Below are 288,358 nucleotides of genomic sequence, written 5' to 3' on the forward strand. Positions count from 1 at the left end.
TCACACACAGAGATATACAGTACTGAGCAAAAGTTTTAGGCAAGTGTTGGAAAAATGCTGCAAAGTAAGAATGTTTTCAAAACTAGAAGGCCTCATGTCCACGGGCAGATCAGATTCTGCATGCGGGAGCCCATAGCAGAATCCGACCCTGCCCATGGCCGAGGACCCTGCGTACCTGTCCGGATCTTTTTTCTGTACTGTTGATGTGTGTGGTAGTGCCGGACGGCACGCAGGCGCACATGCTCAGTACAGTTTTTTGTTTTTTTTAACTCCTGTGTTCCCAGGGAATCCGCGGCCCGTCCGAAATTCAATTGTTGACAGGCCGCAAGTCAGACAGCTTCCATTGAACAGCACTGAAACGGACCAAAAGGTCCGCAAAACAAATCCACATGCTTTGACCTCATTTTTTTACCAGACTGACTTTTCCTCACCCAGCTTTAATACTCCTTTAGGAGCCGTTTCTGTTTCAATTAATGACTGCTTCAACCTACATATGAAAATGATCATTATCATCTGTTTGGTATAAATTGATTAATCATACAACTCACTATAATTCTAGAAATGCACTGACTTAATACAAGTGTACCCAGAAGAATTGATGTGGTTTTGAAAAGGTAAAGAGTGGTCATACCAAGTATTGATGCAATTTAGATTTCCCTTTTGTTCATTCAGTTAGTAAATTGACAAAATAAAAGTATTGACACTTCTATTGTAGAAAGCATTCTTATTTTGCAGCATTTTCCCCACACCTGTCTAAAACTTTTGCACAGTGCTATACATACATTTCAGACCTGAATTTGGTTATCTTTTTTGGGGTGCCTGAGCAGTGCATTTTGACTCTTTTCAATCCACTGTCTGACCTCTGACATTATAATTTAAGGCTGTACAGCCCCGATGTTGGAGGACGTCCGTCGGGGTTCTCTTACTGCATATTGCCAGCCTCTCTGCTGTCAGAGCCTATCCAACATGTCACCTCATGTAGTACTGGCTTTAGCCAGCAGTCAGCGCCGTTGTATAATGGCAGAAAAAAAGTAATATGTCAGCGAGTTGGAATGTAGTCATATACATAGGATGATTGGGTGGAACCAAAATGTAATATGGAAGGCCCTGCTAAAGACCTTGCTGCTAAGTGGGTCGCTCCTGTTATTGAAGTATGGGTTTCCATATGTACTGTATGAAAAAAAAACAAAAAAACTTATTTATTGCAATTTTTTTGCAGTACACCGATGATTCTAGCATGTTTGATGAAACCTTTGGACAAAAATGTTGAAAATCCCAGAGGAGTCACAAAGCTTTTAACATTGCATATCTTTTATATTAGAGCAATCTCTACTGCTTTATAATATATTTTGTAACACGTTAAATACCCAAGTGCTCATTTTTTATCATCACTTTTTAAAGGTTTGTGATACTCATGTCAATTATACAAAAATATTTAAAATGTATCAATACAAATTCTAATAATAAAAACCTGAATCCATAATGTAAATTTGGAAAAACTGAGAACACCAGTGGTGGTAAATCTTTATATATATATACACGTGCTACTTTATACATAATATGCACTGCAGTAAGGAAAATAACACTGTACAAGTAAAATGCAAGTGAAATGCATACATGGAATCAACCTAGCCTAAAAGGGATCTGGTACATAACGTCAGGGGATTTCAGAACCTCAGAAAAAAATCCATACATTTCCTGATGTAAACACTTGCTTTTAGAATTCCACTTTTGACTACGTTATCAAAACATTTGTTTGAAACCTTCAGGACATTCTATGTCGTAAATTTTTCTCCACACACTTCAAGTTCAGTTTTTGTATTCTTTGATCCTGATAATAGTCAACTCTAAGCTTGTGCCTGCAAAATCGTAGTTACTAAAAAGTTATAATTTTTTTAGAACATTGGCAAACATTTTTGATTTGTCTCAATAGTTAATACAATTTTTTTTTCATACCGTATATACCGGCGTATAAGACGACTTTTGAACCCCGAAAAATCTGCTCTGCAGTCGGGGGTCGTCTTATGCGCCGGTAATACAAAAAAAAAAAAGTGTAAAAAAAAAAAATGTATTACTCACCTCCCACGGCGTTCTGTCGCGCTCCGGCAGGATGTCGCTCGCTCCGGCAGGCTGTCGCTCGCTCCTCGTCCCCGGCGCAGCATAGCTTTCTGAATGCGGGGCTTGAAATCCCCGCTTCCAGAAAGCTAATACACACGCCGGCAGCCATGACAGCATTGAATGGCTGTGATTGGCTAAAGCACACGTGGCTTCAGCCAATCACACTATTCAATGACATCATTGAATGGCTGTGATTGGCTGAAGGCGCACGTGTTAGCAATCACACCCATTCAATGATGTCATTGAATAGTGTGATTGGCTGAAGCCACGTGTGCTTTAGCCAATCACAGCCATTCAATGATGTCATGGCTGCCGGCGTGTGTATTAGCTTTCTGGAAGCGGGGATTTCAAGCCCCGCATTCAGAAAGCTATGCTGCGCCGGGGACGAGGAGCGAGCGACAGCCTGCCGGAGCGAGCGACATCCTGCCGGAGCGCGACAGAACGCCGTGGGAGGTGAGTAATGAATTTATTTTTTTTTCTCCACTGTATACCGGCGTATAAGGTGACAGTTGGGGGGTCGTCTTATACGCCCCGTCGCCTTATACGCCGGTATATACGGTACATTTTACATCCGCCACCAGCATTGCTAAACTAGTGAGTCTACATTCATTCCAGCTTCCATTGTAGTTTAAATGTGAAGAAAATAAATATTTCTCAATGAATTAAAAACTCTGAAAAATAAATACATTCTTAATAAAAGATTAGTCCCCCTCTACACAGAGCATGTGGTGGGAAGGGATGTTAATGTGAGCAGTGGAGAGACCACAGGAGTGCTCCCACCTGTTATGCTAGCATGTTCTTTTTCCTTTTTAACTCTGCTGTGCTGGCTACTTTGCTGGTCCCCAAGCTTTGGTTGTGCTGCACAACGGTTCCTGTTGTGGGGGAGCAGAAGAGTGGAGAAGAGGAGGAGCAGTGATAGCTGAGGCTGGTTTTTTAGGATGCCTGTCTTTTTAACTGAGTTGCGATGACCAGGACGAAAGACACTGGTGGTGAATGTACGCTTCATGATAGCACTCAGGTGCAAGTATCTGCAAATGCTACTACAAATACTTTGCACCATAAGGCTGCTGGTTTTGACCATTCTGATCACTTTACTGAGGAATGCTGCGATGTGGTAAACAAGTTGGTGCAATTTGCTTGTTTAACTCCTCCTGCAACCCCGGTAAGAAATGTTCATGAAACATCTACAGTTGTATTTGCCTCTTCTGATGGGACTTTTAATACATTATCTCACTCTAATTCAGAAGGGTAAGCATGGCCCTGCTTTATATGCTTCATCTGCCTCTGCAAATATTATGCAGACCATTTCAGCACAAGCTAGTGGTGCGGATATGCAAAATCATACACAAAATAAACCTACTCTACACAATCCTTTTCTAGCGGTGACTAAAAGCCATACTGTTTGGCTTCTCTTGTTCAGGTTGGAAGCCTGAAAGAGGATGCTGGATTTAGAAGACCTGATTTGCAGAAAGTTACCGAAAGAGTGTCTAAAATAGAGACATGAATTAATAAAATGGAAGAAAAAAAATTGTTCCTACTAAACCACCTCCACCTGGTAGTGCTTTTCATTAGCGGATTAATAGTAGAGTGTATGACCGCTTGAAATGAGATTTGTTAGAATAGATGGGAGGTTCCTGGATACTTCGCATTTGTGACCTGTTATTATATTTACCATAAATACCGCCGTATAAGACGACTTTTGACACCAGCAAAATCTTTGCAAAAGTCGGGGGTCGTCTTATACGGCGAGTACTAAACTTCCTGTACTAAAAGCTGTACAGTAGAATCTGCGGTCGCCGTACGGCAGAACTTACCATGCAGTAAGGAGCCGGCTCGGGCAGGAGAATGACAGACAGCCCCCCCTGATGTTGCCGCGGAGGACCTCTGCTGACTTGTGTGCGCCGGCAGCCTCCTCATCCCCGCCCCTCGCCTGTAGTCTCAGCGCTTGACAGCTGGACTCTCCGCTCTGTGGGGCCCCGCTGAGCGAAAACACCGCGCCAAGGAAGCGCAGGCGATGCTGACTGGATGGTGAGTCTCCCCGGGGTCTTTGTGGAAGTTGTGATGGGCGGAACGCTATCAGAGGTTGCTGGATGACAGGAGTGGAGGGACCCATGGTGCTCCTGGTGACCCGCGGCGCTGTAAGGTATTTGGACCCGTATTTGGTTTCATAGCTGCAGAGCAATATGGCAAGTAATAGTCTTGGAGACAGGGAGGGTTGGGCGGGCAGGCAGGCAGCTGACCAATCCAAGCAGGCTTTGTATACAACAACCAGCCAATCGCCGCTAAGGTACATCGCTTGCTGTGATTGGCTGGTTGTTGTATACCACATACAGCACCACTATCTGTACCTGTTTATTCAGCATAGCACCATTATACAGTACAGTATACGGTACACATGTCCAACAGTCAAAACCCCATCATGGCTCCACCAGCAAGAAGAAAGAAATATGAAGCCAGTTTCAAACTTAAAGTTGTAAAGTTTGCCATGGAACATAATAACTGCGCTGCTGCAAGACAATATGGAGTAACAGAGAAGATGGTTCGGGACTGGAAAGCAAATGAAAAAGCATTAATGAGTATGCCAAGGGGTAAGTGTGCATTAAGAAGAGGCACCCCACATTGGCCAGAACTTGAAAAACATGTAGCAGACATGGTGAATGAGCATCGCCAAAACAGTTTTGTAGTGACACTAAATAAAATACGTTTGTTTGCACTTCAGTGGGCCAAATCTAACCCAGATCACAGCAACAGATTTAAGGCCACTGCATCCTGGTGTACTAGATTCATGAGAAGGCATAATATGGTACTGAGGCAAAAGACGAAAATTGCGCAAAAATTACCTCCAGAGCTTGATAGCAAAGTAAATAGTTTCCATTAATACGTAATAAAGCAGCGCACTAAACATGGCTATGCGTTAAGTAGTATTGGAAATATGGATGAAACTCCAATGAATTTTGATATGGTTGGAAATAAAACTGTCCATCAAAAAGGTGAAAAAACAATTTTAATTAAAACAACAGGACATGAGAAGTCCAGTTTTACAGTGGTACTAGGATGCACAGCTGATGGCGCCAAACTGAGACCAATGATTATTTTTAAAAGAAAAACAATGCCAAAACTCAAGTTCCCTGTTGGTTGTTTTGTACATATGAATGAAAAAGGCTGGATGGATGAAGAAGGGGTACAGCTATGGCTTGATAACATATGGAGCAGGCGACCAGGTGGACTTATTCAAAAACGTAGTCTACTGGTGTGGGATATGTTCAGGGCTCATTTAACTCCCAGCACCAAGCAAAGGCTTGTGGCCGTTATTCCTGCAGGATTGGTACAGCCACTGGATGTATGCCTAAACAAGCCATTTAAAAATCGCATTCGAGAACAGTGGAATGAATGGATGGTTAGCGGCGAAAAAGCATTCACAAAAGGAGGAAACATGCGTGCGCCACAGTTGGATGTTTTGTGCGAGTTTGTCATAAAAGCCTGGAATGATATTGATGCAGAAACAGTAATCAAATCTTTCAAGAAGTGTGGCATATAAAATTCATTAGATGGTATGGAGGACGACTACTTGTGGCAAGATGAAGAGGAAGCCGAAGCTGAGACCACACCATCTGATACGGAATTCGATCCATACGACGACTACCTCACAAATGTTTCACACGATGTCATTGATGTACTTATGGTATCAGATGACAAACAGGAGGATTTTGAAGGGTTTTAAAGGGAAACTCACGGCAGCAAAAACCTGCAAAAATACCATAGCCTGCAGTTATGATGGGCGCTGCCAGGCACTTTCTCTCTATTCTTTGTTATCTTCAGTTCCAGTTTGGTTGACAGCTTAGAAAACAAACAGCATGGCGGCTCCCATGGGTTTATTGTCCTATCCTTCCTTTCAGCTTTAGAGTGAATTATGAAAAGTTTAACCCACTTGCACAGTTTTATGTTTACATGTTTGTTGACAAACAGCCTTATGTTTATAAGTGACAGTTTTCCTGCTAAGTACCTGCATGTCATAAGCATTTGAATTAAAATTACCACATTGAAATCAAATTTGATGTTTTTTAAATTTTGATTTGGTGCGCCTGGAAAGAGGGGTAGTCTTATACGGCGATTATATCTCAAACTCTATATTTTAACTGCAAAAGTTGGGGGTCGTCTTATACGCCGGTATTTACGGGTATATATAATTTTTTTTTTACCATTATCACTACGCCTAGGTGATTCGAGCTATAGGAGTTATAGGTATATGTGTGTATGGGGTTGGATGTGACAGGGTGTCCTTTTTCCTCTCTTCTCTCCCTTTTTCCTCTAACAAGCAATGCAGCAAACATCTTAAATTGTGTGTGTAAAATATAAATGTAATTCATTTACAATGGTTAAAGAAGTAAATGTAACTTCGTACATTGTGCAGGTTATGAAGGACGAAACTAAAAGATATGCTGTTTTTGTCATCTATTCAACAATTTCAACCAGCTATTATTTGTCAATTAGAAACACATTTAAACAAAAGATACTGTACACTTGCTTCACCATTCTGTATGGGCATATTCTTCTCATTCTGTGTACTCAAGTTATTTGCATGGAGTTAGTGTATGGGTTCATAAAAATCTTTCTTAGTGCGAGTCATCTTTAATAGATTATGTGAAGAGGTTTGTTTGTCTTAAGTGTATTATTGCGCAAAAGAAATAATGCTTAGTGGCAATTTATATCCCCTCTCTGTATCCCAGTGAATGTATTAATAATGGATTTTGCATCCATGTTCCCTGCTGTTCCTACGTAAAGGCCCATTTAGACAGGACAAATGTCGGAGGGGGCAAACAATGCCCGACACTCATCCCTGCCAACACTCGCACCCGTGCTGTTGCACAGGGACTAGTATTGCTGGCTCTCCGACAGAGCGGCCAGCAAGGATACGGGGAGGCTGGAGAAGATTTCTCTCCTCACGTTCCCCTTGCCCTCTACATTGACTTAACATAGCAGCCGTTCAGTACTGAACAGCTATTGACACTGCACGATCATCGTTCAGCTCATCGTCCATCGTTTATGCAGCATCACGAGAGCAAGTATGTGCGGGGACGAGTGTTGGGCATGGTTTGCCTGACATTCGTCCCGTCTAAATGGGCCTTTAATTGTGGGCGATTTTAATAATAGTCTGGAGCCATGTTGGGGAAGGAGAAGCCACTATAGAGCCTTTATTAAATCTATCCAAACTACTTTCACATGCTTATTAATGGAATTAGGTTTATGTGATCTGTGGAGGTTGAGAAATCCAAAAGTTCGACAATACTCTTGTTATTGCAGTTCACATAATGCATTTTTTAGAGTAGATCGCCATTGATAAATGAATGGTGGGGGATTTTGCTTGAAGAGAGTTGGGAGATTGAATCCCTTTTGGTTGAACCTGCCTGATGGTAATGCTAGAACAGAGGAGGCTCTATTGGAATTTTTTCAAATTAATATTGGTTCTTCTTCAGTGTTTGATGCTATGAAGGCATTTATACATGGTCATAATCTTGGAATGTCATTCAGCGATGGGTTTTGGATGCAGCGCAAGTGCATATATATTCGCCCACTAATAAGGCAGTGTTCCAATTTATGGATCATCTGAGAGGTGTTGGAAAAAATAAGCATCTTTTTATGAAGCAGAAGATCTTTGGAGATAGGGAAGCAGGGGGTTTGTTTTTTGGTTTCTATAATTAAGGCACAGGTATCACCATCTTATGTTGCAGCATTGACAAGGTATAACCTGATAATTCTTTGGTTATAAAAGGAGAATAAAATGGAGACTTTTTTTCCATTTTGAAAACCTATATGCTTCAAAGTGTAGTGTGGATTGTGGAGGTCTTTATAAATAATTGAGAATTTTCTCTGATGAACAGGAAATGATACTAGAGCCTCCTTTAACACTGACTGAGTTGAAGGATGCAGTAGCAACACTTCCTAAGGAAAAGTCGCCTGGGTTGGATAGTGTTCCAAATGAATTTAAGGGCTACCAGGATATGCTTCTGCCATATTTATTGACAGCGTTTAATGAATCATTGCATGAAGGAATACTTCCACCATCAATGAGAGATGCTATGATTGTCTTAATTCCTAAACCAGGAAAGGATTTGTCTCTTCCCATTGTCCAATATCTCTGTTGACCACTGATGTTAAAATTTTGGTGAAGGTACTTACAAATAGATTACTTTTAATAACGACTCATTTACTTCATGAGATTCAGTCTGGCTTTATGACAAATAAATCAACGGCTATTAATTTAAGAAGTTTATGTCTGAATTTTCAAGCAAATCACCAAGTTTGTGGGAAACTGGCTGTTTTTTTTCACTTGACGATGCCAAAACCTTTAACATAGTTGAGAGGAATTATTTTGGGCTGTTCTTCATAGAATGGGTTTCAGTGGGAAATTTTTGTCATGGGATGAACTGCTCTATTCAATGCCAGGGGCAAGAGTGATGGTACATTGTCGTAGATTGGGTGGGACAGATAGTATTAGAGAGGGAAATAAAGCGGGGGTGTCCCCTACCTCCTCTTCTCTTTGCCCTGGGCCTTCGCTGATTTGATAAGGCAATCACCTGATATGTTCCTCAATTTCTCCATATTGCAATCCAAGTATAGCTCACTCATCAGATTATCTGTTGTTGGATATGGGGGATGTGAGTAGATCAATAAGTCCTAGTATGTCATTATTTAATGTATCTGGTATGTTGGGTCTTGTTTGTCTTAGATCCCTTGGGAAGATATCTGAGAATTACCATATCTACTCGAGTATAAGCCTAGTTTTTCAGCACATTTTTTTGTGCTGAAAAAGCCCCCCTTGGCTTATACTCGAGTCGAGGAAGTAATTAAAAAAACCCCTCCATACTCGCCTCTCAGCCCGCGTCTGTGTCCCTGGTGGTGGTGTGGCAAGCCGTTTGAATTCCTGTGTTCCCGGCAGTGATGCGGCAAGCTGCTTGAATTCTCCCAGCTGTCCTCCCCCGCCGTTCTCTTTACTCAGCTCTTCCATCCCCTGCCGTCAATGCTGTGATTGGATCGAGCGCCAGTCAATCACAGCCGGAGCTTGATCATTCACAGCCAATCAGTGAATGACTGGCGCTTGATCCAATCACAGCGCTTACTTACATAGCGCCGACGGCGGGGGATTTGAAAGCCAAGCAGGGAGATGACAGCGGGGAGAATTCTAAAGCAGCTTGCCGCACAGACACAGATGCCTGCTGGGAGGTAAGTATGGAGGGCTTTTTTTTTTTTTTTTTACCCAGAATCTACTCGGTGTATAGCTAGGCTTATACTCGAGTCAATAAGTTTTACCAGTTTTTTGTGGTAAAACTTATTGACTAGGCTTATACTCGGGTCGACTAATACTCGAGTATATACGGTATTTTAATTAAAATTATGGTTTAAATTTAAGCAGGTGTTGCACATAGATGGATTTACTATATACACGCCCCTCTTGAGAAACCCTTTCTTTTAAGTTAGAGGGATTTTTACCACGGGAGAAGATAGGGGGTAATCTTTTTAGAACAGGTACATTCTAGGGGTTTTTTTTCATAGTTTTGAACAATGCTTTATGATCCCTGTAATTTTTTTCCCGAGTTTCTTCAGTTACAACGTCCATTTGCTGCTCAGGCCCGGTCAGTATCTGGGTTTATGGTTCAACACTCTTTGGTGAATTTCCTTCAGTGTTCTGTTGCTATGAAGGGTGTAAAATCTTATTTATATAGACAGATACTTTCATACGCTTTCCAGTATTTCCCAGTAAAAGGTAAAAGAAAAATTGAAAAAAAGATTTAGGCCATATTAGCAAAAATAAATTGGGCTGCGTATAATAAGTGTTGCGTATAATTCTAATGACATCTCTATCTGAAAGCTAACGGGTATCGCACTTGCATTTAGTGCATAGAATTTCTAGCATTTCATTAAAATTGTTTAACATGGGTATTAGATTAAATTGAGATGGTCCGTAATGTTATAGGATTGGTGCAGATTAGTTTGGGACGGTGTAAAAATGTGAATTTTGGAATTGGATACTACCGGTAGAGATAATTAAAAATATACACATTTTGTCAATATTCCTTTTAATCCCAGAATTTGTATATTGGGTATTGTTAATGGGCACATTCTTTTGGGAATTCAGAGAGCGCTGTATCAGGCACTGAAGCTGATTGCCTGTTGGATTCGCCTCAACAGCAGAATATTTTGTTGCAAAGATGGAGAGGTTACATCTTTGGAAAGGGGAATATATAAAAAGGAGGCTGTTTGACCAAATTTTTCGGAATAGATATCTACCTATCTATATATATATATCTTAGACTAATTTTTTCATATCAGGTGCTGGTTGCACTGAGGTATTGTAGAAAAGTTGATGGGATTTAAAGAGGGTGAGAAGAATCAGTTTCTCTCTTTTCTTTGTATGCCTAAAGGTTTTATTTTTTATTTTTTTGGGGGGTGGGGGATGGAAGAGATGATTAGTTTAAGTATAATTATGAATAATTCCATTATTTGGGTGGGGTAGTGATATGATTTATGTAATGAATATGCATGTATAACTGTCAAAATTATGGGGCATTTGTATTCAAAAATACAATTTCAATAAAATGATCTGCTTAAAAAAAAAAAAACTAAAATCAGGCGATATTGTTTTTAAGTATTGAAAGAGAGCAGCAGAGGATTCTCATTCATGCAATGCTACTAATCAGACCTTAGGTCAGTGATTGTTTAGACAAAGGGCACACTCACACATGTACCTACGGTTCCAGTCTTTTCTATTGTTTGGCTAGGTCCTCTGAGCCGAACTAGAAGAATACTGGAGCCACCAAATCTGGCACATGCCATTCCTGAATGGTACCAAAAGGGCCCGACCCACTTTAATTGGGTCAATCTGACTTCCACCATTCCAACCAGCAATTTTTGCACAATAGGAACAGAACCTCTGACACATACGTGAAACCAGCCTAAGCCCAACTTAGACTTAAGTGACCCTTTTAATCACAATCAATCTTAAGTCAAATTCAAGCTTTCAGGAATATGTGAACCCAGCCAAACACCAGTCAAAGCCTGAAAAACTGATTTGCAGTTGTTAATGTCACACCTCTGAGGAAAGATGGATTTCTTCATCATTGAAAACAATATTTATGATTTCTTGATACAGAATAGCCACTTTGTTGATAAGGAAAGATATTAACCAAGGGCCACCCAACCTCTATGCGAGGATCCTATACAGGGCACTCTAGTTCTCATCTTTTCAGAGTATGACTTTAGAAACCGGAGGGGATATAGGTAGAACACATGAAAATTTCTATAAACTCTGAATTTTCAGGTGAAATTGGGCTCCAAAAATAAAAACCCAAGGCACATTTAAACTAATGTATATAAAGCAGCACAAAATGTTAAGTGTTAACAATGACCGTGAAAATGTAAAAATACTTTAGGTATTTAAAGTTAAAAAAATTAGTTTACATAGTTTTTTTTCATTTTACAAAAAACGACAATAAAAGGATAATATCTGTTCAAGTATGGAACAATTTATATATGATTATTTCACTGACCAATTTAGTCTCAAGCCTTTAATCTTTGCTGAAATTAAACTGTTCCAGGTCTCTTTTCTACAGCAATATGAAAAAAAAGCACAATGGAGCCTGAGAACAGTGCAAACAAACACAGCAATGTGTAGGTACATTGTAGCAGTAGTTTTTAATTAGAACATTTACCAAACTTTTTTGGTTGCTAGTCATTGCTTGCATTAACCATATAGGTCAAGGTGCCAGAACAATTGCACCATTTAAAATTCATAGTATCTTCCTGCCTGATGCCCCTCCCCCCCCCCTATCTTTTTTTTTTAGCATTAGGATCTATTATATCTGTTGCCGTTTCTCCTTTGCGTTTTCTGTTCTTCCACTCGCGGATTCAGGGTTCAAAGATTGATGTTCTTATGATTCTAGGCGCCAGCTATGTCAGTGGGCCTGGTCGCCCACTGATTTATTATTCATGCATAGTTTATTAAAGTGGTGCCCAACAGGCACATAGCATTTGTTATTGTCGTTATGCTTTGGTACGATTTTTCCATTTTTCTTACCCCTATGCTATTGCTGCGGTCTTACGAGACCAGCTATTTGTGTTTATCTCATCCCTACGGTGGTAAATTTGCACAAAAGTTCTAATAAAAACATATTAAACATAAAAATCATAGTATAATATCTGTATATATTGTACATGACCTCTTTGTGACTGATCATTGGGATAATGGATACATGCTAAAATGTTCAACTGGCTATGACCACATCACTAAAACAATGGCTTTCTACTGTGGCCTATGCGATATCTGCTTATCAGGATTAGCAGTGCTGCAAGCTAGGCTAGGTTTGATAACCAGTTAGTAAAGTTGAACAGTAAAACATACAACACTTGGGAGACATGGCTTTAGCCAAAAACAACCAACTGCATGCGGATTAAAATCTCAACGCTCAATGACGGCTCTCTTAAAATAAAATGCTCTAAAATATACAGTTATAAATATTTAGGATAAAGCGACCCTCTGATCCTGGACAAAAGCTTGTTCTGGAACCAGAGAAGGGGATTGGGGGAGTCATATTAGCAACAACTGTCCTTTCTCCCAATTTTGCCATTGATCCGCTTCTTTCTAGGGCCCCTCTACATTCCTAACATGGCTGCAATATTTTTGTCACTTAACACACACTGTACATCAACTGTAAGACACTTAATGATGTGTTTGGATTAGTCATCACTGCAAGGTCTTCGACTAAGGATGTACCACTAGGGCTCGGTGAGCCTCTAGTAGTCTAAGAAATGTCACAGTCCTGCTGTAACAATGGAGAGGGCCCCCCAACGAAAGCAGAATGGCAGCAGAATTGATGGCATCAAAAAACTATAAACTATACTATAATAACAACCCCACCCCCTACCCCACCCCTAAATCCTTCCTTTCTGGTCCCTGGACAACTGTTGTCCCGAAATCAGAAGGTCGCTTTGATTAAAAATCGTATACCTTTAGGACTCCATATTGTCACACTCCATTTAAGCACTGCAAATGTTGCATATTTAACAAGAGTATTTTACAAAAAATACATGGTAACCAACAACAAACCTTGCATTACCTCTATATAGGTCACCTATAGTTGTCAACTGGTCTTAAGGTTACGCATTTTGTGGTTTATGCTCTTAAGACATAGAAGCGGGTTAGCCTTCCACATAGAATTCAATATAAGGGTCTCTGGCTGATTTGGACAGTAGGAAATTTGTACAAGACAGTAAGATTTATCTTGGACCCCAAAGTAGTATTTTTGTGATAACTTGAATCAGTCCATAGGCTCAACATCTGTTCCTGTATCTAAGGCATCTAGTCCTCGGTCATGTTGTTTAAGTTAGTCGAATGGTGTGAGTAAGCATTGTCCACTCTATAAACCAACCGATATTTATCACACTGAAAGTGTTCCCTCACTCTACCTTAACTAAAAATGACAAGTAGATATGAGTTATGGATTTGTGAGATCACTGATATATGGCTCTTTGATACTATTTTGTTCTAAGCTAGTGATGTCCAATCTGTGGCTCTAAAGTTGTTCTAAAACTTCAACTAGACAACCATAGATTAGACACCAATAATCTAGGGGGCTATGTGTAGAGAATCCATATATATTATCCATATATCACTGCCAAAGCCAGTTGGAAAAATTACATCTGATAATCCTGAGGCCTGTGAATGTCATAGGTTGCCCTCGCCCCAACTGATTTTGGGGACAAATGGCAGTCAAAAGACATGGAAACAGGTGAAGCAGCAAAACATTAGTATTTATGGAAAGATTCGATACAAGATCTTTGGTTTATGGGAACATTCAACCAACATTTTATGATTAAATAGTTACCATAGGACTAAATAATAGCTCGGCTCACAAAAGAGCGGCTCCACTGTGTTTTTGAGATGTAAAAACCTAAAGTATCTAGGATGTTCTTAATTAGGATAGTCCATCTTTTTTTAATAAAACCCCTTTTTCCTCGCTAAGCCAATATAAAATAAAGTCTGGAATTTACCACTTAAGAGAAACCAGGAATGAGCAAGAAACATCTAAAAAAAATGTGAAATACTACAATGAATGAGATTAAAATGACGTCAGAAGAGTTCTTCCTGAGACATGAGATCCCCCTTCTCGGAAGACTGCTTCATTTTCGAAAGGAGACACGTGCAATGGGTACGGAAGAACACGGCCTGCACATCTCTAGTAAAAAAAATATATAAATCACAGTTCCGATTGTCATTTGAAGTGTTCTTAAGGATCATGGTTTATCCGAGAAGAGATATCTTGAGGCTCCAGAAGCTGTTTTTTTAGGTCCTCAATTGTGTTTAGCAACGCTGATCGCTCCAGCTCTAAAGTACGAACAGACTGCTTTAATTTAACTTCATTGGTCTGTAAATTATCTATCGTTGACTCTAGAATTTGGATTCTTCCCTTAGACACCTAAAAACAAGAAATAATAGAAAAGGCAAAAAATGAAAATCTAGGCTGACGTGGTACATTGAGTTAACTTTATGTTACATTGAGTGGAAATTGATGTTCTTCACAAGTCACCTCCTTGAAGAGAACTCTGGTGTTTGCGTTGTCAGAGTATTGTACATGTAAAGTATGCTGTTCTATTCCACGTTTCGAACAGTATACTGTACCAAATGAGAAACCCTGCCTTACTTCTCTAAATTTCAGTGCCTGATCCCTGGGAGATAAATCACGCCAGAGGTGTCTGGCTATGGTTTACCTCTCTAAAAACAGAAATCTTCAGCCGAGCTGAACGTTTATAAGTATGGTAGAGGCGGAGGAAAACGTTGTCAGATGAACGATGGCTCATCCGAAAGTTGTTGAAGCTGTACGGGCACGTTAAGTGGACACACACAGTTGTGTTAAAAAACAACATAAACACCGATTCAGGAAAAAAAAAAAACTGGTAACTTTTGGTGTGTACATACCTGTAGCTCCTCCAACAGGTCAAAGTTCTGTTTGCGTAAGGTATTATTTGTCTTTTCTAACTTATTTATTCTCTGGTTGTCACTGAGAGGAGATGAATCGATCAGTTCATCCTGCAGTACGTGATATTCCACTTCATAATCCTGCAATTGCTTTGAAATGTCCATTTCGAAAACCTATAAAGCAAAAGATATGTGCTATTTAGAGATGAGCGAACCGACTCGTTTCGAGTAATTACTCGATCGAGCACCGCGATTTTCGAGTACTTCAGTACTCGGGTGAAAAGATTCGGGGGGCGGGGGGAGGCGTGGCGGAGCGGGGGTAGCAGCGGGGAACAGGGGGGAGCCCTCTCTCCCTCCCCCCCCCACTCACCCACGGCGCCCCCCGAATCTTTTCGCCCGAGTACGGAAGTACTCGAAAATCGAGGTGCTCGGGCGAAAAAGGGGCGTGGCCGAGTAGGCTCGCTCATCTCTAGTGCTATTCTAAGTCGTCAGACACAACCAACAAAAGATTGTACACCACAGTCCATAACACAACCACAGGCAAAAGGGCTTTTCAGAGGACTGAATAATACACCAACAGCTCCATTTAAGCTCCTTTTCACCATCAGTATGATATAGGAAAACGGGACTCCCCAGATGTATATATAAATATTCTCCTTTAAGTTAATATGGTTGTATGTATGACCCCAAAAACTAGAGTTGCATTTAAATGGGTTGTCCAATTGTAAACTATTGTTGGCCTATCATAAGGATAGCCCATTGATAGTAGATAGGCATGGTTCTGCTGCCTGTAACTCCCATCAATCAGTTATGCGCATGCATCAAGCTGATTTCTGCAGAAAAACACACAGCTCCAGTCCCACCACAGTGGCCAGGCTTGGTATTACAGACAAAGTTCCTACTCACTTTAATGGCAACTTGGTGTGTTATACCAAGCCTCACACTGCAGTGGGAATGCAGCTGTCTGCTTCCTGCAGAAATTATCTCAGTACATGAGTGTAATGGCCTAAAAAAAATAGCTGATTAACGGGGGATCCTAGGAGATAGAACCCCACCAATTAATGATGACCAGCCAGTCAAGTAAAGTCAAAAGTTTACAACTGGATAACCCTTTTAAGGTTCCATACAACACAACCTCTAAGCTGTATACAACCCTAACACGAAGCCTATAGACTTCTGTTGGGCCCTGGTGTACCTCCCAATGCTTCAGATGTCATATGAAGGCATACAGATTTTTTTTTTGTAAGATTCTATATGAATCAAAGAAAAAAAAAAAAAAAGTGTGGCTGGCTCCATTGGGCGTCGTATTAGGATGGTGTCCTCCACAAAAAAAAAAAAAAAAAAGATCAGATGTGCAATATAGGCTTTTCTCTGTGCATAAAGTCTAACAGGAACAAACAAGTCCTTGAATAGACAGCCCTTTCTTAGATTTTCTTGTAAGTTAGCAGACATATATGGAGAGCTGGTATTTATCTATGAGGCTTCTATGATTAAAGGGGTATTCCCAAGACTGACTTATCCCCTGTCCATAGGATAGGCGATAAGTGTGATTGTTGACAGTCTCTCCACTGAGACCTCACTGATCCTGTGAACGGAGGTCCTGTGTTTCCCCCTTTTTCTCATGGCAGGCTCACTGCACTTCCTGCAGTGGTATGGAGATTAAATAAAACAGCAAGCAAGCAGGCATAGTACAGCTTTATTCATTTCAATAGGGCTGACTGGAATAGCCGAATATAAGCCCTCGGCCATCTTGGGTAGTCCCATTGAAGATGAATGAATTGGCACAACTTCTGCTCAACTGCTCTATTTAAAGGGGTTGTCCCGCGGCAGCAAGTGGGTCTATACACTTCTGTATGGCCATAATAATGCACTTTGTAATATACATTGTGCATTAATTATGAGCCATACAGAAGTTATAAAAAGTTTTATACTTACCTGCTCCGTTGCTGGCGTCCTCGTCTCCATGGTGCCGACTAATTTTCGCCCTCCGATGGCCAAATTAGCCGCGCTTGCGCAGTCCGGGTCTTCTGCAGTCTTCTATGGAGCCGCTCGTGCAGAATGCAGGCTCCGTGTAGCTCCGCCCCGTCACATGCCGATTCCAGCCAATCAGGAGGCTGGAATCGGCAATGGACCGCACAGAAGAGCTGCGGTCCACGGAGACAGAGGATCCCGGCGGCCATCTTCAGCGGTAAGTATTGAAGTCACCGGAGCGCGGGGATTAAGGTAAGCGCTCCGGTAAGCTTTCTTTACCTCCCTGCATCGGGGTTGTCTCGCGCCGACCGGGGGGGGGGGGGGGGGGTTGGAAAAAAAAAAAACCCGTTTCGGCGCGGGACAACCCCTTTAAGCTTCTCTACACTATCAGTAAGAAAGAAGGAAACCGGACTCCCCGGATATTGTTTGCCATTAGGTTTACAAATTGTCAAACATGAGTTACAATCTGAAAAGAACAGGTTTTTGGTATTACCTGGTTTATAGTCTTCTCCATTTGCACCAACCCCAGATTTGGCAGTGTGTTCTTTATAAAGTCGACAATAGACTCAAGATTTTCTTGCTGCAAAATTAAGGGCTTATGACTGCCCAACAAACTTAGAGCCACTTTAAAGATAACTTCTGAACCCTGAAGATAAATCATATCTAGAGGAAAAAAAAGTCAAATATATAGTCAGTTTTATAGAGGAGGAAACCGCTGAGGTGATACAAGCCAAGAAAAACATCGAACAATCTTTAGTATTCAAAATCCTGGCTTGCCTTGGGGCTGAGGAACAATCACACAGAGGCCATTCTTTGTAAGACTTTACATAAAGCCAGCCATTGCCAGTTCCGCACGTGTCTGATCTTCACTCAACCTAAAACAGCTGAGCGCCTTTCAACAGAGGAACTGTTTTTTCCTACATTCGATTACTGTACAGTGCCAGATTTACAGTAAAAAAAGGGCACTTCCCCGAAAACAAAGTCAACAGACTAAACAATAAATTAGCTTGGAATCCTGGGAGAGTTCAGCACTGAAGCCCACAGAATGGTGAATGCAACTCTGGACTACAATAGTTGTAACTTACGATAAGTAAAAACGATGGGTCAACTTTAAGACTTGCATTTCAAACACAAGGTCGAATATTTTCGCTGGTGCACCTAGTACATGGAGACTCACAGCTCTTCATGAATTAGGCACATCTCGCACAGAATTGTACGTTAGATCTAGCATTTATTTCTCATAATTTATGCCATCTTCTGCAATATATGTATCTGAAACATGGAAAGCAACTACACGTATCAGCTGGTGACTTCATGTTGTCCGTTTAAGAGCACTTACCATGATCGGGTTCCGAATTAAGAAATTTACCGTCGCCCTAGTACACGGCTACTCCACTCCCAAGACATTAAATGCGACTGTTTGGCTGGACATATTGTACACCTCCCTAAGACAACACTGGCAAGAATTGCTACCCCACAGAATCCAAATAATGGGAAGTGTCGGCAAGGAGATCACCTGGCGATGAGCATTTGTAGAGGACCTGCGCACTGTCAACCTTTCATGGGATGATGCCAAAACTGTGGCCTCTGACCACCAATGATGGCATTCTTTACCACATACCGGTAGAAGATACTGCATCAAGAATAGATATACTTGTCAGTCTTCCTTTGTTACTTACATGACTGTGTGCCTCCTCTATGTGGGGGAGACCACAACTGAGATCCGGTTACGGATCCTAAGCCATAAGAGCATGATTTGTACAAAGACGACCGACTTACCCTTACCTAAGCATTTTTTGACAGTGGGGCATACAGTTAGCCAATTAGAGTTTAGGGTGATTGATGACGCACCACCGGACATCAGGGGTGGCGATGGGGAGAGGATTCTTAGACGCAATGAATTGAAACGGATATTCAATCTGGATGCGTGGTCACCAAACGGATAGAATATGGAGTACAACACTACTGCATTTTTGTGAAATCACTCTCATTATTACAATTGGCCTCTGTGTTTGTTCTTTATGTATATATGTGCATAGGCATAATGTTTATTTTGCTTTTATTTTTCTTGGCTGCAGGTTGGAGATCCGTCGGCCATCGCCATGAGAATGTCTTTCTCATGCTATTTGTTGAGCCAGCTTGAATAATGAATATCGGAGATGGGGGCTGTTACACATGGGTGCATCCAATGATATAAAGCATATAGATATATTCCCATACATTTACATTAATGTATGTTTAGTGCAATTTCAATAAAGCTTCTATGATCACTATATGTGGTTTGAAAAAATTTCTTCTAATATGTTTAGGAGATCCTTTTTTGGAGTTACATATTAGTCTTTATTGTAGCCAGTTATGCATTGCTGTCTTTTCACCCTACGGGCACTATGTGGAGTTTTGATAATTGTTATGGGCATGCATTATACTTTGCACTATTTATTCAATTCTTATGCATATTGGTGCTGCATTGGGACACCTTAAGGATGCACCTGGTTTTAATTATTTAATTATTTGGTATACCTTGTGTATATAAGGTGGGTTGCTGGGGGTTTCTTATATGCTTGACAGAGATCCCTGAGTGGATCGAAACGTTGCTGCTTTTATATATGTATGGACCACGATAGAATAATAACCTTTTACTAAAGATATTGCCGTGGATGCTGCCTCGGTTTTCCCATTTTCGACTTACTGTGGTGGGTGCGGATCCGACCCAAGGTGAGGCGTGACATCTTTTTTTTTGGCTGATGAGTTAGCCTTTTGGTTTTGTTTAACCAGACAGCTGGGTGCCGCTAGAGACGTGTTGAAAATTTGGATGGGCATTCTATTGTCACCCAATGCGCCAAAAAGTGTGGGAGGACCTAAGTAACTTTCTGGTGAAAATTATAAATAAATGTGTTGGTCTGGGGTGGCCACACACCCCTTTTTGAAAAAGTGTCAGATGGTGGCGCAGACAGCAAAAAGTTGCAAACTTTTGCACAATTCCTCACTTGCACAAAAAGTAGTGATTTTTTTTTATTTTTTTTTTAAATGCCAGAAACTGGTGTAAAAAGTTTTAGGAGTGTATGCAAATGTATCTGCAGCATTACTCAACATTTTATGAAGAGTCATATATATATGTAAACTGTTATTTGGTGTTAAAGCAGTTTTCTCACCACGACCACTGGTGATAGGTGATGAATGATAGATTTGTGGGGGTCTGACTGCTGCATACCCCAATAACTGCTAGAACTAAGAACCCTAGTCCCCAATCACCAGCACTGCCATAGTAGGAAAGAGCTGCATGGAGCTGCTGGCCAACATGCATGCTATCCTTACATACAACTGGTAAATACAGGAACAGTCAAGGGAGTTCATCTGTGGACAGTGATAAAGGAATACATTTTACAGCACCAATAACATAGTAACATCAAATAAAAGACACAGCTCCATCTACTTCAACCTAATGTTAATACAGCATTCACAGGCTTATGGTTGGCTTTAAGTTTGCCAAAGAGAGTTTGGTGGGTCTAAATTAGTTCTTGCAGTTCTTGACGGATTGTATATGGATAAAAGTGAAGCAATGCATTTCACGGGGTCCGTTGTGTCATAAAGTAATCTAGTGGTAACCTCGATGCCAAATCACTTCCTATTTTTCAGAATTGAATATAGTTTTCTAGGATATCTAGTTAGTTTTTAAGACATTTTTCTTGAGGCCAAAATCTAGAATAGCATTTCAAAATGCCAAAATGTTTATATTATGAAGTTAGTGGGAAGTGAAGTCATAATGGAATAGCCAGAACCTAGTCCGAATCTCTGGCTAAGTAGTTTTTATTTTTTTATTGTACATTTATCCAAACTCCAAGTGTATTTTTTTCCAATTCAATTTTTTCTTCTGCATTTTAGCAAACATCAATACAGTCAGCAACAAATATGTAGGGCAAATAAGGAGTAGGGTGTAAGGACGGGTAAAATAAGGGAGGGTGGGGAACAGTTTAAAACAAAAGAGGCAGTTCAATTAGGAAAGAGCTGAGTAGGTTAGACCCTCTCAACCTTAGTGCAGTACATGATGGAGGGGAACAGACCAATACCCATAGAGCGAATTGGAGTGAGGATCGAACACCCCACAGAGGGAGTGTACTCCTTTGTCAGAAGTAGAACAAGACAAAATCGCTCCGTTGAAATTTTAGCCAATGGCATGGGAGGACATTCTTGGCTGCTTATATTAGGTAACTGGCTAAAGACAGTTTATATACACCAAGCATATTTAATGGAGTATTATAAGGTCTGCAACCTGACATGATTTTGTGGATGGCACAAAACCGATCAACAATCTAGTGGTCCCGATATATCGTGCATTGTCACTTGCTGTTACTGGTGAAATAACACCACTTTCTCCATGACATAGCCTGCAAGTCAATATTTCACACCTTATTCTTCTGGTTATGAGATCATGTTTAGCAGGCAGGGTTTTTATACTTCACCTTTGTAGAAGGTGTTATAAGCTCAGAGTCATGGATTCTGTACTGTATCGCATCACAAGTATGCACTTTCACAGCTATAACTTCATTCATCTGTGGTTTTACACTCTGTGAAGGCATGCCTCTGCGATAGTCTCCAGTGCAGGTTTTAGAATTTATATTCTATATTTCTATATATAGTTTCTAGTAGAGCAATATACAGCTAGCCATACGAATAAGAGAAAAGAGGGCCCAAATGGTTGATAGCAGTAGGGTCAGCTAACAAGTGCATGCGTTTGTGGGCCTCTTTATTCTCCCCCAATCAGAGTATGTAGGTTTATGGTAGAATCAGGAAAAATATTGTAAGACTAAACAGACGTTTTGCTGATGGGCTGTGTAATGCTGACATAAACTGGTTGCTCCTGTCTGCAATTTGAGTTACAGGATGGATATTTTGTTTTTTGGAGTCACACTCCCAATGGATATGATTGAGTTAGGTTGGTTTCAGATCTGCATTGGAACATCCGGCTGGAGGTTCCGTCTCAGATCTGGCTGAAAATACCAGAGGAAAAAGCGTTTTTCCTTCTGTTCAAAAGCCTGATACAAAGCAAGCAGACCACTTTATAGTTAATGGGGTCTACTAGCGCAGTTTGGCTCTGTCCAGAGACAGAACCATTCGGTAGTGGGGATTTCCCTTTCCTGCTCCCTGAACGATTTCCTGTACCTCAATGCATTTTCACAAATGCACCTGCTAAGCCCAGGTCCAGCCAATATTCAAGCTGTTGCCCCTCGCTACTCACAAATGGGGGCACACCACAACTGAGGCACACATCAGAGTTTTAAAAACATTGGTCTAATCAAAGTCCAAAATTCTAAATATCCCACAAAGGGCGTGATGGGTCTGAACTAGAGACCAATACCCAATACTCGAGCGAGTAGTGCCTTATGAGAGTACCTGCCCGCTCATCTTAAAAGATTCGGGTGCCGGCGGGGAGCGCGTGGGGAAGGGGGGGGGGGGTGGGAGATCTCTCTCTCACTCTCTCCCCCCGCTCACTCCCGCAACTCACCGCTCTCCCCCACCGGCACCCGAATCTTTTGAGACGAGCGGGCAGGTACTCACATAAGGCACTACTCGCTCGAGTAGTTTGCCTTAGCGAGTACGCTCGCTCATCTCTAGTCTGAACCCATCTGCTCCTTTTTGTATGTTTTTGCTACTCAATAGGCACCAACCTTTACAAAGTCTTCACTCTGCCCATGAATTTACAGCATGCTCTTCGCTACTCTAAACCACTTGCTCACACCACACACTCGTATCCAGGACTCTGGGAATTTCAGAGGGGAGGGTGGACATGAGCAGTCTCATGCCATCTGCAAATCCCAAAATCTGTAAATCTTTAAATCCACCTTTTTAAAATAAGTATATGACCCGATTTAGGCTCCCTCCCTGTCCACGGCCGTGATTTCACCAGCAGTAAATCGCCGGCGAATCACACCGGCTGAAGCTTTCCATAGCATTGCTATGGAAAGCGCCGGCCCCGTGTCCACGAGCAAAGAATCACTGCGATTCTCTGCTCGCGGCCAACAATTCGCAGCATGCTACGAATTGCCCCAATTCTCCATGGACAGCCTATATGTCAGATAGTTCTCTGCAGGTCAGCCTGTCTGCCGGCTCCTGCTCCCAGTGACAGCTCCCACGGCTGAGATTCACTGCGGTATACCGCAACGCCCGTGGACAGGGAGCTTTAGGGTGCATTTACACAGGTGGATTATAGGGCACTAATGTTTGCATGAATGTTCATTTCCCAGATAAATTGGCCCGTGTAAACGATCAAAAGATCAACCAAAGAATGAGGAAGCGCTCATTCATCAACTGAGCTGCTCATTTACGAGAGCCTAAAAATTCTCGCTGGTCAGCTGTACATCTCCTTATGTGAAGGGCAAGATGTAACTACAAGCAATGGACAGTTCTATGGGAACAAACAATTGCATTAATGATTGTTCAGCCTCATAAAGAGTGCCAATAAACATGCTTTGTCAAGTCGGTGCTCGCTAGAGTGCACCAATCTTCAGCCCATGTAAAGGTCTGTTCAATCTCCTACAATTACTATTCCAATATCAGCTTCTTAGAAGAGGTTGTGGAAGCGAATAAGCAACTGTTTCCCATTATCTACAACCATATTCCCAATAGATTGTAAACTAGTATAGGCAGAGGTGTAATGTATATAATCAGCAGTGTTTGTCTAACTGCAAAGACCATAAAGATGTTGAATTACATCAGATATATATTCCTAAGGATTAAACTCACTTCTATTCACTGTATCCCATTGTTTTTATACCATAAAAGTTAGTTAAAAAAAAAAAGTTTTATTAAGATTTATTCCTCCTCCTTAGTATTCAGGAAACACAGGGACAGTTGTAATAACAGCCAACAAAATCAACCTCTGGTGTGTCAGTAAACCTTCCCCAATGCCAAGAGTTTTCCATCCTGCCCTAATATCTTAAACAGTTGCTGTAAATTCTCAGTTTGCTTAGTAAAAAATATTATGGAAGTAGATATAACCCAAGGCTGTTACTTATTAGCGGTAACTATAGAAGATACCAGAGCAATTTTAGTCAGAAGACTTCTATACAAGCACTTTGTGGTAGTTATGACTAAATTAAGTTTTCTTCAGGCTAGGGCTCAAAAGGAACATCTCTGTAAATCAAGTTGCATTTCAGCAGCCTTCTGACAAGAACGCTAATGATTTAGGACAACTACATGAATGGAGTGAAGCTAAATAGTCACTGACCTAACTGTTACAGACTGCGCAGTTACCTCTCCTCCACTGGCAGCATTCAGTTTGGCCCTGGTGGTCTAGTCGGGTTTGTATTTGTTCTATATTGTACGGTCATCATTGCACAGGACTATATGTATCTTCGCTGATATAGGGTGCCTGCACACGAGCAGAATTTCAAGCGCGTGATTTTAGGCACATAATCCGCCCCAGACCGCAGCCAATATACTCCTATGAGGATCCGCAGTTGTCCCCAGACGGACGGATGTGTATCGCGTTTTTTCACGCGCGTGAAAAAATCTGCGACCTGTTCTAATTTTGGTCGGATCATGCGCGGGAAGCCTCCAATACAAGTGAATGGGTGCGTTTTTTCACGCAGTACATCCGGAGTGCAGCTGCGGATGGAGTCACTGGTTGCTATGACTACAGGAAGTAGGCATGGTAGGAGGCGTCCCAACACACAGCACAGAGCTTCACAGGCAAATTTCAACTGCAGATCTGTCCTTTCAGTCCCCTCATCTACCAGAGAGCAGCCAGCAGGCACCAGCCTGCCACAAGCCATAATGATCGACATGGGGAAACTTGTGGCAATCATGCAGGACTTCCCCAGCCTATGGGACAGTAACTCCCCAGAATACCTCGACAAGAACAGAAAGGAACAATCCTGGCGTCTATGTCCGCGCAGGTTTATGGGGATGCGTGGACGAACGCAGTAGAAGCTGAACAGAAGAACTTGCGTGAGTATTATTCGCTATTGCGTCAAATGTACTTTTTTTCATTTTAACCCCTTAGTGGCCAAGCAGTTTTACTTTTGTTTTTATTGTGCTTTTTTCCATCCCCACTTTTAACCCCTTAGTGACGGAGCTTTTTTGCTTTTTTCCTTTTTTTCCCCCTACTCCCTAAAACGGAACGCTCGTGTGCAGGCGGCCATAGTGGGAGTATAAACTCTTCCCTAGCTCTCGGCTTGTTGTTGTTACGCAGCTATTTCTAGTGCGTTAATCAAGATCCGCTTTATGTATCCATGTTTCCCCATTCCTTGGCCTGGTGGATTCTTGGTAGGCCCCTCTGCTTCTTTGTTTCTGCCGCAAGACACATTGTTCTAAGTTAGCTAGTTTATAGTTTTTTCCAAGTTATTACAGGTATTTTTGGTACTACCGGACTGCTGGCTATGCCTCGCTGCATTCTTGCCTTGATCCTTGGTTATTGTGTTTAGCTACTCCTGCTCTCCAAGTGATGACTGAGCTATGATCCAACCATATAGCCTTTGCCATCACCCCCTGGTCTGTTCTTGGTGTCCGTGTCTATGCTGAATCTTGTCATTGCCGTCACATCCAGCTGCCAACTGGTGACTATTCAGAAGATGCTAACCTGGGGATTTCCTGCAGTGGAGTCCATATTCCTGTATGGGTGTTAAAGGGTGAATACCATAGAATCCCTTAGACTCTGCCTCTCATTTTAAGCTGTACTAAACCTCCTCTAGTTTTGCTGTGGGAAATGAACAGCTCTGTGCATTGTGCAGTAAGTAGCCAAGTTTGGTACTGCAGTCTGTGCCCCATTTACTACAATAGGACTCAACCTGCAGTACTAATATGGGCCACCACACAATGTACAGCGCTATCTGCTTCCTGCAGCAAAATGACTAGAAGTAGGATAACCTCTACATTCTAGTTTTAGGATGTTCCTTTATATTCAAAATTGATCATTGCTGTACTTTCTGCCTACAATAAGGAGCCCTAACTTTTCAGACAACTTGTGCTTATCTACTAGCTTGTGTTAGTCTCATCATTTCTGTAATATATCTACTTCTGATGTGATTTATAGTGGTAAAACATTTTTAAAGTGACTGCCACTAGAGGACTCCCTTTCAGCTTCTCTGCAATCCATTGTCACTCAAGAAGCTCTCTATCCAATGACAAAGACACAGGAACATTTCCGTAACAGGGGGAGGGACCACCTTCACAGCCTGCTCATCTGCACTGACAGCTTGCAGGCCGACAGATCTGCAGACACTGTGATAACTAATCTTCAAGGTCTCTGCCTCTACTTCTGATACAGCATGTAGGCATCTAAGTTTGCACATTACAGAGACAGACACACACACAGACACACACGTGGATTTATTAACCATTTGGCTAGAATGTTACTAAATGCCCGATCATCCTGGAAATCAGAGGGCTGGGCATTCGTATACTGCCTCCCTGCTGACTGGACTAGAGACAGTGCAATGCAGCATGGAAAGTAAGGGCAAAGAAGTGCAGGACAGTAAACTACTAGCAGAATGCTAGGTTTGCTACACATCCCCTCCCTCAAAATAAATTGCAAACAGCAGCACAGAAAAAAATGGGGAAGACTGCATGATTATCAAAACGTACAGACATGAAAGAGTGCAAACAGCAGCAGCAAATGAGTGTATAAGGAGAACTTGATGTGTAGAGCATACTTGAGTTTTCTAAAATACACAAACACTTAGCATCATCTAAATTATTCATAACACTGCATCTGACCTTTGAAAATACTCGCATATAGCCTACATTCTTTATGAACGTGTACAAGATATATTCAGAAGATAACCATGTGCTTCCCCAGGTAGTAAATATCTGCTGTAAGTCTACGAAGATAACACTCTTAAATAGGTAAACACCTTTTAAAAAAATCCCCTGATCCTTCCGCAAGGTCTCTTGATTGTACCTACTTCCATTACCCAAAGTTGAGTGTTATATACAACTGACTGCAAGCCCCAAAAAGTTACACAGGAGTCCATTTTGCATACAACAGCTGTTATAAACTCAGAAGCAAGAGTTCTGGCTATTACCTTATGTTGGGAGGATCACACAAACTTAGAGAATGTATTGCCTACTTTTACTAATAAAAACAGGTTTAAAAGCAACCCTCCAGGCATGGACAACAAAGATGGCTGCACCAGCTTCTCTGACTACCTGATGCACACTGAGCAGGAGTTTGCATCATTAGTCTAACAGAGGTGCCCACATGAGTCGTGCTGACTAGTCAGAGCAGTATGTGGTTTCATAGACTACCAAAGTTTGCTAAAGCAGTGTCCATCACGTAAACAGAGAAATGGTTCGGTCATCTCTGTTTGTCCAGGATGGGAGGTAAGCTTAAAAAAAAAAAATGGAATAGGTTTCACTATTTGGTTTTAATTTTTCAATTGCAGTTGTTTTATTCTATTCCATGGTCTGTAAGTGACTATGGGTCAGCCATCTTGTCTTTGCTGTGGAGATATGGATTACAATAGATGTTAAAGAGAGGTTTTATAACAAAAAAAAACCAAAACATGGGTCATTCACACAGTGGACAGGAGGGGACCCATTGACTTCTATAGGAGACTCTTCTAGCCATGCTTTGTGAGACAAGTAGGTCATTGTGCAGGAAAGGAGAGAAGGGGAGTTGTGACTACTTATTGTGAATGGTGGATCCTATGTTATTCACAGTATATGTCACCTTTATTGTAATCCTGCTAGTGATAATGAGATGATTGCTGAAAAGTTTTCTCTATGGAACAGAAAGTGCCAGACTATTATTAGACTTAGTGGTCAAGGGGGCGAAACTGCAAGATTCCAGAAATTGTTTTTTGATAATGTAGATCAGGATATCAAAAATTAAAAATACCAAAAATTCATAAAACTATATTTAACTTTATCTCCCAGTGGATTCTCATAATTGCCGCTTTGCTTTGGGTTGTGAGGTGGATCTTTATTTAGCAGGTAAAATATAAAAATTTGATTTATACAATGGGTACATTTTCTGATGGCACGTGCCATTTAACACTTTAAAAGTATCTACTATACACCTACAAGCTGAATCAGCGGCACTGATAGAAGTAATGTGCTCTTATTTGTCTACACAGTTTACAACATCTTGGTTTCTACTAATCCATATTAATCTTCTCAATTAACAGGCTAATTGTTAATCAAGCAATCCGCACACGCATATCCTTTAAATCCACAAACTACAAGGGTGTCAAGAAAGAAATATTTGTTATTCTAGGAGTGCATCCATAAACCAGTGGAAACACAAATCACTGCAGGGAATGAGCATTTCTTCTCACAGCCCAAGGTATTAACAAGTAAAATGTTGGGGTTTTTTTTACTAAAAGGGTATAAAACGTGCGTTACATATTACATGTATCTTTATAGGGGTCAGAACACTGCTTGATAATAAATATATATATCTCAAGCAGTGTATTTACCCGTGTAAGTATGCCGGTCATCTAAATAAATGCGTTGGATTCAATGCATTCCTTCTGATGGCCAGCGTATTTACGAGGGTCAGTGGCTGCGTATATACGCTCGTGTGAATAAAGCCTAAGATACATTCATCAAGAAGTGATAGCATAAGTCCAACTACCACATTCTGTAGAGTGATGGCACCACACAGTTAACGCGTACCTGAGTTACCAACCAGTTTTCTAAAATATACCAGGTTCTCCTTATTCACTCATTTACTGCTATTTGCACTGTGTTTCAGCAATATTTCGGCTGTCCTGTGCTTTGCAATCTATTATCAGAGAGGAGGTATGTACCAAGTCTAGCATTTTGCTAGTAGTTCACTGTCCTGACTTCCTTGCCATTAGTTCCCATGCTGCATCGCTCTGTCTGTGGTCCAAACAGAAAGGAGGCAGTAACTGAATGCATATCCCTCTGCTCTCCCATGACAATTAGGGCATTCAGAGACATTCTGGCCTAATGGTTAGTAAACCAGCTATAATGTTTGTGTACACACATCCACCCGTGCTGTAACAGTGCCTGCAGCCTCTGACTCAGTGCATGGGAGCTGCCTGTGAAGATATCTCCCCTCCCCTTCTTGCTATAAAAACATCTGTATCCTACAGAAGTTCTGTACCCAGCAACCGAGTGCGAATTGCAGAGAAGCTGGAAGGGAGACCTTCAACCATGATTTACAGCAGTAAACAACATTTTTAATGAAATTTGTATATTACAGAAATGATGAGACTAACAAACTAGTAGATGAGCAGAAGTTGTCTGAAAAGTTAGTGCTAAAGTGACCCCCCTCTGGTTCTGACAAAATTCTGCCTTTGGACCGGAGAGTCGAGAGGATACATTATCTGTAGAGGATCTTCTTGGCCATCCCCTCATTCCGCCGGTTCCGGGTGCTGTAAATTGTGTAATGTTACAGTTCCCTGTACAGCGGGTGGCAAGGCACACCATTATGCAGGAGAAAGACAGAAGGCACCTCAGGGTCAGTGGTGCTAACATAGGTTCAAAATCAGCTGTTCATCATGTTAGGGCCTAGCAATATGCAACAACATCAGACATCCTGTAACTTTGCAACTCCCACCCGCTGTAGCTTGACTGATTTCAATGGCTCAGTTTTTAGAAGCTATGATCAATCTTTCCTTCCCGCGTGCAGGGTTTCAGATTAAGAGTAATGGAGATCTTAGAAAAGCACAGGAGGTTACATCTTGAGGTGAACTTCCACTTTTTAAAACATAGTTTCCCTTTTAAGGTCTACAATTCTACGATGATTAACACAAGCTATGTCTTAGGAAACTGAAAAAAAATTCTAATAACCTTTATAAACTCTCTGCTTACCTTCACATAGCAACAGAAATAAAGTAAGCATTCTGGCTGGCTGTATTCATCATTAGGGACTTAAAAATAAAAAGGGGTAATGTCAAGAAAACCCCTGGCCATACATCCTAATAAAAGACCTTTGAGCACCATAAACTACGTTATAGTGCTGAAAGGTGAGGGAGGTGAGGGAACAGGCAGTCTGTGGAGGCAAGTTTATACTCATTGGGTCGCCTGTTCCTGCTCTGTGTGCTCGAGAGCTTGGCACGCACATGCAGAGTAACTCTTATCAGACGACTCCGTGTGCATGCTCTCCTATAGAGCAGCAAGCTATTAGGAGTTTTCTCCCACCCTAATGTGGGTTGGGGATAGAAAACTTGTTTAGTCAAAACAAACGTAGCCTTCTCCTTCTTTGACTGTGTGCGCATGTATATACCTCCTCCTTTAACTAAAAATAGTTAAATTGTAACTGGACAACCTTTTTAAAAAAAAAGTTAAGCCAAATGGGTTAAAACAATAAAATAAAAAAAGGTATTAATAATACCTAACCCTTTTAGCCCTGGCGATCCAGCACTGCAGCCCCACAATTCTCCTGGTCTCTATTGACAGCGAAAGTCAGGTGATCGCTGCCCGCCAATCAGAGGACACAGGGTCACCATTCAAAATTCTAACCATTATAGTGCCCAGGATGATGCCAGGAGAACTGCTGGACACACTGCGGGCTCCGATCGCTAGGCAGTGGTCACCTGATTTCTGCTGTCAAGAGGCCGGGAGATACATATGTATCGCGGGCCCGCAGCGATACATAACCGGGGCTGAGGACAGGTAATTACTTTTTTAAGCCTAATGGGTTAAAACAATTTTAAAAAGTTAAGTTGTAGCAGGACAACCCCTTTAAATCTTAACAGGAGTAGTAAAACGACTTCTGACAGTCATCACATGTTTGATAAAGTGTTCACACAATTTTCTATCTTACGGTATAGCAGTAAACTTTCACACACAAATCCATAGTATACAAACAAATTTAACAAGCTGCTTTTTACCCCCCAGCCAACTCCATCAATTCATTGTAGTCTCATCTCAAATTCATCTTTCATCACCATATCGGAGAACACCACAACATACATGCTGCTTTCAAAGCTTACCAAAGACTCTGGCCACAAAACCTAGAGGGAATTGAGACGCAAACATGGTGAGGAACCAAGGAGCGGCATACAGACTAGGTCCGATCTCATACTCTTCAAGGTGGTTGTACAAGTCTCTGTGGTAGTCGTGAAGCAGTCGAGAAAGTTGGTACATCTGGATCTAAGTACAGGACAGGAAGAAAGAGGTTAAACGACATGTCAAGACCTTTTCTTAGAACAGCACTGAATTCGAAGTTTGTTTTCTCAGGGGAATTACAAAGGAAATCAGGAAATTCTCTTGAAAAGAATGTGTCCTAATCCTTAGCAAGTCAATAGTAGTCAGTCATCACTACTGCGTAACACCTATGAAAGCAGTCATAAAAACAGAACCAAGCAAAAGAGACAATATACAAACAGAGAGCATTTGTACAATTTGTTACATAAGCCTCAATACGATGGGAAGGCGTCTATTTACATGTTCCACGATTCCAGATGGATAACCAGATAATTAAAATGAAATTACTCCCATTGTCACAAATGAAAACCAAGCCATCCGCAATAATAGTTCCCTTCTGTTCAGCAGCTCTACCATCAGATATAACTGTGATCAGGAACATGCTCCGATCTAAGTGATCACCATTCTCACCATGTACATTTAGTAATTAGTAGCATGATCTGACATTTGTTGGCAAATCATAGTGATCATTTCTGTAAACCCCTGTATGCAAAAACAGCCTTAGTTCTAACATGATTATTTCATATCCAGATTTCATCATTCTATGGACCAAAAATATAGGTATTTTTTCCCTCCTCATCCCTTTCCTTCTGTAGCTTAGAGTATGAGAACAAGTGGGAACATATACCATTGCTTTACGCCATAATACGTTGCGACTTTCGCCATTCTGCATCGGGCCTGGACACTTTTTTTCTTTTAAGTGGGTGGGGCTCGTCAGGATGGAGTGTAGCCATGCAGGCAACAGATGTATGTATAATTTACGCCAGAAATGTATGCCAAGTTGGACCTGGTGTACATTTCTGAAAAGGTGGAAAGAGATGTGACTAATACATTAAGAGCCCTACATCTCTTCTTGTATTGGGGCAGCATGCACCGGGGAAAAGTATATTAAAACTGGCATTGGAAATGTTGGTCTTAGTAAATTCCCCCCAAAGTGTTTGGAAAAAAAGAGGCAGAGTTTGCACTAATTTATCACCAACAGGGAGGTTAGAGAATAAATGTAATTGACACCAAGAGAAATAAAATCAGCCTTCCTTTTATAGGGACAAAATTGGTGCCTGCAGGGGTGAGTAAGCCAATGGGTCTAAGGTATGCAACATTAACCCAATCTCTGCTTTAGGGTGCATTCACACGAACGCATATCGGCTCGGTTTTCACGCCGAGCCGATATAAGTCGTCCTCAAGTGCAGGGGGGGGGGGGGGGGGGAGGCTGGAAGAGCAAGGAGCAGGAACTGAGCTCCCGCCCCCTCTTTGCCTCCTCTCCGCCCCTCTGCACTATTTGCAATGGGGAGAGGCAGGATGGGGGTGGGGCTAATTCTCGGAACTTAGCCTCGCCTCCTTTCATTGCAAATAGTGCAGAGGGGTGGAAACGAGGCAGAGAGGGGCTCTTCCATCCTCCCCCCCCCCCCCCGCATGAGGTCGACGTATATCGGCTCGGCGTGAAAACCGAGCCGATATACGTTCGTGTGAATGCAGCCTTAGACTGACAATAACCCCTTCACTGCCCCAGATCTTCAGGGATGCAGAAATCAATCCCATTACTACCCTAGATCACCAAGGTTACAAACATTAAAAGGGATATTTCGGATACTTAAAATATCTTCACAAGCACTCTGGCTGCAGCAGTCACAGGTCCTAGTCAACAGCAACCTGGCTATGCAAGGTCCTGATGCGACCACTGATTGGCTGGAGCAGTCACATGTCCTGGTCAGCAGCAACCAGGGAGGACAGTGTGGTTTTGAAGTCTCCGGAACACCTTTCTAATTCCATCTCTTCCCATAAACACATTAAATACCATAGCCAATTATAGCAAATTATTTAGTGATGTGCAGCAAACAAGCATGAGCCTAGTGCAACACCCAAAACCTTCCAATCAACCAGTCACTTGTATGGCCAGATTCCGTATATGTGAGAGACCTGCAAAAACCATTTGCAGGAGATCGTGGATATTATAGTTTTTCCACGTGGAAAAAAATCTGCAAACCCCCCCCCCCCCCCAGCCTTTTCCCCACCTCCCTAATTTATTTTAACTTTCAAATCTGCAGTGTATCCGCAATTGTATTGTGGATGCACTGCGGATCGTCCACACTCTGACTTCTATGGAGCCAGTCCACACCGAAACGGAGCATGCTGCGATTTGTTTTACGCACCAAGCGGTCTGCAAATCAAATCCGTATGCTTAATTTAGTTAACGATGCCAATGCTTCCCTATGGGCACTTTGAATTCCGCACGGTTGACTTGTGCAGATTCCACAAATCAAATCCGTCCGTGGACATGAGGCCTAACAGTCCTTTAAAACGTCTTCAGGGGTTGAGCCAAGATGGCATCCTCTGTTCCTATACCCCATTAGGGCATATAAACATTATAGATTGGAGCCTCCACTTGAGACCCTCCTCTGTCAGAGAATGGGGAGTGGTTCAGTAACAGTGGCTGCCATCCTAGCGGATCTTGTGCTGTCCTGGTATTACAGGACAGACATTAATGCAAATGGTCCTCCTGTAATACCACAATTCTCATGCAGCATATGCCATAGGGAAAAAGTTAGGCTAGCAGTGACTTTCCCTAAAAACAGGGGGTGCCAAGAGATGGACTCAGGGCGATCAGCTAATCACTCCAGGCCCCATATTCTCGAATGGGTTGCGCATCTTGGCACAATCCCTTTAAAACCATGTTAGATTTTGATTTCAGGTTACAGTGCAATTATTTGAATATCTTGCATTTGCTGGTGCTAGTACCTGCAAGGTGACCATATCAGGACGGTACTGTTTCCTTAAGCCCATGTTATACATCAGAAATTTCAGCAATTTAAAAGCATCCTCTTCGCTCATGTGTAATAGCAGAACGCCTGCGACAAAGCTGAGCCCTTGGCAGTAACCCACTTCAGGATCGAGCAAGGAATAGGCCTTTAAAATATTGTAGAGTGACAGCTGTCCGGCTCCCAGCTGGGCCGAGAAGTACGGGTGAGTCGGGAAGGTGCGTCCTATGAAAAACAATTGAGGTTAGCAATTCAAATAAGTTTACTTGAACCTTGCTATCAGGGTAGGTCAAACAAAAACAAGAATCTTTTGAAGCCATTTTATCTGCTTAAGTAAACTTACAACACCAATTACAAGGTAAATAGCATAAAATCAACTTGCATTTGGCCCCTATGAGTTATGGACTTCATAAAGGCTCATTGTTGCACACCTGATAAATTATAAAATAACTGCATGCCATCTTTAATCCAGGGAAGTTGTGTATTACACTGATCATTTACTCTACGGTCTTGGCAATGCGCCTAAATAAGATTTACAGAGATTACAAGATTGCACAGTGACACCTGATGGTGACCGGAGTCACTGACAGATATGGGCTCAATTCAAACAAATTATGTAAATTTCAAATCTTTATGTCTCCGCACAATCTTGGCCCAGTTAGAATTATACCCTTTATTAGTGAACACATGGAATTTGGCAAGTATTTCTGTATCATTTATAGTTTATATAATTTTCATTTTGTTTATTCTTGGTGTGGCAGCTAGAAAATACCCATTGCTCAATGAGTATCCAAAACTTATGATTACTACTAGAACGTCTTTTTAAAACACCCAGTTTGCTTTCTAATAACCGATTTCCACATGAAAATTCCCTAATACCTGTGTTCCCCATGCCTCACCCCCCCCCCCTTGTAGCTCCTGTACCACCCCCATCCCATTTCTTTCAAACTGATTGTATCACACTTTATAGTTGTTGTACTGTTTGCATTTCTCCCATGCTTGACAGCGCTGCGGAATAAGTTGGCACTATACAACTAAAGATTACTACTACTACCACTACCACTACCACCTCTCAGTGTAATCCTGCCTGTGATGTTAGGGAGAGGACTGCTACAAAGCTTTCACTACAGATCAGGATGTATTTTCCTTTTATTAGGCTCTGTGGTCAGTGTGTAAAATATAGATGGTGACCGAAAATCAAGAAAAAGAACAAACATTTTTTTAAAGAATTTGTGGCGATTTTTCTCTTTTTAACATAAAACTATGATTTATATAATAGGTCATTTTTTTGATGACCCTCTAAGTGCGCTGTTGCTTTGTAGCTGCATGGATTGGGCATTCTTATGACCAACTTTGGATGTCTGACAGTATGCCCCCCATTAACCTTACTCTAATGTGCAGTATGGACAAAGCGTATGTAAAAGGTAACATATAGTAACATAGTATGTAAGGCCGAAAAGACATGTCCATCCAGTTCAGCTTAAAATCCCCCAATGTTGATTCAGAGGAAGGCAAAAAAAACCAAAACAAAAACAAAAAAAACCCCACAAACAACGAGGTAGAAGCCAATTTTCCCCATGTAAGCGAAAAAATTCCTTCCTGACTCCAATCTGGTAATCGGAATAATCCCCGGATCAACAACTCTTCTGAAGTTATTAATGAGTTTAACATATTGTATTGATCAATATAAATATTGTGATGGCGCTCCTAGGAAGGACCAGATGGTGAAAGTCAATGTGCAAAGGTGCAAAGTAAATTGGACTCACCCGGTGAATAGTGGAACCTGGATGACCCACACTATCACCTCCACATCCAAGTTAGCCTATAGAAATATACATGAACGGGGTTCCCCCATGTCCACTGATCCAGAGGGGCTAAATCCGAAGAGCTGCTGAGGATGTGGGTGTCACTACCAGTGAGACCCACTGAAGAAATAATGGAAATCTGCACCAAGGTGCAAAAAAGGAAAATATCCCAGCGCTTCAAATAATGGCTCCAGGGAACTGATGTAGTACAAACAAGATAATAGCTTCTTTATTCGTGCAACGCGTTTCGTCGATCTCGACTTTATCAAGCACATAAATTTCTGCAATTGTTTTATGTGCTTGATAAAGTCGAGATCGACGAAACGCGTTGCACGAATAAAGAAGCTATTATCTTGTTTGCACTACATCGGTTCCATGGGGCCATTATTTCCATAACAAGCGCTGGGATTTTTTCTTTTTTGCACCTTGGTGCATATTTCCATTATTGTATCGATCAAGAAAGGCGTTCAGCAAAGTACTTTCCACTTCGGGTTAATACCTAATTTTTAGACTGGTCCATTGACAATAAGATCAAATTTTCCTCCTGTATGACCCCCAGCTATGAGCTGTAATCCATTGGGAAACCTAGTGATAAAGCTGGCCAAAACACTTTAGATAGTAGTCAGCCAAACATTCCTTCATCCAAAAGTTATTCCTCATGACCTGCCACCCACACATTCTCAAGTAAATGCCCATGTAATCTCAATAGGGAAAGGAGAGTAAGTCGCCACCAGATGTCTGACAGTGGGACAAATCAATTGGGAATATTGAAATCCAGCATGCCTCCCCACGGACACCTACCATTGGGAAAATAGGGACATGCCCACACACATTAGATGGTCAGGAAATTCCACCCAAATCAGTTAGTGTACCCAACATTCTAAGATATATGGACGGTTTAAGTGTTCAATTTCCCTGCAGCACCACCACAGGAGAAATTAAGCATTACAACTAGAGATGAGCGAGCATACTCGCTAAGGGCAATTGTTTGAGCGAGCATTGCCCTTAGCGAGTACCTGCCCGATCGAGAGAAAAAGTTCAGGTGCCAACGCGGGGGAGCGGTGAGTAGCGACAGTCAGCGGGGGGAGCGGGGGGAGAGAGCGAGAGAGCGATCTCCCCTCCGTTCCTCCCCGCTCTCCCCCGCATCTTCCTGCCCGCCGCCGGCACCCGAACCTTTTGTCTCGATTGGGCAGGTACTCGCTAAGGGCAATGCTCGCTCAAGCAATAGCCCTTAGCGAGTATGCTCGCTTATCACTAATTACAACACATAGCCCATTCAAATCAACAGGTTGTTTGAAATTAAAGAAAGAACAGGTCCTCCAGAACGACACACTTTGTAACTAATTGTTCCCTCTGAGCAAACTGCTTTCAAGTGAACATGAATCTTATTAATTTCCCTCTCACATTTCAGAAAGGATTATAAGGAATAACTAAAGAAACAGCCATGTGGTCAGTATCATAAAGGTCTATTAACTCAACTGTGTAATTCCTACTAAGACTTAGTGACTTGATGGAAGAGAGGTGACCCAGAGACATAGTGTATATAATATCTATATTTCTCTATAGGTTATCTCAACCAATCTTCTATTTTGGACTTGTTTTAATGAAATATAGCAGAAAATGATCCAGCATTTCAATGAAATCAGACTTCAACAGAGTCCAAAATAATACGGATTTTATAAAATGTATCATCTCTAGGGGACAGGAACGGCGTTCTTCGAGAAATGGTTTCTTGTATTGAAAAGGAGTGACTACGTTTCAAGTCCATGTGGCTAAAGAATGCTTGTGAACAAAGTATTCGTGTTGCATAAGCCACATGTCTGTGGCCAGGAGATGTCCCGCGCCGAAACGGGTTTTTTTTTTTTTTAAACCCCCCCCCCCGTTCGGCGCGAGACAACCCCGATGCAGGGGTTAAAAAAACCACCCGCACAGCGCTTACCTGAATCCCGGCGGTCCGGCGTCTTCATACTCACCTGCTGAAGATGGCCGCCGGGATCCTCTGTCTTCATGGACCGCAGGGCTTCTGTGCGGTCCATTGCCGATTCCAGCCTCCTGATTGGCTGGAATCGGCACGTGACGGGGCGGAGCTACACGGAGCTACACGGAGCCCCATAGAGAAGAGGAGAAGACCCGGACTGCGCAAGCGCGGCTAATTTGGCCATCGGAGGGCGAAAATTAGTCGGCACCATGGAGACGAGGACGCCAGCAACGGAGCAGGTAAGTATAAAACTTTTTATAACTTCTGTATGGCTCATAATTAATGCACAATGTACATTACAAAGTGCATTAATATGGCCATACAGAAGTGTATAGACCCACTTGCTGCCTCGGGACAACCCCTTTAAAGTTACAGGTCATTTAAGAGCAGACAATTTTTTTGCCCAAATTAGGACAATATGTGACAAATACAAACCATTACAAGCTTATTACACCACGTCATTATTTTCGGACCTTCAAATCCTTGTTATTGCTTAAACGAGACTTAACTATTCTATATGAGAACGATCCTAAGACTAAACGAAGGCAGCCCTGCTGATAACCTATTTTTTTGTTTTCTCGAAACCCAAGACCAAAACACCTGGAACCCATGTATGATGCCCTGCAGAAGAATGTAGTCAATCCAACTGTAGAAGAAAACTGCAAATCAAGCTTCAGTCCTTGAAGTTTGTTTTATACATAGATTAGTCAATAAGTGGCTTAAATATACCCTTACCCTGCTTATACGCTTTGTAAATCCTAATTTTATTTTTTTTTTTAACTTCAATTAATGTATTTTGGGTTACAAATTTTTACAATATGGTTCAACTAAAAATGTTGCAGTCTAGCTTCTGCAGCTTCTACACATCACTGTACATAGCAAGCTGCAGACTGCTTTTCACTTCAGATCAGTCAGTAATATGGAGTGACAATGTGGTTTTTATCTCTTCTCTCTCCTCTTCTGAATGTTATCAATTGATTTATGATCACAAGGAAAGTTTGTTTTGGTTATAAATCAGCTGATCAGAACATTCAGAAGAGGAGAGAGAAGAGCTGAAACCCAAGTCATTAGTCCAGCTCATTGACTTATCGGACATGAAAGCCTGTCTGCAGCGTGCTATATACAGTGATACATAGAAGATGCAGAAGCCAAAAACAGTGCAACATTTTAATTTAAACCCCACTGTAAAACTGATTTTTCACCCCTAAACGCATGCATTTCAAACAAAAAAAAAAAAAAATGTACCTAAAAGGTGTCCATAGCCTTTAAGTATGGGGATGTGGCTGCAGCTTTAATCGGTATAAGGGGAATCAATGGGGAAGGATATTGTTTACCTCAGAGCACACAGCACCATTTGGATAGAGTTAATCTATTCAGATATGGAAAGAAAATGTATTTAGAGAAACCAGTATAGAGGGGTCTAGGGATCGCCACCCACCACCATTTTTTGAAAGGACTTGCAGGGTTGGCCAATTATCTACTGTAACATTAATTTGGTTTTAGATATTGTATAGATACAGATTTTACCTGGATAGCTTGTGGTTAAATGACGATCTACTAGTAAATACTTGTTATGCCACTTTAAAAAGTTTTGATAATGTAAGTGCATGATGGAAATGTGTAGCCACATTTTTTTTGTTAAGGTGGTGATAGGGGAGAAAACAAACCAAGGGCTGGGTCCTCTGATCGATACGCCAATGACTCTCTGGAATTAAGCATGCCGAGACTTGCTTCTGTAAGTGAAATCATTACTGCCTTGACACTTCCCAAGAACAAGAGGGCACTTGGCTACAGGTGGAGGGGGCAGGAACGGTTATTGACAGGCAATGTACCAGAAAGGTAAAGACCAAGTATAAGCAAGCATATATTTTAAAATGTACTCTCCCTCCTATCTCAGCACAGAACAGGGAAGGGTTCTTGTAAAGGTAAATGAAGGGTTGCTTACAGCAGCCCTCTTAGTAAACACTACTCCACCCTTCAGTTTCAGGAATGCTGCAACAGTAATGCCTTTACAATTTAACATTACAGTTCCTTTCACTTTAGCAAAGTCTCACATCAAAGACAGTTGAAAGTTGTGCTAAAACTAGGTCATTCCAATTCATGTACATCCAAGATCGAATACTGGATATCAATACCTGTGGTAATGCAACATATGTGGCGTGCGAGAGCAGAAAAACAAATGGTTATCTTGTGTGGGTTGTAAAAATATGCTAATGTTTTCTGGTTTCCAAGGCCTTAAACCACATAACACCACAAGCTTTCGTGAGAGCACTTTTGAAAGTGTAGATGGTTATCATGTAGAATGTCGAGGAAAACAATATTGTGACCTTAACGAGGCCGGTCATCATGTGAAAAATGCACTTATTCGTTCTTCTTCTTACATTGTTTAAATAGAAATTTTTGCCACAATCCAAGAGGGTGTACAGAAATGCCAGAGTCAGCATAAATCGTAACATTGTAAGGACCTACAGTCCAAACCACAAGCATTTGAATGCCCAGGTCTGAAGACTAGCACATCATCAGATGGGTGCAAAGCTTAAAAAATATGGCTGGGGCAAAAATATTGCAGCTGCACCATTTAGAAGTGAAAGAACCTCCATATACTAGTGCTTCTATCCCAGTCATATAAGGATATACTTCAAAGGGATTTCCAGTACTTAACCAAATTATAGGCTGAAAAAGGTGTAAAGTAAAGGGGAAAAACATGCATAGTCATCTACTCTAGCAACTCCCCGCCACTTAGAGAAGTCGGAGTGCACGTGAGCACTCAGCCAATCACAGGCTCCAGGGTGAGTCTTCCATGGCTGCTGAAGCCTACGATTCGGTTTCCAAGTAGCAGAAACCAGGGCTCTGGACAGGGAGCCAATGGTGCAGGTGAGTAATATTTTTTAATACCACTTTTAAGTCCTGGAAAGCCCCTTTAATGAAGTTGCCTTGTATAGAAAACTAATTTCACATACCCAATTAGGAAATACTAAGTTAATTGCCCCATTCAAGATCCATATACAGCCTAAAAGAGGGTCTCTTGCTTTGGAGGTCTCAACACATTTGTCTGTACATTACACTGACAGTCCAGAGGTGTCAATAGAAAATGTGTTATACCTCATTTGCCCTGCGAAGGCACTGTAGAGAACCGAATCACAGACTACCAGATTCCTCTAAAGATGACAATCAATAGCTGGAGGTCCCAGCAGGCGGCCACCCTCTGATCAGCATATTACTGGATGAACACTCTAACAAAGTCATTGTTCAAAAAGGACAACCCTTTGCAAAGACAAGAGTACGATACTGCCACCAAACATAGTAAGGGTGATAAATAGCCACAGAAACATGCCTGGTGCCCAAAAACTTCGACATGTATTACACAGTATACAATATAGAACTTATTTAGTACCAACATTCTATCTGTATAGTAGTGGTCCATAAGCAGGAAGATGGGCAGTGGACACCGCTAGCCAGTGTTATGACTGGGGCAATGACTTCCTGTACCCATCATCATGCTCATAAGTCTAGAGGACTCAGAAGCTAAAGTAGATTTCATAGTCAAAACCAAGGAGAACTTACTAGAGGGTAGACATTTACATAGTAGTCTATGTAGCAGTATGAGTGCTAGAACAAATAGATCCGGAACAGAAAGCGACATCACCAGATGCTTCTGTACAATGTACAGGATGTAAATGAATGGAAAAGCCCATGGACGCATGTAAGCAAGCAGGACGGGCAGCACATGTGAACAGATCCTTAATCTATATACACTGGTAAGTAGCCGAATCTTGGAATAGTTACAGTACGTAATCTGCATTTATACAGCTTGTTAATGTCATTTTTTTATAATAGCTATAAATTACATTTACCGACATGAAACAGCCCAACACAGCGCAGTTCAAGGAGACCCGATGGTCCAAAGATCATATTTACCCAAAATCATTACCAGCTCGAGTGTCAGACTAATATATACACTACACAATGCCCAGACACCTCATCACAATGGACATGTTTATGAACCAGATGAGCAATTACCTGAACACTTGTGAACTAGAAATCTAAATTAACGTTCAAGCAGAGTATCTGCAAACAACCGATTATATGACTCCTAAAGCAAACAGCTGACATGCTATTAATGCCCACACATACAGTAGTCAGAAAACCCAACATAGCAGTGTGTAATTATACTGTACATCCCGATATATATACACAAGCATTTTTATATACAGGGAGAGCAAAGGAAGAAGTAGGCAAAGAAAAGTGGTCTAAAGGAAAGTCTTTGTTGTCCAATGCAACCAATCACAGTGCAGCTTTCATTATACCACAACAGTATAAGAAATGAAAGCTGCACTGTGATTGGTTGCTTCCATTTATATATAAATGGTAAAAGACCCCAAACTGATGAAGAATGGAAGAAGTATACTGTGGTCAGGATTGGGATAGCCAACCACAATACCGGTGGGTCTTCAATTGATAGCAATTTGCCCCTAGGGTCTAGCACAGTGATTCCCAAACCCCAGTACTCATAACCCCCAAACAAGTGAGGTTTTCTGCATTTGCATAGTATTTGAGTCATTGACAAGAATTACATCACTTATTCAGACATGACCACAGGTGTTCTCTCTATAGGATATACTCAAACCGTGACCTATTGGACTGGCATTTGGGAAACCCTGGTCTAGCACGAAACAAGCCTTAGGCCGAATTCACAAGAGCGTATGTGTATTTATGTGAGCATTTGCGCTACGTTTTTGAGAAATGGGTGTTGCGTATTTGTGTGCCCAAGTGTGTTTTTTTTACTGTAGGTTCCAGCAACTATATTCTCACAGACATTGAACTGGCCAACTAGTGTAAGGAGTTCAATATCTTCTTTCCCTGCGCAAATGCTGGAGAATATAGAGCATGCTGTGCATTTTTTGCACGACCGAAATGTTCACGCAAAATACATGCATGTGAACGAACCCATTGATATCAATGGGTATTCTCTGCATATTGGAAGTGCAAATAAGTTAGTGTGAATCTGACCTTCGGGGTAAGTGATTTGTCTCCAAATGGCTTTATTTCTCATGGGTTGATTAACAGACATTATGGAGGATCTTGAATCAACTGAAAATCACTTTCCCTGATGGGCCTAACGAATCGAATTCCGATTTGGACTGTGGTCAATCATATCAATCCTAACTTCACAAATCTAGCTGAATGGTTAGAGAAAACTAAATGCAGCAATATCCTGCAGGCGCTAAAATATATGCAGACATTTTTAGTCGGGTTTCACATTATATTTTTGTGAATCCAGCGCTGGTTCCAGAAAACTGCATGGGGGCAGAAACCAGGATGAAACCATAGGGGTAAATATGGGGACCTCTTTGGCCTCGGTCTCACATGGTTTGTGTCAATCCGTCTTTTAAACTGGATGCGCATTTCTACCCGCTGTAAAAAGACTAATGGGGACAGAAACCATGTGAGACATCTCATACTCACTCCTATGCGGCCATCCAGGTTCTGCCCTGTTTGCACCCGCATACTGATTTCTGCAAGGACGGACGGAAACAGGACGGTACCCAATGCTCCATTTACTATCGGAAAATGTAATAGTAAATAAAAACCAGTGATGAATTACTCCTTTGTCTCCGAAGGTCATCCAAGAGTGGTAACAAAAATTTGTTGTGCAGCAGATTCAAGTAGTCATTGACTGTTAAGGTTTCCATCTACTACTACTGTCAGAAGTGACAGAAGCCTTAATGGGACTCTCCAACGGAGGTTCACATGGAGAGAACGTTATCTGCACATAAAGGCATTTCACCTATAAAAAGACATTCCACAAAACTTACCCAGATCAATAAGAATTGCATGCTGTTGAGTGGTCAGCTGCTTTAGAAGCTCTTTGTAGGGAACGTCTTTTATAGGGCTTTTGCTGGGCATCTGATGTCTCAACTGATACTGTTCTGCTAAAAACTTCCAGATTTCTCCTCGATGATGGCGAGGGACACCTAATTGTAACAAAATAATATAGATGTGGTTTGCTTTTTATAGTTTCGAGTTTCTTTGGAAGCTCTTACAGTAGTAACAGTCACATGTGATGGGTCTTTACACTCAAGAGTAATGGATGAATGTAGAAACTTCTATTAACCCTTTCCAATCCACTGTCTGACGTCTAAAGACATTATGATTTAAGGCTGTACAGCTCCGATGTTGGAAGACGTCCGTTGGGGTTCTCTTACTGTATATTGCTAGCCGCTCTGCTGTCGGAGCCTATCCAACCTGTCACCTCATGCAGTACTGGCTTTAGCCAGCATATAGCGCCATTGTATAACAGCAGAAAAAGAGTAAGCCCCCTAGGAAAACCAGGATATAAATTGGATTGGAAAGGGTTAAAGGAACGGCAGGCTGGGAGTCACATACAAGGTTTTGCTCAGCTTTTTGTGGTTTTTGTCTAGGTGTGCTTTTGGAATATTTTTGTTGTAAAAACCAACAAAAAAAAGAAGAATCAAAATGTCAGTCTTTAAGAAGGGGACACTAAACCTATAAATAAAGTAGTTGACATCACTGTATCAGTTTGTGCATTTTCTCCATTATCCTAAAATGGCCTTGTAGGAATCTGCAAAAAAACTGAGTTAATTGCCTGGTGATCAATTTTATCTTTGACTTGAATTTGGCTAAGGGGGTGGGGCTTAACAAAGAGGGTATGACCTATGACTAGAGACGAGCAAGCATACTCGATAAGGCAAACTACTCGAGCGAGTAGTGCCTTATTCAAGTACCTGCCCGCTCGTCTCTAAAGATTCGGCTGCCGGCGCGGGTGACAGGTGAGTTGCAGCGGTGAGCATGGGGGGCGGGAGGGAGAGAGAGATCTCCCCTCCGTTCCTCCCCGCTCCCCGCCCCCGAATCTTTAGAGACGAGTGGGCAGGTACTCGAATAAGGCACTACTCGCTCGAGTAGTTTGCCTTATCGAGTATGCTCGCTCATCTCTACTTATTACCCTTTTATAAGGGCTTATGAACAAGGCACAAACACTCACTCGCTGTGCGTTTGCCAAATCATTAGGCTGAGTGGATATGTCCCCAATCAGGGGATGAATAAGCAAATGTTCGTTTTGAAGGGGATTGGATGTTTCACGCATGTAAACAGGGATATATGTGCTGCTGACAAATACAAGCTGCATGGGATCATCATAACAGCAAACATCTGCCAGTGTAACAACTTCAAGCAACGCTCCACGCCTGGAGAAACAAAGATGGCCGCCCCAGCTTCTCAGACATCCTGGTGCACACTGTACATTAGCATGTGTCATTAGTGTGTGACATTACACATGCTTTGATTGACAAGCGCTGGCCAGTCAGATCAGCATGTAGTGTCATAGACTACCAATGCATACTAGTACACAGTGGGCATCAGATAGTCAGAGAAGTGGTTTGGCAGTCTGTTGGTCTAGGCCTGGAGGGTTCTTTAAGAAGCACTGATTAACAAGCTGTATTCTCAGTCAGCACTTGTTTAAAAGGAAAAAAATTGGTCCATACAAAAGGGCTCTTTGTCCTCTTTGCTGTTGGACAAAAAGATGACTGAGGGGAGAGGCTCCTGCTTCAGTCAGCTGTCTTACAGCCTCACGCAGGATAGTGAGTCAACGGAGCTCCTAGGATGTATAAAAAAATATTTTCTACATAGGTTTTAAGTTTTAATTGTAATTTTAGACCAAATTAAATTTTTGTTTTAGCTTATCGGTGGAACAACTGGGATACTTGCATTTTTCTATGTTTAATGTTTTTTAAAAGGGGTATTCTGGTGACATTAAGGACTGCAGGATAGGGGATAATTAGCTGATTGATGAGGGGCTAACTACTAGGACCCTCACCAGTCGCAGGAACTGGGGTCCTGTGTACCCTTAGTGACTGGCAAAGTGAATGGAGTGGCAGTGTGCATGATCAGCCACTGCTTCATTCATTTCAGTGAGAGCGCCGGAGATTGCCAAGCGTTTGAACTCTGTTATTTTTGGTGATCCCACTGAAGTGATTGGGGAGGTGGCCAGTCTCTTGAGGACCATGGGACACCAATTCTGGAGAGTGGTGGGAGTCCCACTGGTCAGACCCTCACCAATCATCTTGTCGTTAAAATCCCCTATCCTGCAGATAGGGATAACTTCTTGTCACTAGCATACCCTTTTGAAGGGGTATTCCTACCTTGGACATATATTGCGGGATCTGACCCAACTCTTCTCTCCAGCACAAGGCCCACTGACCCAGCTCACCTCAGCAGCGACCAGTGACTGGAATTGTGCAACACAGAAATTTCACATGATTACCTTGCCCAACAGCAGCGTGAATTTTTTCCATATCTGCTTTAATTTTTACTCTTCCCGGTGTGCTCAGCATTTTTTCCCACACCAAGGTCACATCTTTAAGACAGGGAGTGATTTCTTCGTAGTCGAGCTTCAGCCGCTTATTTTGTAAATCATTTTCTGTTGCTTTGTAAAAACATGGGAGGAAAAACACAATTCGTAAATGGAAAGGCTTTCAACTTAATCTACAGATGTAACTTCACTAGAAGAAGAGCGAGCAAAAAGGAAAAAGTTAAAAAGCAAAGTAAAAACGTACCCACTGTTTTTATATTCATCAATATTACACAAACCTAGATTTTGCCCTTGACGTCTATCCACTATTTGGAATAGAGTGGCATCATTTTGAATACACTAATAGTAGGAACCGATACTTGGCCTACCCAGATACTACACATGCGTTCCCAGACAGTACAGAGAAGAATATAAAAGGGGTTGTGCTAAGAAACAAGCCCTGTTCATATGCCCTATTAAAATATGAATGTGAGTGGGACCACCCGATGAACCTCCTGTATGAGTGGGAAAGGATAGCTCTTATGTACGAATGGCTCCCATTCTGGGGGACTTTGAGTCAGTCATCATTGTATTTTGGGACAGCCATTTTGTAATACTATATTTCCCCTGAAGTGGTTGCAGTAGAGGAAATGTCTGGCTGATTTCGACTTACCCTGACAAAGCAAGCCATTTGCCAATTGTGTCGGGAACAAAAACTCTACATTACCATAGTATTTCTTTAAAAAATTTCTATTCCAAGCAATGCCTTTAAAAAGTGACATATTAGATATTCCATAGTCATATGCAATATTCGACTATTAAAGGGGTTGACCAGTTACTTTTTGAAATTTTAACGTTATGATGAAATGGTGATGCTGCGGCCTCTGATTGGCTGCAACAGTCATGTGGTGTCTATTTTACAACAAAGACCGAGGACCGCAAAGCTGCAACACTGGATCACCGGGACTGAAGACGTGTATATACTGCTGGATTTATTATCAAAACACATCTGCACCGGATATTAAAGTTTCAAATAGTAAATGGGACAGCCCCTTTAATCATCAATTCTTAGTATAACTCAAGTAATTTCTATAAAACATCTTACCGCCAATATCTGGGTTGGGGAATTTTGAAAAAAAAAACAAAAAAAAAAAAACTAGATACCAAAATGGAAAAATCTTAACTTTTAAAGAAACCTACTCCTTTCACTGAAGAAATACAATTGGTCAATCTACTAGTTCTGGACACTTCACTGAAATTTGTGATTAAAATATTTTTTTTTAAAAAAACAAAACAAACAAAAAAAAAAAAAAAGAACTTAACATAACTGACTTAAAGCATGCTTTAGAAAAAAAAAAAAAGCACCAACTATAGTAAAACGTGAGGCAAAACAGGAAAAACAGAGACCCCACACTGGTATAGTACACTGATGAAAGCGGTCCACTGATTTTTTTAAAAAAGGGGGAAATTCATCAAATTATTCCAGATCATACAATAATTTATTCTGAGCCCAAACGTTATCGGTCCTACAACACAAAAAAATATTCAATGTCATCTATATCTTGAAAAACATGCGCAAACTCAAGGGTTGTACCGAAGTACTCGTTTATCGTTTCATGGAAGGAGCAAGCCATACACATAATGGTATCACACATCCATTGAGAATAAACTATGCCCCAAGCTATTGTATTACAAGGGAATTTTCACAGCCAACTATTATACTGCTGTGGCTTTCACACCTCAGAGACTGGCAGCAGGGATCAGGTGGAAGATTAAGAGATTAATGGCCAATAGGAAGAGAACATCGATTGCTTGAATGCATATGAAGCTTTATGTAGAAGCCATTTTGGCAATAAACAGAATGAGACGCATTGATAAAAAATAGGAAAAGTATCATTTTCTTGTTACAGGTGGGCTGCAAAAACATTTAAGAGCTCGTTTACATTGGTGCTAAGGGTTTCAGTTTTCCTGCTCTGTTAGGCAAGCAGGAAAAATGGTTGAACCAGTGGCGTAACTATAGAGGATGCAGGGGATGTGGTTGCACCCGGGCCCAGGAGCCTTAGGGGGTCCATAAGGCCTCTCTTCTCCATATAGGGAGCCCAGTACTATGAATAAAGCATTATAGTTGTGGGCCCTGTTACAGGTTTTGCATTGGGGCCCAGAAGCTTCTAGTTACGCCTCGGAGCTGAACGGCCCCCGCTTATGATGGAACTGAAAGGCGTCAAAACACTAAAGAAAAACAAAAGAGCCAATTGAGCAATTCTCATTTATGGACCACTTGGTGAATTTCAGACAAGCTAAGGACTCTGATAACAATGGAGCTGGACACTAGGCGCCTACTTAAAACACTTGACCCAGTAATTGAGTATAGGGATTGTTTTCCAACACGGAAGGACCATTGAGTTGACGTAGATTAGGTATGTGCAGGATACCACATACAAGTAATTAATCAGAAAAATAAAGTGTTTTATAGCTGTCTCCCGACTACTGACAGTACCTTGTAACTTTTGGTTTTCCTTTTCCATCCTGAGAAGTATAATCTGCTGTATAATGGCTTTTTTCCAAAGCTCTCTCAGTTCTTCTGGAGTGCGGTTTCTTAGTACACATACAGTACCAAATGGACCATCTTCACATACAGGCTGTAAAGGAGACCTCGGGGGAATATCGCCTACTTCGGAACGTTCTGTGGAAGCAAAATAGAATGTACTTTATAATTTCATATCCCGACCAACAGCCTTAGGGCCCATGCACACGGGCACACACGGGTTCCGTGTGGGAAATCCCACACAGAATCCTCCCGTGCCCGCTGCCAGCGACCCTGCATACCTGTTAGATGAATCTTTTCTGATGTACGCGAATGTGCTGCCGGCACATGCACAGAACAGATTTTCCCGTGCTGTTGCCCCGGCGATGACGCGGATCCACAACACTCATTGCAGAAGTGCCGCGGGAGGGCCAGCTTTCATTGACCTCAATGGAAGCATTCCCTGTGTATTCCGCTCTAAAATAGAGCATGCTGCGATTTTATTTTGGTACGGAGCGTCCGCAAATAAAATCCGCTAGTGCACGTGGAGAGAGGAATCTCCACAGACATCAATGGGTACATTGAGCAGCGGATCGCCTGCTGACAAGCGCGGAATCCGCTGCTCGATTTGCCCCGTGTGCATGAGGCGTTAAAGCAACCCTCCTGTCCTAGAGAAACAAAGATGGCTGCACAGTGTCTCTGACTACCTGATGTACACTGTGCACTAGTGTGCATTAATTATCAAAGACACCACATGCTGCTTGGATTGGCCAGTGCTGCCCACATGGCATACTGATGTATACTAGCCAAATGAAGGCTACTCTTTTGGAGTTGGGTATCATGAAATAGGATCAAACTCTTAAAAAAATCCTAATAAGCCAAGAAAAAGATTGAAAAAAATGGCTCTGTGATTTGTATTTCCCTGCTTTTCCTCTTTGGTACCACTGTGTAGAGTACTGTGTTCTCTCTCCACTGTGTTCACAATGAAGTCAAGATTAAATAGAGTCAATTGGAACTTTAAATGGCTGGAATGATAGGTATCTTTTTACTTCTACCAAAATAATACCCGTTATGGTTTGATTTAGGCCATTAACAAGCCGTTTGAACATATGCACTTTATTACAATATTTTACCCAATTCACTCTTTCCTCCTCGAAGAGATAATTTTAAAAGGTCAACATTGCTTTGCTAGTAGGTCAGACCAAAAACAAGGCAGAAGAATGGAGAAAAGGGTGGCAGGCGTACTGTGTGGTTAACAAACAAACTATTACTCAACGAGAGGAACACAACACTTGTTAATATTTAGCAACGGTGCTACCTGCAATAGACAAGAGGTCAAACTGCATGATAAACACCAGCATAGCCGTCTGCATGGAACAGAGGAAAGTGCAAACACAGCGAGGACATACAATGGGTGAGAACTATGAACATTATATAAACAAAGGCACAGCCAGACTCCTTGCTGGTTTAACAAGATCTGTTTGCTTATCATCTTTACTATACAGCAATTTTTTTAGCTGCTTACACTGACAGTCACCGCTGGCTGCAGATACTATAGATATCAACATGAACCTTACGATGGACTGAAGTCAGCTAGAAAATTGTATAAGTTGGCCGACTGCTGACAGAAAAAAAAAAAGTTCCTATATTTCCCTATTGGCTTCTAGGTTCATTTTTTTTTTGTACATTTAGGTAAGCCTGGCTTACCACCAGGGGATCTTTTAGAGATCTGGCTTACCATATAGAGATCCCAGGTTTTAAACACAATAATGGGTTCCAAAAGATCCAGCAGAAGGCAACCACATTTGAAGCCAACTTTGGAAGCAATCCCTTACTACTAGGTTCTATTTCTTATGGGCTCATTTGTAAATTACCTACTAGATCTTATTGAGGATATCTCCTGTGTGTACAGCAATTAATTTTTATGTCCTATAGAGGGTAGGCGCTCAAAACTATTTTCTCTGGTGGCCCATAGAAACCTCACTCCTTCACGGTTCATATTCCTTACAATGGAGTCATCGCTGTGTACTTTTTTTACCCAAATTTTATAGGATTTTAACATAATATATGCATCATCATACAGTAACTTGAACAATAGTTAATGACATGTGGAGCCAAATGATAGGTTGTCTGACCTCGAGCCAGGGTAGACGTAGCTTACAGTCTCCTGTATACACTCCTCTCAGCAAATATAAAGGTGCAGGTAAATTTAACAGATATCTTGACTTATAAAGAGTAATAAGAAAACAAGTTATATATAAGAATAAAAGAAAAAAAAACATAACATTTTAACAAACAAAGCCAGGGATTTCCCGTGAGATTAAAATTCAAAATGTTATCATTCGCTCTAGCATAGATCTTCTCATAAGAGCAGTGATCCCAGAGTCTGACATCTTTGTGTTTGAACAGATTTTAGAAGGTGGTCATAGGTGGAGAGGTCTGAAAGACATATTGACAATCTCAGCAATGTCTGGGAAAGGAAGTAACTCATTTAGGGTTCCCACCCACTGGCGTTTTATTCTCTCTTGCACTGCGAGAGCAAGTGAAAACACTCGCCTCGCAGAGCAAGAAAAACGCAGTGATATCGCCAGTGTTTTCAATGGGGCCAGCGGCAGCAGCGCTAACCCCATTAAAAACATAGGGAGAATACAGCGGACTTCTGCCACAGCTGTCATGGAAGTCCAGAACGCTATCCCATTGCTTTCAATGGGGGTCGGTGCTGCTGCCGCTGGCCCCATTGAAAGCAGTGGTTTGTGGCAACCCCCGCAGTATGATTTTCGGGGAAGGGCTTGAAATATAAGCCCTTCCCTGAAAAGTCATCATTAGCTGGTTAAAAAAACAAAACAAACAAACAAAAAAATTAACACCTCTCTGCCGCGTCCTCCGGCTGGTTCCCCTGCACTGCTGTCCAGCAGGCGGGGATTTAAAAATCTCTGCGTCCTGAAAAGGTTGTGCTGATTGGCTGAGCTATTCATGAATGAATAGCTAAGCGCTGGCTGTAATTGGCTGAGCACTCAGCCAATCAGCACAGCCCTTTCAGGAGGCGGGGATTGCCGGGGAGTGCAGGGGAGCCATCAGCCGGAGGACGCATCTGAGCGGCGGAGAGGTGATTAATTTTTTTTTTGTTTTTCTTAACCAGCTAATGATGATTTTCAGGGAAGAGCTTATATTGCAAGCCCTTCCCAGAAAATCATACTGTGGGGTTTACCACAAACCACTGCTTTCAATGGGGCTGGCAGCAGCGCCGAACCCATTGAAAGCAATTTGATAGCATGCTGGACTTCTGTCACAGAAGTCCGCGGTATTCTCCCTATGTTTTTAATGGGGCTAGCACTGCTGCCACTGGCCCCACTGAAAACACTGGCGATATTACAGCGTTTTTCTTGCGCAAGGCGAGTGTTTTCACCTGCTCTCTCAGCGCAAGAGAGAATAAAACGCCAGTGGGGGTGAGCCCTTAAGCAATTTATTCCTTTAGGTGTTGCAGTCAATAGGGACTAGAGCAGTGTTCCCCAACTCCAGTCCTCAGGGACCGCCAACAGGTCATGTTTTCAGGATTTCCCCAGTATTACACAGGTGATGTAATTATTGTTGGTGCCTCAGACATTGCCACAGGTGTTCTTACCATAGGATATCCTGAAAACAAGACCTGTTGGTGGTCCCTGAGGACTGGAGTTGGGGACCTCTGCACTAGAGGATCTGTCTTCCAGAGGGAGGGTGCTACCTCTGTAAGCATACTGGCAACCCTGTAGCTTGATTGCAGGATGCTGATGAGTTGTTAGAGCAGCTGGGGGCCTAACAAAAGCCTACAGGTCTCCCATGTACTTCAGCCCATTACACCCTCACAGGCATAATATACTGCAATAAAGAAGGATTGCAGTATACAACGTAGGCAATCAAAAGGATTGCAGAGTCCCCTGGTGAGATTTTAGAAATAAACAAACACATAGAAGCCACAATATATTAGATAGGTGGCTTTAAAACCGATGCCTGGTACTCCATTCACTTCAGTACCAGAAAAGCCTTGGACAGGTGTGGTACAGTTTCTGGAAGAAAGGAGCAATGTTCTTCTAATTGTGGACAACCCCTTTAATATTATGCTCGATGGGTGTACAGTATACAAACAGTAGTAAAAAGAAAAAAAACCTGAGTAACACCACACGTTCCATACAGTAAGCATATCTTCTAAAACAGCAGAAGAGTAGCTATATGTACTAAACACTTCATGTCCCGTCTTGTAGTGCATGATGAAGGAAATATTTGGAAGTCTGGGGCTTCTTCAGAAAACAAGCGTGTATTGATAAAAAGGAGATGTTAATTAAAGGATGTACATTTATTACAGCAGCTGCTCTCTGAAAGACGAGTAAAACAAAGAGGCGTTTTGTGAGAGCGGCTTCTGTGCCAGTGCAGGTGATTACGTTAGCCATTTTCAACCCGGGGCATTTTATACTTGCTTCAATACCTCTTCACGGAAGCTGGAATGTGTGTGAAAGACAGGTCATGTATAGTCTTTATACGATGAGTGACAAGAAGCTTAGTTTCCACTCTGAACTGTCAGTCAAGTCAAGAAGGTACAGGCGATAGTGGAGATAAGATGTCTAAGTGCAGATTAGAGAAAAAATGAGCAAATGTTCTTCATTTGACCTACATTGGTAAGAAAAAGGTAAAAAAAGTGCCAATAAGCCCAGATGACTAATGTGGCTTGAAGTCCTGTTGGGGAAAAGGAGGTTTGGGTATGTTGGATTTTAAACACCCAATCCTATTGTTCCCGGGGAAATAAGCCTCCACCAGAGTTGTCTGGATATGGCTTACCTACCGAAATCACAAAAGCTGAATGTTCATGTGTATGGGCACCTTTATTGATCTACAGAGAGGTTTTGTCTTTAGAATTACTGATAGATGTGTACTGAATTGACCATTTGTTACCATATGTATTTTACTCATCAACTCCCCCAAAAAGTTTTCTCCCTCTGTCTTATTTTAGTGTTACCAGGCACATTTTGTTTATTTAAGAGGGTAATAAACCTCCCCCCCCCCCCATCTTGTTCATTAGCCATCCAAAAATGGGTCAGCTGGTTGGCTAGTGAAATGTAATGTAACAAGCCACTCCCAGCTGCAGTCCTGTAGCCAGAACTTTAAAGCTAGTTATAGCCTCTTTGCCTCGCCTGACGTGTCCAGAACGAAGTGTCCAGAAACAGGTGTCTTATGCTGTCGAATGATGCAGTTTTACAGCGCAGTTCGATACAGCAGGAGACAGGTAAAATCCACAACCATCCAAAGCCTGGAGGAAAATACTCTCCTCTTTGCACTGATCTCTATCACCATCCTTCTTTCAAGCATTAACCCTTTCCAATCCACTATCTGACCTCTGAAGACATTATGATTTAAGGCTGTACAGCTCCGATGTTGGAAGACATCCGTCAGGGTTCTCTTACTGTATATTGCCAGCCTCTCTGCTGTGGGAACCTATCCAACGTGTCATCTCATGCAGTACTGGCTTTAGCCAGCATATAGCGCCGTTGTGTAACAGCAGAAAAAGAGTAAGCCCCCTAGGAAAACCAGGATACAAATTGGATTGGAAAGGGTTAACACTTTCTTCCAATGCCCAGCCCCAACTCACTCCCTCACACATCAGCCCCTCCCTCCTCTCCTATGCACGGCTCCCAAGCACTTTTCAACTTCCTTAGACGCCTTTAACCCCCCCCCCCCCCAAGCCATCAAGAAACACCTCCGCCACCCACACAAATCCACTAACCACGTGCACACCCTCACTACCCTGCTACTCCTAGCCACAGGGGACATATCCCCCAAGCCAGGCCTGTGCCGTGCTGCTCTTCCAAAATGCCCCCCCTCTGCCCCATTTAAATGCGCCTTGTGGAACTCCTCCCAATCCACCTGCAACCAACTCCCAACTATCCAGGACCTCTTCACCAAACACTTTAACCTGCTCACCCCTGACCTAGTCCCCCACCCCCCCTATGGCTCCCCACACCTTCCACCCTGCCTATCACATACAACCTCTACCCCCGCACCTCCTTACCGCCCCACCCAGTTTTCTTTTTAATAACCGATTTCCACATGAAATCCCCTACTGCCTGTGTTCCCCATGCCTCGCTCCCCCCCAATCCCTCCTTGCACCTCTCCTGTGCCAACATCCACCCAGTTTGCTTCAAACCGATTGTAACTCACATTGTAATCGTTGTATTGTTTTACATTAATCCCATGCTTGAAAGGGCTGCGGAATAAGTTGGCGCTATACAAATAGAGATTATAATAATAAATTACTCTTCAGGCATCGGGTATGTAAGGAAATGCAGCTGCATTACAGAGCAGTTCAGCAGGCAACAGCAGCAGTGTGAGAGCCAGCACAGCCAGCAAAGGCTGGGGAGCAGCCACGCGAGCTTCCAGCCCTGATGACTTGGGGCCAAATTTTAGAGCCTGCCTGGAGCCACAATAGAGCTGCTACATTGATGCACAACTGCCCGTGTTTACACGTAATGATTATTGCTGACTTTCGGCCGTTTAAACTAATATTGAGCAATAATCGTTGCGTGTAAAAGGGGCTTAAGAGATTTCAAGCAATAAAGTTGTACGTTATGTAAAGTTTTGTTGGAAAAGATTCAGTATATCAGTCTGCTACACTCCTATGCTATAACAGATTAGACATTAGCATATTCATGATGCGGTTTCCTGACCTTTTTAACATTAACTATAATGTGTGGGTTTGCAAAGTATGCACACCCACCTATTGTAATAGCAGTACAGGGTCTGCAGATCTGTTGGCTTAATCCCCTGAAACCTCTGTGCAGGGGAGTAGCCTGTGAAGATGGCATCTCCCCCTGTTGCTATGGAAACATTCATGTGTCACTGTTACTACAGAAGCTCTGTACCTAACGACAGGGAGTGGATTGCAGAAAAGCTGGAAGAGAGACCCCTAGTGGCAGCCACTTCAAACGTGATTTATAGTGGAAAAGCAACAAAATTTTAAATGCAATTATATTGCAGAAATGATGAGACTGACAAGCTACTAGATAAGCAGAAAGTTAGTGCCCCTTTGAGCAGAGATCTCTTTTGGCCAGCTGCTTCCATTTAGAGTAGTCTTAGATGAACGATTGCCTGTTACACTGTAAGACAGTCGCTTGGTTTTTTTAGATGAGCTAAAAACCGAGCGACTCCAACAATTCAGCGATTCTCACTCATTTGCCCTGTATATACATGGAACGACAGTCGCCCGTAATTGCTGTAATTGCTCTTTGGAGCTGTAACTTGGGCGACTGTAGACCTGCATAAAAAGTGCCTCCAGTGCATTTAATTTGTAAATAGGAGTAAAGAATGGAGATCATCTGCCTGTGTGCACTGTACATAGGATGGTAGGAAATTAGTCACCATGATAAAACATGGTAAACACATGTAGGTGGGGCGGTTATAGAAGACAATTGAAACAAGATTACAGAGCCAATGAAGATAAGTAGTAAAATAACAGTGCATTGACATGATATTATCCGTACTTCTCAGCTTTGACGTCAGACACCAGTAGGGACACTCCTGTATGTGGCGCACAGATAAACAAACGCCATGTCTTATAATAAAAATGTATTAAAAATAAAACTGCACATAATTTTAGACCCAAAAATGACAATTTATATCTTTATAGCAATCAGAGCTTTCTGATACAGGGCTGAAAATCCCCTGCATAGACAGTGAAAAGGGGTATTATGATTGGGTGCTGGTTTTTCAAGTTTGCACCTATCCACTGGATAAGCAAAAATTGTTAGGTCGGTGGGGTCCAACCACTGAGACCTCCACCAATTGCCAGAACTAGAGGCTAGAAGTCCCCTATGGAAATGGATTTTTGGATTTAAGTTCAACTGGAAGGGTGAAAAATGTGCAGATCTGCACCAAAATCTGCAACAAATTAGCTACGTATGAACATACTCATAAGGGGAACCTGTCACCTCTCTATAGGACCAAAAAACTAACTGATGGTGCTGTTAGGGCAGATGACAGGTAGGCGGCTGCTATATATATTTTTTATCCCCCCTCCCCTTTCCCCACTGAAGTCTACAAAAATCAAGTCAACAAGTTTTCCAGGGATCAGTTTCAGTATAAATCTACATATCTACATTAGGGCTTTTACCCACCAACTTACTTTTTTTTTTTTTTTTACGTGTTGCTCACACAGAAAATTTTATGAAGTTGTGGTTACTTCAGAGGAACTAAGGAATAAAATATGTTTACACATAAAGGAGAGTTAGATTCTCCTCAGACTGCATGTACTGATGTCCCTCTACAGAATGTGCATCCCTCCCACTTTCTTCACTTTTTATCCTTAAACTTAGCTCCCATTTTTATTCAAATTACCCCCAGACTGGCGATTGCAGCCTCTTAGCCTTAAAGGCATGCTCCATCCCTGCAGTTAATAGCCGCTTCCTTCTGAAGAGTAAGTGTACACAGAGGTGACTTAAGATTCTTTTTAGTATATACACATAGAGGTGCGTTAAGCCCCATTTAGACGGGGTGACTGTCGACAAATCATGCCCGACACTCGTCCCCACATGTACTAGCTCACATGCTTTTGCACAGGAGCTAGTATCGTTGCTTCACAGTGGGGCGGCTGCAGGAGATTTCACTCCTCTTTCCCCCCCGCCCCTCTCCATTCACTTAACATAGCAGCTGTTCAGTACTGAACGGCTGCTATTTACACTAAGTGATCAGGATTTATGCTGCATAAACTATGAATGATGAGCTGATCGCTGATTGTTCAGTGTAAACTACAAAACGAAACAGTTTTGTTTCCCAATGATTTCAATGGGTTTTTATTTTAAAAAATTGATATATTTCCATTTTTCAAACAGAGCAAATAGAGCAGCTGCCTGTTTGTTTTCTTTTTATCTGAACAAATAGCGCAAACTGAACAGAAGCAAACTGTTAGCTTTCCATATTTAAAAAAAAAAAAAAAATCAATGGGGGAAAAAAATGGATCAATTTATTTCAGTTTTAATTCAATTTCTCTGCTCCAAAAATATAATTCCGTGTCTCTGTTCTAACAGCCTAAGGCCGGTTTCACTCTGGTGACAAAGTTGTACAATTTCCGGTCACAAGATAGAGCGAGAAACCGCATGGTTATGCTTTCCAATGGTTTCCTTCATATTAGCCATGTTTTCACTGATGCTAGGTTGCAAGAAAAAAAAGTGATGGCATGCTCTATCTTGTGCGATTTTTTTTTTCTTTATCTCCCATGTTTCTCTATAGAGCCTCCTTGCTTATCGCATGAACTTGTGATTTTTATGCGATGTGATACATTTTTAACATTAGAGATAAAATGCAGCATGCCCTATTTTTGGGCGATTCCGTTAAAGCATCGTCCATTTTTGCCTATGGGAGCAGAAAAAAAAAAAAAAAAAGCATCGCGCTCGCATGTACATGCAAGTGCGATGTCATGCGTTTTTTTGCTCTTCATAGAGAATAATGGGCGATTTTCACATGTGCAAAAAAATTTAAAGAAAAGAAAAATCACAAGTTCTGTGATGGGTGTACGATGCGATCTTCTTGCAAAATTCATTGCACTTAAAAATTGTGGGCTTGCAAGTGTAATACCGTATTTTCCGGCATATAGGACGACCTTTTAACCCCAAAAAATCTGCTCTGCAGTCGGGGGTCGTCTTATACGCCGGGTATACATGTTCAAAAAAAAAAAAAAAAAAATCAATACTCACCTCCAGTGACGCTGCTGCAGGCTGTTTCCTCGTGCACGCTGGCAGAGCATTGCTTTCTGCAAGCGGGGCTTGGGTGCCCCGCCTCCAGAAAGCTAATGCTCTAATTGGCTAACTTAGTCTGGCGTTAGCCAATCACAGCCATTTAATGACATCATGAATGGCTGTGATTGGCTAACGCCAGACTAAGTTAGACAATCAGAGTATTAGCTTTCTAGAGGCGGGGCATTCAAGCCCCGCTTGCAGAAAGCAATGCTCTGGCAGTGTGCACGAGGGAGCGACAGCCTGCAGCAGCGCTGCTGGAAGGGAGTATTGATTTATTTATTTTTAACACTGTATTCCCGGCATACAAAATGAAAAGTCGGGGGTCGTCTTATATGCCCCGTGCTGGAAAATATGGTAGATTTGGGTTTCTCCATCCGGTACTGCACTTGCCCGTGTAAACGCACCCCAACTGAAGTGTGAACGCACCCCAATCTGTAATAGAAGCAAAACACTCCATAAAACAAACATCTGCAGGCCGCATCTGGGAAGACAGACGATGAAACAGAACACATACTCAGTAGTGACAGATAAATGATCCAATCTGCACTCTGCTGCGGCTGTAAAACATTTGTCAGAGTTATACTGCCCCCTCCTGACTGTATGCAAGAAGGCAGCTGACAGTTTAGATTGCATTACTGAATTACGATTGCTGGGATTACAAAACTGTTGTAGAAGCCTATAGTGCATAGAACAAAAAGCTCTTAAAAAAAAGAAAAAAAAGTTAACATTTTGTAATTATTGTATAGCCATGGTAATTTTGTAGAGTTCTGCCATTAACCCTTTAAACACCAGGGTGTTTTGATCCGAAAGGACTTTAGGGATTTCACAGCCTTTTTTTTTTTTCCTTCAACTACCGCAATTTTTTTTTGCCATGTTGTGTTTTTTCCATGACATATCGTTCTATTTTTGTTATATCAATGTCCTTAAAGGGGTTGTCCCGCGGCAGCAAGTGGGTCTATACACTTCTGTATGGCCATAATAATGCACTTTGTAATGTACATTGTGCATGAATTATGAGCCATACAGAAGTTATCAAAAGTTTTTTACTTACCTGCTCCGCTGCTGGCGTCCTTGTCTCCATGGAGCCCGCCTAATTTTCGCCGTCTAAAATGGTCGAATGGCCAAATTAGACGCGCTTGCGCAGTCCGGGTCTTCTGCTTTCTTCAATGGGGCTCCGTGTAGCTCCGTGTAGCTCCGCCCCGTCACGTGCCGATTCCAGCCAATCAGGAGGCTGGAATCGGCAATGGACCGCACAGAAGAGCTGCGGTCCACGGAGGAAGAGGATCCCGGCGGCCATCTACACCGGTAACTATAGAAGTCACCGGAGCGCGGGGATTAAGGTAAGCGCTGAGCGTTTTTTTTTACGTCCCTGCATCGGGGTTGTCTCGCGCCGAACGGGGGGGGGGGGGGGGGGGGGTTGAAAAAAAAAAAAACCCGTTTCGGCGCGGGACAACCCCTTTAATTAAAGCTCAGGAGCAGGCGCCATACATTTACTGCGCTTGGTCTTTATTGGGTTAAATACTACAGCGGAAGCAAAAAGATACATTTTATCGCTAACAATTATCCATCTTTTTTGCAAATCAGAGACACCAGTACAATTACCAGGCTGACGCACACAAACATATACAGTTTTAAGGCTTATTCAGACGCCAGTATATCGGCCAGGTTTTTTACGCCAGGACGATATACACTCCCCCTCTCTGCGGGGAGGAGGCGGGCCAGGAGCAGGGCACTGCCCACCTCCCGTCCCTGCAAACAGTGGCGAGGGGTGGAGAGGGGGCGGGAGCTCAGTGCACTAGCTCCTCCCGGCCCGCCTCCTTCCCCTGCAGAAAGGGACACTGTATATTATCCGTGAAAACCCGGCTGATATATGCACATCAGAATAAGCCCTTAGTGTGGGGAAAAAAAAAAATCTGTATTTTTTCACTGCGTCTGTATGTGTGTATTTATTGCTGTTTTAGTGCGTATGCCTTTTTATGCTTATGTTGCATGCGCATTCACTGCATTTTCACGCGTACAAAAAAAAAAAACAAATGGAAAAAGGCCCAACTGATGTTAACACCCCCCACCACCACCACCGTCTCCTGACAATGTGTAAACGTGCAGCGAGTACACATACAACTGCACATTTGATGCGTTTTTCCTCAATCCCAAATACGTTAATAGGCCATTTCAGTACATGATTGCGGGCCAAACTAGTACACGATGCTATTTTTTTTTACATGGCCGGTTTGTGTGTCCGGACAGAATGTCTGCATTAGACACATGATACACAGTGATTTCAGAACATCAAAGAACTAGACAACCATTGTGACTCCTTCAAATGACATAAAAGTGAACGGAGTTTTGAAGGTTTTTTTCTCAAAACCGCCACATAATCTAACATCTACAGTACACCAACAAGTTGTAAGCATCCCGCTTTATAGAAAACATGTAAATATAAAGCAATCCTGCATATGAACGCAATTCTAATTTTTTTTTTTTAAGTATTACAGCGCCACCATGTGGTTCAAAAGTATTACTATTGATTTGGTAAATTCCTTCACCGATCATCATTCCTAATACCAGGTTTCATGGTTTCCGTCACAACCATTGCTAACAAGTGCCCAAAATCAAAACCTACAGCAATGCAATCTTTAGGGTGCCTCCACACTGACGTTGGCGTTTTTGGGCGGGGAAAAAAAAAAAACCACGCAGCGATAGGGCAAATGTGTGTCTGCTTTGTAAAGTGCATCGTCGGGCCTTTTTTCACCCAAATCGAACAAATGATGGCTTCATATGGAAACAGGTGCATAAAAAGGCAAAAAACGCTAAAAGATAGAACATGCCGCGATTTTTTGCTATCGCAGCATCACAACAGAGAACATAATCACAGATGTAAATGAAACCACTGAAAGACATTGATTTCATAAATCTGCTTTTTTTAAAACTTACTCTCGCATAGAGCAAAAACCGCAGTGTTTTAGCGCCCGTGTGGAGGCACCTGTATCATCGTACGGAAGGAACCTACTGAAAATTTCAGTGACTCAACCTTTCCAAGTCAGTCCTTCACACCTCTACCCTGCTAAGGCCTTCAGCACACTTTGATTTTTTTACCCCTGTGAAATCAGATTTTAAAAAACCTCCAGCTGGAGAGCTTAGGGACCCGTATTATTCAATGTGGCAATACAAACTACAGTTTTTCCATGTACACACGGACTATAAAAAATAAAAAATAAAAATAGCATGCACCATTCTGATCAGTTTGCCAGACAAGAGCTGCCCATTCAAGTCTATGGAGATAGGGAAAAAAAACTAAAAACAAACACACTAGCTATATGCATTATATTTTTTTTATTTTTAAGAAGTGCTGAAAAAACAAATTGCACTATGGCCGTTCAAGGTGTGTTTTTGCTCTGCAAACATGAACGGATGGCATACAGAAGTGAAAAACTGAGAAATGAGCTGATTATGGAGGCCATAAAGAAATACAGAATTACAAAACGCAACTTTTTGGCAGACATAAAACTATACTTTTTTTTTTTTAAGGCAAAAATTCTGCATGTGGGTTTCCGCAGTGAATTCACTCTGACCCCAGTCGGCAACTCCGCCTGCCTGTAATTCCTTTACTGCGGACGCTTGCTGTCGGTCATGCACCATACAGATTTTTTTCTTCTAAAATATTCGTTTTTTCCAGAGCCTTCGCTAGGCGATGGCGCGGGTATCTGTGGTCTAAATGCAATGTCAATTGCAGATGGGCTGCAGGTCAGACTGCTTCAAGTGACATCAATGGAAGCTTTCTGTGTGGAGTCCGCACAAAAATAGAAGATGCTGCAATTTTAAATCCACTTGTGGAAATTGCTATCCGCTCCTCTGAGCGGATACGAAAATGTTCTATTTTTTTCAATGGGTGCGGAATACCGCGGATCGTCTGCATGGGTAACGATTGAGGACTCTGCAATTGAAATCCAGTCATGTAAGACCAGCCTTAAGCAAACCTATTCTACTACAAGTTTGATTATTGTGCAACCAAAACACCTGGGAACAAGAAAAGTCGTAGGTAGCCAAGTCTTTACGCCACATAGGATGTGAGAAAACAAAAATTTTAGTGCACAACATATTTGTACTAAAATTTGTGACAGAGTCTGTTTTCTGTAGTGCTGAGAAAATAGACAGAAAAACCCTTCCCTGGAGCGCCAGCCAAACAGATTTATCATAACTTGCTCTAAGAATTGGACAAGTTTAAACCGGCTTATATCAAGACAGATTTCACATTTTTAGCATAATGATAGCCAAAAGATACAAATTTATTGAGTCTTGTGCCCCTTTACCAAAACTCCAATAAAGTAAAAACTCGCATTTATTGAGAGGAGCATATGAAATGCAAATCGAGTGCTTTAAAATGATGTACCCGCGCTCACAAGAGGAGTTTAGTAATTAGATCAATTTGAATTGTACCATTAATCAAAATAAAAAAAGAAGACAAAAAAGGATTGAGACTGACCTGGTGTGAGCCCGTCTACAGTGACAGGGCTCCACACCTATGGTGCAAGATGGCTGTCACATATCCTTCTAGGTCATCCTGCTCTGTTGGTGTTCAGTCAGGAGAGCAGCATAGGGAGGATATAAGGGTTTGTGGGCCTCAGTATCAAGCAATGGAGGCAGAGTCAGTATAGACCCAAAAAATTAACCCTTGCGCTGCTTATACCTACATTCAGGATAAATAAAGTGGAGTAATAACTTACTTCACTGAGGGGGTTTGGACTGCAGCCAACTTCCCCTCAAATCCAAGCTAGCCAAAATATGGAAAGGAGATAGTGCCAGGTATTCTTCGTCCAAATGGTTTATTTACATACAGTCTAAATGCATAAAGTGGCAACGCATTTCAGGGCGTTCTGTACCCCTTGAAATAGGGGTACAGAATGCCCCGAAATGCATATAATGTATCAGCGGCAACTTGGGCTGCAGTTATTAAGTTATTACTCCACTTTATTCATTTATCCTGAATGTAGTTATAAGCAGCGCAAAGGTTAATTTTTTTAGTCTATACTGACTCCATATGAAATACAAGTAAAGCTCCTTCACATTGAAGATAAAATGTCAGAATGTAAAAGAAGTAATTTAGCCAATATCCCCTTAACTATACCAATGAATAATCGCGTGTTGCAAGAACCAATAGTCATACTGATCCATAAAGGGGTTGTCTGACTACTTTTTTTCTTAAAGGGAACTGGTCACATCCCCACAGTACCTATAAACTAAGTTATGGTGCTGTTAGGGGACGTGACAGGGAGCCGGGTGAGGTATTTTTTATACCCACCTGCTCCCGTGACTCAGCAGTGTGCCCCTCTGAACTCAGCGCACAGTACGAAACTTTGACTCTTTTCAAAGTCCCATGTGCACATTTCCTATACAAGTCTATGGGGTAAAAATACCTCACTAGGCTCCCCGTCATGTCTTCTAACTGCACCATAACTTAGTTTATGGTGCTGTAGGGATATCACAGGTTCCCTTTAAAAACAAGTCCCTATGCCATAAAATAATTAACAGTCATATACTTTCATCTCCCGGCTCCCCGCATCTCCCATGATGCAGCTCCGTCCTGATCTGGGTAGTAAAGGGTTATTTACATCTGGTCTATCCCTTTATAAACCATGGGCGTTTGATGTCTGGGACCCCTAGTGTTCCTGAAAATGAAGGGGCCACAGTGCTGGTTTAGCATTGCATTCCCTACTATGTTTTCCTGCACAGAAGGGCTCTTGGCCACAGGTCTCTGAAAGAAACCATAGCCAATCCAATTACACTACAATTCTGAGAACGAAGGGGCCTCAGCACTGGTTTAGCATCCTGGGGACACGGGGAAAAAAACTGCCTGTTTTTTTAAGAGTTTGAGGGATGGCAACTTGAGGATGCATTGATGTAGAAGCATTGAGTCAGCCAAGTGTCACTGAGAGCAAATCATATATGGCGGTCCAGTTCCCACCCGTATGCATGGCATAGTAGAGTGTCTATGTAACCACTGCAATACCATCTGAACTGTCTCGAGTTGCCTCTGAATCGGACTATGGACACCAGTAGTGAGAACAGATTTCTGCACGGGAAAGCTTCTGAAGAGTGCCCAGGAGATCCGGCTGTGCAAGTAAACAGAGTATTAGGGTTAACAAAAACTGACAATTCTGTACCAGCGCAGTTGGCCCGAGTCAGGTCATTGTGGCCATTCTATGCGCCTTGGGGAAGGACACGACTCTTGCCGATTGCTCATTGTACTGGCCTTGTATTTCAAAGACTGTTGCCTTAATATTGTGGCAGTATTCTCCAGTATCGGCAACCAGCAAAGACTAGAATTAAACTTGAAAGGCCTATGTTCTATCTGTTTTATAACACCCTTACATATGCAGTCATGTAGGCCAAGGTGTCACTTGGGCTAAGGCTCATGCTGTTCCTGTTGACATTTCAAGCAATTCATTGTGTAAAAAAGAACAATAATGATCAAAACTATATTAACACTTTTCCAACATGTTAAAAACAGTTCTACCTCATGGGAGGAAAGCATTCTGCAGCAGAATTATAAAATATAGTCAATAACGTGAAACTATTTATTACAGTCTCATCTCAATGACACCTATAAGCAAGGAAGTGGAAGGTATGGAGGTTTCTAGGTGTGCTACTAGGTGACAAGAACCCATGTAGGACCCTCCTCTCAGGAGTAAATGCATTGCTTGCAAACATGAGGGGTAAGGGATTGCCCCAACAGTCATAAATAGCATGGTGAGGAAACAAGAACCCTTTTGTTCCAAGTGACAAAACCAGACACGGTAATCGGGGCTCAGGACTTCTATGTATGTTGCTGCTTGTAGGAATTAAGTTTTCACACCAAGAAAACCTTTTATATGTGGGGGTTTTGAGCTACAAGAATAACCCTTTATGAACTTCAAAGGGAAGTTCAAACTTAAAAAGGGTTTATCCCAAACCTAAAGTTATCCTCTATCCACAGGATAGGCGATAACTTGCTGATCTCAATGGGGAGACCCCCACAAATCCCAAGAAAGAGGGACCTGTGAAAGGGGCTGCAATAAGCAGTGCCGCTCCATTCACATTCAATGGAACTGCCAGAGATAGCCAAGTACAAGCGTTTGGCCATTTCCATCAGCGCCAGCCACACGTGCACAGCCAGAGCTCCAATCAGACTGGTAACCTGTATGTATGCATTAGTGTGCAGATGATAGTTGCCAGTAAAATGCAGAGATCCTATGTGCTATAGAATTACTAGACCAGACACCACCCTATTATTCTCATAGCATTCAATAGAAATGTACTAGTTATGGTTTTATGTGAGGATATTGGCTCCTTAACCCTTTCCAATCCAATTTGTATCCTGGTTTTCCTAGGGGGCTTACTCTTTTTCTGCCGTTATACAACGGCGCTATATGCTGGCGAAAGCCAGTACTGCATGAGGTGACAAATTGGATAGGCTCCGACAGCAGAGAGGCTGGCAATATACAGTAAGAGAACCCCGACGGATGTCTTCCAACATCGAAGCTGTACAGCCTTAAATCAAAATGTCTTTAGACGTCAGACAGTGGATTGGAAAGGGTTAAATGGAAAAAAAAAGAATTGATCAGGATCTGAAAGATCTCCATGACGTGAAAAGTATGTATAGCTGAGATAGTAATTACAATGTCAAAATCTGCAGGACTGTTACACGAAAGTTGAGAAGGTGAAGCCCTCAGCAAGACCTCGAGGGCTCGAACTATTCAAAACAGAATATCCATTTTGCTTCCTCCCGAAGAAACTTTTTATTCAAGTCACCACCTGTAGGACCATCATGAATTCGTCTCAAACCATAAAATTATTAAATCATTGACAACCCCACCATGAAACAGGCTCATATGTCGCTGCTGCGTTGCAGAATAAGCACACCTTGAACTTCGCCTGTTTGACTCAGGAATGGAGCTCCTGAATCAAACAGGCAGGCTGTGCCGACTCGCTCTGTCCACAGCATGAGGAGTGCCAGCTCTCCCTTTGCTTGTGTGTAGGAAGACAACGGTCAGTCAACATGCTGCAGGCGGGGAGAGCCCAATGCGGCCCACCTCTGGGAGTTCAATTCCCGAGTCAAACAGGCAAAACTTCAAAGTGTGTTTATTCTGAAAGGCTACAATATTTCAGAACACATACGTGGGGAGACTGTGCAGATCTGTCCAGGCAGCATGAACCCGGTGACAGGTTCCCCTTTGGCCAAGTCTGAAGAAAAGAACAAGGGAACTGGTGGCAGAATTGAAGGAGAGACAATGCACGAGTATAATTAGAGCTCTAATAAATTAAGCGGGTGCCTGGAAGCTTTAGGAACATGATGTCCTATTCCATATGCATAATCTAAAGATAAAATATTTGAAAGCTTTAAAAAGTACAACCTCAGCAAAAAAAACTTGCTGCTCCTAAAAAACGTGCAGACTTGGCAGAAATGTTCCACCGGGAGAATAATCACATTATTGACGCACATTATATGCAGCAATGCAGATTCAATTAGAGACAGTAATCATAGCTTAAGTTTCCATTCCTCAATCTGCTTATTTACATTTAACCCCCCCAGCGGGTCAGGGTGAGCTCTGTTTGTTCTGAAGGAAAAGGACAGATCAGATACCCGATACACATCTTCAGGAGAAGGATTGAACAGGTTGTATTATGTGAAACCATTTGGTCATGAAAATAAGCATGTGCACTTTCTTATGGGGAATGAGGAGAATGTTGTGAAATACGTTTTGGAGTCACTCTTGCTTTTGGTGGGAAGGGGGGGCGGCAGTGAACATGGCCAAGTCATACATTTTTCATAGATTATGTATACAATTAAGATTAAAGGGGTTGTCCCGCGCCGAAACGGGTTTTTTTTTTTTTTCAATAGCCCCCCCCGTTCGGCGCAAGACAAACTCGATGCAGGGATAAAAAAAAAACAAAAAAAACGGGTAGTACTTACCGAATCCCCGCGCTCCGGTGACTTCTTACTTACCTTGCGAAGATGGCCACCGGGATCTTCACCCACGGTGGACCGCAGGTCTTCTGTGCGTTCCATTGCCGATTCCAGCCTCCTGATTGGCTGGAATCGGCACACGTGATGGGGCGGAGCTACGAGGAGCAGCTCTCCAGCACGAGCGCCCCATTCAACACAGAGAAGACCGGACTGCGCAAGCGCGTCTAATCGGGAGATTAGACGCTGAAAATTAGACGGCACCATGGAGACGGGGACGCTAGCAACGGAACAGGTAAGTGAATAACTTCTGTATGGCTCATAATTAATGCACAATGTACATTACAAAGTGCATTAATATGGCCATACAGAAGTGCATAACCTCACTTTGTTTCGCGGGGCAACCCCTTTAAGGGCTATGGACAGCTTTGGGAGCAGGTTTTTTTTCCACTATTTGATGCATATATCTTGGGATAACAATCATTTTTACACTAGGGTTTGTTGCAGTACCAGAGGTGGCCACTAGGGTGCAGTCTCTGTAAGGAAATATTTGGCAGAGAAAGTTTTACTTTCACCTGTTAAATCAGCAGATTCAGGTGTGGGTGTGTCTGCAATACAGAAAAAACTCTGAGTTGCTGAATTCTATGACCATTTCGTCCATTTGCTACAGTTGCTGTTTCATGGTTGTGAAGTACAGACTGGGAATCTGACGCTGGGAGCCAGACTGAGAGCTATGAGTTTGACAGGGCAGGATGCCCCCTAAACTGACACCCTGGTTGGTATGGTTTGATGATCTAAGCCTGTATGTTAATCAGGGTTAAAGACTTATTTAGCGGTCAGGGAAATGTATACTGTGCCGAGTAACACCAGTGTGAAGATTATTATTAGGCCACCTGTCCATGGGCAGGTCAGGCCCCGCATGCGGAGTTCAACTCAATGCCCAGATGGTAACCCCTGCGTATCTGTCCGGCATCTTTTCTGTACTGCGGATGTGCCGGCCTGCGCTTCAACACCCATGCGCATTATGGAGGATGCTGCACCGTCACTATGGTGATTATGCAGCTCCCATGGCGATTGTGCAATGAGGATTGCAGAAAGGCAGTGGGATGGATGGCTTCCATTGACTTCAATTGAAGCAGTCTGTGCATAGCCCGTACATCCGCTCATGGGCAGGAAATCGTGTTTTTACATTGAATGCTATGGGCTGGATTTCCTGCAGAGTCCGGAGGCGGAATCCCGCTCCGTACTCCGCAATGCAAATCCTTCCGTGGACAGGAGCCCTTATTGTTATTCTGCAATAAAAGGGCTGATTTACCTAGCTTTTACATTAAATTCCGGCTTAGGATACTTTCACCCAATATATGAACGACTGCCTGTTTACGGCTCATATGAACGACTGCCTGTTTACGACTCATATGAACGACTGCCTGTTTACGACTCATATGAACGACTGCCTGTTTACGACTCATATGAACGACTGCCTGTTTACGACTCATATGAACGACTGCCTGTTTACGACTCATATGAACGACTGCCTGTTTACGACTCATATGAACGACTGCCTGTTCACGACTCATATGAACGACTGCCTGTTCACGACTCATATGAACGACTGCCTGTTTACTCCGAATGGAAGCAGGCAGACGGAAGACATCTCTGCTATGCTCTACCTCCATTCAGTGAACGATTTCACTCCTGTATGAAAGCACAAAAGCAATAAATCGCCACGTGTAAGAGGACACCAAGTTGCAGTAAGTGATCTGTCATTGAAGCTGGACTCATGGCTTTGTTTCTCTCTGCCCGCTCTTCTCCAGCACCTAATCAGCTAATTTATGAATACAAGAAAGTTTATTGTGGTCATATATTAGCTGAGAAAAAAGTGCAGGAGACCAGAGATAAATGCTGAAAACTACAGTCGAACTTCACTGATGGCTCTCCTACCGAGACTTCTGGTCCTTTTCAGTGGGCCAATTCAGCCTGATGTAACGAGCGCCGATTGACCAAAATGTTCCAATGAACCTTAACATAAAAACTGGTCCCCAGGTTCTCAACAAGGCAGGTTGACCGATTAGCTTTTGCTTCTCATGACAAGGCACTACGGCAGTTTTATTATTGCAATATCCCTGGACATTTTAGAGCAAATGTCTGATAAGTAGTATCAACATATAGATAAATAAATGCTGAAGTAATCTGTGGCAGACAAGTGTTCACCAAGTTATCTATTGCATCTTGTGCAACAGGAAGCCCAACTATGTTGTCACTGTTAGCACATTTCCTCAAACAGAACAGCTCTATTCTCATTTGCACAAGGAAAGACTAGAAGCAATGGAATAAAACAGAAATGGAGGAGACACAGATTAGATATTACAAAAAACTTTGACAGTGAGGGTGATGAATGAGTGGAACAGGTTACCACGGGAGGTGGTGAGTTCTCCTTCAATGGAAATGTTCAAACAAATGCTGGACAAATATCGGTCTGGGATGATTCAGTGAAAACAGCACTGAGCAGGGGGTTGGAGCAGATGACCCTGGAGATCCCTTCCAACTACCATTCTATGAAAACTTATTCAAAGTCTATGCATATAATACTTCCTTCTCCAGCACTGTAAACAATCTTACCTTGCAAAAATTAGTGAGCTACAAAGGTTTGCAACACCTGATTAATACAAGCCATCAGTACTTCTGTGGTATAAAAATGTAACCATTCTGGTTTCCATAAGAATTTTAGGGATACACTGCGGTCACTTCTGATGCTGTGAAGGAGCCCCGAATGAAAATGGAGGTGGGGGCCCTCATTGATCACTATAACTTAGGTTCCATTAAACTCAGTTGAGCTGCCACCAAGTCAGGGATACAAAGATTTCTGAGCTATGAGCTGAATGGACAACGCAATAATCACAATGCCTTGCTACTAGAGATGAGCGAGCATACTCGTCCGAGCTTGATGCTCGTTCGAGTATTAGGGTGCTCGAGATGCTCGTTACTCGAGACGAGCACCACGCGGTGCTCGTCTCGATTAAACGAGCACTGACCATTGAATTCACTGGAGCCGGCAATACAGCCGGTTCCATTGAAAGCAATGGGCTGCCGACTAGCGCGGGATGAATTTTCGGGAAGGGCTTAAAAATATAAGCCCTTACCTGAAAATCATCCTAAAATGTGTAAAAAGTAAAAAAAAAAATATATACCCACCTTGTCCCGGCAGAAAGATGTTAGCCCATTGAATTCAATGGAGCCGGCAATACAGCCGGCTCCATTGAAAGCAATGGGCTGCCGGCGATCGCACAATGAATTTTCGGGAAGGGCTTAAATGTATAAGCCCTTCCCTGCAATTCATCCAGAAATGTGTAAAAATAATTTACACACACACACACACACACACACACACACACACACACACAGCGGCATAGAATGAGAGTCCACTGTGTGAGTACGGCATCAATACATGAACTCTATAGTAGGATTTGCCTCTGTTATAAAAAAAAAAAAACTATACTATGTGACTTACAGGACATAAATGGATTTGAAAACCTCTCTGACCTTCATATCTGTTTGGAGAATCGCATCCTTTTTGCGGGGTTGCCACACGCAGGAAGATTTGTTGTCTCCAAGAATGCCGCCGCGTCCTCACTGGACTACTGCATGCCGCTTCACTATGGACGGACTTACACTCAAAGTCACTAAAAGAGAGAAAAAATGATTATAACTACAACTTCCCATAATGGCTTATATAAAATGCCAACCAAAGATTCAAGTCATTTATGGTAGAATGGCAGATTATGGAGGATTTTCAAATGAACACAGTAGGAACAGGTCTAAAGAAGGACAGTAGTAAATTTATACAAGACATCTAAATGAGGGGATGTGAGCTGAGATGAAAGGGACAGTAAGTAGGCAAGATAAAGCGGGGGAGGAGAGTGGGGGGGTAACACATAGATCACCTACCGTTCCTTGGTGAATTCAGATGCACTATTCTCTGCTACAGGTGCAAGAAACTTTAGAAAGTTTGGCACAGAAGAGGAAGAATGAAGTTTCTTCCGAAAAGAAGAAGAGCGGTAGAAGAGGCTGAGACACAGGTTAGAAAATGGGGAAGTGAGAAAGTAATAAGAAACAGAAGAACGTTGAAAGAATAAATAAAAAAAATAGTACTAGGTAACAGAATACATGGGGTAAAACAATCCATCTGACATATAAAAGGTGGTCTGACTTTCCACAGACAAAACCACAGCACTTTTTTAGGCTCTGTTCACATTCACATCATGGCTTCTATTCATACTGGACCATGACCAATCAATTTTTAAAAACAGATCCCAAAGAGTTCTGACAGATCCCGCTGACTTACAATGGGGACAGTCAGCTTTCTTTCAGGGGTTCAAGCATTTTTGAAAACAAGAATGTTGCAGCAGACTACATTATTGTTGCCGTAAAAAACATGAGAACCCCTGACGGAAAGAAGATGAGCACAGATGTGTTAATGCGTAATTACAATGCCACAAAATTTTAGACGCAAAAGAAAAAAAAAATAAAAATTTAAGTCCACCTCAAACCATTTTTAATTTTGGTCCAAAACATGTAAAATAAAGTCTGTATATCGTGGTGTACAAAAGCGCCTCTGTTGACCTAAAGGCTCATTCATATGGGTGTATGGGAGCTTATATTATATGCACATTTTTCACGTGCCTACTATGCAATCCTATAAGCCTATTGATTTATATTTTGCCTTTCAGACATTTTTTTTTATTTTTCGCCATGCTTGTAATATCCACGTGAAAAAAAAGAAAAAAAAAAAAACACAACAGAAAAACAGAGTACATCCTATTTTGGGGAATAATAAGCCCATAATAGGGTATGTGGGTTGTAAATACGCACGTTACATACAGTGTATATTGCGTATTATGCATGTGAAAAGCATGCGCGCAATACGCAGCCCCCATATGCTTATGTGAGCCGCAAGTGTCTCCATGGTAACAGACTACAAACAAACCCTGTGCTGTCCGATTCTGCAGTCTTAGGCTGGATTCAGACGAACGTATATCAGCTCGGTTTTCACGCCGAGCCGATATACGGTGTCCTCATCTGCAGGGGGGGATGGAATGGAAGAGCCAGGAGCAGGAACTGAGCTCCCGCCCCCTCTCTGCCTCCTCTCCACCCCTCTGCACTATTTGCAATGAAAGGAGGCGGGATGGGGCGGGGCTAAATTACGAGGAATTAGCCCCGCTCCGGTCCCGCCTCTCCTCATTGAAAATAGTGCAGGGGGGTGGAGAGGAGGCAGAGAGGGGGCGGGAGCTCAGAGCACTGCTCCTGGCTCTTTCAGCCTCCCCCTCTGCAGAGAGAGACGACGCATATCGGCTCGGCGTGAAAACCGAGCCGATATACGTTCGTCTGGATCCAGCCTTAGGGCCCTTTTGCCCGGGCTGAATAATCGTTCAGATTACAGCGGGAATCTGAACAATTAGCATTCAATGTAAGTGCATGTGCCAACTGAATGACAAACTAGAATTAATTTCCTTCTCATTTGTAGTTTAATTTTTGCAGCACAAAATTGAATGGATCGGCCGTGTAAGCAGGCAGTATCACTTATGAAGGACTGCCTGCTTACTGTGAATGGAGGCATACGTGCCGGAACTATCTCCATTCACTAGCGATGATTGTTCCTGTATAAAAGCACAGGAATGACAATCACTGGGGCGGCCTGGCGGGCATCTGTTCCCAACCGATCATCCTGTGTAAGGCGCTAAAAGGGAGCCCACTTCCTACTATTTATCGCACACTAATCTACTAAAGTTAAGTTTCAATAAGCAGGAAACATTTTGAAAAAAAAAAAAAAAAAAAAAGTGGATGACAACAGGACTAGACTACATAGAGTTGGTTTGTTGTCTGTTACCATGTCAACACATTACAACCTCAATGAAGCCCTAATGCAAACAAAGAGGAGATTTACTATGATCATTTGAATATTTTGTACCTTTTCCTTTCAGTGCATTAGTATTAAATGACTCTCCGTTTTCTTCATCAAGTTAGAAAAATACAATTGAGGTTTTTATTCGTTTTGAGGAAAGCTGTAGGGCAGTCAATGTGGCCGTAATTGTAGGTCACTGCGATGGTTATCTAGATTCCTCAACAGAATTACGCAGTGATACAAGAGAAGTGGGATGTGAGGGGCATGCAACTGCTGAACACAATCCTACCAAAAGTAATTGGACATCTGAGCAAGAATCAATAGTAGTATTTATTTCCATATGTTAATACTTAGTGGGGCCTCCTTTGGCCCTAATGACATTGGATAATGTCTGTCGTATACTTTGTACTTCAGCTGTTATTTCCCTCAATTCATCCGGCAAACATCTGGCAAGTTCTATGAAAGAAGACAGATGCTGTTCATATTTCCTGACACAATGTTCCAGCTCATTCTAAAGACATTCAGTAGGGTTCAGGTTGGGACTCTGTGCAGCCAGTCCAACCGTGGAACATCCGTATCCTCAAACCAACATAAAACAGCGTTAGATTTATGACAAAGCGGGTTGTCTTGTTTTGAAGTATTACTGACCATTCCGAGAGTATTGCCACATTATCAGCAGCACATTATTTCTATATTATCAAGGTACACCTCAGAGTTCAGGGTCCTAGTCACTACAACCAACAGACCAAAACCATGCCGCGCAAAATATTCCTAGACCATAACGGGACCCCTGTCATACTATTGGCACAATATACTTAGGCAAAGGGCATCCCCAGGCATCTTCCATAGGTCTGAAGATGGAGTAGCGCAATTTGTCACTCCATAGAATGTTCTTCCATTGCTCAACTATCCAATGACAACGCTCTTTGCACCATTGTAGACAGGCTGATGCAATTTCTTTGAAAGAAGTCACCAGACATTTGCTGGATGAATGGGGGGAAATACCAGCTAAAGCGAATCAGACATTAGTAAAAATCATCTCACGGACAGAATCCGATGTCATTAGGGCCAAAGGAGCCCCACTAAGTATTAACATATGGAAAGAAAACACTTTATTCTTGCTCAGTTGTCCAAATACTTTTGGTAGGATAGACTTTGGTAGGATAATCAAGTATTTGAAAAGCTAGTGGATAACGCCTGTGAAAACTAATAGCAGCCATATTGGTTGTCATCCAACTCCCCAAGAAATAGATTGAACAGATTGCCGAATTTCAGTTTAACAGAACTTGACAACTTTATTTCAGTGGTATTTTAGGAGGCAAAAGGCCGATCGATAAATATGTATAAACATACCGTACACACCGGCATCGTATGTTACACACTATGACATTTCTTAGGAAATTTTGCAAACACTTAAGAAGTCCTGAAGAGTTACAGCAAAGCGCAAAATAGGTATTAAACACATGTCGGGACACAACAACAAGTACTTAATATATAGGCTTAGGTGCAACGGTTAAACTATGTGTTAATAGCATCACCATTAGTACCAGATTACAAGAATTATAAAACACAACATAATCCCCCTATTTTCATTGCTTTATACTTATTCCACATACCTCAATCAGATCCTAGCAGCAGCGAACTCTCTCATATGTAATATACACTAACCTTAGTTGATTAGCTCAGCAGAGCAAACCTGAAAAAAATCTCCAAGTCTATGCATTTTTAGGATATATATGTATATATTACTACTAATGACTGCACGGTTCTCCGAAGCTTTGCCAGAACCCAAGACACATGCAGATATGAGCAAGCAAGAAACCGTGCAGGACAACGACCGCCAGGACAGGTTCTTCTGCTCACCTCTTCTGAGTGACCGGACCACTCGGTTCCCCACCGGAGTTATGCTTTAGTTTTTTAAGGAATCTAGGAGAAGACGCTGCAGTGGCAGGAGGAGAAGGGGCAGCTTCGTCACATAGTGCTGAACTGCTCTCAGGCACACTTGCTGTGCTGGAACTAGACACCAGCGTTACAGCCAGCGAGGGAGGGGAGTGGTGAAGAGAGGTTTCAGTAGAGGTATTATCTACAAGGTAGCAAACAACGACAATCCTATCTTCTATAGTAAGTAGAGTAATGAGGGCAGAGTGGGTTATAAAGAAATATCTACAAAAAAAGCATTTAGGTTTCTATTGACTTTTGTGGTCATCAAACCTAAAGAAGTTCATGAAAGCTATGTGGAGTCCATACTGCTACAAAATGTAAAAAGTTTATAGGTATGAAGAAAAGTAATGTATAAATATATATTAGAGCAAAAAAAACAAAACATAAAATCCGACCACTCCACACTGCTTTTTCAAGATTTCTTAAAAGTACTTGCTTTGTAGACATAGGAGAGCAGGAATGTGTCACTGCTTTAGAGCTCCTTCATACGGGCAGATTTGTTCACACAAAAATTTGCGTGCGCAGTACAAAGAGAATAGGCCCCCTTGATATCAATGGGTTTGTACACAATGAGTTTCTGCGTGTGCCAAAAAGTAAAAAAAAAAAAAAATTATATATATATGTCCTGCTACTTTTCTGCACAGGAAAGGTCCCCGTAGAAGTCCATGGGAGGCGCAATATGCTGCGCAATTCCACTGTAACACACATAACTGGACCCTATTAGGCTAAACTGCCCATATTAACAGGCCCTGCGTGCGCAAAAAAAAGGGCAGGACAATGCACAGATGCATGCAAATCAACCTTGCTCATAGTGCAAATACAGTGAAGGAGCCCCAAAGAGGCAGATATGGAAAATTTGGATGACAATTGTGGGAGCAGTTATATACTCATATGTTGTCATCCAGTTTTCCTTAATTTGGAGGAAATCATGGATTTTACTTTCCTCTGGATCTACAGCCAGAACTAGAATCTACTAGGCCCTATTACAAAACCAATATCATGACCCTCTACATATGGTGTGCAGAGAAGCTTATTACCCCTTCAAGCAGGACCAGAGCAAGGGGTAGGCGACCGCCTAGCGTGAAGGGCTCAATTTTATTGGCAAAAGCTTGTGTAACATTTAGCATTCTATACAATGAGCACTTCCATCAGAGAGGAGAGCACCGACTGTTACAGGAGTCCCAGGGGCCGTTGAGAAAGGTTTGCATTGCTCACCACTCCGTGCTCTTGGCAGGTCCTCAAATGCTCTGGGTGCCTTGGCCATACAGACTTCAGACACAACCCACGTCCGGATATCAGGTGCATCAGCATCAGGACATGGCACAGTGCCCACAGCAGAGGAGAACGCAGAGGAATGGAGGGGCATCAACAGCGGCACCCAGGGCATTCACAGAGCAGTGGGAGCAGCACCCAGATAGAAGGGAGGCTGGAATATTTTTTACGGTCCGGTCTGAGGTACAAAAGAGAACTGGGGACATTCATTTGGGTTTCGAATCTAACCTGAAGAATCTATTAATTAGGAGTTTAGATCAGGGGTCTATTAATTATGGGGTCTGATCCGGGGACCCAGTGCAAAATCTGCAAATTGACCTCCCAGCTACCATATGTCATTTATAAGACTGGTGTCTTCTATTGTGACAGAGGGGCCTTCAGGCACCATCGCTCTCCAGGGCCCTGATGCAAGTGCTACTTCTGCACCCCCTATAGCTATGCCCTTGGCCAAATCTATTTCAGCTGCACATTCTACAGTCCTCAGGAGAAATTGCCATGACGGTCTCGACTGAACGGAGAAGAAAAGTAAAGTAAACTGAGTCACCAGATTAAATATTTATTCTGTCTGTATCTGTGTCTTTTAAAATGTGTTTAAATCTCTTTCATTAGAGAATAATGATTTTAATTGATTCTGATGGGTGAAGAAGGTGGGGTGCACAATTATCCTAATCTGCCTAGGATGCCAAATCACCTTGAACAGTCTTCGAGCACCGGGGCCCGGGTGAGACTACTGCCCCATATAGTTACTCCAAGTCTAAAAGTTAAGTCACCAATCCTTATAATAAGGCCTTCCAAGAAATCTTTTTGCTAATTATTAGTAACTTTTGCATCCTTGTACTATTATCATAATATAATAGTAAATATTGAATCCTTGTACCATTAGAACACATGTTACTTTATTACGTAGTCTACTGTAAAATGCCATACAGATATATATATAATGCTAGAAGTGGCAAAGAATGCAGAAAAGGTTACCACCACTACTAATCTGTATGTGACATTATTCATGTAATCTGATATTTAACAAACTACAGCCTGTACAAATGAAGATACTGGAATAACTACTTGCTTAGTTGCCTCTTCCTTCAGAATACAAAGTCTTCAACTCTTGGAAACGCCACGTATTTTGTTTGCATATATCTGCATGAGAGTGGCATTATCTAATGGAACATCTCTGCTCTGATGCTTCATTTCATTCCTTACTGAACATCTTGATACTTGTCTTGTTCTCTCGTCCTGTCCTCAAAAGTAGAAAGTTTACTGTAGCTCTCTGGATGAGCAGGATGTGAGGGTTACAGAATTACTCCCAAGTTGATGGTTCCAAGATAAACAAAATGGTCTACAAGACGTTTTCCTTACAGGTTGTTCTACATTATTAAAAGTTAACCTCCAACTGGAAAGTTTACAGGTTGAAGTGCTGAATTGTCCATGCCACCCCCTTTGGAGCAGGTCATAGAACTACATACAGCTTATCACCTGCAGTGGGTCTGTTTGGTACTATTGTACCTTGATGCCACCAAAAGTGGTTGGTGTACACCAGTGTTAGGCTGGTTGACAGCCAGGTGATGCCCCCGTGCCCGATTGGCTGAAAAGCTCCCAATTGCCTGCCGCAACGTCCTAGGGGCATGGAAGGACTTTTGTCATGGATGGAGGGTTAGAGTTAGTTTAACAGCTGGCCGTACATTATTAGCATTAACATGGAAGCATTTGCAGCTCATAATGTAAGCCTAACTGTGAAACTACCCCTCACCCACCATCCTTACCAAACTCGTTCCACACTCCTAGGCCACACTGCTCTGCCTTCTCCCCTGCTGCTCCACCACTCTCCGTCCCCCGCTGTCAAGATCCTTGGCGCCGCCGCTGCTCCAATCCTTCTCCCCTGCAGCTCCGCTGCTCTCCGTCCCCTGCTCTCAATCTGCCCGGCGCCGCAGCAAACAGCCAATCAGTAACTGGGGGAGTCGCCTGGCTGTCAAGCAGCCTGACATTGGTTTACACCCACCACTTCCAGTGGCGTGAAGGTACAACAGTACCGGTCTGTCCTACCTACAATAGTAGTGATTGAGCTACATCGGGGAGCAAAAAGTAAAGCAATTCTCCAGTAGATCACATTTTCTACCTTAAAACTAGAGATAGACTTCTAGAAGTCATTGCATGAAGAACTGAAAACTTACTGCAAAAAAATCCTTTACTGTTCAGTCAAAGTGTTTTGGAAATATTTCCCAGTCTATTCCATGTAAGTATCAGATGTAGGCAAGGGCCAGAAAACAAATGACAAAAATATGCTATATCTCCTAATCTAGGATGGGCAAAAATGTCATTGCAACATAGGAGACGTTGGAGATGTTCCGAATACACAGCATTGAAGTTAACCCCTTTGCGTCTACAATCTGTTGCAATTTTATCCTTTAATTGCATTTATTGCAAAAAAATAATTCTCATATAATCAAGGTGATCAATTCTCTCCCACCCCATAACCACACTGAGAAGGGGAAAAAAATAATGTAATTTTAAATTACACCATGATTAAAATTCCAATAAGCCCTCAATTTATAGTGCGTTTGAGGAATACAAATCTGCACACAATTTTGGATGTTTTTCTAAAGCGATTATTAATGGACACGTTTGGGGCTTCTTTTGCATTCCTACTAAAGAATGATTAAACTCCTAGCCATATGCAATCCCTCTAACCCAGTCACTAGATTTTGCCTCTGACCTTTGATTAACATTTTATATCCTAACTAGCTTACCCGTCGCGCGTTGCTGCGAAGACAGACATACATTCGTTTTTATATATCTAGATAACAACCAATCACAGCGCAGCTTTTTTAGGTTACCTCAGTGGTATAATATATAACAACCAATCACAGCGCAGCTTTCATGTTACCTCAGCTTTATAATATATAACACCCAATCACAGGACAGCTTATATGTTACCTCAGCAGTATAAAATACAACAACCAATCACAGTGCAGCTTTCATGTTACGTCAGCGGTATAATATATAGCAACCAATCACAGCGCAGCTTTCATGTTACGTCAGCAGTAAGAGAAATAACAACCAATCACAGTGCAACTTTTATTCTGCCTCAGCATTCTCAATATCCAGGAATTGTCTTGTGATACGTTCGGCGGATGCATCATTTTGTAGTTGAACACTCATCCCGTTGCTCGTAATGCCTTTTGCTTTCGTGCTTGAGATGGAAATCACATGATCTTTGTCTGGGGGGTATAACTGTCGACGATGCTCGCACACGCGCCACCTATCGTAGGATAGATGTACTATGCCAGTAATCTTCCCAGGAGTGTACTCAGCAACTTCCCATTAACTTTTCCTATTTATGACATAATCAATGCTCGTGCCAAATTTCAAGTTTCTATTACATCGGGAAGCGAGAAAATTCGATTCCGTACGTAAAATTCGGACGCCAATTGTTTTGCGCTTAAAATTGAATAATCGAGACAGACAGACAGACAGACATTCAATTTTATATATATAGATAAAGTGTTGACATACTGTACATGGCTTTGAAATGCTTCAGTTAAGGGAACTTGTCAAACTATAAGCATCGTAAACTAATCTATGGTGCTTATAGTTGAGATGACGGCGAGTCAGGGGAGCAGTGTAATACTCTGCCGATCCCCCAATAAGATAGTCTAAATGCATGCCAATGACGGGACGAACGATAATCACTTTTCGTTCGTTGCTCATTTCATACATACATAAAAAAATCATTGCTGGCTCATTCACTAATCATTCAATTTAAGCAATCTTTCAGGTCGTTCTTATTCATGTACACAGCAAGTGTGAACAACTGGACGATTTCTCTTTTGAACGAGCCAACACTGTATTTGCCTGTATAAACAGGCTGCCCGAGTGAACTCGAAAGTGTTCACTCGTTCAAATGATTAATAGTTTGGTATGAATGGTCCCCAAGTTTATGGTGCTTAAAGTTGATAAGCAACTTGGTATATGACCACCTTAAACTGGCAACTCAAGTATACAGATTGTAAATATCCAAAGACCTGACACATAGAAAGTCTGTCACTCACATTTTCCACCTTAAACTAAACCCAACCATAGGAGAGTCCCGGTAACATGAAGCCCAAATCATACCTTTAGTTAATCATACGACCATGGCCCTGAAATCGCTGTTTGCACATAGCAAGCCCAGTATGAAATCCAGTGCAAATCATGCAATAGATGGTTCATTCACAGAGACTGGTACAGGCACTCTCCCCCTTTTTTGGTCCAAATCCTGTCTCTTGCCTAATGACTGACATCTCCCACTCCCTTGAGCTAGAGGTATCAATCATTAGACAAAAGGCAGCGTTTGGGCCAAACAAAGGGGAGAGCTTCAGAACCAGTCTTACGCTGCACGGAAAAAGTCAATTTCAAGGTCATGGTAGCACTGTGAAATGAACTAAAAGTATTGTTAGACTAATAACCATTGGTGGGAGATGTGAATGAGGAAAAATGTGGGTGACAGACTTTTAATGACCAATTACTTTTAGTAGAAAACTGCCATTTCCTAGATCGGGCTGTTATGGGGACAGCTTGTCAAAGAACTAAGAAAAAAATTATCATGCATTACTAAAATGTCAAGTATGGCGCCATGTGTAAGAATCAGGCTTCCAAAATCCGAAAAACAAAGCAATTTACCTTCCTACAAAGAGAAAAATCCTAAAACCAGAAATAATCAAAGTTACTCAGCTTCCAGTGCAGGCAAACATTTATCATACAGACCAGATAAATAGTTGCCCTAGTCATTAAGGTCCATTTACACACAAAGATGATCACTCAAAGTTTGTGACATCTGTGATATCAACCTACAAATGTTCTGTGGTGCGCTATTTCGTTAATGCTGCAGGAGCCTGTATACCAAAATTATGGCAGCATACTCCCCCCCCCCCCCCCCCCCTGTCGAACATTTTTCAAAAGGGGGATTGCCGCCTGCCTTCTGCTGGTGGGCATCAGCGGTTGAGTTTATATTTGATGGTGATTAGTCTTGGTCATACGAACCCAGACTAATCAGTTTATACAATTTATTGGTGGAAGAGTCTGGGTTTGTATGACCAAGACTATTCAGTTTGATACAGTTTGTGGAGTTATTTAATTGTTAAACCCATTTGGAAATAAATGCCGCGGCTATTAAATCCCAAGCAGTAGTCTGAGTCGTTATTTCAGGTTAGGGTTAAGAGTTTATCTTAGAACGTAAGATTCCATGAGGATTGAGGACCTCGCTGACTCTTCTAAGGAGGCACATGAAGAATTCAAGAAATCCTGGATCTACCTGTTGGAGTTCCAAGAATCGCCAGAATATAGAGAGCCAGTGACTCTTCTAGATCCTTGGTCCTCTTGGATCACTGGAATATACCTTAAACTGGCTATCTGAATAGCTTATCCTTTTATTTATCCTCCCTCTTAACACCCCACTCACTTTTCTCCCCTCTTTCCTTTCACTCTGTATCATACTCTTGTTGGTGTGATTTAACATACATAGGAGCTACAAGTTTACAATCCTATGTACTGCGATAGACAAATAATGCATGTTTGGTTTCATCATCCTTATCCTTGTCAATTTATTTGTTTGAAGACTGAATGGCCCAAGGGCTGATTGTTCAGTTCACATCTGTTCTTTGTTTATTAGAAATGATAAGATACATAAATAAAAAGGTATTTAAAAAAAAAAAAAAAAAGTCATGACTACATCGAATGGAACGTCCATCCAACATGCAGCACCATTTTGTTTCTTCTTTAATGCAGCAATGGAGGTTTCGAATAGAACCTTCGTCGCTGATGTGAACAGGCCGTTATCATATACAGAAGCCTGCCTCACTTACTTGGTATTTATGTAACAAAGCCTTTATAGGGTGTTATTTCTGTCTTCTACCGCATGACAAAATGTAAATAATTTTTTGGAAACATGTTCATTCTTCCCAACCATCCTCATTTTTGTTAAAAAGGAATGAAATCTCAGAAGTATAATGTGGTGTAGTTTACTGAAAAAGAGCAAATAGTCTATGGAAAATAGGCATTTCTATTATTTTTATGGAGCAACAGGTGGCAGGAGCCAGTTTCTAGCTGATGGCAGAAAGTACCAGAGGAAGGGAAGTCTTGACAGCCATTGCTTTTGAGGATTGCCAAGATATGTGCTAGGGTTAGCCAATGGATCAGAACATCTAAACCAGGGCTCCATTCGCTCAACATGCCATAAAAAAACCCCACAAAGTTGACAATCGACGTCTAAAGAATCTCCTTCTGTAATTATTCCACAGAATGGGTTAAACTCAAACTCTTACACCCACCAATCCTTATGGTTGAGCATAAGATGAGTAACCTAAGCAATTATAAAAACAGACAGTAATGTGCTGTACATTTTTCTTGCTTGAAAACAGAAGAATGTTTTCATAAATTATATTCTTTCCAAGATTTCTGATTTAGTGCTCTAAGTGTCATCTGGAAAAAAGGATTAAACTCGTATATCGGCTTCTTTTGATACTATAAAACATGTTCTTTCTGTATTTGTTGAGTTTTGTTCCCCACGCTGACGCATTGCAGACCAAGTACTGAAGGCTGTATGCAGTCATCTTTCCATCCATGGTCAGCTTAATGATACAAATACATTTGTCTTTTTTTTTAATCCGGTAAAAAGGGGGAAAGGTCATCAGATCATGGCCTCATCCTTATAGTCACAGCCAGCATATAGCAGGACTAGATCAGATGCAATTACTAAATTGGGTACTCACAAAAGATCCAGTATACACAAACAAGTCACATTATTATGACCCCTTCCTACTTTCTATGTCAGCAGCACGTAGCCCGTGAAGGAAGGGACGCGTCATGAGATCTTCCAGCAATACAATGCGACATGTCACCAGGTAGAAATGTCCTACAGTGGTTGAAAGAGCATGCCCAAGACTTCCAAGTACTTCCCTGGCCCCAATTCCCCAGATTTTAACCCAATTTAGCATTTGTGAGACCACCCCAACCATAGTGCTCGCTTTTATGGAATCTCTCCCACGCACCTTCTGTTGAATGCACTACAGTCAGCATGGGTCCAAACACCTGAGACAATCTACCAAAACCTTATTGAGCCACTCTCAGTCCATCTAGCTGCTGTCCATGCGGCACATGGTGCTTACTCTGGATATTAGTTGGTGGTCATAATGTAACTCGACTTTGTAAAATGGGCATAGACCAAAGATATCCCTGGGCAGATCCAAGACAAACACTGCAACCAGAACATCTTATAAAAAGGTATATGGCACGTCACAGATATTAGATTACTTGCCAGATTTCATAAAGATTGGCTGCCTCCATCAACAGATCTCTCATATTCATCTCTTAGGTCTCAGCATGTCCAACAAAACGGTTTCCTGAAGAAGGGACCTTTCCAAAAAGGATTTCCACAAACTTGCATTTTCCAGTGGAGTCATGCAGCATAAACAGTGGTGTTAAAGGAAGTACTGCTAAGTTCAGACGTATGGGCAAAAACTAAAGCTGGTAAAGTTCATGCGTGAAATGCCTTGTGACATTTTAAAAACAAATCTTCATTTCATATTAAAGCTTCTGTAATGCCATCTGGAGACGAAAGCCTAACCGTAACATTACTGCTCCCTCTGTCATCACTTTGTGTATTCTACACCAGTTCTAGGTTTGACATCTCGGGATTATTGGTAAAAATGTATGCAGCCCTGAGCATTAGCAAACTTGAATCTTACATATTAACACTTACCCCATACTGAATAAATATATATATATATATATATATATATATATATATATATATATATATATATATATATATATATATATATATATATATATATATATATATATATATATATATATATATATATCCCAACGGCTTATCACACTACCTCGTTCTTGGAGTAATTTAGACACAACGATCATCTTCTGCATCCAGCTGTTCCCCGCTCCGAGTGCCCGGCTGTTATACAGCCGAGTGCTCGGAGCTGAGGATGCAGAAGACGAGGGGTGTCCCCGCTTGCCTTCTGCATCCAGCGGTTTTCTGCACGGGGCTGTTATACAGCCGAGCGCTCAGAGCGGAGGATGCAGAAGACAAGCGGGGTATCCCCGCTTGTCTTCTGCATCCAGATGTTCTCTGCTCGGCGCGTCCGGCTGTTATACAGCCGAGGGCTCTGTGCCCGGTATGGAGAACAGAGCTGGACTGCTCTGTTCTTCATACCCAGCCTGTTATCAGGGAGCGGGATACAGCTGAAACAATAGTGTCAGCTGTATCCCGCTGTGAATCCCTGATAAGGTTCCTCGTTGTCTTTCAGCACGCTGAAAGACAACGATGAGCGACGGCTTAACGAAAACTGCATGATGTCAGTGCAGTTACACACAACGATTATCGCTTAAAAGACGGCTTTTGAGCGATAATAGTTGGGTCTAAAGGGGCCTTTAGTCATATGTATTGTTTTCCCACTTCTTTGCTTAAAGGGCCACTCTGGGATTTTTTTTCCCCATTCATTATGTAGCTATTTTCCCCGAGTATACAAGTCAGCGAGGGTTACCTTGGTTATTTCTTATTTACTATCTGAAACTCTTGGCTTCTTTTTCCTCAAATGGTCATGTGATCTCAATTCTGACCAGCTCAGAGTTACTTGGGGTTGCATGTTCAGTTTCTAGTCAATTTCTTAGTCTGTGTGAAACTATTACACGGACTTTACCACAGAAACTGCCTAGAGAGGGGAACACAGGCACTCCAATCACAGTTACTGATGATCACACAGCTCCTGTCATACAGGTATAAAAGAGGAGATCACAGCTCATCCTCCCGACTATATACTTCTTATTGTGAATATAGAAGGTAATAATTAAACTGTCAAACACAAGGCCCGCGGGCCGAGTCTGGTCCGCCAGCTGTGCTTAATAAAGAGGTTATCCAGGCACCGCCCTCCAGGATACCCAGTTTAGTGTCCGGCACTCATAATCGCAAGCGCAGCTCCAATTGAAATCAAGGCCTCTACCCATCCCGCGGCTCCGCAGTGCAGAATCTGTGATCTCTGATATTTGTGCCGGGGCGAGAGGTCAGTGGTCTCAGACTCAGCTGCTGCCAGATCGGTGCATCCGGGTGGGTGAGAGTTAAGCTTCTAGGGATGCTGCCCGGCCAGAGGCCAATAGGGGGGTTGCTATTGGCCTCTGGATGGGCAGCATCCCTGGGACTACCATCGCGGTCACCATCACTACTGGAGCCACCTATTCACTGTGTATTGCAATGCATAATACGCACCAAAATAGGTCATTTTGCACATCGCGTAAAAAAATTATGCTTATGTAAACTAACCCATTGGGCTCAATGGATACTATTCATTGCATACTAAGTGAAAAAAAATGTGCGCATATACGCCCATGTGAACAAGCCCTTGCTATACAACTAGAATCAGCCCTTTGACGGCAACCACAAGGCTGATGTGGCCCTTGGTGAAAATTAGTTTTACACCCCTGCTCTAGCTAATGCATCATGGGATAGATGTGAAACAAAGTAGAAAAATCTCACTCTCAAGACAGTGCCTGATAAGCATCAGACAGGGGGCTGCACTGCATGGAAGTGGCTGCAATAGACAGAGCAAACCTACAGAGTGTGACAGTCAAGGAGATGAAGTGACAGGGATGGAAAAACGTGTTTTTGCCGGAGTGAACCTTTAATAATTGATTTCGTCGTAATTTCCTGAACGTTGATCCATTATTTTTTCTTCACATTCTGGTGTACGTTTTCCCAAGACGACCTGTTTCCTTGAACCAGGTCTGGGCCCCTCCTGGTTGGAAGTCACAGAGTGATGAAGATGCTCTGATCATATAAGGATTATAGGAAAGTATTCCTTGGCCTAGGATGGAGTGCTTTATTTATTGCCATCTACCTAGTTCCATCTCAGAGGACGGTCATCTTTTTTTGATATTTGTTTCTTAAAAACTTAAAAAACTTGGAAGAAGCGACTTGCAGATATATATTCTAACCAAGCACTTAACAGCTTCAAGAGCCCTAAATAATTCGAAAATTTACAAGAACTCACATACTTGTTCCGACAACATGAGCTAGAACAGTATTCTGACAGCAGATTTGTTGGAGAGACATTCGGAGAAATGTCAGCAATAAATCTCCCTAGTGATAGTATACCTTAAGTTTAAACAATGTTTGATTCCAAGCATCTCATTGTGTAAAGCTGGTCATAGGCATGAGATCAATTCTGGCCAAGACGTACAATCTTGCCCAAATTTGTCTGACCGTATGAATATGGTCATGCTATTTCAACTTACAGACCAATCATCTTTAGAAAGTTTGATGTGCTGACAATATGGCAGTTGACCCATATTTTGTACGGTTACTGGGCAGAACTGTAATCGCAGATCCAACAGCCGTACTTTGTCACAGATTTTTAACTAACATTTTTGGCTCACTCAAAATGCCCCTCTAAGTTTCACAAAGCAGAAAAAAATGTGACTGATCTACAGAGCTAAAGCCTGCAATATATTCTATATTTTACTGCTCAACATGGTGCCAATTTGGTTACATCTAGAGATGAGCGAACGTGTTCTTAACGAACACTTACGCACCCGGACACCGGCTTTACCGAGGACCTCAGTGTCCGCGCGTAAAGATTCGGGGGGCGCCGGGGGGCGGGGAAAGGCGCGGCGGCACGGGCGGCAGCAGCGGGGAACAGGGGGGAGCCCTGTCTCTCTCCCTCCCCCCCCCACTCCCCGCCGCACCCCCCCCCCCCCCGCGCTGCCACGGCGACCCCCGAACTTTTTTCGCCCGAGCACGGAATTGCTCGCAAAGTTCGGTGTTCGGGCGAAAAGGGGCGGAGCCGAACACGGTCGCTCATCTCTAGTTACATCTCATCAGTATTATTCGCAATTTACTTAGCCTAGCACAGGCTTTTCAGTGGTAAGTTAGTGCCAAGATCTTCGCTGGCAGGCAGATGTTTTTGTAACTATTTCCTGAATTTACTTTTCATTACATTCACATCATCTGCTTTGCCCCCACATCAATTAACTCCGTAGTGCCACACCTGGCCATGGGTTGTCTGGTATTGTAGCGGATCCCTATTCATTTGGAAAAATTAATGGTAATCCCCTTTATGCCAAATCTTTAATAGACTACCAGCTCTATAAAAACATTCCTTTACAAGATTACAGAAGGTTAATATCATCTTAATCCAATTTTTTGCAAACTTAAAATTAAATAGATGAAATCTCAGACTTGGTTTACATATGTTAGACTTCTCTTAACTAGACCAGTATCTCACTATCTCCTTACCAGGATGATCATCGGACCAAAATGTGTGAGCACTTGGCACTGTAGGGTGAAAACAGCCTATATAGTTAGTGCAGGATTGCTGTCAACAGAGTAAAAGAATTTCCTATAATAGTGTTCTTCCTGGTGTTCACATCATGTAGGTACACGAATAAGCATTAGGCCAAGGAGTGGGTTTGGTGGATACACTTTGTAAATTAAAGGTGTTGTACCAGAATTAAGATATGAGATAACTTGCTGATTGGTGGGAGCCCACCACCAATTCCTAGAACAGGGGTCCTGTGTCCCCTGTCCTCCTCACTGCAGACTTACTGCTTCCCCCACAGTGCGAAGGAGAATGAATGGAGCAGCAGCCACTTGTGTGACCAGCGCTCCATTCATTTTGAATGAAACAATCGAGAGGCAAGCACTTGGGTATTTCCATCGGCCCCATTGAAATGAATGCAAAAGCCCTTCAATGACTGCGACATCACTGTGGCTGGGAAAGCATCCCCTAAGTGCCGAGAACAGAGGGACATGGAAAGCCTGTTCTTAGAATCGGTGGGGATCTTAGCGGAGAGCCCTTACTGATCTGCAAGTTATAGTGTTTCCACATAAGGGATGACTTGTAATTCTGGTAAACCCCTTTAACATTTTCTAATAATCTTAATACATTACACTATAGCTACTTAAATAGTAAATAGAATCCTGATATTATATGCATTACTTAAGGCCTTGGCCATCTGTTTGATTTCACCAGATCAATGCATGCCTCCGAGGCTTATAAACACCAGATAAATCAGGATTTTGCTCAGTTAACTCCTCGGTGGAAGAAATAAATCACATACAATAGCTCTAATAAGACTCCCCACACAACACACATCTCAGCCGTGATTTCCAAGCTTAACATAAATTCTAATCTGAAACTAGAACAAAAGCTTATTTAAAAATCAAACACAATTACATAGAACTCACTTTCTTTTGAGCGGCGTCTCTGTGCTCACGGAGTGGTGTCGCATAAGCTTTCTCTGTGGAACAGATGGGGTTTTCTGCACAGGCTCTGGTAAATCCTGAGACGTGACAGGGAAATGACTCAAAGTGTTAGCTCGACGTCGAAATCCTTGATGAGATAATTCTCCAGGATCCTCAGAAGGAGAACCCTCTGCTAGCTTTGGTAAATCACCCATGGAACCGTGAGCCTTCAGAGGCGTCTCCAGAGAAGTTGTTGTTTCCACTTCACTTAAGGAAGGTTCCTAAAATTCACAATAGATTTTGAAGAGAAATAAAAAAGAAATGGGTAAAACCAACTCTCTAGGGCAGTGTTCTCCAACCTGCAGCTCTCCAGCTGTTTAATACTATAACTCCCACCTTTACCCCGACATCCACGAGTCTACGACAGCTGGAGCATCATAGGGTGGAGAACACCGCATCCAGGTTTTATCCCTGGAACAATCCAAAATAACAGTGAAATAGTATGTTAGGACGAAGAAAAAAAAAAATAAAAAAACGACGTCTATACAGTTCATTGTATTAACCCCCAACGTTGATCCAGAAAAAAGACAAAAAAAAAAACAATGTAGTAGAAGGCAATTTTCCTACTTTAGGGGGAAAAGGAAAAAAAAACCCAAAAACATCCTTTCGCCCCGGGGTTTGGAGCGGCTTCGCCGTCGGCATTACGCTCCGGCTGTCTCTACCCATAGGGATACCATCTTGGCACAACCCCTTTAATATAATTTACTGTATAAAGCTCAGTTCTACACATTTCTATACCACATCACTCATACCCCAGACTAAAATATGAGAAGCACAGCTTTTCAATTAACAGAAATATGGTGCCATGAAGGACATTATAGAATTTACCTTGCTATTACTTTCCAATGGAGAGCATATTAAACTGTCATAATCTATGCTCCCAGTGCTGTCCTGCTGAGAACGATTTTTATTCCCCTGTAAGATAATAGAAAAGGTGAAATAAATCTCATATTCTGTAGTAGACAGTAGTTGGAACCTTGTTATAGAATTCTAACATTTCATGGCAAAAAGCAATCTTAAGAAGCCAACGGTGTAAACCTATCCTTTAGTTAATTGTGAAACATGTTCCTTATATATAAATGTTTCATTGTCAAAATTAAACCTCAAGAAACCAATTATAAAATTAAAGCTATTGTACTGATGGCACTGAATACTGGGGAAAAAAATAAAAAAATTAATCAGATTTGATTCCCTGTTCAGTTTATTTTTGACTTGGCATGACTGTTCAGAACACATGCCAGGATGCCATCGTGCCAGAAATATCCTACACCTCCTATTTCTACAACAGGCTAGCAAAAAATAAAACAGGATTCCAACAATTAGACATCAATCTATGTAATCAGCCACTAATAGGCCAGAATAGTAAAAACTTAAAGGGAACCTGTCATGTCCCTACAGCATCATAAACTAAGTTATGGTGTTGTTCAGGGAGGGGACTGGGAGCCGGGTCATGTATTTTTTTTTTTTATACTCGCCCGCTCCCGCGATCCAGGGATGTCAGTGCACCCCACGAAAATCCGAGTCCCATGCACTCTCCTATACAAGTCTATGGGGAAGCGTGGGCATGGGACTGCAAAAGAGTCCGATTTTCGTGTGCCGCTGGGACTTCTGAGAGGGAAGACGCTGGATCATGAAGCGGGTAAAAAAATACATCACTTGGCTCTATGTCACGTCCCCTAACAGCACCATAACTTAGTTTATGGTGCTATAGGGATATGACAGGTTCCCTTTAATTTGCAGTTCTGGGATGAAGCAATGTACAAGACTCCAAATAGCATGTCCTTAACAGATCATTGGTTTTCATAAATACATCAATATATGTTTGTTTATTAACCCTTTCCAATCCACTGTCTGACATCTGAAGACATTGTTATTGAAGGCTGTACAGCTCCGGTGTCACAAGACGTCCAGCAGGGTATTCTTACTGTGTATTACTGGCCGCTCTGTTGTCGGGGCCTCTCCAGCATGTCACATACCTCAGTACTGGCTCTAGCCAGCAGGTGGCGCCATTGTATAATGGCAGAAAGAGAAAGCCCCCTAGGAAACCCTGAATCCAAAATTGGATTGTAAAGGGTTAACCCCTTAATGATACCAAATATGTATTTTCGTTTTATTATTTGGATTCTTTTATTGTAAATATTGCAAAAGTTTTTTGCTTTTTTAAATTCCTTTTTATTTTCAGCCCCCACAGGGGGATGCTTTGATCGCTCCTGCAGTATGATGTAATGCTATAGCAGTCTGCTAAGCCAGCCCTGGGGCCTTTCAGAAGGCCCCCGGCTGCCAAGACAACCGCACGGCTCATAACGGGAAGGGTGTGGGGGTGGGGGGGGCCTTCGGCTCATCGTTCAGGGGATTTAAATGCCACTGTCAGAATTGACAGCAGCATTTAAAGGGCTAATGACGCAGATCAGCCGCGCGGCTGCTTGCAGCTATTGCCGGCGCCCGCGCTGTATGAAGAGTGGTCGCCTCATGATCTTTCTTCATACATACCCCAAACACGCAAAACGTAACGGTACGTTCTATAGCGAGAAGTGGTTAAAAAGGACAGTCATCGGGTCACTGCAAATCTAAGAAAAAAATTTAAATAAAAACACACACACACGATAAGAACTAGGATTAGGCGTAGATTTGCGGTATAATTTACACCATTTTCCGATTTAAGTTATAGTAAATATGTCAGACGATAGGTGGCCCTGCTTCTCCCACCTAACCTGGTCCACTTGTCTAAAAAAAAAAAACTGGCAAGAGAAGTAAAAAGTCACAAATTCCTGCACAATTTAATACCCCAATGTGTTTTTTTTTTTGTTTGTGCTGAAGTAAATGGGAGTCACAAATTACTACAGCCTCCTAGTAGTAAGTAAATAAACCGCCCCTTATCCCCAGTAGATAGAAGTACAATACAGGTGTGAACCTGTCCCAGTCTAAACAGCAAAGCCAACAAGTGAGCTGCAGAAAACATGAAGTAGACTATCGAAGAAGTCACTCAGCATCTGATTATGTTCTCGATATCAATACGCAGTGGGAAATCAAGCCTAAGGCCCAATGTCCAAATGCGGAGATCCGTGCGTCTTGGTGCTCATAGCGATGCATTAGCATCCATAGGGCAGCTAAAAGGATGTAGATGCGATTTCTTCCCGGTCGCACGCACGGGAAGAAGTCGCAGCATGCTCCGTTTTCCTGCGGGGCTCCTGTATGGACGGCTCCCGCAACTTCCATTGAAGCTGTCCGTACCTGCGGCACAGCCACAGCTGTTTTTGTGCTGTGCCGCGGATACGTGGGAGAGTAGGAGACTTCAAATAATAAAAAATGATACCACTCTGCATGCGCTGGGAGCATCCGCCATGCTGAAGAAAGAAGATCCGTCCGGCACAGAGGAGACCCGCGCTGACCCGGAGAGGTAAGAAATTGTTTTTTTCCTCTCCATGTCCTTTGGCACGCACGGATACCAATGCAGGATTCAGCAGTGTTATCTGTGCGTGCGAGTGGACATGAGGCCTAACAAGACACCTAACGATATCAATGCATGGATACCAACATCTCTAGCTATATGCCAATATGTGCAAAAAAGACAAATGAAGTAATGCAAAGAGAACAAGTCTTTTTAAGTGATCACCTAATTCTGAAAGTTACTTGGATTTTCACCCAGCATGTGAAATTCGCTGTTGAAATTTCCATTTGGCATTCTATGGTCATGTCAATACCAACTAGCTTTTCCAGTCCTGCACTAATGGTTCCATCTACCGCTCTTCGCAATTCCTTTGTGATTAAAAGGTCCTTTCTGTTGTCTATATAAGCTACTGTACAAATCTCCAAACATTATGAAGTTCTGTATAAACATTTATCCCAGAATGGCGGCAGAAATAGACTATTTTCTCTATACAGTTTATTTTTCCAGGACTGTTTTCAAGTCACCTACTATACAAAAACATTGTAATGGACACAAGTATATATCGGTTACTACTCTCAGTTGATATCAAGCAGCACATCAATATTTCTAATATATATAGTCCACACAAAGTTGTAAAGTCTCATTGACATACCGTGACACTGCTTCCCCTGTTCCTTTCAGAAACAGCACCACTTTTGTCTACAGGCTGCACCTGGTACTGCAGCTCAGCTATACAGGTTGTTTATAGAATGTAAGAGTTGGAGAGCTTACCCTTGATAAAATACTTTCTAGCGATTCTGTTAATGATCTTTTTGCTTTGCTCTTAAACAGTTCCAATCTGAATCGAGAGGCACTGATCTGTAGCTCATTCAAAGGGTTGCTAGAAATCTGAGAGACCTGTAAATGAAATATAAAAGACTTCAAATATCCTACAGAATGGATTATTTCAAAACATTTTACATTGATTCCCTAGGGCTGCATTCCCACAAGCGTATATAGGCTCGTTTTTCACGTCGAGCCGATATACGTTGTCCTCATCTGCAGGGGAGGGGGAAGGGGGGGGGATGGAAGAGCCAGGAGCAGGAACTGAGCTCCCGCCCCCTCTCTGCCTCCTCTCCGGCCCTCTGCACTATTTGCAATGAAAGGAGGCGGGACGGGGTGGGGCTAAGTTCTGTGAATTAGCCCCGCCCCGCCTCTCCCCATTGCAAATAGTGCAGATGGGCGGAGAGGAGGCAGAGAGGGGGCGGGAGCTCAGTTCCTGCTCCTGGCTCTTCCATCCTCCCCCTTCCCCCTCCCCTGCGACGTATATCGGCTTGGCGTGAAAACCGAGCCGATATACGTTCGTGGGAATGCACCCTAAGACTGGTTATTGGTAGTGAAACCAGAAGATCAGACAACCATGTCAACCAGCCAACACAGGGGCACACATAACCTATTATACTGAGTGTACAGCTATGATAAGTGTGTGATGCTATAAAACAGATGAGGGTTAGCTGGTGCCAGGGCCAATGCCAGATGTAAGCCCTTGCCAAGAGCATGTTCAACCCCATCCCTGTGAGAGGTTCCAGGAAATGGTTTGGACAGAGACTGTGACCAAGTGCGAGTCTGCAACAGTTACCCAAATTTGCTTAGATTTTGACCAGGGCTGCGGTCAACATGTCAGACAGCAGTGGACAGAAGCAAGCCAACCAACTGGACACCACATAGCTGGGTGTAGCACAGAAAGAAAGGTTTTATTAGACTATCACCACTGTACTGTACAACCAGTATAACAAATACTGTGCATCTCCCGATGAAGAACATTTGATTGCATTGAACACAGTTTGCACAAAATGACTGTTCCCAAGGGGGTCGAGCATTACTGGCACTGAGGAAATGTTCTCAAGGGGGGGGGGGGGGGGGTCAAAACAGGCTTTGGAACTCTTCCCAGTGTTGGCAGTTTATGTTCTTTTTTGGAGTTCCAACAATAAAAGTTGATTAGAAAAAAATTTAAAAAGAAGAAGTGTTCCCTTGTCATCTGCGTCATTACCCTCTCCACGGCTAACCCTGAAGGTCCCAGTCTGACCCTCATAGGCACCTCACTGCTTTAACAGAGTGAAGAACGATAATTTCGAAACAACTTACGATTCATTTTAGACTGAATAAAGACGTCCTAATTCTTACAAATGTCCATTCTTGAATTCTTAATCCTAACGGAAAACATTACCTGCTTTGGTTCCACACAGTGGACATGATCGCGCTGCTTCTCTTCATAGAGACATCTCAGCCGGGAGATAACTAACTCGTTCTCTCTTTGTTCAGTCCGAGGGCGGATTTTCTGTGTAAAAAAAGTAAAAAGAGTAATTTTAATGTATTGACCTGCCAGGCTAACCACAACCAATTTCTCTTGGTAGATGGCTTGTATAACCCTCCATTGCACAGTAAACCCTTCTCATCTAGAAGGATGGGGCATGGTTAGCTCAGCTCAATGGAACACTTCTAGGCTGAATACGCTTCTCATTTGCATACAGCTAGCTAAAACTTTGGAACCTAAATTGCAGACGTAGATGGGCGCGTTCGGAAAAGAAAAGGCATTAGAAGGGATTGCATTTCCTTCCCTTGCTGGCCAGTGAAGTCAGTTTTAGGGGTGAGATGATGGTGACAGGTTCCCTTTAAAAGCTCATTCTTGAACAAATTATTGGACTAAAGCACTTTAAGAATTGGCACACATGTTGACTATGGTGGTAAACATTAAAAGGAATTTTCTGATACTAAACCATTGATAACCTGTCTTAGGGACCCCCACTAATCAGCTGATTAAAGAAGCAGTGGTGCATGGGGTGAGCACCATGGCTTCTTTTCAGGTCTTTGATATCACCTTCATTGGTCACATGGCTTGAGACCAGTTTTGTCCCATTCAAGTGAATGAGACTGAACTGCTATAATACACACAGCCTCTATCAATAGCTTAAGTTGAAGCTTCTGGGCCCCAATGCAAAACCTGTAACAGGACCCCCAACTATAGTGCTTTATTTATAGTACTGGGCTCCCTATACAGAGAGGCCTTATTGGCTTCCTAAGGCTCCTGGGCCCGTGTGCAACCACATCCCCTATAGTAACACCCCTGGCCACTATACAACTTACTCACAGAATAGAAGGCACCACTACACACTTTTTCAATGCAAATTCAGATTCTGTTCTTTATTGAGCCTAGATATACAAGGACTTCAAAAATTAGTAATACATCTTGGTGCAACCTTTTTGACGTTATCCTTCGTCAGGCGCTAAAGAAGAAAAGGATAATAGCTCAATTAATACTCTATCCAAGAGTGGACCAGTGGATGAGGGGGTCCGGATTACCAAACAGATTCCACTGAAGTTGCAGTGTCTGATGTGACAGAAACCCATGACAATTTAGGATTATGAGACCCCAAAGCAGTAGGGGCCTGAACACGCACACAGCAAACAATTACCATAACCATTGAGACAAAGCGTGCCCACCTATCCTAGTTATATAACGTACGGCATGGTGCCCGGTATGGACTGAAGCAACCCCGGCCCTCACCAGAGAACTGCGGTCACTTCAATAGTTGAATACTTCAAGAGGTACACCCTCAAGATCCCCACGATAAGCTGATTAATGACCTATCCTTTGGATCCATCAGCGATAGTTTAATCCCAGAAAGCCCCTTTAAAAAAAAGGAGAGCAATGCAGCTACAAAAATTTAGACGGCGAGTACCTTTATAAGTTACACAATAGTTTGCGGCATAAAACAAGATGACATCCAGGCAAGCTACATTTATTCAGCAGAAACTGTCATAACACAACGAACTGCGATCAATCCCTGCTCTGAGATGTGACCCGGTCTAGGCTTCCTATGATGGGATGCAGATCTATCACTTAGCATCAACAATTTTTTTCAAAGGTTCGCTCTGTGGAAACTTTTTACCATTTTTCTCAAGGTGTAGTTAATCTTGGGAAAAGCACCTACCGTACTAGTACAGTTAATGTACTTACCAATCACTTTATTACTGATATCTGCTTCACTCCCGTGTGATCCCCTGCTTTCACCAGCTGAATCCTATAGCGTGTATACAGTGTGGGCCAAAGTCTTTTTCTCAATTCATTCTTTTAAGAGCTGCAACATGAGTCTTGGAGAAATGGACTTTTAGTCTGCCGTAGGATTCGGCTTGGCACAGTGCAGCTTATGTGGACAACAGGGGACAGGAGCGAAATTCTCATCAACATAGGAATTGGTAAGTAAATTAACTGTCCTGTGTCAATTACAGCCTGGGGAAACAAAAAGAAAGAAGCTTCCCCGGGGTGGCTCTTTAACTACATAAATCAATAACAACAACGACATTTCCAAGCCAATAAACATTTGATGCATATCTGCTGTATAGTCGGCAGTCATATACAATATATGTAGCCAAAGTCTTGAAAGAATCAAATTTTTGTCCGGCGTGCGGACTTCAGACTGGCACTAGGAAGCGGGCGAGAATGACAAATACAGCACTTGGCTCCCTGTCACCTGCCCTAGGCACTATAAGTTAGTTCATGGTGCTTTAGGCAGGCGATAGGTTCCCTTTAAGTGTAGCCTTACAAATGTGAATAGGGGATTGTATCACAGCATGTAACTACAGGCCCATTTACACGGAGCGATGATCGCTCAAATGGCAGTTTGAGTGACAACTAAGCGATCATTTTGCATAAACCATTAAGTAGCTACTCAATAGCTTCTTCGCGTGTAAATGAAGCCTTAGTTGGATGCAGTTAATAGCCGGAGGGCTCTTATCTCCATTCAGCTTCTTTGCACTCTGATGGAAATAAAAATGCTATCAGCACTACCCGCGGAGAACTCAGCCTGCGGTCCTGATAAAACTGCGCGCTGATTTTTAGGTTGACCTGAATTTAACGATCAGCTAGCAGCGCACGAAAAGTGCACAATGGCCGCGCATTTATTACGCAACAATTATGGCTCAATCGCTTTTTAGCGATTTGAGCGATCCTCGCTCCGTGTAAATGGGCCCCAACTGGAAGGATTATGGAAGGGGACAAACTTAAAATTTTTAAAGAAAGCCTGAAAAATCGTCCGAAAAATTTTGAATACTCAAGCACTGCAGTTTTAAAGTGAAAACCCAGAGGAATGGACAACATAATCAGAAGCATTTCTGACTATACCGTCCACAAGATGGCACCACATCAACAAGCAAGACAACTCGCTATTATTCCACATCAAGAAGTAGGTTATACAAGAAAAAGGATTTTCTATTTAACCAGCTTGCAAGTGGCTAGAATCTGCAGAGTAACTGGCACCAGCAGGGTTACAACCACATAAAGGCAAGAGCGCTCCTCATCATTAATATAAAGCAACTGGACTAAATAAGTAAATATAGATGAATTAAAACTTGTCTGTATGCTTTACCAAAATCTTTTGCAAACTCAAAAGAGAACAAGTGAAATCTTTGGCATCACGAGGCACACAATACAGACTGGCTTATTAGGCCTCATGTCCACGGGCAAAATAGCATTTAAAATCCACAGCAGATCACCCGCATGCGGATCCGCACCCCATAGGGATGCATTGACCACCCACGGGTAGATAAATACCCGCAGATGGTCAATAAAAGTGATTTAAATTAAAAAAAAATAAATAAATGGAGCATGGAAAAAAAAAAAATGGACATGCTCCACTTTCCTGCGGGTCTCCCGCAGGCTTGTATTGAAGCCTATGGAAGCTGTCCGGATCCGCGGGAGACCTAAAATAAGAATAACTTACCCGCAGCGGACCGGGCAGTTCTTCTCTTCTTCACGGTCGGATCTTCTTTCTTCGACCCGGCAGATGTGCCGGGCGCAAGTGTCCGGCACGCAGCCGGCGTGCCGAGCACATCCGCCGGCCGAAGAAAGAAGATCCGGCTGTGAAAAGGAGACGATCTGCCCGGTCCGCTGCAGGTGAGTTAATTCTAATTTTAAGCACTCATGTCTGCGGGGCAGGAGGGATCCGTTACGGATTCTCCATGTAGAATTCATAGCGGGCCTGATTTTCCCCGTGGACATGAGGCCTTAGGAGCTTTTACTTTCTGCTAACATACAAGGATCTCCTGAATATACTGAAATGGAACTTGAATTCCAACTAACGGGACGTGCAGTATAAAATACATTCTAAAAGGTCAAAGGCACATGAGTGTAGAAGAACTCATCTGTGTTAAGTCTGCAAAAAAAAAGTTTTGTTTGATATGCGTGTACAATATTGTTTGCAGTTCGTGTGTCTAATAATCTACTGAAGTAAAAAAATAAAAAATAAAAAAAAAAAGCCAGCATCTGAGTGTCCTCTTATTTTCTGAATTCCTATTCACTTGAATAGGGAACTCTCATCCGAAAAATAAAGAACTGTGGACAATGCAGCATTTTTTCCCATACAATCTGTGTTTGCATGTAGTAAAAACTAATGTCTGAACTGGCACAGACAGTACACGGACTCCTAGTGGTCAGCGAGTATATTCGTGTGCTTTTTCTTAATACCAAAAAAAAACGTTGAATTTGTCTTTAATCTTTCTCCAGTACACCAAGCAAACCCCAATGCTGAACATTAGCTGAGCAAGCGTAAAGAGCTCTTGTACATGAGAAATACCTTCACGCTACCATAGAAATCATGGGCTTACCAAGGTTTTGTGTTTGGATAGTCAAATGGCAGGCAGCTGCAGATCCCAAGGTTCCCACTTAAGAAAGACTGAAAGCATTAGATCATATGTCCATAGGTCAACCAGCACTACCGATAAGCTGGCAGCAGATGTAGAACTTCCTGAAAGACCTCTGCACTGCTGCAGAACAGTTCTTGATGTGCTGGAACAGTTTGTGAAGGAATGTGCCTACATTTATGGATGTTGCACTTTATTTTCAAGTAAACGCAAGTCTAACCTCCCCCTCCTTAAACTCTAGACTTTATTTGGGGGTAAAGCCCTGCAACATCTACACCAGGGATCAGAGACCAGCCCAGTACACAACACCATCACCCCACCACCTTTGTAATGTGTGCAACTAACACATTACAGACAGCTTGAACACACTGCGTGCTCCCATTATTCCATATTTACTGCATGAGCTCACACTTTGTAACCTAGTAAATGTAATCTCTGGTGCTCGGTTTCTTTAACCCTTTGCAATCCAATTTTAAATTCAGGGTTTCCTAGGGGGTTTTCTCTTTCTATCATTATACAATGGCGGCATCTGCTGGCTAGAGCCAGTACTGCGGTATAGGACATGCTGGAGAGGCCCCCAACAGAGCGGCCAGTAATATACAGCAAGAATACCCTGCCGGACGTCTTCCGATATCGGAGCTGTACAGCCTTCAATCAGAATGTCTTTAGACGTCAGACAGTGGATTGGAAAGGGTTAAAAGTCTGTGCTGAAATATGCCCACCCATGATCTGAAATTGGCTGGTTAGTTATAGTACTGGTTAGAGTTTAGTTAGCTGACATCAGGAAACTATCCTTTTTGCTCCGAGCCTAGGAGAAGCAGACATGGAGGCCTACTATTGAGTAGAAAACGGACTTGTTATCCTGACACCGGATATCAATATTTGTAGAATACAGGATACTACACTGATAGAAAGGCTTTCTAGAAGAAATTACAGACTATAGGGCTGTAAACACCCCACAATAGTGCAGTATGAAGTTCAAGGATACTTTACGAGGGATTCTAGTCACCACCAGTAGTGAACTGTGAATTTCCAATTGTCACGGAATGTGCCTACATCTACACATGTTGTACCATTGTGCTTCAATTTCAAGTAAATGTGAGTGTAACCTTCCTCTCCTGATGCTCTGGACTTTATTTGGGGTAACACGCTCCACCAAGTACACCAGGGATCAGAGACCAGCCCAGTTCATAACACCATCACCATGTCAAGTGATTAGGCCTACAATCCCTCGTGCGGACAATCCGATCTCCAGCAGTTGCATCATTACACATATAAAACATAGACTAGGGTCAGTACAAGAGTGAAAATATATATAGTACTCACAGGCTTACCTGTACTTCCTCAAACACAGAGGCTTGCTCGTCATTGTTTAATGTGGTGATGTGTTTCTGTAATTCAAGTTTGGTTTTTGATGGTGGAAGACCTGTAGAAAGAGAAACCAAACTATATAGGCAAGTAATCAAATACAATTATGCATTATGGTGAATGTTTGAGGAACCACCATGGGAGCAGCCGCAGGAGTGTGGGATTTAAAACTTCTTACTCTGTCCTAAAACAATCTGCCAGGTTGGCCACTATTAGACGGTTCATGTTCGATGTCCTTAGTAGCCAGAGCAAAGGCATTTATTTATTTTTTAAACCACTATATTCCATGGGAGCATTGCAAGACAAAAAGTTTAAGTCGTATATGGCAAAGAAGGCGAAGATGCTCAGTAGAGGTCAAGCTGGCCATGCCCTGATCCTGCCCAGTCTGGCTTTTAAAGAAGTCACTGGAAAAAAACCTAACAATTAAAATGTAACTTTTATTAACCCTTTCCAATCCACTGTCTGATGTGTAAAGACATTCTGATTGAAGCCTGTACAGCTGTAATGTCGGAAGATGTCCAACGGGGTTTTCTTACTGTATATTACTGGCCGCTCGGTTGTCGGGGGCCTCTCCAGCATGTCACATACCGCAGTACTGGCTCTAGCCAGCAGATGGCGCTATTGTATAATGGCAGAAAGAGAAAGCCCCCTAGGAAACCCTGAATCCAAAATTGGATTGCAAAGGGTTAATGAGATAAACAAAATAAATAAATATCTCACGGGACCCACAAAAACAGACAAAGACATACACGAACGAAAAGGGTCTGGTATAATGTAGACACTAGACTAATTAAGAACCCAAGGGCCCTATTTAGGGTCACAGTGCAAGATATATATAGTACACTAGGTGCAAGTCATCAAACTACCAGTCTGTGCGATTGCTGATATAGATTTATTTTTATATTTTGCCCTAGTATAAGAGAAGAATAGTGCACTGTATGTGGGGAATCCGAAGGTCTAGCTAGAAATGGTAGACAAAGCTGGAAACAATAGGTTCAGGGAAAGTTAACAGGTATGGAGGATAATTGCCAGACTGGTAGTAAATAGTGGATGCTAATAGTATCCAAAAATATACTGCCAGTATAATACAAGAGTCACTGTACCATGGATGGTATTGTGACAGGTACAAAGATTCAGGCAGATGAAGTCACTCCTTTCCTCTTGTTTCAACTGAAGTCACATACAGCAAGATTATAAGGTTGCTATATTGATATAAGTATCCCTGTAAGGCCGCCTGCAGACGGCCGGGTCGGATCCGGCTGCAAGAATTCTCGCAGCAGGACCCGACCCGAGTGCCTGCAGAGAGCAGAGCAGAACTCAGCTGCTCCCGCAGCTCCGGCTCTTTCATGTGCCGGCTGCCGGCGCATGCGCAGAGCTGAGACGGCAGCCGGGCAGAGCCCCGCACAGAAATAGAGCGTGCCGCAGTTTGTTTTCTGCACGTCCGTCTGCATAAGATTGGTATTGTAATGCAATCCTATGCAGGCGTGTATGGGCAGAAATTCTGCGGGGAATCCTGCTGCGGAATTTCCGCCCGTCTGCAGGCGGCCTAAGGAGTATAGCAATGTATCAATATTTATCTATGATAGGGCTGTAATGTGTATGGATGGCATAAAGCACTGTCAAGTTTGGCTCCCAATAGTCACGCAATATGGTAACCAGGAGGCAATAAATAAGTAGCATACTACACCATTAGATGTAACTCTAATAGTGCACAATGCAATACTTAGAAGACAGTAAAAAGGCTATCTGGCTAATGCTGATAGTAATCAGCCAGGTGTATATCCATCAAACAAAAATAATGTTGGACTGTCACTAAATGGTTGATGCTGATAATAGTCATCAGCCAATTGTCAAACTAACAGGTATTTAGCTGTCAACGCGTTTCTGCAGCGTCAAAAAAAGATCACTGCTTCATCATCAGGACCGTTGTGACTAATACATACTTTATGCCTGGTAAACGGATAGTGTGTTACAGAACTCAGTATTAGCACATACCCATAGGGCACGTAGGCCCGATATAGACTGACAGACATGGTCAGTAGTGGCTCAGTGTCTGTTAAATAGCATGAGTACCGCCCCTAGTTACCTAGATGTTAATGAATAGAGATGAGCGAACCTACTCGGCCACGCCCCTTTTTCGCCCGAGCACCGCGATTTTCGAGTACTTCCGTACTCGGGCGAAAAGATTCGGGGGGGGCGCCGTGGGTGAGTGGGGGGGTTGCAGCGGGGAGTGGGGGGGGGGGGGGGAGAGACGGGGCTCCCCCCTGTTCCCCGCCGCTCCGCCACGCCTACCCCCGCCCCCCTCGAATCTTTTCACCTGAGTACGGAAGTACTCGAAAATCGCGGTGCTCGATCGAGTAAGTACTCGAAACGAGTATATTCGCTCATCTCTATTCACAAGCATTGTTGATGGTAACAGTCAGAATAGTAAAATAAATTCATGGGCTACAAAGGAGCTGGGATCCTGAAATAGTATAATATAACAAACTACAGTACGGGAGTGTTATCAGGGTAGAGGCTAATAGATCAAGGAGATTGCGGAAAAAGTTGTCAGAAAGGGCGGAGGAGGGGGGGGTAGATAAAGGGAACAAAAGCATTCATTGAGTCCCTTAGGGGCATTAGATTCGAGATGATATGTCCATGCTGAATCTTTTTGTTGGAGTTTGCGGTCAACGCTACCTCTCTGTCCTGTCGGCCTTATGATTTCAATTCCTCTAAAGACAAGCAATTCCGGATTACTATCATGTGCCTCTAGCGTAGGGGTTGCGAGAATTGTTGGTTCATTCCGGCTCATATTACCCACATGGGCTAATACCCGTCTTAATTATTGAATAGTTTTGCCTACATAATCCCTGGGGCAGGGGCAAGTGGCAAGGTACACTACATTGGATGACCTACAATTGATGTAGTCCCCAATTGTGTAGGTCTTTCAGGTAGTAGAACTTTTGAAGATGCCAGTTTTCTGAATATATTGCCAGGCCTTGCACCCATGACAGGGGAAGGAACCCTTTAAGGGCCTCGTGCCCAACCATATCCGCGATTCACGTGGTTGCGTATAGTGGCTATGCACCAGACGATCTCGTAAGCTTCTACCTTTTCTATATGTGATGGAGGGTTTCTCCTGCAGGCAATCTACCAGGTCAGGATTTTACCTGAGGATGCCCCAATATTTAGAAAAAAAATGTTTTTAATTCTAGTTGATTGATAGTCATAGGTTCCAATGACCCTAATCAAGTGGTTTTGTTCAGCCCTAGGTTTATCTCTAAGAAGTTCTGTCCTCAGTTGATTTGAGGCATGTTCTCGTGCAGTGTTGATAACTTCTTCCGGGTAACCTCTATCTAGAAGTCTCTGCGTCATATCTTCCGCCTTTGATCTGAAATCCTATGCATTTGAGCAGTTACGTTTACCTCTCAAAAACTGCCCTTTTGGGATGCCATTTTTTAGGGACAATGGGTGGTGACTCCCATAGTGTAGTAAATTATAGGTTGCTGTAGGTTTCCTATAAAAGGTACTTGCAAGAAGGCCAGTGGATGTTCTGGAAATTTGTAAAACCAAAAAAATTAAATTAATGGACGTAGTCTGTATTTTTGGAGGTCAGGAACAGTCCCACATAGTTATTATTCAGGATGGTCACAAATTCCTGAAATTCCATCCTACTTCCTGACCACAGGATCAGTACATCATCTATGTACCTGATCCACATATCAATCTTAGCAGACCATTGATGATGTGCCTCCTTGAAGACATACTTTTCTTCCCACCAGCCCAGGTACAAATTAGCATACTGGGGAGCACAAGGGCTCCCCATTGCTGTACCCCATAGCTGGTGGAAGTACTTTCAGTCGAAGATGAAATAATTATGCTCTAGTACAAATCTCAGCAACTGGAGGACCAGATCGTTATGTAGCTGGAACTGGGTACCTCTCTGTTTAAGAAAGAATTCAACAGCCTCTAAGCCACCACCATGGGGGATGGAGGTGTAGAGGGCCTCCACATCAAGGCTCGCAAGGAAAGTGGTTTCTGGAATATAGACGTCATCCAGACGTCTGAGCATGTCCGTGGTGTCACATGCAAATGACAGAAGCGCTTCCACGAAGGGTTTGAGTATTGCCTCTATGTATTGACTGATTGCTTGAGTTATACTGTCAATACCAGAAACAATCGTGTGTCCTTTTATAGGGGACAGGCCCTTGTGGATCTTTGGAATTCCATAAAAAGTTGCAACCTGTGGGTATTTTGGATAGAGGAACTCAAATTCCTTCTGCTCCGCTTGTGTAAGAATGCTGTGTAGTTCTTTTTGATATTGGTCGGTGAGTTCATTAGTTAATCTGCCATAGTTCAAGGTATGACCAAGCAAAGTAAAACACATCTCCCTATATGTTGTATCATTCATAATCACCAGATTGCCCCCCCTTATCGGATGGTTTTATCACAATGTTTTTATCATTTTCAATTTGTAGTGCTTTTTTCTCAGCCTGAGTAAGGTTTTGATAGGGATAATAGTTCTTCATTAACCAACATCTCAAAAAGATCATTAATTGGTGGTATACTAGTGTTTTTGGCTCTAAAACTAGTGAAGGGGCCTTCACCTGGAGGTCTAGTGGCCTCCTGGGATAATTCTTCCAAATCATCAAATGCCTGGATGTCCACCACATCAATTCCTAGCTCTGCACTTTTACAATTTTGTATCGCAAAAAATTTTTTCCACTTTAATTTTCTAAGGAACAGTGCTAGATCTTTTTTCCAAATAAAAGGGTCAAAATGATGTGTGGGGACAAAAGACAGACTTTTTATAAGGTCATTCATTTCATCGTGAGAAAGAGACCTCTATGAAATATTGATAATCTGAGAATCCTTATTTTGTTTAGGAAGGCTCTGGCTAGTGGTCCCTCCACTAGTGGGTGTACTTTGTGTTATGGCAGTTGATGTAAATCTCTCTATTGTTGTTGCGTGGGGATCCTGCGTTCTCTCATCATGTAGGAGGATATCGGTGGTGCTAAAAAACGATCCCCTTGTGGATTGTAGTTTCTACCTCGGTTTCTGAGTCTTCCCCTTGTGTTTCCTCTACCTCTCGGTCTCGGATAGTGAGATCTCGGGGGAATGAGACACTAGTTAGAGTTCATCCTCTCAGAGGAGCTTAGCTCTGATTCTGTCAAGGTAGTCGGGTCATAGGCTTTATTCTCAGAGAAATCTCTCATGTCACACATAAATGAATGGGGTTTTCTATCCTGAAGATAGTTCGTATATATTTCTCAATTGTGAGTTTGAGAGTTCGTTCTTTTTTTCCTCAAAATCCACTTCATCCGAAAACTTTTTAGTTTCTTTTATGGTATCGTCTAAAAGTTTGCTATTATTTTCGTATGTTTTTTTTCTCCTACTGTAGTAACAGACGCATGAGTCTAAAGGAGCTCTCTGAAGCCTCCTGTTCCCACATCTGCATGAATGGTGGAGTGCGTAATCTGGGTGGTGGTAGGGTTGTTATTCTCAGACCCCTTGGTATGATTTTATTTTCAAAGTATTTAGTTAATCCTTGTATCTCCCACCATGAACGAGTGAATTCTTTATACATTGCCGTGAGATGTTTAAAGGCATGGTTGATGAACACGGTTTGGTTGCTGATCACCAGATTGTCATTTGAGAAGACCGTATTGGCCTCCAGAAGCCAGGTGTTTTCCTGAATATATGACCTACCCCGATAATAAGTACTACCTGGATTTTCATAGGGGGCTTGAAATGTAAGCCCTACCCCGAAAATAAGCCCTAGCTACACTACATGGGGGGAAAAAAAGCCTGCTCTGGCAGGTTTCCGTGCAGTCCTCAATGTCGACAGAGCATCTCTTGCTGGTGACTGAGCTTAAATACCCAGTATCCGGCAAGCGATTGGTCCATGAATGCCGCCTCAGCCAATCAGAGCTGGCGCTCGATGAACCAATCACAGCCATTCATTGAATTACATCATTAAATGGTTCATCGAGCACTGGCTCTGCTTGGCTGAGGTGAAGCTCGTGAACCAATTCAAGCCCCATCACCAGCGAGAGATGCTCAGTCGGCGTTGAGTACACGGAAGCATGCTGGAGAGCTGGAGGCAAGCTGGAGGAACCTGGACAGCACCTGCTAGGTGAGTATAAGACACCCCCTGAAAATAAGACCCTGTGCCTCTTTTGGGGCAAAAACTAATAAAAGATAGGATAGGGTAGGAGTCAAACAACAGAAAAAGGGCACGAGTGAGAGAGGTCACACAGATCTAAGTTCTTATGTGACTTGGATTGAAGATTCCCTGCTCACAAGTCATCTGTTTGGCCACTTATTTCTATTTATCACTGGCAAAGTGTAAAGCAAACCACATTCACCACTAGTAAGATGCCAACCCCTAATGTTTCACTAATACCAACTACTAGCTTACCTTCTATTCTCTCACAGAGTTTGTGCATGCACTGCATGGGACATCCGTCACACAGAAGCATATGAGTCTTTGTATTCTGCTGCACAGCAGCTACACTAAACGCCTGCTTTAAGGTCAACATGATCTCATCCACCTGCAACAGGAGAATACAAATTCAAGAACGAACAATAGAACAATGCTGCTTAGAAGACACAAAAATCCAGACTCCATTTACATCTTGTTGGTTGAGATCTGTTCATAGTTCATTTAAGGCTAGTCTCACACATCACGGTTTGCAGGTCTTTACTGCAAGATTTTAAGTGCGTTTTCGTGTCTAGAGGTTACTTCAATAACTACAGTGAAATACAAAATGAACCACATACAAAAAGATTTGTCTGTAGCATTTTTTTTTCAAATGCAGAATGCTCTGGATGTGACGACATTTCTCCAGTACGCAAATTTATACCAATACCTCTGATTGATTGGTGAGGGCTGTGACCAATCAGAGGCAGCCCATTCAGCAGGCGGGGATTTTAAATCCCCGGCTGCTGAATACTACTCACAGCAGTTCAGGAGAACTGCCGGCCGCCTGCGGCTGAACTCCGTCTGCCGGGACAAGGTGAGTATATTTTTTTTTTACTTTTTACACATTTTTGGATGATTTTCAGGGAAGGGCTTATATTTAGGCCCTTCCCGAAAATTCATCCTGAGATCGCCCGCAGCCCATTTCTTTCAATGGAGTCGGCTGTATTGCCGGCTCCATTGAATTCAATGGGCTGGACAGCGCTCCACTGCTCGGGCCAGTTTCAAAGGAAACGCGGCTAGGAGCAGATTTTTCAGGCGATTTTTCGGCCCTGGTCACGCGATTTGCGGATGAGCATCCGTCATGCGATCCGCAAATCGCGGCAAAAAATGCCCGTGTGACCGAGGCCTGAAAAATAAAAAACTTGAACAGCAAAAAAAACAAACAAGCCCTTTGACAGGTATGTTGATGAAAAATTAAAAAAAAAAAAAAAAAAGTTATGATTTTTTGGAAAGTGGGGAGGAGAAACTGAAAATGTTAAAAATAAAAAATAGTCACATCCTCGATGGGTTAAGTAACAATTTAATTTAGCCCATTACATAATGAAGCCTTAATGGTTAATAAATAGGAGAATTAATGAAACGCTTGACTACATAGTCTGTAACCTGTTGCAAGCGCCTCCGACTCGATACTGTAACAAACATCTGTTGGTCTCCAGGATAGCAAGTCTAACACTGAGCACCTAGATTTGAGGTCTCAAAAAGAAGCCAAAGTCTTCCACAAGAGGGACCTCTCACACAAGACAAAGTTGTCCGCAGGACGCAGTGCAGATACGGATTTTGTCAATTAGTGTAGTTTTAGTTGCGTTTTTAACTGCGGAATGTGTTCTACAGAATGTTGTGCGGAATTTATTGCTTATTTTTCCTGCAGACTTTAATTGTAGAATTATATCTCCTGTATCTTAGAAATGCGCAACAATTCCGCAAAACGTCCTTTATTCTATAGGTGAAAGCTTTCCCGCTGCAGAATATAATGTTGCGGTTTTGAAGTAAAGATGTGCAGATTTTAACAGTGCAGAATTCAAGCCCCATAAGGATAAACACTGAAGCAGAAAATGTCCATGCAGAATAATTATGTCCCGTGTGAAAGGTCCCTAGGGGTTCAAAAATAAAGGGGGGGGGGGGGGTCTTTTATTTTATTCCTGTTTTAGGCAAGTGAGATTATCAGAAAAACTGCTATTTTGGTTTTTTTTTTCCTTTTCTTTTTAAACAATGTTTATTGTGCTGGATAAATAATGTAATATATTATACTATTGGTTGTTATGTATGTGGCAATACCAGTTATGTGCAGTTTTTTGTTCTTTTTAGGTTTTCAATATTTAAAACCTTGTATAAAAGGGGAAAAAAAAAGTTTTCAAAAATGTTTTTTCTATAAACACGTTTAGACGCCATGGTCAGCAATGACGTCAGCATCTGTGGGGTTAAATGGTGTAGGGCTAACTGCACATGGGCATGCGTGATATTGGGCTGAGAAACTCGGCCTGATATTGTGCTCGGCAACATGCTTTTTACCTACGGATGTGCGGCGATTTCCAGGCAAACACGGCTCGCTTCTGTGAAATTCCGATCCTCTCGCGCTACTTTCACAGGAGATAGCGGATCGGAAGGGTTTTTACATTGATTTCAAATAGAAACCTCGCATTGCACTCATATGCACATTGTACGGCATGCAAGAGCCATGCGATATATTTAAGGTCCCATTGAAATCAATGAGTGAAGCGTTCCAAGGAATGCAAAAATGCATGGCTGTGAGGGAAACCATCACTCATGTGTATGACTCCAATTAAAAGAATGAAGTACATATTCATGCAAGTTTTGAGAGTCTTGCAACGCGCAAAATTTGTGCGAGATTAGCACTCATGTCTAACGGATCTAAAGGAGTGATGAGATGAGCAAGCCCTCATCGTTTTACTCTTCCTGGGAAGAACCCGATATCGGACAATCAGAGAGCAAATTCCTGTCACCCCTTCGCAGTGACAGAAAGACGTACAGGAGGATAAGAGATCTTTGTTCCTACTGGCCTTCCCTCCTCCCTCTGTACACACACAAAGAGATGACAGCTGTAAATTCAGGATTCCGTATTTCACTCCAAATGGTGCAGCTCCAGTTCTGTAAGAGCTGCAGACATGATTTTTAGTTCTGACCTTGCCTGCTTGGATTTCCTGGAGTGTGGCATTGTAGTGTATATGACAAGGAATCACTTACAATTCTAGTGTATTACAACATCTTATACTTACTAGCGCTTCATTTGCGCACCGAAATACATAGCAGACGAAGTGACAACCTCCAGTGTGTAAAGGCTCCCTGCAGATGAAACCAAAGTGATCGACGTGCTGGATTCCCTAAAAACAAGTGACATAAAAAACAGTCTTCAGAACTTATAAAGGAAGAAGCAAGCAGAACTTGTTTTTTCTTCTTCACAATAATGAACAAAACACTTGAAAACTTGAGTATAGAAGTCAGAGATTGGAGAGATGGAATCATAGTAAAAGGCTGGTTTAGACACAACGATTAACACTCAAAAATCGTTTGAGCGATACGCATTGTGTTCTTTTTAAGAACAAGGTGATCGCTCAAACGTTGAGCGATCACCTTGCGCTCCGAGCGGAGGATGCAGAAGACAAGCAGGGCGGCCTGGCTTCTCTTCTGCATCCAGTTGTTCTCTGCTCGGAGCGCCTGACTGTTATACAGCCGAGCGGAGTATGCAGAACACAGCTAGTCCGCTGTGTTCTTCATACCCCGCCTGTCATCAGGGAGCGGCATGCAGCTGAAACAATAGTATCAGCTGTATCCTGCTGTGAATCCCTGACAAGGCTCATCGTTGTCTTTCAGCATGCTCAGTGCAGTTACACAGAACAATTATCGCTCAAAAGACGGCTTTGAGCAATTTTTGAGCGAAAATCGTTGTGTCTAAAGCGGCCTTAAGGAAAGCCTGAAAGGGAGCAGAGCCAGTAAAATAGCAGAGTCAGTCCAATTAAGCATGGACAAAGCACCCTTCAAACCATCTTACATTAGAGACAGGTACAAAGATTTTGGGTTGACTTCAGATGTGGGGGATTTTATTTGCAAATATGCCAAATTCCTCTCACATAAATAGTTTTTGTAGATTTAGGCCTCATGTCCACGGGGAAAATCAGATCCGCTGCAGATTCTACATGTAGAATCTGCAGCGGGTCCCTCCTGCCCCGCGGACATGAGCGCTGAAAATAGCAATTTAAAAGCATTTACCTTTCCGTAGCGGGCGGCGAAGATCAGCTGTTCCTCACGGCCGGATCTTCATTTTCGGCCGGCGGATGAATTCCTGACGCCGGCGGCACATCGCCGGCACGTCGTCGACGTGCCGCGCGCATGCGCCGGGCACATCCGCCGAGCCGAAGCAAGGGAGATGCAGCCGTGAGGAAGAGCAGAGCTTCGCGGCCCGCTGCGGGTGAGTAAATGCTTTAAATTCCTATTTTAGGTCTCCCGCGGATCCGGACGGCTTCCATAGGCTTCAATAGAAGCCCGCGGGAGCCGTCCCCGCGGGAGACCCGCATGAAAATGGAGCATGGTCCAGATTTTTTCATGCTCCATTTTTTTTTAAATCACTTTTATTGACGATCCGCGGGTATTTATGTACCCGCGGGTGGTCAATGCATCCCTATGGGGTGCGGATCCGCGCGCGGGAGATCCGCTGCGGATTTTAAATCACATTTTGCCCGTGGACATGAGCCCTTAGTGTAGATTCCACCACTTATCCCCCAGTCCTAACACTACTAATACACTGAGTGTGATTAGGTGGTGTAAAGATGGTGGCAGCCGTTTTAGCCACCTGAAAAATATTAAATATATATTATTTATTTTCTTACAAGTAAAATTTCCCATGCAATATATATAACCCCGAACCGATGGAAAGAAGAGATCACTGAAAAGCTCACCCACCGATAAAGTAGAGAAAGGAAAAGAAAAAAAAAACACTAGTAAGCGCTCACTGGATCCAATAGGCTGTATGTCAACCAGCGGAAGATTGCAGCAGCAAGCTAAGAAAATAGGACCAAGACCGGCTTCTAAAAATATCTTCTTAAGCCCGGATTCACACAGGCGAGTGCGATATCGGCCATGGATATTGCACGTTTTTCATGCGAATGTGAAGAGTTTTTCCATTCAAAAAACGCCTCGTATCACTTTTGTGAAATTGTGATCCTCAGGCGCTTGTTTCATTCGCATCTGAGGATTGCAAGTGTTAGCCATTGAAATCAATGGCAAACATCACACAGCATGCGAGTGCCATACAATATATTTAAGTATCCCATTTAAAACACTGGGCAAGGATAAAACATGCTGCAATTTTTTTTTTCTTGCTGAGAGAAAAAAAAAAAAAAAAGAAGGTGGGGGTGGTGAAATGCGTCTCGCAACGTGCAAGATTCTCACCCATTAGCCTTAGGAAGACTTTTTTTCCCCTCTTCTAGGCGATGTCTTGGAACTGGGGGTTGCATGGGGAATTTTACCTGTAAGAAAATCGTGCCCAGACAGAATTTTGTGCCCAAACCGGAGGGTTCCTTTAACTCACCTAGTGCCTGCCTGTGTCTCACCAAGGTCACTGCGCACATGAATGTTTAGTGAATAGAGATGAGCGAACCTACTCGTTTCGAGTAATTACTCGATCGAGCACAGCGATTTTCGAGTACTTCAGTACTCGGGTGAAAAGAGTCGGGGGGGCGGGGGGAGGCGTGGCGGAGCAGGGGGGGGGGTAGCAGCGGGGAACAGGGGGGAGCCCTCTCTCTCTCTCCCCCCCCCACTCCCCGCTGCAACCCCCCACGGCGCCCCCCGAATCTTTTCGCCCGAGTACGGAAGTACTCGAAAATCGCGGTGCTCGGGTGAAAAAGGGGCGTGGCCGAGTAGGCTCGCTCATCTCCATTAGTGAACAATTCCACGTTTTTTCGGAGACATTCCCAGCCATCCATAATCCCTTGTATATTATATCAGTACTGAAGGACTCACCTGAGAGCAAAAGGAGATTTCTTTAAAGCTCTTTTCTATAACAATTTTCTTTGTGTCAGGGCTGATTAGGTAAACCTCCGACTGACCAATCTGGAAAAAAATAACAAAAAGTTCACGCCAACATCATAATTCTGGAATCCTTAAAATCCATGCAATCTGTTTAGGATATCAATTTTTTTGCACTGATAAAAAAGTGGCCCATAATGATTTTGAGAAAAACAGTAACCATCAGACAAAACAAACCTTTCCTGCACTACCATTGTAATCAGTATGGATGGCATGTCATTGCTTTGGCAAATAAGGGAGATGGAACAGTACCTCTGCAGCGCCACCTATTGGAAGGCAGCATTCCTGCAAGTCAATGCTAAACTCTTTATACAAGCCTTGTAACAATGACTGGGAATTGAAAGCCAAGCCAGATTCCATTCACAGATAACTGTTTCAGGGTGTTTGTCGCTCATGATTGCTTTGGCCAGTGACTGGCTGCATGGTCACATGACTACATCTCACATGTCTTCGAGCATCCAAAATAAAGAAGATAGACTGGGGACTATGGCATGGAATGGCACAGAATTTAAGTAGTAAACAGACCACTTTTCCATACTATTTAGACGTTTGAGGTATAATGGGAATTAGTCGTAGAAGAAGTTGATGCTAATAGTCAATCAGCCAACAGAGGGTACACTAAAATTCTGCAATTCACAAGAGCCATTTACATCAATTCAGGAACCAATCAGGCCAAGCAAGACCGTTCATAAACCTCAAGAGCAAAAAAAAAAAAAGTTAGGGGTTAACAGCACTTTCTAGAACATCTGACGACCTGGTTTTTAACCAGGTCTCTGACTTTTTGGCCAAATCTAAACCTCTAATCTCACAATGTGAGATTTTTAATAGTCACGAGAAATTGCTCTAGTCAAACACTTCCTACCGTGAACAGCATAGTCTGATTTTCCGCCATGTCAGTCGGCTGCACACAGTTTCGTACTTCACCAGAACTTTTTGTGTCCAAGGAATTGTCATTTTCCTCAAAAGATCCAGGAAGGCTGTGGCGACCATCTTCCCATTCTCTCTTAAACGAGTTACTCCTTAAGCCAGGCTGGGAATAAGATTTACGCATAGGTTTATTTTTATCGTCCTCAGTAAAAGTCGAATGGAAAACAGAACGCAGTTTGTCTCCAAATGCAATTCGACTGCTGGTGTCCAACTGTGGGAGCGGATCATCAAGGTCTTTCTCTTTGCTAGAGCTGACATGGTTGAACTTTTCAATACATTCATCTATCAGGGCAGGTGGTGCCTTCTTGTGAGCCACAATGACTCGGCCGCAGAACAAGACCTCAAACTTTTTGGAGAAGGCATCATCCCCATCACATAAGTGAGAATGTATTTCCTCTTGCCGTGCTAGCTTCCCAGCTTGTCTGATGGAGCCAATTATTTCAGGCACCTACAAGAGAGAAAAAAAGTGTGTTACAATTTTCCTTTTTCAATTCATAAAAGCTGTAATGGTGTACAAAAAAAGAAAAACACCACCAAAGCCAACTAAAGTCAAATTGTTGTACAAGGAGAAACCTCTGTAATTTTCTAATGCAAACTCAAAAATTTCCCAAAATTTTCAATATCTCTACATGTTGCCAGTGGACACTTTCTAGCTAAATGTTCTCTTTATTGTACTGCAAAGACTGCAAGGAAACCTGCTATAAAGGGTATACAACTTTATTAGGAGAGTTTAGGAATGGAGAAGGTCAATAGAAAAGGAAGGTGAAAGCATACAGAGACTAATATGATTGATGGTTTTAAAAAAATTTCAGTCGAGCAAGAAATGGGAGTAATGAGAAAAAGCAAACATAATGTGAGGGAGTAAAGCCAAGATGTAGTAGGGCAGAACACTGGATGATTCACTGCATAGCGAGGAGAGATCTACTACTCTGTATTACAGCATTAGACTACTAACTATAATATCCACAGGGACATACCTTTTGGACGCCTATAGCTATCACTCACACCCAGTCCTTGTATAGGAGGGGGTCCAAAAACCCCAATGCTACTTACGATACTTGTAGAAGGGGGAAGCCCAGTTGCAGATTTTGAACCAGTGCCCAAGAGATACAGGTTATGTTAGGTCTAACAAGTTATTGCATTTTCATTCGCCTCTAAACATGGCTCCAATGAGCGGGCCTAAGCAAGCATATACTCAAGTTTAACAGCACTAAGGCCTTATTCATGCAGGGGATTTTACTGTGCAATCCACATCTAATCCCCTGAAAACCAAAATACTAGAAGTCTCCTGTAGGCTGTAAGGGAAATCCGTGCAGCAGTCTATATTGTGCAGAAAGGAAAAATAGTGACTGTCACTTCTTGAGGGGAATATGACCCATTAAAAAGGGGTTGTAGCAAGATCACGTTATCCCCTATTCACAGTATAGGGGATAAATCTGATTGGCGGGGGTCTCACCCCTGAGACCCCAACAGATCTAGAGAACAGGGGTCCTCTGTCTCACTTCCTCCTCACTGCAGGCTTACTGCACCCCCTCAGTGAGGAGGAGACTGAATAAAGCAGTGGTCAAGCAAGCACATCAACGCTCCATTCACTTTCAATGAGATTGCCAAGATAGCTGAACAGCAAGTCCTCCAATATTTCCATCAGTCTCATTAAAAAGAATGATGCGCCGACCACGCATGTGCGCCTGGCACTCCGTTCATTCTGATGTCACTGCGGGAAGAGAAGTGACAGGCAGAGGAGGACACAGGACCTCAGTTCTCAAGATTGTTGGGGGTCTTAGCAACAAGACACCCAATCATCAGCAACTTATCCCCTATCCTATGAATAGGGGATAACTTGCGATCTTGCTACAACCCCTTTAATTCCACTGCAAATTGTGGCTGAAATTAACAATTTAGCCACAAATTTCTAAACTCAAATTTTGAGAATGAATTTGGACAGAAAAATCTAATCCATGTGAATATGGTTTGTTGTCTGAAACTGAAAATCCATTACATACAGCAGGAGCATGGATTTCTGCAAGCCCCACAGAAATTTTTGCAACAGATCTGCCACATGTGAACATCCTAGAGGGGTAAAAGCTATGAACAGTTTTAGGAGATTAAGGGTGGGTTCCCACTGGGCGGATTCCCGGCGGAAATCTCGCGAGATTTCCGCCATAGAGGAGAGCACGGCCGCAGTGGAAAGAAAAAAGAATGGACATGCTGCGGTCGGCAAAGCCGCGTCGCCGCCGCTTCGGCCGGATTAACTGCAGCGGATTGGCCGTCCCGTGTGGACGAGATTTCTGAGAAGTCTCGTCCACATGGCTGGCTAATCCCGAGATTAGCGGCCGTATGCAGATTTGCCACGCAGAAATTCCGTCTGGAATTTCCGCAGCAAATCCGCCCTGTGTGAACCCCCCTTAAGGGATCCTTCACACTGACGATCGTGATATCGCCGCAAGAAAAATAGTGGTAAAAATCAGAACGCAATTTTGCTCATGAGATGTCTGGGTGTCAGCAATGCTTTTTCTTGCAAAACCACAACTGCCGCTTGCGTTTTTCTCGCACTAGACAACAGGAGTTTCTAATGTTAAAAACGCATCGCACGAAAATCACAAGTTAGGCCGCCTGCAGACGGGCGGGTCGGATCCAGCGGTGAGGATTCTCGCTGCGGGACCCGACCCAAGCGCCTGCAGGGACCAGCGCGTACTTACCCGCGGCTCCGGCTGTTTGATGTGCCGGCGCATGCGCAGACCGGAGCCGGTGGCGGGTGAGTGACGTTTCTGTGCGGGGCTCTGAGAGCCCCGCACAGTAATAGAACATGCCGCGGTTTGTTTGCCACGCGACATTTCATGCGGCAAACCGCGGCCGTCTGCATAGGATTGCGTTTGTTAACGCAATCCTATGCAGGCTTCCAGCGGTGGCGCCCTTAATCTATGCTCTGTGATGCAATAAAAAGGAGGCTTCATAAGAAAACTAAAAAAAAAATATTTTTCTTCTTTTAAATGCAAATGGGAATGAAACCATTAAAAATAGTTCGTGTCATAATTCTGCTTTTCATTCACTCTCGCAGCGCACAATTTTATCATAAAGCACTTAAGGAAAAAAAATTTAAAAAAATTTCCTTGTACAGAATGGCCGCCTGTGTAATGTGCAGCAGTGGAGCCCTGGAGAGATCACACACAGGTCAAGTGATAAAGCAGCTTTGAGCAGATGATTACAAATTCATGTAATGTTTCTTGACCTAGATTCACAGCGCAATGCTACGGTTTTGTTGGGAATGTTAAATTAGAGATTAGAAGAGTGACCATTTCCCAATTTTCACGTCTTAACGACACAAAGCTCTCTTGGCATACGTGGGTCCGGCTCAGGTCGCTTTTTAAGGGCTCTTTTAGACGGGCTGATAAATTGTTCAGATTCCCACATCCTGTAGAAATCTTAACAATTATCGTTCTGTGTAAAGGCATGCCCCGATTGAACAACCAACGAGAATGTGTTTGCTTCGTGTTCATAGCTTAGGTTTTGCATGCATGAAACCGAATGACGGATCATCCAGTGTAAACAGGCAGTCATTCTTTTGTGAAGGACTGCCTGTTTATTGTGAATGGAGGTGGGTGGGCCGGAACGATCCCCAGCCCGCTCCGTCTCCATTCACTGAAGCGATGATCGCTGGGACGACCTGTTGGGTATATGGAAGATAAATAATTACAGTAGTCCCTCAACATACATTAATTGGTTTCATATGCTGGAAATATCTTATGTTGAAAACAACTGGTAATTGATTCCGAAGCCCCCAAAATAACAAAAATCGAGTCACTCTAGAAAAAAAAAACCCAAAAAAACCAAACAAACAAGGAGTGCCGACGATCACCACATAAATAAGCAGCGGTTGCACACATGTTCTGCTGCTCCATTCATTTTAATGACAACACTGAGGGTTGACAAGAAGGAGTCACTGAAATGAATGGAGTAGTCGTGAGCATGTGTGATCTCTGCGCTATTCATGTGGGAACTACTGGGATCAACCAGCAGTCAGACCCCACTGATTATAAAGTTATACTATATACTTTGGATACAGGATACGTTAAAATTTTGGCACAACCCATCAAAAAACATTAACCTTAATTCACAGATAGGTGAGAAATTTATCCTATGGTTTGGATCAACAGGGTTCATAAGAACAACACACCCCAACTGTCCCTACTGAATAAAGAGACTGCGCGCATGTGGAAATAGCAATGTAATGGACCATCTCTCTCAGGCTGGATTAACACGAACGTATATCGGCTGGGTTTTCACGCCGAGCCGATATAAGTCGTCCTCACCTGCGGGGGGGGGGATGGAAGAGCCAGGAGCAGGAACTGAGCTCCCGCCCCCTCTTCGCCCCTCTGCACTTTTTGCAATGGGAGAGGTGGGGCGGGGCTAATTCTCGGAAGTTAGCCCCGCCCCCATCCCATCATCTCCTTTCATTGCAAATAGTGCAGAGGGGCGGATAGGAGGCACGGAGGGGGGGCGGGAGCTCAGTTCCTGCTCCTGGCTCTTCCATCCTCCCTGCCCTGCAGATGAGGACGACGTATATCGGCTCGGCGTGAAAACCGAGCCGATATACGTTTGTGTGAATCCAGCCTCAAGTCCATAGAATAAAATGTAGTGGTGGTCACACATGTCTACCATCTCTCCTATCATTAGGGAGACTTCCATTTCCATGATCACTGGGGTCTGATTGCTCTAACTATTCTGAGGATAGATACAGGCAATCAAACATCCCAGATGCCTATTCACTGCAGCAGTTAATGTTAACACTTACATAGTATACAAAAAGACATATGTCCATCCAGTTTAGCCTATTACCCCCAATGCTGATCCAGAGGAAGGCAAACAAAAAACAATGAGGTAGAAGCCAATTTTCCACTTTTAAAAAAAGGGGGGAAAAATCCTTCCTGGCTCCAATCTGGCAATTGGAATAATCCCAGGATCACTGACCCTTCTAAAATAATCAGTCACTATAACATAGAATATTGTAACACTCAAGAACGGTGTCCAGGCCCCTCTTATACTCTTTTCGAATTCGCCATCACCACATCCTCAGGCAGAGAGTTCCATAGTCTCACTGCTCTTACAGTAAAGAACCTCCTATGTTAGTGCAGAAACCTTTCCTCTAGATGTAGAGGGTGCCCCCTTGTTACAGTCCGGGATATAAATAGAAGACGGGAGAGATCCCGTTATTGTCCTCAAATATATTTATACATAGTCATTAGGTCGCCCCTCAACCGTCTTTTTTTCTAAACAAGATAACCCCAATTTTGATAACCTCTCTGGGTATTGTAGTCTGTCCATTCAAGGAATTACCTTAGTTGCCCGCCTTCGTACCTGGTCAAGTTATGATATGTCCTTCTTGAGTACCGATGCCCAATACGGTCCATAATATTCCATGCGTGGTCTGACTAGTGACTTGTAAGGAGGAAGAACAATGTTCTCATCATGTGCCCCCTGACCTCTTTTTTGTTTCAATCATTTTTTATTATGCATTTTCAATAAACAGTAAACAGTGTTACATTATGTTGATCTGCAGTTACCCTTCTGTTTCTCCTAAATCGTGTATCACGGTCTTTTCCTGCAGAATACATTTATTTCTTAAAACAGAAAATGTAAAAATAAAAAAAATGGAGGGAAAATACAACCTTATGGTGCATTAATAAGTAAAGCATGTAACTGGCTGGGGGGGGGGGGGGGGATGTTGGGATAGGGGGTCAGGGAGAGGGTGGAAATCTTGCTTATGAGCTTTTTTGGGCTTCCGGGGACCCTAAAGGCCCATAGTACCTGTATTCAACCAGTTTTCAAAGGGTTTAGACGCTCTCATGGCGATCCACGGGCTCCAGAGATCGTAGGACCTTTTGCGGTCTTTTTCTTCCTCTGCTCCCTCTATTTCATACCTCATAAGAGTATTGAGTTTTTCTGTCCATATAACCCTTGTGGGAGGAGCCGTGGAGCGCCATAGACCCGGGACAGACATCCTAACTGCCAGGATGGCCAATCTCAGGAGATCAGCCTTGATGTTTGCCATGGACCCCGGGAGCATTAATAGTAGGGCCATTTTTGCTGTAAAGGACACCATCGATCTGGCCATGCTATTGTAGAGGAGTTCTACATTTTTCCATAGTTTGGCTACTAGCGGACATTTACACCAGATATGCAACATTGTTCCTATGCTACTCTGGCATCTCCAACATGTATCAGGGACTTGTGCGTCCATTTGGTGCAGTCTCAACGGTGTCCTGTACCATCGTGATAAGATTTTAAAATTTTGTTCTTGTATTCTGCCAAATTTGGTACTTTTGTGACACATGAGGAAAGCCCTCTTCCAGTCCGTACTGGTGAGCGTTATTCCCATTTCCCTTTCCCACTGTGCCACGTAACTGGGAGGGTCGTCCTCCGTCTCGAGGGCCGCCAACAATCTGTATATCAGTGAGATCCCGTGTGTCACTGGGGACGACGTCATACATGCGGTTTCAAACTGGGTCAGCGGTAGGTTACCACATCCCCTGGGCGTCAGGGACTCCACATACCCCCTTACCTGAAAATATTTTAACCAAGCCCCTGGTGGGGGTCTGGTTCCTTCGTAAAAGTCTCAGGGGTCTCACTCCTGTCTGTGTGATTACGTCTCTCACTCGTGGGACCGGGGTGCTAGGTAGGGACAAGACCTGGTTCCCTCTCTCAAAGGCCTGGAACTGGGGGTTGGCTGCCAGTGGGGTCAATGGTCCCGGGACAGAGATCAAACCCATTTTCTGGGCAAATGTGCTCCATGCTCTGAGCACTTCCCCTAATTGTGGCGAGAGGGAGTTTATCTCTTTCATATATCGTCTCGGGATCCACGGGACCCTCTGAACCGTCATAGATGCGATATTGTGCTCCAATTCTACCCATAGCTTTGTGCTCTTATCCCTTAGGAGTGATAGCACAAAGTTGCCCAGGCTCGCCCTATAATACAGGGTGAAATCTGGGAGTCCTCCCTGTTCCTTAGGGCATGTGAGGAGCGTGTGTCTGAGTCGGGGTCTACGACCCCTCCTAGTCCTCTTTTGATGTACCCCCCCCCCATGATCCTATTTCCTTGGCATTACCTACCTGACACTGGTTGCACCAATTAAGCTTATAGTTCACTAAAATCTCCAAGTTCTTTTCCATGTCAGTCTTACCCAGTGGTTTCCCATTTGGTGTGTAATGGTGACATGCATTTCCCTCCCCTTTTGCATAACCTTACATACTTGCCCATTTCTATTCATTATGGGATACAAGCCTGGCATGTGCTTTCTCCTGTGCCAACTTGCTTCACCTAGTGACTAATGATCTACCTACCAAGAAGAGTGAAAAGGAACAGAAGTGACAAGTGTTCCGAGCAAATTTCTTAAGCAGGGGCGAGGTGGCCAGGGAGGCATGCTCGTTAGCTATACTCCGAGGGCTGTAGCCAGGGGCAGAAGTGAAATTTTGATGTGCGACAGCATGCGCAGTGTCAGACAGGAAATGGAAGCCCTCAGTTCCTATGCATGTAATGAAAGTTCTTCTATCTGCTGTGGTTTTAGGAAGTAAGAGAAGAAAGTGTTAACCATTATTTACTGGGGCCACATTACGTCACCATTACTTCAGGGGAATGACACTTAGTGGGTCACAGATGAGGGAGTCACCCTTACTTAGTGGGGTCACTGATGGGGGCATAACCACTATTCAGTGAGGCCACAGGGGGCGCACTGCTACATGATTTAGCCACAATGTTCCTATTGTTACTATAGGGGGGCACAGAGAAGTTAATTATGGATTGTGATAACAGGATGAAGTGTGTGCGCAGAGGCAAGTCATGGCAGGCAGAACTCTCAGTGGCAGACCCAAAGAAAATACTCTTCAAATAGGAGCCATCAATAATATATCGACTGATCCTTCCCTTTATAAAAAAAAAAAAAAAAGTTATAACTAAACTGCAGCTCTGTAACTTACATGGCCGTCATAGTTCAACTTGTCAATGCTCACAATTACTTGAGCAATGCCACATAAAGGAGGTATGACTCATGTAAGGATGGATCTTGTACATCACCACAACTATGGAGAGCCAAACTAAGTTCATTGGGAGAGGATGAAGAGCTAGACTTTTAGTCAGTGAATCTTTAGAGACGAGCGGGGAAATACTCGGCTAAGGCACTACTCGCTCGAGTAATGTGCCTTAGCGAGTATACTCGCTCATCTCTAGTAGAAACCGCTAGGTAGCTCTCAAAGACACCATATTCCCGTGTGCCCCACTGGGCCATAGGCTTTACAGGACTGCGAGTTACCATGAGAATAAGCAGGGGGAACGTATTATAAAAGCTCCATGCAGACAGGAAGTGGGGCTTGTGAAGCAGTTTGATTTCAACCGAGCAGAAGGGAGAAGCTAGGTCTCCCGAGGACTGCCACGTTTCTTCAGAGCATAGTTAGCAGCGGCTTTGTCAAGTGCTGAAGAACTTACTCCATTGTTGGAGCTTGATCCAAATGCTGCTGATATCCTCTCCTGAAAAGTAGGCTCTGAGAGGTCAGAATTCTGGCTCATGGCAGTGTACACTGAAGTGGTCCAGCACTGTTTCTCTGGGAATCCCAGAGTTAATCTTTATTGTAAAATAAAAGTTCAAGCAAAGGATGTAGCCGAGATCGGTATCTGTTCCTACCAATCATCTGAATGCCCGAAATCCCTACTCTTGGTATTTCTCATAGCTAACGACTGAAAACTTTCCAGTCCAAGGTAAGCGTAAGGGTTGTGAGTGACTCCAAGCCTACGAACTCCTGCCTGGCCCACCAAAAAAACCTGTTAAAGCATAGGGAAGCAGCCAGCAAAATGGGAGTAGATCATCATAAGGCCTCATGCCCACAGCTGGGTTTGAATTCCGACTGAAATCTCGCAGCGGAATCAGACCCGGCGCACCCTCAGAGACCCTATACTCTCCTCTCCGGATCCACCGTGAGCGTCTCGGCCAGTGAGCCGATGCACATGCGCAGTGCATGACGTGCCGGCGCTGGGCTGTGACACGATTTCCCGTGGCACGCAAGTATCGCGGGAGAACATGCTGAGATACTCTCCTGCGAGCAGGGGGAAAAACAAAAATAAAAATAATAAATCGCAGTTGATTTCCGCTCATGGGCAGGAGAGAATCGTTTAACATGGCATGTCTATGGACGGTCGCTGCTGCAGAATTCGCGACAGGGTTCTGAGCGTGAATCCGTTCCATGGGCATTGGGCCTTATAAGAGGTCGAAAAATGCTGCAAACCTAATGAAGCTATATTTTCAGTTATTATTAAATAGCTAACTAGAAAGTACAACTTTTAACAGAAGAGTGCAGACCCCAGCGTGGGAGAGAAGTAATACACTCGAAGAAAAATTTTTTAAAAAAGCCCCTAGAAGAAGGCCCAATGTCCACGGGAGATCTGCATATCTAGAAGCCCATAGGGATACATTAACATCCGCAGGGCAATTTAATGCATGTGGATGTGATTTCCCCCCCCCCGACGTGTGGTTCGTATGCGCAGGAGGAAATCGCAGCATGCTCCATTATTCCGCGGATCCTGCAGGGTCGGCTTCCATTAAAGTCAATAGAATTATTGGAATGCAAGACGCTGAATGATTGTATCGACAAATTTTCCCCACCTGGGCCGTTCCGAACAAATTGTGAGGCCTCACACAGATGTTGTCCAGTGCAGCTCCAAACGCTGTCAGAGGCTCCCATTGTTTTCAACGGAGCCTCAGGCAGCCGCTCGATCGCAGCACTTTTCAGTGCCGCGGTTTTCGAGCGGAGTCTGTTTTATTTAGGGCATTTAGTGCTCCTCATCAAAACGAAAGTAAAACATTGCAAAGCACCGCAATTTAAAATTGCAGCTCTTTCAGCAACGCCTGTGTGAGGTAGGCCTAAGGAGGTGTTGGGACCAGTAGATGCATGAGAGCAAGAACACAAGGTGACCGAGGCTCAGGACGCCGTCAACAGACCACCAGTAGAGAGGATCGTCTGTGCAACAAACATAAGCAGCTCCAACTGCCATCCAGAGACAGGTGGCACCATCGTTAAACCCCTTTGTCTGTTGGAACCATTTCCAGGTCCTTGACTGAAGGACATTTGGCCTCAGAGTGCCCATTATTTGTACTGCCTTTGACACCCATCCACCATAGCCTCAGTTTGCAGTGGTGTCATGAATGACAAATCTGGGCTGCTACAGAGTGGAACCGGGTTGTCTTCAGCGATGAATCCAGGTTTAGTTTGGCCATTGACAGCGGCCGTGTTCGTGTCTGGAGAACTCTGGGTGAGCTCCTAAATCCTGCCTTTGCTGTGGAGTAGCACACTGCCCCCTTCTGGTGTGATGGTCTGGGGGGGGGGGGGGGGGGCATCGCATACGACAGTCGGTCACCCCTAGTGGTGGTACGAGGGACAATGACAGCTCAGTGATATGTTCAGGATATCCTGCAGCCACTTGTGTTCCTCTCATGGCGGCTTCCAAGAGGCATCTACAAGCAGGATAATGCTCGGCTGCACACACAAGGCGGGGGGGGGGGGGGGGGGGTGTCACAGAAATGTCTCCACAACATTGGCACAGTCTGTCCAGTCACCAGATTTATCATTAACAGAACATGTATTGGACCATCTGGAATGTCAAGTTCAGCAGCCTATGAGTTTGCACAATCTAGAGGCTCAGTTACAGCAAATGTGGACGGCTATGCCGCAGGATACCATATAGAACCTGTATGCCTCCATGCCTACCCGTATCACATCTTGCATCCAAGCTAGAGGTGGTACAACAGAGTACTACAGCCTCCCTTCAAGCGTTCAGTTTTCCATGCCGCCGACCAAAAAAAATGCATCGCCCGTAGAAAACAGTGATGGCGAACTTTTGAGACACGGTGCCCAAACTGCAACCCAAACCCCACTTATCACAAAGTGCCAGCACGTCAGGGGGCAGGGCTTATAACATGATTTTTACCTTAGTCTGAAGCTGATGCCATATTATGCAGCGCTCCCCTCATCCCATAGGCTTCCCGTTCCCAGTGGCCTCACCTGACCAGACTGCTGGGAACCGGAAGCCGTGGAGCGCTGAGAGCAGGAAGCCTACGGAGGAGGCAGCGCCGCATAGTATGACATCAGCTGCGGCTACGAGGCTGATTTCCAGTCAAAGGCTGCACCAATGCAGATTTTGACTGTTTTGGGATGCAGAAATTGCCATGGAAATTTTCACTGTAGACATTTTGCAACATTTTCTTCATGTGTGAACATAGCCTAAGTCAGCTTGAGGTATTTTGCCACATGCAGAGTGGCCTCAGTAGTAAGTGTACTCCACAGTATCCGCAGTAATAGTGCCCCATATATTGTCCCCTGTAGTAATAGTGCCCCCCGCCCCCACAATGTGCGCAAAATATGCTAGTAGCCATTTCAATTGGGGTGTGTTTTTTGACATGCGTAAATCAAACAGGACTTGTAGGCACAAAAAGTACAGTAAAATAATCAGATGCACGCTCAAAAAGGCATCGTTCATTGTACCAAAACACTACGCTCATACGTACGCAAACATGCTCATACGTGACCGGCCTAGGCTCCATTAGAGAAATGAAAGAAGCGTTGCTACGGGAGACGAGGCCACCATTGCAGTTTAGTCATAGAGATGCAGCGTGTATGTCTTACATGCTCACGGGGAAGTATTTGCTGTATACAGCCGAGCGGCGCAGGCCGTCCGCACATAGTCAAATATTTATCACCAGCATTAAATGTGCATTTCCCCAGGTGTTTTTCTGAAGACGTGTATTCCTCTGGGATGAGTCACTGTGGAAACATGCGAGCCGCCATCCTGATGCGTACAATAGATTGCTGTTTACCTAACACGGCAGCGAGGGATAGAATGAGATACACACAATGCTGCTCCATCTGACAACCTGCCAGCCGGCCCAACCAGCAGCCCGGGTCACGCCATAACGCTAGCGAATTACTGCTCTGCATGTACAACGTACACCCTGCGGCTCTTGTAGGGCGTCTGCTTCAGGCTGCCCCATCTGTACCCCCTCTCTCTAGGCAAGGAGGGGAGAGACAACAGTCCAAGGGTCATGATATCCGGATAAGGACCCTTTTACACGGGTCAAGAATTTGTTCAGTCTAAACGCATGGGCGACTAAACGATAAATTTGTTCGCCGTTCAGTTCCTGCAACGTAAAAACTGAACAATGGATCGGCCCGGGTGAACAGGTAGTCGTTAGTTTATGGACAACTGCCTGTTTACTGTGGATGGAGGTGGTCAGGTGGGCATGATCCTGATAGAGCACAGGAATAATCATCACTGGGACGGCCTGTGGCGCATCTGAGCCCAACAGGTCATCCTGTGTAAAAGCACCCTAAAGGCACTCTTATACAGAATGATTAGTGTGTAAATGCATGCCGCGACTGAACAACCATTGGGAATTTGTTGACTGTCAGTTTCTACATGCAAGAAAAATGAATGATGTAAAGTTCTGTGTAAACAGCAGTCATTCACTTATAAACAACTGCCCGCTTACTGTGAATGGGGGCAGGGGGACGGAACGATCCCGGCCCCTCCATTCAGTCAGCGATACTAACTCCTATGTAAGAGCACAGGAACAGTTATCGCTGGGACGACCCGACTAGCATCTGTTGCCCGACAGATCATGCAATGTAAAAGCACGCTTAAATGTTACCCAAAGCGTGTGCTTTAGGTCAGGCTCACAATGGTGAAAGTGCATTTCAATTTGCATTAATTTTGTGTGTATATGCAGTGATTACTAAAGGTTTCCTAAGTATACTGTGTGCATTTATGCAAGCCATTGATTTCATTGAGCTCTTGCGGTGCGCAAACAACAGAGTATGTCATTTTTTTTCACGCGTGGAAAAAAAAAAAAAAAAGGTTCATGTAAATTTACCCATTGAAATCAGTGGTTCTCTGCACTGTGTAGTACGCACACGATATGCTGCACAAATAAGCTTGCATGAACGAACCCTAAGGCTGGGTTCCCACATGGCGTATTCCCAGCGGAAATCTCACCGTTTGGCCGCAGCGAAAAAAAATGTGAGATTTCCTCCGGGGAAGCGCTGCTTCAAAACCCGCGGCACTTAACCACGGGTTTGGAGCGGCTTGGCCGCACGATTTTCCGTTGCGGCCAGCGCTCCCATAGAGGAGAACGTGGCCGCAATGCTGCGGCTGGGGAATTCGCTCTGCAACACCGCCTCTGCCGCGACAGATTCGCCATCCCGTGTGGACGAGATTTCTGAGAAATCTCATCCACATGGCTGGCCATATCCGGGATTAGTGGCCGCAGGCGGATTCGCCGCGGTGAAATTTCGGACGGAATTTCATCGGCAAATCCGACCTGTGTGAACCCAGGCTCCGGCAAGCTTTTAATCATCCTTGTGTTGGGTAAAGCCTGGTCCAGCTGGGTACTTACACACAAGTGACTTTGTGTTACTCCTGGATTTGGTGCAGATTTCACCCTATGAATTGCAGAGGGTCAGATTGGCAGTGAAATTCTGTAGACCTAATTGAAGTGTTACAAAATGTCAAAATCCCCACCTCTGGATAGAAAATATCAGAAGTGTACACATGAGATGTTAACAATAAAATCTTATCTGCTTTGCATTAAGCAGTTTATATTCCGTTGCAAATTCCAAAAAGGATATTTTGTATCCAACATGCCTAATGTGCAATTATCTCTCTTATTGCGTGGAGCACAGGGAGCATATCTAGTCCTTACTGCAGTGTCACGGGCCTCATGTCCTGGCGCTCACACCCCAATCCCACATTTCATGGTCAGACCTGAAGGCAGCTATGTTCCTTAGTTCATTGGCTGTACAGTATTCTTTAGTTATATAGGCACTGTGAGATGAATTCAGGTGCTATATGGTACACCGCAGGGGCTCACATCAATAGAAGAGTGCCAGGGCTACCAACCATTTTTCTTTTCTGGATAACTTGCTAATTAGTAAGGATCTCACAGCCTAAATCCCCACCACTAATCTGCAGAATAGGACTCCCATGTCTCGTTCTGCCTGTGGGGTTCGCTTCTACCCCCCGCCCCCCCCCCCCCCTCTCTCTCCTCACAGTGACGTCAGCATGAAGGGATCACTGGCTAAGCATGTGTGATCATTCATTTTAATGGGGCTAAAGGAAGCACCCTGACATTTGTGGGGGTCTCAGTGGTGAGAGTCCCACCAATCATAAAATTATTAGGGGATAACGTGATTTTGGGATAACCTCATTAAGGGCATTTTCCAGAAGATAAAAAAAAAAAAAAAAAAAAAAAGCTAGCCCAGTTTTACAAGTGATATGACTAACACTAAGGGCACACCGTTCAGCTGGCAACACGTCACAACACCCTGCTCCCCTTGGATGGAAAAATGGTTTGGCCATTGGAAATACATTGGCCACTGGCCACTCAAGGGGATGGTCATGTGCTTACCCTAAGGGTCCTTTTACATAGGCAGATAATTATCTGTGCTAAAGACCACTGACCAACAACGAGCACGTCAGTCGGCACTCATCCCTCCATGTGCACAGGCAGATTTTCTCTATCAAGACAACCAACCAATAACATGATCATTCGCTCGTTCTTCTACAGAGCTCAATGGTCGGGTGAATCGGCGCATGTAAGAATATTCAAACTCATAATTGGCCATTGTAAAAGGACCTTAACGCTTCATAACATGCAGTTACATCATAGAAGTTTGTTGGAGCGGGATCAGGGTTCAATCTCACTTTATACAATGCTATGGTTGGCTGTCTATGACACAGCCGCAATCAGCTGTTAACTCTTTAAATGCCACCATCACTTCTGACAGCGGTATTTAAACGCCCCAATTGGCTGCCAAGGTCTGACTGCCTGTCAGATCGTGGTATAATATAATACTATGGTAATGCAGTATACTGCATGTGTAATCAAAATAAAGTTATGGCTGTCAGAAGATGGCGGCAAAAAAACAGGGTTTTTTTTCCCCTCTCAAATGATATATTTTTTTAAAAGTAGTACAGCAAAAAAAAAAAAAAATACACTATGTAGTTTTTGTATCGTAGCAATCGTACTGACCCACAGAATAAAGTTATCATATCATTTTTGCTGGTGTGTGCACTATAGAAACAAGACCCATCCAAAAGATGGCGGAATCACTTTTTTTTTTTTTTAAGTTTTTCAGTACAATAAATAGTACAACTCATCCCACAAAAGCAAGCCCTCAGATAGCTACTTTAATGGATAAGTTATAATTTTTTTGAAAGTAGGTAGGAAACTAGGAAGAAAAAAAAAAAGCCCACGTCCTTAAATGGTTAAAGCCTCACGCACAGAGCGGCTGCTCCCATTGCAGAGCCTCTACTGTATCACTGTATGCCTGGAGCTACAGACTTTGTAGCTCATCATCTGCAGTAGAGACTGTCTAGGTTCATTGATCACCACTAATCTCCATTCAAAAGATTAACAAGTAACAAAACATGAAGCACGAGGAGTATGCGCAGAATCGTATGCAAACATATAAACTATCACAAGCAACTTCAGCGCTTTGAGGAAGTTGGTTAATTTCATTGAAGTATTGCTAAAAAGACAGACAGTCTATACAGTTGAGAATACTAAACTGTACTGAGCTGCACAAGGCGCACACTAGGTCCTCAGGCAATAAATGAATTAAACTCACCTTAGCCACCCAGCTAAATAAAGGCGACATGTCTTAGCTGTGAGCAGCTCTCCTCCACACCACACACGCCACCATAGACTTCATGCTGTAGATGAGGGGGTCACATTAGAAGTTCTGGCACCAGGGAGTTTGCTTTCAATGCTGGGAGCCCCATTCTGCAGCTGACTGATCACTTCCTACAGCCAGCATGATGTCATTGTGCCTAAGACATCCCAGTCTGAGAACTGGGAGGGGAAAGAGTTGACCCAGCAACTTTTCACATCAGATCCCGCCTGTTCAATTGCAAAAAGTTTTCAAAAGGTGAAAGTTTCTCATGACTCAGGAGACAGAGAAATCAGCAGCGGGTCTGACAGCAGCACCATGACAAACGAGTCTACTATTTCCAGGGATCGCTTTACATAAACAGACTTCTAGATTTCACATCTTTAACCACTTAATGGCCAGTGTTAATTTTTTTTTTTATGCTGAATGCAAAACGTTTATTTAAAAAACGTTTTATTTAAAAAAAAAAAAAGGAATATGTACGATTTATTAAGATTTTTGTTTCAAGTTATTCTAGTTTTCCTCTATATGTAAGTGACATAGTAACCTTACATATAGGGATATTTTGTGAGATCTAGTTTTTGACAGCTCAAACACGCTGTCCAAACTGCAGGCATGATGTTATAGAGCAGGGGGGAGCGGAGCAGGTTGATATATTGAATCTTTCTTTACCCATAAAATTATATATAACGTGTATATTATTCATTTAGGTCTCTGCTCATTCTAAGCTGAACAGTCCATTGGGCGGTCCTATCAGGTTAATTTTAGTCCCAATGTCCATGTGCGGATTCTAAATATAAAATCCGCATGCATCTCTTGTGCGGGAGATCCGTGCTCATAGGGATGCATTAATATCCGCAGGCCAATTTAAAGTATGCGGATGTGATTTTTTTTTTTCCCGGCATGCGGATTGCCCTGTCATCTAGACAGTCGTCGCAATTTGGCCCTCGTGAAAGACAATTAGATCCTTACACATGCCTATATTGTTTCTGCTTCCAACACATCAACCTCTGACTGCTCCCATGCTGCCTGTGGGTACAGTCACACATCGTGGAAATGGTGTGGATGTTAAACAACAGAAAATCTGCATGAAAATCTGCCTCAAAGCCATTGGTGCGGCTCCATAGCAGACTTATCCCATTTCCATTAAATAGGCGCAATCAGCTGCGGATTCACACCAAAGGTCCAATGCCCACTGATGGATCACTGCCGACATCCGCCACAAATTCCACAGCAATGTCTGTACATAGATATGCTATGTTAAAAGATTTTTCTCTGCCCAGGAGCGGAAATTAATTACGATTTTCCGCTCACAGGAAAGAATCACAGCATGTTCCATTTTGTGCGGGAAAAGTGCAGTCAATTGAAGCAGTACGTCCCACGGCAAGTCGCCGTGGATCTGCATCATCACCGAATGCATGCCGGCTGAGACACTCGCCGCGGATTCTGGATAGGTGAATATAGGGTCTCTGACCGCCACTGGGTCGATTCCACAGTTGGAATCCGACTGGCCGTGAGGCCAAAGTCTGCACCAATTATTTAGGTGTACCTATTACACTGCTATTGGACAAACGTAATTCTCCCTGCAACTTAGGGGATCTGCAGAAGACTGGTTATTTCAGATCCATTTATACATTTCAAGAGAGTCCCTCTAATAAGGATTGACAGTTTACCATAAATGTCATTAGTGTTAAATCTTCAACACAAAGGATTACAGTTGACTTTGTTATGGGAATAAATCATATTCCAGAAGATTTCACTGGTTTGCTTCAGATTGGTTATAATGAGAAGATTTATGCGTGAATATATGTATTTGAACTCACGGATACTCTCCGTCAGCCCCCATACCCTTCTGGTTTATTGAAAGGAAGTACAATACAGTTATACTGAACATGACGCACCAATTACATGCATACCCCTCCCAACATCATAACAACTCATGATTGGCCTAGTATGCAATGACGCTGATGATTAACATAGCAACATGCACCTTGGGCGCAAACCTATGTGAACACGTAATTCCTATATACCCAAGTAGCATAGATTTTATTAATATTCCAATCTGGACCAAGAAATCCAAGGGGGGAGAGAGATAAAGGGCAGCCTCCTCGCCCCCCCCCCCCCCCCCCCATAAGATGTGGGCAAAGGAGTGTTGGAGATACCGCAGAAGAATGCAACACACAGTGTACAGTATTGAACCAGTTAACCATTTCACTGCTAGCCATTTTCTATGGAGGTGGATATATGAATATATAATGTTTGCATAGGCGGATTTAAGAAACACATTTATATTATTATTACTACAAGAACAACTTGCAACATGCACACATCGGAGAGAAGAAAATAAAAAGGAGTTAAAAGATTTCGGGTCTGTTCACATGTAGCCAATGCTCCAAAATTACGAAAACTCTGCAACATTTCTACATCAAAATCTGCACCACTGGTGCGAATTCTGTTTTTTGGCTGTATGTATTCTGCCTGCCCACTGCCTGCATACCAAGAGCGCATCCGGCAACCACTACTGAGCGTCACCGCCGCTGGTCGGGTGATGTGGTGCCTTACACCAACACTCTAGTGCTCACCAACGGCCTTTACTTACTGTGCAGCACAGTAAGCAAAGACCAAATAGAAGCATTGGTGCAGGAATGGCGGTGTGAGGGTCTTTTCATTTATGGCATTTCCTTCACTCTGGCCCAGAAAACATACAGGGCATAACAGATATGATCCATAGAGTCATTTACTATCCTAGTATCTTCTATATTCATGGTTGATCTTACAGCTTTTAATCACTGGTTTGGAATAGCAATTTTGTCTCTATGTCATGGTCATCAGATAAGAAAGCCAAGGAGAAGAGTTCCCTTCCTTATCAATATGGCCCATACGACCAGAACTAGTACTCAGACCCTCAAATTTTTTTTCTTCTTTTCTCCCCATTTGTTTCTAAACTGGAGGTGCCATTATTGGTGAATTCAGACAACAAGTGTATGTGGGGCTTTGAAAAGGCAAACAATGTAATGCCTTGTATCATTAGAGACAGTCCCATCAAGATAAACTATATCTGATTGTTTTTATGTATCCGTATAGCTGCTTCAAGGATGAGAAAAGCTCAAACAAAAAAAAAGTTAAAACAGAACCACTACTATTCTCTGGCTTTCAGTAGTCTTATTACATGTTGGATTTTTGGCAGCACAAAGGTTTACATAATCGCTTACATAAAGTCCAATTGGCCGAACTTTTCCCTGCTGCTACAGAAGCCCGCCACCTATTAACATCTTGTGATCTCATAGCACATTCCTGCTGCATTACAGCGTTACCAAAAACAGAGTTCAGCATAAAAGTGCATACAGCTACCCTTAAAATGGTCTTCCATCGTAATCTGGAAACAAGAACAATACACTCAGGAACACATATTCATTGCTTCACTGTCCAATATACTTATGGGGTTTTCTTTGTCTTTAGGCTGGCCATACATACAGTTTAGACAGAAGTAGGATTAGGTTTGTTTAACCATTAATCGTCTGATTTCACAAACGCCGGGGTATATTAATACAGGGGAGTTTCACACGCAAGTTCCATCTGATTGTGATATGGACGGAGCTCACACGTGAAATGAACGTATGCATTTCAGTATTGCAGTGAGCAATTTTTCTCATGGACTGATGGTTTGATATAGAAAAAACAAAAACCGCTGCATGTCCCATTTTTGGGTGACTCCTGTTTTTTTCATATCACGCCCGCATGCAAATGCATTTTTCATGTGAGTAAGATGCCATTTTATCATCTTTATTAGTGAAAAAAAAACAAAAACAAACAACATACTATTTTCACACACGTGAAATATCACAAGTGCTGCGATGTGATGCAATGCCTGTTTTTGCAAAAAACGCATGGCTTTTGCAGGCAAGAATGGCAGGTTTGCAAGTGCAATATTAATTAGTCTTTTGGCATAATAACACACACTCGCTTATGTGAATGCACCCCTAGCCACACATATTTTAGTATATATTAGCCATGTGCAAATTAAAAGAAAAACAAAAGCCCCCCCCCCATCATTATGCACTCAGTACCCCATTGTGATGCAGTGAAAACCGATGTCATTTGAAAACGTAAAAAAATATATACCTTTTCTATTATTTTACATATTTTTTTCAACAATTCAGTCCCTTTGTTATGACATTTGAAATTTAGCTCTTGGGGGTCTCCTGTTTCTCGGTATTATTGTATCTTAAAGCCACCGGAAGCTAGGGGTTTGACAAGCGTGGGGGGAAACGCCCCTCTCACACCCCTAGCTCCCGAAAGTGTCAAGGCTGGAAGGTCCTAGCAGCACAGTGTGGATAGATTTGTTCCGGCTGTAACATGGCAGCATTAACATCTAATAATGTAACCCTAACAAGAACAGTAACCCTCACCCTAAGCTTACAGGGCCGGCACAAATCAATCCACACGCTGCAGGCAGCAGTGTATGCGGAGCTGCCGTCCCCCTTTCCATGTGCAGGGTAACACCTCACACCTGCGGCCCGGCCGCCGCCTCTGTGCTGCATCCCGGCAGGCAGCCGTCAGCTCAGTGCCGTCTGCCGCCTCTGTGGTCCCTGATGGGTGCTCCCCCGCTGACAGGTCACAATGCTGCCACAGTCCCCCACCCCCTGTCAATCTTTAATCCACTTCCTGGTGGTGTCAAGATACAATAATACCGTGTTTCTCTTAAACACCTTTCAGAGGTTTCTACACCTTGATTGGAATCCACCTATGGTAGATTCCTTGGATTAGACAGAGGAGTGTCTTTTAAAATTATGTCCATATAAGGTTTCACTGCTCACAATGCATATCAGAGACAAAACTAAGCCGTAAGGAGGAAAGAACTGCCTGTAGAGCTCAGAGACATAATTATATGGAGGCGCAAAAAAATTCTGCTGCAGTGCAAGTTCCCAGGAGCACAGTAGCCTTTATAATTCTTAAATGGAAGAAGTTTAGAACAACCAGGACTCTTCCTAGAGATGGCCGACCCACTAAGCTTACAAAAAAAAAAAAGGGGGGGGGGGGGGTAGAAGGGTCATGGTAAGAGTTTACATTGAACCCCAGTGTCACTTAAGCCAAGTTCCAACGATCCTTTGTGCAGATGTAAGACTTCTAGAAGAAGATCAACCATCACTGCAGCGCTCCACCAATCTGGGCTTTATAACAGAGAGGCTAGAAAGAGGCTTCTCCTCAGTACAAGACACATGAAAGTCCACCTGGAGTTTACCAAAAAAATCTAAAGGACTTAGTGTGAGAAACAAGATTCTTTGGTCTGATAAAACCAAGACCGAACCTTTTGGCCTCAGTTCTAAGCGATATATCTGGAGGAAACCAGGCACCGCTTATCACCTGCCCAATACCATCCGTACAGTGAAGCCTGGTGGTGGCAGTATAATACTGTGGGACAGGGAGACCGGTCAGGGTTGATGGAAAGCTGAATGGAGCAAAGTACAGAGATATTCTTAATAAAAAACCTGACCCAGAGTGCAAGGGACCTTCTAACAAGACAAGGACATGAAAGGGGTTATCCAGGAAGCACCCACCGGGATCAGAGGAGAAGCGCTGCCCCGACCCGTGTAGTGCACCGTGCTTGTAATTGAAAGTCATCGCTCAGCTTAAAATTATAGTTTGTTGTCTAATTTTACCTGGTAAAGGATTGCCTTTCATCAACTTTAGCCTGATATGTATGGGCACCCTTAGGCTGGGTACACGCAGTGGCATTGCTTTTGTTTTTTTTTAGAAAAATTTTGAAGTTTCAAAACCAATTTTGTTTTTATTTCTCCAATCCAGCTAGAAGAACTTAAACTGTTACATTCTGTCTTGTATGACACTCCTATCTAGATCTTTGTGGCTTCATGGTTACAAACTACAAAGAAACCTTGTGTGCAGCTCAAATCAGTTACATTTTTTTGGTTTGTTTTTTCAGAAGGGGATATTTTCATAAAAGATAAAAGCTCAAAACAGTCTAACTCCGCACACACACTTAAAAGAGGCCCTACAGTTTAAGCGTCTAGAGTTTTGATGATCCCAAGCAAACCTATAAACATGCACCAACTACTAGTATATAATAGCTAGGAGATAGTAGAGGAGACATTAGTTAATTATGAAATGAAGTACTTTACCATTAGTGAGGCTGGGCCACTGCCAGATGTGCTGTGTGACTATTAAATGATTTTCATAGACATCTCCTGGTTGTATCTGCCAGTTAAAGAATGGGGAAATATGTAAGGAGGCTCCTGAATGTTCAAAAGAATATCAGCCGAGCACACAGCAGAATACAATACTTCTAGGCTGCTCACACTTCCAGCAAATATACCCCAGATTAACCCCAATTCGACTGGAGTTGGCAGGTCAGTAAAGACTCATGCATTTTAGCATATAATAAGTTATTGCTCTCAGTAAGAGAAACTAAATAGCCTTGTAGATATGATACCTTTTAATGACTGCAGGCCCATTTACACGTGACCATTATTGCTCAAAATTCGTCCAAAGGAACAAATTTGAGCGATAATAGTTCAGTGTAGAAATAAAATAAATAAATCCCTCACCGTTCGCAGTTGTTTAAAGGTCCATTTACATTGGACGAGTGTCGGGCAAACGATGCCCTACACTCGTCCCTGTATCCCGACGCTCCCGTGGAGCTAGCACAGCTGGCTCGCACACGGAGCGGCCAGCAGAGGGGAAGGGAAGTACAGGAGATTTCTCTTCCTTCACTCCCCCGCCCCTCTCCATTCACATAACACAGGCGCCGTTCGCTATGGAATGGCGGCTGTTTAAACTGCACTATGAGCGATGGTCATCGCTCATCTTTTAGCAGCCCAAAAGATGAGCGATGACTTTGCTGTGCTGTTCCCTGGGCCTTTGGTTGTGCTGCACAATAGTTCCTGTTGTGGGGGGAGTGGAGAAGTGGAGGAGCAGTGATAGCATAGGCTCGTTTGCTGTGAGGCCTGTCTGACATTTAACAAACTTGCGATGATGAGGAGAAAAGAATCTGGCAGTGCACATGCGCTTCTTGATGGTGCTCAGGCATAAATGGTACTGTGAATAATTTGCATCATAAGGCTGCCTGTGCAGAATTGGAGGCAATATCAAATATTGAGCGGGGTGTTTGTGCGGATTACATGGAACACTTTGACCATTCTGATCTCTTTACTTAGCAATACAGCAAACAGGTTGGCGAAATCTGGTCACTTAACTCCTCCTACCTATAATGTGTAATGGTCATGAAACACCCACAGCTGTATTTGCCTCCTGTGATGAGACTTTTAGGTTATCTCACTCTACTGAGAAGGGCAAGCATGGCCCAGTTTTATATGCTTCATCTGTCTCCACAAATAATATTATGCAGGCCATTTCAGAACAAGCTATTGGTGTGGATATGCAAGATAATACTCAAGATGAACCTACATACATTTATTATTTTTTTAGCTGCGACTAAAAACAATACTGTTTTGACTTCCCCCTCTGCTCAGGTTAGTAACCTGAAAGAGGAGGTTTGATTTATTAGACACGATTTGCAGAAGGTTACTGCGAGATTGTCTAAGAGCTCTTTCACATGAGTGTAGGCGTTTTTACGTTTTCTCGTCCATTCACACGACTGAGCGTGGTTTTTAGTGAGGAAAAAAAAAAAAAAAAAAAGAAAACACAACACACACACACACCAGAAAACCCTAATTTAGCTTAAATTCTCTGAATTGACTTCTAATACCTTCACAGAGGCACCAGTAAGCTTTACGCAGGGTTGGCTGCTGCAGAAGTGCCTCCCCCTCCCTTTCTTCCAAGCTCCCATAGGAGTCTATGAGACCCGCCGCCGTAGATTGTCCAAATCATAGTTCTGGAACTATCTTTTTGCCCAATGCATGTGTCGGCGAGTGTTTCAGTCACAAATGGTCCATTTTTCACGGTTCAATTTTTTTTAACGCGCTGTATATTCACACATGTGAACGAAGGCATTGGAAACACATGGCTCACGTATATCGGCCGTGTGTAAAAACATTGCCGTTTATTCGCTCATGTGAAAGACCCCTAAAAACAGAGATTTTTTTTCTTCCTGTTCGTTAATACAATAGAGGCGCCGGAATAGTAGCCCCCGGGGATATATATGGAGGCAGCCCATGACAGGGTTAACGGGGAGGCCAGGGTTAATAGAAGTGAGAAGAAGGGGGGGGGGGGGGTGTAGTATAGGGAGGAGTAGAGGGGGAGGTTAGAGAGAAAGTGCGGGAACAGCGGGGGGCAGAGCATCCTTAGGCGGCAACGGAGGAATAAGAAGCAGAAGAGGAGAAGACGGAGGCCACGAGGAAGAAGAGGGAAGATTCAGAGAAGTCCCAAGACCCAAGACCCAAGTCCATCGCCTGGAAGCGCCCAGAAGAGGACTTACCCGACATGGAGGCCGCCATGGAGAAAATCCGGGCAGCGGTGGAGGAGCGGGGCATCGATTGGCTCATGAGGATCCTGGACATCGGGGCCCCGGGCCCATCGCAGGAGGAAGCGGCTCCCGCACGGTCAGCAGCGTCGGGGGGAGAGGCGTCCGGAGTCCCAGCATCAACAGCGGTGAGAGGAAGGGGACGAAGCACAGCTGCTGCAGGGAGCCGCACACAGGAGGCAGCAGCTGGAGCGCTGCCGGGGACTGCTAGTGGCCGGAGGGAGGAGGCAGGAGTGAGCAGGGAGACACCTGCAGCATCGGCCAGAGTGCCGAGAACGAGGAGGGCCCGCGCTCCGGCGCGTCTGAGCCCCGAACAGACTCCCCAGCGTCGGCGCCGCACAGAGAGTCCCTCACGGGCCCCTCCAGGCCGGCTCCCTGCACCATCCATGCCATTGGGGGAGCGCAGGCCCGGGAGGAATCTCGCCGGGCAGCACGGCGCAGCGTCTGGCTCTAGGTCCCGTGCTGCCAGGGGGGGCGGGGCCTAGCACCGGACTGTCGGCTGGGAATACAGCTGCAGCGTGGGGCCGCTCAACAGGAGAGGCGGTGGCAGCAGAGCAGCCCCACAGTAACTACCCTGGACAGGCAGAAGTGCAGCCCGTGAGAGCCAGGCCAAGCAGCAGGCGGGCGGCTGCGAATCCGGAGGTGCGACTGCAGCCAGAGGAGGACCCCGGTCGCCAGCTCGGACCACATTCTGATGAGGACTCGGATCCGCTGGAGGGAGGATCGGCGGCTGGTGGGACTACAGCCCCTACGCAGCCAGGTGAGCAAACACACAGGGACAGTACACTACATGCAGTTAGCCGCGTTGCGCCCGCGGGAGATAGCTATGGGGGTGGACAGGGGATGGGGGGGGCGATGGCAGGCACACATGGCGCAGCGAGCGATTTTGGGTTATTTCTGGGTGGATTATGGGAGTTGTGGCACAAGCAAGACACAGGGCCAGGGCTGTCGCCAGTATCTGCTTGGACGCTACCGTCCAACGCATCGATCGCCGATGATAGCGCTAGGGGAGGTAGCACGTCGGGGGCGTCGGTAGGGCAGCAGGTAGCGCCCGTTACGGTAGGAGTCCAGACGGAAAAAGGCGGGGAAGGGATTCGCCTGGATGAGAGAGCGAGGGGGGAAGTTTATGTGTGTTTCGAGGGCCCCCTAGGTTCACACTTAAAGAAGGAGGTTAGAGAAAAGATTTGGCGCGACGAGTACGTCGAGATCTTTTCCCTTCGGAGAAATTTAATTTAGACAAAGGGAAAAGGACAGAATATACGAAGGAAGAGGAAGAAAAATGTCGGTGGAGACTGATTCCACAGACACATTCTCCAACTGGATGCAAGCCTTCGCTATTCTGGCCAGCGTGGTAGGTGAAAAGGCGCCGGAGAATTGCTCTGGCCCTTTTTGCTACCTCGATGCGATAGGTGAGGCGTACAGGGTATACGGGGGCCAAACGTGGCTTAGGTACGACGAACAATTTCGTCAACGGAAAGCGATCCGACCTACGATTCGGTGGGATGAGAAAGATATAGGCCTATGGTTGAGGGGGGAGGGGGGGGGCGGGGACTAGCAGCTCGGCCAGTGGTTCCCAGGGAGGGGGTCAGGGAGGACAGTCGGGGAGTCATAGGCTCGGATTGTCTTGGCAGTTTAACGACGGCCAAGGCAAATTCGGGAACACTTGCAGGTTCAAGCATGTCTGCTCCGTGTGCAACGGCACGTCACACGGAGCAGCAAAGTGCTTTAAAAAAAGGAAGAGGAAAGGGTTTCGGGGCAGCTGGAAAAAGGGATGACACCAGTGAAAGATGGTGCCGTTTCTAAATAGGTATCCCGACCGAGATAAGACGAGTTTATTGTTTGAGGGTTTTAGGGACGGTTTTAGAATTCCCGCCCCAGTTCATAGGGTTCCGGTCACAACCAAGAATTTGCCGTCAGCGCTTTGGCACTCGGCTGTGGTGACAGAAAAACTGTTTAAGGAGGTTCAGTTAGGCCGCATGGCAGGACCGTTTCGTTCCCCGCTCGTGGCAGACCTGGTGGTCTCACCGCTTGGGGTTGTTCCTAAGGAGGAACCTAACAAGTTTCGACTCATACACCATCTGTCATACCCAAAGGGGGCATCAGTAAACGACGGTATAGACCCGGAAATTTGTTCCGTGGGGTGTATACTTCATTTGACGCCGCAATAAAATGGGTCCGCAGGTATGGGCAGGGAGCGAAGCTGGCAAAGGTGGACATCGAGTCTGCGTTTAGGTTGCTCCCAGTTGCTCCAGAGAGCATTCGTTTGTTAGGGTGTTTTTGGGAGGGAAGTTATTTTGCGGATAGGTGCCTACCCATGGGCTGTTCCATTTCTTGCGCTTATTTTGAAGCGTTCAGTTCCTTTTTAGAATGGGTAGTTAGGGATTGTACGGGGATTAGGTCAGTGATCCATTATTTGGATGACTCTCTATGCATAGGGCCAGCGAGTTCGCCTATTTGTGCAACTTTGTGGGGGTCACTTCAATGGGTTTCCGGTCAATTCGGGGTGCCTTTGGTGCCTGGGAAGACAGAGGGGCCCGCTACGTGTTTAAAGTTTCTGGGCATTACCATTGACACGGTTGCAATAGAATGCAGATTGCCCGAGGAGAAGTTGACAGAGTTAAAGGCGGAGGTAAGAAGAGCAAGGGTTGTCACCAAGGTCACTTTGAGGGAGCGCCAATCGTTATTGGGCAAGCTTAATTTCGCTTGCCGAATTATGCTGATGGGGCGAATTTTCAGCAGAAGGTTAGCGTCAGCAACGGCGGGGGTTCGGTTACCCCACCATTTTATCCGACTAGGCAAGGGCCACAATAAGGATTTAGCAGTATGGGCGCGTTTCTAGAGAACTACAACGGTCGGTCAGTAATGGAGGAAATGGTAAACAATTTTGATTGGGAATTGTTTACCGACGCCGCAGGGGGTTTGGGTTTTGGGATCTACTTCCAGGGCTAGTGGTGCGCGGCCGGATGGCCGAGTGAATGGTTCTCGTCAGGGTTGGTAAGGAATTTGGTGCTACTCGAGCTCTTCCCCATCATAGTGGCGGTGGAGATATGGGGCGATCAGTTTAGGAACCAGAGAGTACGCTTTCCCTGCGACAACCTGGGGGTCGTGCAGGCAATAAATAAATTGTCTGCATCGTCCCCTCCAGTGGTGGCTTTACTGCGCCACCTGGTGCTGAAAGCGTTATCACTGAACGCTTGGATAGGTGCGGTACATGTGCCAGGGGTGAGCAACTCATTAGCGGATGCTCTTTCTCGTTGCCAGTGGGAGCGATTCCGACGATTGGCCCCTGGAGCAGAGAAGGAAGGGGTGTCTTGCCCGAGACACATCTGGAGCGTGGTCGGCGAGCAGTGAGGCACTTAATAGGAACCTCACTGGCTCGGAGTACGTGGACGTCTTATAGGGCAGCCTGGTTGGAATGGGAGGAGTGGCTGCGGCAGTGGGGAATTGTGCGTTCTGACGAGGACAGGGTAGGGGCGTTGTTGGGATGGTTGGGGAAAAGTTCAGAGACAAGTTTGTCAGTCGCGAGAGTTAACAAATTTATGGGAGGAGTGGCGTTTGGCGCTAAGTTGCGGGGTGTGACGGACGTGACAAAGAATTTTGTAGTGAGACAGGCACTAAAGGGGTTTAGAAGGGGGCGGGGGGGGGGGGGGGCAGATATGCGTCGGCCGATCTCGTTCGACTTATTAAAAAGATTGGGTGGCGCATTAAGGGAGGTATGTGGGGACGGGTTTGAATACTCGCTTTTTAAGTTGACCTTTTCATTAGCTTTCTTTGGGGCTTTTCGGGTGGGGGAACTGGTTTCCCCCAGCAAAAAGAAAGGGGGGGGGGGTTTACAAGGCGAGGATACTAAGGTTATAGAAGGGCGGTTAGAATTAGTCATACGTCGTTCCAAGACGGACCAGGAGGGAAGAGGTCGGAGAGTGTCGCTGGGATGCGTGCGGGGAGAATCCATGTGCCCAGTTAAATGTTGGGAGGACTACAGTTTGTTAGCAGGAGTCAGGGTAGGGCCTCTTCTGCAGCACCGAGATGGTTGTTTTTTGTCAAGGTTCCAGTTCGAGGCGGTGTTAAGAAGAGCGATAGATACGCTGGGTTTAGACAGCTCTAATTTCGGAAATTCATTTAGAATAGGCACGGCAACGGAGGCAGCAGAGAGGGGACTGGATAGTCAAGCGGTGATTGGCATCGGTCGGTGGAAGTCGGGAAGGTTTAAACGTTATATCAGGCCGCATTTGCTTTAAGGCGGGGGGGGACGGGTTCGCGGCGGGGTTAATTACGACTAGTTTTTCTTTTGTTACAGATCATCGAGCCGCGCTGGTGTGGATAATGGGCCACTCATTTGTGTATTGGGGGGGGGGGGGGGAGGGCTAAGATCAGGCCTAACGGTAGACAGTTAAGGTTGAGTAAGGAGACGGCGGTAATTCGATGGATCGGAGTGTGGGGCATGGCCTGGTTCCGGGTGTTACAGGACGTTCAGCGCCTAGTCTCCCTAGACAGGTCGCCTAACATCCTCGTACTGCATGTCGGGGGTAACGATTTGGGGCGTAGACCCTTTAGGGACCTAGGCAGAGACATCCGGTACGATATGCTTCGTATGTTGCAGATGTACCGGGGCTTGATCTTGGTCTGGTCTGAGATGGTCCCTCGCAAGGTGTGGCGCGACGCGCGCTCAGTGCGAGAGATAGACAAGGCCAGGATCAAGGTTAACCGGGAGGTGTCCCGCTTTGTGGCGCGTAATGGAGGAGTGGCCGTTCGGCACATAGATCTCGAGAAAGGAGTAGGAAACTACTGGAGGAGCGACGGCGTGCATTTCAATGAGATTGGGACGGATCTGTGGTTAGAGGGGGTCCAGGAGGGAATAGAACGTGCGTTAGTTCTGTGAGGTGCTGCGCAGGCATGAGGTGGTCATGCCATGCTGGCGGTGGCGTTTGGGGGGGGGGGGTGGGAGTTCTTGGAGCCAGCTGATATGTGGGGTGGGGGTGGGGGGGAGAACGGGGGGCTGATGGCTACCTTCCCCCCCCCTCCCCCTTTTTTGGTATAGTGTGTGTGGTCAGCCTGTCGCCTCCTGGCTCTGTCAGGCCGTAGTCCCTGTAGAGAAACGTGGCCTAGCCTAGGAACGGCTAGTGGCTCTCTGAGTCAGAAGGAGGAGGGCGACTAGGGGCAACCGGGTGTGTGTTGCCTCCCGAGTCGGCTGTCTTGCGACGGGAGGGTTTTAGCGGGAAGGATTTCGGTCTCCCGAGTCGGATAGAGGGAGCGAGCGGTGGGAGGCAGGACGGAAATCCTTTTCCCTGTTGGGGAGGCGACAGAGGGGGTTGGAGGCTCCAGGGACTTCCCCCCCCCCCCCCTTTTTCAGTGGGTTGTTTTATTTTGATGTTTTTACCCAATTGTTAATAGAATTTTAATAAACGGCCGCTGTGGCCAAAATTTATCCAAGCTAGAAGTCGTAGCGTTTTAATTGGGAAAAGGGGGAGGTTGGGTTAGGTCACAGAGGTCACATCCGGTATACCCGCGTCATGTTCCCATGCAGCATACAAATAGTAAGTGTGAGCAGTCTATCCATACTTTGCAATATAATGCAGATCTACAAAAATAGACTAAAAGAGAAATAGTTTGCTCCTGGTGGGGGTTCCAGAAAAGGTGGTAGGATTGTATCTGAGAGAATTTTTTGAGAAATGGCTGAAATCAGTTGGGGAAGATACTTTGTCAGCTTTCTTTCCACTTTTAAGCAGTGCCAAGCCAAGAATTGTTTTGATAAAACCCCTGCATTATTAAAAATCAGGGGATTATTTTAAAGAAAGCAAGAGAAGTGAAACGGTTACATTTTTATAGTGGTCTTTCGAGATTATTCAGTGGACAAATCCCACCCCCCAAAGCAAAAAAAGAAAGAAAAAAAAGGAACGGATGTAGTTTCCAGATGTTAAGAGAAGGTTACGGGGGGCTTGCAGCTGCCTTATGCTATTCTGCATCAGTGGGAGTGAAGCCAGCTAGACCACTTCTGGTTCCATCTCCTATGAGTATGTCTAACCCGCTGTGCTGACAGCAGGCCAGGTGATCAGGTCCTTGGAAATAAACTATTGATAACCTATTCTGAGGGATAGATCATCAATAGTTTTTGCCCGGAAAGCCCTTTGCCAGTTCAGTGTTAGTCTTTAGCCTCTCATGTCGTGGAATTTCTTTTTTGAAAAGCTACCGTATTTTTCGCTCTATAAGATGCACCTGATGATTAGACGCACCTAGGTTTTAGAGAAGGAAAATGGGGAAAAAAGGATTTTGAACTCCCCCAGACCAGGCAGTGAGGGAGGTATTACATTAGGAATAAAGAGCAGTAGTACTTCCTCGGAACGAAGTATATACCATCAGATCAACCTGTAATTGAAATACATGTTAATGCTATGAAACACACACACACACTTTTTTTGTGGCAAACTTTTAAGACTTTTTGGGTCCATGGTATTTCGTTTTTTCTCAAAATGCACCTTGGCATTTTTTACCCTATAGGTCTTGAAAAATTAAATGGTAAAGATGTAATGTATTAGAGAAAAACAAAACCCACACTGAAAAATGTATAATATGCATGGATTTTTTTTAAAGTTAAAAAGAAGTACGTGAAGGAGCCTAAGAGATCAGTAAAACAGGAAACAACGACTTCTACATGCTAATAATAAGAAAAGAAATATAACTGCCAAGTCTTAAAATGAGATTTAATCCCAAGTTGTTTCCTTATTCATTTCCTACTTGGTACGCTCACAGCTATGAGTGATACTCCGGAGTCCTCCACTTCTCTACAGTATGAGGAAGTGAGTCACCAACAGGAAGACCTGTAAACCTTATGAACAAAGACCACATATATCAGGGACTGACATGACAGAGGCCTGAAATAAACTTGGAATGTAAGATGTAGAGGAGCTACACAGATTTCACATGTCCTACAGGAATGAAGGCACATGCACCTTGGTCATAAGCAAGGCTGTGGAGTCGGTAAGCCAAACCTCCGACTTCTTCATATAGAAGTCTAGTTTAAGTGATACATTCACTGTATTAAAATGGTAACACGGGGCTCTTCATCACCATTATGCTGGACTGTAAAGAAGCTTCACTGCTCAGCATGTGAGAATCTCAAAAAAATTGCATTGAATTGGCCCTTTTACACAGAACGATTATTACTGGTCAGATTCCCGCTCCTGCATGCAAAAAACTGAATGATGTACCGCTTTAAATGGCCAAGAAAATTGTACGAGATTTGTGCATTGCAAGACGCACAAACATAAACCCAATTCTTTTGAATGTACACAGAGGCAGAAAAAAAGTCTAATTTTTTAGAAATATATAAAAGCCCTTCACAGTTTAGACATAGTTAAAATAATTCCTTTTTATTAGGTAGATAGCCCTGACCTACCATCAAGGCCAGAGGCGCTACCACTTTTACTCTTGTTCAGAAATATGCACATCAGCATTAGGCAGTGCTACTAAGGAAGCGATAGCAGTCTACTCGCTTTAACTATATCTGGGAAAACTCCTAGAGATATTCCCTATCTATATATATGGCTGTGGCTAACTAAAATCTAAATATTATAGAGACGTAGCCAGTTCACTACGGACTGCGTTCTCTCATATATATATATAGATAGATACAAAAAAACAATAGAGAATACATAGATGCCAGACTTGCAGTATAGAGAGTGATCGCCTACATCAAAGGCCTCCCTCTCACAACCTTGCAAGTCTGAGTGTGAATTCTCTGCACTGCCAAACCTATGTCTGACAGAGTGAAAAGTATCAGACTTCAATTTGTAACAAAAGCTAAAATCTTTTCTTAAAAGAATCTCCTGATGACCCGCTATGACAAGCGGCGAAACGCGTTGAGATTTAAATAAATATGAAAAATATATAAAAAATTGGAGATTATGATATCACAACTGGAACTATAGGTGATGAGCCTGTACCTACTTGAACTTTATCTGAAATAAGAGCTATATGCTGGTATCATCAAATATAAAGGCACACACCCTAGATATCCGCAAAACTTCTGTCTTAAGATACTGAAAAAGACACGAGACTGAGTGCTGAGATATCTGCATTCAGTCCAGGTCTTGATTAACCGTTATCATAGGACTTAAAGGGGTTGTCCCGCGCCCAAACGTTTTTTTTTTCAACCCCCCCCCCCCCCCCCCCCCCCCGTTCGGCGCGAGACAACCCCGATGCAGGGGTTAAAAAAGATCACCGGAGAGTGCTTACCTGAATCCCCGCGCTCCGGTGACTTCTTACTTACCCGGTGAAGATGGCCGCGGGGATCTTCTCACTCGGTGGACCGCAGGGCTTCTGTGCGGTCCATTGCCGATTCCAGCCTCCTGATTGGCTGGAATCGGCACGTGACGGGGCGGAGCTACACGGAGCCGGCATTCAGCACGAGCAGCCCCATTGAAAAAAGAAGAAGACCGGGACTGCGCAAGCGCGGCTAATTTGGCCATTAGACGGCGAAAATTAGTCGGCTCCATGGGAACGAGGACGCTAGCAACGGAGCAGGTAAGTGAAAAACTTCTTATAACTTCTGTATGGCTCATAATTAATGCACAATGTACATTACAAAGTGCATTAATATGGCCATACAGAAGTGTATAGACCCACTTGCTGCCGCGGGACAACCCCTTTAAAATATGGGAATAAATGCGTGAGACACTACCCGTTCCCGAATTCGAGTTTTATGGCATTACGACAGCTGCTGTGTTACTATATAAACACTAAACCCTGAACACTAAAAGGGTATATATATAGAAAAAAAATCATAAGCAAGCAGCTATAGTCGTCTACCACTTGACTAAGGTCAATAAACCTCCGACAATCAAGAGGGTTATTTGTAGTGCCCTGCTTTGTGTTCTATGTTTTTTTTAAAGTTACCTAATAAAAAGGAATTATTTTAACTATGTTTAAACTGTGAAGGGCAATTCTTTTGAATGAGCTCATGCACATAAGACACTTTCATCTTTAAATTACATACAAACATTAATTTTACTGTGATTGGAACAATTTCCCTGCCGAAAGCAGTAAATTGGAATAATTTATACCCTGAATATGCGCATTTCAATGAATGGGATTTTTTCTAGGCAATTATCACAGAGAATGAGTTGTGTCATAAGACAATTCTCATTCCAACTTTTTCACTGCTCAGATTGGCCACGTTTCCAGCATGTTGGATAAAGGTCATTGACTGTATGTTCAGTGAAGGCCAAGTTCACACTCCAGTCGTTATTTTTTGTTGCTGGGCTATACCCTCAGAGATTTTAAGCTAGATTCGCGCCAAACATAGTTGGTCTTTATATAATTTCCCCTGGTGCAGGATACTGCTAATACATGAAGAGGTGAATGTAATTTATACATATAATTGGTTGGACTGGTGCATCTTGTCTCCACCAGAAGTATGGGTGGAGACATGGGGTAGCTGGCTTGACTGGGGAGTGTCAGGTGACGGCCACATGTGGCGATTGGCCGATGCTGCCTGTCACTATCCCCGCTGAGCTCCCCTTCCCCGCTCCTGACAGCTCACATCTCCACTGCTGTGACTATCTAGCTCCCGTTGTGACCCCAAAGCTCCCTGGCCCCGCTCTCAGTGTCCCCACTAGGCCAGGCATCTGCAGCTGTGAGGCATCAGCGGCGCCTGTGGTCGGGGCCCGCTCTGAATCTCCCCTTCACTGGCATACCCGCTTGCCATTATAAGTAATTGGCCCACATTCACAGTCCCTGCCACCCTCCGATCTCCCCTCCCACTACCATGCGATGTCTGTGCTCACGGCCAAATGGTCAGTGTCCATGGCGCCCTCGCCACTGTCCTTTTGGCTGTGCTGTCACTCTGGTCCAGGCCCAGCGTCCAATGCATGGGACAGAGGAGCGGCATCCATGAGGGCGGACAAACCCGCTCCCTACAAGGCGCTGGCCCTACCACCTAAAATCAGGACCGTGGAGGAGAAGGAAGCATGACTACGCCAAAAAAAAAAAAAGCAGTGGTTTCGGTCAGCAGAGTGGCACACGGTGATCGGGACAGCAAAGAACATTGTGCGCTGCAGAACCACAATCCCTAGTCGGGGCCCAGGAGGCAGCAGAACAGGCCTGGTACACTAATAAAACCAGCCAATCCACAGCTGGGGGTGTGAGCAGGGCATTCCCTGATGCTGTCTCCACCCATACTTCCGGAGGAGACAAGATGCACCAGAACTGCCCACACCCCCTCCTGACAAACCCCACCCACTTTTTGGGACAGTGTCAAGGCTAGCATAAAAATAAATAAAAAAATAAAAATCTAAAAATTTACAAAAAGACTTAATAAAATGCCCCCCCCCCCCAGTGTTACAGTTCAGGAAGCATAGAATTAGAGGCGCAACTTGAAGCTTCTGTGCCCCAATGCAAAACCTGTAACAGGGCCCCCAACTATAATGCTTTATTCATAGTACTGGGCTCCCTATATGGAGAAGAGAGGCCTTATGGGCCCCTAAGGCTCCTGGGCCCGGGTGCAACCGCATCCTCTGTAGTTACAACCCTGCAAATCATAGCTACACATCTAGAAGGCAAAATACACAGGTTTTAATGTCTACTTCCAGAGTAGACCCATCACGTACTCACAGGCACTGTGCCACTGTTTCTCCATTCAATGTCCTGCTCCCTGCAGGAATGCAGCGAGCCCACAGTGAGGAGGACATGGGGAGACAGGATTCTTATTCTTGGGTTCAGTGGGGATCTCAGCAATGAGACCCAACTGATGAGTCTTTTTTTTTTTTTAAATCACCCAGGGCATAAAAGTCAATCTCAGGAATACTCTTGGTTTTGTTTTTTAACCCCTACGCGCTCCATGGCGCAAGTCTACGTCCTGGCTTCGGAGATGTGCCCCTCGGTGTTAGCCCCCTTCCCTGTTGATCGCGGCATGGGAAGGTTTGACAGAGGAAGCGCGCTCCCTCTGAAGTTGCCAGGCTCTCGCGATATAATCGCAGAGAGCCCGGCTGGTTGCGATGGCAACAGGACGCCAGATATTGGCGTCCTGTATTGCCAGTGCCTGTGATCGCTGTAATAATGCCTTATCACAGTGATGATCAGTGCTGTGTTGTAAGTCCCCCAGAGGGTACCGATAAAAAGTACAACTCGTCTCGCAAAAAATAAGCCCTCACAGAGCTCCGTACATAGAAAAATAAAAAAAAAAAAGTTACAGAACTTTGAATGCAGCGATTTAGAAAAAAAAAAAAGGGGGTTTTATTGCAGAAAAGTGGAAAAACCTGAAAAATAAATTTTTGGTATCGTTGGAATCGTACCAGCCCGCAGAAAAAGTATAGATTGTGTCAATTATTCTCCATAATTAACACTGAAAAAAAAAAGAAGAAAATTCAACTGATGCGCTTTCTCTCCCTGTTATCATAAAAAAATAAAAAGCTTTACAATATAGTCTATGTATCTAAAAATGGCACATCAAAAACTACAGTTCGCCACACAAAAAACAAGCCCTTATACGGCCGCGTCGACAGAAAAGTAAAAAAAGTAATGGCTTTTGAAAAATGGAGATGAAAATCCAACAAAAATCGTTGCGTCCTTAAGCACAAAATAGGCCATGTCCTTAAGGGGTTAAAGCTCTGCTCTATTGGGGCAGAGGCGTAACTTGAAGCTCCTGGGCCCCAATGCAAAACCTGGAACTCAGCCCTCAACTATAATGCTTTATTCATAGTACTGGCCTCCCTATATGGAGAAGAGAGGCCTTATGGGCCCCCCAAGGCTCCTGGGCCCGGGTGCAACTGCATCCCCTGCACCCTCTATAGTTACGCCCCTGATTGGGGGACAGTTATGATCAGTAACTTCATCTTCATTGCATGATCTATTGGAAGTCTCTGTGAGGGTGCAGTCACACAGGCGATTTATGCGTTGCACGAAAATACAACTCATTATTTGCAATGGGTGTATTTACATGGACAGTTTTTCCCTCGCAGTTATGATACGACACGGAAGAAAAGTTACAGAATGTTCACCCAAGAATATGACATGCAGACGTTGGGTCTTCTGCACATCACACAGTCGTAGTGTCCGTGAGCTGTGCCTGAGAATGTTGGGTGTGACCCGCTCTCACATGTGTGCATGCACCCACAGGGCCCTTTTAGGCAAGCCGATTTATCATTTGAATGAGTGAATAACGTCATCGCTAGCTCGTTTATACAGATACATCATCGGCTCGTTCAAACGAGAATCGGTCAGTCTTTCACAGTCGCTGCTTAAGTGAGTGAGGGGGACTGAACGAGCCAACAATGATTTTTATGGCTGCAAAAAAATTAACAACAAGCGAAAAGTGAAGGATTATAGTTTGTTGTCCGGTCGCTGGCTACGTTTAGACTGAACAATATCATTCACTTTCTTTAGTATGAACAATTTTTGAAATCGTTCCATCTAAAAGAACCCTTTAGGGTGACTACCCACTACAGTTTTTTTTCACTGCAAAATTCGCAGCATTTTTTTCTCTGCAGGGGTCTATGGGACTTATAATGTTAAAAATCGCGATTTTGCAGTAAATTGCGATTTTGCGCGATTTTAACATTAGAAGTCCCATAGACCCCTGCAGAAAAAAAAACCGCTGCGAATTTCGCAGTGAAAAAAAAAACTGTAGTGGGGAGTCACCCTTAGCCTTAGATCCTCCCTGCCTCATTAGAAGCTTGGGCTATTACTGTCCTCCATGCTTTATACTGCAGCTCTCCTTGCTCATAATTGCTACAGAAGAATTACCAGTCTCCTCCTCACTGCTGGGGAAGGGGGGGGGGGGGGGCTGGGAACATGGGACCCCTGTTCACAGTATCCACCACCAATCAGACTTTTGTCACCTATCCTATAAATAGATGATGAAAGTCAATTCTGGTACAGCCCCTTCAAAAGGCTTTTTCCGAGATAAAAGGTGCTTCTAGATGGAAAGATTACTGTATATACTCGAGTATTAGCCGAGTCAATAAGTTTCACCACAAAAAAAAAAAACAAACAGGTAAACAAACAAACACTTATTGACTTGCGTATAAGCCTAGCTATACTCGAGTATACACTAGGTAAAAAAACACCCGCAATACTCACCTTCCGGCCAGCATCTGTGTCCCCGGCGTGATGCTCTCCCCGGCGGTGCTGCAAGCTGCTTGAGAATCCTCCCCCTGTCATCTCCCGGCTTGGCTTTGAATTCCCCCACCGTCAGTGGTGTGTTAGTAAGCGCTGTGATTGGATCGAACGCCAGCCAACCACAGCTGACACTCTATAAACCAATCACAGCCATTCAGTGAGGTCATTCACTGAATGATCAAGAGCAGCTTGCCACACCACCGGCGAGACCATTGCACCGGGAATACAGACGCCAGCTGGGAGGTGAGTATTGCAGATTTTTTTTTACCTCACTCAGGTATAAGCCGAGGGGGGCTTTTTCAGCATAAAAAAAAAAAAAAAAAGGTGCTGAAAAACTGGGCTTATACTTGAGTATATACGGTATATCATTCAAAATAAGTCTTTTAAACAAGCGGAAGTGAACAATAATTTAGGCTTAAGGCGAGCCATCAAACTAATTGAAAACTTTGTTGGTCGTTCATGTTATCCTGACATAAAAATCATCGTTGGCTCGTTCACTAATAGGTTTAAACAGTAAATCGTTCAGTCACTTATACAGCAAATGTGAAAGACTGAACGATTCTCGATTGAGCGAGCCAATAATGGCTCTGCCTGTCTAAACCGGCTGCATGAGAGCGAATGACCTAACTGTGACGTCACTCAGTCTTTCAAACTGATTCTAAAGCATTGATGGCCTATCAGTAGTGACCCCACCGGTCCGCAGAATGAATGCTTCAGCCCTTGATTGTAGGAGCCTCTGTGGATGTGCAAACATATCACTGAGCCTAGTATTACAGCCCCTTCACCCCACTGATCAAACACGGATGGCACACAAGGATTAGTATTCCAGAGTCGGTCGGAAACTGACAGAATTTATCAGTAATACTTTCTGGATAATAAGCTCTGCACAGCTTGCTGCACCGCAGACCCTTCTCTCCATTGCTGCACCGCAGACCCTTCTCTCTCCATTGCTCCACCTCTCCTCTGGCTTACTATACACTAGTATTCAGGACCAAGATAATAGCTTTTGTGTTTAATCAATCTCGCTCTTTAGGGTCATTTATACGCAACGGTTGTCACGCAAAATTCATTAAAACTAATGAAAATGCACAATAATCGTTAAGTCTAAACACAAAACCATCGTGGACTATTCATTTGCTTTTTGTTTGTTACTCAGTTTCAGCCTGCATAAAATCCTCACTGGCTTACTTACTTCTTGCTGCGTCTAAATGTGCCCCGCTCAGTGTGTAATATAGGAATGTGAAACGCTGAGCAAAAAGTTAGCGATTCTCAGCGGCGATCTGCCTGTCTAAACATTCTACGTGAGCAACTAGCGGTGACGTCATGCGCTCGTTTAGACGACAGCAGTCCCATCTAGAGAGATGTAGAAACTCTAAAAATACAGACATTTGGCGTGTAGCATGTTCTCCACCGCTTACTGCAGTTTGTGCCAGACGTCTAGCGCATTTTCATTGCTGTATGATGGTATAAAGTGTTTTTCGGTTGTCGTTTGTAAGTGAGAATATGCATTTATGCCTGCCAACCCATAGTGTACTCTGTGCACTGCCGTATACCTCAATGCAACAAGCCCAATTCTATATATTCATTCATTCTGCAGAATCAACCACGGCGGCTTCTACAGTTTGCAAGTTTAAAAAAAAACAAAAAAAAAAAAAAACTTGACTCCTGTATTTTACTGGGAAACACCTTTTTTGTAGAAGGCGACCGAGAGCCCCTCAGGAGTTAACAGTTCCAGAGAAATGTTGACATGTTCTTGTTCTGCACATTCAAAAGCTTCTCAAGTGTGCAGCATGCAAGGAATTAGATCTCCCACACAGATCAACCCCAAACACGTACAAGCCAGCGACGGGCAGAAGAAACGACTCCTGCGCAGACGGGGAGGAAAGCGTGAGAAGTGTTTATATACTGTATACACACAGATCCTAAACCGCAGCTAAGGGACGCTCCCGGACCCCGATATCGAATCCATACCTGGACCTCCCATCTAGTGTGGCCACTTATCATACATGTGAGTGGCCCATGGGTGGCATCGCTATTTCTGCATTATGCCACAAAAATAGGAAATGCGCATCAGTAGAACGGAGGCAATATGTAAAGACGCGCAATACAGGACAAACACTGTACCATAGAGACTCCGTACTGTGAGAAAGGTCCTTAACCTCCCCATATACAGTATACAAATGGCTTGCCTGTATACATGAGGTCCAAAGCTGTTTCACTAAAGCCAGTCTCATACGACCGGATTTCAGTCGCCGATTCTGCGATGGGTGTCTGCGCAGACTTTCCGCGGTAAAACACCAGCATCAAAAAGACATGTATTTTCGAATTTTCCGTCACACTTCGCTATGAATTTTGTATTCCGCAAAACAGGAAAAAAATTACAGCATGCTCTATTTTACCGCAGAATCCATGCAGATGGCCTGCATTGATGTCAATAGAGGCGTCTAACCCGCAGCCCATGCGCAATTAACATTGCCTGTGGGCTGCGAGTACCCACGTCATCGTGGGAAATACAAACTGTACTATGCATGACCGCCTGCGAGCCCCCGCAGTCATGCGCAATACAGCAAAGTGCCGTACGCAGGGTCACCAGTTGGGCTTACAGCTGAAATCCGCTGCCAGCCTCCCATATGCGGAATCAGACCCCCTCATATACTCCCAGCCTAGTGCTGTGTAGGCAAACTATACTTTACAACATAGCTGTTTAAATACTCTGTGCTGCTGTTACTAGTTAACTATTGATGTGCAGGTTCATATCTGAGGGGGAATGTAAGCCACTGAACGAGAAGTGTGTAAATAGAACGAGAAGTGAAAAAGCTAAAAATGATTTTTATGCTGGTTGAAAACGAATGACGAATGAGAAGTGAACAATTCTCATTCGTCGTTGGCTACGTTTAGACTGAACGACTATCGTTACCTTTCGTTTGTTTTTATGATTTTTTTTGAGCGTAATTGTTCTAAAAGCAACTAAAGCTTTTCCTAAAGTCAGAAATCAGCGAGTCTAGAATTAGTCGACATTAATCTGCAGCTTCCCCGGACGTTATCGCACCAATGTATCCTGCAAAATATTCCCCAAAGAGAGAAATATTAAATAACGACCACAAACCACAGAAAGAACAACAACCCCCATAAACACACCCAACACCAGACCAGCGAGTCAGTACCAGCGCACAGCAGAGACACCGTCCAGAATGACTTCCCTGCACACAGGACCTTGCTTAACCCTTTCAGGACGGCAAGGATTGCATGCGACGATATTTCGATTTTATGACACATTTAGCATAAAAATGACGTATAGATTCCAAAAATATCTAACTTAAAAGAACTTCTCCACATAGTTCTCAAAATATAGCAAAGCAATATACAAGTTTGCTCCATTGTGGGTCGTAGGGACATACATGTCCCAAAGCAGAAAATCTCTGCTTTGAAACAAGAAAAAAAAAAAAAAAAAAAAAAAAAAAACAAACAACAACCCACAGGAGTACATTGCATAAGTGATTTCAAATTGAAAATTCTGGTCAATATGAAAACAAAGCTAATGCATACATATCAAAATGAGCCTTATTAAGGCTGGGTTCACACGGACAGAAATCCCGTGGAATGTCCACAGTGAGACCACATGGAAATTTCGCAAGATTTCCGCAGATGAAGTCCCAGAGGATTTGGCGCAGGTTTTGAAAGCGGTTTATTCTGCTGCAGCCGTCTCTCCCCATAGAGAGCCCGCTGCGGACATGGCAGTACAATTGACATGCCGCAGCTTTGATTTCCGCGCAGCATGTCAGCTGTCCTCACGGCTCGGCCGCAACAGACTGTCTGCAGCGTGTGGATGAGATTTTTGCAAATCTCATCCACTTTGCTGCTTAGTCTCAGGTTTAAGATTGCAGTCGGAATTTCCGGGCGGAAATTCTGCCCCATGTGAACCAAGCCTTAGGCCTGTATGATGAGAGCGTATGCACATTTGCAAGCGCTTAGTTTTTGTGGAACAAACAATGCTTTTCTGCGCGTGCATCAGCTTATTTTACTGTACTTCCTCTGTGTGCATTTACAAGAGTCAAAAAAATTTTTTTTTAAAAAACAAACAAAAAGCACACTAATTAGTACAGCGAGTTCCGGATGCATTCTTTTTTCTGCACAATAACATTTTTTTCATGCATATCCTAGCATATTTTGCATGCATTGACTTCTATGGGCACTTATGGTGTGCAAATGCGCAGGAAAATAAGAGCATGCTGCTTGTTATTTGCGTGACCGAAGAGCACTGAGAAATACGCTAAAGTGAATAAACCCTTTGAAGTCAACGGATTCCATTCTGTGCATTTTGCGTGCACAAATACGCCCATGTGACATCGGTCTAAGGGCTTATTCAGACGACCGTATATTGGCCGGGTATTCACACCATGCCTCTCTACAGAGGGAGGAGGCTGAAAGACTCTGGAGCAGTGCTGTGAGCTCCCGCACACTGTCTGCCTCCTCTCCACCCCCTCGTCGACCCTCTGCACTATTTGCAATGAGAGGAGGCAGGACAGGGTGGGGCTAAGTTCCGGGAATTAGCCCCGCCCCCATCCTGCCTCCCCTCATTGCAAATAGTGCAGAGGGGCGGAGAGGGGGCAGGAGCTCAGAGCACTGCTCCTGGCTCTTCCAGCCTCCCCCCCGCAGAGAGGGATGCCGTATATCGGCTGGCGTGAATACACGGCCGATATACGGTCGTCTGAATAAGCCCTTAGTTGTATAAAGTCGGTGATATACTGAGTCATTACATACAAATCCCACCACAATTAAAGGGGTTGTCCCGCGCCGAAACGTGTTTTTTTTTGTTTTGCATAGGCCCCCCGTTCAGCGCAGGACAAACCCAAGGGATGTGTTGAAATTTAAAAAAAAAAAATTTTACTTACCCGAATCCCCTCTCTGCAACTTCTTCCTTCTTTTCCTCCAAGATGGCCGCCGGGATCTTCACCCACGATGCACCACGGGTCTTCTCCCATGGTGCACCGTGGGCTCTGTGCGGTCCATTGCCGATTCCAGCCTCCTGATTGGCTGGAATCGGCACACGTGACGGGGCGGAGCCACGCGATGACGCGTAGAAGGTGGCGGAGCCAGAACGCCGCTCGTGCCCGGATCGACCAGAAGGGAGAAGACCCTTCTGCGCAAGCGCGTCTAATCGGGCCATTAGACGCTGAAATTAGACGGCACCATGGAGACGGGGACGCCAGCGTAGGGAAGGGGAGTATATAACTTCTGTATGGCTCATATTTAATGCCCGATGTATATTACAAAGTGCATTAATATGGCCATACAGAAGTGTTTAACTTAACTTGTCATCGCGGGACAACCTCTTTAAGTTAATTTAACGAATTTGGGGGCAGTGTAAAACTATGGGACAAATATGTGCCTTGGTCAAAGTGTTAAAGGGGTTATCCATGCAACTAAAAAATACTCACCCCATCAAGCCTTGCAGGCACTGCTACTTCCGACACCGGGTGATTTTGTGTAGAGTCTTCCTTCACCTTTTGATTGTCGGCAACATCGTTGCGGGGAACTGGCTTTTCAAGTCATTTCGATAACCAAGTCAGCGCCTTTCAGATTCAGGAGGTCTCTGATGATCAGAAGGTTGAGGAAGACTCACAACTATGTGACCCGGGGTTAGGACTGGGGGGGCCGACACCGCTGGATTGGGTTAATTATTTTGGCTGCCTGAATAATCCCCTTAATATATTTTTGTACTGAAGAAGGTTTTCCTCTTGCCTTTGTCCCGTGATGTGATCACAAGTTGTGGTCATGTCCAAAGTCACGATGAAACCCTTTTGATCTAAGACGACGTACAGTAGAGCAGATCTCCCAAGTGTGATGGGAAGGAGGCCTGGCCACAATAAGACGCCTCTCACTTCCGGCTGGAGTGTATTATCGCCACATTAATGTGTCCGTAGTACGGACAAATGTCCCGGCCTGACCGTGGGTCTCCTGACCCAAACTCCATATAGCATTTCAGAACGTTATCAACTACAGCAAACAATGCAGCCCAACCAGTGGCCAGAACCACCTCCTGTTATACGGCGGGTCCTCCAGAGGTGCAGCTGGCTGTAAACTACAGATTGTGGACCGTTGTAAGGACTCTGTAGGCGCCGTCATATAACACAATATGCGACGCTAGGCCTTGATATTTTTTGTATTTGGTTCTTATAGGAATTAACCCTTAGGCCCAATGTCTACGAGTGGATTTAATTTGTGGAATCCACAATTCAAGGCAACCATCGGAGTCCGCATCTGAATTAGAGCATGCAGATTTGTTTTGCGGATCTTATGATATGGAAAACAAATCGCAGCATGCTCTATTTCACTTTGGTTCCTGCACGGACAGCTTCCATTAAAGTTAATGGAGGCTGTTCAATCCGAAGTCGACACTTCAGACGGGCCGTGGGAAGAGCAGGAGATTTTAAAAAATAAAATAAAAATCTGTACTCTGAATGTCTGACAGCGAGCTGAGCGGACCATCCTCAGTACAGATGTCCCGGAAGAAGAGAGGTCCATGCGGATGCCACCGCCTGCAGACACAGGTACACAGGGTTGGATTCCACTGCAGGCTCCCGCATGTGGAGAAGAGGCCTTTTACGGGTGCCATATTACAGCGCCACGCTCACAAGGCTGTGAGTTGAAGCTTTAGACCATCTTCAGATGACTTTTTGCAACAAACAGGTGTGTCATACATTATAAATTATAGCTCATAGACCAAATGTGAATGACCACTCATTCAGAAGAGGGGGCTAGTAAACCTGCTGTATACAGCCAACTGTCCATGACCCAAGGGGGTTTGGTACCATCTGGGATGGTATGATCTGAAGAACTGCAGTATAAGGGCTTGTTCACACGGGTGTATTGCGGTTTGTGACTACGTAGTGTATTAACCGACCCAAATACACAGATTCCCTGCATGTTTCTGTCGTTCCCCCCCCCCCCCCTCCCCATCAACACTGGTAAATACAGAGAGTATTTACACGTATAAAAAGCTGCAAGAAATCCCATTGCAAATACAAAGGTTTTCTGCATATTTAAAACAGTCCAATCAATAGACTACTTCAGGTGCTAATATACACCTAAATAGGGCATGCTGCATTATTTTTTGTCATACTACCAAAAATAATGTGAAAATATGCAGCTGTGAATGAACCCAATGGGCTCTAGCCACTGCGTAATACGCTGGATCTGTAGGTTTGTGTGAATGAGCCCCAACGGTTTATTCACACAAGGTTTTTCCATTTGCAATTTACAGACAAAAAAAAAAAAATAGCAGCATGTTCCATTTTCTGCTGTGGACCCTGTGGACCTGCCGCTGACCTGCGGGAAAGCAGGAGATTTTGAAAACAAAACAAAAACCCTCCATGCGCAGGCCCGCACACTTCCGCCATGCAAACGAAAGAAGATCCGATTGGGACGCAGGAGACCGGCACTGCATCAGGACAGGTTAGAAACCATCCATGGTCGCCGGCGGATTTTGTGCCGTGGACATGAGGCCTAAGGCCACTCGCATGCATAACGCTTTTTACAGGTAAAACGCTGTACAACACCTCCATTGATTACAATGGGGCTTCACAGACCAGTGTTATAATGCCACAATTTTCAAACACGGTCTGCTCTATTTTTGGGTGGTTAAGTGCTTTCTAATGCACCTCATCACTCATTGCAACAATAGGGCGCATTAAAAAAACACGCTGTGGCATGAAAATGCCGTTTAAAAGCGCTGTGAAACGCAGCATTTTACTGACGGTGTGCGCATCAGTGCCCTTAGAGAAGAGGCGGCTGTTCCCCTAGCAACCAATCACAGCGCAGCTTTCATTTTACTTAAGCGGTCTGAGCAATGAAACTTGCGCTGTGATTGGTTGCTATAGGCAACAAAGACAGATTTTCTGTTAGACAGCCTTCATTGTCTTACACAGTTCCGATCACATTAGAGTGTTAGAATTGTGCAATATGAGAGCGCAAAGGCAAGGAAAGTCAATAGACTTTCATTGATCCATGCACACCGGCGTGTAGACACTGCGTATTGATACGCAAGAGAAATAAATCGCAGCACGCTCCATTTCTCTGCGTACATACGCAGCCTGAGCCCTATACATTTGTATGGGCTGCGTATGATACGCTGTCCGTACAAAATACATGTGTGGGGAATTAATACAAATAAATTCACACTGCGCATATCTGTGTGTGCGAGATTCGCGGGCATGCACAGAGAATACGCACCCATATGTAGTCTCTGCCAACAGCGCATGTGGCTGTAAATTTGTAAACCGCTGTGGGGAGGCCAGCCAGGTTTTACACCTACGGCTGTGGGCATGAGCCCCGGGACACATACACGCACGCGAAAATGTAACATCCATCATGTTAGTACACTTACGAGTTTGTGAAGCCGGCCCTTAAAAAATGCCTTCCACATCTGGACAATCCATTTAAAGGGTGACCAAAACTAACCGCCAGCTATTACTAACAATGGAAACAGGGAGCAGCGCATTCGCCGTAGATATAAGGCGACGGGAGATAAGTCAGTAGCGCTGCAATGTACTTATATATTACTATCATTCCGGACCCGCATCACTTCTTCCCGGCTGTCTCTGCATGCAAACAGGTTGTCCATAGCCATGTCACTGAAGCGGTCGCTGGCATCACTATGGGCGTATCTTCAGCATAGCGGGTAGTGGGCCATCACAGTCATTATTATCACAGAGGGGACCAGTTGATACAAAGATAAGAGTTATATAATAGAACAATTTCTAATTAGGATTCTATTTATACAAGCCAGTAAATTCCAAGCAATGACGACTTTATCTGCCCTAGACAACCCAAATAAATTGCAAATTCAGCTCTGCTACATCGGTATAAGAAACTTCACAGTGCTGCATGCAAGTAAAAAAGTAACTCATGAAGTTTAGTGAGTGAAATAAAGTTTAGCGTATTCCAGCACAAATCTTCTTGAAGTTACATTAGGACCACAAGTCTCAGGATAGCCAGTCTGATAGGTAGGAGGTAGGACTTCCCAGCACAGATTCCCACGCTCATCCAGAGCCCAGGGAGCAGCGCTGCATGACTACAGAGAGCAACAGCTGCCTACCTTGTTCTCCTTCTCCTGCCCTGTGTCCAGGTGGATGGAGATGAGCCTCTGCAGTCTGGCCTTCATGTCTTGGGGGCTTCTCTCCTGGCACAGAACTTCTCATGGATCTAACTGCCACTTCCTATACATGACTAGGAGAGAGCGCAGCTCCTAAGGCTTTCAAGCTGCAACTGCTTTCCTCCAACCAATCATGTTCAGGCCTATGAGAAGCTGAAACTCTTCATTGGATTAGGAAGTGCGGGCAGTTCCTCAAAGAATTCATTGTCCTCCATGCAGCAATGTGCTCAGCGCTACTGAGGAGCACCTCTCCCTCCTGTGGAGTACTGACTGCTGCAGCTCCCAGGCACAGGGGAGAGTTCACGCATCCTATGACTAATCAATGAGTGTCTGTGACTAAAGGCATAGGATAAGGGAGGGACAAGACGGTCAGGAAGGGTGTTGGCATAACGATCATTGGGACACTTTGGAGAACTACCAGAAGTCAAGACTTGGGGCGGTTTCACACGGGCGTATACGTAATTGCGCATGCTTCAGCGCACTGTATTTGCACCGTGAATTAGTCTTTTTTGTGTGCATGTCTGCGTTTTTGGCTTTATTCACACGAGCGTATATACGCAGTTATTTACCCGCGTAATTATGTCACCCATTGAACGAATGCATTGAAGCCTTTTACTGTACTTTTTCCCACGTGCAGAGCATGTCTTTCTGCAAGCAGGACACAACTACACCCTGATTTAGGGTGCCTGCACACGAGCGGAAATTCCGCGGCGGGATTTCCGCTGCTGGAAGCCTGCATAGGATTGCGTTAACGAACGCAATCCTATGCAGGCGGCCGCGGTTTGGCCGCACGAGATCTCAGCATGCTCTATTTCTGTGCGGGGCTCGCAAACCTCCGCACAGAAACGTCACTCACCCACCGCCAGCTCTGGTCTGCGATGCGCCGGCTGCCCGGCAAGCTGGCACATCAAACAGCCGGGGCCGCGGGTGAGTACTCGCTGATCCCTGCAGGCGCTCGGGTCGGGTCCCACGGCGTGAATTTTCGCCGCCGGATTTGACCCGCCCGTCTGCAGGCGGCCTTAAATGTCCATTTAGTCCAATGAGGTCCAGATGTGTTCTTTTTCCACCAGAATTACGCATCTTTGTGTATTGCGCACTCCTGATAGACTGCTATGGGGACTCTTGGTGCACAAATGCGCACGAAAGTAGAGCAGCTTGTGTTTTATTTTCATGAGTACGAAGTGCGAGCGAATATAGTAATGTGTACGACCCCATTGTTATCAGTGGGTCCTGTACGGACGCCCCACGATGAGACTGCAGGGAGCCATGCGGGTGTCATGTCAGCTGGAGGCCTGCTGAAAGGCCCCAGGGTAATATTGTCAGAATGCCTATCAAGCCATAGGGTGGCTTGATAGACTGTTTGCCTGATCGCAGTATGATGTAATGCTGTGCAGGAGCAATCAAAGAATTGCAAGTTGTTGTCCCCTTTGGGAACTAAGAAAAAAAAAAGAGTTAAAATGAGAACAATAAATTAATAAAAGTAAAAGAAAAAAACCCTTTTGCCATATTTATAATAAAAGTATCTAAATCATAAAACAAAAATACATATTTAGTACCGCTGCGTCCGTAAAAATCTGATCTATCAAAGTAATGCATTATTTACCCCGGATGGTGAATGCCATCAGAAAAGAAAAATAAAGAAAACCAGAAATTGACTTTTTTGGTCACCACCGTCTCCAAGAAAAAATGCAATAAAAAGCGATCAAAAAGTCGTATGTATTCCACAATGGCACTTAAGAGTGCTGGACTCGGTATATAAAACAGTGTCTGCATTGCACATGTACTTGCTAGGAGTCAGAACTTGCTAAAGATGTTTCAGAGACATAAACAGAGAAATAAATGGAAAAAATACTCAGAATTGTTTTTGCTGCTGCAACGTGGCATTGTCCAGCTGTCTTCAAGTATTCTCTGGGTCTCCTTCCGCCAGTGTGTGTCTTTGAGATGGTGGTCCTTATAATCCTTGCTGGCTATCCATAATGAAGGCCTCCGCTCCACCATGGATATCAGTGCTTCCATGTCAACCCCTCTAGGCATCATTGACTCAACTGAGCATCTACTTGCTCTCAGAATGTCTGTTGTGCGATTTCCTGCTGCCTTTATAGCGTCCTGGCAGCTTTCTGCGCAATTACGCAGCATATACACATCTCCCAGCATATTGCGCATACATTTGCGCATCCCTATTGACTTGTATGGGGACTTTTGAAGCGCAAATACGAAGGAAAATAGAGCATTTTGTATATTTTTTGCGCGATGCAAATTATACACGTGAACAAAACCATTGAAACCAATGGGTTGTATTTTCTTTGTATTGCATGAGCAAAATTTTTGTGCAATAGAACCATCAGGATATAATATGGCATAGATCACACTTGTATTACAAGACAACCACCTTTAAAAGTAAAGTTATATGCCCCAGTTTACCTTCTCCACTCTTACCCTCACATCTCTGAAGTTACCCAGTTATAGTGACAATACTTGAAGAATACAGTAGATTCTGGATGAATGTAAGTCTGCCCCATTTCTTGAAATCAACTTACTGCATTCTTCTTATTTATCTACAACTTCTTATCTTTGCTTCAAATAACAATCTGCTGTATATTTGTATTCAGATACCAAAGTCAAATATAACCTCATTGACCGAGTAATTCAATGACATAATGATTTCCAGTGTGTACACTGCGACAATTGGTGTGCAGTATGTATGGAGCATTCAATGGATCGTATTTGCAGAGAAGAGTTGTAAAAGTCATGGCTATAAAGCTGGTCATACAAGGAGAGTTCTTCCCTGGTTTGATGTAAGAAGGCACAAGTCAACAATCTCAGCAGGTTTAGGTCACCAACTTCGATACTAGTGCAGTAATGCCTCCACTAGAAGTATGGGTGGAGACATGGGTTGGCCGGGCTGATTTACGGGGAACGCCCAAATCATGCCCACAGTTGCAGTTTGGCTACCTTGTCAGTGGTTTACAGCCTTCATCCTCCTCCTCCTCCCTGGTTGAGCGGCCAAATCTGAATAGCGGCCGCGGTGAACAGCCTCCATCCTCCTCGCTCAAGCGGCCAAATCTGAAGGCGGTGGCAGGTGAGCCCCGGCTGTCTATGACCCAGTGGGGGACAGGGCGGGAGCGGAACCAGGAGCGCGGCTCAGAGGGGTGGCATGGACGGTGAGAGCGGGGCCGGCGACATTGGGGGACGGGAGCAGAGATGCGAGTGTGGCTCTGAGGGCCAACATGAATGATGAGATCGGGGTCGGCGGCAACAGGAGCGGAGATGTGAGCGCGGCTCGGTGAAAGGGAAGCTGGCGGGGAGAGTGACAGCAGGGAAGGCTGTGGAGATGGGAGGCAGGCAGGGAGATGTGTGAGCTGTCAGGGGAATGGCCGGTACATGTGTGTCTGGAGAGGTATGTGTGCGGCAGTCAATCTGCAGCTGTGGGCATTACATGAGCATTGCCTGTAACTTAGCCCGGCCAACCCATGTCTCCAGCCATACATCCGGTGGAGACATACTGCACTAGTACCACCAACGTCTACCTCAGTGTGACTTCTGTCCCTGCTCTAAAGCCTTGCTAACAGGTAAAAGTCATCGGGTCAGTTGGAGATCTAATGTTGATTGAGGGGTCCAGAGCATCCACAAAAGTAGATGTCGAGGAAAGAAGAAAAAGGCAGGTGGGATTTCAAGGTATCCTATATTCCTGCTGGAGATAAGCTGCCATCAGTGCTCTCTCTACATTGAAATAAACACGTACGCCCATCTCAACCATAACAGAGTTGGTTGAACTTGCTATTGAAAAGCATATTCCAATTGAAAAGCATATTCCAATTGGGTGCTTGAAAGTTTGTGAACCCTTGGAAATGTGCCATATTTCAGCTTATATTTGACTTAAACCTGCATCAGATTTTCACACAAGTCCTAAAAGTAGATAAAGAGAACTAAATCAAACAAAGGAATCAAAAATATTAAACCTCGTTATTTATTTATTAAAATGATCCAATATTACATGTCTTCCTCCCTCCCCCCCCCCCCCCCGCTACCCACTGCCCCCCCGCTCACCCCCGCCCCCCCCTCCGGGCATGCTCGGACAAGAATGCAGTTACTCGAGAAGAGCGAGACTCGCTCGAGTAACTGACTTATTCGAGCGTGCTCGCTCATCTCTAGTCAGGACTTTGACTTGGCCATTCCCAAACTTTAACTTTATTCTTCATTAACCATTATTTTGTAGAACGACTTGTGGCCTTTGGGTTGAGGTCTTGCTGCATGGCCCATTCTCTTGAGATTCAGCTCATAGACAGATGTCCTGACCTTTTCCTTTAGAATCTGCAGCTATAATTCATAATACATTGTTCGATCAATGATGGCAAGCCGTTCTGGCCCAGATGCAGCAAAACAGGCCCAAACCATGATATCACCACCACAGATGGTGTGAGGTTTTTATGCTGTAATGCAGTGCTTTTCTTTCTCCAAACATAATGCTTCTCATTTAAGCCAAAAAGCTCTATTTTGGTCTCATCTGTCCACAAAACATTGTTTTATTAGCCTTCTGGCTTGTCTAAGGTGATCTTTAGCAAATTGCAGAAAGGCAGCAATGTTCTTTTTGGAGAGCAGCGTCTTCCTCCTTGCAATCCTGCCATGCACACCTTTCTTGTTCAGTGTCCACCTGGTGGTGGACTCATGAACATTAACATTAGCTAATGTGAGGAAAGCCTTTAGTTGCTTAGAAGTTACCTTGGGTTCCTTTGTGACCTCGCGGACTATTATATGCCTTGCTCTTGGCATGATCTTCATTGGTTAAGCACTCTTGGCAGAGTAAAAAATGGTCTTGAATTTCCTCCATTTGTACACAGTCTGTCTGACTGTGAATTGGTGGAGTCCAATCTCTTTAGAAATGGTTTTGTAACCTTTTCCAGCTTGCTGAGCATCAACAACTCTTCTCCTGAGGTCCTCAGAAATATCCTGTTTGTGCCATGACACACTTCCACAAATGTGTCACAAAGATCAGACTTTGATAGATCCCTGTTCTTTACATAAAACAGGCCGCCTATTCACACCTGACTGTAATCCTATTGTTTGAAAGCACCTCACTCTAATTCTACTTTAGAACTATCAGCTAACCCTAAAGGTTCACATACTTTTGCCACTCACAGACATGTAATATTGGATCATTTTCCTCAATAAATAAATGACCAAGTCTAATATTATTTCGACTCATTTATTTGATTTGATTCTCTTTATCTACTTTTAGGACTTGTGTGAAAATCTGATGTAGTTTTAGGTTAAATATAAGCAAAAATATAGAAAATTCTGAAGAGTTCTCAAACTTTCAAGCGCTACTGTACGTACATGTATACATATATGAAGAACTAGCTGACCACAAATTTTGTCTACAATGGGAATGGCCTACCACTAAATACATGGATGAGCTGGGATCAGCCCTATTCGTATTTGCACAGGGAAAGACTAGAAACAATGTGATGAAACTGAAAGGGAGGGTGATCAATGAGTGGAACAGGTTACCACGGGAGGTGGTGAGTTCTCCTTCAATGGAAGTGTTCAAACAAAGGCTGGACAAATATCTGTCTGGGATGATTTAGTGAATCCTGCACTGAGCAGGGGGTTGAACCCGATGACCCTGAAGGTCCCTTCCAACTCTACCATTCTATGATTCTATGGGACCGCCATACATCTCCCATACAATCTTGCCATACATCTCCCATAGCAGAGCAGAAGATGCTCTTACACTGCAGCTGCTCTCTCTGGTTCACGGAGGGCTGCCCCAAGAAGTTGATCTCTAAATTTATGACGTCCATACACCCTAATAGGAAATATAGATGGGGTTGTGTTGTTTTAATGAGACAACCCCTTTAACAGGGAGTCAGTGAGTCAATGCATAAATATAGCGGACCCATAAGCTGAGGAGCCAAATATAAAAGTGAAAATATGATTTAAAGTGAATGTCCACATTTTAACACTGTTATTTTTAGGTCCAAATTGCTCTTCTAAAAAGGTCAAAAATGGTCTTATAAAAGATAACATGTTGGCTTTCTGTGGCCACCACTAGACGGAGCTTAAGAGCCTTCTGTATACAGTTTTATTTTGAAAGCGTACCTGAGTTTTCAAAAAATTTTCTAAAGCAGCCCAGGTCTTCATTAGCACTCACTCTTTTGCTGTTTGCCTCTAGTTTCAGCTCTATCATATCAATTTTCCATGTTGTGACAGAGTGACATGAGTTGTGGTGGATGGGGAGGTATATTTCTCTCAGACTCCTATCATTCAGTAAAGCAGCAGGGAGTAAGCTTCCCTGCTAGTTAATTAATGGCCAGCTCCAGTGGGTGTGCTAAAAGGGCAGAGGACTGTGCAGTCTCCTTCTCTGCCCTGGAGACACATATAGCCAAGCTAGGGAAACTGCTACCTTCTTGGAAAAACTAAGTAAGTCTAAGTAAGGAACTTATAATTGGACTTATTTTATTTATGTTATTAGGCTAGGAGGGAGTGGCCCATCATTCGGCAGTTAGAACCACTCTATGTAAGGTCAGGCAGGCCTTTATTTTGTATTATTATCTGGAGAGGCCGTCATCTGTATAGCTGCACCTCAAGTTAAAGAAAATAAACGTCATCTCGAGTTGGGAAAGTCTGTGTCGCTGCTTGCATTGAAAGTGTGACCTGTGGTACGTATCCTGGGCGATCCCCAGCCAATTCTCTCACAATGTAGATGTTCCTATTTCTTTTCTGCCCTGCTGTTTGCAATCTGCTAACAAGTGGGTGTAGAGGGTGTCCTAAGCAGCTATTCTGCAATGCCGACCCCTCTGTTGCATGTAGTAACTAGCAGTGTCCCCATGTCCCTGATACTAGAGAAGCCAAATGCCTAAGCACAGCAGGTCTGGAAGGAGACCACTTAGTGGTAGCCACTTCAAACTTGATTTTCAGTACTAAAACAAAAAAATGTTTAATGCAAGTATATTACAAGATGGATGATACACACAGGCTGTTAGAAGAGCATAAACTGGGTGAAAGGTTAGTGTACATTCAGGTTGGTTTATAATAGTATATATTTTTTCTCCTTAGGGTATTATTCCATCTCCCTTCTTTTAACCCCTTAAGGACATGGCCTATTTTGGCGTTGAGGACCAAGCGATTTTTGGTATTTTTCCATCTCCATTTTTCAAAAGCCATAACATTTTTATTTTTCTGTCGACGCGGCCTTATAAGGGCTTGTTTTTTGCGTGGCGCACTGTAGTTTCTATTGGTACCATTTTTCGGTACATAGACTATATCGTAAAACTTTTATTATTTTTTTTATGATAACAGAGAAAAACGCATCAATTCTGCCATGGATTTTTATTTATTTTTACAGCGTTAATTATGCAGCATAAATGACATAAATTTTTTCTGCGGGTCGGTACGGTTACAACGATACCAAAATTCTAATATTTTTTTTAGGTTTTTACACTTTTTTGCAATAAAAACCCTTTTTTTTGGAAATCTTTTTTTTCTCTCTATAGCTGCATTCAAAGTCCTGTAACTTTTTTATTTTTCTATGTACGGAGCTCTATGAGGGCTTATCTTTTGTGCGACGAGCTGTAGTTTTTATTGGTACCATTTTGGGGAATGTACGGCTTTTTTGATCAATTTTATAGCATTTTTTGGGAGGCAAAATGCTACAAATTAGCATTTTGCCTGTTTTTTAGCGTTTTTTTTTTACACTTTTTACAGTACAAAATAAAAAGCATGTTCAACTTTTTGTACGCGTCGTTACGGACGCGTCAATACCAAATATGTGGGGTTTTAAATTTTTTTTACCTTTTTTTATGCTAATATTAAAAAAGCACAAAAGATCACAGCTAGAGGCACAGTTTCCATTCAAATGGAGACACTCCTCAATAAAATACCTGGGAATCCAACTCCCAAAGGACACCACTCAGGCCTTCAAACTTAATTACCTCCCATATCTATCAGAATTGGAAAAAGACCTTAGCAAATGGAAACCTCTGTTCCTATCTTGGAGCGGTAGAATAAATGTAATTAAAATGGACTCCCTTCCAAAATTCTTGTACTTATGTGAGACGGTCCCGGTGAATTGCCAAACTATTACCTAAAACGCCTACGCACCCTTATCACTGCGTTTGTCTGGAGGGGAAGGAAGCCACGTGCGAGCTTCTCACTCCTCACCAGACAGAAAGAGAGGGGGGGTCTGGGTCTACCCAATTTCACCCTTTACTATAAAGCCTGCCTGTCAAATTGCATACTAGATCTACTTAAAGAAGAGAACCACAAACTCTGGGTCACTGCAGAACACGCACTGGTCCCGGGAACCCTACGAGGGGCAGCTTGGATCCCACCCAAACTCATAAAAGCAATCCCCAATATTTCCCCGTTCGCAAGCCAGCTATTCAGGACTTGGACAGAATTTGGCCAAAAAAACGGCATGGTCATGGCACCAGGCCCATTAACCCCCCTCATAACCAATCCTCAATTCAAAACAACGCTGAACGGAATACCCATACTAGGCTTACACGCAACTCCAATACCAAGAGTTAAAGACGTGATGACCAACCTAAACGTAAAATCACTGTCAGAGATCATAGGAGAAGGAATAACACGTTCTGGCTCATGGATGCAATACTTCCAGCTGAGGGGGTTCGTGGGGTCCCTGGTCCCCCAGGTGAACTTGGCAGGCGAGCTTACGCCCTTCGAACAAATGGTCATGTCAGCTTCTCCACAGAGGCACATGATCTCATCCCTATACAAGCTGATGCAGGGTCGGGAGATGGAGGCCCAGAACCCCATATATACAGAAGCCTGGGAGAAGGAGCTGGGTCACAGTCTAACAAACGAGGACTGGGAGAGAGCCTGGACCCTGTGCCACAAAATGTCCCCAGCCTGCAGAGCCCAAGACCTAAATTTCAAAATTTTATCCAGATGGTACAGAACTCCCGACCTTCTACACAAAATCTTTCCCCAGACATCACCTACCTGTTGGCCTTGCAACACGTACAGAGGGAGCATGTCCCACATATGGTGGAACTGCCCGGGAGTGTCTGACCTATGGAAAGAAACTATAGAACTATACAACCATATCTGTAAGACACAACTAACTCTTACTCAGGAGATGGCTCTGCTCTCAGTCCTCCCAGGTTCAATTAAAAATGTTAAGAAAGGTATTCTGAGATTTTTTATACTGGCGTCTAGAAGAGTCATCCCTAGACTCTGGAAAACCACGACACCGCCTTCAAGAGGGATGTGGGTTGAGAAACTGAACAACCTCATGAGATTTGACAAATTGGGGGCAGAGGAGAGCGACACTCAGGAGAGATTCTACCATACATGCCAAGTATGGACTATTTTCAGGTCTACGGAAAGATTCAAAAACTGGGTGGCTACGGGACACCTATAGAGGCGACCAGGTACACCCTTGTGGGGACTCGATCCTGGGTGTGGCTCCCCTCGGAGATAGGCTCGACTAAACCAAAGCGCTCTTTAGTGCCTACACCCCCCCCCCTCCATTACCTACCCCCCCCCCCCGCCCACTTGTTCCCCTGTCTGTCAGTTACGTCCCTGACCTAGTTTAAGTGTTGTTTTGTTAGGACAGCAATTAACTGTCTAAGTTGGAAAAAAGGAAACATACTCGAATTTGTCACAGAAAGAGTCTATTGTAGTTCATTAATACTCATTAACATATGATACTTCTTATCGGAACATGAAAGGCAAATGTATGTTTTATATTGAAAATGAGTGAATAAAATACTTTTTGAACGAAAAAAGCACAAAAGAGGGTTTTTTTTACATTTTTTTTTTACACTATTTGAATCCCTCTGAGGGGCTTACATCACTGCACTTATGATCGCTGTGATAAGGCATGGCAGAGCTACTGCCCTGCCATGCCTTATCGCTTATACAGCGATCATAGGCATTGGCACTACAGGACGCCAGTGTCTGGCGTCCTGTTGCCATGGCGACAGGCCGGGCTCTCACGATAACATCGCGAGAGCCGGCCGGAGACACAGAGGGAGCGCGCTCCCTCTGTGAACTCTTTCCCTGCTGCGATCTACTTAGATCGTGGCAGGGAAGGGGTTAACAGCGGAGGGGGGGGGGCCATCTCCGATGCCCCCCTGCTGTTGCAGCGGGACGCTGGCTGTGACTGACAGTCGGCTCCCGCTGCGGGATAGCGCGAGGTCAGTCATGATCTCGCACTATCCCGATGACGTACCGGTACGTCATTTTGCGCGAAGTACCAGCCTGCCATGACGTACCGGGAAGGGGTTAATAGTAATAGTAATAGTAAATTGTAACCCCCAACCCCCCGCTTTTGGAGGGACAGTCTCTGCTTTTGACTTGTGACCCAAATCCTTCTGTCCCTCTTTACTATTTACCAGTCCTTTTCTTCTAATGAAAAAATAATAATCTGCATTAATAAATATACTATATGGCTCCACAAGGTGTTTGTCTGGTTTCTAATGATATATTAGACACAACATTGCATATATTACCAAGATCTGATGCATATTGAACCTTATAATTTCTAGATTAAGATCATTTTTGGAGTAGCATGTAAATGAAAAGACAGTAAAGCCTATAGATATGCATGAATGTCTGAGCCCAACTGCGAATCTAGTGATCCGACCTCACAGCATCGTCTGAAACTGGCCATAATCAAGTACAAAATAGCTCCCTGTGCCCTTTAACGTGGTATATTGGTGTAGTGCCCAGTCTAGTGCGCCTCTGGTTTATAACAGCACAGAGACCTCAGAACATTGTGACCATAGAAGGCTGAACATTCCTTGTGTGCACACAGATAGAAGGGGCTACAAGATAAAAGCACATTCTGGCCACAGAGTTTGCAAGAATGTTAGGAAACACTTTAACCATAAAGAAGAAAAGTAAATATATACAGATATGGTAATGTCCTTCATACGCACACGTATGTAACATAACTCTGTAGATATCAGAGCTGGAGATATGTGAGATAAAGTAATCAACAAGGGGGCAGAGATAGTTCTGGATTTTTTAATTGCTTGTGTGAAATTCAACCTTTCAGGCCTCCCTCACACAGGCGTTTGCAGAAATGTAGCGTTTTTTAACGCTGCGTTTAATACAGATTCAGCTCGGTTTCAGTAGTGCTGGCATGCGTTATGCCAGCATTTTCAGCGCAATGGGCAGTGTGGCACATGATCGGATTTAGAGTAACGTGACTTGAGCAATGTGTAACGTGCGTATTTATCCGCCAGTAATGTTCGACGACCTCTGGAATTTTACTACGACATTTGACGCGTTCAGCAAGTAAGGCTCATGCAGGGAATATGAGGTTGGAGCCAATGCGCAGGATGGTGATGTATTTAGTGGTTATGCCGCTTTAATGAGAAGTGACAAAAAATGATGATAGTGATGTGAAGAAGTGATAAAACTGTAATGTGCCTTACTGCTGCCAGGAGGCGCTAAAGAGGAGCTTAGATGTATATATCCAGGCAAGGGGCATCACTTTGTGATCGGAGGGTTCTGACCTCTGGGTCCTGACAAAAAAGTAGTGGGCACACAGCGTTTTTGTTGCAGCAGTGCTGGGATCACTGCCGGGTTGACGGAGTACGGTGCGGGTTTTTGACATGGTTCTGCAACTTCTAGCTTAGTAGGTGTGACGCAGTGTGCTCACGTCTGTGGATGATTAGCTGGCTATATAGCTGGGATGGATAGGAAGCTAAGTTGCTGTAAATTGTCAGTTGCTCACTGTCTGAACTGGCAGTTAGTGGCTCCCGTGGACAGCGCGGTGCCCACTGTTCCTTACTCCGGCCGGCTCTGTGTGCTGTGGCTTATTCTACTAAAGCTAAGTGCTGTGTTTTATTTAGTTTTGTCCTTTATCAGTTTGGCCAAATAGGGTTACTTAGGACCCAGGAACGAGTGCAGGCCCGCATCTATCGACGCGATCAGTCTGCCATGTCAGGCAGGGCCCTCTCCCTTGCTCGTTATTTATTAAGGGAAAGACTTCCCATTTATTATTTGTCAGTTTGTTTTGGCCGCTGCACCGTGAGCAACTATTGTGCATGTCTGAAGTTGCTGGTCCCACACATCCTTTGCAGACGTTACAGAATTTATAGCCATACTTACTCGATGGGATATGGTTTACCTTTGTTAAGATGAATCCCATTGAGGTGTTATCTAGTCAGCTGAAGGCGCTTGCATTGAAGGTTGCTGATATTAAACAGCAGCAACCTGTCTTGGAGGCTTATATTAAGGAGCCTAAGATTGATCTTCCAGATCGTTTTTCTGGAGCTAGGTTAAAATTTTTCTGTTTCAAAGAGTCCTGCAAACTTTATTTCAGCCTACGCCCCCTGTCCTCAGGTGACGAGCTCCAGAGGGTGAGAATAATAATAATAATAATCTTTATTGGTATAGCGCTAACATATGCTGCAGTGCTTACAAAGATAGGGGGAATATAGAAAGACAAAAGTACAAAAATTACAGAACCACGGTTACACAGTAATCAGTTGATGTAAACAATAGGGGTGAGGGTCCTGCTCCAACGAGCTTACATACTACAAGTAATGGGGTGATACAGAAGGTAAAGAGGCTGGAAATGTGCACGGTATGGCGAGGTGGAGAGTGAGGGATGCTATATACATAAACAGTAGTCAGATGTTCAGCCATGTGACGGCAGAATCGGTGTGACTGCAGGAGGCAGTTGATGGTGGCTAGCAGGGATTGCAGTCAGTAGGACAGAGGGCATGTTATCAGGCGGATTTGGTTTAGGAGATCTGGTATGCCTCCCTGAAGAGGTACGTTTTTAGAGCACGCCTGAAGTTTTGTGAACCATGGATTGCCTTTGGTAGTGCGTTCCAGAGGACTTGTGCTGCTCTGGAGAAGTCTTGGAGGCGGGAATGAGAGGTTTGAATTAAAGGGGCACTCAGGCTGGTTTAGTTTGCAGAGCGGACAGCCCAGGCTGGGTGATTGATTCAGCTGAGGGAGGCAAGGTAGGGCGGCGCTGCGTTGTGGAGGGCTTTATGGATGAAGGTACTGAGTTTCAATTGAATTCTCTAGTTAACAGGCAGCCAGTGCAGTGACCGGCACAGGGCAGAGGCGTCCGAGTAGCTACTGGACAGGAAGATAAGCCTGGTTGCTGCATTCAGGATGGATTGGAGAGGGTATTGTCTGGCGCGGGGAGGCGGATCAGCAACGAGTTGCAATAATCAAGCCGAGAGTGGATGAGGGCAACAGTAAGCGTTTTTAGCGTGTCCACTGTGAGAAAAGAGCGGATTCTTGTGATGTTGTTGAGGTGCAGCTGACATGTTCGGGCCAGAGATTGGATGTAGAGGGTAAAGGAGAGATCAGAGTTGAATATGACCCCAAGGCAGTGGGCGTGCTGTCTGGCAGTTATGGAGGTGCCACACACTGAGATGGAGATGTCAGGATAAAGTCAGTTGATAGAGGGCGGAAACACCAGTAGGTCAGTTTTGGAGAGGTTTAGTTTTAGGTAGAGAGGACATAGTTTTAGAGACAGCGGACAGTCGGTGATGTTTTGGAGGAAAGGTGCAGAGATGTCATGGGAAGAGGTGTATAGCTGGGTGTCATCAGTGTAGAGGTGGTATTGGAGGCCAAATCTCCTGATGGTTTGTCCAATAGGGGCTGAGTAGATGGAGAAGGAGGGGGCCGAGGACCGAGCCCTGGGGGACCCCAACAGCAAGGGGAGGAGGAGAGGAGGTAGAGCCAGCAAAGGAGACGCTGAATGAGTGGTCAGATAGGTAGGAGGAGAACCAGGAGAGAGCAGTGTCCTTTAGGCCAATGGGGCAAAGCATACTGAGGAGGAGTTTGTAGTCAACAGTGTCAAATGCTGCGGAGAGGTCGAGGAAGATCAGAAGGGAGTAATCGCCCTTTAATTTGGCTGTCAGGAGGTCATTTGACACCTTTGTAAAGGCAGTTTCTGTCGAGTGTAGGGGTCGGAAGCCAGACTGTAGGGGGTCGAGAAGAGAGTTTTCTGACAGATAGCTTACAAGGCGGGAGTAAACCAGGCGTTCCAATAGTTTGGAGATGAAGAATTAATATGTCCAGGTTGCAGGGTGCCCCTCAGGCATGGGCATTTTTCTTGCTCCCCTCTTCTGAAGCTTTGCGCTCGGTGGATCGGTTCTCTGAGGCCTCAGGGTAAATTTATGATGACCCCGATAGAGTCTCGCAGGCAGAGGGAAAGCTCAGAGGCTTACATCAGGGGGATTCTCCTATTGAGGAGTTCTGCGCTGAATTTCGCCGCTCATCGACTGAGATTCATTGGAAGGACCCTGCATTGCGGAGTCAGTTTTGTTGCAGCATAGCGGATAAGATTAAGGACCTTTTGGTGGGGTATCCTGTGCCTCAAAACCTTGATGCAGCAATGTTTTAGTCATTAGGGTAGGAAGACGGATTAGGGGAAGACATGAGGAGCTTTTTCATATTCCTGCATCCCTACCTACGGATGGGGAGGAACCCATCCAATTGGGTTCATTGGTTGGCAATGCCTGTAGGTGGGAGAGGGGTCAAAGCAAAGGACGTGTTTCCACTGAAACGAGACAGGACAGTTCCTGCAAAATTATCCTCGCCCCAACTCTCAACTAGGAAGACTAGGTAATCTGGAGGTTAGAGGGAGACCTCTCTAGGTCCAATGATTGCTTGGATGTCGTCCCCTAGGCTAATGCTTCCCGCTGAGATACTCGCTGAGGGTGGGGTTGATCCAATCACGATCTTCTTGGATTGTGGTGCGGGCATCAATCTTATCTATCAAGACACGGTCAAGTGGTGTGGGTTAGAGGTAAAACCTCTAGATTCCCCCATCCCCGTCTCTGCTATTGGTGCCTCTCCATTTCAGAGGTTTCTGAGGATTTGTGTACCAAACCTTTGTTTAAAAATTGGATTATTTCACACCGAAGTCATCACTTTGTATGTAATGGAATCTCTTCTGGCACAAATCGTCTTTGGTTTGCCCTGATTGCGGTTGCATAATCCTGTGGTACATTGGGAGACATTGTTAAGTGGAGCCCCTACTGTAAGGATTGTTGTATTTCGGTAGAAGTGTCTCCTGTGCAAGCCGAGTTACCTGAAGATTGGTCTGTGTCTGCTGAGGTGTTTTTACAAAAAGGGGCGTTACAGTCCTTTCAGGCATTTAAGGGATGTTTCACTGTGGCTCCGGTTTTAGTACAACCGGACTCATCCAGACCGTCTGTAGTGGAGGTGGATACCTCAGAGGTGGGGGTAGGTGCGATGCTAACCCAGGGTATTAGTGCATTGCAAAATCTTCAGCCTTGAGCTTTTTTTCACGAAACTTTTCACCGGCCGAACGCAATTATGACACTGGTGACAGAGAACTGTTGGCGATTAAGTGGGCGTTGGAGGAGTGGCGACACTGGTTGGAAGGAGCTCAGCATAAGGCGACGTTTTTTTATGGATCATAAAAACTTAATCTACCTGGAGTCAGCCAAGAGACAGGCGCGGTGGTCATTGTTTCTTTCGCATTTTGACTTTCTTGTTACATGTTGACCAGGCAGTAAAAATGGTAAGGCTGATGCTACGCCCATTCTTTTGGAGGAGTTGGAGGAGCAGTTCCGTAATGCACAGGACTTGTCACCGGCAGGGTTGCAGGTGGGAAAGCTGTTTGTTCCTGTCCATTTGAGGCTGCAAGTACTGTCTGACGTGCACAATCCTGGGTTAGCTGGGCACCTGGGAATCAATAATACCTGGAAGCTACTCACAGGAAGGTTTTGGTGGCCATCTTTGTGGCGGGAGGTGTTCAGTTTTGTCGCATCCTGTGAGGTTTGTGCCAAGACTAAGTCACCTTGGAATTCTCCTGCTGGGAGATTGAGGCCTTTGCCTGAATTTGCGCTAAACAATAGACCACTGAATTTTACGAGGACCTCGGCTAAAAATTTTAAGCTGGTGACAGATAACAGACGTTCGGAGAGGTCTAATTTCTTGGTGGGAGACTTGGTTTGGTTGTCTACTAGAAACATAAAAATCAAACAGCAGTCATTCAGGTTGGGTCCATGATTCATCGGTCCATTCAAAATCATGGAAAGAATTGGTTCGGTGTCTTTTCGTTTAGAGATTCCTAGTTCTATGAGAATCTATAATGTGTTTCATAAATCTCTGTTGAAAAAATTTGTGGAGTCTGGCAATGATTCATCTCCGTCGGTCCCGGTTGTGGTGGATGGAGATGTTCATTTTGAGGTAGGTCACATAGTGGACTCTCGCTTAGTTAGGATATCTCTTCAGTATTTAGTGCATTGGCGTGGCTATGGTCCTGAGAAGAGGACGTGGGTACTGGAAGCGGACGTCCATGCAGGCCGACTAGTGAACAATCTTCACAGGTTGAATCCTAAGCAACCTGGTCCTAAGGGTCTTAGGGCCGCTTCTGTAAGGGAAGGTACTGTTGCATCAGTACTGGCATTGCTGCCATGTTGCCGTAGTCCGGTGTGGGTTTTAGACATGGTTCTGCACCTTCTAGCTTAGTAGGTGTGACGCGATGTGCTCAAATCTTTGGATTATTAGCTAGCTATTTAGCTGGAATGGATAGGAAGCTAAGTTGCTGTAAATTGTCATTTGCTCGCTGTCTGAGCCGGTAGTTAGTGGCTCCCGTGGACAGTGTGGTGTCCACTGTTCCTTACTCCGGACGGCTCTGTGTGCTGCGGCTTATTCTACTAAAGCTAAGTGCTGTGTTTTATTTTATTTTGTCCTTTATCAGTTTTGCCAAGTAGGGTTTGGTCCCATGAACGAGTGCAGGCCCGCATCTATCGATGCGATCAGTCTGCCGTATCAGGCAGGGCCCTCTCCCTCGTTCGTTATGTATTTAGGGAAAGACTTCCCATTTATTATTTGTCAGTTTGTTTTGGCTGCTGCACTGTGAGCAACTATTGTGCATGTCTGCAGTTGCTGGTCCAGCACCTCTTTTGCAAACGTAACAGAATTCCTGCACGGCTGCACTCTCAGCTGCTTGCTACACAGGGAACTACAGCTCTAGTCAAGTGAATGGTGACATGCTGCAGTTCCCTGCACGACCAGCGACTGGATGCGTCACTGTGCAGGGAAGGAGGCCATTCATTATTGGGATCATTGTAATTACCAGAGATTGGGCCCCACCACACATGGCATGAGCTCATGGGTCAAAATGCAAACTTTGTAAGAGTGTGCCATTTATATTACTGGTGTCTTCTTATATGGCAGAAGGGCCACTGGACCCTGTGAGGCACCAGGTGCAACTGCTACCTCTGTGCCCCATATAGCTATACCCCTCTAATCTCTGCTATCGTCCGTTGAACCCCCCGGAGTAAGAACCAGGACACCAGCGCTTAGGAAATACTGCTCTAGTAATTAGTGCTTGTTGCTTCCTTTGCATGAACACAAGATGGCACTATTTACTATTCCATTGCTGCAAGGCTGAGTTTCTAGAATAGAATCCTCATCAAGGGGACTGTATCATCACAAAATGACTTATTACACTATGTTCTTTTTTTCTTTGCTACAACCTGAACTAGTTTCCACCTGTCCACTGAGCGTCACAATAGGCTCACACCTATTTTGGATTTGTAGGCAGATAAGCTAAACTTGACTCTATCAAAGGACTAAATGAGCTTCCACACAAGACGGAATATTCTGCAACAGCATTGCAGAATATTGCACACCGCTAACTGCAAATTTTGATGCGGGATTTCGGCAGAAATCTGCTGTTTTCAATTCTGCAACAAAATCCGCACGCTAGCAGTGATGAATATTCTGTCCTGTGTAAAAGGTCCCTCAGCGTGCCATTATATGAGCGCTAGCAGCCACCGGTAAGAGAATTCGTCATCATAAAATGACCTAGTGTTAAATTATCATGTTAGAAAAATGTACTAATTGCCATTGATTCACCATGTGAAGGTCGCAGGTCACCTTAAAGGAGTGTTCCAATATTTTAAGTGATCTCCCTATCCACAGAAAAGGGGATAGCTTGCTGATCAGTGCAGGTTACCACTGAAACCCCCGCTGATCTGGGGGTCCTGTGTCCCCTGTCCTCCTCACTGTGGAGTCACTGCACCTCCCATCCCCCACAGTGAGGAGGAGAATGAAGCACTGGTCGTACAAGCGCATTACCTCTCTGTTCACTTTCAATGAGACTGTGGAAATACCGAAGTGACACCCAACCTGGTACTTCCATCAGACCCACTGAAATGAATGGAGTGCATGTGCAGCCAGCAGCTCCTTTCATACTGCAGGAGGAGAAGCAACTGATAGGAGAATGGGACATAGGAGTCCCGTTCTCAAGATAACTTGAAATTCTTGTAAAACCTCTTTAATTGACTGATTTATTTTATTTTGCTGCTTACATTAATTGGTGCCACCAATTAATAAATACTTTGTTATGGTAATTCATCTTAAATTTATTCCCTCCGTTTTCTTAGCGTTCCCTCATGCAATGCTAGATGTCTTTTGCAGCAGGATAGGTATTTCTGTGGACACCTATTAATGGTAGAGCTTCAGTAGATGAACGTAGCGGTCTGTTCTGATGGAATGTGCCCCTCGTGGCTTGGTTTTCCCACACACTGAAGGACGGGGAACGTTGACCAGTCTGTTTATGATGTAGTTAAAAATAAATTGCACGCATGCAGTGGAATGCCGGACTGTACCAGATCACATAGCTAAGGGCCCACGGAGACCAATCGCCACATTGCCCCAAAGCCAATAACTACTACACCGCAATAACAGTGGAAACCTTTACTGCTTGACATAATGCTGCTGTATCCACATCATGATATATGACAATCATGCACCAGAAGCACACTAAGAAATGAAACCTAACAGTTCTGCATTTAGACACATGGGTTTAGTATAGTGCAATGATATCGCATCTTGATTCACGTAGCTCCGCCCCCGTCACATGCGCCGATTCCAGCCAATCAGGAGGCTGGAATCGGCACATGTGACAGGGGCGGAGCTACGCGATGACGCATACAAGGGGCGGAGCCAAAACGCAGCTGCTGCCGAGCCGAGCCGAAGGGAGAAGACCCATCTGCGCAAGCGCGTCTAAAAAAGCGAGAAGACACCGAAATTAGACGGAGCCATGGAGACGGGGACGCTAGCAACGGAGCAGGTAAGTGTATAACTTCTGTATGGCTCATATTTAATGCAAGATGTACATTACAAAGTGCATTAATATGGCCATACAGAAGTACTTAACCCCACTTGCTTTCGCGAGACAACCCCTTTAAGCCCCAATTAGACACAATGATCATCGCTCAAAATTCATTATAACGATCAAAAGTGAGCGATGGTTTTGCTTTTAAAGACGGACGTTTTAATCTAACGAAAATCGTTGGAAAATGGACGTAGCGACCGGGCATTTCAGCCGTTAATTATCGCTGTGTAGCGTTTGCGTTAAACAATAAATAGAAGATAATTGAGCGATAGTTGGTTTGAAAGACCTGTGCATTTAGTGAATGGGAAAAAAGAGCTTCTTTGCATTGGCTGTGGACATTGCGGGGCGCTTATGTTGTCTTTAAAAAACCTAGCTGTTTAGCAGTGACAGAAAAAAACTAGATGTCTTTAATTAAAAAAGTTAAAAAATAAATAGTTTTTAAGGACCCTCCACCTCCCTCTAACTCTGTCATAGGTGACAATTTGTACCATGATGACCTGATCCTTACCAGCTCCTCCAAATAATCTGTCAACCAGATCCGCGGTGTATCGAATTAGAGCACCAGGAAGACAACGCACCATTTGACAATCCCAGTCTTTGTAAAAGATTGCCCTGTTTGTTCCCCTAATAATGGAGTTCCCCACCACCAGAACCCGTTTAGCCTGCCCTGCACTCCTATTCCTAGTCTTACTGGAGCAGACATCCCCCTTGTGGCCAGAGGGCATGTTGTGCTGCATTGCTAATCCTATAATGGAATTCCCCTCATCTGCCAACTTTGCAAATTTTGGGGTGTGCCAGTTCAGGACTAGCCTCCCTGACCTTTTTCCACCTACTCCTCCTTCTACCTGTCAGCTAGCTGCCTGATCATCCTGCTCTTCCGAACTACCGTCCGCCCCCGCCTCTCCCCTAGCAAGTGCCTGCTCAGTGAGCAGCAAACTCCTTTCCATGTTGTCAATGGATCTCATGCAAGCTGCTCATTTAGATCCAGTTTCTAGGCTTCCAAATGAGCAACATACTCCCATCTCATACAGCAGTGTGCACCCTCGAACGGCTGTTCAAGGACTGCAGACATGACACAAGATATACACTGGAAGGCATTGTCAATCAAGGAGCACATCCTAAATGGGGATGGTACCGATAAAAATCATGTAATTAAGTTAAAAAAATAACAATACATAAATGTGACTCCCTTTTAATGGCCTTTTAGAATCTTACGCTTCCTGTTTGCTGAGTGAACGAGCCAGTGACGTCATCACTAGATTGTCCGCACTCGGGCCGCCTGTTTAGACTGTACGATTCTCTTTGAGAATCATGCATTTCTCGCTATGTGAAACACTGAACAATCAGTGTTTAAACTACTCGACAAGAGAATAAGGCGGCACTGATTTTTATGCTGGCTGAAACTGAACGATGAGTGAGAACCTTAAGATTCTCATTCTTCGTTCATTGTTTGCTCTGTTTAAACTGAACGAGTATTGTTCAGTTTTGCTCATTTGAACAACTTTCTGAATGATAATCGTTCAGTCTAAACGCAGCTTCAAGTTCCCCAACGGTAACCCCTTAAGGACGCTGCCCTATTTTTTTTCCCATTTTCGTCTCCCCCTTTAAAAAAATCCTAACTCTTTAGTTTATCCATCGACATAGATGTCTGAGGGCTTGTTTTTTGCAAGACAAGTTGTATTTTTTAATGGTACTATTTAATATACCATATAATGTAGTGAAAAACGTTTAAAAAATTTTAAATGGAGTGAAATAGAAAAAAAGCATTGACATGCTAACTATATTCTATGGGTCAGTACGATTATTATGATACCAAATATATATAGATATTTTTTCAAAGATATTTAATTTTTTAAAATTATTTTCTACCACCATCTTCTGACAGCCATAACTTTTTTATTTTTCCGTCAACATAGTTTTGCAAGGGTTTACTTTTTGCGGGACGTCCTGTAGTTTCTATTGGTATCATTTTGGAGTACATACAACTTTTTGATTGCTTTTTACTACCTTTTTTCTTGGAGATGGGGTGACCAAAAAAAGCGCAATTGTGGTGTTCTTTTTTTTTTTTCCTGACAACGTTCACTGTGTGGGGTAAATAATGCATTACTTTGATATAACTTTTACAGAAGCAACAATAGTAAATATGCTTTTTTGTTTTATTATTTAGATTCTTTAATATAAATATGGCAAAAGGTTTTTTTTTTACTTTTATTACCTTTTATTTAATAATTTGTAAAACATTTTTAAACTTATTCTTAGTTTTTTTTTTTTATTAGTCCCCAGAGGGGACAAGAACTTGCGGTGGTTTGATCATTCTTGCAGTATCATTACATCACACTGCAGTCTGACAGGCATTCTATCAAGCCACGCCACGGGCTTATCAGAGCTGTTATGTGCGGGTGTCGGCTGTAAGAAACAGCTGGCCACCACACTGTATGGAGTGTGACCGACCCGTGATCCCCCTCCATACCCCGAAGCTGCAGAATGTAACTGTAAACTCTGTGTCGTTAAGGGATTCAAGTCACCCGATTTTAAGTCGCACTCACTTAAAACAACTACACTTCACATAAAGCACACATCGCCACTCTCCAACAGTCGCTCTGTTTGGTTTAAATAGCCATCAGCAGCAATAAGGCCTCCTTCCCACGAGCGTGACGGGCTCCGCAGCGTAATATTACGCAGTGAAGCCCGTCACGGCGCCCCCCAGAGCCCCTATACTTACCTGCGGGAGATAGCGTGAAATCGCTTCCCCGCCCACCACCGCCGCGTCACCGCTCGTCACCGCCCACCGCTCTCGCGTCACCAGCCGTGTCACGTGCACTGCCGGCCGTGTCACGTGACGCGGCCGGACCGCGTCATTTGGCGTCATATGACGCTCGGCGGTGGGCGGGAAAGCGTTTTTTCACGCTATCTCCCGCTGGTTGCAGCGGGAGATAGCGTGAATGGACGGCTTCCATTGACTGCAATGGAAGCCGTCAGTGCGTACAGCCCGTCCTCACCCGCAGAAAATAGAGCATGCTGCGGGTGAGGACGGGAGAAATCGCGGTGGAATTACGCATCGTGAGCATGGAGCTATTAGGTTCAATAGAACCTAATAGCTGCGTGCAACGCAGCGGATTTTCGCCGCGAATTACGCGGCGGAAATCCGTTCGTGGGAAGGAGGCCTAACTCCTGCAATGAAGCCTTTGTTTGTAAACATCATGGTGAACACTCTTCTATTCTCATGGCAGTTTTATCATACACCAGATGGGCCTTCAAATGCCAACAGCTGCAACCATAGTCTGATTGGTGTTATACCTGCTCTGAGAACACAAACAGCATTTGTCATAGTGATGAAAGCATTCATTTACAGTACAGTCACTTTCCAAATGAAAGCCTCGTAGCAGTAATATCTACTGTCACATAATGTACATTTGTGTACCTTCTGTTGTAGTATAAACATGTCAGTTCTCCTCTTCTTTGAGGTGAAGATGCTGAGACCCCCATGATTACTAAAACAAAAGGACTGAGGCAGTCTGCAGAGATCTGCACCCTTTTTGTTCCAGATGGCTTCTACCCGAGAAGCCAAGATGGGCTACAGACCCTCCATTCTTGCTCTCAGTACCTAGATCACTTTCTCTAGGATATGTCGGAATTTTTCAATAACTGGAGGTACATATTTAGTAGTAAAGCTTTACCTTTGGTTAACATTGGGAATACAGTAGTATTTTACTATACAGGAAAAAGTCTGTTGCAACATGAAAACCATCATCAAGCAGACCAGATGACGTTGATTGATCTTATTGTGTAAATTTATTTTAATTATGGTTTTTACTGATTTTACTTACTTGTTCAGAATAGGTCAACTTATTCACACATTAGTACCCAAAAAAGCTTAAATAACATATGAAGACTGACTGACCAGGGAAGTTGGACCAGATGACCCTGGAGGTCCCTTCCAACTATACGATTCTATTCTATCATCTTTCTGTGTATTGTGAGACGGTGACCGGCAAGGTGCTGGAGGGAAGGTATATCTCGCCTAGGATGCTCTCCCATGCTGCCTTGGGGAGCGCTTGGGCAGATGCGTGCCACCGAGCAGCCTGGGCTCGGTGGAGGAAGCCGGCAGTTTAGTGTTAGGGGCATTAAGCCACTAACACGTTGTAGTGAGTAAGTGGCTCCAAGCCGCATAATCCGGGCCGGCTTTTCCTGGAGTGACCAAAGTGAAGGGGGGGATGGTCACTCCCACGTACCAGGTGGGGCTGGTACCAGGCCATATAAAGCCTGGGCCTACAGGGCCAGGGGGAGAGCTGAGACCTTTGCAGGTCTGAGAGTCCTGGCTGGCTGTGTGCAGGAGCTATTTGTTACCAGTGTGTAGACAGGGACGCTACCCGTATAGTAAGTGCTCAGACGAGCAGCATTTATGTTATGTTTGCCTGATGTTAAGGCCTGTATTTTGCTTTTGTTTGCTTGGAAATAAACCCAGGCAAAACCTGGACTAAAGACTTTATCCTATGTGTCACCGTCTCTGACTGCTTATGCCCAGGTTGCTACCGATCCTAAACGCTAATCCCTCACAGTATATAGATATTTTTCTGTTATCATCAAAGCTGCGAATGGCATTAAAAGGGCTGTTCAGTTATGAGCTATTGATGGACAATCCTCAGGATAGGCCATCAATAGCAGATCGGTGGGGTTCCGCTGTTCAAAATTCGCACCAATCACTTATTTACCGGGCCACTACACTTTGACACAAAGCTGATTTCTATTAGAAGCAGGCAGCTCTGCTTCCACTGCAGTGGTCAAGCCTCGTATTGTAGTGCAAGTTGCCATTCATTTCAATGACAAGCCAGGTCAGTGCTGAGAGAATGAAGCTGTCTGCTAATGACAGTAAGCAGCTCTATGCTCTGTGCAGCGGAATGGTAAACAGCTGATTGGCTTGGACTCAATCACAGGTGAACAGGTGATTTTCCCGGTGGGCCCTGAGTCAGGATGGATCCCCAGCCATCAACTACTAGAGGAGCTGCACACAGGATCTGAATATAATGGGTAATTAGAAGTCCACCAATTCCTACTCACTACATTCTCCATATACTTAAATCGAAAGGTGGCTGCATTTGCATGTGGCTATATTTCTACTGAAGTATATGGAAGATGGAACAGCAAGGAATTTGTGAACAGGGATCAGGAAATAGTTGCATGTAGCTGTACATTAAGCCTCAGAATATATTTTACTGTCTAACACTGCTGATTGGTGGGAGTCCGAAGCAGTGGACTCCTGCCGATTTGCTATTGATGGTGTATCCTGAGTATAAGACATCAATAGTTCATAACTGGACAACCCCCTTTAATGTGCTAATGGGCCAATTGAACATCTTCTCTATACTTACCAGTACTTGGAAATCAAATTGTGGAAAATTTTACGCCCCACCCTAATTATGCACAGGACCACCTCCAAACCTCTCCCCTTTGTGACACGGTTCATGGTACTGTCCCATAAAAATGAAGATTGTTAGTCACTACACTATTAATAGGACACAATTGTGTAGTGGATAGAAATACTAAATGGTGAAACAGAAGGATGAAGAAAAAAAAAAGTTAAAATAGGAACAAATTATATAGAAATATTACAAGGAAGCTTAATATTACAACGGGTGATTATTTAATGTCTGTCAAATGTCTGCATAATTCAGATGTGGGTTATATCTTTGCAAGTGACAGGAAGCACAACCACATTGGTTTTCATCTTATGACTAGCTACTACTAGCTACTTAGTTTGCACTTTTAGAAGATGCTGACAAATGCAGTGTTAGTTTTCTTAGAAGGTAATCCAACATGGCTGAACTTCCTTCTACAAAAATGTCCACCAAAACTGAATAGAAGAATGCAAATTTCTCTGTAAATAAATAAACATAATTGCCAAACTTTGACTAGTGATCTAATTTGCTAATATATAGTGATTTTTACTTTTTGGGTACTTTGAAAATGAGAAGTATACTATGATTGTTCATCATTATGGGCATTGTCCCTTTTTTTTACATTACTTCCACGTATCATAATACAGGGTCACTTACTTCGGCTTGGTCAGTAGCTCGGAAGACATAGCATGTGCTCTGCTGGTGTTGAATGTCTTCTTCCTTTAACAAACAGGCAAAATAGTTGGGATCCTGACTATTGTATATTAATTTCTGGACAAGCTGTGGCTTGTGTTCAAAGATGCTACAGAAGATAAGAGGATCCCACTGTTGGCTGTCACCAGGATCGGGTTCACAACAGATACATGTGGATGACACATACAGCCGGACGGGACGGACAGGTTGTGAGTCCTTTGACCTCATTAAGCTTTTCCTCTTGATCTCTGTCACCACCCAAGGTAACATTGGCATCGTGGTGAAAGCATTGAGAGTCAAAGAGCCAATCAGCTGAAGTCTGTATTCTAGAACAACATCTCCCACTGTTGAGGTTTTAGGAGCAGTAAACGATATAGGATCCATGGCAAGAAAAGAGCAATGTGTGTGTTTCCAATCCTGCAGTTTTCAGACAAATGGTCAAGTCTGGGGTGCTTCTTGCATTGCATTTATTAGGGCATCTCTATGGGAGAAAAACAGAAAATATCAGTTTTATATACATACAATAGTAAGCGAGCCAATATTTTAAAAAACAAACAAACAAACAAAAACTTATTGGGAACCCAAATATGCTCCTCAGGGTCAGAAGAATATTAGTCTTTGCCTAGGCAGTCAAAAAAAACTTTTCTACTTTTTAATAGATGTGTGAGGTCTTCTTTTTTGTGGGGCAAGTTGTACATTCTTTAGTTGCCATTTTGGGGTACATATACAAATGCACCTAATGTAGAGTAAATTATATAGCAGAGAGATATGTGAATTTATTATTATTTTTAGATCTATTGTCCTAAACAATGGGACACTTTTATTGTAGCACTTGTGAGCATACCAAATATAGAAAAATAAGGCAAACTCTCCATTAAAGAGGTTGTCCGACATCATAAAACTTGGGACAAAGGCAGATAATAGTATAAATAACAAAAGAAGTGAATTACTGACCTGTTAAATCCCCCACAACTCCAGTGCTCCAGCCTGTTTATTGGGCTGCAATGATGACATTACGTTGATCACTGTAGAATCAATAGCCTCACTGGTGTACTACTAAGGGCAATGACTGGCTGCAGTGGTCTTGTGTTGGCAAAGTGATATCATCCCTGCAGCCCAGAAAATAAAGACCGTCAGGTAGCACCGAACCAGCAGTTTATCATAGAATGGTAGAGCTGGAAGGGACCTCTGAAGTCATCGGGCCCAACCCCCTGCTCAGTGCAGGGTTCACTAAATCATCCCAGACAGATATTTGTCCAGCCTTTGTTTGAAGACTTCTATTGAAGGAGAACTCACCACCTCCCGTGGTAACCTGTTCCACTCATTGATCACCCCGTCAGAAAGTTTTTTCTAATATCTAATTTGTGTCTCCTCCCTTTCAGTTTCATCCCATTGCTTCTAGTCTTTCCTTTTACACATGAGAATAGGGCTGATCCCTCTGCACTGTGACGGCCCTTCGGATATCTGTAAACAGCTATTAAGTCTCCTTTCAACCTTCTTTTTTGCAAGCATAACACTTCCAGATCCTTTAACCGTTCCTCATGGGACATGATTTGCAGGCCACTCGCCATCTTGGTAACTTTTCTCTGAACTTGCTCCAGTTTGTCAGTCTTTTTTTTAATTTTAAAATTGCTTGAGCAGTAAGGGATTCAACAAGTAACTAATTGTTATTTTATACCATTGTCTGTCTTTTCCTCAATTTTTAAGATCTTGGACCGCACTTTTACATGCTGCTTATCTAAGGGCCTGCCCATATCATCATCAAAGGTTCCATTCGAAATTTCCATCGCTGAATTCTGTTAAAATACAGGACAAAATAGAGCTGCATACATCCCTGTTTCATCCTGTTAAATCATGTAAAATGTCAGCCAGTTGGCTGTAAACAAATAGAGCCTACTATAGTCAATGGGGTTCATTTGGCACTGTTCTGTTCCATCTTATGGCGGTTCCGTTTTACCGATGAGTTCTGTTTTTCCTGCTCCCATAACAGAACAGGAAAATGAAATCCACAAGCGCAGATGTGAAAAAGCCCTAAATCAGGAAGAAGTGTAGCACTACATTTGAAACATTAAAATAAACAATTTGTCAGGTCCTGATGGCACCTAAGGTGCTGTAAGGGAATCAAGAACAATAATAGACCATTATTTCTATAGGCCTTTCCTATGAACTTGTGCATAGCAAATGTGGTGATAATATTAAAAAAGGGGGTTAAACAGTAAGTCTGGAAACTATACGCCGGTAAATTTAACCTCTATCGTGCATAAATTGAAGTTTGTCTAAGAGATGCTATCCTGAGGTTTCTCAATGACAAAAAAGTATAACTCCATATCTTTGGTTTATGAGAAATTGGTTGTGCCAAACTAATCTGATCAGCTTCTATGAGGAGGTAATGTTACAGCTGAGTGGACGCCAAAACACCACATCCGGATTAGATGGAATTGTTGTCCAACAGGATGGTTATACCCATAGTCTGAAAACTCATAGAACAAAACAGTGGATAACGTAACTAAACAGGACAAAGGGAAATCTCACTCTATAACACTAATATGAGAAAACCCTGTCTAAAAGCAAAGTGATCGCCCTGAAAAGAGCGACCCCCATGTCCAAAACCTGGGGGCTACCGAGATTGTCCCTAGATGGTAAAAGGGGGTGACAATTGTCAAGTATTAATAACAATAGAATAGCAATACTAGGAAACAGATGTATAAGTAATAAAGACTGACAGACAGACCAGGAGGACATGGGCTTAACCAGAACTCCACCATGAGGAATAACTGACATTCTTTATGAGGAGGGTCCGGAATATATACACTCCATTAATGCCTGATGGGCCAGCTGAGAGAACCACTTCACTGCTGACCAATTAAGCCCCATACCGGAAGATAGATGTTAACTCATCGGCAGTCAGTGGCGAATGACAGGGTACATGAACCAATGCCACTGTCAGATGAAGCGGGCAGACATTGTGAAGCTTGGCTGGACCTACTTCTGTGTTGTGGCTGGAGCACTGTGACAGGTAAGTTCTAGATGGACCTGTAGCAACAATACAACATAAGTGTGACCAATAATGCATGCCAAAGACAGAAAACCACCCTGAAAGCTGCAGAGCTTTAAACCACACTGTGTGAATGGGCCATGAAAGCCTTAATGGACAGCAAAGGCTGTGTGTGAATACCTCTTAACTGGGAAATGACTGTATAACAAGTCCTAAAACGAAATTATCCTTGTAATGAGTTAGTAAAACCTTGTTGCTGTATATATGATAGTATTGGTAGTTGTAGAAGCAATACAGAACAAGACGCTGCATAGCAGAAATCTAAAAGGACATTCAGATCTTATATAATAAATGCAATCTATGAATATTTCTGACCTTATCGCTAGGAAGTTATTCCATGGACGTTTTTTGCCTTTGCACATTCAAACTGTGGTCTCTGATGTCATGGATAAACTACCATCAAGGTTATGAAACCAGAAATGGTAGGCTGCCCGCCCCACTTCACACTGTATCACGTTACATGAACTTTTCACAAACACCGAGCAGGCAAACAGATTTAGAAACATGTATTGCTAAAATCACATATAACACACCAATTGCATATATATTAGGACCAGTTGGAGAAGTACACAGCTGAACTGTATATTCTACAATTCTTTATTATTATTTCTTTTTGCTAATGGTACTTGCACACAAACTTTTTTTCTATTCGATTTTAGAACCGAAAATTGGACAGAAATAGCACCCATCCATTTGAATGGCTGCTTGCACACAGAATTTCCAAGTAAAAATAAAATGCAGCATGTCCTTTTATTGTCTGATTTTCGGAGAGGAATAGCGCATGTCAATGTGCGGTGTTCATCACATCGGACAGCATACTGAAAGTTTAGTGATCAGCGGTGGCTTAAGAAAAACTGCATGATGTCAGTGCAGTTAGACATAATTATTATCGCTCAAAAGACGGCTTTGAGCGATTTTTGAGCGAAAATCGTTGTGTCTTAAAGGGCGGCTTAATTGCGGCTTGTGTGAATACTGAAAGTTTAAATGGTTTTCTCTTTCACAAATGCTGAAAGTTTTAGTAAATAAGGTTCATAGACACATTCCCAAAATACATTAACTATGTCACAAATATGAGTAGATTGCTATGCTAACCTGAGACTCCTGGGATCTCTCAGCATAACTACACACAAGTGACATACATTGATTTGAAGGGAGACCATAGCAAAAATAAAAACAGGCCACAGTAGGTCCAGCTGCAAGTTTGTGCCCCCTTCCCTCTCTATTCCATTGTAAGATACGGGGACTGTACTTCTTAGATAAGTTTTCCACCTAGCAGTATGCAAAAGGGGATCCCTCATTCCTGCAGACGTTCACAACACCTAAGGATCATGGGAACTAATTATTCGCTCACATGAGCCAATTAGTAGCCTCAGGGACTGTATCTTCCTGGATCATATGCACATTATAAGCAGCTGAAGACTGTCGCCCATATTCACTAATGTTACTAATTGGACTGTAGGTAAAACACTGGCTATACAATAATATCACAGGCCAACCATATAGATTTATCTGAAACGAGCTCAGTTGACATTCAACATTTTCAATTACCTACATGTGGGTTGTTTTACATTCCGCTTAATGGTGGGCAATAAAAGGGTACACGGTGTACATCACATAAAGTGAATTTACGTTACGCTTCAGAAGCTTCTGATAAGCAACCAGATAACACAAAGCTGTCCAGACGAATTACAATTATAAAAACCAATAAATGAAAATGAGCCTATAGACCTAGAATGGAAAGAGAACAGAAAATGACCATGGCTGGTTATAGCTATGTGTGACCAATGTGGTTACATAGGGCGCCAGCCATCAACTTGTAGGTGGGGTACCAGGAGGAAGTCCCTCTTTTTCCTCCTTGCAACAGTATCTTGTGGAGCTTGATGAATCATCCTACTCCTGGTTCTGTCAGCCCATTACCGCCCCTGCAACAGAATAGCTTAGCTCTGGTACTGTATTTATGTTATGTGCTTGGTACTGGTACATACAATATTTTTTGACTGAGCTGTTCTGGTGAGAATGCTGCTATCTTGCTGCTTCCTGCACAAGCAGAATACAGACAGATTGCCTATCAGTGCAATATATAATATTTTTCTTATGACCGGGGGAGTATTTCAAACCATACGACCTTTTTAAACTTCAAGGAATAACTCTTTGTTCGTAAAGGCTTATTTCCTTGTAAACATTTATGCTAATGTATATCCTCAAGAAAATGTATGTCATAAATTCCTGATAGGTATAGGTCCTATAGTGGCTCTTCTACCTCTATAGCTCCCATAGACGTGCGTGGAGAGAGCCCCACACATAGTCACTTCCCATCTGCCTCGGGAGGGACAGGGGGTTCCCTTGCTTTGGAAGTAGGTGTGGTCCCAGAGGTGGGACCCACACCAATTCGACACCTGTGGATATGCCACAAATGTCTTCAATGTATCTGGATGAGGATAAAAGATGAGTCATAGTAACATTACGGAGAGATGAAACTACATGTATATATGATATATCACAACTAATTATCATTTGTCCTGTGTCGAATGTATCAAAGTAAAAGTGCACTCCCCAAAGGGAACATGCATAATTAATGCAAACTGGTTATCATGCGAGGGTACTGCCTTTACTCGGTATCTTCCCCTACATACAAGGCTGTGCACATACATTATTATCAATAATTACCCCGTTCTTGCCTGGTATGCTGCCATGGTTGTAGATAGCAGTAAGTAAGTGCTTCCACCAAATGGGTTAATGATATAAGGATTGCACAGTAATTATATCTGCATGAGATGTCCAGCCTGGCACAGCATCAGATCTGCATGTACTGCAGATACATAGTACAAATCAAGTGACACCTACCTGACTGCAGAGTCTGCTGATGAATGAAGCATTGCAGGGGATGTTACTCAGGCCAAGACAGCAAATAGCAACTCACATGATGACCCCAGAAGAAGCATTTCTCCCCCTCGACACTCTCAGCCACATTACACTGCAAAAGCAACAAGCACAGAACAGCATGAGAGGGACAGGAATGGGGAGGGACAGAAAGAGCACAGAAAAAGGATCTCGGTGTGGTCTGATTGGGTCATGTGGGGGAAGACGATTAAAGAAAATGCATGCATGATCTATAGGATGGTGTATGTATGGCATAAAGGATTAGACTGGGTAGAAAACTGAATGAATTAGTGTTAAAGTGTGTGCCAGCCTATGTGTGAGGCAGGGAGGGTATGTATGGGTACAACGTTGCAGAAATGTGTCATGTACCCATTACTTTGCGAGTAAGTAGCCGTACGTGTTCTATCTGCTCTACGCTGTGGTTTACCAGTGTGGTTTGTGACTTGCAAATTCAATTCTGAAAGCCAAAACAGCAAATGTTTTTTCCTTTTGAAACATCAAAGGCAACATAATGTTCTTTATTTATAAAGCAAAGTATATTCTTCAGGGTTTACATGCGCAGACAAAGTTACAGAATAAGAAATTAACAATGCACAATGATAGGAGTTTGGTCCTGTTCACAAGAGGAAATAGGGATGACACAAAAAGTTTTGCACTTCTTGCAACTGTCATGTTGATGTAACTTGAGGGTCGCAACATGACCACATTCACTTTCATTGCTAGCAATGCAAGCGTGGTGGCACTGTGATTTTTGGCTGTGACGTGTTATGTACCAAGTCGCTGTGAAGCCCTGACCGCAGGCAGGCATACACCCCCGCTCACACACCGGGCATCCTTCCGTGATGATTAAAACATGTCATAACACAATGCAGATGGAAATAAGCACACCAGACATATAAAGAGATTGCAAGTTGGTGGAGGCCGGCCGCAGCTTTCATAAAAGCATTGCATAATAAAAAACATTGTTTTTACACATAATGTTAATTTTGTAAACTGGCTGGGAAGCGACATGACAGGCTGGACCCCCGGGTGCAAGTCTGCCTTCCCAAACACTCCTCACATTACCCTGTTGTGAGCCAGGTGTGATTTAAACGGAAGCTACAAAACTTATCTCCAAACTTAACTCCTTTCGGTCCAATGCACAGGGGCGTATTTGCATTATGTAATCTGGAGTGGGCGTCCGCCTCCGGATTCTACAGCAAATACTGCCCATAAACGTGCTATTAAAAATCGCTTTTCCATGTCCACGAGCAGAGGAAAAATCGCAGTATGTTCTATTTCAGCGTGGATTCTGCGCAGACGGCTTCCATTGAAGTCAATGGAAGCCGTCCCATCCACAGCATCGCCTAGCGACGGCGTGGCATTATCTGTACTGCGCAGGTGGCCCGGCACTTCCACAGCACAGATAACAAGAATCCGGACAGGTAAGCAGTGGTCACCAGCTGCGTATTGGGTCGGATCCCGCATGTGGAATCTGACCCGGCCGTGTGCATTCAGCCTTCCGTTTTTAAAATGTTATCAATATACAACTCATTGTATAAAAAAAATCAAGCGTCTAGAAGGAGTTGTCGTTTTGTGGCAAAACTTGCATGCAGTTACATCTCAGGCAGATATGTAAATGATTAGTTGTGTTGTGATTAGAGGAATGGTCTTGCCACCTGAGGCCTATTTCCCACGGGCTACAAAACACATGTATGTGAAGCTCATGGTTTTCAATGGGTTCTTTCAGGCTACAAAACATCTCTCATGTGAAAGAACACATAGGAAACCATGGGCTTCACATAGAGATTTTGTAGCCCGTGTGGATGCAGTCTTATAAAAGTGAGGACTTTGGCCTTTAAAAAGGCTCTGAGAGGCTAAAGACTTGTAGTCCCAATATCAGTACAGCTAACCTAAAGGTTCTTGACTCTTTCCATAACTACGCCTATTTTCTTCACAGAAAAGCAGGCGGGAATAGGCCCAACATGCTCTTCGGAGCAAAGGTTGTCAAGCAGATAAATCACTCCACCCATCTGTTCTGACTCCTCCCCTTTATCTGTCATCCTCTGTGACCTGCATGTCACATGACCTCGTACAGCGCTTCGACGTGGGCGCTGTGAGTGTAGCAGGAGCCGCTTTCTGCTATACTAGTGAGTGGGTGCTGCAGCATTGTTCTACCTCAACCCCCCCCCCCCCAGTTCGTGAGTGCGGACCACCGTGTTATCTACAGTATAAACAATTAGGTGTCAAGTCCCCCTCTATTGGCCCACATATACAAATGCCTTAGAATGTCATATATCTCTATCTATCAGATTGCCATAAAATCAGGTACATAAACATATCAAATAACAGTTACCAATAAAGTTTCCAAAACTTTCTGGGAAACAAAGGGAAGAGAACCAATATGGCCACTTAAATACGCCCTCAAGGACCAAGAAGATTTTGGGAGTGTTGAACAGGTTTGGATTGGATCTTGCATATATAATCACATGCCAAAGTGCCAAAAGTGCAGTTGTTTAACTAGCCATAACTACAACACCAAAATGATAGTCATAGAATGGTAGAAGTGGAAGGGGCCCCCAGGGTCATTGGGTCCCACCCCGTGCCCAATGCAGGATTCACTAAATCATCACAGACATATGTCTGTCCAGATTTCCATTGAAGGGGAACTCGCCACCTACTATGGCAACCTCTTCCACTCATTGATCACCCTCACTGTCAAATAGTTTTCTTTCTAATATCTAATCTGTGTCTCCTCCCTTTTAGTTTCATCCCATTGCTTCTAGTCTTTCCTTATGCAAATGAGAATAGGGCTGATCCCTCTGCACTGTGACAGCCCTTCAGATATTTGTAGACCGCTATTAAGTCTCCTCTCAGCCTTCTGTTTTGCAAGCTAAATATTTCCAGTTCCTTTAACCATTCCTCATAAGACATGATTTGCAGCCCCCTTACCATCTTGGTAACTCTTCTCTGAATTTGCTCCAGTTTGTCTATGCCTTTTTTTTAAAGTGGGGTGCCCAGCACTGGACACAGTATTCCAGATGAGGTCTGACTATGGAAGAATAGCTTCTCTTAATACATCCCAGAATTGTTTGCCTTTTTGGCTGCTGCATCAGACTGCTGACTCATGTTCAGTCTGTGATCTATTAGCATACCCAAGTCTTTTTCACATGTGCTGCTGCTTGAATGAAAGTTTTATTGTAGAACACAACTCATAGAATAAGTCTTTGCTTGTGGCAGCGATGGAGCAGACTCACGTAGTGGTAGAACAGGCCTTTTCAGCTGGGACAGCCCAAGTCGGTAGCTCACCCTTGCAGCGGTCAGCGTCCAGGAACAAGCATCTTCTTCTGCAGCTCCTCACTTTTTTTTTTTTTTTTAACGCTCTAAGGCCCTTCCTAGAGCACTTACCCGACCAGTCAGGAGGAGACACATCTAGTGTTTCTCTTCTCCAGAGCTGCCTTGACTTCCGTAGAATGGATGAATGTGGTGTGACTACACCAGCGGTGACATAACCCCATTCACAAAAAAAAAAAAAAAGCCGCAACTGAACTTAAACAATAAAGTTGCTAACCCCCTAACAATGCTTAGCCACTAATACATCTTCGGCAAGTCTCCCACTTGCGTATGGTCAAGTACGCAATACGCGATGCCAATACTCCCATTGATTTGTATCGGACCACTCACACCTGCGCTTTTTTTCACACTTAGGCCTCCCCCACACAGGGCGCTTTCAGCAGCATTTTCAGCCCTGTTCTAAACGCTGTACAAGGCTCCCATTCATTTCAATGGGGCTGCTCACACAGGGCTGAAAACACTGCATGCTCTATCTTTGGGCATTTTCAGCTGAGTCTCCCATTAAAATGAATGGGCAGCGTTTTCAGCTGGGCTGAAAAGGCAGCGTTTTGCAAACGCCCTGTGTGAGGGAGGCCTTATATTACTCGCGCGAAAAAAAAAAAAAATTTGCAGCATGCACTTGACGCATATTACATGCACATAGATGCCAAGATAGCGTACAGGGATTGGCTGCATGCAAGTGCACATGTCATTGCGTACTTGCTGCATGCCCACACACAGCCCACACACGAGAGTCTGGCCTTGATAGGAGAATAACAACAAAATAAATATCATTGCACATAGAGGAGGGGGAAGGGGGTAGATGGGACCTAACGAGCAGCTCACAGCTGCCATAAAAACTAAATGCCCCAGTCAGTCCATATGCACCTATCCTATAAGGCTGGGTGCATCCCAAGTCTAAAGGTGGATGAACTAGACACTCAGCCAATAAATAGGTGTATACACACATATGGAGTGCATTAGCATCCAAAGAGTGTGGGGCATACAGTTGAATGAAGGGATCGGCTTCTGAGGAATAATGCAGAAGGGAGCTAAAAAGAAAGGAGCCAGATTAGAGAAGGTGATAGGCCTGCCTAAAGAGATCTGTTTTTAAGGCGCACTTAAACCCCCTGGATGTTGGGAGTTAGGCCGCCTGCACACGAGCGGGTCGGATCCGGCAGCGAGAATTCTCGCCGCGGGACCCGACCCGAGAGCCTGCAGGGACGAGCGCGTACTCACCCGCGCCTGGCGGCCCCAGCTCTTTCATGTGCCGGCTGCCGCGCAGACCGGAGCCGGCGGCCGGGTGAGTGCGTGCCCCGCACAAAAATAGGACATGTCGCGGTTTGTTTGCCGCGCGAGATTTCGCGCGGCCGCCTGCATAGGAGTGCGTATTGTAATGCACTCCTATGCAAACTTTCAGTGGCAGAAATCCCGCGGCGGGATTTCCGCCCGTGTGCAGGCGGCCTTAATCTGATTGTCAAGGGTAGCACATGCCAGAGAACTGGTGCAGCTCTAGAAAAACCTTGTAAATGGGAGTGTGAGGTTCAGATTGTAGAGTGTTAGTGTTACCATAGCTCATTGTGAAAATGTAGAGTAGGGGGTAGGGTGGTAGATAGAGGTGAGGGAAGAGATGTAGGGCAGTGTGGAGAGCTTTATGAATGAGTGATGAATATGAGTTGTAGTCTAAAGTAGACGAGCAACCAGTGCAGGGACTGGCACCGGGTGGAGGCATCGCTGCAGCGTTTGGACTGAAAGAGGAGCCTGGCTACTTTATTCAGGATAGATTGGAGAGGGGAGAGTTTAGCGAGGAAAAGACTGATAAGTAATGAGTTACAGTAATCAAAAAATAATGAATCAGGGCAACATTAAGAGTTTTTGCTGTTTGTACAATAAGTTTGGATTCTGAAGCTGTTTTTGAGATGCAGATGACAGAGGGCAAGTGATTGATTATAGGGAGTGAAGGACAATCAAATACGATGCCAAGACATCACATTATAAAAATTCTGTATACTGGAGATATTTTTGAACAAAATAAAATACACAGAGAGACCACCTATATTCCTGGTGCGATTTTTCTCGGGCAGGTAAGAAAATTAAAGCCAGGATCTGAAGGATTGCCAGTAAGTACTAATTTAATATACAATATATCAAAATATTCAGAAAAAAAAAAAAGTCTTAAAGGGGATTTCCACGTTAGTTGCTTTTACCATCATGGGTAACTGCAAAAAACCCCCAAAAAAACAAAAAAAAACACCTGCCTGAAACTTTTGTGCAGCACTGTATATAAATATGTATTGTGCCCTATGATTTCCTGACTTCTCTCATATTGGTGTTTCTCCAGTTATACTGATTCTTATTATGTAGATGCAGAGTGAACGTAGACAGTAATATTTGGCATTAGCTGTGCAATGTAATGTCTCGTCAGTCATAGAGAAGTCAAATGTCTATTGCTCGTCACACAGACAACAGCTGCCAGCCCTGCCTTGTACTTGGCCTTTTCTCCCAGACGTGTGTTGTCTAGGGAAAAAAATCTGGTATAATTATAGACTGCAATTGGAAATAGCCCCCATGTTCTGAACAAATTGTGAACTATGAATATAACTCTACAAAAACTTGACACCCCTTCTGAACTCTGCTTGGACAGTATCCGAATGCAGATGCATTATCTTCAGCCATACACCTGTGTATTTTCATAAATCTCACCTTCTTGCTGCCTCGAGGATTGTCATCCAGCTTTTGAATAGCTAGATTTACCATTCAGGAACTGTAGTGGAAGCTGTAATGGTGCCCATATAGCTGTTACCTAGATATCCCAATAAGGAAGATAGAACAATACCTCTGCAGCACCACCTATTTGAAGGCAGCATTCCTGCAAGCCAATGCTAGACTCTTTATACAAGTCTTATAACAATGACTGGGAATTCAAAACCAAGCCAGAATCCATACACAGGCATGGGGTTTTGCCACTCATCAGTGTGCAGTAGGTTTCTGGCTTTGCTAGTGAGAGGCCTATGATGTGGATCAGGAAGAGTATTGTTTCTCCTTAAGTAGGAGAGCACATAGAAAGTGATTGGAGGAGACATAAGGCCATGCATGCTTCCCTGGGAAATATATGCAAATAAGGAAGATAGAACAATATCTCTGCAGTGCCACCTATTGGAAGGCAGCATTCCTACAAGCCAATGCTAGACTCTTTATACAAGTCTTATAGCAATGACTTATAACAATAGGTGGCGTTCCAGAGACATTGTTTCAAATCATTGTTATAAGACTTGTATAAAAAGAGTCTAACATTGGCTTGCAGGAATGCAGTCTTCCAATAGGTGGCATTACAGAGGTATTGTTCCATCTTCCTTATTTGCATATTTCCCAGAGGACCATGCAAGGCCTTAGAAAAGTCTCCTCACTCATCTTCTAGGTGCTCTCCTTAAGGAGAAATGATACCCTTCCTAACCCTAGCTATCCCAGAAACAGGTATAGGAAATAACGTGTGGCGCCACTAGCACGGGGCACATGCTTTAGTTTAACAGTGTCAGCAATTGACTGACAAACAACCAACATAAAATCAAAAAGCTGACACATAAAAAGTAAACCAACATTAAATTGCCAAGAACCGCAAGGTTTAATGTTCATAGAATATATTGTGCATATAAAATTAAATATTTGTGTACTCCAGAATGTTACAAGAAAAACAAAATGGAATTGTGTCACTATAATATACTATCATAATAGCGGTCAGTCATATAACCTGTAAGCCCATAAAGAACTGGCCAGATTTATTCCATTGGCCAAGAAAGTGCTTTATTGCAACCAATAACAGTGCAGCTATAATTGTCTACAGCAGTTTAAGCGGCGAAAGCTGAGCTCCGCTTGGTCCCATAGGCCATTTCCTCCGTCACACAGTTGTGATACTTGAGGACACCACGACTGACTGCGTCTTTAATCTGCTTTTCTTTGCAACTTATTTTTTTCTGGTTGAAAGAAATGTTCTTCAATGGCGTCAGCCAGATCGTTCAGTTCCTTCTTCAGCTGATTGTAGTCGCTGCGAACACACAAACAATGCAGGGTTTAAGGGTCACCGCCACCCAATTAAGAGCAAAGCAATCACCAAGATAAAATATCTAAAAGTACCCTAAAAAGGAAAATCTATCAGCATAGGCAGCAGCAAAAATTGCAAAAGAAGATACCAAACATCCATAATATACCTGTTTCCTGGGGCAGCACACAGCTCTGCGTAATATTTAATTTTTGGTTCGGTGCCACTGGTCCTCATGGTTGCCACTCCACCATTGGCAAATGTAAAAGTGATCATTTGGCTGCTCTTACTAGTTGGGAGGATCTGCAGGAAAGTAACAGGATTAAATGGTGTAAAATAAGGAAACCATCCTGTGTAGCCTAAACTGGCCATAAACCGTTAGACAAGTGGCCTTCAATTTGTGGCTTCTCTGCTGCTGCCAAATTGCAGCTCTAATGCCCCTTTTAGACAAGCCGATACTCGAATGAGCGAACAATCGAGGGACGTCACTGCTAACTTGTTTGCACTCGTGACGCCTGTTTAGAATTGTTCTCTTCTTGTTTAGTGTTTCACATACCTATGTGAAACATTGAGCAGAGTGTTTAAATGCAACAATAAGTGAACGAGCCGCTGATGATTTTTAGTCCTGCTGAAACGACGAACGAAAAGTGCACGACTCATTCTTTATTCGGTTGCTGGCTCGCGTTTAAACCGAATGATTATCATTCACTTTCTCTTGTTTCAATGATTTTTTGAATGATAATGGTTATGTCTAAATGCAGCATAAAAAGATCATTTTCAGCTAATCCCCTAACACTCTAATGTGTGTAGGGACAAGCCTAATGTCTTCTGTAGAGGAAAGTAAAGTTCTGACAGGTTGTTTTAGATAGTGACAAATTTGGACCAGTTTAACATTCAGACAGGGCAGAGGTGGGAGGCTTCTGCTGCAGCCACTTTTGTTTCATGGCCCTTTTAAGGCCCATTTAGATGGGACGAATGTCAGGCAAACTATGCCCGACACTCGTCCCTGCATACACTCGCTCCCGTGCTGTGTATCGCATGCTGCATAAACAATGGGCTGATCGCTGAGTGTAAATGGCAGCTGTTCAGTAGTGAACAGCCGCTATGTTAAGTCAAAGGAGGGGCGGGGGAGCGCTAGGAGTAAAAGCTCCTCCTGCCGCCCCGCTGTGAGATAGTGATACAAGCTCCTGTGCATAGTTTGCCCGACATCCGTCACGTCTAAATGGGCCTTTGCACACAACGAGACATGCACGATTCTCCTTTGTCCGAGTAAACAAGCTGTTGATGTCATCACAAGTTCGTTCGCACTAGTGCAGCCTGTTTGGACCGCAGATCATCATTGGGAATCGTTGCGTTCTAGATCACCTCTCGCTCAGTGTTTCATACTCCTATGTGAAACACTGAGTGGGGAGCGTTTAAAGCCAAACGAGAAGTGAACGAGCCAACTATGATTTCTATGCCGGCTGAAACTAAACTATAAAACGAAAAGCGAATAATTCTCGTTAGTCGTTGGCTCGCATTTAAACTAAACGATTATCGCTCACTTTCGTCTTAATGAATTTTAAAATGATAATTGTTCCATCTAAATGCACCTTTACAGTTAGTGGTTGGGAGGATCTGCAGGAAAGATACCGAGGATTTCATGGGGTGAAATAAGGAAGCCTAAACTGGCTGTAACATATTAGACAAGTGACCTTCAAACTGAGGCTTCTCTGCTGTTGCCAAATTGCAGCTCTAAGAAATGCCCCTTTAAGAAGAGTTGATTCTTGTTTGAACGAGCAAATAAGTGACTGACCGCTAATGAGTTCGCACTTGTGTAGCCTGTTTAGAACAGCAAAAAAGGAGGAGATGGAAGGTCCGATTTCCCGAGACACACAAAAAGATTCCCTTATACATTTATCACTTCTAACATAAAAAAGGTAAATAGTATGAACTGAGAAGAGGAGATTAGGAAAGACATTATTGGGATTTTTAAGGCATAGATTCCCTTTAGTGTACCTTTCAATAACAGTGAAGAACTCTTCCCAGCCTGGCTGATAACAAGGATCAGCTTGCTTGCAACTTCATAACTAGTGCATACAGACTTTAGGTGATGTGTCCCTTTAAGCTTTAGCTCTTCTTGGCCGATGTTCACATTTGACACTGCTTCTTACACAGCAGGAGAGCACCGCACATAAAGCTAGTGTAGTAGTGAGCAGAGAAACACTGGAAGCACAAGCTGGATCTTACTGAGCAAGTGCTTTTATATGACAAAGGGACTCCAGATCCGTATATTCAGACTAATACTAGCGTTTCTGGTCGCGCAATGCGCCACTTACTAATATAATGTAGTGAAAAGGATTGGAGTTGGTCAAAGGTCCTAAACCAGCAAAGCCGGACAGCAGCCGTGTGCTTACAGGACCTGTGATGATGTCCCTGTCATGTGATCAGTCACAGGGGCTCTGAACTCCATCCCTGACCACATGACAGTGACAGCATCACAGGTTCTGTAAGCATATTAGCCTCCAACTCTCAAGCTCAGTATTATGGAGCAATTCCAGCAACCTCATTGGTTGTTTGGGCCGAGCTCGAGTGTAATATAGATATATGCGTTCTCTGTAAGCACATGGCTGCTGTGAGGCTCTGCATGCTTTAGGACCTGTGACGATGTTACGGTCATGTGATCAGGGGCAGAGCTCAGAGCCCCGGGGACTGATCACATGACTGTGATATCACCACATGTAACTTGCAGTCACTCACAGAAAGGTGGTAGTTAGTATTTTGATGAATGTGCTGCTCAAAATGCCCTGGAGACGCCTGAATAAAGACTCATGACTCTGAGGATTAATGCTAGATAGGAGGAAAATAAAAGAAGAACTATGTAACATAGCAAAACTTACAGCTTTATCATCAGGCTGGTTGTTATCAAACCCCGTGGTCAAGTCCCGTACTCCAGTAACCTCAAATTTACCACAAAGTTTAGGGTATTTGGAGTCTTCGTCGTAGTTCCGTAGATTGTCAAACAAGTTTCTGATAGTAGTTTGATCGTAGCACAGAAAATAGGAATTCCTGCTTATGTGGTAACCATATCTGTAAAAAAGTATAAAGTATTACAACAATACCAATACAAGGCAGTATTGTCTGAGAGTTTAAAGGGCCATTTCAGCAAAAACATTTTTCCCATCGCTATACTCCTCAGCTGATAGTGTACATAGGAGACAGACTATATGGACAAAAGTATTTGGACACTGCATGTTTTTCAGAAAAAGTGCTTTATTATCCTATTTAGTAAGGCATCGGCCCTCCTTTTGCTTGTATTACAGTGACAACACGGCAAGGCATACTTTCCACAAGTTCTCTGTAAGTCTGGGCAGGAAAGGCTGTGAGAAGAGATTGTGTTGAAGATGGGCGTGGGTGACGGTGTCTTACCCGCCGCTCCAGTTCGTCCAACAAGGGCTATTCGATCGGATGAATGAATAGTTATTACAAAATGAGCGACTTCTTATTTTACCCATGCCCTTCGGCAAACTCAGTATTTGCATATTTGCTGAAAAACATGCAGTGTCCAAATACTTTTGTCCATATGGTGTATACTGCAGTCACTTCCATGCAGTGCAACCTCCTGTCTAAAAATGAAGATACTGTCTAATATGTATCAGATTTCTCCCAGCTTTCTCTTCTTCTATTACTATGCTATCAATTCCATGATGCATCAGCACAGCATCACATGACCAGCTAGAGCCAGTATCATCTCTGCCTGGTGGGAGGACAGTGTTATCATCATTACCCTATGTATTCTCCTAAATACGCTAAAGATTATGAGTGTACAGTCTTGGAGGCTAAACGATCATCTTCTTTATAACTAACATACACCTCTAATCATCAGTTGTAACTGTGATAGGAGTTTGTTTTCCCCTGTGAAGAACTTGTATAGGGCAGTCCTATAATACAGGAATTCTTGTTGACTGAGGTAGTGACAAGTAATTCCCATATGGTCACTATGAGATCACATGATCCAACTGAAAAGGAGGACAAGAATTTTCAGATAGAGAAGAATAACTAACCAATGTATATCAGGGTTAGGACTTTGTTTCAAATTTGAAAGCCTGTCGTGGCAAATGAGGACTTTTAGCATATAACTCTCAAAAACAAATTTTAAATTTTGCTAAAATTAGAAAAAAAAACAAGAACTCTGCACCTAATAAAATGCTGAAGCATGAAATGTGAAAATAAACTACATACCATTAGACATGAGAATTGACAATGCTATGGTAACAATATTTAAACCAATTTTAAATAATAAACCGCATTTAGAGCATCACTATCCAGCACTTCTCCATCCTCTGTGACTCATTATTTAAACTTTGCACATGACCTAGTAACCTTGCTGTCAGAAATTATTGTATTCAACCTTGCATTAACCCTTTCCTAGGGGATAGGCTTCTTTTCTTTATTATGTTTTACAACTTATAAACTTCTATTTGTTGTATTTTGCCATATAATGGCAAAAATGAAAGGATATTGGGTGCAGGAGGTTTTTACATGACCAAAAGAAAATAACAGCGGAAATTAACATAGGCAAAAGTTTGTGAAATAATCAGGAAAATTAATATATTGAAAAAAAAGTCATAACCCTACTGTATATACTTGGTGACTAGTTAAATAATGAAGGGTTTTATTATTATTTTTTTCTTTACCAGGGTGACCCTTTAATGCGAGGAACAACCACCAGACTAAAAACGCATATATACTGCCTTCCTATGCAATCTAAATCGATTTTAATGGCTGAATTCAGTCCCTAAATATGGACGAAAATAGGCAGGCTGTGGTTCCCCCCCCCCCCTTCATGTGAAGAATTGGTCTGTGAAAAGAAAAAAAAAAAAAAAGAAGTTCATCTGAATTCACCAATGCAAGTCAACGGCGTTGTATTCAAACATATTTGCACCACATTTATCATGCGTTTTTAGACACTTTCAAGTAGTTTTCCAGAACTTGTCTGAAAAACGGGAGTGGCTTAAATTGCATAAAGTCTACCTAGGGCTTATTTTTGGAGGAGGACTTCTATTTCAAGCCTCCACCTAAAAATCAGGGTAGGGCTTATTGGGGAAACACGGTACAAGCGGAAAAATATACATAATTGCCAGCTTACTTGTTAAAAATGGCATCAAGCTGCTGGGACAGGGTGAGGTTTTTCGTTGCCAGGTAACTGGCCATTTCTGCAGCGATGACGGCAGCGCTTACTCCATCTTTATCCAAGACGAAAGGGCAGCACATGTAGCCTGGAACACAGCACATTTATGGATTAATAGACATGGGCTCGCTCCCGGCCTTTCCATGACAGCCGAATCAATACACTCACCCTGTCACATTACTACACACTATGAGCATTGTGTCTGCCCTAATGTACCAGGGACCTGCTGTTTGCAATTCTCTCTTAGCGGAGGCGACAGGGAGCCGGGTGAGGCGTTTTCTTATACTCACCCCCTGCCTGGTTCCTGCGCTATCACTACAGCACACAGATATTCGTGTGCATGCTCTCCCATGCAACTCTATGGTAGAGCTAGGGCATGGCAATCTGATTCCCGTGTGCCACATGATCTTCACCGGATGACTGATCAAGAACCAGGCAGCGGGCGAGTATAAAAAAAAATTATATATAAATAACTCGGCTCCCTTTCACCCCCATAACGTTTATGGTGGCCTAGAGAGGCAACAGGCTTCCTTTAATTTATTTAACCCGTTAGTTACCGCTACAATAGACAAATGTCTTCAGCAGAGAGGCTACAGTATGTGCCCAATGCCAGTGGGAGGGTTTCACTGTGAAGGAACTGAGGTTGTACGCATTTCCCATGCTAGTAATGCAGAGAGTAGATACCAATCCTAATAATGCATATCGGGACTACTGAAACAATGCAAGTATATAAATTCCAGTTTCTGTCTGCGATTGGTTGCATTTCCACCTAATAATGCACGTCTAGCTAATAGCAGAGATCCCCATTAACAGCCATGACGGACAACCATTCTCTTGTGTACGCGGCACTTACAAGGATGTACTACAATTTCAAACACAAGGAACTCCTTCAAAATATGATGGGGGGGCTGCTGGTGTCCTGGATTTAAGCTAAAAGTCAGTATCTACCTTTTCATAGTTTTAAAACGTGTGCTGATCTTTTTCTTTATAACTCTTTATAGCTGTTGCAGCAGTTTCCTGATAGTCATACCCCCCCCTGCAAAGATATAGGTAGAGGGATAGTTCCTCTATAAAGTGTATTGTAAAATCCTTGCCAAGTACTATTAGTGGGGAGTGTACGCCACCTAGTGGCTGCACTGTGAAGTTGTTGTGCTGTAACATTATTTAAGTATTGACCCAGCCATCAGACTCCCCTGTCCAAGGTGACCGATGCAGCGTGCCCATGGTGCCAAGAGAGGAGAGAGAGCGAAGGGGTGCTACATGCCCTCTGCAAAGACTAAGTCTGGAAGCACCACCACTGATTAAGCATAGCAAGCACCGCTCGGTTACAAGGACCAAACAAAATGGCATTGACTACTAAACTGCAGCGGCTGGATCCTGATCCCACCTTTGGTGGCTTGGGTTTTCTTTTTTTAAGATACCGGTTCCGGAAAAAAAAAAAAAAAAAAAAAGTGGCGTATGTGGAAGTATGCCTTCACCTGCGACTCATGTGCCCAAGGTTGAGGATACCGCTCATGCTGGTAGTCCACCATCCAATGAACTGTTTAACACAGACTTAAAAGTTATCCCCATAGCTGCAAATTTCTGCCTTTTTTTTTTTTTTTTTTTTTTTTAAATCTACATAAAAGTGTGCACATCCACATTAAGTGCTGGATTATTAAAGGGGTATTCCGGCCATTCAAAGTGAAAGTTATATTCTTCATAAGCCAGTTAGACAATAGAATATTGGATACTGCTTTCCCTGTGGTCTCCCCCTGCTTGTTCCCCATTGGTATCCAGTGGTTACGACCTGTATGCTTCACTATTTTACTGGTCAGGCCTGATCAGTGCCTTCAAACTCAAGAATGACGTCACAGTTTGTAACAGTCATGAATGTACACTCGTCAGTAACTGGCAATGGGGCATTGTGGGAGATAAGTAACAATATGGAAACCTGCAGCTGGCTAGAAAGTAGGGGTAGTTCAGGTCGGCAAAACAAGGTACTGGAGTTCAGTTTGAAGATCTAAATGGACGTTTTGAAAAATGGCAATAAGTGGAAATGTTAGGGAAATTTTGAAAGTTTTGCCCAGCCTCTGCAATACCCCTTTAAATTGGCCGCTATGTAAAAAACCCTGATGCAACTCCTGCAGTGGAGTAAACTGGAAAGAACAATCACATCAGGGCTGTGGTAAAGTCTGTAAGCAAAACTTCTGACTCCTTCATAAACGGCTCATGCACACTAAATAGTAACAAATTTACCGTAGTTAAATGGTAACAGCAGGCTTAATCAATTGTAATATATTATTAATATATAATATTTTACTTAAGGGTTGGGGTCAGTACATTTGTACTAACTCCACAGCCAAGAATGATACTGCATAACACATCTGCTGTGAGGTCCATCTACAAACTTTACCGCATATAACTCTGCCATTTATCAATGTAACGGCGACCAATCTCTCACCTATTGCCTCTTCAAATGCAAACAAAACAGTTTTCCCTTGGTCAATGAGTTCTTTGGCTCTGTTTCCCATCCATTTAAATCCGGTAAGGGTTTCCTGCAAGTAGGAAGAGATCAGGGTGATGACTAGATCCATGTAGTATGATACTAGGCAGTACACTTCCATCAACCAAGACAAGTAGAGAGTACCTCAAAGTGAAAACCTTCCTTGACAGCGATGGCACGGAGTATCTTAGAGGAGACCGTGCTCGCCAGCATGTAGACGTTCTTCACTCCACTTGAGTCCGGGTTCTTTTCTTTCCAGCAGGTAAAGATCCACCAGCCTAAAAGTGCTCCAAGCTCATTGCCAGAGAAGACTTTCCAATCACCACTGACAAGAAAAGCAATGAGCATTCATCAATCTCCAATATAAAAGACAAGGGCTTAGCAAGATGAAACTATTTATATGCAAATGTTGGTGTATAGAACCTTGTGTGGCGCAGAGTGTTAAGGCAGCAGAAATTTAGTCCTAAGCTCTCGCTCACGACCTGAAGGTTGTGGGTTCAATCAAAGATTCAGATAGCTGGCTCAAGGTTGACTCAGCCTTCCAACCTTTCGAGGTCGGTAAAATGAGTACCCAGCAGGGTAGGGTGGTGGTGGTGTAATTGAGGGAACTCCAAACATTCATATTCCAATGTGGGGAAGCCATATCTTGCTGGAAGAGGAGGTTACTTTGCAAATCAGCTATTTGGAGTTGACCGTTTCAATATGTGATGGTACATGGGGGCCAGTTACTTATATTCACAACACACACACACATACACTTTTCGGATCCCCATGGCATGCTGAGTGACATTTCCCGATAAATAAAGAGCAAAAGAGTAAGCCCAATCCCTAACCAAACATAAAACCAATATTTTATCTATCGAACTTTAAAATGCTACAGGGCTGGATTAAAACTGAAAGGTCATACAAAAGGTCTGTATACATCCCACAACAAAGGGTGTTAGATTATTCTATGTCCTATCATGAATACATCTCAAGTCACTTTCTCATTGGCAGAATGAGAAGGTCTGTATTAATAGTATGAAGCCCAATGCTGCAAATCCAGTAGACCGCCAGAAGACCTAACCTCAAAACCACTATAGCCGCCTGACAGGTTTCACCAGCAGCGTGGCGTCATCAGGATAAACTGGGGCAATCATCATATCATGTGCGTCTTTGCTGCCCCTAGAAACCAATCACAACACAGTTTTAATTTGTACACTGCATTGGTAAAGTGAAAGCTGCACTGCGATTGGTTGTTATGAGGAACAAAAACAGGTTTTCTTTTAGACAACTTTCATAAGAGTGTGGGGCCAGCCTACTTTTTCGTAGCCACCCGATTCACTCTCTACACCCTCCGGCACTAAAGACCCAGCATCAACATAGCAGTCTATAGTGCAAGAGAACTCAAGATGGGGGCCAATTCCCCATGTCTAAGGTTCAGCACTATAACAGATATACCCGGGCCTTTTCAGCATGCATAGGGCAGCCAATAATTGCTGCCCCCTCGCAAGCATCAGCAGGAATTCAGTAGTTCCTAATAGTGGACATGTTAGTAATAGCTGTAGGTAATTTAAACTACTACTTGTGTGGGAGGAGAACAAGACAGGGTGATCTGGGAATTACAGCTCCACAACATCTGATTGCGTTCGCCTCTTATCCAGCAGCTCAGCTTGTCGTAAATTGTCGCAATCACTGATGTATTCTAGCCGGATCCCATTAACACGTGTCATTCTCCCACAGGGGCTGCATACTGCATCAGTGATTCATCCTCCGGAGTGGATTTCTGAGTCACTGCGGATCTTTTAAGCTGATTAATAAGAAGGAGCCCTGAAGATTTATGTCTGCAAAGTGTCTGCTCAAAGACAGAGCGATACGGTGTCACCATAACTACCGGGGATAGAGGAATCACAGACGAAATATAACTCACTGTAAACTACGAGAAAGGACTAAACTGGAAAGGCACACAGCAGAGCCACGGATTCTTGACCATACAGTTTTGAAAAGTCCATTAAATTGACAGATAACAATAGAAGTATAGGCAGCTGTACACAAATTTAGCAATTTCAGCCATTTGTCCCGATCTTGGCCTGGGTTTGATAAAACTACTAAGTTTCCGTACTGGTCAGAAGTGGAGTCCTGAGTACCAGGCCGGAAACTTGGATATGCAGAGCTGCACACTTAGAGACTTTCTTGTTCTGTTAAATAAGTTAGGTCTCTGGTTAAGCATCATATTGAACAGATATGCATTCCTTGTCACCTCGGCCCAGGCCGAGAATAACCAGTGTGAAAGGGTTTCTTTGATAGTCTGCCAGCTGCACCGGACCTGGGCATGCTCCGAGTGGAAACAACCTGCTCCTGCTCCAACACTAGAGGCAAGACTCCAGTTCGTAGACCCCCAGTGGCTTATGCGCCAGGAGGGGAGGGCGAGTGACCTGCTGCGAGCGCATTTTCTGGGTAGAAACATCTAAGTAGGATAACACAAAACGGGCATCCTAGGAACTTGGATTAAGCATCCAGTATGGACTGGCAAAGTGTAGGAGGTGTTGGTTATTACGATTTCTTAACACTACACAAGCACAACTCTAAGATGAGCCAACACTCTCAGGGATAGTGATCTTCTCTGGATCCTATTCATCATAACAGAACTACCACCTAAAGGCTACCTACCCAAGGGTGAGTGAGATATAAGGACGAGAAACTCTGATGGAGAGGGGACCCCCTTGAGTCTAATAGCTTAAATGCTGTGGTCAACATTGATCATGGCATCTAAATGGTTATTTGGAGCAATTCAGATCAGAACTGTTGCCGTTGGGCATCAGCTGTTTAACACAGCTGACACCTGCTGCTATGGAGTGATCGCAGCTTCCGAGGCCCTCTATACACATCATGGTGGCGTACATGTACTCTTTTAGTTGTGAAGAGGCTTAATGGCCAATCAACTACAACACCAGTTCACGTTTTACCTCTTCTGTTTCTCAGCTACAGCAAGCCGGTCAGCATCAGGATCATTTGCAAGGATAACTGTAGCCCCTTCTTTATCAGCCAACTCAAAGGATAATTTCTGCAAAATACAGAAATGAAGAGGAGATAACCAATCAGTAGTGCCACCTTCCTCACTGAGTTTTCATTCACACTGTGGCGTCAATGCACATATTTTACGCTAAACACAGAATCCAATCCCATCAGGGAAATGAGCAAAAATATCTGTTAGGACAACCTTATTCCATTTTAATTGAGCAATATGAGAAAATTGGAGTAAGATTGGAGCAGTAACAGTCTCTGGCTCTTGCGGTGAAGTTGTGCAAGGCCAATAGATTTATTATAGGTATGTTTAACAAGTACGGGTATTCTTACATAGGCGGATAGTCGCCTGAGCGATTGCTCCAAAGAGCGATTATAAGCAACTGTCATCCTGTGTACTTGACAGGACAAGTGAGAGAGAACTGCTCACTTGTTGGAGTCGCTGGGTTTTTAGCACACCGAAAAACCAAGCGGACATCAGACTGTGTAAACAGGCAGTCATTCATCTATGACAACTGCTGGTTTACTCCTAATGGAGGTTGATGGCTGGAGGAGATCTCCACCGTGGTCCGCCTCAATGCAGTGAGCGATTATTGCTCTGTGTGAAAGCACAGGACGATAACAATTTGGATGGCTGTCGGGCGCTTCGTATACTTAAGTGTAAAAGTACCCTAAAAATACATTTTACTATTACTGTAAATTGCCATCCCGCAGATACTGTAGATGTACACTGAAGGAACGCTGTCGGGTTGCACTGCCTATTGCTCTGACTGCAACTGACACCAAGCAAATCAAAATCTTTCTTCTTTAAAAGGCGCGGTCACAAGTAACGGAAATGCTGAGGAATAGTTTGCTATCAAAGTGAATGCGAGTAAAGCAAATCTTGTTGAGATAGAGGGAAAAAAAAATGCTGCATATTTTCTACTATGACTGTAACTCTACCCTGTGGATTTGCTGTGGAAATTGCGCAAATATGTGTAAACGCACCCTAAAGGGGTTTTCAAGTTTTTTAAATGCTTCGACTCCCCTATTTTGTCTCTTGCCACCCACATTAATCACCTGTTTAAGGTCTGCAGTGTGTATTGTAACATAGCACCCCCTTTCATTACTTACACTGCTCCGTACAGCACAGCTTTGGACTCCTAGTTAGGTCTGTGTCAGGCTCTGCAGCTCAGCTATGCCCAAAAATACATAGAAAAATTATCCTTGACAATCCCTTTAACCCTTTCCAGTCCAATTTGTATCCTGGTTTTCCTAGGGGGCTTACACTTTTCCTGCCGTTATACAACAGCGCTATATGCTGGCTGAAGCCGGTACTGCATGAGGTGACACGTCGAATAGGCTCCGACAGCAGAGAGGCTGGCAATATACAGTAAGAGAACCCTGATGAATGTCTTCCAACATCGGAGCTGTACAGCCTGAAACCATAATGTTTTCACAGGTCAGACAGTGGATTGAAAAGGGTTAAATCTATGCATTTATTTTTTCCATCCTTTCCTCAGTTTAGTGTTCCTTTAACCCATATCAGTTTTATCACCTGCCAGGATAAAGACCTGGCAGGTGATAAAACTGATATGGGTTAAAGGAACACTAAACTGAGGAAAGAATGAAAAAAATAAATGCACAGACCTGGTGGAGGCAGCAGAGGGCATTTATTTTAAAGTATAAGAAAATTGCTAATTAAATAGAGTGTAGAGCTTCTCAGAGCTGAACTGCTTTCTGCGGGCTCCTTGGCAGAGAAAAGAAGATGCATCTCTTTATGGCGCCTCAATCTTCTGCTGAAAAGATGGGCCTTGGTTAATAGGGCACATTAGATAAAAAATAGCCAGTTGCTGACCATTTCGGCAGGACTGGATGACTCCCTGGCATATGGGGATCTCCGGATTATCTCCTTACAGAGGATATCGGAGGAAGGATCGATCAGATGCACTGACCAATGCTTTTGTTCCCCCTAGAGATAAGCTGTTGCCAGAACTGTCCGGCTTTGGCTTTTCCATTACCCCTATGTCCAACCCTTGTCATAAACTGCCTAGCTCTTATAAGTTAGCACTGGAGAAGGGACGGTTGTGATATATACTAGACAAGTCATTTTAATTTAATTTTTCAACGTTTTGGATGGGGAAATTAGATAGAACAGGTCAAGGGAAAAAAAAAAAAAAGACGATGTTTAGTTTTCATACCAAGACTCCTTTACCCTCTTCGGGATTGGGGTATTTAACTGTAGGAAATTCTGGATCTGGGTCTTTTTGTTCTGGGACAGCAAATGGGGGGCTGAAGCTGAAAGCCTTGAATGCAGACTGCACAAACTCATGGCCCACGCCGTGTACTGATGTGTGCACAAACTTCAGCTTGGTGCTCTTGTTTAGGTCTCTGAAACAAAGAGCAATTCATGGCTTCAATTTTGTAAAAAGCAATAAGCAGATAAACGTCATAACACAGCAGTAATAATAACATTATTACACACAAAGAGCATTGCTGAAAACATGTAAGACACAGAACAATAACAGTCCATGCACTGGATGGTCAACGCTTATTGACCCTATAGATCATCTATAGTAAAGTCTAATGATTACACTTTAGATCTGGCCCTACTATTGACACCCCACTTTGTCCAGCTCAGTTTCCCATGTGGTTGCTGAGCATATCCTTAATTTTACTTGCATGGGATGAGCCGAGCCATGTTATAGCATGTGTGGTACAAGTGTTATATCCCTCTGCCGACTCAGTCACTTCATTGAAAAGTGGGCACATGCAAGTGTCTGTGTGCATCAACTTCAGGTCACTTTAGAGCAGTGTTTCCCAAACTCCAGTCCTCAGGGACCTCAACAGGTCATGTTTTCTGGATTTCCTCAGTGTTGCACTGGTGATATTATTGTTGGTGCCTCAGACATTGCCACGTGTTCTTACTATAGGATATCCTGAAGACATGACTCGTGGGGGTCCCTGAGGACTGGAGTTGGGAAACACTGGTTTACAGCAGTAGTGTCTGTATGTTGCGCATGCAAACCCTCTCTGCGCATGCACAGCTGTTGTGGCCAGGCATCAAATGGAAATGACAGTTAACACCTGTTATGTATGGCGTATGCTGAATCTGCCCTGTACAATGACACCCGACATACGCTGTACATCTACAGCACACATCACAAAGGGGTTAAAATACTTAGGTTTGTTTTATCTTCCTGTGAAGAGTACGTCTCCTGATATATTGGGCACTGCTCAAGACGATACTGTCTTACTGGCCTCCACTGAAAATGTAAGGAGGGTTTAACGTAGGACAACCAAACAGTTCAAAAGAAATATTAGGATACAATATTACATCATACAACGAACCTACCAAGCAGAGTGCAGCCGACTAGAAATCCTCCGCTTACCTGTGATAGCAATGCTTCTGTACATCCAAAAAGTAATCTTTGTTAATGGAGCTGTAGGGATCTTTAAGGAGGGGGCTGCCGTCAATAATAGCGTCATCCCAGGCTTGTGGCCACGGTTCCAGATTCTCCACAATCGCCCGAGCAATGCCCTTATCATGTGGAGAAATGATCTGAGCGCCATTCTCCCAGTAAACCTACACGAGAAATACAAAGCACATCATAATACTAATGTCACAGGACATTGTGGAGGAAGAACATCTCACAGCTTAACATCTTAGATTTTTTTTTTTCCCCCTCTTGCTTTAAAAGGGGTTTCCCCATCAGAGACAAGTCTATCCCCCACATTGTGGTGGAACTCTGAGTAGCTTTATACTTTTTACATTATCTGTGACATGCACTTTGCTCTTTCCTCTTGGATTAGAGCTATACTAGAAATGCATCTATGGCTACAACCCTATATATGCCTAATGATACACATGGATTTGTGTTATACCCTTAAAGGGGTTGTCTCGAGGAAGCAGTGAAATTTTTTTTTGACCAGTCCCCCTAATTAAACATACATTTCTAAGCCCCCCTGTAAATGACTTTTCTAGCTGGTTTGTACTTACAGTTCCAGCGTTTCAGCAACTTATAAAAAGTTTCCCCAAGATGGCCGCCGGCTCTTTTCCCGTCGCTTGCTGTAGCCCGACGTGCGCGCTCCCGAGACGCTACCAGCTGTGTCTCCCTGACAACCAGACGCCCCGCAGCCGCCGACCAGACCCCGGGATTGAACGCGGCCGACCAGTCACCCACCGCCAGGCAGCAGGTAACCGGCGCTACGCCCCCGACTCCCCCGCGCTACGCCCCCGGGGCCACAGCGGCAGTCAGTCACGCGTCACCCCCGTCAGTCCGTCACCCATCACTTACCTGGGCGGCTCTGCTGGGCGGCTTCTCGGCACGGCTTGGCGGCTCTGCACCTTCCTCTAAGAGAGGATGGTAGCAGAATGGCCGCTCCAGCGCGCTCCCGAGAAGATACAGCTCGTCTGCGCATGCGCAGAAGAGCTGTAGCGGCGAGCACACTGAAGCGGCTCGTGCTCAGAGCAGAAGACCGGACTGCGCAAGCGCGTCTAAAAAAGCAAGCCGCCAGCGAATTTAGACGGAACCATGGAGACGAGGACGCTAGCAACGGAGCAGGTAAGTGAATAACATCTGTATGGCTCATATTTAATGCACGATGTATATTACAAAGTGCATTAATATGGCCATACAGAAGTGTATAACCCCACTTGATTTCGCGAGACAACCCCTTTAAGGGACTCATCATTATATAGGGATTTTTTGATTTTATGTGTTTATATTTCTGTGTCTTTATGACTTCTCTAGATGTAATAAATATATATTTTTACAAGTCCTGTGCTCCAGTTTGCTTTTCTTCTGTTTGACATATTATAGGAGGGACTTATGTTATTTGTATGGGTTATTTGAGATAGACATTATCTACCCCACATCTAGGATTTATGATGCCCTGCGGCTTTGTTAAACCCCCACAGTAATGTATGATTTTGTAGCCCCTTCGGATCTAATGAACTAGAGGTATAGAGGAGATTTATAACAGCTGAACATACCTTGTATCCATTGTCTTGCTTTGGATTGTGGGAGGCAGTAACCATAATTCCTGCACACAGATTGAAGCGAGTCACGGTATACGGCTGGAAAACAAGGAAACCTGATTGTACAGACAGACTCCTTTGTTTAACAGCACACCTCCTCTTATCTTTCATGCTCTAACATCAGAGATTTACTTTAACGAAGGCAAGATATGGAACTCTGGTGACACATAGGGGGAGATTTATGTAGGCATTTCGCCAGAAAAACTGTTGTAGAAAAGTTGCAAAACTTGGTGCAAGGGCCACTTTCAAAAGAATTATGCAACTTTTCAGCCCTTGCCACTTGAGAAAAGTGAGCGTTGCCACCCCAGATAAATTATGGTGGCCAGGTTGGACGTGGTGTACATTTCTGTGCCAGTGCACAAAGGTGCTGATATGCCTAATAGATGAAGAGGCCTGCCCCTGTTCATGTATTAAGCAGACAGTGTGCTGATGGCGGGAAAGTTGGTCTTAGTACATCTCCCCCATAGTCAGAACTCGCTACCCCAACTCTATCAAACTCTTTCCCATCATCCAAACTTTCAAAAGCAACCGAAACACGCACCTGTGCAGGAAAGTTTACAACCTACAGTAGCCTGATCTCCATACACAACTGTATAATTAGCTTCTACCCTGACCTACTGTCCTTCGGTGGAATTGTACCCAGGACCCCAGTGCTGCAAGGCAACAGTGCTAACCACTGAGCCAACATGCTGCCCGCCCTCTTTAAATGTAACCTGGAACTTACCACAAATGGTGTTGGCGTGATGCTGGAGAAGAGGTAGACTGGGATGCCTTGAGTGACAAAGGCTGTGGCGGCAAGCCTTGCAAACCTGGACAGATAAAATATTGAATTCCATCATCGATGATCTGAAGCAGCCGCATACGGCATCCAGTGAGTTCTTATTGCTTACAAATATGGAGGCCACTGCATGTGTAAAGGATCGGTAGTGGTTTCTACTGAACATACTACCTGTGTATTGCTAATAAATGAATACACTTGAGGGCAACTACCTGAAAAAAAATGGACCTTTTAACCCCTTAATGATGCACCTGCCCCCCCCCCCCCCCAATTTTATTTTTTTTAAATCATAACTTTTGAAAAATTATAACTCTTATTTTCCTGTCAACATAGCTGCCTGAGGGGTTGTTTAACCGTTTCCAATTTACTGTCTGATGTCTGAAGACATTATGATTTAAGGCTGTACAGCTCCGATGTTTGAAGACATCCGTCAGGGTTCTCTTACTGTATATTGCCAGTCTCTCTGCTGTCGGAGCCTATCCAATGTGTCCCCGCATGCAGTACTGGCTTTAGTACATTTTGGAATGCATATGACCTTTTGATTAATTTGATTGAATTTTTCCTTGGAAAAGGAGTTTCCATAAAAAGCTAAATTCTGGCATTGTGTACTTTAACTTGCAATCGTTTGGTTGCTTATGTCATATATACTGCAATATTTCAGCATTGCAGTATATGGGGTTTCTGCCGTATTGTACCAAGACACACTGCAGACATGTTTTAATAGGTAGAAATAGATGGCAGCCCTAGGAGCCCTCAGAAGGCCTCCGGCTGCCATGACACCTGGATGGCACCACGTGATCTCAATGCCTTGTGGGACCCCCGAGCATCTATTGGGGGATTTTTAATGCCACTGTCAGAATTGGCTGCAGCATTTAAAAGGTTAACAATCACGATCAGCATCAATGAAAGCCAACACTAACTGTGTATGGCATGGGCTTGGCTCATGATCATACTTCATACAAACCCTGCGTATATATAGGTCCTGGGGCATAAAGGGGATCTATACCTCATTATATAGTGGAGCAAGGGGCATGCATGTGTACTATTTCATTCACCATCTACGGGACTGTATCTCTTGGCTGGATGAAATTTGGCCTTCTGTACTGTAAGAGAAACAATACTTCGTACTATTGTCTGCTACAGAACCGGGGACCAAATTCCAGGAAGTCCTGATTGGGAAACACTGTTCTAGTAGTTGTACACTGTATAGCATTGCTGTGTGAGTACTGTATGGGGCTATAGTATTAGGCACTGTATGGAATTTATCACACTATATGGAAGCATTACGGTATATGTTATGGTACAGTGTTGGATTTTTGGGTTGCTAGCCATATACTATGTGCATACTGGATGGCGGCATTATTTTAGTACCAGGCAATAGTTGAAAAGGACTATACAAAAAAACCCAAAAACAAACACTAACTTGCATTTCATTAAAGGGGGTGACACAGACGTCACAGGAGTAGCACTAACAGCAGTGTCCGGTGATATGGTCTCTTGCCCCGTCTCATGCCGGTCAGCCTATAGACTGGTGGGAGGCAGCAGATGATGGGGGATATTTTGCTACAATTGATGACTTGCTGATGTGATTCTGGTAATATGACAGTCATTATGGAGTAAGATCTCTACCTCTTACTGCTGCCTCCACTCGCTGGATGAGCTCGAGCATCGTAGCCGATTGCTACACCCCTCTCCTTCAAGTCACAGATGGTCTTCTCAAGGTATCGGCAGAACCCCTAGGGCAGAAGGACAGAAGAAAGCACTGATTAAACCGGTCACGAACCGTCCTATTGTCAGAAGTGTTGGAGCGGCCAACGTGTTACAATATCGTCTTCTAGTGACTGAACCGTCTGCTTCTCATATGAGGACAGGCAGACCTCATGACATTTTAGGATGTACTAAGTGACACAATGCACTTTAGGCCGACTAGACTTCTGATCTAATAACCATTAATTTAAAGCGACCCTCCAGGTCTGGACAAACAAAGATGGCCGCACCACTTCTCCGACTACCTGGTGCACACTGCTTTAGTATGCATTGGTAGTTGAAGATGCTGCTGTGATTGGCCAGCACGACTCATGTGGGCAGCACTGACCAATCAAAGCAGCACGTGCAGTCTTAGGCCCCCCTCACACAAGCATATTTATGCACGCAAAACTTGAATGCACAATACGTAGCGGATAGAACCCATTGATTTCAATGGGTTTGTTCACATTCGGATATTTTTTCCAGCGCATTTTGGTCTCACAAAAAACCCCAGCATGCTCTATTATTTTTCAAACGCACCAAAAGTCCCCATTAAAGTCAATGCAGATATGCAACACTGCGTAATTGTGCAGGAAAAAGGACGCATCTGGAACTCATTACACTCAGGAGCCATTTCATCGCTGCGTCTTTGTTTGCTGCGCACAAATGGACATGCTTTTTAGGCACAAAAAGTACAGTAAAATACGCAGTGTACGCAAAAAAAGCATAGTTCATTCCGCAAACACACAGCACTCAGGCGTGCGCAAGAGGGCCTTAGACTAATGATGCATACTAACACAGAGTATATCAGTTAGTCAGAGAAGACTACCTCTATGCGGCCATCTTTGTCTAGACCTGAAGACTATTTTGGGGTACTTTTCAAATGTGGTATTTCACACTGTTTTCGAACTGCAATTTCAAATGCATTCAACAACATTTTTAATGCACCCCATCATTACAATGGGTGAGGACATACGTTAAATAAATTTAAAAAAAAACAAAAAAAAAAACACTGAAACGCACTAAGATAGAGCAGAAAGTGCTCGAAAACACTAATCTGAGAAGTCCCTTTGAAAGCAATGGAGGCGTTTTACAGCTTTTTTAGCGGGAGTTTCAAAGTGGCCTTAAAGGGGTTGTCCCGCGCCGAAACGGGATTTTTTTTTTTTTAACCCCCCCCCCGTTCGGCGCGAGACAACCCCGATGCAGGGGTTAAAAAAACAACCCGCACAGCGCTTACCTGAATCCCGGCGGTCCGGCGTCTTCATACTTACCTGCTGAAGATGGCCGCCGGGATCCTCTGTCTCCGTGGACCGCAGGGCTTCTGTGCGGTCCATTGCCGATTCCAGCCTCCTGATTGGCTGGAATCGGCACGTGACGGGGCGGAGCTACACGGAACCGGCATTCTACACGAGCAGCCCCATAGAAGACTGCAGAAGACCCGGACTGCGCAAGCGCGGCTAATTTGGCCATCGGAGGGCGAAAATTAGTCGGCTCCATGGGAACGAGGACGCCAGCAACGGAGCAGGTAAGTATAAAACTTTTTATAACTTCTGTATGGCTCATAATTAATGCACAATGTACATTACAAAGTGCATTAATATGGCCATACAGAAGTGTATAGACCCACTTGCTGCCGCGGGACAACCCCTTTAAGGCCTGAACAGCATAGAATGGCTGGCCGTACGCAGACCGGGTATCATTTTATGCATCCATCAGTGGCATACATAAGGTCGCCAGTGATTTGACAGAAGCCTCCAATATATGCCAATCTAGAGGCACGCATCAGCCAAACAGCACAAGTGTTTTTTCTAACGGTGTCCCTCCATATTGGAAAGTGCAGCAGATTAGGATTTCCTACATTGTGGGAAAAAAAAAAAAAACACCAGTGCTGGCCTGGCCTCTGCCAGACGGACACGTTTTTGGCACATGGGCGCCTACGGATTTGTGTTTTCCTGCCGCATACGCTGAACACAAAGAAATAAAGAAGTGTGAATAGAAGCTCAGTTGTGATGTAATGAAGATCCTTACTGGTAAATGAAGGCTTCCATGTTAAGTAATTGCAGTCACATGTTTCCTTTATACTATTACTACATCAGCTTTCTTCAATTACAGAACAGCAGGAAATTATTCTCCCACATTACCGGTAAATACAATTATCTGGTAGGAAATGAGTGAAATACCCGCAATTAGGAAATTCACATGACAGTAACGAGTATTAAATGTGAATCCGTGCATCTCAGGACCAGCGGAGGAACTCTGTGCCCGGTCCTTGCATCACACTTTAGTAAGGGTGCATCCTCAGGGGGCTCACATGTGGACTTCTCATACTCCGGCACATGCGCCAGAGAGCAATGGGGCACATTATTGAAAATTCACCAGCTAAATGTAGCAATGGCATCAAAAAACGGTCTTACGTACTTTGCACAGCACTTGAAGTGTTTTTTGTCACTTTGGAATTTTTTTTTTTTAAACTTTAAAAAGAGCATGCCTGAAATGCATCATCAAGCACCAAAAAGTTGGTGCAAAATTTGGTGTAAACTTAACCAACTAACAGGCAGTAGAATGTTAGACTAGACAATATAAAAATGAGCTAGATTAATCATCCAGCAGAGTTCGGTCGAGCTCACAAGAGCGGGATTACTGCGAATACAAGTGCGCTGTACGCCCGAGTGATACACAGTAATTGGCAGGCAATCAGCTACATTGGCTTATGAGGTTCCACTCACATTAGCGTGTAGGAATTATGTAATACGCAAGTGCAAAAAAGAAAAAAAAAGCATGTTTTATTTTGCAGCGCATTACGTGTGAGAGAGCCCATTGTTCTATATAGGCACATAATCAATGCAGTCCATATGCAATTACATTGCAATGGCACGTACGCACGCCACCCATGCACAAAGCGGGAAATCTAAATAAAAAAAACAAAACAAACAAAGCAGGTGGCCTGAGCATGGCAGCGTGCGTGGGCCTCACTGTCATGTGCAGTACAATTTTGCTGCCATGAGCGGCAATAGACCATAATCCGTGTGAGCCTGGCCATACTGTGATAAGACTGTCTAGTCTAAAGGACGACTGTCGGGCGCCGTGAAGAGGGTCTGTATTAACGACTGCCTATTTACACGGACGATCGTCAGGCCTTTACGTACAATGAACAAACAATATACTATTGCGTGTCAGTCATTGACCGTGTTCACACTGAATGATTAGCGGTCACCTTGTGTGATCCAGCGACTACCTGAACGATAACAGATTGGAGCCATCAGTACCTGGGTGGTCTGGATAATGGTAAGGTCGTTCATCCGAGATACACCGGGACCCATCGCTGCTCGCAGCCCCGCCGTACCAAACTCCATTCTGGAGCCAAAACATTTCTCCAGCTCTTCTTTCTCCCCATCAGACACGGCCTTCTTCACCAGAGCCGAGGTTTTTGGATTCTGCAAAGTAATGAACGAAGCACATTTAATTAAAATGCAGGAAAGACAGCAGAAATGTATCACCGCCTCCCAAGAGCCATAACTTTATGTTTCTGCCAACGGAGCCAATGGGGGCTTGTTCTTTGCAGGGAGAGTTGCATTTAATTGCATCATTTTGGGTATGTATAAATGTATTGGAACATTTTTTTCAGGGTGGGAATAGAAAATACTAGAATTCCACATTTTGGGGGGGGAGCAGGGTTTCTTTTTTTAGGATTCATCTTAGGGTGTTCACGGTCAGAAGTGACCTTTATTCTGCAGATGGGACTGATTACAGCAATACCAACTTTATATACATTGTTTGTTTTATTCCTTTTGCACAATAAAAAAGGGCCATACTTTTTTGTTTCTTTCACTTTTTCTGCTGACCGAGCAGGGTCAGGTATTGCAGTTTGCAGAGTGAGCTGCAGTTTCTATTGGTGCCATTTTGGGGTACTTTCGACTTTTTCCCCCATTTTTTGAGTCACAATGTAAGCGAAAAACAGCAATTCTGGCAAGGTGTACTTCTGTCCCCTGGTGCTCCGCGCAGGCATGAAAATCTGTCTCCCTCAGTACCTGGTGCATGCACAATGTGCCAGTGAAGGTGTAGATACCAACACCCAATGGGTATGTGCATTTCCAATGAGGACAGAGGGCTACACGGCACAAGCGCAGGATGTCACCACAACTAAGGCCTTATGTCCACGGGCAGGTCGGATTCCGCATGCAGCACAGTGACACTGAGGACAGTGCTTACTTGTCCGGGTCTTCACGGCGGATGTGTGGGGAAGCGCAGTAGAGATTCATTTCTCACTGAATCCACAGACCGTCCGCAATTTAATTGCAGATGGGCCATGGATTGGACGGCTTACATTGACTTCAATGGAAGCCGTCCGTGCGGGAACCGCAGCAAAAATGGAGCATGCTACGATTTGTTTTCCGGACCAGAAAGTCTGCAAAACAAATCTGCATGCTTTAGGTTAGCTGTGGACTCCCATGGCTCCCTATGGGCAGCTTGAACTGCAGATTATCCGCTAATCAAATTTGCCCATGGACACCGAGCTGACGTCAGTAACTGGAGGGAGCATGCCCTAGCTAACGAGGCGGTGCTTCGTGGCTAATGAGTCACCCCCCCATGACTTGAAACATTAAATTTACATACACAGCGCCAAATTATTGATGCAAGTTGGTAAATCAAGCCTCCGACTCCTCAACTTTCCCAGATTCTGACTCTTTCATATATAACTCAGGTTTTTTTAGATGATATCTTCACTGTATTACAACGGTACGGCTTGGTAATGGTTGTGGAAAAATAGAACATATATTTATAGGATGTGTTAAAAACTTTCCTTAAAGTCCTATGAAAGTAAATGTACAACAAACTCTGCATCAAAATATAATATATGTAGGGTCGGTACATTTCTACCAACTGCCCAGCCCTGTTTGTGGGTTACCCATTTTATGCCTACTGAGCCTGACTAAGTGCGATGGTGGCGGTCTAACAATGAGAATCCTGATGGAAAGTGCCCTTTAAATGTCTGCGATCAGAGTCATATTTAGACTCAAGCTGTTGCAGGCAGGTGTCAGCCCATCCTGCAAATTACAAGCCTTCATATATCATTATGTCTACAGCAAAGTGAAACAAGTTCTGCCTTGTTATGTCTCTTAGAAGGTGGTTGATGCAAAAAAAAAACCACAAATGTCTGCAGAGTGAAGGGGTTAAACGGCATGCAATGTACAATTTAAAAAAAATGAAAAAAAAAATAAATCCACAGATGATTTTTGGAGTGTGATCCCATGTAACTGGCACCGCATCACATCACATGGTGTAAGGAGGATTTCACTGGTGTCACCGTCCGGAGGAATACACTCAGTTGCAGCAACGCAGTGCGTTTCTACGGATTGTAAAGTGACGGCGGAGCCCCGGTGCTATAACACAACGTCACAGAAAGTTCTTCCAAAAAAAAAAAATCACATCCAATTTAATAGGGAAAAGAGAGAAAAAAAAAAAAAGAGAAGTGCATTTCATAACTGCACACCATCCTGATTTCAAGGCCCCCAATGCATGCGATAATTAACCCTTCTCCACATACAGCGCTGCCCAGAGACACAAAGAGTTAATAATACCCAGATGTGATAATCACCTATTAAATATTTCCACCAATCCTGGAAACTGTTCCAATCCCAACCCAAGTCTGTGCAATCTATAATATGCCCCAAAGGGAGATTCCTGCTCCGGGATGGAACGATTAACCCCATAACCCCCAGGAACCATCAGAGTCTACTCCATACAGCTGTCATTCATTGACAAGGGGATGGATAAAGGCAGACAGAGCACATACCACAGAACATATGACAAGACCGGGCATAGTAACAACCATCTCACCTTATCCCAGGCCAGCCACGCCGCAGCAGCTTCCTGCAGCACATCATCTACAGACACGTCTGCTTTCCCAGCCATGTCACCGATCAGCTGCTGCTATGGCAGGGGAGAGGCTAGAGTGTAGGTGCTGGAAGGAGGTCTGACATCAGAAGCTCAGGTGACACTCTTAAGTCACATGGCCTCCTAGCGGAGGCGGGCTCTAAAGAGAGGCGTGTTGCCATGGTAGATGCTAGTGGGCTAAAGGACCTGTGATGATGTCACACCCATGTGACCAAACTATACCTCCATGGTAGATGCTGAAGGACCTGTGATGATGTCACACCGAGCTGTGATAGCAGGAAACAGCCAGTCACGCGCTCTCCAGAAAGAGGGCGGTGCTAGAGTTGTAGTCATTCTGGAGGGAGAGCTGGGCGGGAAAGGTGGTTGAAGGAGAGCTGGGGGGAATGGCGGTTAGGGGAGAGTCTGCTGCTCTAAAATGAACCTTTTATGGGGGGAGGAGATGAGAAAGAATCTCTGGCTATTTCTATTAAGGACAGGGAACGTTATAAGTAGCAGTCTGAGGGCTCCTCCTGAGGTTTATATGGCGCTGGCATGTGCTGAGGTGATTTTCACAGCTTGTGACCTCTCGCATCAGTCAGCCCAGGCCTTCACGGTTTACCTCACGCCAGTCAGCCCAGGCCTTCAGTTTACCTCACGTCAGTCAGCCCAGGCCTACACAGTTTACCTCACGTCAGTCAGCCGAGGCCTTCACAGTTTACCTCACGCCAGTCAGCCCAGGCCTTCACAGTTTACCTCACGCCAGTCAGCCCAGGCCTTCACAGTTTACCTCACGTCAGTCAGCCCAGGGCTTCACGGTTTACCTCACATGAATACTAAGCTCAGTTTTATAAGCCGGCCAGTTTAGGTTTCCTTCACAAACGCTTGGAAGGCATTTTAGAAGCACGTAAAACAAAAATGCCCTTTTTATGCACATATGTGCACTTTTTGAGGGAATGTTTAAGAAAAATATACCTAGAGCGTGCTGCTTTTTGAGGAAAAAAATCTCAAAAACCGAGAAACCGCAGTGTTTCTTGTAGCTCCCTATTGAACTACATGGTGGGGTTTTTTATTGTAGTAAAAAAAACACCAAAATAAAGCGCTGTGTGAACCAGCTGAGGCCTCCCTCACACAGGTGTTGCGGTACGCGCTGCGATTTATATTGCGGTGCTTTGCTGCGTTTTACTTTGTCTTTCGGCTGCAGCGATGTGGCTGGCGCCGGCTTCCCATTATTGATGAAAAGCGCTAAACGCCCAAAGATAAAGCAAACACCGCACAAAAACAATGGCAGCCTTATACCGCCATTATGCGCTGCTGAAAGAGCCGCCCTAATCGTGGTAAAAAGCATCCATGTGAGGCAGGCCTGAACGGACTGTACAGACAAAGACTATCCTGTCTGAACTGACCCCAGTTGTAGAAAGATGCCATACACACTGAGCTGCACAGCAGAAGTAAAAAAAAATAAAATGCTAAAGCCTGATAAAAAGTGATTGAGGAATTGTGTGAACACCGAAGTGGTACTAATAAAAACTACAGCTCAATCCACAAATAACAAGGCCGTGCACAGCTCTAGTGAGCGAAAGGTTAAAAGCTATGGCTCTCTGGCAATGCAAAAACAGCGTATCACTGTACTGAGCAACAGAATGAAGTCAGCATGTCATTTATACGGCCGCTGAACACCATAAAAAAGCAAGGCCAGAGTTGATGGTTTTTTTTTGTTCACCTCTAACCTCCCAGAAATTTAATGAAAATTGATCAAAAAGTGGTATGTGCCTCAAAATGGTACCACCGAAACTGCAGCTCATCACGCGAAATGTGAGCACCCCCATACAGCTCCGCAAATGGAAAAATAAAATAGTTGTGACTTTGAGAAAATGTGGACATATACACATGATTGTAATAAAACAAAAATCTATATGAACGGTTGCCACCATAATTGTACTGATCTGCTAACCAGAGCGTAACACGTCACATATGTGGGGGTATTAAATAAATTACCTGAAAGCGCTGCGTTATAAGTGGGTGCTATACAAATAAGATTTTATTTATATCTCAAGGTGAATGCGTGTAAAAGAGATATCCGTAAAACGATGACATAATTGTAATTTCTGCACAAATGCGCCTTTTTTTTTTTTAAGGGAATCGCTTGATTAAAAATCCCAGACCAAAAAATACTGCCTTTTGGAGGAAGGTATTCCCAGGTTACTTTCACATTTTCCCCTCTTTCGTTATTTCCTCCTTCTACATAATAACTGATGTTACTACACCATTGTGCAGCGGTTAGTTCGTCAAAACTTTGATTGAGGCGCTGCACAATCGGCACATCAGCCTTATGTACAATCATCCTCCGCAATATTTCTTTTAGCTGAAATGTTCATTAATGTCATTAGTTGCTACATAAGTGCCACCAGTGGGCACTGCTGGCAAAGTCATGGGCATGTGAAAAGTTTGTTGTGGTGGTAGATAATAGACAACAGACGGCTCTGCCCAACCTAATATACGATTTGTGAACGTTTTCATGTTGATGTTACAAACATGCAAACCCAAAAAGAGGGTGCTCAGTTGAGCGAGCAATTTTCTTATAGCCAGGGGTGTAGTTAAAGGCTCATGGGCTCAAGTGCAAAAGTTTATCTTGGGGCTCTCCAACTTCTCTTAACCCCTTAACGCACAGGCATAACTTGAAGCTCCTGGGCCCCAATGCAAAACCTGTAACACGGCCCCAAACTATAATGCTTTATTCATATTACTAGGCTCCCTATATGGAGAAGAGAGGCGTTATGGACCCCTAAGGCTCCTGGGCCCAGGTAGAACCGCATTCCTTGCATCTCCTATAGTTACGCCAGTGTTTACAGCTAAACTGTTGTTTACAACAGAATTAAAAGTGCCTACTCAGAGAGAATACGCAAACTGGATTTTACTGTTTGATCTGACAAGGCAGCTTTCATTTTACCTCAGCAGTATAAGAAATGAAAGCTGAGCTGTGATTGGTTGTTATTGGCACCAAAAATTACAGGGGAAGTCGAGTTTTTGATTTTTAATTTTCTGCAGTATTTGTCGCATGCTGCTGAAGAACACTAATAAATTTCACTGAAATTGGACCAGAACTGTGAATTTGCATACAACACAAAGATATAGCGTTTTATATATAAGATTTACAGAATAGGCCATACATGTCTGATAGGGGTGCAGGTCTGACCCCTGAGACCGTCAGCTAGGATGAAATCAGAGCTCTCATGACCCACATCTACAGAATCATTTTAGCCATCGCCTTCTAAGGGTTCAACAGAGAGTTGGACACACTTGCGTAGGGCCTTCTGCAGTGTTGTCTATGGGAGTTACAAAAAGATACACATGCTATAATTTTTTTAAATAGGTACTACTGAAAGAGCTTCTTTAAAAATTACCGCTAAATGTGTTTTAGCACAGGTTGTGTGTAAATGTAATGATTTATTTCTTTGGTTTGGTAACTGACCTGTGAAAAAACGATCTCTTACAAAGAAAAAAATATTCGCCATCATCGCTCTCACTGATGACTATTGGAGAGTCCTGCTGTATAGACGAATCATGAGACCCCGGTATCAGTCCGGATTCCTGTAAATTACAGATAACAGAACTGAACAGTTTTCTATGTCCAATAACATAAAGCTAATTGTAAATAGAAAACGCAGTAAGACCAGCACCAACCTATCAGGAGCATTATTGTATCAGAGTGTAGTATCTGGTTCATTAGGGGATGGATGGAAACTGAAGCCACTGTCTTCTCCTCGGCTTGGAAACCTGTGAGTTGGCTATGTTTTTGGATGGGGCAGGAAAAAGGTAGAAAACATATTAAACCAAATCCGAAAAGATGATTAGGTCCAATTTCTGGAATAAATCATCTCAGTACATATTCCACTCACTTCTATCATCGCCCTATATGTAGTGCATGAAGGGTGTGAGGGACTCAGTTATGGTATGGATAAGGTTGGGAGGTGACATTTACTTAGCTTGTTACAATAGTAATCTCTGCCCTGTACATGGACATGTTGTCACAATGACCCCACTGAGGGGACTCTTTAGTCTGCAGCGTCATTCAGACTGGAATATTTTTGGTCAACTTCTTCCCTGCATCTTCTAGGACTTTTACCCCCCCTCCCGCCATGTATTAGAATTAACATATAAGTGACGCTCATGTAACTCCTCATCCTCTGAGTTGGACAGAACCATATTGCGCTTTTTTTGGCATAATGGCAAAACTTGCACAGAACGTAACTCACTCTGCAAACTCCTACATAAACCCTTAAAGGAACTTTGTGCGACTGGTAGTTTATAGGTGAGTCCAAACAATGATGAGATGCGGGCAGCATAGATGGTGCAAAAAAACATCCAAGGATGCACTTTATTCCTCCATGACGCAATAAAACAGCACAGCAACATTTCGACTTATCACAAGTCTTTGTCAAGCTGATAGTACATAGACACAACATAAAATATATCAGATACAACCCAATTATCCAATCAAAAAAGACAACACCCAGTGAAAGAACCTCCTCCAGACAGGTGTCTCCTGTCTGGCATCAGAGCGCGGCATATGCAGGGCACAGGCATTCATCCACCTTCCCCGTTATGATCCTCCATATCGTCGTTCTTCACTGCAAACTGCGGATGTGCAAGATCTAGAAATTATCGCGTCTTTCTCTTCAAAGTGTTCCGGTATTAGGTCGCCATAGCAATCACAACATTGCTGTTTCATTTTACAATGTAAACTGCACATGCGCAGGATCTTGGAAGTATCACGTAGATTTCTCTCAGCGTGCAAGCATCAGAAGGTCGCTATGGTAAACCACTCTGTTCTCTGCAACTCCAGTCCCCCTGTTTGAAATATCAACTATGCAGCATAGCAGAGAGAGGAGATCCTGCATTATCGGATTTCCGGATTCCCAGGTGTATTAAATCCCTGTGTGGCTTCCCCAAAGGTGTCATATGACTATATCCGGGTGGGATATCCACCATACATAAATCTCATTTACATTATTCAGTTTATAGTAATATAAGGAAAATGCAATTAATCATTTTAATTGATCACCAAATGATAGGGGATGGGATACCAACATTGAGGGGAATCAATCTACTCCGAGAGGCAGTACTATATGTCAAGAATTATCACCCCACTTCTTTTTTAGAGAACGCACATCCAGTGTGCATACAAAATATGATGGACAGACCGCACACCATGCAGTTAAAAATTTATTTCAATGGAGAACAATGCAAAGATAAAAATTTCTTAAACTATACCACAAATCAGGGAGAGAGAATGGAAAATGAAAGGGAGCGGAGGGGTGGGGGAAGGGGAAGAGAAAAAGGAGAGGGAGAGGAAAAGGGAAAAGATAGAGAAAGCAAGGAAAAAAAGAAAGAAAATGTAAAAAAGGAAAGAGGAGAGAAAGGAACAAAAAAAGAAGAGAACCCATAAGAGAGGGAAATGAACACCATCATGTCTTTCAAGGTGCGGGCAGACAAGCGTCATCGTATTCGCGCTGCAGCGTGTGCGTCGTAAAAACGTTTCGACGGTCGTATCTTTCGGCGATTTTTTAAACGGTGTGTCGCCAGAACACACGAGCGTCGAAGCGTCAACGATAATACCGTCGCCTAGCGATTTAGCGGCACACGGCTGTTTCGAATAATGCAGTAATGCTGTTGGGCGGAGCATTGGTAAACCTTTTTAAGAACCGGTTAATCTGCCGAACTTTATACCCACAAGAGAGGTCTTCTGTGTAGGTGAGAGTTTGTTCTGGCTGAAAATGTTTCCAGTGACACGGGAAGAGGCAGCCATCACATGGCTGGTGCATCGTCGCTTCTGTTCCAGGCGTAGAAGACGGCGCATTAGGGTCGCAAGTGAAGCTGCTCCTCCGAGTGTGCCGTCCAACGCCGCTCCAAGAATGGCTTACGAGCGGCGATATTGGGTTCACCCGATAATGCAGGCAGCGCAGGCTTCGGGATATTTTATCGAAATGTGTGCTGCTCTTCGAGAGTATCCCGAACAGTTTCAACTGTTTTGTCGACTAACAGTTACAGCGTTTGACGAGCTTCTGAGTGGAATAGAATCGTCGATAATACATCACGATACTACAATGCGAGAATCTATTCGACCAGAAGAAAGGCTACTCAACACTCAGGTAAATATGTGCTCCATGTAACTCCCACGCTTTGGACGTGATTGTACATTTTGTAATTGCTGACAGTGCATCCATCACTGCTGTAAGGTGGCACGCGAATAGTACATGTTAGTACTTGCTTTTCTATTTATTTGCCGCTATTTTTGTCAACAGAATTCCTATAACATGTAATGTGGCAGAGTATTGCACATGTTCAACTACTATGCTGTACAGTACCTATTGCTATGCCATGCATACTTGTATGTTGCTGTCTGCAAGATAGTACAAAAGCAAAAGCTTTGTTTTGTATCACGTCTGGCATGCACGCCGTTAATTGCAATGTGGAGTTCAAAAAGGATCAATCTGTCCCACTGTTAAGTAGTACCAAAGTGAGCAATAAAATACAGTGTTTATAGTTGTTTCAGTTATGTGTAATGTTAATAGCGTTCAGTGTAGTACTGGTCTTGCAGACATGTGTAGTCTTAATCCGTGACTACCTAAGGCTCAAGCGCATTGCATGAACTTTTATATCTTTCATAGCCGTCATTCAAAATGACGATATGTTATACTGAGTTACAATAGCACATCGCAGTCTGATCTTATGCAGTGGCCAAGGATTCTATCTAAATTCTGTAAGCGAACCATTATTATAATGGTCTAATTTTTTTTCCAGTTTTTTCTTCATCTCATATCTGCAATCCAAAGTCCTTTTTTCCCTTTTTTGGGACAAAAACATAGGATTTTGTGGCAGTGCGACTGTACAATTGTAGGTAGCGCTGCAATTTATCATGGAATCATGAAATCTATGAACCAGTAAATGTAGTGTTCGCTTTTTAGTACTTTTCAGGACACTTGCAATGCCAATTAGGGAACGTTTGCTTTAACCATTGTGTACTTACAGCCTTTTAACTTTACAAAATTTTTTTTTTCCATTCTCTTTTGTTTGTCTTATAGGTTTCTGGCAACTGGTAATTCATATGCATCCTTAAAATTCACCTTCCAACGTGGCCGTACAACGATAGGAAGAATCATTGTGGAACCCTGCAGTGCAATATGGGAGTACCTTCTTCCAATAGTCATGGCCCCTCCATCGCAGCAAGATTGGCATGAAGTTGCGAGTGCCTTCTGGGAGAGGGCCAATTTTCCAAATTGTTTGGGGGCTCTGGACGGCAAACATATACGTGTTCGAAAGCCCCCCAACTCAGGGTCCCGGTACTTCAACTATCGGCAATTTTTTTCTGTGGTCCTTCTTGCCGTAGCCGACAGCAATTACAGCTTTCGAATCGTTGACATTGGTGCCTATGGAAGTGTTGCAGATGCGCGCATCTTCAGCGCATCCAGAATGAGTAGGAGGCTTTCGGCTGCCCAACTAGCCCTGCCAGAACCATGTGCGCTTCCTGGTATGCCAGATATGCAACTGCCTTTTGTTTTTGTTGCAGATCAGGGATTTGGCCTTGCCAATCATGTCCTGCGGCCCTTTGCTCGTCGGGGCATCACGACCAGGAAGCAAGCTTTTAATTATCGCCTTTCCCCTTGCCAGGCGCTACGTAGAATGTGCGTTTGGCTTGCTGGTCAGTCGCTGGCGTGTCTTTCACACCTCTATGCAACTAGCGCCTGTGCATGTGTGCGCTGTAATTAAGGCAGCCGTGGTCCTGCATAATTACTGTAGGCGCTGTAATGTTGCTTGGGATGCTGCAAAGGGTAATGCAGATGACCTCATCGGACATCTTCGCCTAATGCAGTCGCAACGGGCTGCTCCGTCTGCTGTGCGAGTGCGTGAGCTATTTGCAGATTTTTTCCAAACTCCGCTTGGACACGTTCCCTGGCAGCTGGACCATGGACAGGGAGGCAATTGATTAGCCCGTCCCTTGCAGCATTTCTTTTTTTTTTAAGCCTAAACCTTGTATTGATTTTAGTGCAATTGGCCATTTTGTACCCAAAAGTTAGGGACTCGCAAGCACCGAGGATCCTTGATGTGGGTTGCGAGCTTAACATAATGCTCCACAATAGTGCTGCTCTGCTGCGGGTCGCCTGCAAATATCTCAGGATTGCGCTGTGTGGCTCATTATGGAACTAATACCTCGGTTGTCAGCTATTGCTAAGTACGTAGCCAAACCCAATAGCTGAATGTATAGTAAGGAAAATGTTGACGCTAAACTGTAAGCTGTTTGCCAAACCGCCATCCATAATCATTATTATTAATGCACTTCTTATTATGTTGTATAGCTCAAACTATACCATAATAAGGGCTTGTCGCTCAGTGCCTTGCTTCGGTAATAACAAAGGTGGAAGAGTTACTAAATGTGTCTTTGCTTTTAGATAGCGTTGGGATTTTCGGCACCACTGATGAAGACCCGGCTGATATACCACTCACTAATTTCTGCTTTGTGAAAGATCCTGAACGAAGTTATCAAGGCTTGCAATAATTGCTTTCTATCCGTAGATGTACTGGACATTACTGTGTTATATCTTTTCGTGCCATAGCCATTAAGTAATACATAATTTTCCAAATTCGACCCACGACTAGACGTAGACTGTAAACGCTGATGCAGTTGCCGGGTGGTTAAGCTACATGGGGCTGTATTCCTTTGGCCATGCAGGCACGTTTATGCACCTTACATATTACTTAACATGCCCCACTTATTGTGCTAGCTGTAGTCTAATGCTACACTTGGTATAATATTCATCAAGATGTTAGTACACTGTATCTTCTTAGTATCAATGGCTATGAACAATTTAGATGCATTTCACAAGGGCAGGAGAACAATCCCACGGCTTGGGAAACCTGTCACAACCAGTGTATGTTATGCGCTTAGGCACAGTTTTTGTTAATTCATTGGTAGCCGGAGAGCAATGTTAATGAAGGGCATATGCTCTTTTTGGGTTGGTAAAAACAATCAGTTCTCGTCGCAGTTAGTTCGAGTGTTTGCTGCCCGCATTAGCACACAAAAAGTTTTTGGATGGCAATTATCCACCCATTTACAACTACACATTGCCACTGTTTCATCCCTGTCAAGATTGCACAGTCACCAAAGTAATGGTACCACTCCAAATATCACCAGTCCAGTAGTGCCATTATTATTTACGCGTCGCCCAACATATTCTGTCTGCAGCTACGTGACTGTTTTTACTGACTACTACATGCTTGCCTATGCTATACTGCAAACAAGCTATGTTCTTCTTGGAGGGCACATATGTAGTGCTGTGCTTGTTTGTGGATTTGTACGGGACGGTAGTAAGCAAGTTGAATTTCTCAACATGTTTTCATTGCTGCATTTCTTAACTGCGGCATAATCTTCTTTTCTTACCTATGTCTTTTGTGTTCAACCTGTGTACGCAAAGCACGTCCCCCCCCCCCAAAAAATAAAGAGTTGATGTACTTTCGAAATACGTCTGTTTGTAATGTTATTATCATATTTCTCCAGGAATGTTAATATTTCCGTATGCGTAATAAAGCCGCACAGTTTTTCCATTCTCAGCAACGGCAGCATTGCAATGCAGTGAATAAAGTAATGGCAATGCCGAAACCATTTCGAGCTGTCGTAGTCTGGCATAGTTGTACAACAGCAATGTGCACGCTTGGGCTGTGTATGTATGCAGTGGGGCCTGCTTTCTTGCACACAACAGCGAGAACTAGCAAAACCTTTTCAGCACGTCGACACTGCATTGCTTCTGCACTACTGGCTGACAAGCGTTTGCAGTAAGAGTCACACCAAGCACACATAACTTTTTTGATACTCTCGCCCTATTTTTAAACATGGTCTTCATCCGCGAAACAAATGTGTTTTGGGTGTGCATTGCCACATACACCTAAAATGTTACATGTATATTTGTGTGTCCACGGCATATGTGTTTGCAGTAAATATTGATATGATGGCTGCTAACTGTTTTTGAGTTTTTCCCCACTATGCTAGGGATTGGGTTTGGCAGCAGTTAATAGAGTTCTATGTTACATAGTTTTCTAGTTTGTTTCCCCTCCACATCTTTTACTGTAAATCTTATTTGTTCCTATTCTTTCGCCACAACTGCACCCTTAAAAGACAAATGCCCTGGATTACATACTTAACAGTCCAAGGAGATGCGTAAGCAGACATATTCACGAAGACATGGTGTTTTCTGCCTCATACTGTATAATGTTGGTGTTGTTTGGCCCTTTTTTTTTTAACTTAGGGATAATCTACCCACGAAAAGTTTAAAACACCCCAAAAAAAAGGTTCACGACACATGTCCTTACCAAAGAACATGACAAAAACTTAATTTAACAACTAATTGTTACACGTCACATTGGGGTCTGAAAAGTATATATTGTATCACAATGTACTGTAGCAATTGCCGCCAAAAGGCACATTTGTCGCTCTGATAAGCATCGTTTATTCTAAGAATATTGCTTGGTTCATCCCAAGTCGTCAGGCTGCTCCTACTGTTGCTAAAGCCATACATTAGCACTTGTCCACTTTGTCATCCTACCCAAGCTAAAGTTTGCGCTACGGTTTCATGATGCTACATAAATATTTGCCCCTACCAAAAACATCCTCATCTGTCATATACATTGTAATGCTAATTTTACCGTAATCATTGCGCTCAACCCATCTTCCAAGCAATGGGCCACATCACAAATAATGTTTGTAAAGTTGCCCATTGCCTAGCGCAACAATGCATGTCCACAAAAATACAGTGCCAAAACAATAGGTGTCATGGGTGTAAAGGCATTTCATCACATTGGGAAACGGTTGAAGTGCTTACGTTGTCATCCCACGCAACTCTCAGGTTACCTACGGAAGTTAGAGTGCCATGTTTTCTGAAAACCTCCTAGCTACCTGGAAAGTATAGGGTACAGACCGAAGTCTGCCATAATAAGGCAGCCAGTAAGAATGTTGGGAAGCAGGTGACACATTAAAATTGCCAAAGGAAAAAAACAAAGAACACAGAAACAGTACGTCTAAACAAACGGCTCTTTTATTTTGCTTCCTGTTAACGGTCAGGCACTTCCACTTTGGCAGCACAACTGTGCCTGTAACTGCTCCTTAAAACTTTTTGTCAAACCAAAAATGGTGTGCATTGTTCAGCTTTACATCACATACCGAACGTAGTTAAACATTAACAAAAAAATCAACCTAAACAATAAATACAACTACTGACGGGCGGCGATCATATCCTGCCGCCAGGCCTCCAGCTCTGCTATCTTCTGCAGTGCAACGGCAAGGTGGTGCTGCGTGGCTAATAACGCTGCCGTGCACACGACAATTAGCTGTCAAGCCGTACTCGGGGTTGTGTCTTCTGTGTTCAACATTGGTTCAGGAACAAGGGAAAAAAGAGGAGCGACAATAGGGAGTTACAAGTAATTGCACTGGCAAGTTGTTTGCTCAGGAAAAACAAGTTGAACCTTAGTAATGCTAAAGCACACCTCTCCTGAGAAATTTTTACAGTCTATTAGCTCCGAAAACATCATGCCGCGCGATAGCACGACCCTCCACATTAATGCGGTGCGCAATGTGTGTATTATTTCAATTGTAGGTAGAGCATATCTTACTAGAGCAGGTGCAAGTATTATTTGCTACAAACAAATACCACGAGCAAGCCATTGCCTTTAGTAGCAATTTCCAAAATGACGCACAGCCCTGAGTCCGGCACGATTTGCGCATGCGCATGCAGCCGTCTAATTTGTTAAACCATTTATTCACACTGCTGTCGGCCACATGAGCAGTTTTTATGCGCTCCTAGGATAACACACAGAACAGTAATCGCAGATTGCACCTATCTGCGATCTGTGATTCCTGTTCTCTTCTCTATATGTGCTCCATGGGGCCGGCGGCAGCAGCGCCGACCCCATGAAGAACATATGGGAGACATTTAATTCTTCTCTGCCACAGCTGTACCAACTGTGGCATAGCAGAGCCATGTTTACCCATTGAATTAAATCTTGCCCGCAATCGAGCCGACTTGATAGAAATAAATGGGATGCTGGCTTGCGCGGGATGATTTGAAGGGAAGGGCCTAAGTAGATGATCCCTTTGCTGCAAATCATCGCGTAAAGTGGCAGCAAAAGAAAAAAGAAAAAAAACACCTGCTCCCGGCAGTCAACGTTCGACGCAGCCTTCCTGCAGGGGGGGTGAAGGGGGTGTGTGTCAGACCTGCCCCCTGATTGGCTGTGCGCACAGCCAATCAGGGGGCAGGTCGGACTCTCACAGCCACTGCAGGAAGGCCGCGCAGCACTCTGGCTGTCGGGAACAGGTCAGTATATATATAGTTTGCATTTTCACACTTTACAGGATGCATTGCATCAAAGGGCTTAACGGTATAAGCAGTTCTCTGACAATGCTTTCCGCAGTCGCCTGCTGCGCATTGCTTTCAATGGAGCGGGCTGTATTTCCGGCTCCATTTAATGCAATGCGCTGGACTGCTCTGCAGCATTTATAATGGGACGTGCCTCTCAGCAGACTTTCAGATGAGTCACGGTCAGCACTAGCGCGAGATGCGGGTGCGTATCCTTCATGCCATCCGCAAAACGCGCCAAAACACACCCGTGGGAGTAAGGCCTTAGCCGACTGTGAATGCTATTGTAAGGCTAACAGAACGTGCACATTGGTGAAGCAGCTTCTTGAATTAATCGCAATGCTTCAAAATGTTGGATTTTCCTTAGATATAGGGCTCCACCAACGCACTAAGTACATAGCTATGTTTATTATTGGGCGAACTCGCGCACATTTCAAGCAGCGTATATGTTAGGGAAATCTTCTGTTCCCAATTTAATGTGTGAGATCTGTTAGGGGTCTAACAATTGCAGCAGATCTCCCCTCAAACGTACCATTAATTGCTATGTAGAAAAGCAATGGTGCAAAACGCAGTCCGGTCATTTTGTGGCAAGGTACGCTCAGCCGTAAATATTTATCAACCTAGCAAGTTCGGCTAATGTGCACCAACCGTCTTCCAACAATTGATCCCTTGTGCTATCATTCTACGTCGCAAATGTTTTTGAACAAACCGTTGTGCATGCACTAAATACACATTTCCGCACAAACATTACATCTAGCGGTCATGGTGTTGTCAGTCTTGCAAGCTGCATGCCCTCAACAATCACAATAGGAACATTAGCGACAAGTAGTGGTGGTCGGATGGTACGGCCAAAAACACAGGAATGTAAAGTGCAAGATTGCCATCAGGGCATGATAAAAGGTAATAGTACTATTACCTTAGACAGATTTCAGGTATGTATTGTGTTGAAAGCAAATAAGCGCTGCCCAAAACATAAAACACCCATACTTCAGAGCAGAAGTGTAGCCCCTTTCCAAGCTGCTACAGCAAACATTTAACACAGTCTAATGCTGTTAATGAAGAATGTGTAATTCTGATTCATGTCATCCAAAGGCATAGGTCTGCAAACAAAATTCACATTGCGGTGTACAATGCTTCTGTTCCCAAACACTAGTCCTTCAATAACGTCAACGCTGGTACTGAATGCAGAGTTTGATAATGCCTATATAGAACACACTTCAGTACTTAAATTTCTTTCGTGTGTTCCTGAAGCTTGATTTCCTTGGCCAACGTGCATTATCTTAGCGCCAGATTAGCAGATTGCATAAATTAACGACAAAAATAAGTGTACAATTTGATAACCTTACGAATGACCAAGACGTCACATTTCAAAAACGGCATTGCTTTACGCTCAACAACTTACGCCTGTAGTGCACTGCATACCTTCAAATACAGGGCTGGCCCTGCTTGCCGTGGGTGCTGCCATTTGTAGCTCTTCTCTGTTAGTTGGTGGGCTGCTCGCCCTGACCAGGACGCGATCCTGGCGTGCTCCACTGCCTCCTGTTGGTAGCATAACAATGTGACTAAGGGATTGCCCAGCTTTAGTGATTTTGTGCACTACATGTTGTCGTCCAACGACAGCTTAGACATAAGCATTTGTGTCAGTACATCAACATGTACCTGACATTGGCAAAGTCCAGCAAATAAGCCACACTCACCTATACGCCGTGGGTAATTGTACTCCTGTTGGTGCGCGGAAAGATGCTGCTGTCGAGCTGTATGGGCATAAGGAACAATGTCTGTAAGTTCTCATTACCAAATGCTTAGTCACAGTTACGAAAGTAAGAGTAATTGATGATTACTTTGTTAATCTCCACCATTTTTGGGTTCTTTGGGAGCTCCCATGCAACTTTTATACGACCTTCTGGCTCACACAATCGTCAACTGTCATCATGGCTGTGTATCATTGCTGGGCATATTAACATCATACCTTACGATCGTAAGCCAACATTTATGCCGGTCGTGCTGCAGCCCACTGCGTGAGCAGAAACGGTGCAGTACAGCCTTGAATACAAACACGCATAGTTGTCGGCGGCAGCACAAGGAAATCTTCACGTTTGAAGGAATATTCAACTGAGAAGGGCGGTATGAATCGTCGACGAGGCCGTTCTGTATATATTTTTAAGAACAAACCGCACTATCATATTAGTAACGGTACACACCATACACTGTAGTGTGACCTAGCTGAGGAGTACCCACTTTTTGTAGTGTAACATGATGGTGACCAGATCCGTATTTGCCTTGCCACTTTTCAGCAGTTCTTCCCTTTGATATCATTAGTCATAACTTGACTGCTAGTGCGAGCAATGGCAAGTTCTCAATTTCAACGTGTAAGACTAGAACAGAAGACTTAAAAACCAAGGTTCCCCGACTGCATATATTATGCATGTAGCCGTATGTACATCAGACAATGGCGGCTGCATAGCAGCTGCGCAGTATAATTATTTTCGTGTGGTCGGGAACCAAGATGTGAACGTCGGCAAGCAAAAAAAAGGACACATTGCCAACCACGGCTGCAGAAAACAATGGTTTGCCATGTTTGTTTCGAAAATATACGTCTATGAACCCAAACAATCAACAACACCTATATTACTGACGCATTGCTTGCATTGTAACCGCAAGCAAATCGCATTTCAATAGAACGCTCCTAAAGCTCGATGCTGATGTTATTAACGTTTAGTACATGCGCGTTAATGCTTCGCTGCACTTAGCATTCTTCAGCCACTCTAGTAAGTGCTGCAGCAGTAATTACAATCTAAATAATCTGTTAAACTGACACACTGTGACGCAATGCACATGTCGATGTTTCAAGCACTGTACGACAGTATAGTAATGTTAAAAAATAAAAAATGTAACCATTGTTTTTACGAAACAATTGGCAGTTTATAATCATTGACGTTGCAAAGTTTTCGAAGTGCTTGTTGCATTCGCCGAAAAATCGAAGTCACGCGTTACTGTAGAACGCCTTGGCCTACCTCGCTCCCGATGCCGGTTCTGCCTACGAATCCTCCTTAGTCCGCCCGGGTCCTTGGACTTCAGATCGCACCACTTCTTCTGCAATTGAGTGCGTGTTCGGGTGGTGCCAAAACGCCGTTCAAGGGTGCGAGCTACCTCGGACAGGATGCTCCTTTTATGGGAATTCGGATGGAGGTAGGGGCCATGCACGCCGTCATAGTCGCGGCGGTCCATTATCTTGACAAAAGTACGGACCTCGCGCTTTCCTAATGGGGCGTTGCGTTTGGCCATGTTTGGGAATCGCGGAGGTGGTGTAGATGGGGCAAAATGGCCGTGTCCGGTGCAGGGTTGCGTACTTCCTGTGCTGCTTTCCCGCCAAAACTTACTGAGCTTCGGTTGAACTATTCGCCCGCCCACTCACGTGATTACAGTGTCCACACAGTGCGAAAAAGGAAAGGAAGCGTTTTAAAAAGTAGTTAACATTGGGATAATCAGACAAAACTTAGCAGAGTTCGAAATATCTGTACGTCACAAATCCAAAGCATAAGTTTCTGTCTACAACAAGTCATGCCCACGTTTATTAGCTACGTTGCGAAAACACAAACGAACCCACTGGCCTGTGCGTCTCAAAAAGCTCTTTACCAAGTATGAACGACTGTGCAAGTTCCAAGCGGCGCAAACTCGTAATGCGTACAGCTTTGCATAGGCGAATAAAATCATGATGACACAGCGTTTGCAGTGCCTACATCGATATGCATTCAGAAAAACCGAGTAGGTTTGGTGCTTCCTAAAACGAGCGAGCCATTTGCAGCGGTTTCAAACGCCCAGTGTCACGCAACTAAGCATACGGATTCATTTGCATTCGAAATTTGGCACGAGCATTGATTATGTCATAAATAGGAAAAGCTAATGGGTCCCAACTCCATTATTTAATTCTATGCGCAAAAGAATTAGCGTCCAAATTTTACGTACGAAATGTAATTTTCTCACTTTCCGGTGTCATAGAAACGTGAAATTTGGCACGAGCATTGATTATGTCATAAATAGGAAAAATAAAAGGTCCCAACTCGATTATTTAATTCTAGCGCAAAAGAATTAGCGTTGAATTTTTTCATATATAGCCTAAATCTCTCACTTCCCAATGTCATAGAAACATGAAATTTGCCATAAGCATTGGATATGTAATAAATAGGAAAAGCTAATGGGTCTCAACTCGATTATTCAATTCTAGCGCAAAAAAACTAGTGCCAAATTTTACGTACGGAATCTAATAGTCTCACTTCTTGGTGTCATAGAAACATGAAATTTGGAACGGGCATTGATTATGTCATAAATAGGAAAAGTTAATGGGTCCCACCTCAATTGTTCAATTCTAATTCGCTAGCTCATGCGGCCAATTATCACAGTCATGACTCGTTTGTAATGGAGCGAGCAGCGACCAAAGGATCAGTTTATTCGCTTGCGCAAAAGGCGCGAACTTTTACTGTCCTCGGGGAACGGCCAGTATGCGTATTGATACTGAACTTGAATTCGCGCCAAAACTTTCTGGCGGGAAGTCCGCCGGAAGCAACTACGGCGGCCATTTTATTGCTCAGTCGCACCCTGACAAGATGTCACGCCGGACTGCAGCTCTCGGGCCCCAAGAAGTCCGGACACTTGTTAGGATCATGGATTCGCGGGACTACGATGGACAACATGGCCCATACATGCAGCCGAATCTGCACAAAAGAAAGATTATTGCGGAGGTAAGAAGAGCCCTCCGCAAGAAGTATGGAGAGTTCCGAACAGCGGGACAAGTGCAAAAGAAGTGGAGCGACCTGAAATTGAAAAGCCCAGTTGCTCTCCAGGACATTCGGTGCAAGATACGGACAAAGAAAGGTAGGTTAAAGCGATATCACAGCAATGCAACTGTCACTGCCCTTCGATATTGCTCTCATGTGAATATCCGGCAATCCTTTATTTAGCGAATATTTAACGAAACGGCGCATACTAAAAGGTGATGTTCATTTGTCCCAAGAAATATGTTACAAGTAGTGCACAGCGATGCAACTCATAACATTACATTATTTTTGGGCACCGAAGGAGTGGTGTTTGCTTATAGTTGCGCTGACCTGTTGAAACCAACTTGTGCACTAACTTATGGCGGTTATTTCTGTGATCTCTCTGCGATTTGGAACCTGCTCATAGCATTTACCAAGGCGAACAACTTTGACCGTTCGGGTCATTTTGGACAACCCCTAATTGCACACACACTGCTGACGGGCTAAGAGTTGCTGGCATGCACATTCTTGCCTTGTCAATTTGCCTGTTGTTGGCATTAACGTTATCTGGGTTTGCCCAAGTTTATCGGCTTGCATTCTCCTATTACCTGTAATTCTACTGTTGCCCATTTTTCCGTGAGCAAGGGTTTTTTTCGGGCGAGGCACAAGCAAGACTAACCGAGGCAAACACAACAAATTATGCCAATGCACTGCCACACGCCTTAGCAATCAATCCTGCTGCACATTCACTGTCACGGGTGAGCATCAAAACGATGCGCTGGCACTAGACACTAATATGTGCTGTGAAGTGCACTCCTGTAAATGGAGAAATGTGTTATGTGCACATCTTCAGTTTGCTTTGGGAAAGCGTTCCTTTGCTGGGCACCCGGTTTATGGTATTTCAGGTTGCAGATGTCCAAAAAGGAATGTGTTGCCATTGGTGAAGACCACATTAGTGGCTGATAGCTGCTTATCCACGTTTCACAAACTATTGACTTCAATCTTTTTTACAGGGAAAACTTCTCAGCGCTCTATGAGGAGAACGGCAACCAATAATCCCTCTGGAAGAAGCGAAGTTGAGCGCAAACAAAAGCATACTGCAAAGTTGGGGAAAAGAAGGCCACAAGCAGGTGAAGGTTTGGAATGCTTAGCAACTATACACCTAAAGCATTAAATTGGTGACTGATTAAGGTTTTTTTTTGCCCTCTATGCCACAGAGCACGTTGCTCCAATGCCTACATCAGCACATACTTCCCAAGACAACCCCCACTCGGCTGAGAGGCACACTTGCATGTTTTCCCCCTCCACAAGTCTATTGCATGCAAATGAAGACGGCCCTTTTGTGTCATGTGGTGGTAAGTTATGTATCGCTTTACACCACTCCTCTAGTTGTCTAAAGTTAGCACAATGCTGCTACTTACTTCGCGCAACACAATCATGTTGTGGCAATCAGGAACACGTGTCGCTTAGAAAGAGTTACAAAATTACTAGGCTTCTGGCATTGTTCTGACGGTTCCCTTCACTTCGAATGCAGTGCCATAGGCAAGGCAATAGCAAATTTGAGCGCTACCGCTGCCTTTACGTGTGCATAACACACCAAGACACCTTTGTCCCGTTTTTTTGAAGATGTTTAACACCGATCGGTTGCTTTTAGGCAGTACTGTAGTACCCCAATAGTATATAATGATCCATTTTGCCCATCATAAAGGCTAGATGAAATTGCCACAAGAACCGTGCAGGACACTGACAAAAGGGAAAATGATGGACACCCGAACCAAAGGCAGTCTCCAAAATATCACTACATAACGAGCTGCGATGCATACGCGTGAAAAATAATTGCCCACTTATTACCAGCAGACCACGTTAAGGGACGGAAAAATAGTTTGGGAACTTTGCCCTTTCCTATAATGGCGAAGATGGCCAGGGACCCATTATGGGCAGCACACTTGCGGCACTGTTACACAGCTTTGGCCAACATTTGTGTTTGGTACATACAAGCCCCAGTTGAAGGTGATTTCGAGTGCAATGGAGTGGAAATGTACAGAATGATGCCATTATGAGCACAACAGCATTATAGATTATGTGCTAGCTGTTTAGCTTTGCTGATTGAGCAGCACTATAGCAAGACAAAGAGATGAGAGAAATCTTTTTGCTGCTCCCAACGTGCAACGCTGTCAACACAAAACAAAGGCAAACTTCTGCTTGTTCCCGAAAAAGGGGGGAGTCAAGCTGCCAAATGTTATGCGACACTGCTGTGTAAAACACAAATTGTGACGGACTGATTGCACCCAGTTCTTTTTCTTATTGGTATTTGGCCAAATGTTCGGATTGTATGAATAGAAATTTGCGTGGCTAGCAAACAGACACTGCATATATTTCTGGCAGAACGTATTTTTGTTGACAATACTGAATATTTGTCTGGGAGCCAAGCAAAACAGTGGCAAACATTACTTTGCCCATCGGTATGGCTGTAAATGTTTATGCTGGAGGCAGGACTAGGTTTACTAGGTCTGCAGCGTGTAAATAAAAAAGGTAATAATATAGATGGTAACAAAGCATGTAAAAGCTGCACATCACTATCGTTCCTTACTGTAAATTGTAACAACGTTCATAGTTGACTACTGTACGCGATGCAGCAATAGGGACCCCCACATTCTGGATGCTATTTAAATTTCAGTGGTGTTTGGTGAAACATTGTATGCCGACAACGAGTTGTTTGCCCTTTGCCGTGCTCTGCTTCCACTTTTCCCGCATTCCAATCACCTGTAACAAAAAACACACCCTTTCACACAGCTACCTTTTTCTTGCCACAAGGTTTGCAGTGTTTTGGTGTGTGAAGCGATTTTATTTTAGGAGCAGTGCACCAAAAAGTTTGGATGCATGTGAATGCGGTGTACGAGCTAAAATCGCCTCTCAGCCAATCTCGTAGGATAGTAAGCGCAACATTTGACATGCGTCCGAGTAAATTCCAACAAAGAGATATACCGTCAAACAGCATTTGGATATTTATAATCTTGGAGTGACACGCAGCCCTCTGAGATGGTGGGACAAAATGTACGTCTCAGTGTTACAGAATGCTAGTACGCTTGAGTGTGCTTACTGCTAAATTCAAAGTTGTCTATACAGATAAAAAGTAATGAAAGCAGCTTGGCGTGGACAAATAACGAATGGCAAAGGTGCTGAGAAATAGTAGATTTTGGAAAGTGTATTGGCATGCAGAAAGCAGTAACCACATTGCTTAAGTGTTCTAATGGAAAAGATTTTGACAACGCATTTAATGTTGGAGCACCCCAACCATATAACATATGACGCTGCAAACTTGTGACACTTTCCAGCTACATTGGCAAACTGACGATGTGTAGCGTTAGTGATCTGTAATAAACACCAAAAAACGTCACGATGATGTATGAATGTTTGCCACCATTTATCAAGCACATGTTTCCACAAACATGGTTGCACTGTCACACTATGTCAAACTTGATACTGCAATGCACTAGATTATTATCTGAAGACACAAAGCCATAAACATTACCAATGCACTTTGTCCGCTGGACATAACTTGTTAGTATTTGTTCCCTCTTTTCACACGGTTTAGGTATTGGGCCATGCACAGAAATGTCCGATCATCTTCGGAACCTCATTGTTAAGTGCATTGGAATGGTACTAGCACAACAGAATGTTCTCCCTTCTGGAAAGGCTTGGCGACCTTGAAGAATGGAGGCAAATCCACATTGGCACAAGACTGTAGTAGTGAAATTGGTGCCACAAACGTTACGGACAATGCTATATGTATGCACTGCAAGTCCCGTTTGCAATGGTTGATAGCAGTCATAGTTTTAGTAATGTTGTTCTATTTATGGTGTCTTTCCTACAATACAGCATTGGCTCAGCAGGTGGGTCACAATGATCATTCCAATGCAGGAAATGTATACACTTTAGTTTGTGAAATGCCTTAGATGCACTTAAAATACACGTTACAGATTCATTAATATATGTAAAAACATACACTTCACGCCCTTCGGCCGACGGTGGTTTCTCCAGGCATTTTGCCCATCTCCACACGGATGTGTTTCTGCCAAGTGCGTGGCTGTGGGCCAAGTTAATCACTCGGAAAATCGGCTGATACGCACGTTTGCTTAGAAAAACACGGGACATGCCCATCGCATGGAATGCAATGCAGCCGGCAATGCAGCCAACTGTATTGAAAGCAATTTGTTGCCGGCGTGCACCAGGTGACTAGTCGGGAAGGCCAGAAATTGATAAGCCCTTCCCTGCAATGCATCCAGCAAAGTAGGAGAAACGGCCCAAAAATCCCCAACCCCCCCCCAAAAAAAAAAAGGAAAAAGTCATGGCGGCAGACCAGCAGGGGATGTGAAGGGGGTGCGATTCATACTTGCCTTTGGTTTGCGCAGCGTTGAGCCTATCAGGGGGAAGCCAGACTAACACCCCCTTCACACCCACTGCTGCCCTGCCGCTCTGAACTCTGTCTGCCGGCCCAAGGTTAGTACTCTTTTTTTTTTTCCCCACACATTTCAGGATGACTTGCAGGGAAGGGATTATGTATGTAAGCCCTTCACGACAAGAAATGCCGCGCACGCCGACAGTCCATTGCTTTCAATGCCGCGACCTGCTTTGGCCCCTCCAGTTGATTCAATGGCCACACATCGCTTTTCTCGGCCACAGCTGTTGCAGCTGTTGCAGAGAAGAAAACTTTGTCTTCTATATGTCCTCAATGGGGTTGGCGCTGCTGCCGCCGGCCACATTCTGCGCATATAGACAAGAAAAGAGGAATCGCATAAAGTTGTGATCTGCGATGTCTATTGTGAAATGGCAGGGACAAGCGCATAAGAAACGGTCATGTCTCCCATTGCTTTGCTAACAAATGCTTCTTAAGAAATGCCTGACACATGGGCATGCGCACATTGCGGGGCCCAAAGCCCATGTGACTCTGGCCTAAGAGCCACATGGAAGGTAAATGAGTCGGTGTTGTAAAGCTTGCCTATGATCCTCTGCTTTTGGAGTATGGCAACACCACCGCTATGCAACTGTGTAGTGTTATTCGACTGTTTATTGCTGCATTGTCCATGTTTGGGTGTGCTTTATAGGCGTAAGTGTTTTAATCACATTGCTCGTTAAATGTTGAAACATGTCTTTAGCTTGTTGAAATACAAAAAAAAAAAAAAACCTTAACTGCATGCGAGTGTGATTGGTGCATTTGCTATGCTTACAGTAGAGATGTCTGGCGTCAAAACTGTAGTACAGACCACACGGATTATTATTTAAGCAACAGCTGTACCTTATGATTAACATGTGGCAGACTGCATTGGACATTAACGTCTCCTTGAGGGTTTTTTGCCCTGGTTAATACCACCTTGAGTTTAACTCCGAAAGCTGTATGGCCTTTTTTTGGTAAAAAACGGTTTTCTGTTACCTTTTTTTTTTTTTGGGCCCGCCTCTTAAACACTACACAAGTTCAATGACACGACATTGCCTGGCCAAACACAAGATACTTGCAGTGCTTTACGAAGATGCATGACCCCTTATCACTTGGAAAGCGTGCTCACACATAATGGTAATTTTGATGCAGTCTAACATGCAAGAAGGCGATATTTAATTTCCTTTCCCAGGCCCGTAACTGATATCCGAGAGTACAGAAACAGATACATAGCTCTGTTTCGATAGTGAACATGAGTGCGTTCTGTGTGAAACCGTACATTGCTTGCCTGTACAAATATTTGTGAGTATGCCTGTGCTAGCCCTTGAAGACTTACTTGCCGACACGGCACAGGAATCTGCATTGAACAGCATGCAGGAAAGGAGGGGAACACTTTCTCACTCTGTTGCATTTGCTCTCCTGACTTCCCTGCTGCGACTCAACTAACAGCCGTAGCTGCCCACTAATTTCCAGGAATGAGCAGTATAATACTCGACGAAAACACATTCCGTTAGTGCGCATTGCTTTCGCGAGTATGGTACTGCAGGCCCAGTGCGTAACTCTTCACAACATCTTAAACTCTATTGTGGAATTGGATTTCTTGTGCTCCTAATTTTGGCAACAGTGCGATAGCAAAGAGTTAAAGGCTTTCCAAGTGTTTGGCTAGTATGTAATTGAGTCAAAGTGTAACTGAACCTTTTGGCGGATGCTAATTTACATGTCAGCAAGTAGGCAATACAAGAATAAGCTGCATATTACTCAGAAACATCCAACACTTAAAGTTAAGTACAGCACTGTAATGCGCCAACTACATGCATGCTATGCTAAACTGATGTCTCTTAGTTTAGAGTTCGGCGCAAATAGATCATTGACGCTAGAGATGAGCGAGCGTACTCGGATAAGCAGTACTTGCTGGAGTAATTGGCTTTATCCGAGTATCGCTGTGCTCTTCCCTAAAGATTCGGGTGCCGGCACGGAGCGGGGAGTTGCAGGGGAGAGCGCGGAGGAACAGCGGTAAGATCTTTCTCTCCCTCTCTCCCGCCCGCTCTCCCCTGCTCCCCGCTGCGACTCACCTGTCAGCCGCAGCGGCACCCGAATCTTTAGACCCGAGCACAGCGATCCTTGGATAAAGCCAATTACTTGCACAAGTGGTGCTTTTCCGAGTACGCTCGCTCATCTATAAAGATCAACTATAACACGCAATAGTACTTGCAAATCAGAAATGGAGTTGATATCGCGTAATGTGGCGTAAAGGAAAGTTTCAGACAAGATACACTGTTGAACAAACGATTTTACTGAAAAACCAAAAGGAGTATGTACAATATTGTGGGTGTTACTTAAACATATGTATGCGAGGGAAAAATAAAAAATTATAAGCGCTTGGCAAACATAAAAACTTTACTGCATGATAAATAATGACCTAATACATTTTGCCATCCAAAAAGTATACGCTCGCTAGAATAAAAACAATACGATAATATTTACATTTTGAATAAGGTTTACAACACAAATAGGCAACCTGCCAAAGGAACATTTAAAAGAACAAAAGTCAAACGCTGTACAATTAATCGGAATCGGTAAGAAAATCAGTGGCCGACATCTCTAGGAATGGTGTTTTTCTTGGGGGGGGGGGGGAGAAGAATAATAGTCCTTTTTCCGCCGGGAATATTGCCGCTGCCTGCGGAAAAATGTGTGCACATCCCGCGAACAACCTGCCTGTTCCGAGAGTGTACCCGGCAATGGCATCATGCTTGGCAAAGGCAAACTGGCCCCCCCTCCAGAAGTGGCCACTGGGTTGGAGGCAGAACTTTGCCTAGCACCGAATTTGGCCGCAGAAAACATGGAACCAGTGGTGTCGTTCCCAGATGAAGTTGTCTGCCACTCGCTCCGGCCATACCCAGCATGTTTCTGCTTGGCAGCCTTTTTACGGAGGGACTTTACTTTTTCTAACATGCCAATGCGGGGAACTGTCTCTGAGACTTCTGGTGTTCTTTTGCCAGAAGTGCTGATTGGCAAATGGGCAGGTAAGCCAGAGCCGACACACTGCTCATTGGACCGAGGAGGAGGCGGAGCATCCAATTGCTGGCCCTGTGTTTCGGTGGTTACAGCAGCTGGTAAATCTTGCTGATTGGTGACTGCCACGTCACTTGTAGAGGCCGCCGGCCTAACCGGTTCGCTCTGTTCCTGCAACAAGCTCTCCAGGAACGGCGACAAATCAGAGTCTGGGTCTGGCGTTCTCTCTCGTGGAGAGCCGGGTTCAGCTAACGGCGGCAGCGAAAAATCTGCCCTTTTGGCAAAGCGCCCGCGGCCGTGGAGACTCCAGTGAGCCAGGAGGCAAAAACACTCCTCAGTTGGGTGCGTACCCAATACAGAGTCAAACAGAGTCTCCACGGCCACCTTCATCTTGGGTACCAAGTTGGGCGGCAGGGCACGAAAACTGTGTACCAATGAGCCGCAATAGCTCTCCGCCCAATCGGCACCCTGCCACCCACGCAGATACCCAAGCACAGCCTCATCCACCCACGAGCAGGGTGACATGCTCCTTCTTGGCTGCTGGAATGTGGGGGGCTAGTGCCTTGTTCCCTCGTTTGGGGACGAGGTTGCCTTAAATTGGGCCGCGCCTCATCAGTTACGTCACTGGCCATTTCCTCCCTTGCAGTCGGCCGGCTCTCTCTTGACCTTTGACTGCTTGGGAGTACATTACTTTGCTGTTGCCTCCTGTTTTCTGGTCCAGCTGAGTCAATGCTCCTCCTGGGCAAACTTGATGTGGTTCTACAGATTAAAGACAAAAAACGGTTAGAGCATCATTATAGAAGAAGGCAATAAAAATGGAGGAAATGATCAGCATCAAAGTTGTGTTATCATGTATTCAAGCAACAGCAACACACGTACATATAAGACACCAGTTGAGGGTCAGAGCAAACGATTGGGATTGCAGCAAGGGTGGCAATTCTTTGGATGGTAATCTGGATTTGATATTAGACTTATTTATAATGTAAAGCTGTTATGACTGAGCCATAACTTAGGCATAAAATTGTGTTTTATTTATTTGCCCCCTGGCGCAACAGTCCCAGCAAAATAGTGTCATACGTATAAGTATGCGTGTAGCGTTGTGCGCTTGGTGACAAATGTGTAACAGTGCATCCATAAAACAGGACTGTGAACGCTTAACACTGCTATATTTGCAACCCTACTAGGCAGTAATTCAACATTGATGGTAAACGCAATGGTGCTAATTCGTAGCAGTGTTCAGCGCTCGGACATAAAACACAATTGGCATATCACTTGCACAAGTGTTATCCAAGTAATCATTTACATAATGTAATGGGGGCCTATAAAGGAAAGAGCAAAGCAACGTTACTGCACATTGCTTCAGAAAATAAACAGCAGCAAGGCAAAAAATGCACCAGCAATGACAAATGTAGCAACTGGGATACAACAATTCAAGAGGTTAGAGTTGTGTGCATAATTTAAGCACGCATTAGTGCAGAAGGCAAAACACTGCTGTACAAATGCAATCATACTATTGCTGTTGATCACAGCAGGACACGTATAGTTCAAAAGATTTACAGCAAAGATTGCAAAGTGAGATTGCTAAAGCACACCTGGACAGTTACATTTTTACCTATAGGTCCCTTGATGAATTGGCCGAAGTGCGTACTATGTAGACGAAAGTGATTATTGACTGCATGTTTGGGTAGAAAGTAACGTAATAGTTATGGCCCCCCCCCCCCAAAAACAGGGAAAAGATATAGGAAACCTGCTAAACGATACGGAATCTCGCAAACCAACAATGTACTACAAGTTTTCTCTGAAAAGGCCAAAAAAAAAAAGGGGGCTTTGCACAAAGCCACCAAACACCAGGAACTAAAAAATTAAAGGTGGACCCTGCGACTATTTGCCGTGACACACAAAGCAATTACACTTGCCACACTCTGGACGTTGTTTGGTTAATGAAAGCGGAGCAGAGGCCACCACTTCAGTAACTCGACAGCATTCCATGATGGGTAGCAGGAAGCATGTCCTTTTTTTGACAATCACATTAATTGGCAAATGTTATGGGGGGGGGGGGGGATTAAAAAAACAAACAAACAGGTGGTTATAATTGTTAACACAGCGCTATGTGCCTTCACAATTGACCCACGGTAGTTCGACATTTAGCGATTTCTTGTATGAACATGTGCAACAAGGAACCAAGACTGATAAAACAAAAGTGGTTATAACAGTAATGCAAACATGTAATTGCCTCTCGCAATACAGTGTGCACAAACTTCTTTCAAATAGAGGGATGTGCTAACCGTTAATGTTAAGTCCTAGCTGTGCAAAACAGATACGTACACTATGATGGTCTTATGCAAATTGCAGCCCTGTGTCTGTGCTTTTATAATTCAATAGTGTTGGTCGACAAGCAAAGCAACATAATGCTGATATAAAAATCCAAAATAACATGCAATATCTACAGAAAACTTACGGGCCAACATCCAATAAAATGTCCAAGAAACCCAGGAGGTGGCTGTACTTGTACGGCTTTTTGGCTATCTGCGTCGAATTATGTGCCATGCGTGCCTCTCGCCGGTACTGATCGCGCGCCGACTTCCATCGGCGCTGCGCATCGCCAACTGTATTTAAAAAGGTAACAATAGTTTTCAACAAAGGCTGCTCATTTAACTATAAATCTACATACAGCAAAAAAGGAGGACTACTATGTAAAGCAAGTGTTAAAGGTGCAAACGGTATCAATCAGAAAAGTCTAACAACCGCATACGCCATTTTAAGCGAACATTTTGCATTTCAAAGAGCATATAAGGGCCAAAGGAGATGCGCATTAGTTGCGACTATGTTAAGCAAGTGTGAACAATGCAAACGGAATCATTCCTGAAAGACAAACAATCGCATACACCATTTTTAACGAACATTTCGCATTGCACAGTGTGTATATTAGGCCCAAAAAATGATGCGCATTTGTGGCGACTATGTAAAGCAAGTGTTAACGGACCAAACGGTATCATTCAGGAAGCACAAAGAACCGCATGCGCCTTTTTCAAAGAACATTTTCCAAATCAGAGTGTGTAAAAGGCCCCAAAAATATGTGCATTTGTAGGGAGTATGTAAAGCAAGTGTTAAAGGGGTTGTCCCGAGGCAGCAAGTGGGTCTATACACTTCTGCATGGCCATAATAATGCACTTTGTAATGTACATTGTGCATTAATTATGAGCCATGCAGAAGTTATAAAAAGTTTTATACTTACCTGCTCCGTTGCTAGCGTCCTCGTCTCCATGGTGCCGACTAATTTTCGGCCTCCGATGGCCAAATTAGCCGCGCTTGCGCAGTCCGGGTCTTCTGCAGTCTTCTATGGGGCTCCGTGTAGCTCCGTGTAGCTCCGCCCCGTCACGTGCCGATTCCAGCCAATCAGGAGGCTGGAATCGGCAATGGACCGCACAGAAGAGCTGCGGTCCACGGAGGAAGAGGCCATCTTCAGCGGTGAGTAGAGAAGTCACCGGAGCGCGGGGATTAAGGTAAGCGCTCCGGTGAGCTTTCTTTACCTCCCTGCATCGGGGTTGTCTCGCGCCGAACGGGGGGGGGGGTTGAAAAAAAAAAAAACCCGTTTCGGCGCGGGACAACCCCTTTAACGGTGCAAACGGTAGCATTCGGGAAACGCCAACAACCGCATACGGCATTTTCAGCGAACATTTGGCATTTCAAAGCGTATATAGGGCCCAAAGAAGATGCGCATTTGTTGCGACTATGTAAAACAAGTGTGAACAGTGCAAACGGAATCATTCATGAAAGAGCAAAAAAACCCCGCATACACCCGTTTCAACGAACATTTCCCATTGCAAAGTGTGTATATAAGGCCAAATAAAGATGCGCATTTGTTGCGACTGTTAAGCAAATGCTTACGGACAAAATGGTATCAATCTGGAAACACAAATAACCGCATACGCCTTTTTCAAATAACAGTTTTGCAATTAAAAGTGTGTATAAGGGCCCAAAAATATGCGCATTTTGTGGGACTTTGTTAAGCAAGTGTTAACGGTACAAACGGTATCATTCCGGAGAGACAAACCAACGGATGCGCCATTTTCAAATGACTTTTTGGATTTCAAAGTGTGTATATAAGGCCAAACAAATAGGCGCATGTGTTGCGACTATGCAAAGCAAGTGTTAACGGTGCAAACGGTATGGTTAATGAAATGAACCCAAAAAAAATACCAATTCCCCCGGACATGTTGCTTTTCATAGTGTGGATATAAGACCAACAATAGGCGACAATGGTGCGACAATTTGTTATCACAGGGAAAACACACGCCACAGGTAATGGCAAATCAGCGCAGCCAAACCTGGAAATTGAGAGCAATAGTTTTTCGTGAAATTCAAAAAAGTCGGGTTCCGTTTGCACTGCAGCTTGTACACAGGCTATGCGCACAAAGCATTTAAAAACAAATTACATTTTTCCAACTTACCCAACGTCGCACGCTGCTCATGGCTTGCACGGCTCCATTCCAGTTCGTAGGTTATTCGGGCAACTTCTCGCCACAGGGTTTCTTTTTTCGCCGTATTCCAGTAATGTCTGTGCCTTATGTCCCACAGAGGTGGACGTGCCTCGACGGCGGGGATTAATTTGTTCATGTTGGGTAAACAAATTTTAGGCGACAGACACTGAAATCGTTCTGAAGCCCAATGTACACTGGCACAATCACTTTTTTATTTGCTACCATCGCTCAACGACAGGTGTGTGTATAATTAAGTAGTTAACACTTTCGCCGCCATTTCGGCTACGCATCGACAATTCACACCAGCTGCAAGCACTAAGCAATTGTAATCAGTATAATTGCAATACACTGTGGATTTTGAAAGTATAACGCTAATACGCCGCGAACTCCGTTTTCGCACAACATTCTCGTATGAACGTCGCGTATGAACGCATTTTTTCAACATCGACGACTTTACACGACGTACATTCGCTCGTGTGCACTCATTCACTAGATCATGCCTGTAACTATGGGAACGTATACACGATGCGACGTTTTTCAGCGCCGTATACACGCTCGTCTGCCCGCGCCCTCAAATAGTGATGTACTGATTAGCCCCAGTTGTTTTTCAGATTATTTGCCTAAATAATAGGATTGTATGAACCAAAATGTGCTTTGATACCAAACATAATCTGCATATATTTTTTCAAAACACATTTTTTTGTGAATAGTGCATATTTGTCTGGGAGCCAAGCAAAACAGTGCAAAAAATAGCTTTGGCCATCGGTATTGCTGTAAATGTTTATTATGGAGCCAGGACTAGGTTTACTAGGTCTGCAGCGTGTAAATAAAAGAGTAACTAATATTTATGGAAATAAAGCATTTAAATGTTGCAAATCACTATCGTTCCTTACCGTTATTGTAACAACGTACATAGTTGACTACTGTGCGCGCTGCAGCAGTATGGACGCCCTTTGATTTCAGTTTTGTTTGGGGGACCATTCTTTGAAGACAACAAGTTCTTAGCCATTTGCCGTGCTCTGTTTCCATTTTTCTTGCATTTCAACCACCTCTAACAAAAATGCAAACTGTTTCACACAGCTACCTTTTTGTTGCCACGCTGTTTGTAGTGTTTTGGTGTGTGAAACACAGATTTTTTTTTGAGCGGTGCAACAACAAGTTTAGATGTATGCTAATGCAGTGTACTAGGTAAACTCTCCTCTCAACCAATCTAGTAGCATACTGAACGCAACATTTGGCATGCGACAGAGTATTTTCTATCAAAGATATATATCGTCAAACAGCATTTGGTTCTTTATAATCTTGTAGTGACACGCAGTCCTCTGACAAGGGGGGAAAAAAAGGTACGTCAGTGTGTTACTGAATTCAAGCACGCTTGAGTGTGCTTACTGCTAATTTCCAAGGTGTCTACACAGATAAAAAGTAATGCAAACAGTTTGACAGTTAAAACTAACGAATGCGAAATGTGCAGAGAAATACTAGACTTTTGAAAGCGTATTGGCATGCAGAAAGCAGTAACCACATTACTTAACTGTCATAATGAAAATGATTTTGACAACGGATGTAATGTAGGAGCACCCCAACCATATAACATATGAGGGTGATAACTGTTGACAGTTTACAGCTACATTGGAGATCTGACGATGTGTTGCGTTATTGATCTGTAATAAACAAAAAATAGCGCAACGATAGTGTATGCAGAATTGCAACCATTTATCAACTACATTTTTCCCCAAAATTGGTTTCACTGTCACACTATGTCAAACATTTGACTGCAATGCACTAGATTCTTATCTGAAGACACAAAGCCATACGCATTACCGATGTACTTTGTCAGCTGGACATAACTTTTTAGTATTTGTTCCCTCTTTTCACACGGTTTAGGTATTGGGCCATGCACGGAAATGTCAGATCATCTTCGGAACCTCATTGTTAAGTGTATTGGAATGGTACTAGCGCAACAGAATGTTCTTAACTCGCTTCTGGAAAGGCTTGCCGACCTTGAAGAATGGAGGCAAATCCACATTGGCACTAGACTGTAGTTGTTAAATTGGTGCCACAAACGTAATGTATAATGCTAAATGTATGCACTGCAAGTTCCGTTTGCAATGGTTGATAGCAGTCATAGTTTTATTAATGTTGTTGTATTTATGGCATTTTTCCTAAGATACAGCATTGGCTCACAATGTGGCTCAAAATGATGCTTCCAATGCTGGAAATTTATACACTTTAGTTCTTTGAATGCCTTTGGTTCAGTTAAAATACACCTTACACCTTCATTAATATATGTAAATACATACACTTTACGGCCTTCGTCAGACAGTTTTTCCAAGCATTTTCCCGATCGCATCATGGATGTGTATCTGCAAATCGCGTGGCTGTGGCCCAAGTAAAACACTCGGAAAATCTGGTGCTAGGCACGTTTGCTTAGAAACGCGCGGGACCTGCCCAGCGCATTGAATGCAATGGAGTCGGCAATACAGCCGTCTCCATTGAAAGCAATGGGCTGCCGGCGTGCGCCGGATGAATTGTCGGGAAGGGCTGAAATAGATAAGCCCTTCCCTGCAATTCATCCTGGAAAGTGTGACAAACATAACAAAATATACTCAACGTGTCCCAGCAGACAGAGTTCATCGCGGCCGACCTGCAGTGGGTGTGAAGGGGGTGCGATTCAGACTTGCCTTTGGTTGGCTCAGCGTTGAGCCAATCAGGGGGAAGCCTGACTAACACCCCCTTCACACCCACTGCTGCCCTGCCGCTCTGAACTCTGTCTGCCGGCACAAGGTGAGTACATAAATGGTTTTCTTTTTTACACATTTCTGGATGACTTGCAGGGAAGGGATTATCTATTTAAGCCCTTCCCGACAATTCATCCCGCGCACGCCGGCAGCCCATTGCTTTCAATGCCGCGACCTGTTTTGCCTGCTCCATTGAATTCAATGGGCACACATCGCTCTTCTCTGCCACAGCCGTTACAGCTCTTGCAGAGAAGAATGATTTGTCTTCTATATGTTCTCAATGGGGTCGGCGCTGCTGTCGCCGGCCTCATTGAGCGCATATAGACAAGAGAACAGGAATCGCAGCAAGTTGTGATCTGCGATGTCTATTCTGAAATTTCTGGGACAAGCGCATAAGAAACGGTCATGTGTCCAATTCCATAGCAAAGAAATGGTTGTTAAAAATCGCCGGACACATGGGCATGCGCAAATTGCGGGAAAAAAAGGCCATGTGACTGAGGCCTAATAGCCACATGGAAGGAAAACGAGTCTGTGTTGTAAACCTTGGCTATGAACCTCTGTTTTAGGAGTGTGGCCACACCACCGCTATGCAACTGTGTTGTGGTATTCCAATGTTTATTGCTGCATTGCCAAATCTTTTGGGTGCTTTATAGGCGTAAGTGTTTTAAGCACATTTGTCGTAAAATGTTGAAACATGTCTTTAGCTAGTGGAAATAAAAAACAGTTTGCCTTAACTCCATGTCAGTGTGATTGGTGCATTTGCTATGCTTGCTGTAGAGATGTCTGGCTTAAAATCTGTAGTACAGACCAAACGGATTATCATATAAGCAACAGCTGTACCTTTTAATTAACATGTGGCACGCAGCATTGTACATTAACGTCTCCAGGTTTGTTTTTCCAGTCGTTAATACAACATTGTGTTTCTCTTAGAAAGCTGTATTTGCGGTGTGTTTTTGTGTTTTTTTTTTGGTTAACATTATTTTTTTTTTTGGGCCTTTTAAACACTACACAAGTTCAATGCAACCACATTTCCTGGGCAAATGCGAGATACTTGCAGTGCTTTCAGAAAATGCAGGAGCCGTTATAACTTGGAAAGCTTGCTCACATATTTAGGTATTTTGGATGCATTATGCCATGGAAGAAGCCGATATTTTATTTCCGTTTCCTGTGCCGTAACTTTTCACCTATACTACAGAAAGAGGTACATAGCTCTGTGTAGTTAGTAAACATGAGTGCGTTGTCTGTGAAACAGTAAATTGCTTGATTGTAATAATATTTGTGAGTGTGCCTGTGGTAGTCCTTGAAGACTTTTTTGCCGACACGGCGCAGGAATCTGCAGTGAACAGCATGCAGGAAAGGAGGGGAACACTTTCTCACACTGTTGCATCCGCTCTCCTCACTTCCCTGCTGCGACTCAACTAACAGCCGTAGCTGCCCCCAAATTTCCGGGAATGAACAGTATAATACTAGGAGAAAGCACATTCCGTTAGCGCGCATTGCTTTTGCGAGTATGCTGCTTCAGCCCAAGTACGTAACTCTTCAGAACATATTAACATCTACTGTGGAATTGCATTTCTTTTGCTCCTTATATTGGCTACAATGCTATAGCAAAGTGTTAAAGGTTTTACAAGTGTTTGCCTAGTAGGTAAGTGAGTAAAAGTGTAACTTAACATTTCGGCGGATGCTAATTTACATGTCAGCAAGTAGGCAATACAAGAATAAGCTGCTTATTACTCAGAAACAACCAACACTTAAAGTAAAGTACAGCACTGTAATGCGCCAACTACATGCATGCTATGCTAAACTGATGTCTCTAAGTTCAGAGTTACGCGCCAATACATCATTAACACCTATAACAAGCACTGGTACTTGCAAATGAGAAATGGAGTGGATATCACATAATGTGGCGTAAAGGAAAGTTTCAGACAATACACACTGTGGAAAAAAGGATTTTACTGTAGAACAAAGAGTGTGTACAATATTGTGGCCGTTACATAAACATATACATGTGAGGAAAAAAGCGGAACTTAGAAGCGTTTGGCAAACATAAAAACTATATTACATCAAAATTTATGAAATAATACACATTGCCATCAGAAAAGTATACGGTCGCTAGAATTAAACCAATACGTAAATATTTTCATTTGCATTAATGTTTACAACACAAATATGCAAAGTGCCAAAGGGGATTTATAAAGGCCAAAAGTCTGTAGCTGTACAATTAATCCGACTCTGATAAAAATTCAGTGTCCGACATATGCTGTAATGGCGTTTTTTTTGTTGGGGCAGAAGAATACGAGTCCTTTTCCCCCCCGGGAATATTTGCGCTGTCTGCGGAAAAACGTGTGGACATCACGCGAACAACCGGCCTGTTCGGACAGCGTAGCTGGCAATGGCACAATGCTTTGGAAAGGCAAAGTGCCACCCGCTCCTGAAGTGGGCACTGGGTTTGAAGCACAAGTTTGTTTAGCGTGTAATTTTGGCTCAGAAACTATGGGACCACTTGTGTCATTACCAGAGGAAGTAGTCTGCCACTCGCTCCGGCCATACCGAGCATGTGTCTGTTTGGCAGCCTTTTTCCGGAGGCACTTCAATTTTTCGACCATGCCAATGTGGGGAACTGTGTCAGAAAGTTCTGGGGTTCTTTTGCCAGCATTGGTGATCGGCAATTGGGTATGTAAGGCAGAGCCTTCACTCAGGTCATTGGTCCCAGGATGAGCCGGAGCATCCAATTGCTGGGGCAGTATTTCGCTCCTTACAGCTGCAGGTAAAACTCGGACATTGCTGACGGGAACGTCACTTGTTGAGGCCACCGGCCTAACGGGTTCGCAATGCTCCTGAAGCAAGCTGTCCAGGAATGGGGATAACTCAGAGACAGGGTCCGGGCTTATATCTTTAGAAGAGATGGGTTGAGCAGGCGGTGGCATAGAAAACTCAGCCCTTTTTTGAAAGCGCCCACGGCCGTGGAGACTCCAGTGAGCCAGGAGGCAAAAACACTCCTCAGTTGGATTAGTGCCCAATACTGAGTCAAATAGAGTCTCCACGGCCACTTTCATCTTGGGTACCAAGTTTGGCGGCAGGGCGCGAAAACTGTGTACCAATGAAGCACAATAGATCTCCGCCCAATCCGCACCCTGCCGCCCACGCAGATACCCAAGCACCGCCTGATCAACCTGAGAGCATGGTGACAAGCTCCTTCTTGGTTCCTGCAATGGTGGTGGGCTAGTGCCTTGTTCCCTCGTCCGGGGACGAGCTTGTCTTACATTGGGCTGTGCCTCATCTGTTAAATCACTGCCCATTTCCTCCGTTGCGGTCTGCCTGCTCTCTCTGGACCTTTGACTGCTGGGCAGTACATTACTTGGCTGTTGCCTCCTGGTTTCTGGCGCATCGGAGTCTTGGCTCCTCCTTGGCAAACTTGATGTTGTTCTACAGTTTAAAGACAAAAATTGGTTAGAAAACCTGTATAGAACAAGGCATTAAAAAGGCTAGAAATGATCAACATCAAAGTGGTGTTATCTATTCAACGAACACCAAAGCACGTACATATAAGACTACAGTTGTGGGTCTGAGCAAAAGGATGTGATTGCAGCAAGGGTGCCAATTCTTTGGATGGTAATCAGGATTAGATATTAACATTTTGTATTATGTAAAGCTGTTATGACTGAGCCATAACTTAGGCATTGTGCGCTTTTTTTTTTGCCCCTAAGCGCAACAGTCCAAGCAAACTAGTGTCATACTTGTAAGTATGCGTGTAGCATTGTGCGCTTGGTGTCAAATGTGTAACAGTGCAGTCATAAAACATGACTGTGAACGCTTACACTCCTATATTTGCACCCCAAATAGGCAGTAATTCAACATTGAAGGTAAACAAAATGGTGCAAAGTACTAGAAGGGTTCAGCGTTCGGACATCAAACACAATTGGCATATAACTTGCACAAGTGTTATCAAAGTAATCATTTACATAATGTGATGGGGGCCAATAAAGGAAAGTGCAATGCTACTTAACTGCACATTGCTTCAGAAAAAACACTGCAGAAAGACTAAAAATGCACCAGCAATGACAAATGTTGAAACTGGGATACGACAATTCAAGAGGTTAGAGTTGTGTGAATAATTTAAGCACGCATTAGTGCAGAAGGCAAAACACTGCTGTACAAATGCAATCATACTATTGTTGTTGATCACAGCAGGACACGTATAGTTCAAAAGATTTACAACAAAGATTGCAAAGTGAGGTTGAAAAAGCACACCTGGACAGTTACATTTTTACCTATAGTTCCCTAGATGAATTTGGCCAAGTGTGTACTATGTAGACGAAAGTGATTATTGACTGCATGTTTAGATAGAAAGTAACGTAATAGGGCCAAAGCAAAAAAAACCCTGCAAATGGAAAGGGGATCAAACAAACAAACAATGTACTACAAGTCTTTTGTGAAATCCACAAAAAGAATTACTGTGGCTTTGCAGAATGTAACAAAACACCAGGGACTAAAACAGAAAAGGTGGACACATTGACTATTTGCCGTGTTACACAAAGCAATTACACTTGCTACACTCTGGACGTTGTTTGGTTAATGTAAGCGGAGCATATGCCACCACTTCAGTAACTCGACACCATTCCATGATGTGTAGCAGGAAGCATGCCCTTTTTTTTTTTTTAAAATTAAATGGCAAATGTTACGGCCAAAAAAATGATATCCCATTGAATTCTGGTGGTTATAATTGTTAACACAGCGCTATGTGCCTTCACAATTGACCCACGGTAGTTCAACATTTAGGGATTGCTGGTATGAACATGTGCAACAAGCAGCAAAGACTGATAAAACAAAAACGGTTATAAAAGTCATGCAAACATGTAATTGCATCTCGCAATAAAGTGTGCAAAAACATTTTAAAAATAGAGGGATGTGCTAACCGTTAATGTTTAGTCATAGCTGTGCAAAACAAACGTACACTATGATGGTCTTATGCAAATTGCAGCCTTGTGTCTGTGCTTTTACAATTGGATAGTGTTGGGCTGCAAGCAAAACAACATAATGCTGATATACAAATCCAAAAGAACATGCAATATCTACAGACAACTTACGGGCCAACATCCAATAAAATGTCCAAGAAACCCAGAAGGTGGCTGTACTTGTAAGGCTTTTTGCCTATCTGAGTTGAAGTATGCGCCATGCGTGCTTCTCGCCGATACTGGTCTCGCGCTGACTTCCATCGGCGCTGCACATCGCCAACTGTATTTAAAAAGATAACACTTTTCAACCAAGGCTGCACATTGAACTATAAATCTACATACAGCAAAGAAGGAGGACTACTATGTAAAGCAAGTGTTAAAGGTGCAAACGGTATTATTCAGGAAAGTCAAACAACCGCATACGCCATTTTCAGCGAACATTTTGCATTTCAGTGTATATAAGGCCAAAAGAAGATGCGCATTTGTTGCGACTATGTAAAGCAAGTGTTAACGGACCAAACGGTATCATTCAGGAAACACAAATAACCGCATACGCCTTTTTCAAAGAACATTTTGCAATTCAAAGTGTGTATATAAGGCCAAAAAAATATGCGCTTTTGTTGGGAGTATGTAAAGCAAGTGTTAACGGTGCAAACGGTATCATTCAGGAAAGACAAACAACCGCATACGCCATTTTCAAATTACTTTTTGCATTTCAAAGTGTGTATATAAGGCCAAACAAAGATGCGCATTTGTTGCGACTATGTAAAGCAAGTGTTAACGGTGCAAACGGTATTATTCATGAAAGAAAAAAACAAACAAAACATTTCCACCGAACATTTTGCTTTTCCAAGTGTGTATATAAGGCCAAAAACAGGCGAAATTGTTGCGACAATTTGTTATCATTACATTGAAAACACACGACACGGCTAATGACAAATTAGCGCAGCCAAACCAGGAAATCGAGAGCATTAGTTTTTCTTTCAATTCAATAAAGTCTTGCTTAGTTGGCACCGCAGCATCTACACAGGCTATGCGCACAAAGCATTTAAAAAAAATAATAATAATTTCTCGGACTTACCAAACTTCGCACGCTGCTCATGGCTTGCAGGCCTCCATTCCAGGCCTGGGTGATTTGGGCAACTTCTCGCCACAAGGTTTCTTTTTTCGCTGTATTGCGATAATGTCTGTGCCTTATGTCCCACAGAGGTGGACGTGCCTCGACGGCGGGGATTAATTTATTCATAATGCGTGAACAAATTTTAGGCGACAGACACTGAAATCGTTCTGAAGCCCAATGTACACTGGCCCAGTCACTTTTTTATTTGCTACCATCGCTCAACGACAGGTGTGTGTATAATTAAGTAGTTAACACTTTCGCCGCTACTTCGGCTACGCATCGACAATTCTCACCAGCTGCAAGCAATTGTAATCAGTATAATTGCAATACACTGTGTTTTTTGAAAGTATAACGCTAATACGCCGCCAACTCCGTTTTCGCACACCATTATCGTATTAACGTCGCGTATGAACGCATTTTTTCAACATCGGCGACTTTACGCGACGTACATTCGCTCGTGTGCACTAATTCACTAGATGATGCCTATAACTATGGGAACGTATACACGATGCGACGTTTTTCAGCGCCGTATACACGCTCGTCTGCCCGCGCCCTTATACTGTTAACAATTAATTACTCCGCACGCCATCTAGAGTGTAAAGAGGAGGACAGAAGGATGGCAAATTGATGCTAATGCACCCCTATATGCCCACATCTCTGGAAAATAGAAGAAAAAGCCAATTAAAAGACGGTAATTAAAAACCATATTGTATATGTAACAATTAAAGCAGAAAAGCATTGAGAGTCAAGCTACATATAAGGAAGGGCATTATATTCCAAATTCAGACCTTGTGGGAAAAGAGTATCTAATGTGTATATTATCTCACCTCTTTTTTAAATAATTTAACTCTATCTCCTCCTCTAATATTCGGGGGTATGTGATCAATCACTCTGAATCTTAGTTGGGTAATTGCATGACCCTTTTCAATAAAATATTTTGTGATTGGTAGATCTTTATTCCCAGTGCGAATCGTGCTTTTGTGTTTTAGAATTCTCGTTCTAACTTCCATAGTGGTTTCTCCTACATAAGGGACTACAAGGACATGTGATAATGTCGTGAAGGACGATGTACAGGTGTATCTATCATAAATGCAAAAAGTTTCTACAGTAAAGGGATGATGGAATTTGTGTTTCTGTCTCGACGTGTCAGTTGATTTATGCATAGTGTACTAATCTGTCCTTCAAATTGAGTCCCTGTCTATATGGCATCATGGGTGCAACTGTGAACTCCTCTACATTGGTACAGCCCTTGTTCAGGAGGGTGCAATGTCTCCTAATATTTGACACTGTCACTCATTGGTCCAAAAGTGGACACAGAGGGTATATGTGCGAGTCCATCTGTTTTGCTCTTGGGTGCAGAGTCCCTCTTGTGCTGTCAGCTGGGCGCTATAAGATGTATCTGTGATCAAATGTCTAGAGTAACCCCTGACTAAATTTTTTTTAAACATTTGCTCTAGTCGTCTTATCAATCGTCTGTTCGTTTACGATATGTCACACTCTCGAGCTGACTTCATGGGAGGGAGTCTACCATCCTACAGGGATGGCAGCTGTGGTACAACAGAAGGTTATTTTTTATGTGGGTTTCATGAAAAGGTCCGTGTCTAGATGCCTCTCCTGTTTGGACACTAAAACATCCGAGAATTGGATACTTTCCACTGAGTAAGATAATGTGAATTTTAACTCAGGGAATACCTAATTGAGTTCCACTTGGAAGGCAAGTAACTCTTCTGTGCCCTCCCAAAATATGAATATATCGCCAATATACCTCCACCACGCTCTTACCTTGTGCCAAGAGGTGGAGAGATATACATGTGTCCCCAAAATGGGCCAAATCCAGCGGTATCCGCCCGGTCCCAGACCTCGTGATTACATTTATATTTTCTCTTTTGCATCCTCTGGTGTTTTCTGCCTCCTCTATGAAGTTGTCACCGATATGTACTCTTCCCTTCAACCCCAAGCTGATGTAAAAAAGCGGGACCATCCTTACTTCCACCTCTAGACAATTTATCTGTGGACTCGGACCCTGCTGAGGAGAATCCAAAGTGGAACCTTGTATATCGTGTGTTTTTGTCTTTGCAAATTGCCAGTTATATAGCTGTCTATTCTTATATTCTTCCAGATCACTAAACCATTTAATTTTCTTGGTGGCCTCGATTTTTTTCCCCTTAAACCGTTTAAATGTGGCCTCCATCATCTTATAAGATTTTCAATCTGACTGAGTCATCTGTCATGTTTTGAGGTGATCTTGACTTGATTTCACCTCAATTTGTAGGAACTCTACATTCAACAACATGATATTAAAGGCATACGTATGCATAATGCTCTCAAACTTGGAGCAAAAAGGAGTATTATCAGGAAACAATGTTCGTCAAATGTGTGACTGTAAAGCTCTTGGGATCCTCTTGATTTTGTAATATTCCTTTAAAGTGATCATATGTAGATTCAGGGATATGATCCGCTTATTCTCTCTTTTCCACTTCCTTTGTAATATCCCAATAGTCGGGGAGCTTAAAAAAGTCCCATCCATATTCGCTCCAGCAAGGATTCCCAATGCGTTTGCTTCAGTGTACAAAAATGTCAAGGACGACTCTGGAGCACCATAATCCAGACGATGTGTGAAAGGGGGTAAACTGAACAATGCATTTGCAAGAGCCACCACTGTGAAAGAGGTAGAGCAGGCCGGTACCTGTGACGACAACATGTGGATTTGGCATGAATTCTTATGCTCCACTTAACCCTTATAACCTTGTACCTGAATAAAACAGAACCCAGGTGGATTTAAAGGCTGCAGCATTTATTTAAATGGGGTTATTTAAGAGCAGTGACAACTATAACTCCAGATATAACATGTTAGACTCAGTCCTACATACTTGAGTCTATGCAACAAATAGCCAATTTTAATCAGACTTTATGCCCACCCGCAGGAGGCGAGCGACGGTCCCGACAGGCCATGACATTAACTATGACATGGCCCCTGCACCATCGCTGCAGCCATTTCAGTCATACCCTGTACACCCATATTAAAAATATCCAGAGCATTGTCCGACAGATGCACAAAATCAGCCCTGGAAAAGCCAGCTACAAACACTTCTAACTCCATATGCCTAAAAGAGAAACCCCCAAGTGCTGGTAACCATTTCTCTAATGTTCCATTCACCCGTTTGCTGATTTTTTTTCTTATAGAAACAAACTTGATGGGCGCTAAACGCAGTACTATTTCTGAAGGAACAATTATCGTTTCTGGAAAAATAGATTTTATACTCCAACTGCTGTCTAATTTTCCATAAAAAAAGAAAAGTTTTGATCCGCCCAATGTCATTACCTCCCAAATGAATAACTAAAATGTTCGGATCGGCAAGGACTGCTTTCTTAGCGATTTTAGCTCTGGCATCAGCGCAAGCCACTTCATACCTCTAACTCCACATCAAAAAACATCAAAACAGGAAGTGTCTAAATCTAAATTACCCCAATAGCAACGATTCGTCGCTCTTTGCTGAGCCCAGTGAATGAAAGTGTCCAATAATCCACACAACCATTCTTTGAAAACCTAAAAGAAAACAAATTACAAAGCAATGTTGTTGGGATGGGCGTACAGTTTAAACCGATCAGACTCCCAGCTGCACAATTTCTCAATGCTTTCTTCACTCAACCCCAGCCTAGCAGCTTCCGTGGCTGCGCCACTCCTAAAAGAATGCGGGGTTGTTTTGAAACCACTATAAACACAATCTCCAGACACTTCTTTAACACCCCCATAAATTGTAAACAAGGTAACGAGGATGGCACAACAATGATCCTATCAGTTTGGGGCGGATGCCCAAAAGCCATTGCAACCCCCGCAGCGGACATAGGTTAGCCTTGGAGTTTTGAAAAATTTGAATCCACGCACCCTTCCCTAACCTATCTGTCTTAGTGAGTCTCAAGAAAATTTTTATGTAATTACCATGATCTGACACATCTAAAACTAATAGCGGTGCACGAAGCGCTTTGGAATGCACTAAATATCCCCCTGCTCTCAAAGCCCCACAATAAGCTAACAAAAGTACAATGACGAAACTGACCCTCGTGCTCGGAGCTACGAACCAAATACAATATAGACACTAACCTACTCAACAAGCTAAAGGTAATGGCAGACCTTTGATCCTTAAAAAAAGCAACCGCTTTATAGCCACGGATCAATAACTAGGCAATGCGATTTTTGTGTCTAAAAATTTTTGTTTCTGTTCACTTATTGTAAAATATGGAAAATAACTCATTTCAAAAAAAGTTTGCTTTTGTGGTCAGGACATCAATAATTATTTATCAATGAATTTCAAATGTTTAAGGTCATACAGAGTGAGAAAAGAAATTACTTACAATCATGAGCCAAAGTCATTGTACAATGCAGAGTATGTCCATGCAGTTCAATATTAATGAAAATCTCTGGTTCTTTCTGATTGACAATTGTGTAACCTTGGTCACTTTCACGTACCAGCCCCCAGATGTAGTCGCCCATAATATTCTTGTTATATTGTCCTTGATAGCGACGTTCAAACTGCCGCATATCTTGGTGGAACCTTTCTCCTTCTTCCTCGGAGTATGCGCCCATGTTCTGCTTGAATTTAAGTAGATGAGATTCCATTATATGAACCTTGAGTCTCCATCACCGTACCCCTGAGCTGGTGGAAATATTTAGATTCGAAAAGGAAGTAATTATGGATTAAGATTAAGAGGAGCAAATTGACTCACAAAATTGTTGTGTGCATAGAACTGAGAACCTCTCTGCGCGAGGAAGAACACAACAGCCTCTATACCGTTCAAGTGGGGTATTGGACTATATAGTGCCTCCATGTCAATTGTTGCTAGAAATGTTTCTGGTGTCACAGTGATACCATCAATCTGTCTTAAGACGTCCATAGTATCCCAGATGTACGATGGTCTGGATATGACAAAAGGTCTCAAAATTTTGCCACCATAGACTCTGGCATTCTGTGTCAGACTGTCCACTCCCGAGACTGCCATGCAATGGATCTAAACCCTTATGGATCTTTGGAAGGGCAATGGTGGGAAATTCAGGTAACGTAGTCAAACTCCACTCCATCAATTAGATCCATTGCTTTGGCATCCAAGAGCAACTGTTTGTTCTTCCAAAAAAAGGCTGTGGGATCAGTTCTTAGAACCGCATAAGTGGCTATCGTCCAGTAATAGGTGGCACATATCAATATAGTTATCCCTATCCATAATCGCTATATTCCCCCCCCCCCCCCTCATATCTGATGGTTTTATGATGATATTTACGTTATTCTCAAGAGACCTCAAAGCAGCCATTTCCGTATTGGTAAGGTTAGGTGGTCCCCTAGGAGTTACCCGTAGATTTTAGATCTTTCAGGACCAATGTCTTGAAGATGTCCAACTCAGGACAATGAAGTGGGGGAAGGCTGGCTATACTGGACGTTTTCAAATCTGTGAAGGGACCACTGCCTAATGAACGTTGAGATTCTTCCTCTAGGGCTTGAAGGGCCTGCAAGCTGGGTATATCCTCAGGCTGAAGACCCAATTCTTTCGCTGTATTTTCGTCCTTAATGGCAAAAAATGTTCTCCATTTGAGTTTGCGGATGAATAGGGTGATGTCCTTCGACCAGACAAAAGGATCATATCACGTCGTCGGGACAAAGGACAGCCCCCTCTCCAAGATGCCGACCTCCAAGGTTATGTCTAGATAAATTGACAACTTGCAGTCCAGTGGCAGATTCCTTAGAGACAGATGAGGGGACCTTATCACCTCGGGATAGGAGTCATTGATTTTGTGGCTGATCCCTACGACCCCTCAGGAAATATTGGGAAATAGGTTGTCCTAAGATCCCGCTCTCCAGAGGTGTTAGTCTAACTCTTCCACGATTTCTGTTTTGAAACCAACCTTGATTCCGGCGAGATTGTCTAAGGGGCTTCTCGCCCCTCGGTCTCTCACCCTCAGATACTTCAGTCTGAGGAACTGATTTCTATATCAGAGCGTGTGCCTCTCTCGCCATAGGCTTTGTCTCTAAAGTCTTGAAGGTTGCGAATGAATTGTGCATGCTTCCTATCCTTGATCAGGGATCTATACTGATCAATATTTAGTTGAAGGGCCCTTTCCCGTTGGACAAACTCAGGATCTGTTTGGAAGGTCTTGGATCGCTCAATTGCTACCTCAAGTGACTTGTGTCTTCTCTAGGAAGACCTTTTCCTGTTCGAGAAGGAGACTAATGAGTTTTAAAGATGCTTCGGTACACTCCTTAGTCCATTTGGACATAGTCGGGGTTCCTGCATCTTGGGGGTGGTAGGATGGGGCTGCGTAGGCCACGTGGAACTATACCATGCTCCATGTACTTCTGCCACCCCCTGAATTCCCTTCCATCCTCTTGTGAACTCCCTATATTCATCAGTAAGGAGTTTAAAGCAGGTACATTTATTATTGGCGTGAGAATGTCTGTTTCAGAGAATACTGAGACAGCCTCGGTGAGCCAATCACCAGAGTTTGGATTCTTAGAAAACCTTCCATATTGACTACTAAACTATTCACAGAGGCAGAGCCAGTCTTATATTAATAAAGCCCTTCACAGAAAGGACGCAAAATTAAAATATTCTATTTTTATTAGTTACCATTAAAACATGGGGCTGGACAAACACAAAACCCCAGGACCTAGTATGGTGTCCTGGAGCACTAAGCAGTGAGTAAGGCGCACTCAGAGGTACCTAGATGACAGGCCTCTCATATATATATACGATAGTGAACATTTATTTGAGGGATAAATCCCCAATTCGGGGATGTAGCTGTATATTATGTATTCCACTTCAATGGATTCAATGTGGATGACCAACAATGCATACCAAATGAAGAGGAGGATAAAGATGTACCCAACATCTACCCCCTCCTCTCCGAAACCCTCTATTAACTCAGAGGCACATTTTGCTCTATCAAGGGATAATTCCTTCCCAAAATTTATACTTTACTAAATTGATAACTGAACGTAGTCGTTTAATTGTTAATCTACTGAACTGAATAGTGGTACGTTATGATTTTGGTTCTTTTGGTTCTGGTTCAACGCGTTTCACTGTAAATGATAGCTTATCAGGAACTATCATAGATCAGCATATGTTCATAGAGAATAAAGTATAGATTTACAGTACAGTCAGTCTATTGTCTGCAGATTTAAAGGCTGTGGCATTTATTTATCCCGCAGCCCATAGCTTGGTATTTTTTTCAATATCGTTTCCACCAAATCCACATAGTTGCCTGCCTGCTTTGTGATTTCCCAAGAACCCCTAAACCACGGCAACAAAACTGTTCCAAGCTGCTTTCTGTACTTCGGGGAGCATGTCAGAAGATTTCAGGCATTCTATGATCCTCTTCATTTGTGGTCCCACAAAGATGCCAGCTTTTACCTTGGCTTCAGTGAGCTTCGGGAAGAAGTTTAGTAGGTGTTTAATCGCTGTAGATTCTGTTTCTAGAGCTGTTACAAACTTTCATAAACTCTAATTTAATGTAAGGAGGTGGCATCCAAATCATCTTAGAATCTGCTAGGGGTTCCCACTTGACATTGCTTTATGTGACAGTGAAGTTAATACCTTCAGGCCAGTCTTGTCGATTGTTAGTGTTCAGTTTTAGCTCTGTTATCCTAAAGGCAAAGATAGCAGGGAAACTTTGTGAAACCACCTTGAAGACCCATTAGGAAAGCAACCATCTTGAGGTCTCCAATTACCTCCCAACCATACTCCTCGTATTTCAGAACTTGCAACAGGAATTTGACATTACTGTACTCCTCCTTGAGATGTGCAGTAAGAGCCACTGGAAGGGATGGAAGTTGATTTCCATTGTGGAGCAGAATTGCTTTCAGGCTCTTGGAAGAACTGTTGATGAAAAGACACGAATCTTGTGTGTTGCCTCAAATCCCAGAGATGCTTTGGACATTTTCGCACCAACCAAATCCGCTTCCGCTGCAATCTCTCTGAACTGCCGAATCTGGAGGTGAAATAAAGCAGAAACCATGACATCACTTTAGCTAAAATATATTTTAAACCAAAACACCAGTAACTCCAACAGGCTACCACTGGCTCTGCTCTTTAAGTTAACTGCTAACAAAATCCCTTTATTTTCCAAATAGTCAACAATCTCATATTGCGCAGCTTCTCGCCTCAAACATACAGCACCACCACTAACAGAATTATCTCTCATAAAGCAGAATTTTTCAAAAGATCTTTTGCCAACCAAGACTGATGCCACCTTTTAGTGAACCACTCATTTCCACAAACTGTAGCATATTCTGTATCAGACATCCCCAGCCTCAGTGGCACATCTGCATCCCAGCGAAAGTCAGACTGCCAAGCCATGTGGCCATTATCTTTAACCAAATAACCAAATCACATCTCAACCCAGTTGACCATCGGACATGTGAAGATGGCGACAACAGCCTTTTCACAGCCACAGAGAAACTCCTAACAAAAACCTGTCCCACTAGGATTACCAGGTAAGCAAAAGTCAACTGACCAGTAATCCTTTGCAATTCTTTCAACATGAGCTTTTTCCTTCAAAGCGTGAAAACAATCAAGTTGCCTAACCTCTCAACCTTCAAAGCAGGAAGACATTATATACTCCTACTATCAATCTGTCTAAAAATTCTAACTTAAGACACGACTGAATCATCTCATGCGCCAGGGGGATTCCTAAGAAATCCATCGTTGCACAAAACCCTTCTAACATCTTAGCACACTTGTTCTATCCACATGACACATAAACACAAAATCATCCAGATAATGCATAATTCCTACCTCAGGGAATTCTCTCTGCACAGCCCATTCCAAAAAAGAAGAAAAAAGTTCAAAATAATAACACGACAATTTAAAACCCATTGGCAGCGCCATATCATAGAAAAAAATAACCAAAATGAATTCCCAATGAATTAAAACCTTCTGAACACACTGGCAATAATCTAAAGGCGGCTTGAATGTCCGCTTTCCTGCCTCACTGCAATTCCTTCAAGATTTTATCATGTACCACCTCAGGGTGCAATTTGACCAAACTAATATTCTCAATCCATTTACACCTGTACCCTTGAACTGAAAAAAAATCTGACATGGTAACCCTCCTCAAGGAGCTGGGCCTTCAGCCGGTCGGGAAACCGTTCTAGCCAAGGCAACATTCTTCCCAGCTTCACCGGAGTCGAGGCTTTTAGCATGCAGATCCTTTGACCCTGTTTGAGGGATGGCAGCTGCTGCCTACTGATAACACTTTGCTGTAGAATGCAGCCCATCACAAAAGGAGCATTCATAGCGGTATTTGCAGTTCTGTAGCCATCTACATTGATTTTCATTGATACTGATTATTGGAAATCTCAGAAACGAATCTCCTTGAGCAATAGCAGTTTAGTGTCCAGACAGTAGAGCACAGTACAGAAATCAGCTTAATGGCAGAGGACAAAGGCAAAAGGTTACATACTTTTGACATGACAAGGTTTTATACCCTTCATCAATGAAAACAAATGTATCTTAGGATCATTGGTTGCTATTGGGTCCTTAATTAGATTAACTATTACAACACAAACTGCTTTCTTTTCCTCAAATCTACTGAAAAACCATAAAAATATTGGTACATGCACTATGCAACCTATTATGTTATCCATACAGCAGCATGGTTTTTGTATACATTAGTTGCACCTATGTTAGCGCAATCCTGCGCGCTAGCTGGGATGGAGAAAGGTGGAGTTGGGCATGTTTGAACAATACTAGGCCCTAGATTCCCCTTGCTTATCTCCCTGCGCGCTGTCAGCCATGTGCCATGACTACTGGGTTAAATACCCTATCTGCTGCCGTAGCACAGCTACTGATGGTAAATGTGGCTATGGCAGCATTTATTTATATATTAAACAGTACCTGTACCAAACAGTAAAGTCATTGATTCACTTTATGTGGTTATTTACTTACAAACACAAGAAATGAACATGAAAGGTAACCAGAAAATACAAAACAAGAATTCTTACCACGCAGACCTGCAAACTGAGAGATGAAACTATGGAGCATAGATACGCGGCATTCTACCTCTCCCTTAGCAGCAGGCACTGTTTCACCCCGCCCAGGACCTTGGCCTCGGCCCACACCTTCATTCGGATGCCCATGTCCACGTCCTCATCCTCGACCCTTACCCCTAGTTTTGATCATGTTGTATAATGCACTGCGTCAAAATGCTACGCAGACTGTGAGGTATTTTGTGTGTGCTTTAATCCAAAAATAGACAGTGTAAAATGATTACAGTCTTGTTATATAGTGCGGATCAACAAGACACACACTTGGGCCTATTATGCAAATGCTTTCAGCCAAAAACAACTAAATGTAAAATAAGAAGTTTTGTTAGTTCCTATTTAGTCTGTGTACACCAGTAGCAGTATACTGTATAGAACCAGTAACAGTGTGCAGTATATAGCCAGGATGCTTGTGAATGCTTTGCGCGCACTATTGGTCCCAGGCAGCAAAACTGATGATGCACAAAAGTGGAGTTGTAGTCCTAAAAAGGGCTGTTGGGTTCTTTGAAGATGGATCCCTGCCTAAACGCTCCTAACCTACAGTAACGCTCTTCCTCATTCACAGCAGCTCTGTCCCTCAGCTAATCCAGCCTCCGTGTGAGGCGAGCATCAGGTGACCTGAGTTTTTATGATCCTAGGTCACCTGATCCAGCCAGTCAATCACTGCTATAGACGTACCAAAGCCTTCCCTGCATGTTCATTGGCTAAAAACCGCTAAACATGTGCGGAGGAGAGTGTGACATTCTCTCCAACACCGCGTGGTGCTCGCTCGAGTAACGAGTACGTTTGAGTATGCTAATGCTCGAACGAGCATCAAACTTGGACGAGCATGCCCGCTCATCTCTAGTCTGGACGCATTTTGCTGCAGCATCTTGATGAGCTTTAGGATTTGACCAAGTGTATTTTTTTAACACAGGCTCTATTTATCTCAGGGTGTTGACTATATTTAGCTACTGCCTTTTTGTTTACCTCTGGATGTTAGGTATATTTAGCTGCTGCCTGTATTTTTAGATGTTGTTTTTTGTATTTAGCAGCAGCGTCTTTATGAGCTTGTGGATTTTTTATATTGTACTTTGCTACAGATTTGCAAAGGACTACTGGGTGAGTTTTTGCATATTTTGCTGCATCGTCTTGTTGCTGTTTTTTCCTGGCAGCATCTGAAAACTTTCCTTTACGCCTATGACTTTTTGGTTTAGGGGATCTGTCTTCATCTGAACTGTTTTCTAAACTTGTTCTCTTGTTTAATTCATTTTTTTGCCACACTTAATGTGTTTTCTTTGACAGCTTGAGGCAAGGCTACAACTTGTTCATAAACGTCAAACTGACCATTGCTGACATTGTCCCCGCTAAATCGAAGTCTTTTAACAGGCCTCCGTTGTTGATCAAAGGCAGGATACAGATTGTTTTTGTGATAAACTTCAAAGTAAAGATGGAATATTTTGCCTGTTGCCACCAACACGCAAGCATAGCCATAATACGTAGGCTTTAACATTTCTTCCCTATAACTTTCTTCTTAATAATTACCACCTCTCCCATCATCCGTCCATGTCCTTGGTTTACTTGGGGCCAGACACGTTTTTAGCATTCTAGCCCTCCAAAAAATAATCTGTGGTGGTTGTGGGATAATTCTCAGCAAATACGCTTCCTGTAAGAGGATGGGCCAGTATTTTATCAAAATCTTTCCAATAGTATGTAACGGGTTACAGGTGGTGATAGAACAAAGATTGAATTTGTCCGAATCACTACCCACTTTCTTTGTCTTTTCAAGGGCTTCCGCTTGAGATTCACTTTTAGCCCTGTCGAAAGCTGCTTGTATCAGACATCGAGGGTATTGTTTATCTTTTAACCCTTTTTAATAATGCTGTAGATTTTGAAATCTTCTGTTCTAGTGCAATTACGTTGAAGTCTTTTGAATTGACCATAATGTATATAGATGTTCTCTTGCCGCAGACCCAGTAGTTGACGCAGGTCAGCATTCTCTTTCTCTAGTCGCCAACTCTCAGCAGATACAGATTGTTTTTCATGGCCCTTGAATTGACCGTAAGGTACAGTTAGGGCCAGAAATATTTGGACAGTAACACAATTTTCGCGAGTTGGGCTCTGCATGCCACCGCATTGGATTTGAAATTAAGCCTCTACAACAGAATTCAAGTGCAGATTGTAACGTTTAATTTAAAGGGTTGAGCAAAAATATTTGATAGAAAATGTAGGAATTGTACACATTTCTTTACAAACACTCCACATTTTAGGAGCTCAAAAGTAATTGGACAAATAAACATAACCCAAACAAAATATTTTTTTTTAAATATTTTGTTGCGAATCCTTTGGAGGCAATCACTGCCTTCAGTCTGGAACCCATGGACATCACCAAACGCTGGGTTTCCTCCTTCTTAATGCTTTGCCAGGCCTTTACAGCCACAGCCTTCAGGTCTTGCTTGTTTGTGGGTCTTTCCGTCTGAAGTCTGGATTTGAGCAAGTGAAATGCATGCTCAATTGGGTTAAGATCTGGTGATTGACTTGGCCATTGCAGAATGTTCCACTTTTTTGCACTCGAACTCCTGGGTAGCTTTGGCTGTATGCTTGGGGTCATTGTCCATCTGTACTGTGAAGCGCCGTCCGATCAACTTTGCAGCATTTGGCTGAATCTGGGCTGAAAGTATATCCCGGTACACTTCAGAATTCATCCGGCTACTCTTGTCTGCTTTTATGTCATCAATAAACACAAGTGACCCAGTGCCATTGAAAGCCATGCATGCCCATGCCATCACGTTGCCTCCACCATGTTTTACAGAGGATGTGGTATGCCTTGGATCATGTGCCGATCCCTTTCTTCTCCAAACTTTTTTCTTCCCATCATTCTGGTACAGGTTGATCTTTGTCTCATCTGTCCATAGAATACTTTTCCAGAACTGGGCTGGCTTCTTGAGGTGTTTTTCGGCAAATTTAACTCTGGCCTGTCTATTTTTGGAATTGATGAATGGTTTGCATCTAGATGTGAACCCTTTGTATTTACTTTCATGGAGTCTTCTCTTTACTGTTGACTTAGAGACAGATACACCTACTTCCCTGAGAGTGTTCTGGACTTCAGTTGATGCTGTGAACGGGTTCTTCTTCACCAAAGAAAGTATGCGGCGATCATCCACCACCGTTGTCTTCCGTGGACGCCCAGGCCTTTTTGAGTTCCCAAGCTCACCAGTGAATTCCTTTTTTCTCAGAATGTACCCGACTGTTGATTTTGCTACTCCAAGCATGTCTGCTATCTCTCTGATGGATTTTTTTTCAGCCTCAGGATGTTCTGCTTCACCTCAATTGAGAGTTCCTTTGACCGCATGTTGTCTGGTCACAGCAACAGCTTCCAAATCCAAAACCACACACCTGGAATCAACCCCAGACCTTTTAACTACTTAATTGATTACAGGTTAACGAGGGAGACGCCTTCTGAGTTAATTGCAGCCCTTAGATTCCATTGTCCAATTACTTTTGGTCCCTTGAAAAAGAGGAGGCTATGCATTACAGAGCTATGATTCCTAAACCCTTTCTCCGATTTGGATGTGGAAACTCATATTGCAGCTGGGAGTGTGCACTTTTAGCCCATATATATAAAATTGTATTTCTGAACATGTTTTTGTAAACAGCTAAAATAACAAAACTTGTGTCACTGTCCAAATATTTCTGGCCCTAACTGTATATTGGTTTTCTATTTTCTATAGTGAGAGCTTTTATAAAATAATAGGCTGTTTGTATCTATTGCTTAAAAAAAAAAAAGTCTTGATAACAATCTTATTGTTTTCATGATTTCAATACAAGATCTAGATACTCAATATTCTCTGATGAGATTTTGCCAGAAAAGTGCAGGTTAAAATCGTTATTTATAAAACTGGAAAAATCTTTAAAATCCATCAATGTGTCATCCCAGATAAAAACCAAGTCATCAGTATACCGCTTGTATAGTTTAATATTTTTTTGCCATTTGTGATTTAACATGTTTGGCGAAGCCGGGCGCAAATCTTGTCATCTTACCTGAGACCAACAAATCCTTCAGCATGTGAACCTGATGGTATATATGTCAGTGTTGATAATATTTTTTTCTGAATTTAATATTTCATAATTTATTGAAAATTGTTCACAGTATAAACATCAATGTTTCATGTTAGAGGACATTAGGAATAAATGCTAAGTTCTAAAACACAAAAGATAGAACATATAAAATCTATTTCTAAAAGTGCACTCATTGTGTATAAGGAGGAAGAATGTGTTTGAAAGACGCAGTTAAGATAGAAATCCACTCAGAGAATGTCACTTTTAACCAATCAGTACGCTGTAGTTTGTTGGTTTCAAATCCTAGACAACTCATTTCTTTTGCGTGGAGTTGCACCTTAATGTGATGTATCCTCCTGAAGGAATGTGATCTGGGAACTTCCAATGGAGGATTTGTATTCTGCAAATATTAGAGCAATGCTTGCTGAGAGGAGGCAACGACACTGAAGATCCACATCACTAAATATCTTCCCTATATGGAAAAGTAAAATAGTTCACAGAACAGTCAGTGGGGTCATTGTCAGCCCCACTAGCCAGGAGAATGTAAACATATATGTTAGTGGTTACCAATCATTCATTCAAGTTTAAGCCATCTGTTTGACTAATGGCCAGTTTGAGTAATGCATGGGTCTCTTCTGTCTGCTGACGGACTTGCTCGAGCTGTTCTTTTAATCGACTTTGACTGATGGCCATCGCAAATTCAGGATCTTCACTGATTTGGCATAGGCACCCTGCGCTCTATCTGCTGAAATCTCAGTTTTGGGTGATTAAGAAAAGTCATGAGGTAGGCTTGGACTTGTCTCATTAATGGTTTCAAATCTGTGGCAATTTTTCCGGAGTGTGCCAGATGTTTTATAACAGTGGAAGCCTGAAAGCAGAGTTCTTTGTGGTCCACGTATCTGATAAGTGTCCTTTTAATCAGCTGCTTCCATGTGAAGTCATATTTGGCTAGTTCTGCAAAGCATGATGCAATATACTGCAGTGATTCTTCTTTATTGTTTGGGTCAAGAAGGGAAAGTAGTAATTCTTCAAAGCATTGACTCCTCACAATTACCTCTATATTCTTGGGTGGTGAAGGTTCAATGGTGCTGGATACATAAATAACCACAGGGTTTATTTTCTCCATCTGCATCAGTACAGCTAAATTTTGAAGCATTTCTTCACACTGCACAGCATCCAAGTTTCCTGGAGGATGAGACATGGTGCACAGAAGAGTAATGGAAGCTTGGCAGACATCTCTATTGCTAGAATTCAGTAGGAAGAGGACTAAAGGCATGACGTCCATAGTGAGAAGATGGACCAGAACTTCAGCACTTGAAGCTAGCTTATTCAAAGACACGCCTGACCGGAGACCTTCTGAAATGAGAAAGACAGAGAGACCAGCATTTGAAGCAAACATTTGTCACTAATGGCAAGCATGGCTTTATGGTGCTCTAGATTAGCAATAATGTTCCCCAAAGAAGCACAGTTGTAGTACTGGATATCGAAGTCTGCCGACTGTAGAAGCAGGGTGAGGACTGGTAGAGCTCCCTCTCGACACAGAACTCTTTTGATGTGCTCTTATCTAGTCAAGTTTAGAATAGCTCCAACAGTGTTTTGTTGAACCCTTGGATCATATGAGTTTGCCAAAGTAAGTAAAGGCAGAATTCCTCTAGCAATACCAATGGCCTCACAATTGGAATGCAATATTGCCAATGTCATGATGCATGCACAGGAATTACACCGTACTGCTAAATCACCAGACTCCAGCAGCTCTAGTATTGGCTCAAGTAATCCCATCTGGACAACAAGCTCCTTATTCAAATTCCCTTTAAGCAGAAAGTTTGAAGAGATAAAGATGCCATTTGCTGAAACAAATCTCCACAAATCTAGAGGATATAGGACACTGAGGCAAGGATAGTCCAGGGGACCACAGAATTCCAATTCACTGATTGGACTATCTCACTAAAATATAACTTTTGGGTCATTCCAGGTCAGTTCAACCAATGCTCCCAGTCGACCACCTTAGATTTCAATGAAACTTTGCACAAAGATAGACCCTGACCCTAAACTAAGATAGCCAGAATATTAGGCTTCAAACTGCTTTGGTTCACGAGCTACAGGTCTTAATCTAGGGGGTTGTCATGTGATTACAGCGCGCAACCTGAAAAAAGTGGCGATTTCAATCCATTGCCAAGCGAGTTCCAATGACTCTAGAGCAATGAAACTTCACAAACTAGGAGAACTTTTGGTGCTGAATCCAGCTAAGCTACTCAGACTGCCACTCTTATCATCATTCTGCCACCATTGCATGTCAAAGTAGCTGAAAAATTCTATCGCACAAAATAAAACTCATATTTTAAGCAGTAATAACTCATAATCAATGCAATCCAGCTCAGCTATGAATTTATCAATGTGTACTCCATAGAAATGTTTCTCATTATTCACATTATGGACCCAAAAGGCAGCATAGCTCTTTAGATACAATGAGTCAAAAATGGCGAAAAACATTTTTATGCAAATTTTTACCTTTTTTCAGAGGCAAAAATCGGAATGTACTCCATTTTTTTTGTTTCATTTTTGCTCTATTTGAAAGAGAATTTTTTGCTCTACAAGATTTGATGTTTTTCATTTTGTTCCCAGACCTTCTAGATGGGAAATTATCAATGTCTGTGAAAGTCCTATGCACTCGCGGAGGTCAAATAATAAAATAAGTGTAAGTTTTGTATGGATGTATAATTAGTTTAGAAATCATGAGGAGACAACTTTTGTGCTCAAAAAACTTATGTGATCAAAAATTGCATGGCGAGTTCAGGTGAGCCACAAGCTTTGGCCTAAGATGGTCAGAATATCATTGAGTGTTGCATAATGAGTGTGGTATATTACAGTGATCACTGGGCTTATTTAGCACTCTATCCTTATTGAATACTAAGATTATCTAAGGCTAGTATTAGTTGTAATAAATAACTGTAGTTTACAAGTGACTGTGCACCAGCAAAGATGAAGTGAAAAATGAGCAGAAAGGAAGCGCAACTGCTGGATGCCATGTCAAGCTGAAGATCCTATGAAGCAGCTTAATGACAAAACGCCTACAAAGGATAAGATTGCCACATTTGTAATTTGCACCATGCTTACATATGTTATCTAACAGTTTTGTTGTGTTTATCGTCATTCCAGTTTGGTATAATTTGGTAACTACCTAAAGTTTCAGAACCATTCTATCCAAATTGGCACGACCATTGTTCGCTTTGATCAATATGATAATTCTAGCATGTCACTCTTTAATGAGGCTGAATAGTTGCTCAATATTTATGGTTATGACTTCAGGGTAACTGTAGCTTCTGTCTGTGGAACTGATGCTTGGAGCTGGAAGAACTGCAATAAGGTGCTGCTCTGGGATCCAACAAGTGTCCTTTCATGAGGGCCAATAGAAAGTGGTTGCAGGTCCGTATGGATGCATGAAATCAATTAGAGCATCATGCTCTTGCATGGCAATACTGCTTATGTTACCAATCCACCATTTATTGTCATACATGCAGGCTATAAACTGCCCAGGCTGCAACTCTGCTACTTTAAGGGCGAGGACATACGAGCGGCGTCGTATTCGCGCCGCAGCGTGTGCGGCGTAAAAACGTTTCGACGGTCATATGTTTCGGCGATTTTTTTTTTTTTACACGCTGTATCGCCATAACACACGAGCGTCGAAGCGTAAACGATAATACGTCCTCTAGCGATTAAGCAACACAAGGCTGTTTCGAATTATGCAGTAATGCTGTTGGGCGGAGCATTGTGAAACCATTTAAATAACAGCTCTTTGTTAATCTGCCGAACTTTATACCCACAAGAGAGTTCTTCTGTGTAGGTGAGAGTTTGTTCTTGTTTTGGAAGAATATGTTTACAGTGACACGGGAAGAGGCAGTCATCACATGGCTGGTGCATCGCCGCTTCTGTTCAAAGCGTAGACGACAACGCATTTTGGCCGCAAGTGATACTGCTCCTCCAAGTTTGCCGCCCAACGCCGCTGCTAGAATTGCTCACGAGCGCCGATATTGGGTTCACCCGATTATGCAGTCAGCGCACGCTTCGGGTTATTTCATCGAACTGTATGCTGCTCTTCGACAGTATCCCGAACAGTTTCAACAGTATTGTAGACTAACAGTTTCTGCTTTTGACGAGCTTCTGAGTGGAACAGAGTCTTCGCTAATACGTCACGACACTACTATGCGAGATTCAATTCGACCTGAAGAAAGGCTGCTAATAACACTAAGGTAAATATTTGCTACATGTAACTTCCACGGTTTGAACTTGATTGTACATTTTCTAATTGCTGACAGTGCATCCATCAATGCTGTAAGGTGGCACGCGAATAGCACGTTAGTACTTGATTTTCATTTTTGTTTCCGGCAATTTTTATCATCAGAAGTGCTATTACATCTAATGTTGCAAAGTATTGCACATGTTAAACTACTATGCTGTATAGTACGTATTGCTATGCCATGCATACTTGTATGTTGGTGTATTCAAGATAGTACAAAAACAAAAGCTTTGTTTGGTATCAAGTCTGCCATGCACACCGTTAATTGTAACGTGTTGCGTGAAAAGGATCAATCAGTCTCACTGTAAAGTTGGACCAAAGTGACCAATAAAATACAGTGTTATAGCGGTTTCACTTATGAATACTGTTTATTGCGTTCACAGTAGTAGTCGTATTGCAGACATGTGCAGTCTTATTCTGTGACGACATAAGGCCCAAGGGCATTGCATTAACTATTAAATCTTTCAAAGCCGACAGTCTAACTGTCGATATGTTTTACTGAACTACTATAGCACATCCCATTGTGATCTTATGCAGTGGGCTATGTTTATTTCTAAATTAAAAAACAGTACCATTCTTATGCGCTGTTAGCAACATGGGTAGGTATTTTATTGGCCATGCTGCTACGTTTATGCGCCTTACATATTACTTAACATTCAACTCTCATTGTGCCAGCTATAGTCGAATGGTCCACTTGGGGGAGCATTTTTCAAAATGTTAGTACACAATATGTTCTTTGTATTATGACTATGAACCTTCTTGATGCATTTGCCAAGGCCAGTTGAACAAATCCATGGATAGGTAAACCTAACACTCACAGCGTAGGTTTGGCTTTTTGTCACAGTGTTTGTTAATTTTTGGCTAGTCGGATAGCAATGTTAATGAAGGGCTTATGCTTTTTTTTTTTCTTTTCTTACTTTTCTCTTTGCATTTTGGTCTATTATTTGCTGCCGGCATTTGCAAGCATTAATCATTTTGTTGGCAATCCTCCACCCATTCACAACTACCCGTTGACACTGTTCCATCGCTGTCAGGATTACACAGCAACAGAAGATAACACCATTGCAGTAGTGTCATAATTCTTGCCGTGTGGCACAACATTTTCTTTATGCACCTGGTTTATTTTTATTGTTGTCTCCAAAAATTTTTTTTAAAAATGCCTATGTTATCACGTAAACTACCGATTTACATCTTTGAGGGCAGATATCTGGTCCTGCTATTTCTTGTGGATTTATACGCAAATTTTTAAACTACTGTGCATTACTTCTATTAATTTGTAATTTGTTTTTCATAACGGAGATACAATATAAATGTATTCGTAATTAAAAATTGTTTCAATTTAAAAAAAAAAAACAAAAACAAAAAACAACTTTGTCAATTACCAATTTGTCCCCAGTTACTTTAACTGTTTTAATTCCTAAACCATTACATTTTTAATGTGCTTATTAGAGATGAGCGAACGCGTTCGTCCGAGCTTGATATTCGTGCGAATATTAGGGTGTTCGGGATGTTCGTTATTCGTAACGAACACCATGCGGTGTTCTGGTTACTTTCACTTCCTTCCCTGAGACGTTAGCGCGCTTTTCTGGCCAATTGAAAGACAGGGAAGGCATTACAACTTCCCCCTGCAACGTTTAAGCCCTATACCACCCCCCTGCTGTGAGTGGCTGGCGAGATCAGGTGTTCGCCTAATATAAAAGTCGGCCCCTCCCGCGGCTCGCCTCAGATGCCTGGTGAGTTAGATGAGGGACAGTGCTGTTTATACCGGAGCTGCTGTAGGGAAAGAATTGGTAGTTAGTGTAGGCTTCAAGACCCCCCAAAGGTCCTTATTAGGGCCACTGATAGCTGTGTGTTGGCTGCTGTTAGCAGTGGCATTTTTTCCCCCTCAAAATCGGCTCTGCAGAGCGTTGCACCTGGCATTAGGGACAGAAGTGCTGCATAGGCAGGGAGAGTGTTAGGAGTGAGTGTAGCCTTCAAGAACCTCAACGGTCCTTTCTAGGGCCATATTTATCCGTGTGCAGTACTGTCCAGGCTGCTGTTAGCTGTGCTGCATTTTTTTTGGGCTTCTGAAAATCGCCTCTGCAGAGCATTCCACCCTCCATTGATACTGCAGGGAAAGAATTGTATAGGCAGGGCCACAACACAGTTATTATTCATAGAATATACGCAGTGCTGCCTTTTGGTGGAAAAACAAGTGAAAACAAATCTATTTGTCCAGCCTCTGTCCGTCCTTACGGGCGGTGGAGACGTGTGAGCTGCGTGAAGAACAGTGCTAAATCATACGCACCCAGCTACGCTTTACTGCTGGCTTCGCCATTTGCTTTCCTTAATTGGGAAAAAAAATACCTGCTCTGCCAGAGTTATAATAACTCTGCTACCCTCACGTTCTGTGACACATTAGCAGGGACACAGCACAGTTATTAAACTTAGATTATTCATTCACTAGAGGCAGTGGGGCCTTTCGTTTTCCAAAAAGGGCAAAAATTATATTTGGCCTGCAGTCTTGCGCCAATTTATTTCCTGCCTGTGAAATCAAATCACTGGTAATACAGCATGCTGAGGGGTAGGGGTAGGCCTAGAGGACGTGGACGCGGCCGAGGACGCGGAGGGCCAAGTCAGGGTGTGGGCACAGGCCGAGCTCCTGATCCCGGTGTGTCGCAGCCGACTGCTGCGCGATTAGGAGAGAGGCACGTTTCTGGCGTCCCCACATTCATTGCCCAATTAATGGGTCCACGCGGGAGACGGTTATTAGAAAATGAGCAGTGTGAGCAGGTCCTGTCCTGGATGGCAGAAAGTGCTTCGAGCAACCTATCGTCAACACGCAGTTCTGCGCCGTCCACTGCTGCAAATCCGAATCCTCTGTCTGCTGCTCCTCCTTCCTCCCAGCCTCCTCACTCCACTACAATGACACCTGCTCAGGAGCGGGAACACTCCCAGGAACTGTTCTCGGGCCCCTGCTTAGATTGGGCAGCAGCGGTTCCTCTCCCACCAGAGGAGTTTATCGTCACTGATGCCCAACCATTCGAAAGTTCCCGGGGTCCGAGGGAAGAGGCTGGGGACTTCCGCCAACTGTCTCAACAACTTTCTGTGGGTGAGGAGGACGATGACGATCAGACACAGTTGTCTTGCAGTGAGGTAGTAGTAAGGGCAGTAAGTCCAAGGGAGCAGCGCACAGAGGATTCGGAGGAAGAGCAGCAGGACGATGAGGTGACTGACCCCACCTGGTGTGCAACGCTTACTCAGGAGGACAGGTCTTCAGAGGGGGAGTCAAGGGCATCAGCAGGGCAGGTTGCAAGAGGCAGTGCGGTGACCAGGGCCAGGGGTAGAGGCAGGGCCAGACCGAATAATCCACCAAGTGTTTCCCAAAGCGCCCCCTCGCGCCATGCCACCCTGCAGAGGCCGAGGTGCTCTAAGGTCTGGCAGTTTTTCACAGAGACGCCTGACGACCGACGAACAGTGGTGTGCAACCTTTGTTGCGCAAAGCTCAGCCGGGGAGCCAACACCAACAGCCTCACCACCACCACCATGCGCAGACATATGATGGCCAAGCACCCCACAAGGTGGGACGAAGGCCATTCACCGCCTCCGGTTTGCACCCCTGCCTCTCCCCCTGTGCCCCAACCTGCCACTGAGATGCAACCCCCCTCTCAGGACACAGGCACTACCGCCTCATGGCCTGCACCCACACCCTCATCTCCGCTGTCCTCGGCCCCATCCAGCAGTGTAGTTCAGCGCACCGTTCAGCCGTCGCTTGCGCAAGTGTTCGAGCGCAAGCGCAAGTACGCCGCCACGCACCCGCACGCTCAAACGTTAACCGTCCGCATAGCAAAATTCATCAGCCTTGAGATGCTGCCGTATAGGGTTGTGGAAACTGAGTCCTTCAAAAGTATCATGGAGGCGGCGGCCCCGCGCTACTCAGTTCCCAGTCGCCACTACTTTTCCCGATGTGCCGTCCCAGCCCTGCACGACCACGTCTCCCGCAACATTGTGCGCGCCCTCACCAACGCGGTTACTGCCACGGTCCACTTAACTACGGACACGTGGACAAGCACAGGCGGGCAGGGCCACTACATCTCCCTGACGGCACATTGGGTGAATTTAGTGGAGGCTGGGACAGAGTCAGAGCCTGGGACCGCTCACGTCCTACCCACCCCCAGAATTGCGGGCCCCAGCTCGGTGCTGGTATCTGCGGAGGTGTATGCTTCCTCCACTAAAGCACCCTCCTCCTCCTCCTCCTCTGTCTCGCAATCAAGATGTGTTAGCAGCAGCATGTCGCCAGCAGTCGGTGTCGCGCGGTGTGGCAGCACAGCGGTGGGCAAGCGTCAGCAGGCCGTGCTGAAACTACTCAGCTTAGGCGATAAGAGGCACACGGCCCACGAACTGCTGCAGGGTCTGACAGAGCAGACCGACCGCTGGCTTGCGCCGCTGAGCCTCCAACCGGGCATGGTCGTGTGTGACAACGGGCGTAACCTGGTGGCGGCTCTGCAGCTTGGCAGCCTCACGCACGTGCCATGCCTGGCCCACGTCTTTAATTTGGTGGTTCAGCGGTTTCTGAAAAGCTACCCACGCTTGTCAGACCTGCTCGTAAAGGCGCGCCGGCTCTGCGCACATTTCCGCAAGTCCCACACGGACGCTGCCACCCTGCGCACCCTGCAACATCACTTTAAGCTGCCAGTGCACCGACTGCTGTGCGACGTGCCCACACGGTGGAACTCTACGCTCCACATGTTGGCCAGGCTCTATGAACAACGTAGAGCTATAGTCGAATACCAACTCCAACATGGGCGGCGCAGTGGGAGTCAGCCTCCTCAATTCTTTACAGAAGAGTGGGCCTGGTTGGCAGACATCTGCCATGTCCTTGGTAATTTTGAGGAGTCTACCCAGGTGGTGAGCGGCGATGCTACAATCATTAGCGTCACCATTCCTCTGCTATGCATCTTGAGAAATTCCCTGCAAACCATAAAGGCAGCTGCTTTGCGCTCGGAAACGGGGGCGGGGGAAGACAGTATGCCGCTGGATAGTCAGGGCACCCTCCTGTCTATTTCTCAGCGCGTACAGGAGGAGGAGGAGGAGCATGAGGAGGAGGGGGAAGAGACAGCTTGGGCCGCTGCTGACGGTACACCGGCTGATTGCCTGTCATCCTTTCAGCGTGTATGGCCTGAGGAGGAGGAGGATCCTGAAAGTGATCTTCCTAGTGAAGACAGCCATGTGTTGCGTACAGGTACCCTGGCACACATGGCTGACTTCATGTTAGGATGCCTTTCTCGTGACCCTCGCGTTGCACGCATTCTGGCCACTACGGATTACTGGGTGTACACACTGCTCGATCCACGGTATAAGGAGAACCTGCCCACTCTGATTCCCGAAGAGGAAAGGGGTTCGAGAGTGTTGCTATACCACAGGACCCTTGCGGACAAGCTGATGGTAAAATTCCCAGCCGACAGCGCTAGTGGCAGAAGGCGCAGTACCGAGGGCAAGGTAGCAGGGGATGTGCGTAGATCGAGCAGCATGTACATCCCAGGCAGTGCAACAGTCTTTAAGGGCCTGGCCAGCTTTATGGCTCCCCACCAAGACTGTGTCACCGCTCCCCAGTCACGGCTGAGTCGGCGGGAGCACTGTAAAAGGATGGTGAGGGAGTACGTAGCGGATCGCACGACCATCCTTGGTGACGCCTCTGCCCCCTACAACTACTGGGTGTCGAAGCTGGACATGTGGCCTGAACTAGCGCTGTATGCCCTGGAGGTGCTTGCTTGTCCTGCGGCTAGCGTCTTGTCGGAGAGGGTGTTTAGTGCGGCTGGGGGAATCATCACAGATAAGCGTAGCCGCTTGTCAACCGACAGTGCCGACAGGCTAACACTCATCAAGATGAACAAAGGCTGGATTTCCCCAGACTTCTGTTCTCCACCAGCGGACAGCAGCGATACGTAAGCAATACGTAGGCTGCACCCGCGGATGGAAGCTACGTTCTCTCTCACCATCCAAAACGGGGACATTTCTGCTTCATCAATCTGTGTCTAATATTCCTCCTCCTCCTCCTCCTGCTCCTCCTCCTGAAACCTCACGTAATCACGCTGAACGGGCAATTTTTCTTAGGGCCACAAGGCTCACTCAAATAATTTTTCAGAACAATTTTTATAAGTTTCAATGCGCTTAAAAGCATTGGAACTTTAACTTGAACCAATTTTTCGTTACACTGGGCTGCCTCCAGGCCTAGTTACCACTTAAGCCACATTAACCAAAGCGATTAATGGGTTTCACCTGCCCTCTTGGCTGGCCATGGCCAATTTTTGGGATGTACATTAGTACTGTTGATACAGCAATTTTTGTGGGCCCTCGCCTACAGTGTAATCAAATTAATTTTTAGGCCACCTGCATTACAGCTGACGTTACCTCAGCTGTGTTGGGCAATGCAATGGGATATTTTTATGTACCGCCGGTGGGTTCCAGGGAGCCACCCATGCTGTAGGTGCACACTGAGTTTTTAATACATCTGTACACTTCTAAAGAACCCGTCTGACTGGGGCATGCAGTGTGGGCCGAAGCCCACCTGTATTACGCACGACATTACTACCTCAGCTGTGTTGGGCAATGCAATGGGATATTTCTATGTACCGCCGGTGGCTTCCTGGCACCCACCCAGGCAGTGGGTCCACAGGGAGTTTAACCTACATGTGTCCACTTGTAAAGAACCCCAGTCTGACTGGGGCATGCAGTGTGGGCCGAAACCCACCTGCATTAACCCTTTCCAGTCCACTGTGTGACCTGTGAAGACATTAGGGTTTAAGGCTGTACAGCTCCGTTGTTGGTAGACGTCCGTCGGGGTTCTCTTACTGTATATTGCCAGCCTCTCTGCTGTCGGAGCCTATCCTACGTGTCAGCTCATGCAGTACTGGCTTTAGCCAGCATATAGCGCCGTTGTATAACAGCAGAAAAAGAGTAAGCCCCCTAGGAAAACCATATACAAATTGGATTGGAAAGGGTTAAGCACAACATTACTACCTCAGCTGTGTTGGGCAATGCAATGGGATATTTCTATGTACCGCCGGTGGCTTCCTGGCACCCACCCATGCTGTAGGTGCACATGGAGTTTTTACTACATCTGTACACTTATAAAGAACCCCAGTCAGACTGGGGCATGCAGTGTGGGCCGAAGCCCACCTGCATTAAGCACGACATTACTACCTCAGCTGTGTTGGGCAATGCAATGGGATATTTCTGTGTACCGCCGGTGGGTTCCAGGGAGCCACCCATGCTGTGGGTCGACAGGGACTTCACAATAGGGAGTTGTACCTGCCTGTGTCTATGAATTAAAAAGCCCGGTCTGACTGGGGCATGCAGACACCTTGACAGAATGAATAGTGTGTGGCACATAGGTTCCCCATTGCTATGCCCACGTGTGCAGCTCCTGATGGCGGTGGCACAGGATTCTATTTCTCATTGCTTCTGTACAGCATTGTGGGCTATCGCTCCGCCACTTTTAAAGAGGGTCGCTGCCTAGCCGTGCCAACCTCTGCAGTGTGTGCCTGCGGTCCCTCGTCATGGCAGACGCAATTCTAAATAGACATGAGCGTGGTGTGGCATGAGGGCAGCTGAAGGCTGCCCAGGGACACTTTGGTGTGCGCTGTGGGGGGGGAGGGGGGGGCGGTTGGGCAGCATGTAACCCAGGAGAAGTGTCAGTGGAGTGTCATGCAGGCAGTGATTGTGCTTTGTTGGAGGTAGTGTGGTGCTTAGCTAAGGTATGCCATGCTAATGAGGGCTTTTCAGAAGTAAAAGTTGTTGGGAGGGGGGGGGGGCCCACTCTTGCCGGTATTGTGGCTTAATAGTGGGACCTGTGAACTTGAGATGCAGCCCAACATGTAGCCCCTCGCCTGCCCTATCCGTCACTGTGTCATTCCCATCACTTTCCTGAATTGCCCAGATTTTCACACATGAAAACCTTAGCGAGCATCGGCGAAATACAAAAATGTTCTGGTCGCCCATTGACTTCAATGGGGTTCGTTGTTCGAAACGAACCCTTGAGCATCACGGGAAGTTCGTTCCGAATAACGAACACCCGAACATTTTGGTGTTCGCTCATCTCTAGTGCTTATCAATGTTTTGTAAATCATGTTGATATTTCTGCTTTTTAAATAAAGCCGCACAGCAGCAGAGTTTGCTGAAACTGCAGCATTGCAATGCATTGCACTCACTAATCACTATAAACATAAAAGTTATGCATGTGGTGGTCTGCAATTGTTGTATAACTTAAATGTGCACGCTTGGCCTTTGTACGAATGCATTAGGGCCTGCTTTATTGGCCACAACAGCGCTATGTTCCAATATCTTTTCAGCAATTGGACACTCGATTGCTTCTGCACGACTGGCTGGCAAGCAATTGCTGTTATAGTCACGCCAACCACACATAGCTTTTGAGATACTCTGGTCCTTTTTTTTATCCAGGTGTTCAGACTCTGAAACAATGTGTAGTGGAGTGTATTGGCACATAGACCAAAAATGTTATATTTACGTTTAAATGACAACTGCATATTATTTTTTAAAATGAAATGGCCAGTGTTTTTTTTAATTTTTTCAATGAATTGGGCTTACCAACTGTTCATAGACTAGTATCTAACACAGCTGTTACTGTAAATGTTATTTGTTACAAATGTTTTGCACGAACTGCACCCTTTACATACAAATGTCAAGGATTACATTATTCTATGTTCGAGGCGATGACAAAAATGGCATGTTTTATAAAACATGTTTTATGTTATGTAATAAGTTAAAAACGTTGCTGTTCGAAATGTTATTTTTCCTTCTTTTCTTTAGGATTAACTACCCAAATAAAAAGTTTAAAAAAAAACAACAATTTTCGGTTTAGTTACATAACACTTAAAATCGCTTATAAGGACACATGTTCTTACGAATAATAAAAAATGGTTTTAATGACTTGAATTATTAATTGTTACACGCTAGATCGTGGTCTTTAAATGCTAACTTTGAACTCCATTTAGACTTTTTCTTGCCGCTAAAATACACTTTAGACGCTCAAACAACCATCCATTGAAAACAAATATTGGTGTATTGATCCCGACAAAAATCATGCTGTAACTACTGTTGTAAAAGGCACACATTAGCACTGCACCACTTTGGCATGCTACCAAAACAAAATATCGTATTAAGGTTACAGGATGTTAAATACATAGTGGCGCCACAAAAACACCTCCTCATCTTTCATCTACTTAATGATTGTGCTGAACCAAAGTACCAATTATTGTTGGACATCCAAACTACTATTTCTATACTTGACCACGGTTTATCCCTACAATGCATGGCGGGAAAATTATAGTGTTTAAACACTATGGGTCATGGGTCCCAAGACATTTGATCACATTGGCAACGGTGAAACTCCTTAAGTTGTCATCCCGCTGAACTCACAGGTTATCGACGCAACTCAGAGTGGCCTACTATCTCTAAACCTACGCTCTTAAATGAAAGAATAGGTTACAGACCAAAGTCAGCCATAATAATGCAGACTGTGTGAATGTTGGGAAGGAACAGTAAATGTGAATTGCAGAAAGAAAAATAAAATAGCAAAGAAAATGCACGTTAACAATGTTTTTTTAATTTTTTTTAACAGTCATGCACTGCTGTATTTGTAGCATAACTGTGACTCTAATTTCTCATATTAAAATAATGTTTAACACAGCATATTGCACAGTGTAAAACTTAAAACTGTACACACCAATATTTTAAAACAGTAAATAACTATCTACTTTAAAAACAAAAAAAACTACAAACGCGTGTCGATTGTCTCCTGCCGCCAGGCCTCCAACTCAGCAATACGCTGTAGTGCGTCCGCGACTTGATGCTGAGCGGCTAATAGCGATGCCGTGCATGCGACAATTAAGTCGCGACCTGTTATTGCTGTATCGTGGTTTGGCATCAACCTTGGATCTGAAAGAAGGAAAAAAAGAGGATGAAAAATAGGGAGTTAAAAACAATTGTAATGGCAAAGGATTTGCTATAATACAACTAGTTGAACCAAATTACTGATTAAGCTCACCTCTTCTGTAAACATTTTACAGCGTATCAGTTTCCCAAAAATTCTGCAGTGTGCAATGAGGCCCCTAAACATTTAT

General features: G+C 43.7%; 2 protein-coding genes and 1 pseudogene across 5 annotated transcripts; all 3 read right to left on the bottom strand.

Annotated features, from left to right (window-relative positions):
- Positions 1-13,904: 13,904 nt before the first annotated feature.
- On the bottom strand, positions 13,905-190,600 carry TBC1D1 (TBC1 domain family member 1). Of its 4 annotated transcripts, XM_066573198.1 has the most exons (23): positions 190,522-190,600; positions 187,499-187,655; positions 184,587-185,103; positions 112,952-113,464; positions 112,024-112,113; positions 109,284-109,388; positions 106,486-106,618; positions 100,049-100,140; positions 94,243-94,353; positions 92,808-92,933; positions 89,477-89,563; positions 88,592-88,869; positions 75,007-75,159; positions 71,190-71,309; positions 70,785-70,924; positions 48,522-48,707; positions 45,998-46,159; positions 43,533-43,691; positions 33,914-34,158; positions 30,964-31,123; positions 17,553-17,722; positions 15,089-15,262; positions 13,905-14,588 (listed from the first exon to the last, which is right to left on the bottom strand). In XM_066573198.1, the coding sequence occupies exons 3-23, from the start codon at positions 185,004-185,006 to the stop codon at positions 14,400-14,402; spliced, it is 3,813 nt and encodes a 1,270-aa protein (XP_066429295.1). In that variant the 5' UTR covers positions 185,007-185,103; positions 187,499-187,655; positions 190,522-190,600; the 3' UTR covers positions 13,905-14,399. The 4 variants fall into 4 exon arrangements, with proteins under 4 accessions (XP_066429295.1, XP_066429292.1, XP_066429293.1 ...); XM_066573195.1 differs by lacking the exons at positions 71,190-71,309; positions 75,007-75,159; XM_066573196.1 differs by lacking the exons at positions 71,190-71,309; positions 75,007-75,159; positions 184,587-185,103; positions 187,499-187,655; positions 190,522-190,600 and adding an exon at positions 159,369-159,635.
- Positions 190,601-197,472: 6,872 nt separating this feature from the next.
- Positions 197,473-222,106, bottom strand: PGM2 (phosphoglucomutase 2). The gene is made up of 14 exons (XM_066573200.1): positions 221,946-222,106; positions 219,374-219,541; positions 215,991-216,097; positions 214,308-214,392; positions 213,539-213,622; positions 211,935-212,128; positions 210,744-210,933; positions 208,506-208,603; positions 205,705-205,885; positions 205,519-205,612; positions 203,034-203,163; positions 200,785-200,974; positions 198,075-198,208; positions 197,473-197,911 (listed from the first exon to the last, which is right to left on the bottom strand). Exons 1-14 carry the CDS (start codon positions 222,018-222,020, stop codon positions 197,809-197,811), a joined length of 1,833 nt encoding a protein of 610 aa, XP_066429297.1. The 5' UTR covers positions 222,021-222,106; the 3' UTR covers positions 197,473-197,808.
- Positions 222,107-274,165: 52,059 nt separating this feature from the next.
- LOC136573511 (uncharacterized) overlaps positions 274,166-288,358 on the bottom strand; it is an 18,614-nt pseudogene continuing 4,421 nt past the window's right edge.

The sequence above is a fragment of the Eleutherodactylus coqui genome, chromosome 7 (assembly GCF_035609145.1).
Source record: "Eleutherodactylus coqui strain aEleCoq1 chromosome 7, aEleCoq1.hap1, whole genome shotgun sequence".
NCBI classification, from domain to species: Eukaryota; Metazoa; Chordata; class Amphibia; order Anura; family Eleutherodactylidae; genus Eleutherodactylus; species Eleutherodactylus coqui.

Bases quoted from the DNA above. Each gene is read 5' to 3' on its own strand.
- TBC1D1 (XM_066573198.1), bottom strand. From the start codon at position 185,006: ATGGATCCTATATCGTTTACTGCTCCTAAAACCTCAACAGTGGGAGAT. The intron at 34,159-43,532 runs GTAAGTTTTGTG...TGTTTTTCATAG, and splicing joins TGCAATTCTTATTGATCTGG to GACGCACCTTCCCGACTCAC. The intron at 14,589-15,088 runs GTATGTACACAC...TCTTGTTTTTAG, and splicing joins ACCTGTTGGAGGAGCTACAG to GTGTCTAAGGGAAGAATCCA.
- PGM2 (XM_066573200.1), bottom strand. From the start codon at position 222,020: ATGGCTGGGAAAGCAGACGTGTCTGTAGATGATGTGCTGCAGGAAGCT. The intron at 208,604-210,743 runs GTATGAAAACTA...TGTATTTTGCAG, and splicing joins AAGAGGGTAAAGGAGTCTTG to AAATTATCCTTTGAGTTGGC. The intron at 200,975-203,033 runs GTAAGCTGGCAA...ACTTTTTTACAG, and splicing joins CTTGATGCCATTTTTAACAA to ATATGGTTACCACATAAGCA.